At 39.9% G+C, this 288,358-nt stretch overlaps 1 long non-coding RNA gene across 1 annotated transcript; it reads left to right on the forward strand.

Moving 5' to 3' along the window:
* Nucleotides 1–224,457: 224,457 nt before the first annotated feature.
* LOC147916128 (uncharacterized) lies at nt 224,458–235,050 on the forward strand. The gene is made up of 3 exons (XR_015553418.1): nt 224,458–224,584; nt 226,103–226,215; nt 234,216–235,050. It is a non-coding gene; the product is annotated as an uncharacterized LOC147916128 (long non-coding RNA).
* Nucleotides 235,051–288,358: the final 53,308 nt, after the last annotated feature.

Consider the following 288,358-nt stretch of genomic DNA (forward strand, 5'->3'; position numbering starts at 1 on the left):
GATGATCTGCATGCACCAAGGCTGAAGTTCCAGGAGTGAGGAGGCCTGCCTGAATAATGCTCTACATACTTACAGGGCCAGTGGTCAAGGAACATCCACGTGACTAGGTAACACTGGAAGATTCAGGCACAGAAAGGGCCTAGTTAGAAAGGGAGAGACTCAGAGCCCAGTGGGAGGTATGGGCATGCTCTTCTGTTGTGCTCACTCAGACCTGCTGAGCCAGCTTTAAGCTATGCTACCAGAAGGAGGGAATAAATGCATCTCCAGAGCCACCCAGACTTATCTCTTGGCAGGAATGTAGGTGGGCATTGGGAATGAACTGGAACAGGTCTCTGTATCCATCATCTCTGTTTCTCTGGACCCAGTTCACAACAAATGTGTACCTTTTATGTCTCCATCCATACAGGGAAAAACATGGCTGCTCACAGCTCCTGAGCAGACATGTTACGGTCCAGCCATCTAGAGAAAGCCTGAACCTACTACAAATGTCTGAAAGAAGAAAAACAAACTCATGGGCACAGGATAGCATCTATTGATCTAATGATCTATGGTCAAGGAGTTGGGTCATATCAAACGCGTATGGGGCGTCCATTACAACGCTGTGGAAGGGTGCTAGGCAAATAATTCAATATGCTTTCACTATAGAGAGACTGAGTAATTGGCCAGCAGTAGTAAATATTAGAATGCAGGTATGAATTTCAGTCTAGTAATTCAAAACTCTGTGATCTTCATCAATAAATTACAAAGATGAATGAGTGGAACTTGGAAACCCCAGAGGGCAGTAATTAGTTTGTTCCCACTGAACTATTGATATGCCCTTTCAGGTCTTTCTGAATCCTTAGAAATACTTTTGTCTTTATTTTTTTTAGTCAAGATGTTCTTTATACCTGCTGTAAAAACTATTTTGAAGGAACAGCAAAGAAGCAAATTTCTTGTTAAATAAAGTCTATTTAAAATATGTTTGGAAATACTCTAAAAAGTCACAATAGTAGAGTCGTTAAATAAATCATAATGCATCCATATAACAGAGTGCTATGCAGCCACTGAAAAATATGACTTTGAAATCTTTTAATAACATAGAAATGGTCATAATTTACGAAGAAACAGGGTACAGAACTATATGGTATCATCTCAATTTTCTAAAATAAACAGTCATGTTATGTACATTCATGGGAAAAGAAACTTGAAGGATAGCCCAGGTGGCAGGAGTGCAGATGAATATTATTTGATTTCTTTATTGTTCAAAAAAATAAAACATGTTCACTTCTATATTCAGAAAAAAACTTTTATATGGTGTTTGTGCAAGAGATAGGTTATTATGAAAATTTATTTGTAGATTTGAACCTATTTCATACAACTCTAGGTTCCTTCTACTTTTTTTAAAAAAGAAGCAAAAGGTAGTTATTGAAGATGGCTGAATTATAAAAGAAGGACTTTTAAACAAGATGAATGAGAAATTAGGTAAAGGACAATGAATCAGATATGTGAGATATGAGCATTTCTTTTTCTACCTTTCATTCTTTTTTTATACTTTGTTTTATAGTGCATAGATATATTTATCTCCTAGTAAAAATATGATTAATAGCAAATAAAGTAGAAGGTCAAATAAGAGACTATAGAAGATGTTGATGCTAAAAAAAGAAAAGAAAACCTTCTCTATAGTTAAAATAATTAGGTCTATCAAAACAACAAATGTTTTGCTGAAAAATCTACACGTCTAAAAGTCAAGGATCAGGGCATTATTTGATGAAACATTGGTTTTCCTTTTTTGTTAGCACTCACCTTACTCTGTATTAGTTCCCTTGTCTTACTCTCTTTCCAAGACCGTTACCTCCCTAAATGTAAAAACTATTCTTTTCACCTTTGTAGCCCTAATATCTAGCACAATGCTAAAAACACTGTACAGTTGAAATGCAGCTCCGTGCTCCCTCTCAACAGCCTGCTTTCTGGGTAATACCACCACATCTTGATCAATTTTCCTCACCCTCGCTCCTCTCGGTCCCTTCCCAAGCACACAAACACAACTGCACCCCTCAGATCAGAATCCCTCCTCCTCGGACCCAATGCTTTGGAATCAGAGTCTTCCCAGGGTCTACTCAGCCACCTATGACCTCTATGGTGGAGCACCTTCAGGATTCAGAATTACAACCGTAAAAATTACTTTTATAGCTTTAGAGATCGTCAAGTACAAAATATTTACAATAAAATATTACATGTCATTATTCACTGTTGTTAAAAGAAGTTTAGATATACGTCTGGTTTTGCAGCTGGTCTTCAGCTTCCTTTCCCAGTTGCATCTATTTTTGTGTGTGTGTGTGTGAGGAAGATTGGCCTTGAGCTAACATCTGCCAATCCTCCTCTTTTTGCTGAGGAAGACTGGCCCTGGACGAACATCCATGCCCATCTTCCTCCACTTTATATGGGACGCCGCCACAGCATGGCCTGACAAGCGGTGCGTTGGTGCGCGCCCGGGATCCGAACCGGCTCACCCCAGGCCGCTGCAGCAGAGCACGCGCACCTAACTGCTTGCACCACCATGCCGGCCCCTGCATCTATTTTTTAAAAATAACACATTCCATTTTATTTGTCTGCTATAAAATTAACACATGTTGAGAAAAAATTGAAAAATATCAAAATCCAAGAATAAGAAAAAAATTCATTCATAGATCTGCCATGGTAACATGCTTATTGTCAGTATTTTATTGTATTTCTTCCAGATTTAGCCTATGAATGAGGAGTTTTATACTATAATTTCTATTATAAAAGTTTAAAATACAATTTTGCATCCTACTTTTTCTCAGATTTAATAATTTACCATAATTACGTTTCATGTCATTATAATTTCTGTGTAACATTCTCAATGGTCACAAAATAATCCTATGAATGTGTTATGGCTTACATAGTCTTTGCTCTAGTCATTGTATGTGGACATTTGAGATATTTCCACTAAAGCTAATACAATGGTATATGTCGATTATATCTCAATTAAAAATTTTTTAAATAAATAATGTTTGTTTCTAAAAAAAAAAAAAGACCTTTTCATTGTTGCTAATACTGTTATTGCGAGCTGTTACGAATATCTCTGTGGACAAAGCATTCTCCATACACTTAGAATGGAGACCCATTGATAGAATCATTGGGTTAAATGAAATGAGCCTGTGCTAGACTGTTTCTTTGGTGGACCTCCATGAGCAGGGCCTCCCAGTATTCACACCCATGTGTAGTTCCCTGCCCTTGAATCCATTATGAGCCTGTGACCTGCTTTAGTCAATGAAATGCAGCAGAAACAACACTCTGAGGATTCCAGCTCCAAGCCTGAAGAAAGCCTGGCAGCTTCTGATTTTGTAACGTTTGTGAGAAATCTGACTACCCCGAGGTGGCCGTGCTGTGAGAAGCCCAACCTAGCCCTGTGGAGAGGCCATGAGGAAGAGCATCTAGGCCCTCTCACCTGGTCGCCGGGGTCGGCATGCCAGCCTGTGAGTGGGCCAGCCCAGCTGACCCACGTAGAGCAGAGATGAGAAATCCCTACCAAGCTGCTCAAATACAGAACAGAGAACAAATAAATTAAATGGTTGTTGTTTTAAGCCTCTAAGTTCAGAAGCAGATTGTTATACAGAACAACTGAAACAGAACATTTAAATATTTTTTAATTTCCAAAAAAAGGAAAGTTCATTATTTAAAAGTATATACTTCATATACTTAAAATTCACATACTAGAAAACTTTTTCCTCCAGAGACATTGAATAATGGATCTATAGTATGTTTAGTCTCGGTGGGGTGTAGAGTACTGAAGATAAATGTAAAGCGTACAGAGCTATGAGAAAGCAATAATGATTTTTGTAAAACCATGGAAACGAAAATGTATATTGCAGATTCTGGTTGTGAGGCAATAATAATCAACAAGATTTAACCAATTGAACACAGGGATCACAGTATATTATACAACTTGCACAATTATCAAATTCTCCTATTTTCCAAACTAATGATTAAAATGCCTATAAAATGGTAGAAACAGCATTTCTACAGACCACTTATTAAATATTTTTAATGTGCTTTGCTTGGTAGTGTCCCACAAAAAAATGTTAAGGTAGCTGTTTCAACAAATCCTCACAACCACTGTGTATTAGTCTTTTAAAAATACCTGCAGAAATAGGCCGGCTTAAACATGTATTCCAACTACGCTCCCTTCCCAAGATCTATTAAACCACCTCTCCTTTACAACAGAGCAGCAAGACCAGGCAAGGCGAGGCAGCAGATCCCAGACAGGTTGGGAGCCACAGTGTCTGAAAAGCTCTCTGGAGGAGGAGGATGCCCAGGACCCTCTCTCTTCTGGGTCAGAAGGGAGCCAGCAGCAGTGAGGCTGGGGCCAGGCACCAAGGTTTTGAGGTACGGATCACATGTGGATTCTAAACTTTCTAAACTTTGAGCTCAATGACCAGATCAAACTTTTTGATTGTTTCACATGGGGTAGGGGTGAGTCTATTGTGTGTAGGGGATGAAAAGTGAGTGGAATATCCCCAAAAGGGCAGATGGTGGTAGTCAGTAATATTCATGGAATAGTTCTATTTCTCCCCCATCTAGGCACAAGGTAGGTTTGCATTCTCTGGCCCCCTTGTGGTTGGATAGGGCCAGATGACGAATTCTGATAGATAAGTGGTAAGAACAAATGCTGTGTGGTATTTCTGGGCCAGAGTTCTTAACTGATGCTGCAACATCCTCCAGAGCTTTCTTTCTCCACCTTGGCCTGGTGGAGAAATTTCCACAAAAATGGCTAAGAAACCAATAAGAATAGAACTCCCTGTATACACAGAAAGGACATGGAACATGACCAATTAATAAATTTTTGTTTTTGGCCATTGATACTTGGGAATTATTACCACAGTACCATCTAGGCTATCCTGTCTGATACCACCTCTTTATTGCATCATAAACTCCTCCTTGGACTTTGCCAAAATGGAGCTAGCAAGATTTTATGTGTTTCTGTCTTGAGATACTGTTTACTTCATTTGCCTGTGGTTTTTCTCATTATAATGCCATTACCCCGTGATGTGGGCCCTCGGAGTAGTGCATGTGCAATTACGGCTTTTACTCAAATCTTACTGCTACTCAGTTTATCACTCACTGGCTCTTGGCTCACCTTACTCTTGTTGTGGCAAGAATGCCATCACTCAGCAGTTTTCCTCTCTTAACAGCCTATCTGCCTATCTCTTTATCAACTATCCTTCTGTCTGCTTATCTATCCTTCCATGTAACCTTCCCTGTCTGTCTATCTATCTATCTATCTATCTATCTATCTATCTATCTATCTATCTATCTATCATCTATCTATCTATTCTAGCCAGCCTGTGCAGCCTCTCCAGGGAGACTACAGGGAGTATGATGGAGGCTTCTCTCAGTGAGGGTCTATGCTGACAGTAACTTGACCCTGGGCCCCCTACCAGGATTGGAGAGCAATTCATGCCCTTACTTAGGTCAGGGCTGAGTATAGCAGGGGGCACTGGGAAAGGCTTGAGGAGGTGTGAGAGTTGGTGGCCAGCTGTGAAGTTTGGAATCAGGCTGGCCCTGCAGCAGCCTTAGGTTATCCAAGGAACCAAGCAGTTCTCCCAGGATCAGAAGGAGGACTGAAGGGGGTGGAACAATAAGGTCTTCTTGTAAGTGGTAGTGGCCACATGAGAAAGCTGGGGACTCCTTGGCTGCCATGTCATTTTGTTAGCTCTACTCTCAGACTAGGGCCCAGGGTCAGGGGAACAGGTTGAGACTGGCTCCTGCTAAGGACCACACCCCACTCAAGTTATTTTCAATGTCCGTGTCTGTGCAATCTCCACTTGAAGGGTAAAAAGAGAGATCACATTTTATAAATCAAAAAATCCTGCCTATCACAAACCAGTCATTGGAATTTCTACATTTAAAAAAAAAAAAGGATCATTTGAAGCCAAAGATACTTTCAACAGAATACACACTTCTGTTTTGAAGAAATGTATCCACCAGAGGAGACAGAAAGGCCAATGTTCTTATGTACTTCTGCTGAATTTTATGAATATCCAAGAATGGTGAATGTCAACTTGAATATTCTCTTTAACATACTCTTTTTTGAAGCAAGAAAGGACAAATATTGCCAGTTCTAGGACTATAATTGAAGCTGGAAGAAAGATTTAATTCAACACTCTTATTTTACGAAGAAAGAGATATTGACTCACAAAGCTACTAGAGCCTGAATCAATAGTTCCCCTCTAGATTATTGGACCTTTATATTTATCCAGAGTGGTAATGAAACGACAATTTTTTTAATTTCTTTATGCTCAGGATCATTTATTTCAAATTTTAGACCAGAACTAAGCTATAATATTGATATTATTTTTCTGACCATCTTAATTATTATCTTTAAAATGGTTTTTTGTTACTTTCCTTTAGGCATGAAGCTTTACCAAATAAAAACCCAAAGCAAAAGAATCACTAAGTCACTCAAACCCTAATGTCTTGCTCAAAGATTAAATTCTTATTTCATATTATAATTTATTTTTCTTTTATGAGTCAGTGTTTTTTGTATTCATAGTACGAAGTGAATTTAATTTGAAAAAAATAATTACTTTGAAATGTGGCATCATGAAATAGAAATCAAATGCATAAGAACATCTACTCAGCTTTTCCCTCAAGGTGATAATTTCCTGTGTTCCCGGTTTCTTGCATAATGTACAGAACTTAGGGGTTCAGTAAAAATAAGAAATATGTCCAGTGATGGCTCCAAGTCCCTGAACATTAACATTTAAGTGCAGTGTATGTCCACAAGCAGCAATTAGTCCAGCCGTTTCTCACCATCCAGTCCACCATTGGTCCAGTCCACCATCCTCTCTCACCTGAATTAGCAAAGTAGCCTCCCTAGTGACCCCTCTGCTTCTCTCCTTGCTCCTTATAATCTCTTCTCAACACAGTAGACAGAGTGATGCTGTTAAGGATGAGTTAGGTCAGGCCATTTCCTTCAGAGGAATAAAAGCAAAGGCCTTGCAATGGCCCGTAGTCCTATGTTATCCGACCTCATTTCCTACTGTTCTTCCCTGACTCACTTGGCCTCAGCCACAGTGACCTTCTTACTGTTCCTCTAACACACAGGCATCCTCCCACATTGAGTTTTTCCACTTCTGCTGTTCCCTCTACCTGAAATGTTCCTCTCCCAAATACCCACGCGCCTTACATTCTCACCTCCTTCAAATCTCAGCAAATATTATCACCTCAGTGAGGGCTTCCCTAACACTCTAAAATTCCGTCACACATCCCCTTCCCTGCCTTATTTTTCTCCATAGCAATTATCACATTCAACACAACATGTATGTTTTTTGTTAATTATCTATCTCCCCTCACCGGAACGTAAGTTCCCAGAGTGAGAGGACTTTTACCAGTTTGTTCATTGTGTATAGTGCCTACAGCAGTGTCTTTCACATAGTAGATTTTCAATAATATTACTAGATCAATTAATCTTAAGTGGTCTATAAAATAATTAAGCTTAAAAATAATAAAGCTATCAAAGAAAAAGTTAAAAGCATAAGGCAAGAAACAATTGCTATGAAAATAATAGAAAAATTTAAAAAGCAACACATGTCTTAGAAATAAAAACTTTAGTCATGGAAGCTAAATACTTAATGGCTAGGTAAATTAGCTGTTAGACACAGCGAGAGATATAATTAGAAAACTGGAAGAAATTAGGAAAGCAGAACAGATGAAGAGATATAAAAGAGAAGTTAAGAAACATGGAGGACAGAATGAGACAATCCCAAAAAATGTCCATTTAAGAGTTCCAGAAATGTGAAAGTAAGAAGTAGAAGAGAAATTCAAAAGAGATAATTGCTCATTTTCCATATTTAATGAAAAATAAGAGTCAATGAGTTGTAAACAAAACATATTCACATCTTTATACCAAAAAAGAAAGAAAGAAAAAATGCACAACATCAACAACTAACAGAAATATGGAAAACAATAAGAAAGAATGAACCAGATTATTTGCAAAGGAACAACTATTAAGTTAATATGGACAAGTGCTCCCTTTCCTTCATCCTCCCTCCTTCCTAGAAGTAACAACTATCTGGTAGTTAAAACAAACAAACAAAAACAGATCAATAAGAGAACAATAGGAAAAAGAATGAGCGAGGTTTGAAAAGAACCAGAGAGAATTTCTGGAAGTGAAAAAGTAGAACTATTGAAACAGAAAACTTATATAAATTACAGAGATTACTGATGATAGGAGGTCTCTTGGCAATTGTCTCTTGAGGTTAAGATTTTAAAGGCTTTTAATTTTTTCCTAATTTTTTTAACATGTCACTTGAATTTATTTATAATTAGCTACAATTAGTATAATAATAAGTAAGCTACTCTCAAAAATTCTGGAAGCAATGAAAAGGAATTCTCTGTTATTTGAATGTGTATGTCTCTGATTACTACTGAAGTTTGCATTAGTCAGGAGAGGCTAGGGAGGCTTAAATCAACAGAAGCTTATTTCTTGCTTATGCCAGATCCTCAGCATAGGGTTGGCAGAGGACTCTGTCATTCTTACTTGGGACCCAGGTTCAAGGAAAAACTACTATCTCTGGAATATTGCCATTAGCAATGGCGGAAAGAAAGATCGAGTTCAGCTAACCAGCATTAGCTGTTAATACTTTCTGCTGCAAGTGATGTACTTCATTTCACTCACATTTCACTGCCCAAACAAAGTTCCGTGTCCATGCTCAACATGCAATCCTACCTTCTACCTGGAAGCAGAAATAAAAATTTTAATGTAAAGCATTAATGGCTACTCCAGAGTAAAACATTTTTTCATATGTTGTTCGTTATTTGTATTTCTTCTTACGTGGATTATCTATTTAGTTTCTTTGCCTATCTATTAGGATCTTTAGAATTTTAGCAACACTTGGTTCATTCTTAACCATAACCAGAGCTAGTGAAGCATACTTCTAACCACAGGCCCCAGTCAATTTGAAACAGCTTTCTTTCACCCTAAATTGGGGGCTCCTTTTCCTGACTTGGATGTTCTCTTTCCTTTTTTATAGCAGTACAAAGGTCGAATAAAGGCTTACTTTTGTTCTCCTGTCTCTACATAGACAATTAATATAACTCTTCCTCATAATTTCTGGTCCTAATTCCTCTAAAAGCCCCAAGTTTCTTCACTAATTTCATTATTCCTCATCTGCCACATCCACCTCCATCCCCAGACCAGCAACTCATCTTGGTGACCAGAGCAGGCGTTTCCCTTTGTGGATCTCACTATCAATCCACATACTCTGGAAGGAGAGCTCTTGACAGATATTCACGGGATATTTTGTACAGCAATGACAAAGATGAAGAGGATGCCCAACGCCCACTCACTCACTGGTCTTCAGTCTTCACAATTTTGTAAACCTAATTTTGCCAAAGTAGTAGCAGAAAGAAAAAACACTGACAAATTCTCAATACATTTCATTTATTTCCTCAGTATTTTCTAAATGTTCTAAAAGCGCTAGCCCTGTGTTGGCACGTAGTAGATATTCGATAAGTCGAATCTGAATCAGATAAGTAGTGGAACCACATATACAGAGTTCTTGGTACATATGAGATATTTTATATGTATTTTTAACTGATCATCTCCCCAAAAAACCTAATACTTTTGGATATTCAGAACAATCAGAAAGAAAAAATGAGAACCTTAACATTTTAAGCATATATTCTGCAAATATTCTGCAATTTGTCTGTCTTAACTTTTGGTTAACTAACACTATTTTGGTGAACATTAAAACTGTAATACAGTTTATGTAATTAAAGCAAAAACTATCACCTGCTTAAAGTAGTTGCAGGTGGGAGGAATTAATCTGCCTAGCAAAGTGCTTGCTTGGTTGCAGAGTATAAATCTTTCATTACAGTTTGCTCTGATACCTGTGATTCAGAGACATGGTTATTTGGTGAGGAAATTTTAAAGGAGTATCGAACATCTTGAATTTTACATGATTTCTTTTTATTCTTATGGTCCAACTTACAGTGGATGCACATGTTATCCAGGTATTAACCACTAAAGCAAAGACAAGATTGCATATGCTCAAAATTATCCTTTGAAAATCCCTTGGCTCCCCGGTGAAGAGGCTGAAAGACACAGGATATTGGGAAAGGAAGTTAAAAAAGAACCTCAATGTTTTTCACAACCTAAGGAGCACATTTTGGAGGAGCAACACTTTAAAAACATTGTCAATTTAAAGAACTTAAGTCAACCAAAGAAACAGCATCTTTTGGCCTCCCACGTTGTTATTTCTACTTCTTGAACTTTTTATCCCCTTGGCTGAGCTGTATTGTTGAATTCACATTAAGTTTAAGCTACATATGAAGCAGCTCCACTATAGATGCTTTAAAAGACTTATTAGTGTAATTTTATGCAATACTAATAACATTTTTGCTTATTTAAACTTCTGTAAAATTGTGTTATGAAAAAACAGAAAAGTCTACAAACTATCAATGAAATGCAAGTCAAAGATCTGCAGAATCATGGTATCTTATTTCACACTTGATTGATTTATTAAAAGTCCATCTTTCATAAAGAATATAGCATCTCTGCTTTCAGAAGCAGTCAGTGGGATCATTAACAGGGGCACATAAGAAGCACTTAGACAAATATTAGTCAGTGATTGGCTGTGATTTATATAAATATAAATATTTAAGAGCATCAAGAGTTATATTTCAGCCAAAATGTTGTTCCATATTTCTAAATTTTAAGGCGTAGTATTACCAAGAGTAGTGAAGCTAAGAATGCTCTCAATGTTTTTCTAACTTCTCTTTGCCAAATGGATTCTGGGCTATATAATCCCTCTGTGATATGGTTTTTTACAGGCCTTCTGAGTGTACAACTGGCAGCCCTGCTGAAATTTGCCTAGGTTTCCGAACAAGAAAAGCTTTCAAAATAACACTCTTTTAGTATTATAATTGGTTTGTTGGAAGAAATAAATAAAGATAACAAAAACCTTAATTCTATATTTTTAATGCTACCATTACTATATTTTCTGGTTAAGTGAAAGTTCTCTAGATTTGATTCACAAGGATTATTAGCAATGTTAATACCAAAGCAGAGAAAGTCATAAGGGGAATGTTGTTTTCCCATCAGTAAATATTCTAGAAATACATACCCAAATCTAAGATGGAAACACTCATCCTAAATATATTACTTTACTTTTCTGCCTCAGTGAGAAAATAATTGCAGTATATCTGTATTAAAAGCATTTTTATTTGAAGATGTAATATGTTGCAGAAGGTTGAGATCATACTGAAATGACTTTGAAAATCAATGCTCATTATACCAAGATGTGTATGTAGATTATTAGGTTGACTGTGTACTGACCCCAAGACAAACCCTGAAATGTTATTTTTTAAAAAATGATTAAATACTGGATATCTTCTTGTTTTCTTAGATTTTTACTCTTCTAGAAAGAAGTATTTTAAAAATCTGATAAGTCAAAAGTTTTGTTTAATTGTGATCTTGTATTAGACTGAAAAACCCTATTATTTTCCTTGAAATAAAACATAGTCAAAAGAGAATTCATGTTCAATCAATGAGATTAATTAATATCACTCTACTATTGAATAAGAGTCTCTCATGGTAGGATCAGCCCTAATATGAAGACCTGCGTTCCGATCCTGGCTTTGCTGCCATAAGCTTTGTGGCCTTGCACACACTACTCAACCTCCCTGATCCTCTATTTCCACATTTGCAAAAGAGGAAGATGGACTTTATTTTCTATAAAGTTCCATCTCTCTCTAAAATGACTCTCCAGAGATGCTGTGATTATCACAATGGGGCAGTTTAATTGATGTATAGTATCTCAAAAGAATATTTTGGGAACTTCACTTCTGACAGATTTATCCTCATTCCTGAAACCACAAAAAATGGAGGAAATATATGAAACAGTGGTTTTTGAGACACTGGATATTAGGCAATGAATGACAGTGATCCCTGAGAGACAGGAAACAAGTGAGGTGAGGTCTCATTTTTGACCTAGCTTACTGCCTTGAGAGAGATTCCAGGCCACACCGCGGGAAGGGGGAATACAGATGAGGCCTGGTTGATGCCCAGAGTTAAATATGAGAGTCCAGAGAGACCAAAGCATCTAGAGTTCATGGGATACAGTACCAGAAAGGAGAGAGCTACATGGAGGGAGAACACCAGACACCTGCAGAGGGTCCCCCTTGAGTAGTCAGCTGAGTATTGATCAGCATTAGATATAGTGTGTAAGGAAATTACTAAAATCTTGGAAAACAAGCACTCGAAATGATTAGAAGTAACAATATCCAATGCTCACACACTACCTGTTCCCAATAGCCAGACTGGAAAACCTCATAATTCACATAGGAATTGGATAGAAGATAAAGAAGGGTGTTGCCTCAGTGGTGAGGACTATTTAGCCCTAGACTGAGAACAGCTCCCATCCTGCTAACAAATGTTAAAAGTAAAGCCTGAAAGAGTCAGACAGTTTCCAAGTAATTAAACTGCATCCATGAACAAAGCTCAAGAATATTTATAGGAATACAAATACATCCCTCAATCAACAAGGTAAAAGTCACAACATTTGATATCCAATCAAAGATTACCAGGTATGAAAACAAGTAACAAAATACAATCCATAATGAGGAGAAAAATTAGTCAATCAAAAATGACCCAGAACTTATACAGATGTTAGAAATAGCAGACAAAAACATTAAAGCAATTATTATTACTATACTCCACATCTCCCAAATGTTAAGAAAAAACATGGAAGATATTTTTTAAAAGACCTAAATTAAATTTCTAGAAATAAAAACTACAATGTAGGAGATGAAAAATACATTGGAAGGGATTCACAGCAGATTAAACACTGCAGAAGAAAAGATTAGTGAACTTGAAGACTTAGCAATAGAAAGTATCCAAATGAAATGGAGACAAAAGATAATAATTTTAAAAATAGAATAGAGCAATTGGATGCTGTGGAATGACTTCAAACAGCCTAATATATTAGTAGTTGAAGTCTGTTGGCAGTGGGGAGGACAGAAACAATATTTGAAAACTTGGCAAAAATTTTCCTAAATTATTAAAAACTATAAGGCCACATATCCAAGGAGGTCAATAAATCTCAGTCATAAGAAACCTTAAGAAAAATACACTATAGCACATCAAAATCAAGTTGCTCAAAACCAGTGATAAAGAAAAATCTTAAAAGTGGCCAGAGAAAAAAGATACGTTACCTACAGGAAAAAAATTAGGAACCTAGGAAATTTATTTTCAGAAACAATTCAAGCAAGAAGAGAATAAAGCAACATCTTCAAAATATTGGAGGGAAGAAGCTGTCATCCTAGAAGGTTATACCCAGCATTAACGAAATATAACATATTAATAGCACAATGCATAAAATCCACACAATTATCTCAACAGATTCAAAAAAAATTTGACAAAATGCAATGTCCTTTCATGATGATACCTCTCAACAAACTAGGGGTAGAAATTTGAGAAGGAAACATCCTCAACTTGATAAGAGGCATCTACTAGAAACCTATAGCCAACATCAAACTTAAGTGAAAGATTGAGTGCTTTCCCTCAAAGATAAAGAACAAGACAAGGATGTTTACTCTTAATATTTCTCTTCAACAATATACTGGAGGTTTAGAATAGAAAGGATAGCTTCTCAAAAAAAATTGTTCTGGAACATTTGGATATCTATTTGCAAAAAATAAACACCAATTTATACTTTGGACCATATACAAAAATTAACTCAAATGAATCACAGACCTAGATGTAAAACTGAAAATCATAATAATTCTAAAATAAAACACAGGAAAAACCCTTTGCGATCCTGAGTTAGGCAAAAATTTCTTTGATTTGGCACCAAATGCATAATCCATAAAAGAATAAATTGATAAACTGGACTTCAGAAAAATTTAAAACTTCTTTTCTTTGGAAGTTTCTATTAATAGAATGAAAAGTCAAGCTACAGATTGAAGGAAAATGTTTGCACAGTATATATCTGATAAAGGATGTGTATACAAACTACATAAAGAACTATCCAACTAGAAGAAATATGTGTGTACAAGATATATATATATATACATACATATATATATATGTATACATATATATATATATCTTGTTGGTTCTGTTTCTCTGGAGAACTCTAATACATACACCAACTATATGATTTAGTCATGCCACTCATAGATATTTCCCCAAGAGAAAAGGAAGCATACACTTCTACAAAGATTTGTACAGAAATGTACTACAAAGAAAAGCAGCTTTATTTGTAATAGTCAAAAACTGGAAACAATCCAACTGCCCACCAACAGGTGAATCAATAGAATAAAAAAGAAGTGGTATACTATCAGTGATAAAAAGAAATGAACTATTAATACATGCAACAATATGGATGAATCGCAAAATAATTATGCTGAATGAAAGAAGCAAACAAAAAACCTACATACTGTACAACTCCATTTATTTAAAACTCAAAAAAATGCAAACTAATCTATAGCAACAGAAAGTGGATCAGAGTTACATGGAGAGAAGTGGTACAGCGAGGAGTGGGAGATAGGGATTACATTAGGCCTTCAGGAAACCTTAGGAGTGATGGATACATTCACTGACTTAATCGTGATGATGGTTTCACAGATGTGTATAGATGTCAAAACTTGCCAAATTTTACTTGGTAAATACATGCAATATATTTTAAGCCAATTATATCTCAACAAGAAAGACTATTTTGTATGTCACTACAGTTTGGGTTCTAGGTTAAAATATACCTTGAATGAGCTAAATATTCCCTCTCAAAATAGGCTTCTTAGATACAGAAATAGATGTCTAATTATACCTTTTGTTTAGGGATAATAAAGGTAGCATGTTTGAAATATATTATCCTTGAAAACAATTTTCAAATATGTGATCATTCTTAGAAGTCTTTGGAAGTTGAAGCAATTACTTTTGCTCCTATGGTCTTACTGTGGGTACAACAGATAAAGGACTTAACGAGATCAATGCTGTGACTTACTCTTAATTAGTTGAAACTCTCATTGTTGAATTAATAAGATGCCACATGGCTTAAATTACTGGTCTTAGGAGCACACTGGAAGTGAGAATTGCAGTGCTGAACTTGCCAATTGCATCCTCGAGGGACCGATTGGACCCTCTAGGAGAAAGGAGCTGTTTTCACTCAATGGAACCATCCTGGATTGTTCTGGAAGGATGTTAAGAAGTCATAGATCACACTTCCAAAATGAATAAATAAATCATATATAATCCACTTGTATGAACAATCTTGTGGAAAGACATCCCTTTTTATAATTCAAGTAAAAGCCTGTCCCAACAAAGTTGACAGTGTCCAGCACTCTGGTCATGATTGTCCCAAGGCTTCATGTATTTTTCTATCCCAGGAGAGGGGGATAATTGAAAGGAGGCAGCCTGGCACAGTGGAGAAAACACTGACCTCGAAGTCAGAGCCCTTGTATAAGGTTTAGGAACGTGGGAAGATCACATATCCCACTGAAGCTTTAGTTTTCTCATCTGCAAGACAAAAATAAGGGTACCTGCTTTGCATAAAATACAAGAAAGTTTTCATCTGAAACAAGTGAAAAGGGATGTGTAGAAGTGCTGAGAAATTTAAGACAACTAGAAAGACCTTTAGTTCATGTATTCATTTATTACCCTTTATTATAATTACTTTTTAAATAGCTATCTTTCCCTAAAATGTAACTTCTTTGAGGAATAGACCATATTTCTGACTTGTTCAGGCTATACCTCCAGGGCCTGGTATAGTGCATGGGATAATAATTATGATATCTTATACCTGTGTAGCACTCACTGTATTCTAGGCACTTCTCTAAGGACCTTATATGTATTAATGTGATTCCTTCCAACCACACCATGAGGTAGATACTATTATTAATACCATTTTACAGATGAGAAAACTGAGGGACATAGAGTTTAAGAATTGGTTAATGAACAAATATTTGGAGCATCTACTAGAGGGCGAGCACAGTGCCAGACACTGGAGATGTTAGGGTGGCATACTGCCTAATATTGAGAAGACTCTGGTCTGGTGGTCTCTGCTCTAGTAGACTTAAAAACAAAGTGCTTTGGGAGCTTCCTCAGAGAATGGGCCATGACTCATTCAGTCATAGTTTTAGCAGAGAAGGAATGGAGTATGTGTTAAAAAAAGATTTGTTGAAGTAGAAAGACGCATACCAAAAGGGGAGGTATCAAATCTGAAGGCAAGTTTGAGGAAAATATGCATAGAGAAGAGAGAAAATGAAAATTGGAAAGGGAAAATAGTGAGGAGGTGAAAGAGGGTATCCCAGAGACTTTTTTTTTTTTTGGTGGGGAGGGCATACATAGAGAAAGTAGATTGAACTCCTTCCCTCAATGGAAATGAGGCATGCCACCCCCAGGAGCCGGTGAGCAACTAGAGCTGGAGAGAAGAGTTCCTTTGATACTCAGGAACTTGGATGAGAGAAGTGATGCTTTTGGATTCAGGGATGGTGCTCAGATTTTCAGATTTTCTCAGTAGGGCCCCCAAAGAGGTGAGGTTGTTCTGAGTAACAAGCAAGGGTCTGCCACACACGTATACATGCACACAAACACACACGCACTCACACACATACCAGTGCTGATAGCATGATTTTGGTGACAAGAGGTGATGAGGGAGTTGGTATAACTTATGTCCAACAATGGCCAGGCTCAGACAGTCTTTGTGCAGTCCTGGGCGCAAAATAGGTTGCGATCTCCTCTTCCCCAAAATTCCAGACGCCAATAAGATGAGGACCTAAGGCGTGACTTGCCGCAGAGGTGCTAAAGGTGGGAACCAGAGGGTTATCTTCTCCTAGGGCTGGGGGGCCCAGACACAACTGATATAGTAAATGGTGAGGATTGAGTTGAATGCATCAAGAGAAAAGGAGGAGACTTTGGACCTCATCTTGTAGCTATGGGAAATCAATGATGGGGGAAATAAGATGATCAATATTTTTGTTTTCTTTTGTTTTTTAGAACGAATGCAGTGTAGAAGACAGATTTCCATATCTATATTGTCCTGCTGTAAAAGATTTTCTACCAACTTTCTTTTAATATTTTTGCCAGTTATGCTAATTCCACAGAGAATTGGTGCTCATTCCGTTCCACATGCTCAAAGTTATTCCCAAGGATGTGTTATGTGAGCTGAAATGATAAAGTCCACAGACTGTAATGATCTCAGGCATTTGAAGTTGCTGAGAGATATTTAATAGGAATATCAAGAAATAAGTAAAAAATAAACTATCTCCCGTAACTCATAGGAAAAGGAGAAAAAAACGAACACCTGCATGATCAGCAGGAAAGAAGAAATGACAAAGCGCACTTAGCTGGGACGAGGCGGGAGATTACCCTGCATTTAAGCCCAGGAATTCACACTCACTGGAGATGCTCATCCCGGTTTGATGATGTGATAATAACCTAGAGCTGTTTTAACAATTTTTTGTTTTTGTTTTTGTTTTCTGTAAGGCAATTTTCCTTCTGGCAGGAGAGGGCCTGCACAGTTCCACAAAAAAAAACACTTCAGAAGTCTTCAATGTCTTTCTCGCCACTGCCAAATCCAATAAAATTTTTCTTATCTTCACCTTAACTGACCTCACTGAACACTGTTGACCATCCCCCTGCAAAGTCACCCTTTCACAAGGCCTGCTTTTCTGCTTCTCCGACATTTTCGAAAGTTTTTAGAATTATTATTACGTCTTATAAAGGCTTCCCTTCCCATACCTTCACCATCTTGTCCTCAACCCTCTGTGCTTCTTGATCTAAACTCTTCATGCCCCAAACCACAGAGTTGGCTGTTCCCAGAACACCATGAACACAAGATCCCATGACTTGGTTTATGCTTCCTCCTTTGCTGAGATACTTTCCTCCCCACTCCTTTCTGTCTATAGAAACCACTTCCTTCAATGCCCAGGTCAAGTGTTACCTCTTTGATAATACTGATCTGCTGTCGCTCTTAAGATTTTTTGTATAACAAACCACTCTAAAATTTAGTGGCTTAAAACAGCAGCCATTATTTAGTTCATAATTTGATAGGTTGGCAATTTAAGATGGGCTCAGCTGCTCTAGTCCGTGTGGTCTTAGCTGGGCTTCCTCATGTGTCTACGCTTAGTTGTTGGCAGGCTAGTCTAGGGGATTCTTAGCTGGGAGAGCTTGCCTCTGCTCCACATGGTCTCTCACACTCCAGAAGGCTATCTCGGGCTTGTTCACATGGTGGCAACAGGGTTCCAAAAACAAGACTGGAAGTGCAAAATGGCTCCTGAGGCCTAGGCTCAGAATTGGCATGCTGTCACTTCTGATGCATTCAGTTGGCCAAAGCAAGTCACAAGGCCAGCCCAAATCCAAGGGGTCAAAAAATCGACTCCACTTCTGCGTGAGAGAATTACAAGGGCATGGACACAGGGAGGAGATAAATTTGTAACCATTTTTACAACATACCACACCCACTTCTACAAAAGGAAAACTAATAATTTGCTGTGTTCCCACAGGCAATATTGATCAAACCCCAAGTGTAATATTATCTTATTCACTTAATTGTATACATACATTTTCCTATAGTTGGAGCTCCTATTTGAATGTAGGAGCCATGTTTTATTTATCTTTGTATACCCATAGATCCTGGCACAAGTTCTGATACCTAATGCATACTTACTAAATGCTGATTGAGAATGAATGGATGACCTTCTCCATAAGAAGACAGCTTCTATAATTAACTGGAATTGTTTTGCAGAGTTAGTGGTGGTCATTTTCTGATCAAAGCTAGAAAAACAATGTCAAATTCTTACTTCTTAATTTCCTGTTCTTAGATTCCTTGAAATTTACCACCTTTGTCTTGACAACAGTATTTCTCAGATTTAAAAATTTTGGACCCCTTTCAATGGAAAAATACTCTAGTGTACTGCAATATTGACATGAATTAGTGGTATTATGATACTCAGTATGTACAAACATAAAATTGGGTATAATTCTTACACAACTTAGCTATAAAACCAAAACAAATTAAATATAAAACAAAACTACAATACCAATAAAATTTTAATTAACATTAATTTAATGTGACACATAATCTTGTTTTGCTGAAAATAAATCATTGCTTACAACGAGATTAGGGATAGATCTGCCATCGTCCAGGTTCATAGAGGCATGCACCTTTGTCTGTAAACTCAGGTGTACCTAAAAATCATTTACTTCATTATTTCAATGACTCAATTTAGTTTCTATTTTTAGCTGTCATCTTCCAGAACAGTAGAAACTTAATCTCAGAGTCAATTCAGGGTTTGCCTTGCTTCTCCCCATGATTGCACCTAAGTTCTGTGGTTCTTAGATGGTACCAAAGCATATGGGGGAGAGAAAAAGGGATGCGTGGTAGGGGAGTGGATGGTGGGACAGGGGAGGTAAATATCCAATCTTCAAATTCTCTGTCCACATCAATGTTTGTGGAGAAATCCATTGTCAACACCCATGGGTCACCACAAGGAGTGCCCTCATTTCTTTCCATTGAGCTCCTTCAGTCTCCCAGTACTCTCTTCTCTATCTATGCCTGGCTGAGGCACAGGAAACTCCATCGTACCATCAACAACCCCATCTTCCCAGACATACTCAACAGCCATAATCTATGTGGGTTTTGCCACCTCCAGTGGACTGTAACCCTGAAAGCAAAGCTCAGATACCTTCTACTCTTGAGTCCCCCAAAGATATGTAAGGTTTCCACCTCCCACATGTTCTGTCTAGGAATCAGGATGGAGGAGAAAGTCCAAGTGGAATAAGCTCCTCTAGCATCTCTGCTATAAACAGGATAGGCAAAAAGAATTGGTTAATATTTTTTAAATATTGTTGAGTCACATTGCCATGTGCTGTGTGACAACTCAATTCTTCCACTACATTTATCTATTTAAACTCTTACTTCAGTACACCATGGCATCACTCGGCTCTCACTTGGTGTGACCATTTCTTTTTCATATTTAATCTGCTTGTTTTTCTCTCTAATCCACAGAAAACCCAGGCACTGAAATTAATGGAAATATTCTGTCATATTTCCATACAATAATGTAGCCATACAAATAATCCAAAATATCCATTTGTTGACTTGGAGGGGTGGTTAGTTTGTCATCATAGTGAAAAGATAGTGTCTGAAAATTCTTGCAGAGAACTCTCAGACACCCAAGAATACATCCAATGTTCTCATGGACCTGGGAACCCCAGTCTGAAAAACACTGTGTTACAACAACCTGCTCTTCTTTACAACTCACTTTCATGACTAGAGATAAGTCTAAGCAAACGGTTTTGGATTGATTATCTTTTAGTTTTACTTTCAGGTGATATTGTGTGGACGTATCTTATCATCACCAGTAAGGTCTCTCCAAATATCACTACCGTATTCCTTCCTTCTGGGAGAAACTACTCTTGGATTCTCCAAATCTGCCCGGTGTTCCTGCCTCCTCTCCTTGCCTCTGCCCAAGAAGCACAGTGTTTGGTTCCTCTCTCCATGCAGTACAAATTCTTATTAATTCCAGTCTTCTTTTTTTTTCTGGTATTGTTCCTTAGTGTTCTTTTTTTTAATCCATTTTTGACCTACTATCTATCAATTGTATTTTTTTATTAGCTCAAGTCTCCCTTCCCAACAATTAGAAATTTTGGTTAAAGGGTCTGGAAACGTATGGCTAATATGCACCAAGGTGAACTTGTGATTAACACCCTCTGGTGCAGACAAGAGAAAATATTGCTTTTGGATAAATAACTAATATTAATTACGGCCTTGAGAAATGCTGAAAAATTTAGTTAAGGGTCCTTAATCTAATTCTACTGTTTAACTAATCGAAATCTATTCTGCCAAGTTCTGACATGGTGTATAACACACTCAGGGAGTAAAACAAAGTTTATTGTTTATCTTACCTGTGCACTCTGAACACCAGAATCTTGGCTAGAGTTATATGTTGAATTCTTCTCATCAAGATATCTATTGATAACAATGTCAAAATGTGGGTGTTCTTTAACTTGGGTCTGCGTAAAGATTACAAAAAACTTAGTTACAGATTACTGACCTCCTACCATGGAATGAGATCTATTTTTCCATTCATTTCTTCAACCAACATTTATTAAGCACCAAGTATATGCTTAATAATTATTCCTAAGTATTAAGGTAGAAAAGCTCCAAATATTGAAAAAAGACACTCCTGGCTTTCAAGGGGCTTATACTAGAAAACTAGTAGACAAGGCAAGAGAGGGATGTATTCATTAATTTACTAAACACACATGGGTACATGCACACATGCACGTACACAGCTTTTATTATACATCAGTCAGTATTCTAAACATTTTAAAAATATCAAACCAAGAAAACTTCAGCACAATCCTGTAAGGTAGTTACTATTATTTCCTTTTTACCTAGGAAGAAACTGAAGTTCAGATTGGTGAAGTGGTTTGTCTAAGGTGATACAACTATTAGTGAAGGAGTTGGGATTTGAACCCAGAAAGTATAGCTCCAGAGTACTTGCTACATGTGCTACCTCCAAAATACATTTCCCAAAAGTGTTGTTCATAGAAAGAGTTCTATGGGACAAGTCATTTTAAGAAACACTTCATACTCTCTCCTCTCTCTAGGAAATTCATAATGCACATGAGCACAAAGAAACCTGTTTAACTTTGATTAAAACAAATATCCTAATGCATTTAATTTTAAGTTATAAAGACCTCTCAAAAGGCAAGATAATAATCAGAACTAATATATTTAAGGTGCCTTCCATGTGCCAGGAGCTGAAAAGCACTGTACCACACAAGTTAAGGGCATAATCTCTATATCCAGAGTGCTTTCAACTCTTCAAACTCCACTTCCAACGCACTATTAGATGGTTTAGTTTAGGCTCTGTTGTGCTAACAATAAATCCTAAAATCTCAGAGGCCGGCCCAGTGGGGTAGCGATTAAGTTCTCATGTTCCACTTTGGCAGCCTGGGGTTCGCCAGTTCAGATCCTGGGCGAAGATGCACTCACCACTCATCAAGCCATGCTGAGGTGGCGTCTCACATAGAAGAATTAGAAGGACCTACAACTAGGATATACAACTATGTACCAGGCCTTTGGGGAGAAAAAAGAAAAAGAGGCAGATTGGCAACAGATGTTAGCTCAGGGCCAATCTTCCTCCAAAAAAAATCCTAAAATCTCAGGTTTGACTCAGCAAGAAATTATTGCTCACTCATGCAAAGTGTAATGTAGGTGTTTCTGATGGGGTGGTTCTACTGGCCAGTCTTCTCCAGGAGATAACTCAGAGACCCAGGCTGCTTTAATCTCACAACTCTGTCTTAAGGTTGTCATGGAAAGGGAAAGTGGGAATGTGATGGTTTGTGAGTGTTTTATAGCCAGGCCTGGAAATAACATACATCATCTCTGCCCACATTTCATCAGCCAAAAATCAATCATACAGCCCCTACCTAACCAAAGGATGGACTAGGAAAGATAGCCTTCCGGTGTGCTCGGGAAAGTGTTCATTGGTTTCAGTGAACACATAACGTCTCTGCCACAACCACTTGCTAGCCATGTAACCTTGGGCAACTTACTGAACTCCTTTGTGTCTCGGTTTCCTTGTCTCTAAAACAGGGATAAGCTATCTCATTGGATTGTTGTGAGGGTTAAATGAGTTACTATCTTTAATTATTCAGAATCACATATTAATCATGGGCATCTGATTCATGTGTGCAATCATGTATAATCCTAATTGTGAAAGGTAAATATTATTATGTCCACATTTAGAGATGAGGAAAGAGAGCCTCAGAGACACTAGGTGACTTTTCCATGATTACACAGTTGCTGTATTAGCCAGGGTTATCTAGAGAAACAAAATTAGTAAGATGTATGTATAGATATACAGAAGATTTATTATAAGGAACTGGCTCATGCAATTATAGAGACTGGCAATTCCAAATCTGCAGTGTGGGCCAGGAAGCTTGAGACCCAGGAGAATTAATGGTATAAATGAAGTCCAAAGGCTGGCGAGCAGAGAATTCCCTCTTACTTGGGGGAGGGTCAGGTTTTGTTCAAATCAGGACTTCAACAAATTAGATGAGGCCTACCCACATCACAGAGGGCAATCTGCTTTACTCTACCAATTAAAATGCTAATCTCATCCAAAAACATCCTTGCAGAAACATCCAGAATAATGTTTAACCAAGTATCTGGATATCCCATGGCCCAGTCAAGTTAACACATAAAATTAACCATCATAGTTGCCAAATGTAAAAACTTTCAGCACCGTTCTTGAATCTTCTGATCCATCCATAGTTTTAAGGGACCTATTGACCCACACAGAACCTGATATATAGATAGATAATTCTTTCATCCATTCAACAATTTTTTTCTCAATCACTTATACTTTTCAGGGCACAGGATAAAGAAGAGCAAACAAAACAACCCAGATTCTGACCTCATAAAATTTATAGGTAGTAGGAAAGTCATTTCCTTGTACAACATTTGTGAACCCAAAATAGACCATGTTGGGGTATCAGGTATCATCACCCTGCTCATCCCTGCTCTCACATACATTACACACATGCACAACCACATTCCAGTGGGATCTGACTGGTACTTCCTGTTGACTGCCTCAGATACTCCCCACCAACCCCAAAGCCTCAAACACCACATGAAATACCATGGCAAAGAAGGCATTTGGTTCATTCTTGGGGGAAACACTGTTGGTTTCCATGCATCTGTTCAAGACCGAAAGGTCACATTTGGTCTTTATCATTGCTTGGTACAAGCAAAAATTTCTTAAATTTAGCTTGCTTAAAAACTGAGGACTTTGCGGGCAAGCCTGGTGGCACAAGCGGTTAAGTGTGCGCCCTCTGCTGTGGAGGCCTGGGGTTCGCAAGTTCGGATCCTGGGCGCACACCAACGCACTGCTTGGCAAGCCATGCTGTGGTGGCATCCCATATAAAGTGGAGGAAGATGGGCACGGATGTTAGCCCAGGGCCAGTCTTCCTCAGCAAAAAAAAAAAGAGGAGGATTGGCAGATGTTAGCACAGTGCTGATCTCCTCACAAAAAAAAAAAAAAAAAAAAAAAAAAACTGAGAACTTTAACTGTCTATAGGTTATTTGACACCAGGCTGGTTCAGGTACATCACAAATACCTCTAATTGGCATTTGTTCCCTTAAGCTGATTTTTCCTCCTAGAGCCGGAGAGCACCTCAAAGTGTGTGAAATGAATTATATCATTACCCTGGTATACAAGGGAGAGACAGAGAGAAGTCATTTTCAATTTAAACCTTGCAAGTGAATAAGCACTGATCAGAAGCATTTTGCATCTAACAAAAACCCACGCCCAATATATGTGTTTGCATCATCATCTCTGATTTAGACCCAAATCTCCCAGAGATGGAGAACCTTGCCCAATTTGCTTATATAGGCAAATCACAGGCTAAGAAGAAAAAAACACTTGATAAATACAGTTGATTCAGAATCAACAAATATTACTGGACACCTACAATGTTAACAGTAACCATAGTTCCAGTATAAAGATTAGGATACATCATCTAGTGCATAAATAATTTGGATTACAAATTTATGTGAAAATCTTACAAATGAAGAATATTACATATGGTTTCACATTTAGTGAAGTGCTATTATTGGAAAGGAAAAACAAAGAGTACTTGAAATGAGACTGCCCCAGATAATCCAAGATAGTCTCTACTACTGTGATCTGTTCTATGCACTTAACATACAATGTCTCAACTCATTTTGAGGTTAGTTAAAAAAATTAATGATTCATGAAGAGATTAAATAGGATTAATAAATGATATGAAAGAATCCAATTCAATAAACATTTATTGACCACTTAACTACAAGCCAGTTACTAAGACATATATAAAAATAGGCAAATAGACTCTAAGCTTCAGTAGTTTATAATTGAGCAAGAGGAGACATACTCAGGTCATCATGACACAAGGCAGATTTTGCTAAGTGTCATCAAAGGTCTCCCCAATTTGGGCAACTATCTTTCCTGGAAGATTTGGGGAGCCAGGCTTGCTGCTGCTTGAACAATTCCCCAACATTCAGACCACAGATCAAGAAAGTTCTGAGTGAAACAGAGACTCAGGTGTATTAAAGATTTTTGCAGAGATTGTTTTGATGGCAGATTCAGAGTATGACACTTCAACCCCGTTGCTCTTGTGCCCAAGTCCCTAGAGCTGGGTTGCATATCAATGTTTAAGCTCATTTGATGAACTACTCCCTCCTCTGTCGAAGCTGATCAAGGGCTCCCTATACCAAATAATCATCCAAAACGGTCACCACATAACTCAGCCTTTCTTACCCTCTGCCTGTTAATTATCACTGGAGGGAAGGTTATGAGAAAAAGACGTGTAGACATCTGTAGTTTGTGAAGGTGAGCACATACAATGTTATAGTTGATGACCTTTGCTGCATCCACACCAGAGCTGAGTGTAAATGTGGTGTCTGACCTTCCTCGTCCAGCAAGGACCAGAGGAAACGTGCAAGCAAAATGCGTTGTGAGTTCAGCAGAGGGAGCCGACAGAAACAGATGGCATTTGAGAAGGTGCTGAAGCTGGTAGGATTTTGGCACTTGAGAAGGTTTTGAAAAGCAGGTAGGATTTTGGCAAGGGGATGTTGGAGGAGTGCTTTCTAGGCGGAGAGAGAAGGGCCAAGGAAGCAGCAGGAGCAGGGAAACACGACCAGGGAATTGTGAGCAGACTAGTCTAAATAAAACATAGGAAACAAAATGGGAAGGACAAACAAAACTAGAAGCACTGACTCAAGCCTCATTCTGCAGGGCTTCATACTCACTTTGAGGGCTGTATACCCAATTTCGTGTGAAAACATGCATCTCAGTCCATAAACCTCCATGTGTAAGCAACATAACTTCCTTTATCTCAATCAGTCAACTCATTTCTATTTTGAGCCCCACTCTGAGGGGCTGGCAGGAGATCTGAATCTCATTTTTTCAGTGTTCCTCTCCTTTTCTCACCCTGAGAGGTTGAGTCGAGGGTTTGCATCATGCCCAGGCATTGGGACAGCATTGGACCACTGGATCCTTGAGTCTTCTGTCCAGTTTACTGCAAAGATGTTTCTTCCCAGTTTGCCAGCCCCTGAGGTTCTTTTAAAAGGCTGATTATAACCCTATCTGTCTAATATAATATATGGCCACCCCCACTACCCCACATCGCCAGCAGTGATGCTGAAAAGCCCAGGTTCCCTCTCTCTAGAACTTCACAAACTCCTCTAAGGTCTTTTCAACTACTGGTAGCACTAGTTGGAAAGTGGAGCAAGTCCCTTACTGCTACCACCATCACCACCACCACCACACCACTGCCACAAGCACAATCACCACCACCACCATCACCACCACATCACCACACCACTGCCACAAGCACAATCACCACCACCACCAACACCACCACATCACCACCACCACCACCACCACTCGTCTCTTCTCTCCAGCATAGGTTGGAATTGCTCTTTATTCTGAGACAGTCTTTATTCCTGCAAGTTTTTGACCAAGAAATTTTGTTTACAACCTGAGTTCTCTTTCTCTCTATCCTCTGGAGCTTAGGATTTTGGAAAAAAAATATAGGAAGACTCCCTGTTTATTTCTGTTTTCAGTTCTGCCTCATCTCTTCCCTGAGACAATAACCAGGAGACTGGCTAACTGAGGGAATGAGGAGGAAGGGGACATCAAGGGAAAGAAAAAAATTATTTAATATATAAAAACATTATTGCACTAAATATATAAGCAACGGAGGATGTGGAGGTCATTGCAGGTTTAAAGAGCATTATAATAATCTTGTACCCTGGAAGCAGAGTACAAGATGGCGTGGAGGAGGTAGAATGTGAAACGAAGAGACAGGATTATTATAACAGTTCACAGTGAGTCAGGCCAGTAGCAGTGAAAACAGAAAAGAGACGACAAATATGAGAGATTCCAAAAAGCTGAAACCACTGGGACTTAGCCTGTGATCTAATGAACATGAAGATCAAAGAAAGTGAAGTTACTGATAGGAGACTGGGAGAATAATTACGGCATTTCTGAAGAAGAAAAATCAAGAAGGGGAAGAGCTTATTTATGGAAGAAAAATAAATAAATTCCATTTTGACCATACCCCATTTAAGATGTCAATATCACCTCTAGATGAGGATTTCCTGGAAGTGTTTGGAAATTCAGAATCATGGCTTAGGAGAGAAGTCACACAAGGTACCTCAAACTCTTTATGGAACAAAGTCTTATGTGAGTAAACTAATTAATTTAATTCAAATACATTATAACAGTCTAGAACTATAGAAGGGCATCTGTAGTTGTAGGAAATGATTCTTTGCATGTGGTGACAGGAAAAGCATGAAAATATAGAAGATGGAAGAAAGCAGGAGAACTAAGAGAACAGGAGTTTGAGAGATGAAAGAAGAAAGAGGGGATGGCCATTTTTGTAGAGAGCTTCAGAACCTTCAAAGCCTAGAACCAAAGAATAGTCAAAGAATTAGAGATGTGAAGGTTACTGGAGGTTTTCCCAAGGCTGACTTCAGGAAGATAGTAGGGTGTGGAGACATTGCAAGAGATTCAAACCTGCAAATATGGTGTGTGGATCCTCTGTCAGAAAATCTGGTGTAAGTGGAAAGGGAGAAATGACGCTGTCAAGCTGATTCAGAAGAAATGACACGGTGAAGGAGATAAAAGAATAACTCCAGCTTTTTTACAAAATCCTTGGATCTTTGTTCAATTAATCCCTACTTGATGGCTTGTGGATCTTGGCAGACTCTCCTAATATCTGAAATGCTCTTTCTTCTATCCCTCTCTCCTTAACTCTCTAAGCACTATTTTTCTCATTTGTAGACTGGGACTAATAATACCTACCTTAAATGTTATGAGGAAAATAAATCAGGTTGTGAAAGGGCCCAGGTTAGTGCCTGACACATAGTAGATAGATACATAGTAGTAGTATTTTACTGAGACTTGTACTTAGAAAAATATAATACACACAAAACTACCATAAAACAATAGGAAAGTATTATTAATGTTGTTAATATTGGAGAGGCAATAACTGGTACAAGTATTAGGCTGCTTATACCCCTGGGGAGAAAAGAAGAGCCTAAAAGCAGAGCCTTGACCGAGGCAGAAACAGTGAGAAATGGATCCAAGGAAGTAACAACTCAAAGGGATGCTTAAGAGGAAGCAGTGAGTGGGTGCAGGGCTAGCTCCTCCATAATCTCCATCAGCTCCTTCAATCTTCCTCCAACAAGACTTCATTGTGTGAAAACTTAACCTCAAAATGCATGCCCTTGTCCCCTCTTCCAAAAACTGGAATAACTTTAATCTGGCCTTCCATTTCCCAAAAAGTCTCGGGAGCAATAGAAAGGAATATGCATAGGTTGGTAAGGCTCTGGGCAGCAATCAGAGGAACTACTCCTTATTCTGCCTCTACCCAGCCTAGTGACCTTGGACCAGTCATTTAACCAACTGCTCTGACCCTCCATTTTCTTGCCTATAAAACAAGAGGATTAGACTAGATTAGTGGTGTTCCATAGGGGCAGCACTGCCCCCCTGGGGGACATTTTGGCTGTGTGTGGGAGAAGTTCTGGTTGTCACAAGGATTGGGCAGTGCTACTGGCATTTAGCAAATGTGGACAGGGATGCTAGATATCCTGCAATGCTTTTCGAAGTCTGGGACAACCAGGGATTGTCCTACATCCTGCATGACTTTCTAATGTCCCTCTGACGTTGAGATAGGTGAAAAGCCTCATTATAATTAATTAGCCTAGAACCTAACTCTGTTTTACATATAAAAGCAAAATATTTTTTACACAGTTGTAATATATACTGGTCCCACTATTTTCTATTCCAATATATCTACCAGTACCTCTGTGCTTGCATTTTTCTCTCTGCTTGTACAGAATAGCTCCTGATCTTCTTCTTTTAAATCTAAACTTATTCGTTATAAGTAGTACAAGTCTCTGGCTAATTTGGTATGTCTTCTAGAGTGGAGTATCATACCTGTGAATTTATGTATTGAAACATATATCATCATAAATTAATTTCATCTTATTTCTCACTTATAGTTACAGCATTTTTAGTTACGTGTGTATAAAAATTACTTATCTATGAATTTCATTTTAGGGTAATACAGGAGCACTACAAAATATTCTTATAAAAGTGCTGTCAGGTCTGAAAGGCTGAAAGTCACTAGATTAGATGCTCTGATGTTCCTCCCTCCTCTAAAATTCCATGATTTACCATTTGTCAACATTATCTTTTGCTGAGGGCAAACTACAGGAAAAAAATAGAATATTTTACTTGTTGCAACACTCTATATGGTACTTAACTTTAATGTATGTTTGATTGTACTTTTACACAATGATGGCAATGTGGCTGTTGACCTGTCTCCACACAAATAGCCATCCCAAACTTGAATAACCTAAATAAATTATCAACGAATAAAGGAAACTGAATTGAGCCACATCCATATTTACTACCAATCTTTTGTCACTTAAACAAGACACCTACAGAGCGTCTCAATTATGATGAGTTTCAATGAAGATGACTCTCCTGTTAGTTCTCTGACTCCCATGCCCAGCTTACTTTGCCTCAGAGAGCTTCCACACCCTATTCCTGTCGACTCTTCTTAATTTGTTTTGCCACCAAAAGAGATAAATGAAACTACTTTTCAATAAAAACAGAAACTTCTGATAGAACTGAAATGGCATGTCAAATACAGACAGTTGAAATAACTTATGTTTGGTAACTGTCTATATTTCTCAAAAAAAATAATCACCATTGGGAGTTATATGCAATTCTGCAGTGCTTGAACAATCTGAGCCATTTATTTTTGTTACACCTCAGAAGAATATAGCCATGGCAAAAAGTACAGAAGGAATGCATGCCTTGACATTGAATATTTCAATTCCTCCCCTTTTATTTTGCAAAATGTAAACTTCTTATTTTTAAAACCAGATTAAATTTCTATTTTGACCCTCCTCCACTTTCAACTGATGGCACAATATTTAATTGACTCAATTCCAAATGAAATCTGTCAAATCCAGTGATCTCTTAATCATTTTGGGTTTAAAGCTTAGTTTCTTTCAGGATTGTTTTATCCTAAAACCCTTAGCCTGCAGGGTGTAACATTGGCAGGGAGGGGGCTATCCACTCCTCTGTCTTTATCTGCTCTATGATGGCTTTGCTGAAACCACTGGCACCTCCTAGTGTTCTGATCTGTGGAAAACCACTTCCGCCATCATAATTTCACTGTCCACGCTGCCATCCACAGATGCATTACCCAGCCATAACCCCATGGTCACTTCTGGGCCCTTCCCGCTCTCAGTGTCTCATTCAAACCACTCTTTACCACCAAAGAAAACATCTGACTATTTCCCACACCCCACTGGAGTCAGAGAGAACTCAGATGGGGGTACAATCAGACCCATCCACCCAAGGTGCTGCATGCAGCGATCTCTGTTCTAATGGGGTATCCTTGTTCAAGGATGCTTCTATGGGAACAGCCACCTCCCAGAGCAAAAAGACCCCCAATGGTGGCTCTCATCTCTTTCACTCTTGGATCTCCAAATTTAAAGGGAAGTAGGATTCCTTCATCTCCTGCCCCTGCCCAGGACTTGGCACATAGGAATAAAAGGTGAGGCATGCAGCTTCCCACATCAAGGTCTAACTGTCTTGCTTTATCTCTCAGTTTCTCTCTCTTTCTCTCTTTCCCTTCCCACCTTCAAACTCCAGGGTTACCTATCTAATTTCTGATTGGCAAATGAGGAAAAAGAATTCTCTCATTCACTATCTTTCTCAGATTTTTCCTGTCTTATAGGTGATTTAAGGCTTTGAGGAATTTTAACATCTTTCTTTTATTTATGGGTAGTGCAATAAAATGAGCTCTCTCATAGATTGGTAAGGGAAATTCAGACAGTACTAACTTTTAGCATTAGGTTTTATGAGGTCTAAACAATAATTCTATTCCCGTGAATCTGGCTTAAGAAAATAATCATAAAACTGAAAATATTTTTACACAAAAATGTTAAGTACCATGTCATTTATAATAATAGCCCAAAATAAAAAACGTCCATGTCCAAAAATACGAAAGCAGAAAATTACAGTACTTTTCTGTGACGTAATAACATGCAACCATTAGAAATTTTGTTGAATAAGGGGATTAGCAATACAGAGAAATACTTGTGATAGAAAGTTAAATAGAAAAGTAAGTACAAAATACACACCAGATTTCAAACACTTGGTATAAAAAAATGTAAAATATCTCATTGATAATTTTTATACTGATTACATGTTGAAATGATAATATTTTGGGAAATTTGGGTTAAATAAAATATATTTTTAAAATTGATTTCACCCGTTTCTTTTAACTTTTTTAAAATGTGGCTACTAGAAAACTTAAAATTGCATATGTGCTTTGAATTATATTTCTATGGGCCAGTGCTACACTAGAGACTGGCACAAACAGAAAGATCAATGAACGCTATTATGTTCCAATGACACAGACTTGTGCACATAAAGTGAACCACCCAACACAAAGATGCTTTCAACAGATACTTGTGTCTCTCTTAAAGGTGCTCTCTTTTCTAGCGTTTTTTTCTGTTTTTCCAGGCACACAGGGTCAGGGCTTCTGATAGATGTGAACCTCTTTTGACCTCATTACTTGTGCATTTGATGACATCCACCGTCTCTCTCCTAGGAAGGATGCCTGAGCCCTGTTTCTAGGAGCTGGGCAGCAGCTGTCAAGGGGTGAGCTGCACCTGAAGAGCAGCAGGCACCTGAATCCATGATGAGTGAGCAGAGCAATGAGAAATATTGTTAAATGCTAATATTAAATATAGATGATCTCTGAATAAAAACCAATACATGATTATAAAGCCTATTTATCTGATTCATTGTGTATCAGTCCCCTGTGGCATTTCGTTCAGAGGATCCTCAAAGCAAATGTCATAAATCCTAACAATCTCTTTAGAAGCCTGCCCTATCCCTCCACGCGAGGTGAGGTCATTGACAGGAGACCCAGCCTGTAACTTCAAAGGGCTCCTGCTGGGAGACGCAGGCTCAGAGGACAGAGCTGAGGGGAGGCACTAGCTGACCCAGGGACCCAGGTGCTGCTGGTCGTGGGGACTCGGGCCATTTGGACACATAAGTAAAGGACAGTGAATTATTCGACCAATGCTGTTAGCTGGGGCTTTCAGTAACTGATTTGTTGTTGCTGTTGTTTTTCTTAAGGGGAATTGTACAAGTCAGCAGAACACAGAAAATAAACCTTCCCCTCTGAGCCTGACAGACCAAACATACTCTGATTAAGAGCCTATCGATCTTCCAGGCTGTCATCCTCCAACAAGCAAGCAATTTCGCTGTGCTCCTTTATTAAGGAGTACAGGTTTCTTCATTTCATCTCTTCCAAGGATTACTCTTATTCATCAAAAGATGATCTACAAATTATTTTTGGTTTGTTTTCAGAAACCATGAGCTCATTTAATTTACAGTGAAGGAAGAGTTATAACTATGTGATGGGAACATTAAATTTCTCAAAACTCTGCCTTTGCTAAAACAACAGCCTCACCGAGTGCAATTGCCCTCCAGGTTTCTCTAGAGCTATGTCTCTAACCAGATTACCTGCTCTCCAAACTGCCTGCAGGTAGAAAGACCTCAATTTTTCAGGAGCTCGGCTGAACTTGACCCACACTGCAACTGACTTGGTTGTGCATCTTGGTTGATTGCTTTTCTGCTCTTGCCTCATCTAAGCCAGAGCTATGCAGTGAGGATCATGGGGGGTTGCTGACATTGAGACCGAAAGAAATAGTGCCATGTGTTTCCATGGCAGGGAAATGAGTGAAAGAGGAAGATCTGCAGGTGGTTAAAGGACCTACCTTTCAATGCTGATGTGAATGGAACTTTCATTTCATTGTATGAGCAGTGGCTCAGGAAACTCGACTACTGTCTACTGAAAAGAGGCTTAAAGAAGAAACAAGATCAAATAGATCTGCACACTCCCTGGTTCCCCAGGGTGACCATTTGACAACTGTGACTGTGCAGACTTCAGTGTAACAAAGCTTTTTCTCCTGTTCTGAGGACTGCTCAGGCTGTTCACAGGCAAGTCATCACAGCAATCCATTGAGTCCAGAGCAAGAAATACCACTTGCTTAGGGATTTTCTCCACTTGACCCTCTCAGTATAGACCCTTGAAATCAGAGTGACTCTCTAATAAATCTGTTCTATGCTTTAAATCTAGAGTAAACATCTTTCAGGTCATTTGGCCATACAAAGCAGTAGTTCCTCTGTCTCATCCACCAGCCTTATATCTAGCAGCACTCCACTCCTAGTTTTCCTGAGGCTCCACACCATGAATCTTTGATATCTATTAGGCTTTCAAGGAAGGCTCTGTCTGCCTTCTAATTTCTCATATCACAAACTTCTTCTTCAGTGGCGACTCCCATGAGGATTCATTTTCATCTCATTTCTCCTGTCCACCTTCTCTCTGGACACAGGGATTTACCTTGCTGTTTGCTTGTCTATCCATCTGTCTTGAGCATTTAATGCCTGCCTCACCTCTACCACGTTCCATATTTAGGTCCTGTGTATCCTACTTTCACACACCTGCCCCTTATCTCTAGTCAATATGTACATACAAAAATTCATTCATGGAGTATTTGCAGAGGAAGCAAATAGAAAAGCATACATACAAATGTATATGCCATAGTACAATTTTACTATCAGTTAACTTTAGATAGATAGAACATAGATACATAGAAATATACATGGATACATGCATAGTTACATAGATAGAATAGAACATTGGGTTACTCCTTACAGTAGAAGACCAATACTCCTATAGTATAGGAGATTGTTTTGGGGGGGCCAGAATCAACAACAATTGTTAAATCTAAGGTGTAATGTTTGATGAGGGATAGGAAATATACATGATCTTAAAGTACTTACCCATAAATTGCTTGTATTTGAAAGAGGAAAAATAATAACTATCCACTGGAGAAACTGGACAAAACCTTTGCTGGGTGATCAAAATTTACATCACCAAAGAGAAGCAGATGGGTACTGAGCACCTCTGGATGTGATGCCCTGAGAAAGGCACACATCACTTTTGTAGTATTCTGGCAAGGGATACATAACCTGAATCTAATTATGTGGAAACATGAAACAAACACAATGTGGGGATCATTCTATAAATTAACTGACTTGTATTTTTCAAAAGTGTCAGTGCAACAAAAGACAAAGAAAGGCTGAGAAAAATTCCACATGAAAGGAGATTAATGAGACACGGAAATTAAATTCAATACAAAATCCTGGACTGGGTTCTGTACTGGAGGAAAAGTTCTGCTCTGAAGGGCATTAGTAAGACAACTGAAAAAAATTGGACTATGGACTAAATTGGATTGTAGACTAGATGAAAATACCGTATCAATGTTAAATCCTTAGAACTTGACTAACTACACAACGGTACCTTAAAAGAGTATCCTTTGTCTCAGGAGAGAGGTAACAAATGTGGAAAATATTAAAAATTAGTAAATCCTGACAAAGGGAATACAGGAGTTCTGTGTATTAATCTTGCAACTTTTGTATAGATTTAAAGTTATTTCTAGAAAAAGCTTTTTCCATTTAAGTCCCCAGGTGATTCTGATCCAGCTCCCACATCCGTGACTGGCATTTGGAGACCGCTGAAGGAGCAGCTGAGTGTCACCTTAAGAAAGGTAATGGTATGCTTTCTCATCTTCTGTCCTGTTATTTTTATAATAGCCCTTGAATGAATAATCAGTGTATTACCTGGAGTTATCATCCAAGTAAACAATGATCATAGGTGGAAATGATCATAGGTATTAAATTAGGAGAGGAAATTGACATGCATTTATCCTTAAGCTTCTGCATAAACTTTTCATGCAATCAATTACTTGTTTCAACACATTCAGACTTTTCTAAGATAATTGCATGTGCAATAATGATCTACCTGTATACTTATTCATAATGATCATAACATTAATGATTATAAAAAAGAAACCTCAAAATTCCACAGATACTCAGGTCTTTTTGCTTCTTCCTTCCTATATTTCCTTCCTGCTAATGATAAGACATTACAACAAAAAATCTTCGGAGACTATGCCTAATTGAACCATAAGATTCTCATTTTAATAACTATATTTTTGAGTACTTGCCATGTGCCTGAAGCTATATTAAGTGCTTTCATGCTATATCAGGAAGGGACAGGTTATGCTGCTGTAACTAACACCATCAAAGATCTTAGTGGCTTATAACAATGAAAGTATATGACTTGCTCACAATACAGGTACACTGCAGATCAGCAACGGGATTTTGACTGTAGCAGTTATTTAGGGAGCCAAATTAACAGAGCAACCACCATCTTGAATATTTCATCATTATGCTAGAGGGAAAGGGGTCTTTGGAAGGTCTTCTATCAGCCCTAAAATGGTACCCGCCACTTCCATTCACAGCTCATTGGCCAGTATAAGTCATATGGCCCCACCCAATCAACAAAAAGCTGAGACATGCAATGCTACCACGGACCTGGGAGGTGGAGGATCTCCCATCCAACAGTGCAAATGACTACAAAACATGCATTCAATCATTTCTCCTTATCCCTGCCCAACAGCTCAATGAAGTAGTGACTTTCATTATCTTAATTTTATAGATGAGAAACCAAGGCTTACAGAAATTTAGAAAATTGCCCACAGTTATACAGAAAAGATGTCAGGATGTGAACCCAGATCTTTGTGATTCCCAAGTCTGTGATGATACCCACTAAGGTAGGCTACCTAGGTGTTCAATCTCAGCGCTGGCTTTGGTGCAAAATTATAAAGAGGCTTTACACAGAAATATGTGGACTAGCGTGGCAATGGAGGGACAGCCTTACCTGTGAGAGAGAATACTCTTTGACTCCAGCTGGTTGGAGTTGTCCAACCCATTCTCACCCTTCCACCCTGACAATGTTATCTTCAGCTTGCTGGCTAACTACTATCTTCCCCAGTTCATTTCCACTGCCACACTTTTCCCTCCATCTGCAAGGTCTATTTGCCTCAGCTACTGTCTCAGACAAGTACATCCGAGCCCTGGCTGGCAGACTTCTTTCTCAAATCCTGACCACATTGATTTTCAGATGTGTGGGTACAACTGAACTGGGTAGGATTCCTTTGTGCTCGGAACCTATTTACAGCTTGGAATTCTGTGGTCTAGGCTTTATCATTTTGTGGTTAATCTTGACAAAGCATCCCATTGTTGTGTTTTTCATCAGTTGGTCAGTAACACTCAGTGAGCCACTCTGTATAAGTGTGTCTGAGCCCAACATCAGTGGGGCGGGAAAATAAACTCTGCCCAACCCAGTTGTAGGACTGCAAAGTCACATGGTAAAGAGTGTGCAAGGATATAAATTTCTATTAAAAAAAGAATGAGTAATGAGTCAGGAACAATAATCCAGACTTTGAATGCAATCCTAGAATTGCATTCTTTAATAAAAATTGGCTTGTAAGATTTTTCTCAGTCACTCTTTTCTTGGGAACTGGAGTTAAGATAGTAGGATTATAAGATACACATCCCCAAAGTGTTTTCTGTAATGGTGGGCGATATACATATATTTTTTTCATGAATTTAAAGATGCAGACCTATGACTTGGAGTCACCATCGTGCTTTATCTTAACCCTACCCCAAATTCATGTGAAAGTCAATATTTTAAACTGCAATCACAGTAGAAAGCTTTGCTGGTCTCTCCCATGCCTCTAAATATTCTTTTCCCTCTGTTTATAGTGCCCCAGTCCCACTTACAAAAACATATTTATCCTTCCAGTCGCTGATGCTCACCAGCTATCTCCCTATGAAATCTTACTTGACAGACCCTTTATTATCCACAGCCAGATGCTCTATCTTCCTACTTGTCCTACAATTTGTTTTTTTTTATAGATTTTATTAGCAACGGAAGTAGAGTTGGGTTTTTATAAACACGTGCTTTTTATTATATTTAAATCAGGCAACGATCTGACATTAAAAAGCCTTCTTAAGAAATACTGCTATGTTAATTTCTACTTACAGATGGTACAGCCTTACAACTAAGGTTTTCCCAAGAAAAAGATTAATGAAACCATCAATTGCTTTTCAGAGTTGATAGTTGCTGCTTCGAAAGATGATTTTACTCAAATACTGACTTAAAACAAAAAAAAAAATCCTTAGGACAAAATGAATTGATTTATTTTGGTTTGCATCCACATTTCAGCACGTAGTAGTCCCAAAAAGAAAATCAGTAAAGGTGGTGATTTGCTGAGAAGTGAAACCAGCCAATTTGGGGGATGCTGGGCATGCTGAGTTCTGTCTTAACCCCTAGGAAAGAACATAGGAAGCAGAAGCACCAAAATCCAGGCAGGCCCTGAATGCATGGCTAGTTCTGATCTATATTTGTCAGATTCCACATTAGTACTCAAATGGACAAGAGTGATCAGACCAGAGCTCTGTTTGTTTAAAGCACATCTTCTCAATTTTCTAAAGCAAAAGTAAACATGAAAAAAGAAAACGATTCATTCAGAGGAAATGTGTGTGCTTACAAGTGTCTCTATGTGTCCTTTCTCCAAATGTAATCACCAAGGCCTTTGAGAGCTGTCAGGGCTGAGCAATCCTGGTAAATTACTGCTTTTTTTCCCTAAATCAAAATTTGAGCTAAAAAACTTTCAGTTGGTGACAGCATCTGAGTCCACTACTCCATTAGAACTGTTGACTCTGTTTATAAAACTTTTGCTTAGGAATCTTAAAGCAGGAAGTGCTTTTGGCAATTAAAGTCTACATTCTACTTTAAGACTGGATAATTGGTTTTCATAAATTGTTCTTGGAGGTCCAATTACCGTCCCTGTCCATCTTGTGTATAGCACACCTTCGTCATTTTCTAGATCCCAGCTAACTATGCCATCTGCTGCTCGTTCTCAAGATCTTCCAATGTCAGAAATTGCAAGGACTTTTACTCTCAAGTCCATTGTGGTTGCTGTCTTGTATCACTGTCACTGAGAAAGCTGCCCTTTCTTTACGGGGGTTCTAGGGTACGCTCAGTGTTTATTTCAGGTGACTCCCTCAGTTCATAGCAAACTATCATTATTAGGCCACGAAAGCCCCCATTTGTTTTTTTATTTTTTGTTTATTATTATTACTATTTCTGCTGTCATTCCCCTTGACTCTAAATACTCTTTGTCGTGGATTTACTGTATGTCTTTCCAATCCTTCTATCATGCCTTTATTCTCAAACATATCCTCAAATATAAAAATTATTAATTTTGTGGGAAATTTTTTAATTTTTCAAAATGATCCAGTGCTATCACTCTTATTCTATTCAAATCTATGTGAAATCTATCCATATTGGTAGATGTAGATCTAATACATTTCTTCCAGCTGCTGTATGGTTTCCATCATCTGCAAAAAACACCTTTTATTACCTTATCTTCTAGTGATGTCACTTTGACTTTTAATACCACAGACAATGATGAAATGAATAACCTTACAGATATCTCTTCTGCACTTGTAGCAGAATTGCTCTGAGATATTTACCCAGAAGTAGGATTGCAGGGTCATAGTGTATCACATACTTAATTTCATTCAGTGTAGCTACACTATTCTTTTAAAAGGAGGCACCAATTAACAGTCCACCCAGCAGACCAGGGTGGTTCCTCTTTCCCCATATTCTCTTCAGCACTTGATATTATCCAACTAAATTAATTTTTGCAATCTAGTGCGTGTAAAGTAGTATCTCATCGTTAATTGAACTTGGTTTCACTGATTTCTGTTGAAAATGAACCTCTCTCATATACTTTGTTTTTTTAGCTTCCCCTTCTGAAAATTCTTATTTGATTCCTTTGTCATTTTTACTTTTGTTTTTTTCTTGCAGATTTACAGGTATTGCTTTATTTTTCTAGCTATAAATGCTTTGTTGATTATAGATTTTGCAAAAACCTTCTTACAGTTTATCATAAATCTGTTAACTTTCTTCATGGCATACTTTGTTAAAAGGAATTTTTTTATATATATTGACAAACCCATCAACCCTTCTTAACCTTATAATTTGATTTTACTTACAGTCTGTATTTTAAGAGCCTTATTTCAAAAGCTGTACACCATCCTAAAGTCACAAAGTTATTTTCCGGAGATTTTTCCGTTTGACTCTACAGTTTTACTTTCCATATTTCAGTTTTACTTACTTTGCAGGTTATCTTTACACATGGGATAAGGTTGTGAGGAAGGGATTCAACCTTACTTTTATTCATACAGTGATAGCCTTTAACAAAACCATTTACTAAATTATCCTTCCTTCCCCACTAATTTGTGGGGAACTTCTATCTTATAACAAGTTCCCATTGTACTTGGGTCTGAATCTGTCGTGTAGCATTGGTCTTTTTATCTGTTCCTGCACAGTACACATTGTTTTATTAAAGTAGCTTAGTAATATGTCTTAATCTAATAAGGCCAACCTCCACTATCTTTCTCAGAATCTTTAACTATTCGTGGATTTAGTCTTCATATAATTTCAAAGTAAGTTTGTCGATTTGCCCAAGAAATACTGAGGACATCTTCCATGAAATAGCATTAAATGGGTAAATTGGGAGTCTGCAAACTTTTTCTGTAAAAGCCAAACAGTAAATATTTTAGGCTTTGCAGACCATATAGTCTGTGTTGCAACTACTCAACTCTACTATTATGGAACAAAAACAGCTTTGACATATATAAACAAAGAGTGTGGCTGTGTTCCAATAAAACTTCATTTACAAAAGGAGATGGTGGGGTGGATGTGATCCTCAGGTCTTAGTTTACTGATGCCTCGCACAAAGTAATTTGAGGAGAATTAATATGTTTACAGTGTTAGTCATTGCTTAAGTTTTTTCATGTTGACACAACGTTCTTTAATATATTTTTAACATTATCTCCCTAAAGGACTTCCGAATACTTTATTACTCTTTGTAAATCATAGACAATGTATAGGATATTTTATTGTTGCTATTTTTATTGTAAATGGCATCTTATTTTTCAAAAGTACTTTTAATTAGTTACTGCTGGTATAGGAAAACACTACTAATGTTGCATGCTGATATTGTATCCAGAAACCCTTTTGAAATTTCTTATTAGTTGTATGGGTCTTTCTGTGATTCTTTTGGGTTTTATATGTTAATAAAGATAACACCTATAAGTAATAATTTTATCTACTCTATTCTTAATCTTATAGCTTTTTAAAAATTTTTATTTAATTAGCCAAGACTTCTAGTTCCATGTTGAACTGTAGCAGCAATTGCAAACCTACTTGTTTTATAATAAATGTTAGATTTTTACCTAAAAATCTAAATTTTATCAAAAGCAGTATGTGTGCTTTCAGATTTGGGTCAATAGCCACTACTAAATTAAGGATTTTTTTCCTATACCTATTATTCTGGGAGTTTTCATAGTAAATGTGTGTGGAAGATTGGCAATTGATTTTTCAACATCAATCGATTTTTTTCTTTAGTCTATTAATCTGGTGAATCATGCTGATAGATTTTTCTGATATGCAACCATCCTTGTATTCCCGGAAAAAATCTACCTGATTATGATGTGTTAATTCTAAACAGAGTGTTTGATTTAGAAGGATAGTATTTTTATTTAGAAACTTTTATACCCATTCCTAAGCAATATTAACCTAAAATTATCTTTTCCTAAACTGTCCTTTAGTATCAACTTGTACTAGTCTCATAAAATGAGATAAGCATTTTCCTCTTTTTCTATTTTTTGGAGCAATCTATATAGGGATTATCTTTACTTTGAAGTTTGTAGAATGAATCAGAAAAACTATTTGAACCAGAAATGATTAGGGGAGAGTATTTGATGGGGAATGGAGGATTGATTATCACTTAATTTCTGCAATCATAATTTTTTATATAGTTTTCCATTTCTTCTGACAATTCTGACATATTATGAAATTTATATATTTACTCTGGGTTTTCCAATTTTATGGCACATTTTTCTTCAAAATATTCTTTAGTTATTTATAAAATCTTCATTATTATAACTGTAGTAACACCCTTCTTTTCATTTCATTATTGCTTTCTCTTTTGTAGTTAGTCGTACCAGAGATCTTACTAGTCTTTTCAACTTTTGTGTCAAATTTCCCCATTTTTTTGTTATTGTTGTTGTTCTAAAATTTGTTAATTTCTGCCTTTTTCATTGTTATTTCTTTCATTCTTGTTGCTTTATATTTACTCTGTCATTCTTTTACTAGCTTCTTGAATGTTTAGTTTATGTAATTTCTTTCCTGTTATCCAAGAATATAATCAGTTTCAACTAGTCCTTAGCTCTGTTCCACAAATTTTGATATGTACTACTTTGTTATCCAGCTCTAAGTATTTCATATGTTTCTCTTTCACATGGGAATTATTTAGGAATATTTTTTAAGATATACAGGGATAGACTTTTTTAAGCTATCCTTTTATTATTGATTGCTGACTGTGTTATGTTGTGGTCAGAAAACATTATCCATATGATGTCAATGCTTTGGGATTTACTGGTATTACCTCTGTGGTCTAGTACATATTTTTAAATATAGCATGTGCCTCTCAAAAGCAATGTGTATTTAATTAAAAGCTTCTAGTTACAAAATTTGTTATAAAATTCTATATATCTTCTACTTTATTTTTTGTTTGCTTAGTCTTTCAATTTCTGAAACAGGTGCATTTAAAAGAAAGCTCTCACTAACATTATTAATATCTCTATTTCTTTACCTAACTCTACAGTTTGATGCTTTATAAATGTAAAGGCTATATTATTAGATGAATATGTGTTCCACATTGTTATAACATATACTTTTTTATTGGTATTACCATACTTCTTTGTCTCCCTATGTTATTTTTGCCTTTCATTATATTTTTTCAGATACTAAAATCCCTACTCCAAGTTTTTTTATTATTTACATGGAGGGAATATATATTACCACCCCTTAATTTTCAAACTTATTCTTTGTGCCTCCTATAGACAAGATAGTGCTGGATCTTGTTTGTGGATATTTGTTTTCAAAATCTGACAGTATCTATACTTCAATTGGTAATTTTACCCCCAATTAATTTATTGAAAATGCTGCCATGTAAGGATTTATTTCAACCATCCTATTTAAAATTTTCTATTTACCATCTTTTCTTTTTGTTTCTTCCTGATCTCCTGCTGACTTTAAATTTTTAAAGTTATGCATTCAATTTTTATTTTTCTGGTGATTACTTCTAAATTGCAAAAAAGTCGACTTTACTTACAGTTTTATATCAATGTCAAAAAAAAATTATCATTATTTCTAGTTTCCCTCCAAACAAGACTAGAACATTGGCTGTCTCTGATCTCCTTTTGATCTCACTCTGACCTCCTCCATGTTGATATCATCTGGATTGTTCTTGTCATCCCCAGGGTTGGAGTTGAGGGATGGAGCCAGCAGCCCATGGTATTTCACTATCCTGTCAGGAACAGAAAGTTCTCCCATGGAGAGAATAGATAGTTCACTATCTTGTAATCATTTATTTGCAGGAGTTTCTTCCTCTGAGGGACAAAAGATGGTTTTACTTAAAGCATCTGCCGTACAACAGACCCTTAAGACATGTTTCAGAGTAGGATGAGTAGCAAGATTTAGTGGCTATAATTTGAAATGTTTGGAAACATTCTTTTATGAGAATTTCCTTAAGTGGTTGAGAGGATTAAAGATTTAAATTACATCTGAATTGCTCCAATCCTTGCAAGCTCTCTTTTCCCTCTTGGTCTCCCCATATCACTTGTATTTTTATTTGTCCTCCTCTCCATGAAAAGCATTCAGATAACCTCTCTCTTTTCCCTTAATCCTAGCCATTATTCCTTTGTCAACTTGTTTTTTGCATTTTTAACAGCTTTGGGTTTTAATTGACATACAATAAACTGCACACATTTAAAGTTTACAATTTGATAAGTTATGGCATATGCATACATTCATGAAATCATCACCACAATCAAGAGAGTGAACATGTCTATCACCTCCAAAAGCTTCTTCCTGCCATTTGTAATCTCATTTTGCCTCCCTTCCTGGTACCCCTCCCTCCATCACTAGGCAACCATTGATCTGCTTTCTGTGAGTATAGATTAGTTTGCTTGTTTTAGGAGCTTATGTAAATGGAATGACTCAGTAAGTACTCTTATTTGTCTGTCTTCTTTCACTCAATATAATTATTTTGAAATGCATTTAGGTGTTGCATATATCAATAGTTCAATCAATAGTTTTTACTGTTGAGTAGGATTCATTATGTTAATATACGTCAGTTTGTTTACCCATTTACCTGTTATGGACATACGAGTTGTTTCCAAATTTTAGCTATTACAAGTCAAGCTACTATGAACATTCATAGACAAGTTTTTGTATGGACTCATGCTTTTATTTCTCTTGAGAAATACTTGGGAGTGGAATACCTGGATCATATAGGAGGTATATGTTTAACTTTTTAAGAAACTGCCAAATTGTTTTCCAAGGTGGTTATACAATTTTACATACCCGCCAGCAATGTAAGAGTTCCACGTTATTGCCAACTCTTGGTACAGCCAGTCTTCTTAATTTTAGCTCTTCTATTAGATGTATAGGGATATCTTATTGTGGTTTTTAATTTGCATTTTCTGAAAGATATTGTGCACGTTTTCATTCTGTATATCTTCTTTGGTGAAATGTTTGTCCAAATCTCTTGTCCATTTTCTTATTGAGATTTTTGTTTTCTGATTATTGAGTTTTGAGAGGTTTTTATATATTCTGGATTCTGGTCCCTTACTAGATATGTGATTTTCAAATATTTTCACCCTCTGTGTCTTGTTTTTTTTTTTTTCATTCTTTTCACTGTATCTTCTGAAGAGAAGTTTTTTATTTTGATGAAGTCCGATTTATGACTGTTCTTGTTTTATTGATTATACTTTTAGTGTCATGTCAAAGAAATCTTTGTCCAAGTCGATATTACAAAGATTTTATCCTGTGTTTTCTTTCAGAAGTTTTTTAGTTTTAGGATTTACATTTAGGTCTATGATTCATCTAGAGTTAAATTTTGTAAATGATGCAAGATATAAATGCAAGTGCTTTTTTTTTTTTTTTTTTTTTGACATACAGCTATCTAATTGTTTCAGCTAATTTGTTGAAAACGCTGTCCTTTTTCCACTGAGTTGCCTTTGCATTTCAGTCAACAATCAGTTGCTCATATATGTGTGGGTCTGTTTCTGGACTCTCTGTTCAGTTCCTTTGATCTATTTGTCTATTTACAGGCCACTGTCATGACTATAGCTTTATAAATAGTCTTGAAATGAGGTAGTATTAGTCCCTAACTTTATTCTTCCTTTTCAAAGTTCTTTTGGTTCTTTAGAACCTTTGCATATCCATATGAATTTTAGAATCAGCTTGTCAACTTCTAGGAAAAAGCATGCTTAAGTTTTGTTTGGAATTGTATTGAATCTACAGATCAGTTTAGAGGAAACTGATATCTTAACAATTGACGTAAATGAAACTTTTTGTTTTATTCATTAAACTTTTTGTAGTTTATTTTATACAAGTTTTGTATATATTTGTCATATTTATCCCTAAATGTATCATATGTTTATGTGATTGTAAATAGTTTGCTTAACTTGCTCATTTGTCCTAGTAGCTTTTTTGTAGATTTCATCAGATTTTCTACATAGATGATTATGTTGTATGCAAATAAATGGTTTTAATTCTTCCTTTCTTATCTGCATGACTTTTTTTTATTTTTATCACCTCATTTCACTGATTAGACCCTTCAGTACAATGCAGAATAAACATAGTGAGAGTGAACATTATTGTCTTCTTCCTAATATTAGGGGAAAACATTCAGTCTTTCACAGTTAAATGTATTGTGAGCTGTAGATTTTTCCTAGATGCCCTTATCAAATTAAGGAATTTTCTTCTATTCCTAGTTTGCTGCGAGTTTTTATCATAAATGGATGTTGAATTCTTTCTAATTTTTTACTGTTTCCACTGAGATGATCATAAAGGTTTTCTTTTTTTAGTTTGTTAATATTGTGAAATACATTGACTGATTGACTGATTTTTGAATATTATACCAATCCTGCATTCCTGGGATAAACACTATGTCGTCATGGTGTATTCTCCTATTTTATGTATTGTTGGATTTAATTTTCTAAAATTTTATTTATAATTTTTACATCTATGTTCATTAGCAATACTAGTCTGTAGTTTCCTTTTCTTGTTATCTTGTTGGACTTTGGCATCAAGATAATGTTGACTTCTAGAATAATCTGAGTAGTATTCCCTCCTCTTCAATTTTCTGGAAGAGTTTGTATAGAATTACTATTATTTCTTCCTTAAATGTTTGGTGGAATTCACCAAGGAAGTCATCTGTGCCTGGAGTTGGCTTTTGTGTGATGAATGTGTGTGTGTGTGTGTGTGTGTGTGTGTGTCTGAAGGTTTTTAACTGGAAATTCAAATTCCTTAAGAGACATAAGGCCATTCAGATTAACTATTTCTTTTTGAGTTATGGCTGTTGTGTCTGTAGAGGAGGAAGAAATTCTCCTCTACCCTTCTAGGTTCTTCTGGTTGGTCTAAGAATTAAATTGACATGAGACAAATTGACAGGAGAAACAGAAAGGAAAGTTTAATAACATGTATACATGAAAGAAACCCAGGAAAACTGCGTAACACTCCCAAAATGGCCAAAGCCCTCACCTTAAATACTGTTATCAGCTAAAGACAAAAGAGAATGTTGGGGGTAGTGGTTTAGGACTTCAAAGGGGAGGAAGGAAGTTCACATGGAGATGGAAAAGCAAATGTTTGGTAAACAAATGTTTGTCATGCCTTGCAGAGATAATGGGACATGGAGAGCACTGTGATCCCTAAGCCCTGCCAAGTCTTCTCGCCCACCAAACTTAGCCCATATTCTTTGTAGATATCTCTGGTAATAGCTCAGTTCTTGTTACAGGCCATTTATCTAAATACTTTTAGGCATCTAAGGGGGAGACAAAAGAAAAATTTCCTGAGTCTTCCATTTCTTAAAAATAATCAGCCTAAAATAATCTTCATGATACAGAGACACATTTTGAGGTGGCAAATTTTATTCCCTTTAAGTCCTGTCTTCAAAACTTCAAACAAGAAGTTTCACAATCCAGGAGCTAATTTGATAGATTGCTCCATCTCATGGAACCAGTCTCTTAGTCCTGACAACAGGTCAGTCCAGTTAAATTCATTTCAGGGGGCAGTGATGCAGATGGGCTCCCAAACTAGGCCTATATTGTGTAAGCAAGCAATCAGGTACTTAATAACAAGCTTTTCTATGAAAACAAAAGAAAAACAAAGGTTAATGGTGGGAGCAAGTTATAAACCAGTTTCTGAGCCCAGGAGGCAGCCAGTCAAGAAGATTTCTAAACGTCAAGGTTGAAGCATCTTTTGCAGTTTGAAATGTCTCTGATGATGTCATTAAGTCTTCAAGTAACTTTCTGAGTGGCTTACAGCAACAGGCACGAAGATTGCCTAAACATGGGCTATTGTGGTGATCTCTCTTAAGTTTATATCAAGTTGTTCAACTTCAGTTTGCAGGGCTTCAGAAAAAGGGCAGCTTTAGTTCTCAATTATTTCAAGTCAAAGTGGAAGAAAACTTGGAAACATTAGTTTGGAGAGTTGTAGCCAAATATTTGAGGAAACTAGAATTCAGGATCCAGTTTAGTTTACAGGTAGAAAACAAAACCTCAAAGACAATTAACAGAACTGGAATGTAGTATCCACAAGAGTGTATTATAGTTTCTACTGAAATATAATTTTTCTCTCTAAAATCATGATCATTTCTACCAAAGATAGATAAATTAAGACTAATTTGTTTGCAAAATAAGTCTAGTTTCAATAAACTTAGCCTGTTTATTTACACAAGTACAGCAAGAATAGTGATTGATCATACATACTCTTTTAAATCTGCTTTGCTGGAACTTTTCCTAAAGAATGTCAGATTGGACTTTTAACAGTCCCTCTAGCCCAGGAAGCAATACCAAGGACTTGTCATCAGACTCCACCTGTAACACCTATAGATGTGGGTGAATTTCTCTCTTCTTGAGATCCCCCCAAAATACTAGGTTCCTACACCTGCCAGGAAGTGACCTTCTTAACTCACCTGGTTAGGCTGCTAGGAATCCTGTAAGCAAAGTATTTGGCTAATTCTTTTGTTTGTTTTTTTCTGAATGGCTTAATTTGGTTCAATAAAGTCAACTTCAGTTCCTTAAATCTGTCTTGTCGTATCCATGTCTATGTGTGTCTCACTCAAATATGACATTCCTGTTAAAGCCTTGGTAATATAACCAATGTTTCCCATTGTGTCCTGTTGTAAGTAGAACAGATTCTTATTGAACTTATGTAAATAACTATAATGCCATGAAAACAAGGAGACTCACTCACTAAGAGTTTCCAAATTCTGGAGGGATCAGGTAGGGAGAAAAACATAAATGTTTCAATATTGCTTACAAAGGTATAATTTACCAAATTGCTGTAAGTCATAGTTAGCTTAAGAGAAAAGATAAAAGGGTTTCCTTAAATCTGGGGGGAAAAAAACCACTCAAAAAATCAGCAATATTTCAAACAAAAAGTCATAAAAATTATAATCATCTTCATCAGTCCATTCAGTCCCATGCAATCAATTCTTGACCTTGATCTTTTGTTAGCAGTTTTATGAAGCCATCAGTTTCTCCATTGGAGTTCTGTAATTTCTTACCCAGTTCGGTTTTATGATCTAAAAGTTTATCAGAAACCTGTATTCTAGAGTGTCAGAGTCCTTTCCATGAATCTCTCTGGAGATGAAACACATTTGCAAAAGCCTCAGAGTAAAACAATAACTCTCTGTAAATGACAAAAGACTTAAAATGACATGGTTAAAGATTTGATTGCAATGCAATTGACAAGGAAATTTGATTATTTCTGTGACACATATTTAAAGATAGTGACTAGAATTTTGACTGATAACATTATACTGGGACATGTCAGATCTTTAGGAATTTCATATAATTTCTAGAACATTCATATTAATTCACCAATGCAATATAACTTAAGAAGGTTTATCATCACTTATTTGAACAATTTAGCATACCAAATAAGGCTAATTGGTTTAGCAAAATTTTGAAATGTTCAGGGGCCCTCTGGAAAAATTCCAAAGTTTCTTTCAGGTCAAAAAGACTTCGTTTTTAGAATTTGAGTTTTGGAAATTTGTTAAAAATATCAAAGATTTGGACACTTTACTAAATAGGATCATAGATCAATATGAAACATTATTTAACTATTTATTTAACCAAAGTGACAATAGAAGATGTTTAAGGCAAACACAGAAAGTTAAACAGTTGAAAGAAAATCTTAGCTCTTCTAATAGAGAGGTCTCAGCTTTCTGAACATAGGAAATTATTTTGATAAAACATAAAATCCCTGCTTTTTAGGCAACTACTCAAAAGTAAAGAAAAACCTTTCACAATCTCTTTATCAAGAGAAAACCAAAGTAAAAAATAACCATTCTTTTAAGAGAGAGAAAAATAAAATTCTAATTTTGCACCAGCTTACTTTTGATATTAAAACTCATTTACTTAATTAAATTCATTTCAATCTTAGCCAGCTTGACCACACATAAAACTCTTTTCTCAAGGTTCCCTTTTCACAAACCTTCTATAATTTCCTTTTGTACATTCAGATTTTGTCCCTCTTTTTTTTCACCTCTCTTTAGGACAAAATTAACTTTTTTTCCTTAATAAAATGCATTTCCATTCCTTATATACATATATTTTAATAAAAACGCACATTTTATTTTCCTTGCATACTAAGATGTTTCCTTTATTGTTTTAGTAGTTTTAATTACATATACTAATTAGAATTTTTAACCCTTAGAAATCTTAATTTATAGCAAAAAATAAATAAATAAACAATTATGAACTGTCTTTTACATTAGTATTCTGTGGCTTGGCAAATTTATAAATATCTTTCATAATTTCTAGAAACATATGCTACTTCATTGTACAATCTTTCAGTAAAGCACAAGACATGTTTACTAATACACCCAGCCATCTTCAGTTTCTCTGTAATAGAAGACAAAAGTAGGTAAACTTAAGGCTTGTTTAACAATTAACGTTTTAGTATTTTATTATATTTTGTTTGTTTCAGGTTCTACTAATTGTGCTAACGGGGCTCAGTCTCAGGCAATTGTGGGCTGTGTTTACATTTCTGATTTTGTAGAGATTTGCAAGACAAAGATAGTTGCTCTGAATCCCTCCAATACCTGGGTTGTAGTGTGAATGGTACAAAAAGGCTGATCCACTCATCTAAATACATTTTCTTTAACTTGCTTCTTTATATCCAGGAGATTTCTAACTAAGAGGTAAATCAAAAGATTTTTATGTTCTAGATCTTTGGGACAATGTACCATGCCTTCAAAAAGTCTGCACAAAGCATTTAACAAAGACCTCTTTCCAAGCGCACAATTTAACCAAGACCAATATTTACTGGACAGAGGAGGCTCCATTCTCATTCCTATTAACCCCTGAATATTAGCTTCCATTTCATACTGTTTCCATCTCATACTGTTTGGGCTCAGGCAACTCTGTTGACTCCCTTTAGCATGTTTAATTAGCCTTGCCTGAGGCTAGGAAGAGCAAGATTTACGTGCCCTCTATTTTACAACATTAGGCAGAAGAAATGTTCTGCAGTGAGACACAATGTCCATCCCCATAATACAGTCAAGCAAAGGAGATACAATCACTTCACATAAAACTCATTCAAATACACCAATTCTCCTACACACTTTCATCTTAATTCCGTCAACTCATGCCTCTAACCATAGCTTCTGCTAGGACCCCATCAACAAGTCTCAGTCTTATAATACTGGGTAGAGGAAGTGTTCCTGGCCAGACATAACATCCATTCCCATAAAACACTCAGGGACAGTTGATGTAAACTCTTCATATAATACCTGCTTAAACATTCCAACCTTTATAATCCTATCAACCCTTACACTTTTATGTTTTCTCAATCTAATTGTAGCCTGAGCCAAAGTCCCGCCAGTGGGTTTTGATATCATAGCTTATGGGTTCCCACATCAAGGAGTCCCAGAAATTTCTCCTCTCCATCTTCCAGCCATTTTATCCACTCCAGTGCAAAAGGCTTTCAGTCCCCAGCAAGAAGTCAAGCCACAGGATCCTGGCCATTTTGTCAACCTTTAACTTGATTAACCGACCTAAATCTTGCCCCAAGCAACTGTTGGTCAGGTTTCTCATTGTAATCTCTGCCTTCCAACTTTTTAAATTTCTCCAAACTGGGGTCAATAAAGCAGACTTGTATGATGTCCTTTAATGTTGGGGGACCAGCAAGGGGTACCTTTGGCCCACCCAACCTTGGGTAATGCTGTATTAAAATGTTTGTTTTAACCCCATCAATGTCTGTTTTATTTATCCCATTTCTTAGCAACCATATAAAGATTTCCACCCCACTGGGACGAGTCCAGAGATTCTTCCCTTTCTGATTCCTCTTTGTTCCATCTCTTTCAATATTTACTCTATTTACTTTATTTCTTAATAACTCTTTAAAAATTTACACCTTGTGGGGAAGAGACTCTTGATTTTCTCTTTGGTTTCTTCCCATTCTCTTGTTGATTAACCTAGTGTTTTCATTAGCATCTGTAGGACCCATAAGTGGAAGCTGAGACCACAAATTTGGTAAGTTCTTAAGGCTAGTCATTATATTTCTTTGTATCCACATTTTTAATTTGGTCTTTCCATAGGTACCAATAAAACAGCTGTTTATGATGAGAGCTTTCTAAAAAAGTTTTCCAATTTAGAAGTTTTTCCAATTTAAAGGATCCATCATCAGGCCATTAATAAGTAGGATCTTAATAGTAACTCAAATCAATAAGCCTTTTATTGCTTAACCATGGACTTAAGAGGTGTCCCCAAAGGAGACTACAAAAGAAGCAACCTTCACAAGATCCAGAAATTCACTCCCAAAAATAATTAGTGAAAATAAAGGCCTTCATTGCACAGGTGGTAAGGATGGTATAGTGAAAACAGTGTCTCCAGTCTCCCATGACACACCGGTCTCTAGTGGGAGACTCTGGTCTCCATTCACAGCCTTGCTAATCTGTGACACTGAGCAGGCACTACTGGAATGGGCTTTTCCAGCACTAACAAAGCAACTCAGGTTGAGATGACAAAGGCCCCTTGTGGACTGGGACTCCTTAAGACAAACTCCCCTGAGAGCTGGCACAGCCAGACAAAGAGCTGAGTGTCTCAGAACCCCAGTCTATTCAACTGGCTGCCAAGATGCACACCAGAACATGTATCCTCTGGCTGCTAGAGACCAGAGAGAATATTCTTACTGGTCACAAAGCCAAGCTCTCAAGACATAGAAAAGACAATGACACAACAGACAGAGACAAAGGAAAACAGTGACCATTTCTGGGAGGAGAAGGATCAATAAAGTAAAGACTACTCTAACAAATTTATCAGTTGCTAAGTCCAAGAAACTAATTTCACAAACATTTTCTCCTACTAATCTAAATTTAGAAAAGGTAAAAAAACTCACCACTCTCACTTCCATTGGGCCCTGCAGACAGAGATCCGGGAGACTGACATGGTAAGAACCCCTACCTCCTGCTGGCTCTTTTCAGAGGTCCAGGATCTCTCAGGGGTAGTAACTGCAGAACAAGCAGCATCCAGCCAGTTAAAAGTTTGTCCCATCTGGGTTGCCAACTGTAGGGGCAGAAGAAAGTTTCCTCTACCCTTCTAGCTTCTTCTGGTTGGTCTAAGAACTGAATTGACCTGAGACAGATTAACAGGAGAAAAAGAAACAAAAGTTTAATAACATGTATACATAAGAGAAATCCAGAAAAACCAAGCAACTGGCCCAAATGGCCAAAGCCCTCACTTTAAATATCATCTTCAACTGAAGACAAAAAAGCTTGATGAGGGTAGTGGTTTGGGAGTTCAAACAGGAGGAAGGTAATTCACATGGAGATGGAAAAGCAAATGTTTGGTAAACAAATGTTTGGCATGCTATGCAGAGACAGTGGGACATGGAGAGGACTCTGATCTCTATGCTCTGCCAAGTCTCCACCACCACACCTAGCCCATATTGTTTGTAGATATCTCTGGTAATAGCTCAGTTCCTGTTATAGGCCACTTATCTAAATTCTTTTAGGCAGTTAAAGGGAAAGTAAAAGAAAAACTTCCTGAGTCTTCTGTTTCTTAAAAATAGCAGCCTAAGGACCAGCCTTGGTGGCCTAGTGGTTAAGTTCAGCACGCTCCACTTCTGCGGCCTAGGCCCAGTTCCCAGGCATGGACCTACACCACTCATTACTGGCCATGCTGTTGCAGCGGCTCACGTACAAAAAGAGAAAGATTGGCAACAGATGTTAGCTCAAGGTGAATCTGCCTCAGCAAAAAGAAGAAGGCTTATAAATTTTATCAACATTCTCATCGAAAGAACGTTTGGTTTCACTGACTTCCTCTTTAGTGTTTCTGTTTCTAATTAATTTATTTCTTCTCTAGTCTTCATTTTCCCTTTCTTTTCTACTTACTTTGGGTTTCATTTGGACTTCTCTTTCTAGTTTTTTTTATCGTTTGCTAACTTTTCACTCTAAGACCTCTAAGATGAATGATAATTGACAATGACTTGAGTCTGCGAGGTTAACTCCCTTTGAAATATTGGACCAATTGCTTGGAACCTGGGCATCCAGTTATTGCCTCTTCTCTGCTTCAGTTGTTGCAGAGCATTCTTCTAGTTGTCTATATTATAGACATCATATTTTAGTATGGATTAGATGGATTTTTCTTTGTTTTGTTTTGTTTTTATTTGACTATTTCTCAATTAGTCTAAGAACCATGATAGGAAAGAGCTTTTTCCAACTATCATCCACAGAGCTCCTATTACACAGCCTTAGTCTGAGAAAGATGTTGAATAATTGTTTGTTAAATTGGTTTCAGCTAAGGTGGCACAAGTCAGTTTTCTGAAGTGCCACAAACTAGTATTCTGATGTACTAGATCAAAAGTGTTCAATGATGCCAGTGTAGGTTAAAGATGTCAACCAGAGCCAAGTCTATAGAAATCTAAGACTGAATCTGAGGTTTTTCAAAGAATCAATATTCTTGGAAAATCTGAAAAAGAAAGTTAAAAACTGATGCGTTATAATTTCTTCTGAATTGTAATGGGGAGAAAATTCATGCTAGTTTGAGCAGCAGGTGGGCGACTGTTCATTATTAGAGGTGACTACAATGCTCTCTGTTCTTATGGATAGTTATTTCAGCCTCAAGCAAAGAGTGTAACCCTAAAAAACACATTAGGCTTTAAGTAGCTTCCCCTTCTAAACAATATAAGGCCTGCCTGCCCGATGCCTATCACGTGACATGTTGTTCTAGCTGCCACTTAAGCTTACTTGTGGTCTGAGAGCCGAGATTGGAGATGACTCGCAATAACTTCCTTTAAGCCATCATTGTCATTTTATACTTGAGTCACCCATACTTTAAAAGTCTTAGGAGTGTGTTTAGAGTACAGATTTCAGGTGACCTTAAATAAGTACATCGATAACAAGGAAATGACAATTTAAGAAGCAAGAACTGATTCTTCCTCCAGTTCTGAGTGAACTCAGGTAAGTCTCATAGCTTCAGCATTTCACTGTTTTCTCACTTATAAAACAAAATTATGGGGCAAAATATGCCTCCTACTCTCCACCTGCACCACTGACCCCAAATGGGGAGAAAAAGAATCATGTATGGAATTGTGAAAAAGCCCCACAGAGCTAGTTATCTGGATTGGGTAGCATGATTGAATAGACTGGGTAATAGATAAACAAATGTTTGTCCTGGAAAGAAATAGTTGGCTGGGGGATGAGTGCCTACAAGAAGCTGCTGCCTGGAAATGCCTGTTTTGACAAAGTGGGAGTCTGCATGATGAGAGTAAGGAAGTAGATTTTTAGGAAAACTATACAATCAGAAAGCATAACAAAACCTTTGAGCTAAGTCTGACCTGAGCAAAATACCCCAGAAACAAAAAGTTTACTATAAGAAAATTATGTTAGGAAAATTTAGAGTCATTTGTAAACTAGGGTTTTGTGGCTGGGTGAAGAAGAATTTTAGTCTGGCATTAAATAGCCCAAAAGAAACTGTCCTTGTTTTATTTACTTCTAGTATCTTTGGTGTATAGTTTCATTCATTCATGTAAAAATGCATGTGTGCATGTGTGTAGTGTATATGTGTATATATGTAAGCCTGTGAGTATGCATGTGTGTGTGCTCACATATATGTGTGGATCACAGGTATTAGGTCCTAGAAACAGTGGTAAATGAGATAGGCATTGTTTCTGCTCTCCTAGGTTAGTTTCCAGTGAGAATTTTAAGCAGGAGAGTAACACTAGATTTTGAGATTCTTTGAAGGCCAGGACTGACTATGTCAAATTCATTCATGTCTAGCACAGTGTTTTAAAAATCCTAAGTGTTCAGTTAATGTCTACTAAATAATTTTTTAATAATTTTTAATAATTTATTAATTTTAAAATGTCAATTTCAGCTTAAAATCACCACCAAAGCTGTGATTTGCGCCAAAATGAATTGCTCAAAATGAACATACATATGTCTATCTTAGTAGATAGATAGATGATAGAAAGATACACACACACACATATATAGTTCAAGTATTATCATTGTTTGTAGGTGCAGTCAACAGAATCTACTCTAGCTAGTTAGATTAGAAAAGCATTTATTAGAGAATGTTGGGTGACATACAACATCTCTCAAAGGACCAAGAGTCGAGAGTAGACACTACACAGCCAGAAGCAACTGCAGACAGGAGATACACACCCTACCCACTGTGAGACTGTTCTAGGGAAAACCTCATTTCTACCAGGATCCACCTCTTTCCCCAGATTTTTCAACAGAGCAGCCCCAGAAGAACTGAATGCTTCTACCACCATGCCACACATTGCTCACTTCCTTCTTCCAAATCTCATGTAGGTATAAAACCTGAGCCACGTATGAAACCCTGACTTCAAGGGAACATGAAAAATGTAGGTGTTGACTTTCTGCCCTCCCCAGTATGCACAAGGAATGAGTAACATGCAAGCCAATCCATCAGGAGATTGCCTCAGTTTATACTAAGATGTTTGTCATAACCAGCTGACTGGTTGGGACTGTGTTCCTGGAGGGGACCATATATAAAAGTATAGGGGAAGGTTGTGATTGCTAGAATGAATGAATGTGAGATGGATAAATCCCCTCCCTTACTTCTATTCTCCATCCCCTGGGGGCTAGTGGCAAGGAAGTAATTCCACAGATCCTGAGAATCTTAGGTTTTGAAACTGAGCTGAGCTGCATTTCCTTAAAGAAAAATAATGCCTGCCTGACCCACTTCCTAGAACTGTTGAGAAGATAATACATATGTGTTTTTTGTAGTTGTCTCATTGGTATCATATCTATATTCTGCTTTCTCTTTTAGATTTCTGTTTAACCTACGGGCATACATTGGTTGTATCACAGACTCCTCCCTTTACCTCAACTGCCTCAACTGAATCAGTCACTAAGATCTGTTTAATCCATGTCAGAAATTGCTCTCAAATCTAGGCTCTCCCCTCCATCTCCACGACCAATGAGTCATTTCAGCTTCTCATCCTGTAGCACCTTGGTTGTTACAGGTGTTCTAACTTTTCCTCTTGCCTCTAGTCTCACTAGCTTCCCACTTGTCCATCCTAAAGATCAAATTCGATCATGTCACTCTCTTGCTTAAGTACGATTTTCATTGCTACTGTATCACAATTCATACTGTGGGGGCTGACCCGGTGGCGTGGTGGTTAAGTTCACGCACTCCACTTTGGTGGCCTGGGATTCCCAGGTTCGGATCCCAGGCGCAGACCTATGCACTGCTTATCAAGCCTGCTGTGGCAGGCATCCCACGTATAATGTAGAGGAAGATGAGCAGGGATGTTAGCCCCGGGCCAATCTTCCTCAGCAAAAAGGGGAGGATTGGCAACAGATGTTAGCTCAGGGCTAAGCTTCCTCACTAAAAAAAAAAAAAAAAAAAAAAATCATACTGTGAAAACACCACTATCTGAGAAAAATTAGCCCCACAGGCCTTAAATGTCTCCTCTTTCTAGAGAGAGAGACAAGGATTCCAACAGAGACTATGATCACTTGTTAGAAGTGATCAGTGTTAGTTTCAGAAGATGGAAAATTCAAAATTAAATGATGTTCTGATGATCACTTCTAGAGATGGATCAATATTAAAACTGGAATGTTCTCTGCATCAAAGATGTTCATTAAACCAGCTCCACATAATTCCTCTATGTGCTCCTCATTCCATTAGCCATGAATTACGAGTCTTTCTTATTTTTCTGCTTCATTATTTCACCTTATCTCTGTCAACTTCCCTCTGTGCCTCCCCTAGCCAGTTTCCACTCCTGTGATTTTGCACACAAAAAAGGGGGATATTCTATGTTTTACCTTTACATTGCACCAGATGATACATCCCAGCCACACTGTTGATGTCATCCAAACCACATCATGATGTCTGTTCTTTGAGAGAAACCCCATCTACATTTACTAACTTATTTGGAGCCTCCTTTCTGGGTTTTCATCACATTTACCTCAAAATAGTTATTTCTCTCACAAGTAGGAAGTTGAAGAAACTACCTCTAATAAAGCAAACCATGTGACACTTTTTAAAGTTAATTCTAGGTTATCACTTTATTTTTACACCCAGGTAGCTTTTTACACCCAGGTAGCTTCTAAACAAAAAGAACACAATATGCTAAACAAGTTATTTGGAAACAGACAGAGATAAGCATTTTAGCATAACATTTCTAATGACTAATCATTTTAAAGAAATGCCTCATTCACGGAAATCACAGAAAATCAGAAATTACGTATTAGGCTGTGAAGTATGAAAGGTGCTTGATCAAGAAGGAAAAATTCTTTTTAAGTGATAATTTGAAGAAGCATATTTAACATTTCTGTTTGTTTTTTTTTTTTACATTGAGATTTTGTATTAATTTCTGTGGGTTAGGAAAAAATATATATATCCCTCCACTGAAAATACCCTCAATCTCTGGCCGTTCTGTTTCACTTGGAAGCTCCTCTGCTCAATATGTAGATAAGGTTCTCAGTGCTCTCTCCTAATACTTCATCTCTCATCTCTCTGCAGGCTTTTTCTACTTGAATCTCATCCCTTCTCATGGTTTTACGTACCATCAATATGATGATGACTACCATATTTATATCTCTAACATGGAATTCTCTTCTGAGATCCAGACGTGGGTATGTAGATAGCTTCTTGACAAGTCCACTTAGTTGTCCCAAAAGCAACTTACACTCAACCTAAAGTGAAGCCTTGATTTTCCCCTTCATAATTGCTCCTCTTCCTGACTGCCCAATCTCAGTAAATGGCACTGGCATTTACCTAGTAGCTTCGAACCCAAAAGCCTGGGAGTGACACTTGGCATCACTTCTCCATCACACCACACTCCACACCCAGTCCTTCACCAAGCCTTAGCAATACAGTCTCTACAATTTAATTCAAATTTGCTCATTGCTCCCCTCCCCTACTGCCAGCACTCTGCACCAAGTCATCATTATCTCTCACCTGTACTGCCTCCACAGACTCCCACGTTCACTCTCTAAACTGTAGTTTGAGCAGCAACCATAGTGATATTTGTAAAACATATATGGGCTTTCATTACTGTTGTGTTAAAAATATTCCAATAAGTTGAGAGATTGTATTTGCCAAAGACAGCCACAATAACTCCCATCCCACATGCTCATGTGACCACATGTGATTATTACTCTCCCCATCAAGAGGTGGAGTATAATTTCCCTCACCCTTGAGTCTAGGATAGCCTTATGACTCACTTCTAACTAATGGAATACAGTAGAAATGACACTGCGTGACTTCTGAGGCTGGTCACAAGTGGCCATGAAGCTTCCACCTGGTTTCCTTGAGACATTTGCTTTGGGCAAAGCCAGCTGTAAAAAATTTAACTACTCTGAGACTATGATTCCATATACTCCCAGGATCTACTGCCAATCATGATGAAACATCTTGACCATCCAGCCAGTCTAGACTACAGTCTAGTTGACTGTAGCCCCAGGCAACATCTGACTTTAACCAAACAAGAGAAACTGAGCAAGGACTGCCCAGCAGAGCCACTTCTGAATTACTGGCTCACAAAATTTGAGCAAAAATAAAACGGCTGTTCACATACCACTAAATTTGGGGGTAATTTATTATACAGCCATAGTGACCAGATCAGTTTCCCATGGTCCTCACAACAAAATCCAAAATCCTTTCTGGAACCTGTAGGGTCCTGCATGATCTGGCTCTTGGTTAGTCCTTCAGGTTCTTCTTGTGCCTTGCTTACCAGGCTTCGACCACACTGACTCTTGCTTGTTTCTCATTAGGAATTTTGCTGAGGCTATTGTTCTCCCTGCCTGAAATGCACTCTTCACCTGCCTAACAACAGCTCAGCCCTCAGGTCTTAGCTGTCATTTCTTCCAGAAAACTAAAAGGACACATGGCAAGGAGGGAAGGTTTGTTTGGTGGTGGTATTTTTTTTAAGATGGAAGAAACTTGAGCCAAAGTATCCAGTGATGGGAAGGCGTTGTAGAAAGGAAGAGGTTGATCATGGGGGAGAGAAAAGATGGTTAATGGAGAATGGTGGCGTACAGGCATTGCACCCCTGCTTCAGATGTGGAAGAGAAAGAAGAAAGGATAGGTAGCACGTGGATACCTCCTGCATTCCCTGCAAACCTACTCCATCCAGCTAAGGCTGACCTACAGGGACTGTGTCCATGGGTTCCTCTGTCTTCTGTTTACTCTTGGGATCAGCAAGTAGGAAGTCCTGGTAGGGGACTGGGGGGATGGAGGAGAGAGAAGTGGGAATATTTAGTCCCCCAGCTCCCTCCTGATGAGGTCACTTCTGGCTGGCTGCTTCCCTCATCTTGCAATGGTCACAGCTCCTCTCAAATGTTCCCTCTTCACACTGGCTCCATTGGGATTCCAGAAGCTACTCTTTTTCCTCCCCACTGCAATCCTCTCTGATACTAGCCAGGTGATCCACCATTCCCTGGGGTTCCCTATGCCCCTCCAATGCCTTTGTAAATAGTCTGTTTACTAAACCATCCTCAAGTTACCCTAATTTAAGTGTGACATCTGTTTCCTGCTGGGGCCTTGTCAGATACAGGGCGGAATGCTAATGAGTGAGTAGGTGGAAGGGCAAGGGAATGTGAAGCAGGCAACAAACTCAACGTCTGATGCTATTCCAGTTAAAAGAGAAAACTGAGAAATAAGTTACTAAAACCATATTACCATTAAACCAATGAGTAAAATGAAAGGGCCACGGGGTTGTCATTGGTATAAATAGAGAGAATGCTTATACAGAAGAAAGGTCTGTTCCATTAAACAATGGAATGAGGCTTTTCTTTGTTCTACTTAAAGCTCTAAACTAGCAGAGTCAAGTTCATGAGAGATTATGGAAAACAAACCCAGTGAGTCATTTTATTCTTTTTCAGTTACCCACACATGGCAAACTTAGAACATTGCTCTTGCCATACACATCAGAGTGGCCTCTGCAAACTAGACTACCTTAAGTGGTTTTTTCTTTTTCTCTAAGTTTTTCTGAATTCAAAAATAAAACAACATTTTTTTAATAAATGCCTGTATCAGGACAGACACACTCTGCCTAAGATCCACTGAGCCTGTGTCAACTCTTGAAATAAGCTTGGCTCCTGAAGGAAGAATGGCAAAAGCGTAAATGAGAAATTCTAGTACCAGTTGATTTGCCATCATCTTCAACATCCCACTAGGCTATTTTTGAGGCTTTCTGTATCATTGTTGTTCTTATTATTATTATTGTTATTATTATTATTATTATTATGCTTTGACCGCTGAAGAGAAATGCTAAGAGCATTTATACTATTTATGGAGCATTTACTCTGTGCCAGGCAGTGTTCTCAGAAATCATATAAATCAAATCATGTTATCCTCATGACAATCCTATGACGGAAGACATCATTACTCCTATTTTCAGACACAGAAACAAAAGCACAGAAAGGTTAGATAAATCGCCAAAATCACACACTTGCCAGCTGTATAACCAAGAAACCCAACAGGGCGGCAGGATCATCAGGGACAACTTATAACTGGAATGCTAGACAGATGTGCTTTTGTTTTTCCTCCTTTTCTTTTGTTTTTAACTGCTAAGGAACGGTCTTCAACTTGGGGAAATTTGGGTCTATTTTGACCTCAAGCTTCTCTGGGAAGTAACAAAGAAGCTCATTATTTCCCTGCTATCAGTCCCAGGCACAGAAAGATTCCCAAATTCCCAAATCTGCAAACTAGACTACCTTAAGTGGTTTAAAAAAGAAGGAAATTCTGACACATGCTACAACATGAATGAATAGTAAATATATTATGCTAAGTGAAATAAACCAGACAAGAAATGGAGAAACATTGAATTATTCCACTTACATGAAGTATCTAGAATAGGCAAATTCATGCTCACAGAAAGTAGAATAGTGGTCGCCAGGGGCTGGGGGAATAAAGAGTGAAGAGCTATTGTTTAATAGGTATAGAGTTTCTGATCGGGAAGATGAAAGAGTTCTGGAAATGGATAAGAGTGATGGCTGTACAACGTTGTAAATGTGCTTAATGCCACTGAATTGTACACTTAAAAATGTTAAAACAGTAAATTTTCTGTTATGTATATTTTACCACAAAAAAAAAAAAGTGGGTTTAATCCCAGCTCTGCCCCTCTCTTACTAAGTGACCTTGTGCAAACCACTAAATTTCTCTGAAAATGCTTCTTGATTTTCAAATTAATGAGATGTTCGGATTTATCAGAAATCACAAAGTAGCTGTCTGTAGAACAGGCAAAGGCAACAAATTTTGTGCTTTTTAAAATACCCAACTTAAAACATTTAAAGAAATTTTACATAAAAATCCAATTTTTCAGCTTTTATTTAAAAAGATGAAAAGACATATTTCCATTCAGGAATGCAGAGAGCTGGAAAGAGTACTGCTCCTACTCTTACATCAAAAAAACAAAAAAGAAGAAGAAGAAGAAGCCCAACTGCAAGAGACGAAGAGACAGATGCCTGCAGGAAGAGATAGGACACGGGCACTTCCTTACCTAGGCACACCCAACTGTACACCGATAGGAAAAACTCAGCTAGAATAGTTAAGGATTCAGTGGAGGATAGGTGTGGGCCAGGGAGAGAATGCGGAGCCCCATGGGGCTGCAGGTATAACAGAATTTTCACCCTCTTACAGAATTTTTCTCCACAGACTCCACTCGTGAGAAAGCCCTGAGTAAACGTCCCATGCAGTGCAGGCCTGGGGGAGGAGAAGAGCAGTGCTGTACAAAGGGCACTAAATGCCATCAAGATGCTCCCTCCCTATTGCCCTATGGTACAAAAGGCTTAATCAGTGGGGGCGGGGCAGGAGGGGCACATTGTCACCCTTAGCACTGCTGAAAACTCAATACAGTAGGGGAAGAAAACAGAATAAAAACTCTATGTCTGTGAGGAGGGGCAGGAACATGTGCTTAGCCCAGAGCTATAGCTGGGGGAGAGACAGGAGCACTGAGAAGCATGGAGACCCAGAGACACAGTGCTCGCCTAAGACTGAAGATTAAATGGAACATAAGAGGATACCCATCCCCAACCTTCACTGCCAGGATAACCAGCACAGAGTGAAAAGGCAACAGTGGAACCCTGCTGGGAGAAATGCATGGAAAGTGCCCTGAAGTGCAGCACAAAGGGAAGACCTAAAGCTGAGGGTAAAGCAGTCCCTGCTGGCAACCAGTCCCACCCTGAATAAGGTATTGCTAGAAAAATTCAAAGGCTGTGATGCATGTAAGGTAGTCACAGAAATAAAATAACCAGAAACTCAGCCCAGCTCCTGATGTGATAAACTCAAACTCCACTAAGGGCTTAGAAGAAGGATAGGTATTACCATCTCCAGGCATAAAAACTATTTACTTCAGTCCAACGCAAGATGGCTGGCTTTCAACATAAAATTATGAAGCATATGAAAAGGAAAGAAAAACACACATATACACACATTGCCAAGAGACAAAACAAATCAACAACCTGCCAAAGACATGACAAAGATATTGGAACTATCTGATAGGGTATTTAAAATAACTATGATTAATATGTTAAAGACCTTGATGGAAAAGGTGAACAACATACAAGATCAGTTGGAGAATTTCATCATAGATGGAAACGATAAGAAAGAAAAAAAGGAAAACACTAGAATTGGAAACCACAGTGAGAGATACGAAGAATGCCTTCGACAGGGACCCCGGGAGCCTCCACACAGCCACGGACAGAAACAAAGAGAAATCAAAATGTGGGGGGAAAAAAAGAACAGAACATCCAAGAGCAATGGAATAGTCAAATGGCCTAACGTACATATAATTGAAAACCTGTAAAGAGAAGAGAGAGAAAAGAGGGCTTAAGAAATATTAAAAGTAGAACTACCAGGGGGCCAGCCTGGTGGCATAGCGGTTAAGTGCATGCACTCCACTGCTGGTGGCCCGTGTTTGGATCCCTGGCACACACCAACACAGAGCTTATCAAGCCATGCTGTGGCGGCATCCCATAAAAAGTGGAGGGAGATGGGCACAGATGTCAGCCCAGGGCCAGTCTTCCTCAGCAAAAAGAGGAGGATTGACATGGATATTAGCTCAGGGCTGATCTTCCTCACAAAAAAAGCAAAAATAAAAAAGTAGAACTACCATATGATCCAGCAATCCCACTTCTGGGTATTTGTCGAAAGGAATTGACATCAGGATCTTGAAGAGATACTTGCACTCCAATGTTCGTTGCAGCATTATTCACAATAGCCAATATATGGAAACAACCTAAATGTCCATTAATGGATGAATGAATAAAGAAAATGTGGTATACACATCCATTGGAGTACTATACAGCCTCAAAAAGAAGGAAATCCTGACATTCATCACAACATAGATGGATCCAGAGGACATTATGTTAAGTGAAATAAGCCAGACACAGAAAGACTGCATAATTTCAACTATATGTGGAATATAAAATAGTCAAACTCGTAGAAGCAGAGAGTACAATGGTGGTTGCCAGAGGCTGGGGGTTGGGAGGAATGGGGAGGTAATGGTCAAAGGGTACAAAATTTCAGTAATGCAAGATAAGTCCTGGAGATCTACTATACAGCATAATGCCTATAGCTAACAATACTGTATTATATGCTTAAAATTAGCTTAGGTGTTATAATAATAATAATAGGGGCAGGAGGAAACTTGGGGAGGTGATGGATATGTCTATGGCCTTGATGATGGTGATAGTTTCACAGGTGAATACTTATTCCCAAACACATCGAGTTGTATATATTGCATATGTACAGCTTTTTACATATCAACTATACTTCAATAAAGTAGTTTATATATATATATATATATATATTTGAAGAAATAATGGCAAGGAACTTCCCAAACTTAATGACAGACACCAAATCCCAGATCCAAAAAGCTCAGAGAGCATCAAGCAGGATAGATATAAAACAAACAAACATCTAAGCACATCATACTCAAACTACCAAAAACAAAAGACAAAACAGAACATCTGGAAGGCATCCAGAGTAAAAAGACACGTTACATACAGAGGAACAAAGAAATCATGCAAGCTTGACAACAATGCACTACCATCTTTAAAGTACTGCAAGAAAAAACCTGTCAACCCAGAATTTTTTAGGGCATGATACCCATAAAAAAATGATAAAAAGAACTGCATCAATATTAAAAACTTTTGCTCTGTAAAAATACTATTAAGACAATGAAAGCCAACCCACATAATTTCAAATCACATTTGGGAGAAAATATAAGCAAATCACATTTCTGACAAAGTACTTATATTCAGAATATATAAAGAGCTCTCAAAACTCAATAACAAAAAAAAATCCAATTTCAAAAAAGAGAGGGAGCAAAATCTGAATAGACACTTCACCAAAGATGCGTATATGGTAAACAAATACATGAAAAGACACACAACCTCATTTGTCATTAAGCAATTCAAATTAAAACTATCTAAAAGGACAGCTAAAATTTAAAAAACTGACAACACTAATTACTCGATGAAAAAGGAAAGGTGGTTACGTGTTGACAGTCGGTAAATCCAAGGGAAGACCACACAGGAGTTCTTTGTACTCCTGCAACTTTTCTGTGAATTTGAAATTATTTCAAAATAAAAAGTTAAAAAAAACAATTAACTAAGAATCAACTAGTAAAAATTTATCATAAAGCTCCTTTATTTAAAAATGGCTTTTGTTATTTGCAATTTTTAAAATAGATCGAATAATTTAAATTATAATGATCTAAAAGCACATCTACTATGAAAGTAACTCTAATCTGTAATATTTGACTTTGTAATTTTGACTTTGGTTAAACAATACTATATTTCTATTTGAGCAATGTCAAAAACACAATTTTCAAAAAAAACCTAAGAATTTGTCTACAAACATTAAAAAGTTACCTATTAAATTACAAAAAAAGGTAAAAACTGAATTTATATTTCCCCACGGCAACAACTGGTTAGAGCTGAGCGGCTGCCTGCTTTAGACAGAGAGCGTGCTTCTCAGTTTGCCTCAGTTCCCGTATCACCCAGACTGCTAAATACATTTACATTTCCTTCCTGGTCCCTGTGGGTATTTGAGTTCGGGACCCCTGCTTATGAGATCACATGGTATCATTCAACTCTAGCGATCTGTGATAGTAAATCACATCAATATTTTGCATAGGATTCCAGACTCCGTAAACTCCTCCCCCTGACCTTGCCCTCTTCCAGGTCAGGCTGTGTTTGCTCTCACTTCAGCTGTTGAAATACTGTCTTATCAGAACTGCTTCCAGTCCCAATTCATTCTTACCACCACACCACCACCCCAACCCCTGAATTACAAGGCACTATATTGTTATATTTGGTAATCATGCTTCTATTATTTTCTTTTAGATTAGCATCAAAATTAAATCATTAATTTAAAATATTTGGGTCCTCCAAGATTATGTACAAAACCCTCCAGAGGGTCTACAGATCCCAGTTGAAGAAACTCTGGACTAAGCTATTTTATGGTTAAGAAAGGTATTTTAAGGAAGATTCTGTTAACAAACAGGAAATGGACGCCTTATTGTCTAAAACTTGGGGACACAAAGGAAGATTTTTCAACACTTCCAGAGTGCCCTGAGCAGATGACATGAATACCCCAGTTCCCCTGCAGAACTAGCCTTCCAGTGACAATGAGTATATCAAAATATTGTAGGTTAATGACATTAGTCATTTACTCTGATATGAAGCTCATCAAGTGGTCACCTGGTTAGTATCTGGTTTCCAGGTAGTTTCAGTACAGGAAGAAAAAGTTTTGATTAGCTGACACAAGAATTGACTGTTTGGAGGTTTTATTTCTTATCTTATTTATTATAAATTAACCATTGACATTCTGGTTATATATCAGTCTTTCGATAGTTTAGAAAATATCAGTCAGTCCCTCTGCCATTGATCAAGCTGAGTACACAAACAAAACTAATTGTCTACACTTGCAATATAAGTATCAGGACCCCACAACCCCCAAAGATACTCATCATCCAGTAATGCCAACTCACTACTCTGGATATAATCTCTACATTACATTATTCTGTTTATATATTTGCCTTTCTCAATTACTACCTAATTTCTAACACCAGAATAGTGCCTGTTATACTGTAGAAGGTCAATAAATGAATATGGATTATAATTACCAAGAGGCAGTGCCTAACTCAGAGAAACAAAGGAATTTTCACTATTATTTGTTAAACCAAATCTAGACAGTAAGGTTTACACTCTTATAATAGCTCTTATAATTGCCTCGTTATAAATGGTCCCTGAGTTGGCTAAAGAAAATACGGAGGACAAGGAAGCACTTATCCCATTTTCCCTTGCCCATCCCACATGGATGGGCAACCCTCAACACCAGGATCCTAAAGGTGGTCCATTTATGACAGGTGTAATGGACATAACCAGCAGCAGGATTTTGGTTTTTCCAAAGGCTCGCAGCACGTGTAGCAACAGAGACCATTCTTGGCCAACAGCTGGGCCCCTGTTGGGCTGTCAGCTTTTAACATTTATTCAAGGAGGAAGCCAAGAAGATTGTAGAAGATTTGCAAAATACGGAAAAATAGGATGCATATAGATTAGAATCTCTCCACTCCAAGATAACCACTGCTAGTCGACATTTGCACATTATTTACAATTTTTATGTGTATATATTTTTACATGGAGCAATTATAAATTTGAGTATAATCAGTATAGAAACAGTCTTGAAACCACTTCAGTCATCAGTGTTAACTGAAGGGTTATTTGCTGGATCTTCTGGGTTGCAGGTACAGAAGGTTTTGGTGAGGATGGAAATTAAATCTCTGCTTCAACATGACTTTGCAAAATACGATGATGAGTTTGCAGAACAGTGAGTTTTGAGTCGTTCTGTGGCCTTTCTTGAAACCGTGGGAAGAACTGTCACGGTACCCTTGAAGGGATTTTCCACTTCTCTGTGTTATTCTCCTTGTTCAGATACCAAACTGAGACAGTATTAAAAGTATTCCCCTTTATACTATCACTGTAACCAAGGAGGAATTTATCAGATGGGGGGGGCACATTTTGTAGCACAAAAGCAAAATATAAAAGTCAGAAGTGTTTTTTTACTTAAAAAAAATTCTAAGATAGTTCTGGGGAATGAGGAGGAGGATTAGCCTCCCCCAGAGCAATTTATGTCTCATTTTATTCTAATTAGATGGCTGTCAGTACTCTGAGATCCTGATTCAGCAGAGTGGCCCCTTCTTGACTAATGCACAAGTAAATATTGAGGGAAGCAATTGTGCAAGTAAATATAGAGTTGGCACTTTCACTTATATATCTGTGTTACAAAGTTCCTTAATGACAGGAAGGGATGTAATTTAAAGGGAGAAATTGGCAATTAGTTAACTCTCCCTTTGATTTACACAGGGCCAGCAGTGGGTTTGATTGAGCTCCTTGAAATAATTACCGTGTATGGGGAAAGGACTTCCAAGTCAGCCCCCTGCCAATGACACACGGCTTATACCCTCGCATGCCCCATTACCACTTCCAATATGACTGACTTCTCTCTGGCATCAGCTTGTTCTTTTCCCTTACATAGTCATTAAAAAGTAAAGGCTGAAAACCCTTCACTTGCCCCAGGGCAGAGCAGGAGAAAGAGACTCAGACATCATCAGAACCTACTGTCCAGAGCTGATTATGTCCCCAGGGAAAGACATCACTTCTAACCAGTTCTGAAAGCGGTGGCTATTTCCCTTTCACAAGGAAAACGAAATCATCCCTCTACGGTTCTAGTAGATCCACTTAAGATTTCAGGGGGTGTAAAAGAAACTGTCTCCAGGGGAAAGACAGAGAGGTGAAGCCTTCACAATAGATGGCTTATTTGAAAGGAATGTTGCTCCTTTGAAAAGTGACTTTGTGATGCTGCACTCAAGACAGTGATATTATGAAAGCAGTAATGGTCTGTCAATCAGAAATCCTGGGATCAAGTGTAGCTCTGCTCCTAGCTGTGTCACTCTGGGTAACTCACTTGAGCTTTCTGAGCCTCATTTCTCATTTACCAATGAGGTATGTTAATAGCACTCCTTGGTATATTGAACGGTTCAAATGAGAATGAATTTGAAATATCTTTGCATTATTATTGTGTCAGGATACAATATTGAACAATACAGACATAGATTATTACCTTGTGAAATTTAAAACTTAATAGGAGAAATATACAAAACAAGTAGGCAAATTGACAGACTGCTGAGAAGAGAGAGAGGGAGATGAACCTGTATTTGATGATCAGGGAAGAAGGTATCAGGTAGACCGAAACTTGAAGAATGAGAAAGTGCCAGTCATGAGTAAGAGCTAGGGGAAAAGATTCCAGGCAGAATGTGCAGAAGTCTTGTGGTAGATAAAATAACTCAGCAAGTTAAAGAAAATGGAGCAAGGTTAGTGACTCTGGAATATACTAAATGAGTGGTAGAATAGCGTGAAGAGATTCTGGAAGATTCTTTTCTATCTTTCACTTATGTTCTGGGATAGAAAGATTTGGATGTGACAGCTTGCACAGAGCTGGAGAACAATGACATGACAGCTCATACTCAACAACAACAAAGAAACAAAGACCTAAATTCTAAAATTTGGCCTGACCACCCTCAATAAAATTCCAAATCCCCATGTACATTAAGCTTACAACATTCCAACATTTTCCCACTGGCAAAATATATAAAGATAATAAATTAATAATATTTTGTGATGACCACTGGAGACCATCATTTAATGTCCAGGTCACTTGTCCAGACCTCCGAAACAAGACCATCTTCAGTGTGGAAGGTGAGATTACTTTGAAAGAGAACTCAAGGAATAGCATACAGCCCAGCTCTTTAGTCTCAAGTCAAGAGCCAACAGCGTTAGGCCCCATCTGCAACCCTTTCATTCTAGCCATGCTCTACTACATGTTAACCAATCTGACCAGTTGATACAGCCAGTTGGAAATGTTCTTAATTCACTGCCTTTTACCCCCATCAGGAAATTGTTAAAAAATAATGGCTACCCAATTTGTTCAGGAGACACATTTGTCTATTTGAGGCATTGACCCAGAATTTCTCTTCTTTACTCTCTACAGCCCCACCTTGAATGGTCACACCCAAATCTCTGATATAAAAACCAGGAATGTTTAGATAACTCCCAAATCTATCCTCTGGCTTTAACCTCTCTCCCACATACCAAAACTCTGCTAACCATCTCCTGGGTAACCCCATTAGTTTATCCCACTGGCAAATTCAAGATAGCCAAAGAAGAACTGGTCACCTTTCCCCAAACCTCCCCAGTGAAGGCACCACCATCCATCAAACTACTCAACCAAGAAAGCTGGGACTCACCTTTACTTCTCCATCTTCTACCTTCCGTCAGTCATCAGTCCCTATAGCTTTTACTGCCTTGATACTGTAACCATGGGCCCTCTAGGATCGGTTCAACTGACCCCATCTCTTATCAATAGAGTGATTAAGAATTGTCTTTCAGAAAACCTGCAAAGTTACATAGCCAGGGCGTGTGCAAAAGAAGAAATCTTGACCTGAAATGACCATGGAACCAAAGATCCCCCTTCCCATGGAACCCAAGGACTGGGACACGACCAGAACTTGAAAGTCGGACTCTTATCAGAAGCGAAGGGTACCTCATTCAGGAAGATCCGGTGTTAAAATTCCTTCTCCACCTCATCATAAACATTTAGAACCCTGTCATAAATGTTTAAAACCTTATCATAAATGCTTGAAGCCCACCAATCAAAACCTGTCCCACCAGCATTTTCATGTGCCAACCTGTTCTCCCTGACCTCTTAAATTTTACCCCAAATCCTGAATCAGGGAAGTAGATCTGAAGGCACACACACTCCGTTCTCCCTGCAGATCAATCTCATAGAATAAGGCTGATCTCTTTTCCCAAAGGCTGATGCTGTAATTAATTGGCTTGTTTATGTGCATTGGGCAAGTGAACCCCAGTTTTGTGTAGTAACAATACCTGTTGAGTCTTCCATCCTCACACTCACCCACCCTATTAGGTCAGGCCTTCATCATTTCTCACCTGAGTCTCCAAGCTTTCCATCTGGCCTACCTAAATCTATCCTCCACAGGAATATCACAATTGTCTTTATCAAAGGCAAACCCAGGCATTGTTCTCCCCACTCCTCTACACACACCTTTCACTCCAGCCCAACTAAGCCTTTTGAATTTCCCCACACATACCTTGCAAGTTTATTTTTCCAATTCTTCACTTAACTCCTTTTCATCCTTCAGAACTCAGTTATCTCCCTCTGTCTGGTTAAGCTGTGCTTCCTCCGTGCCCCAAAATCACCCTGTTCCTATTTGTACCTAACACTCACCACACTGGGCCACACTTACTGATTTACTTGTTTGTCTCAGTAAATTGACTGTAAAATCCCTCAGGAGAGAGAGCATCTCTTATTTGTTTCCCTAATACCTAACATCATGCACTGTGTAAACACATATGCAGAATATTCAGTCAGTAGGATATTAACTGTAAGCTACAATGTGAAGTGATCGGGAAACTATGAAATGTATGACGAAGAATGAATTTTGGTTTTATCTGAGCATATTCCAATATATACATGTATTGGATACGAAGAGTTTTGTTCATGGTATTCCATCAACTGAAACTATAGGTAAAGACATTTAAAATGAGTCTTTTTTTCTACTCTTGTAGTCATTTTTGGAAATTAAATATCCCCTCCACCCCTGCTGCAGAGGACAACTATCCTCTTCTGACGCTGATAAATGCAGGGGAAATCATTGCAGAGAAACAGAATTCAGATGTTTTGCACAGGGCAAGTCCACAATCTCTTAACTGAAATTCTGAAAACCAGAGAGCTCTGAAAACAAAAGTTGTTTAGAAACTCATTTGGCAGCAAAACCTGCCCTGACCTGAACCCAACGGATGACAAAACCTGAACATAAGGGCTACTTAAGTTATTATTTATCACATCCTCAGGACTACAATTCAACACTTTTTTTCAATAATCCTTCTCCAGTTTTACTCTAAAATCTGGTTGGTAGTGGGGGCCAAAAAAAAAAGAGCTACCTTGTGATTTGTCCTCAAATTTCTGGTTCTATACCCTCACAATACTTGAACGTGTCTTAATTTTCTGTTCTTCCACTCCATACCTACCCCTAGTCAGAATTCTTTGTGTCTGCCTCCAAGCTGATCTAAGGGAAGACTTTTCTTTACTTGGCTAAGTTCTATTTAATACATTGCTGAAATAAAAAAAAAAATAGAAATGAGATTACTTTTCTAATTTGGGGGGATGTTGAAACAATGGCAGCCACCTTTCACTCCAAAAAGTTTTCTCAATGACTCTACTCTTTTGGCTAAAAGAACATCTTCAAGTTTCTCACTCTCTCTTAATTAATTTCTTATTCAAAACAACATTTTCCAGGTCTAAACTAATTCTTTACCCCAGGACACCAAACTTACATCAGGAAAAATTCCAAATATCTTCAAAAATTAAAATACAAACAAACAAAAGCACGAAGTAATAGAGGGAAAATAGGAGAATTTCCTTACAACTCCAGAATAAGGAAGACCTTTGTAACTATTATACCTTATGAAATTTAAAAATAATTTTTAAACAACTGATAAATCTAACTACACAAAAGTTAAAAATTTCTGCAAAGGAAAAGCATCATAAGCAGTCAGAAGACAAAAAATAACTTTGGGAAAATTTATGTTAATTTAATTAATACATCATGAATTCCTACAACCAATTTAAAAAAAGAACAATAAATTAATAGAAAAAACAAAAGATATTAATAAATAGTTCACAAAAAAGGAAATACAAATGGCCCTTAAATATAAGAAATACTGTCAATCCCCTTCATAATAAGAAAAAGGCAAATTAAAATATACTGCATTACTTTTAATTTATCAGATTGGAACATTTTGAAAATTTGAAGGCAGCTTTGTTGGCAAAGCAGTAGAGAAAACATGAACTCTTGCATTTCGTTGGTGGAAATGTAAATTAGAACAACTCATACAGAGGCAATTTGGCAATATCTATTGAAATTACAAATGCACATATTTGATGTAGCAATTCCACATACAGATATCTTAGCAGATTGTAAAAATGATACATGTACCTGATTATTCATTTCAGCATTGTATGTAATGGAGAAGATTAGAAATTACCTAAATTTCTAGCACTATGGGGTTGGCTATCTATTATCATACATATATTCCGTGGAATAGTGCACAGCCATTTTTTTTAAAAAAAGAATAAGGAAGCTCTTTGTGTACTGATATGGAAAGATATCCAAGATATATTTTTAAATGAAAGAAAAAGAAAAGCACTGGAACAATTGCATCTGATATATAATTTTTAAAATGTTTCAGATATTATTTTCTAAAATGTCTAAAATGTCTCTTCCATCTAATTTTGAATGTCAATCTCTTCTTGAACTAAACTTTGAGAGAAAAGAAGCTTTAAGGTAATGTAATGAAAGTGAGAGAAATAAAATATTTTCCAAATGAATTGCTCGAAGAAACTTTTTCAATTCATTCCTTTATATTCTACATCAAATTGGCTCCTTACACTGTAAGTTTCCATTGACTCCCTAGATCTGTTGAAGAGTCTTTTCACTCAGTTTTAGAACAAGCATTCATTCAGTAACATTATTCAGAGCACCAACATGGACAGATACTCTAAATTTGCGCATTCTCCTTATTTGAGTGGTGCTTCCATTTATTCACAGAGGTAATTAATTCCATCAATTCAACTCATAGAATTAGAGGCATTTTGCACTGTTAAGAGGTTCTCCTACCTTTCTGACAACTCTCTCTTATCCTTTGCTGATCTGTCTTCTTCCTTTACTTGTTTTTTCAACTGTTGATCTTCCCAAGGATCTTCTCTCTCTTTATCATGTCCCAGGTGATCTCATTTATTTTCATAGTTTCACTCTCAATTGTAATGAGACTGACTTCTGTCGTCTCCATCTAGGTGCCCTGTGAGCCCTTAAGCACATGTTCAAAACTGAACTCTTCTTCTTCATGCAAAACATCTTTCTCCTCCTGAATCATAGATTCTCCTTTCTTCCTTACCCTCAGTATCCAACCAGTCACTAAATCTTATTTTTCTACCCCTTAAATATATCTGGGCCCTATAATTCATCCCCATCACCTCTACCTAGTTCAGAGCCATTTCACGTCTCACACCAACAATTGCAAGAGCTTACTAACATGTCTCCTTCCTCTATCTAACCTGTTCTCAAATCCGTCCTTGGCACAGCTAATAGAATGTTATCTTTAAGATTTTATTTATTTATTTTTTCCCCCCAAAGCCCCAGTAGATAGTTGTGTGTCATAGCTGCACATCCTTCTAGTTGCTGCATGTGGGACGCGGCCTCAGCATGGCCGGAGAAGCAGCGCGTCGGTGCGAGCCCGGGATCCGAACCCGGGTCGCCAGCAGTGGAGCGCGCTCACTTAACCACCAAGCCACGGGGCCGGCCCTGGAATGTTATCTTTAAAATAAAAACCTGGTCATAATACTTCTAGCCTCATCCTTGAATAGCTCCCTGTTTTGTTGTTAGTGCTGTCAAATCAATTCTGACTCCTAGCAACCCTGTGTACAGCAGAGCTGAACCCTGCCCAGTCTTTTTTTCCATCCTCTCACCTTCCGGTGCTGTATCAGACAATGCTCCCCTGCTATTCATAGGGTTTCATGACCAATTTTTTCGGAAGTGGGTGGCCAGGTCCTTCTTCCTAGTCTATCTTAGTCTGGAAGCTCCACTGAAACCTGTCCACCATAGGTGACCCTGCTGGAATTTGAAATACCAGTGGCATAACTTCAGCGTCACAGCAACACATAGCCAGCACAACATGACAACTGACAGACAGGTGGTGTGGCTCCCTGACTGGGAAGCAAAACCCATCTGTGGTGACCAAATCTTAACCACTAAACCACCAGGGCTGGCTAGCTCTCTGTTACCTATAGGATAAAGTCCATACTACTACTTTGCCCAGCATACCATGCCTCCAGGAACTGGCTCCTCCCCACCTTTTCCTCCATATCCCTCACCGATCCCCTAAACCAACACTGCATGTTTCGACCATACGCTTCCATCTACTTCTGAAATCCACCATGCCATTTATTCATTACATCCCTTCACACAGGTATTCCCTTCACCCTGAAAAGCCTTCCTCCACCCTTCCCCCATCTCCTGTCACTTGGTGAGCTCCTAGTCATCTTTCAAAATCCAACTCAAGTGTAGCCTCCCTTCTTAAGCACTCTGGTCATCCCCAGGTAGACCTATCCATTGTACTCCACCTCCATTAGAGTGCATATAGCACTGGGGAGTATCTGCTTGCTTAATGTGCACCTATCCCCACTAACCTGCAGGTGGGATAAGAATTAAAGATGCAGGGTCAGCTTTCTTATCTCTTCATCTCCACACTTAACACAACATCTAGTACATGAGTGCTCAATAAACTGTGGTTGAATTGAATTGAATTGAATGGTAATATCTAATATATATTTGTTTTTAAAGCTCCAGTGTCATAGTGAGTTAAAGAAGACATGTTTGAAAGATTAGAGGTGGGGTACCTTAAAAAGCAAGTAAAAGAAAAGAGTTTAAAGAAATATAATGGCAAATGTTCAAGAAAGAGGGCTGAAAATGATGTGTCTGAAGTAAGGATTAGAGGTGAAAAGAGAAGAATGACATGATAAATAGATGCCTCCCAAGAGCTCTAGCAGCGATAAATTTTCTTCTTTTGCCAAAACCAAAGTAGGATATTGGGACTATTGCCTTGTCTTTTCACTTCCTCTGGAATCACTGGGAATTTATAGACACAGAGTCACTTTTAGACTGTGTTAATGCCCTTTAACATGATAATCAGGCTTCTATTGTAACCCATTCCAATTCCACTCTTGTCACCACTTGCTGACAGCCCCAATCCAAGTGCTTAACTTCTCTGGTTCTGGGAAAACAAGTCCCTTTGGGCATCAATTTCCAAGTAATCCTTCTTTCCTATTGCACTTTAAACAATACTCCAGGTGTCTAGCCAATTACCTAGATTCTAGTCTTGAAAAGGATGCCTCCTAACTCATTAAATCCATTGTCACAAGGACCTTGAATTAGCCTCTCTTTCTAGAACACAGCCCAGAAAAGGAGGACTAGCTAGATTCTGGCCTCATTCCTGTTTTTCTGGGGCCTTCCTGCCTGTCTGAAAAGATTTTCCTAAGCGGCTGCTCCCCTTTTTCTGTCATTGCCTAGCTGTCTAATCAGTAAACATAACCCTGGTCTGATTGTCATTGCAACCCTGACACCTGCTTCAAGTCAAACTGACTTCTGTTTATCAACTTTCTCACAGCTTGATTTTTGTTTAACTGGCTCAAAGAATTTTCATTTTCTCTCTTTACTTCTCTTCTGCCCCTTCCTCCTGACTCCTTCCTAATATCTCTCTCTCTCTCTCTCACATACACACACACACACACACACACACAGATTTCATAGACACAAATCTCTGTTATTTGTCTTTCTCAACGGTTACTAATGTTCACAAAGCACACATTTATATTTAAGATGGCGCCAGATGCCAGATCAGGCACCAAGACATATGCACTTTCTGTTCCAAACATACTTTTGGGAAACAGATTTTTGCCATCAAGAGAAATGCCTACGAGACAAACACTCTGGAAACTAATTGGAAAGAAACAAGTTCAAGCCAAAGTAAGAGAAAACTTTATTTCCTTCTTGGCATTCCCAGGATGCATACTGGCCTGTTCTAAATGTAATGTGTGTACAGAAGTGACAGAAGCAGAAGACTTAGATTCACAGTGGGATGAAATATCTATAGCTTAATAAAAGCCAGCAGAACAGCTGCAGAGAAAAGAAGTAATAAAGAGATGCCAGAGAGAGAAGATATACAAAGCAGTTTCAGAAATGGCTGGACTCTGCTCTCCTAAATAAGAATCTAGTTGTGTGTATGGTCAATACATACCAGATAGAACTCAATATCTAACTCTTTATCATTTTAAAATATCTTCTTCCTTATCCTAAGAATTGCTAATATAGTATTATGCTATACCATTCCTACCCAAATTATTACAAGACTATATTCCAAATATATACACTTTTTGTTACACCTTATTATATTTTCTTTCAATCTCCTGAACTCCAAGTGTTTTTTTGTTTGAATTCATTTTGAACCCAATTCCTATTATAAATCCCACCCATATTATCTCTACACACACATACATACACATATACACACATATGAGCAAACAATTTTGCACCAAGAGAACTCATCCAGTTCTAAACTGGTGGAAATTAAGCAATATATTTGCGCTTTCTCTTTTTTTTTTTTTTTTTTGGTGAGAAAGAGTAGCCCTGAGCTAACATCCGTTGCCTATCCTTCTTTTTTTGCTGAGGAAGATTGGCCCTGGGCTAACATTCATGCCCATCTTCCTCTCCTTTATATGGGACACTGCCACAGCATGGCCAAGTGGTACATCGGTCTGCACCCAGGTTCTGAAACTGCAAACCCCCAGCCACCAAAGTGGAGCATACGAACTTAACCACTATGCCACCGGGCCAGCCCCTGCTCTTTCTCATTTTTTAAATCTCACCTTAAACACTAACTCCTTAAAAGACTTTGGTAGAATACTCTATTTCTAGATTACAGGGACTTATTTATTTACTCCATGCAGTTATTCAAATGTGTAATTTAAAAACTGTATTTAATTGTTATTCTCTGACTCTTTCAAGAATACGTAAGCTTCATGAAGGCAGGGACCATTTCTATCTTTTCTGTTTTATATCTCCATCACATAGAACTGTGCCAAACACACTGTACAGGTTTAATAAATATTAACTAACTAATAAACAAATAAGTATTTATTTTATTTTTCTGTAAACACATAAGTAATACGACAAAAGGAATTTAAGAAAACCTGCTTACAGAGTGCTTACCACCAAAACTTTTTTATGTTAATACATAAACTAAGCCATCTGTAACAAAATAGGATATAAAAATGAAATAAAGTAGTAGAATTGGCAGGTAATGGAAACTAATGAAGACACTTTATTCTCAGTACTCCGAAGTGGACAATGGATCAAAAGTTTTCTATTGCTGTTTAACAATACATAAAACAATATACATTTATTATTTCATAGTTTCTATAGATCAGGAGTATGAGAAAGGCTTAGCTGGGTTCTCCACTTCATGATTCTATAATGTTCCAATCAAAGTGTCAGCCAGAGTTGCAGTCTCATCTGAGGCCCGACTGGGGAAGGATCCACTTCCAAGCCCACATGGTTGCTGGCAGCATTCAGTTCCTTGTGATCTGTTGGACCGAGGACCTCAGTTTCTTGCTGACTGTTGGCTGGAAACCACTCTCAGTTCCTTGCCATGTGAGCCTTCCCAATATAGCTACTACTTTCCTTAAAGCCAGCAGGGGAGAATTTCCTTGCAAGACAGGGTTTACGATCTTATGTAACCTAATTACATACATCCCATCACATTTGTCATATGCTATTCATTGCAAGCAAGTCACAGCTCCCACCCACAGTCAAGGGGAGGGGACCGCAGGCAGGCTCAGGAGGCAAGGATCCTGCAGGCATCCTAGAGTCTGTCCACCACAGATAGAAGAGTAATTGTAAGCCTGGTTCAGTCAAGAATATGAATAAATAAAATATTTTCTGGTAGTAAAGAATTTGTCCAACCTCACTGGCTTCTTCAAAGTTTCATGAATAAGATATTAAAATAACTCACATGAGTAGTTTAGGTGGTAATATTCACCTAGAAGTGTTTTTAATGGTGATTTATGGAAGAAGAGTAAATCAAAGAAATGTGAATATCTTTAGAACTTTATCTAAGACAAAATGGAATAAATAAGTTAGATGATGCAAATAGCATAAAAGGCAGCTAAATATTCAAGAAACTAAATGAAATCCAGAGGTATATGTGGGAGATTGTATCATAATCCCCCCTTCTGTCTTCATCTTTTTCGTCAGTCACCATGAGTAGGGTATACTTCCTTGCCCCATTGGTTTGGACTTGGCCATGTGATTGCTTTAACCAATCAAATGTGGGCAGAGATGGCAACATGCCAGCTCTGTGCAGAGACTATAAGAGGTATTATAAGCTTCATTTTGCTCCTCCACCATGAAAATAACTCATCCCAGAGAAGATCCCAGAATAAGAAGACATGCCAAGCCTAGCAAAGCCCAGTGGAGCCATGATCAACCCTCAGACATATAAGCAATAAATAAATATTTCTTGTTATAAGCCACTGAAGTTTGGAGTTGTTCGTTATGCAACATTGCATCAGCAAAAAGTTGACTAATACAATATAGAATTTGCCAAGTAACAGATCAATAAAATGAGAAGTGACTTAGCATATTCTCTACAATTAAACTGTGTTTGTTTCAAAATGAAAATGTTTCTATGTATTTTTATGCCCCACATTCTGATCTCTCCCAATATTATCATTAACTTACTACCGTTGTAGAGCAAGGCTTAAGTGTAAAAGGCAAAGAGGTCTGTTTAATACAAATCCCAGAATTAAGCTTCCCACCCATGCCCAGGCACACATGGACAAAGACAGTCTTTGCTTAGGAGAGCAGGGGCCTCTACCGCTAAACTTGATACACTGCAGAGAGTAGACCTGAGCAACATCACTCCTCCTCACATGGTGGGGAGAAAGGCCAGGAGTATTACTCTAAGTAAGTTTATGAAAGAAAACATGAGGAGAAGGGAGTCTTTTGCATTATAAAACCATTACTCTCTTGCACTCCCCTCCAGTATTTTCATAATATCCTAATTACACCACTTATTAGAGCTACCTCGTTTTCAAGCTATTTATGTCTGTACCTGTCTCTACCACTTAACTGTGACTCCCTAAAGAGCAGAGGCCACAGCTTATTCATTTTTAAATTTCCCATGATATGTAGTACCTACAGAAAACAGGCATTCAGGAAATGTGTGTGAATTGAATTTCTTCGTTCTTTGATAAAATTTGTTCCTTACTGATCAATGAGATATAACTAGAGGCAGGTAACTTAAGTGCTAAATGGAAGGAAAATTGGTAGAGTTTCATTTTAGGCAAAACTTAGGAAATTCTCAGATTATCTTGGTGATAGAAGGCCAAAGGTCCCACGCCTGCAGACTTGAGACTTTAGACCCATAAGTACCAGATTTATGCCCAAATGAGCTCTAATTTCTGGCAGCACCTGTTGAGATTTATCTTTGAGGAATTAGCTCCACAAGACTGTAAACATTGCTGATAAAAATCATAGCTCATACATTAAGGAAGATGTAAAAGTTTGCGTATCTAGCTTAATAAAACAGATTAGTCTCCTGGAAGATTTGAATGTAACATACGCAAAGTGCATTTTTAAATTACCTCCTAGATTTTCTGACCCAAGCCTGTCACTTTTACATAAATATTAGCACAAGACTGCTTTCCAAGAGTCAGACTTTAAACAAAACTAACCATGCATTCTTTCATAGATGAAAAATCGTGTAGTCCCTCACAATAAAAAGTGCACTTCTGTTCTAAAAGGAAACAACTGCAGTAATTGAAAATTTCTAAACTCAATGGAGAGTGTTTCTGTCTGTGAATTGCTTCCAACTTCATAGAAGTGAAAGGTGCTGAGGTCAGAGTCAGTGGAATATGAGATTCAAAACATGGATCCAAGCAGGAAATGTGCTGGAACTGGGAAATACTCAGCAAGGAGTTGTCTACAGGCAGGTAGAGCCCTATTCTCCAATCAGGCTAAATAGTGGCTTTCAGCAATCCACATGACAATTCTGATTGAGATGAGATTGCAGCCAGCAAGAGGTCATGAAAATTTAGACTCTAGCTACCATGATTACAAAAATGTCAAAAAAGCAGAGACAAAGAACAGGAAGTTTGTAGAGAATAAGAAAACTTGATAGCCCTATCTCCCCCTCAGCATGGTAAAAGGCAAAATGTGGCTGAGGACAAAATATTAGCTCTCAGGCCTAGGCTCTCAGATTGAACTGGAAGCAATTGCAAATAAGATTACCCTATACAAATGCAAGGAATCAGAGGCACTCCGCACAGGCTGTTGTTGTGTTTTTCTCTGTAATTCCAAGAAGTTCCGGTTGAGCATATTTGCTATAGGATTAGAATCACAGAATGACAGAGCTGAGGAGGACCCAGGACACTTCCCACCCCTCCCACCCCCCAACACGATCACTCACATTTTACACACAAGGGAGCTGAAGTCCAAAGAGAGATGGGACTTGCCCTCCAGCTGAGGAATTTTGCATTTTAGATAAAGTATGCCCCAAAACTGTAAGCTCAGTTCCTCTGGGGAAAGGCTAGTATGGTTATTAAATGCTCCAAATATGGAGCCAGAAAGAGCTGGTGGGTAATTCTGACTCTGCCACTCGTTAGCTGTGTGAACTTGAATAACATTTTAGCCTCAGTTACCTCATATGTAAAATGGAAATAATAACACTTGCCTCATAAGTAGCTGTGAGTACTATGTAAAATGTTATTATAAGATTATTATTGTAAAATGCTTAGTGCCTTGCTTAGCAAGTAATATAATATATTATCATTATTATTATTTTTCCTTTAACAACATAACAAATGTATGATGACCAACTTCACTGGTTCAACTGGGTTCCCAACACTGCTAGGTGGAGTATTCATTTGTCCCTAGTTAACCCTCTTTCTCATTCCCCATAGAGGGACTTCCAAACTCTCATCACTCATCTTATCAATCCCCCATGTTCCTTCCACCGTACTCAAAGTTAAACTTACTTGAGATGAGGCTGAATAAAAGGGTGGAAAATATTTGATTACTCAGGATAAGACTCCTCATTCATTCAACTCAACACATGAATGAAATATTGTATGTCAGATACTATGCATATGATCCCTGCCCATAGGTGGCTTCTAGTAAGGGAGGGGAACTACACAAGTTCATAGACTGAAATGTAAATAAAAGGAACCAAGCATATACAAGAGGTACAAAATGTCATGGCAATGGCCAACAAGTATACAAAAAAATGGTCAACATCATTAATCATCAGAGAAATGTGAATCAAAACAGCAATGAAATATCACCTCACACCTATCAGGATGGCCATTATCAAAAATATAAAAGACAACAAGTGTTGGTGAGGATATGGAGAAATTGGAAACCTTGCATACTGTTGGTGGGAATGCAAAATGGTGCAGCCATTATGGAAAACAGTATGGAGGTTCCTTAAAAAATTAAAAATAGAACTACTATATGATCCAGCAATCCCACTTTTGGATATTCATCCAAAAGATTTTAAATCAAGATCTCAATGAGAAATTAGCACTCTTATGTTTATTGCAGCATTATTCAAATTAGCTAAGATATGGAAATAACATAAATGCTCATCAACAGATGAATGGATGAAGAAACTATGGTATATACATACAATAGAATACTATTGAGCCTTAAAATGAGAAGGAAATTCTGCAATACGTATCAACATGGTTGAACTTTGAGGACATTATGCAAAGTTAAATAAGTCAGTCACAGAAGGACAAATACAGCATGATTCCATTTAAATGAAGTATCTAAAAAAGTCAAATTCGTAGAATCAAAGAGTAGAGTGGTAGTTGCCAGGGGTTGGGGGAGGGAGAATGAGGAGTTAGCATTCAATGAGTAGAGAGTTTTAGTTGGGGAAAATCAAAGAGTTCTGGGGGGAGAAATGGGGAGTTGCTAATCAACAGGTGTAACACTTCACTTAAGCAGGATGAAGAAGCTATAGAGATTTGCTGTACAACATTGTACCTATAACCAACGATAAAGCATTATACACTTAAAAATTTTTCAAGAAGGTAGATCTGAGGGACCTACATGTGACATAAGAGGATCCCGAATTTTCCTTTTCCCATGGACATATCAAATATACAGCCATACATGGAGCAATTCCCTCTGGGAGAAATCCAAAAACTAATTGAGTGACTCTTACTTATCAGACAACTGAGAAAATACTCACAACAAAATAGGTAGGAAAGGCTGATACACACTGTCACCATAAGCCACCACCCCAGCACAGCACCATACCATCAGGAGGGAATCCCCAATTCCAAGCTTCTCCTTGAGGAATGAAGAGTTTGGACATATATCTAGCACCCTAATTTTTAAGGCTGCCACACGAGGGTCATGCCACCAGATGACCTAGCTCTGAAAGCCAACAAGTCTTGCATTCATGGGTCCCACAAGACTATAGCAAACAAAGAAGCAGGTGTTCACAGGCACATGAGCACTTGCTAAAGCTGTCCCACTAGGGCTCAATGCAGAGAGAGCAGGGAAAAAGTCTCATCCCCTAGTCTTTCTCTAGAAAGGGTTTGCCTTCATACTGTACAAGCTATGGCCTGAGGGCCCAGCTTCCCATCAGTATGCAATTAGGTGCTGACTGAGATCCTCTCCATTGGGAGACTGACAGGTCTTGTCACACTCTCAACTACTAGAAGCCACTAACAACAGAGACAGTGGCCTGGACAGTCACAAAAGTTTGGGAGGCAACTAGGAGCTTGGGCCAGGCTGATTGATAAGGTTCATCTCCTATACAAGACCAGCCTATCAAGACCAAGAGAGGTGGCTGTTTTATCTAATGTGCAGAAACCAAAACAGAGAATCAAACAAAATAAAGTAATGGGGAATATGTTCCAAACAAAAAAACAAGATAAATCTCCAGAACTGATCCTAACGAAACAGAGATAAGTGATTTACCTGACACAGAGTTCAAAATAAAGGTCATAAAGATGCTCACCATGCTCATGAAAGCAATGCACAAAATAAGCAAGAATTTTAACAAGAAGTAGAAAATATTTTTTTAAAGTACTGAACAGAAATTATAGAGCCTAAGAATATTGAACTGAAAAATTCAACAGAGGGGTTCAAAAGCAGACTAAATCAAGTAAAAGAAAGGATCAGCATACTCAAAGACAGGGCAGTAGAATTCATCCAGAGGAGCAAAAAGGAAAAAGAATAAAAAAGAGTAAAGATAGGTTAAGGGACTTATGAGACACATTCAAGTGGACCGATATATGCTTTATAGAGGATCCAGAGGGAGAAGAGAGAGAGAGAAAGAGGCAGAAAGCTTATTCAAAGAAATAATGACTGAAACCTTCCCTAACCTGGGGAAAGAAAGAGACGTATAGATACAGGAAGCCCAAAGAGTACTAAATTAAAAGACTCCAAAGAGACCCACACCAAGACATATTATAATTAAATTGTCAACAGTTAAATACAAAGAGAGAAACTTAAAAACAGTAAGATAAAAGCAACTTGTTATGTACAAGAGAACCCCCATAAGACTATCAGCAGATTTTTCATCAGAAATGTTGTAGACCAGAAGAGAGTGAGAAGATATACTCAAAATGCTGAAAGAAAAAACTTGACAACCAAGAATACTCTACCAGCAAAGTTGTCCTTCAGAATTGAAGGAGAGAGAAAGAGACTCCTAGACAACTAAAAGCTTAAGGAGTTCATCACCACTAGACTGCCCTTACAAGAAATGTTAAAGGGCGTTCTTCAAGCTGAAGGATGCTAATTAGTAACATGAAAACATGACAAAGTATAAAACTAACTGGTAAAGATAAATATATAGTTAAATTCAGAATACTCTAATATTGTAATGGTGGTGGGTAAATCACTTACAACTCTAGCATAAAGATTAAAAGACAAATGTATTAAAAATATGTAACTAAAATAATTTGTCAATAGATACACAATATAAAAAGACATAAATTGTGACATCAAAAATATAAAATGTGGGAGGGGGTATAAAAATCCAGAGCTTTTTTACGTGTTCTAAGTTGGTATCAGCTTTAAATAAAAAGTTATAACTATAAGATGCTTTACATGAGCTTTATGGTAACCACAAAGCAAAAACCTATAGTAGCTACACAAAAGATGAAGAGAAGGGAATCAAAGTATACCACTACAGAAAATCATCATATCACAAAGGAAGAGAGAAAGACAGAAGGAAAGGAACAAAAGAACAACAAACCAGCCAGTAACAAATAACAGAATGACAATAGTATATCCACACCCATCAATAATTACTTTAAAAGTAAATGGACTAAATTCGTCAAACAAAAGACATAGAATGGCTGAATGATTTAAAAAAAAAACAAACACCCAACTATATTTTACCTACAGGAAACACACTTCAGCTTTAAGAACACACATAGACTGAAAGTAAAGGCATAGAAAAAGATATTTCCTGCAAATGGAAACCAAAAAAGCAGGGGTAGCTATACTTATATCAGACAAAATAGACTTTAAGCCAAAAACCATAACAAGAGACAAAGAAGGTCATTATATGATGATAAGGGGGTCTATTCATCAAAAGGATATAACAATGGTAAATTTTTATGAACCTAACATTTAAGTGGCTGAATATATAAAGAAAATATTAACAGATCTGAAGGAAGAAATAGACAGCAATGCAATAATAGTAGGGGATTTCAATATTCTACTTTCAACAGTGACTAGATGATACAGATAGAAAGTCAATAAGGAAACATAGGACATAAACTACGCATTAGAGCAGATGGACCTAACACATATACAGAACATTCTATCCATCAGCAGCAAGATACACATTTTTCTCAAGTACTCATGGAACATTCTCCAGAATACATCATATGTGAGGTCACAAAACAAGTTTTAACATATTTAAGAAGACTGAAATCATACCAAGCATCTTTTGAACACATGGTATGAAACTAGAAATCAATAACAGGAGGAAAATGGAAAAATTTACAAGTATGTGGAGATGAAATATTTTCCTGAAAAACCAATGAGTCAAATAAGAAATCAAAAGGGAAATCAAAAAATACTTTGAGATAAATGAAAATGGAAACAAAATAAATCAAAACTCATGGGATGCAGCAAAAGCAGTTCTAAGAGAGAAGTTTATAGCGATAAACATCTACATTATGAAAAAACAAAGATCTCAAATAAACAACCTGACTTTACACCTCAAGGAACCAGAAAAAGAAGAAGAAATTTGGTAAAGGAAGGCAATAATAATGATCAGAGTGGAAATAAATAAAATAGAGACTAGAAAGAAAATAGAAAAGATCAATGAAACTAGGAGCTAATATTTTTTAAAGCTAGCCAAAATTGATAAACTTTTAGCTAGGCAAACAAAAGAAAAGAGCGAAGACTAAAATAAAATCAGAAATGAGAGAGGTGACGTTACAACCGATAACACAGAAATACTAGGATCATCAGAAACTACTATGAACAATTATATGCCAACAAATTAGATAACCTAGGAGAAATTGATAAATTCCTAGAAACATACAACTTACCAAGATTGAATCACAAAAAAATAGAAAATTTGAACAAATACAGCTAAGAAGATTGAATCATTAATCAAAAATATCCCTACATCTACTCTTTAACTCCCCTCCTCCCTCCTTTTATGTTTTTGATATCATTTCTAACTTCTTTTTTGTGCATTTGTATCCATTACCCTCTTATCATGGAAATAGATAATTTTTCCTCTTTGTGGTCTTCTCTTTTCCCCTTAAATCAGTCTCTTTAACATTTCTTGTAGCACTGGTTTCTTGGTGACAAACTCCTTTAATTTTTGCTTGTCTGGGAAATTTTTGATCTCTCCTTCCATTTAGAATGATAACCTTGCTGGGTAGAGTATTCTTGGCTGTAAGTTTTTTCCTTTTAGCACTTTAAATATATCATGCTATTCTCTTCTAGCCTGTAAGGTTTCTGCTGAGAAGTCAGCTGATAGCCTTATGGGGTTTCCTTTGTATGGAACTTGACTTTCTCTACCATATGATCCAGCTATTCCACTGCTGGGTATTTATCCAAAGAACTTGAAAACACCGATGCGTAAAGATATATGCACCCCTGTGTTCATTGCAGGGTTATTCACAATAGCCAAGACTTGGAAGCAACCTAAGTGCCCATCAAGGGACGAATGGATAAAGAAGATGTGGTATATATACACAATGGAATACTACTCAGCCATAAGAAACAATAAAATCCAGCCATTTGTGACAACATGGATGGACATTGAGGGTATTATGCAAAGTGAAATAAGTCAGAGGGAAAAGGTCAAATACCACATGATTTCCTTCATTAAGTAGTAGATAACAACAACAATAAACAAACACATAGAGACAGAGATTGGATTCGTGGTTACCAGAGGGGAAAGGGGGAGGGAGGAGGGCAAAAGGGATAATTCGGCACATGTGTGTGGTGATGGGTTGTAATTAGTATTTGGGTGGTGAACATGATGTAATCTATGCAGAAATAGAAGTATAATGATGTACACTTGAAATTTATACAATGTTATAAACCAATGTTACTGCAATAAACAAAAAATAAATAAATAAATAAATAAATGATAAATGCCAACACAGTAAAAAAATATATATATCCCTACAAACAAAAGTCCAAGACTAGAGGCTTCACTAGTTAATTCAACCAAACATTTAAAGAAGAATTAGAACCAATTCTTCTCAAACGCTTCCAAAAAACTGAAGAAGAGGGAACACTTCCAAACTATTTAATGAGGCCAATATTACCCTGATTTCAAAACCAGACAGGGTCACAACAAGAAAAGAATATTAGAGACCAATATCCCTGGTGCAAAAATCCTCACAAAATAATAGCAAACTGCATTCAACAGTACCTTAAAAGGATCATACACCATGATCAAATGGGATTTATTCCTGAGATGTAAGGATGGTTCATCACATACAAATTAATTAACATGATACACCACATTAACAGAATGAAGAACAAAAATCATATGATCATTTCAATAGATGCAAGAAAAGCATTTGAAAAATTCAACATCTTTTTGTGATAAAAACTCTCAACAAATTGGGTGTAGAAGGAACGTACTTCAAAATAATAAAAGCCATATATGACAAGCCCACTGCTAGCATCATACTCAACAGTGAACATCTGAAAGCTTCTCCTCTAAAATCAGGAACAAGACAAGTATGCCCACCCTCATCACTTCTACTCAAGATTGTACTGGAAATCCTAGCCAGAGCAATTAAGCAAGAAAAAGAAATAAATGGCATCCAAATCAGAAACAAATAAGTAAAATTGTCTCTGTTTACGGATGACATGATCTTATGCTAGAAAATGTAAAGACTCCACCAAAAAAATGTTAAGACTAATAAATTAACTCATTACAGTTGCAGGATACAAAATCAATATACAAAAATCAGGTGTGTTTCTACACAGTAACAATGAACTATCAGAAAGAGAAATTAAGAAAACAATCCCATTTACAATAGCATTGAAAAGAATAAAATACTTAGGACTAAATTTAACTCAGGAAGTGAAAGTTCTGTACACTGAAAACTATAAAACATTGATAAAAGAAATTGAAGAAGAGATAAATAAATGAAAAGACATTCCATGTCCACAGATTTGAAGAATTAATATTGTAAAATTGTCCATACTACCCAAAGCAATCTACAGATTCAATGTAATCCCTATCAAAATGCCAATGGCATTTTTCACGAAATAGAAAAAATAGTCCTAAAATTTGTATGGAACTGCAAAAGACCCCAAATAGCCAAGGGAATCTTGAGAAAGAAAACAAGGCTGGAGGCATCACATTTCCTGATTCCAAACTATATTACAAAGTTTTAGTAATCAAAACAGTATGGATTTGGCATAAAAACAGACATATAGATCAATGGAACCTCACACCTGTTAAGATGTCTGTTATCAAAAAGACAAGCGATAATAAATGCTGGCGAAGATGTGGAGAAAAGGGAATCCTTGTATAGAGTTGGTAGGAGTGTAAACTGGTTCAGCCACCGAGGGAAACTGCATGGAAGTTCTTCAAGAAATTAAAAATAGAACTACCATATGATCCAGCAATCCCACTTCTGGATATATATCCAAGGTATTGAAATCAGGAGCTCATAGAGATACCTGCACTCCCATGTTCATATCCATTGTAGCATTATTCACAATAGCTAAGGTGTGGAAACAACCTCAGTGTCCATCAAAGGATTAACGGATAATGAAAATTATATTTATATATATATACACACAATGGAATATTATTCAGGCTTAAAACAGAAAGAAATCCTGCCATTTGCGACAAATGGATGAATCTGGAGGTTATTATGCAAAGCAAAACAAGCCAGACAGAAAAAAATAAACACTGCATGGTATCCCTTATATGTGGGAATCTTTTCACAATATGTATATCAAATCATCACATGGTACACTTTAATGATGTACACCTGAAATTTTTATAATATTATAAACCAATGTTACTGCAGTAAAAAATAAATAAATAAAAAGCATAAATAAATAAGTAAATATATTATAATTTTATTTGCCATTTATTCCTCAATAAAGCTGCAAAAAGAAGGTAGATCTTACATTAAATGTTCTTACCACAATAAAAGAAAATATTTTAGAAAGAAAGAACAACAATGACGCACATACTGCAAAATTAAAAAAAAAATACAGTACTTTAGAGAAAGGAGAAGCAAATCCAATTGCAGGAATCAGAAAAAGTTTCATAAAGAAGGCAGCCTGTCAGCTGGATCTGAAAGATGAAGAGAATTTGACAGATAGAATCCAGGCTATGGGGCAGGCCTGGTCAGAGGAATCAGCATGAGCCAAGTTACAGAATCAGAAATGCCCAGAGCATAGGAGGGAAGCAATGACTCTCCTGATTTTCTGAGGATATGAAAATAATAAGACACAAGGCTGTGAATGTAATTTGAGGCCATTAAAGAGGGCTTTCAATAAGATGCTAGGAATTTGTGCTTAGTTACATAGACACCGGGGCCTATTGAAAATTTTTGAGATTAGCGTGGGTGGTCAGAATTGGAATTTAGGGAGGAAAGCCTGATAGAGTTGTAGAGGATAGAGGGGGAAGAGCTGGAGGCAGAGAATACAGTCAGGAGATAAAATTTGCAGCAGGCCAGTGTGCAACTTACATTTCATGAGAGTAAATCCTGAGGTGCTATCACCATCAATAACCAAACTATTAGCAGCTTACATTTTAAAATCGTAACAGAGAGAAGATAGAAATTCCTATGGCAATTTACAGTTAGTCATCAAGTACTTAGTTGGTATCTACTAGGTGCCACTGCTATGATAAATCCAAGGAGAGAGGGGATGCTCACATGAAAATAAAATAGAAACTGGTACACAATAAAAAGATATTAAGATATCATATACTTAATTATGGGAATCAGATTATACTAGATCAGTTTATCTATCAAGAATGTAATGGGTAGTTTTGTGGCTTTTGGTAGTCTGAGAGTAAGACTAAAATGTACATGGTCAGTAAGGAAATTATACTGAAAGTTACGATAAATGTAGATACATTACATATTGCGTTATGAAAATATTCACAAGTGAAAACTGGTTGAAGAGCTGAATTAATTATAAAGAATCTTTGGAGCTGTATTTACGACCCATTCTTATTGTGAAACATCATTCATTCATTCAACAAATACTTATTAAGCTTCTACTATGTGCCAGCACTTACTGTTCTACGTAAGTGCTTGGGATATGTGAACCAACAAAACAAATATCCCTCTAGGCTTGAGGCTCACATTGTAGCAGAGGAAGAAAGATAAAGACAGTGAACATAATAAATAAGTAGCGTAGTACGTTAGAGGGTGACAAGTGCTGAGAAAAAAGAAAGAAGAGCAAGGTGTGGGGGTCTGGAGTGCTGCAATTTTCAATGGGGTAGTTCAGGATGGGTGTCCTTAGGAAGACAATATTTGAACAAGATTTCAGGAACAGATCATTGGTAAATGCTGTGGCCTCAAAAGACTGCTAAAAAAATCCATCCATGATGCCGTAGAGTTTATCATCTGAGGTTCTAGAAAATATCAGATTCCAAACTTCTAGGCTTCTGGAGTAAAAGCAATCTGGAACGACTTCTGGCATCACCTCAAAATAGTAGGTCTGCTTATTTCTGGTGAACCAAGAAGCAGTACGTGAAACGGAGCAGAGGACAGCAGAGCAGTGTGGGCAATGCCTATTGATCTTCTTTGCCAGCTTCCTTTCACTCTCCCCCCACCCCCACCACAAACTCTCTTTCTGTTTGCACCATGTGATTGGGCTATTTTGTTGTGCACTCCTAGATTTTAGTTCAAAAATAATCGTCTTCTAGACTTGATTTTGCTGTTAATCAAAATTCCTAAACTGAACTCACTCTAGTCAGCAAGGATTTTTTTTAATCCAGGGCTTACAGCAAGGAGAAAGGCATAGCTTTCTGAGAGATGAAATGTTTATGCATTATGCAAGTCGATAAGACATAAGTAGAGGTCCAAGTGCAGAAGATAACAGAGTACAAACTTCAAGAGCCGGAGGAAAACACCTGGGCTGCATCTATTCTAGAATTAGTCAGCAATTAGCTTGATACACATCAGCCACTGTGCAGACTCAATAGAGAGGGAGCCAAAAGTCCTCCTGGAACTGGATCTACATCAGCCAGCAGAGAACTGGGGAAATGTTGATGGATCTGTGAAGAACATAATTTGGCAACCTCAGAGACTGTATCTCTAATTATAACTCGCATTCAAGTTGACTTTAATTGGCAATGTTTTTAAACCAGGAGAAATTTAGTAAAAATTGGAGACAGAGGGAAAAAGCGAGGATTTATTTGAAATTTCTTTCCTTTTACATTTTCATGGGGATGGAACATTTCAGGCATCTCTAAAGAGTTGAAGGACGCAGCTAATGTTAAGCAACTCAGTTCTGTACTTGGACATGTTCTAAGACAACCATGGTTGTTTTTAAATGACATCTAATCTCTTAACAGATCTATCCAAAATTCTTCAGCTAGTACTCAAGGACTTGGTATAACTAAACTCTCTCTGATGACATGAATTAAGGACTCAGAGGAGAGAGAAAGGGACCACATACAAAGCCACCTTTACAGTTTAATCCTTGTCTTGCTTTGTTTGGTAACTTCACAATGCCAACTGGTAAAAAAGAGGGCTATTTTCATACAGGGAGAAGATCCTTGAGGCTGGGTAGGCGGGAGAATTGGGGGAACAGCCAGTGTAGCATATATGTCCAGAATGGCCTTTTAAAAACATAAATCAGATCACCTCACTCCCTAGCTGAACACCTTCTATCCAGTCAAATCCAAACTCCTTACAATGGCCTACAAGGCCCTGCACAACCATCTCTTTTCCTTACCCTCCTTGCTCACTACAGCCTGCCATGCTGGCTTCTTGCTAACCTCAAGCATGCTAAACTCTTTCCCACCTCAGGGACTTTGCACGTTCTTCTCGCTGCCTGGTTCACCCCTCCCTCGTCCCTTCTTCATGTATCTCACTCCTTATCATTTGGGGTCTGCCCAAACATCATGTTTTCTAGGAGATCTTGCTTTACCTCCATATCTGAACACCAGCTTCCACTCCCTCCCCCAATACACACACTCTATAACCTGTCCTGTTTTATTTTTGTAGCACTTTTCTCTATCTGAAATTATATGGTTTCTTTTTTGTTTGCTTATTTTCTACCTCCCTAACTACAACATAAGCAGAAATCAAAGGCCAGATTACCCTTGAAAAACTAGGAAACAATAAGGACTGTTAAGTACCCAGAGAAAGCAGCAAGAACGGGCTAAGGAAAAAACTAATAGGTAAATTAATTTAAAATAGTCACTTATTTAAGATAAAAAAAAAAAAAGAAAATACATTTCAGAAGCTATAGAAATGTCCTGGAGGAAGCATATATAGAGAATAAAATCAAATGGTCAAATAGGGAAAAGTTGTTAATTAGTACCTATAAGATTTTCTTTCTTTTCATTCTGAAATTTGCAATTTATACATACTAGGTGGAAGTTATCCATGCCTAAATAAATTATTTAGTTGAGAGAGAGGAGAGAAGTAAAAATAAGCAGGAGTCCACCTATCAGATAGACAACTAAAGGGATTAATGATATCCAATATTGTGAAACGTTAAGTATAATAATTTCCAGATTTGTCAAGTTGAATAAAATCTAGTAACCAGTGTCACCGACTAGGTTCCTTGAGAAACTCAAAGATGGGTTTGGAAGCAATTAACTGTTTTTCCAAGTTGTTTCTTTTCCTTTTGTATGTTAAGGAGATGTAAGCACTAACCATCCTGAAACTGACCAAGTCTCACCACAAGAGCTATGCCCATGACCTTTGCCTTATTTTTAAAGCAAAGATCTCTCCAGGAGGAGCTTAGGCCTCATTATGCGGAAGCATGTTCTCCAACTGAGGCTGTGCAAGCAAATACTCGCCTCTCCCTTTTAAATACTCATTCCCCAACTGAAATAGAAGTTCCTGCTTCCCTTTGTTTGGGGACGCCACGACTTTGGAAATTATTCCTCATGGCCTCATATTTGCTACAAATACACTTTATTTTGTGAGAAAACTTCCACTGGTGTAGAGTCTTATTTAACTCACCAGGAGGAGAGACCACTCAGTTTGGTAACACCAGCACTCTCATACATTGTTGGTTCACAAGCTTGGGAATTTCCCTGGGTGAAATCTGAAACTGGCCGCCATGAATAGAGGGCAAGGAGAGACCAAAGAAAGAGGCAGACCACTCCAGATTAGTAGATGGCAGGCTTAATAAGAAAGAGAACTTACATACGAGGCTTACCTTGGGTGGCCACAAGACGAGTAGATCTCTACACCCACCCGCCAGAATCTTAAAAATTTATATAGAGGCCTCACCTGGGTTTAGTCATATATTCAGTACAGATGGTCTCAACAACACATTGCTCCTTGTGAGCTGAGTCCTTGAAAATGACTCCCACTGTGGGAATGGTAGGCAGAATGTACATTCCAAGGACAGGGGAATGGGTGAGGAGCCTCCAATTGTCCAGTCCAGCTCGAGGGACAACTGGCAATCACGTCCTCTCAATGACCTCCTCCAACATACATTTATTGGTGTGAGTATAAAATGATGCAACTTTTGAAGGATAATGTGGCAATAGACATCTATCAATTCCACTTTTAAGAATTTATCTCACAAAATACACACACACATGTGCACAGAGATGTGAGGAAGTTTCTTACAGGATTGATTGAAACAGCAAACAATGGGAAACAACATAAACACCCATCATTTGGCTTGATTAATAAGTTGTGGTGATTCCTAATGTAGGATACATGCAATAACTAGAAGAAGAGGTCAGATAGAAATGGAATGGAGTTGTATCAAAAGTAGATTGTTAGGGGCCGGCCTGGTGGCGTAGTGGTTAAGTTCGCACACTCTGCTTTGGTAGCCCGGGGTTCACAGGTTCGGATCCCAGGCACCAACCTATGCACTGCTCATCAAGCCAGGCTGTGGCGGCATCCCACATATAAAGTATAGGAAGATAGGCACGGATGCTAGCCCAGGGCCAGTCTTCCTCAGCAAAAAAAAAGAAGAGGGTTGGCAATGGATGTTGCTCAGGGTTAATCTTCCTCACAAAAAAAATAAAAACAAAGTAGATTGTTAAAAGAAAAAATGCAAGTTGCAGAAGGATGTAGAGTGTAACTTGTAAAATGAAGACTATATGAACATGCAGGTAAGTAGGCATACAGGAAATATCTGAAAGAAAACGCAGAATGTCTCAATGGTTTTTGATCTCTCTAGGCAGTGGGACTAGAGTGTGAAGAACTTTCACTTTATATATTTCTGCATCAATTGAAATTGTTTACGAAGTATTATTTTATAATAGAATGCTAGTTGATCAAGAAAAGAAAATAGCAGGCAATTGTGTGTTGTGATCTGACCCCTGCTTAGCTCATGTCTTACCATTCACCTACCTCACACACTCTCACCTCTTCACACACAATTCACTCTTTTTTTTCCAGCTGTATTAAAATATAATTGACATAAAACATTGTGTAAGTTTAAGATGTATAACATGATGATTTGACACACGTATATATAGCAAAATGATTACCACAATAAGTTTAGTTGTGTAAGTACATCCATCACCTCACATAATTACCTTTTTTTTTTTTTTTTTGCCATTCCACTACTGGGTACATATCCAAAGGAAATGAAATCACTATCTTGAAGAATTTGAAGAGAAATCTGCACTCCCACCTCTATTATAGTATTATTCACAATATTCAAGGCATGGAAACAACCCAGGTGTTCACCAACTGATGAACGAATAAAGAAGATGTGGTATACAATGGAATACAACTCAGCCATAAGAAACGATGAAATCCAGCCATTTGTGACAACATGGATGGACATTGAGGGTATTATGCAAAGTGAAATAAGTCAGAGGGAGAAGGTCAAATACCATATGATTTCCTTCATTAAGTAGTAGACAATAACAACAATAAAGAAACACATAGGGACAGAGATTGGATTGGTGGTGGGAGGAGGGTGAAAGGGATAATTCAGTACATGTGTGTGGTGATGGGTTGTAATTAGTATTTTGGTGGTGAACATGATGTAATCTATGCAGAAATAGAAGTACAATGATGTACACCTGAAACTTTTACAATGTTATAAACCAATGTTACTGCAACAAACAAAAAATTTAAAAAATAAATAAATAAAATAAAAGAGAAAGTAAAAAAAAAAAAGATGTGAGAGATATATATATATATACAATGGAATATTTTTCAGCCATAAAAAAAAGGAAATCCTGCCTTTTGTGACAACAAGGATGGACTTCTATGGCATTATGCTAAGTGAAATAAGTCAGGAAAAGAAAGACAAATACTGTACTATCTCACTTAAATGTGGAATCTAAAAAAGCCAAACTCAGTGAAACAGAGTGTAGAATGATGGTTGCCAGAGACTGAAGGGTGGGGGAAATGGGAAGATATTGGTCAAAGGGTACCAACTTCCAGTTATAAGATGAATAAGTTCTAGGGATCTAATGTACAGCGTGGTGACTATAGTCAACAATGCTCTACTGTATACTTCAAAGTTGCTAAGAGAGCAAATCCTAAATGTTCTCTGTGCACACACCATTCACTCTGACAGAAATGTCAGCTCTCCACCCTGACCCCTCGTAGAGATGATCCCCAGTAGAGATGATCCCCAATCATCCTTTTCAGGCTATGCACAAGATGCAGCCTCATTTTAGCAGTTGTTCCCGACCTCAGAAAGCTGAGCTGGAGTGCCTTCCTCTGTGCACCTTCCATCCACCCCTGGCTGACCTGCCACACCACTCATCTCACTAGAAGTTGTGACTGTCTCACTTTTCTGCAGCCATGTGAGTCTCCACATACGCAGCTTTCTCTTGATGGAATTAAGGTTTGGGTCTCTAACTTCAGACACTCTTCCACAAGTATTTTGAGGAACATCTTGTGAGGGAGGGAATGCTGTCTTGTAATTACAGTTGAAATTGCCTATGAGCCCTTTAAAGCAAGGATTGTGTCTGGTTTTCTCTGTAATCACCAAATCTATCCATACTGGGCACGCAGTAGGCTCTCAATGAATACTAGTAAAAGGAAGGCTGAAAGTTCATGTTGAAAAGAATCTGAAAAATTGCTTAATGTATTTGCATTTTAAAGAAGAATAACCCATCTTACAAAAGAAATGTGCTAGTACCTCAGAAAGCACTGCCTCTCTGGTGAAACATGTTGCCTCCTTTGCATGAGCCTAGTGCTGATTCTTAGAGCCTGGGTTTAGGAAAGAGAGACTAAAGGGTGAGGCTAAAGAAGGTTTGTGTTCTTTTTAACTCAGGTGGCCTCAGGACATTTGACTGAATGAAGATCTAAACATGTAGGTATAATCTGCCTCAGATTAGAAGTCTTAAATTAGCAGGAATTCCCAAGGGGTCAATAAGATTGAAGGTCACAAAAGGACCCTGAATGAATACAGGAGAAAATAGCTTATTAACAAAAGATAATCTAGGTTCCATATTAGTTGTCATCTTTGAATCTTCCCTTATGCCATTCACCCAGTCATTCATTGAGTTCTTCTGATTTTTTTCCTCCTAATTTTTTTTTTGTGTGTGCTGAGGAAGATTAGCCCTGAGCTAACATCTGTGCCAGTCTTCCTCTATTTTATATGTGGGTCGCTGCCACAGCATGGCTGATGAGTGGTGTAGGTCCATGCCCAAGATCTGAACCCGCAAACTCTCAAACCCGGGCCACAGAAGTGGAGCATGCAAACTTAACCACTATGCCACTGGGCTGGCCCCACCTCCTAAACATTTTTAAATGTATCCCTCCCCATTTACCCCAGCCCCTTACCATGGCTTCATACTATCCCTGTGATCCGGACCCTTCAGAACACTCCAGCCTCTTCTCTTCCTGGCCTTTGTTCATTCTTCCATTTATTCAGCAAACATGGTTGATCACAAATGATGTGCCCTGAGCTCAGGAGGGAGTTGAGTCTGTAACAATAAGCAAGATAGTTAACGTTTTTGCCTCTAGGAGCGAGGAATATGTTTCATCCACTACAAACTGCCCCCAAACTTCTCTCCTTATGTGCCAGCTGCCTGAAATTCCCTCCCCACCTGGCTAATCCCTACTTGTTTCATGCTTTCTCTCCTCCAGGATACCTTCCAGAATTCCCACATGTATTAAGTGTTCCCTTCCTATATTTCCAAGACGCTTTCTCTGTCAGGCAGAGTCCTGGCAGAAACAAGCGGCACACTCAGTGAGGGCACTTGGGGAGGCTTGAACAAAGGAAGTGCTAACAAAAGGTGTCCACAATCAAGAGACACCAACAAGGGACGGTGAAGCACCCTGAGGCTAGCAACACCAGGGAGCTGTTACCTCATCCTAGCTCAGGAGCAGGAGGGGGAGAGGCAATTTTCAAAAACTTGAGAAACCAGTAAAATTGTAAGGGAGGACCACTTGACAGAGCTGTGCCTTAAGTAAAGGAACCCGTCTAACCTGTAGTGACCAGTAGGGAAGGGCCAAAGAAAAATACCCCAACCTGATGGTCCTCCCTCCCTCTGATCTCTTGCTAGTGCTTTCTTTGATCAAACCCAACCTGGGGCCAGAGGGCAAGAGACCCTCTGATTTAGTCTATAATGGTCGACCTCCCAGGGCTCAGAGCACAATGGAAAAGAGAAGAGACTGGGTGGAGCTGGAAGGGCAAACAAAACACCCAACACAGTTTCCATCACTGCACTTACACGGTATGATGTCTCTCTCAACTGAACTGCAGCCTCCATGGAAGAAAGACCCATGCCTCTGTGATCTTGGAACATGCTCATCATGAGCTCAGTAAGTTCACTGACCACATGAATAACATAAAGTTAAAGTTTTCTTCTACCTCCTTTAATTCTCTTCCTTTCATTTCTACTCCAACAAGAAAAAAAAAATAGAAGCCATTGAAATGCTGTTCTCCTCTAGCCTTCACGGGAAAACTTTCCATCTGTGCTTCGAGGGAGTTGAATGTACTGAGAGATTTTTTTTTTAAATTAGATATGACCCTTTCTGGGCCAAAGAGTAACCGTGTACTCATATTGCATACTCCGATGAGCATTCCCAAGTCCTAGAAGCCCAGAGGTCACCTAGCTGGGACTTCTGTCCTGCTGTCAGAGGAATTATGGGGAGCTCAGTGCTCACCCTACCTGCCCCAATGTGTTCAGGGCTCCAGTGTCAGCCACCCGAGGCCAGGCACAGCCTCCCTTCCCTTAGCAGACAAGAAAGGAGATGGGGGCTGCAGGCCTGTTTTCTCAAACTGAAGGCAATTTTTGAAACAGCTCATAATGAATATTACAACAAAATATTGAACTCTCTGATGGCTCTTGAGGAAATCAAAGGAAATGTTAATTGGTGGCATATTTGATACCTGCTGGGCCCCTTCTTCTTCTGGCCAGAAGTGTGGATGAGAGTCAGAATGAGATCTGAACTCATCTAATTGCTGGAGGCATATGCAGTACCACAAGCCTGGCTTGTTCCATTTAAGCTCATTGTTTTTACCAAGTCAGGCTCTTTTTCCTCTCCAGTGCTGCTTAATTTAACCAGAGATTAGAATACTAAGGCCTCTGGGAGCGAAAAAGGAACTCTCCTCAACCGTGACGCGTTTCAGACAAGGGAACTGAGGCAAAGGGAACATGTTTTCTCCCAGGGTCTCCCATAGCTCAAGAAAATGTAATCACATTCTCTCCTTTGACATCTTCCAAAAACCGCCTTTCAGAAGCTTCCCAGAGCTTAGCCCCAAAGTCCAATCCAAAGTTTAGATAGGTTTAGTGAAAAGGCAGTTTTTGCTCGCGCCCCAGGCTAGGAGTGTAACAGGTTTACCAAGCTCTCCCATGTGGGTTAAGAGCATTTTTGAAAGGCAGCCTCCTTGTGGAGATGGGTTTTGCAGACTTGAGGCTCTCTCTCTGGCCATTGTTCTGATGTCTGGAATGGCCCACCTGCCTGATGCTGATAACCACTCAGTCTGTTCCCTTCTCACACAACATTCTTGCCAGCTTAGGAATCTAAGACTCCTTTATGTTCTAGATGAAAAACTCCTCAACGGTGTTAAAACAATGTTGATTCAACTCAGTAAACATCAGTTAAGTGCCTTCCATGTACAAGGCATTCACTGGGCATTTGGGAGAAAGACGAAGAATAATAAGACACAATCCCTTGCTTCAGAGAATTTACAAATGACTTGGGTTGAGCAAGAGAGGCACAGATACAGAGCAAGAGGTAAGTGCATACAAGAGGGGCCAAAAAGAAGTGGTATTTCAGCACAAGAGGAGGAGAGTTTCCTTCCAGCTGGAGCATCTCAGGAAGGGCTTCCCAGAGGAGGGAGAATATCCTATGGTCCCAGAAAGGTGCACTCAAATTCCAGGAATAGAAACAGCTGCAAGCAAAGAGACGGCGTTAGCATCGTGAATAAATGTCTCCTCTACTAACTCGATTCAGTCATCCATTTGTTCGTGCAGCAAGCATTCATCATACGCCTACTATATGCCTGTCCTGGGGATATAAAGTCAAGTAAAAGTAAGTCCTGCCACTACCAGTTCACAGGCTGGTAGGGGAGGAAGATAAACAGTAATTGCTATACTGTGTGATAAGCACAATCATAAATATAGAGCCCACGGTGGCCGAGAGAGATCTCTTCTATCTAGGGGGGGAAGGAAGGCTTCACAGAGGAAAAGACATTTGGCCCGGGTCTTGAAGGATGAGTACATGTTTGATAAATAGGCAAAGGGGGAAAGCATTTCTGGCAGAAGGAAATACAAATGCAAAGGCATGGACACAGGTAATAACATGGGATATCAGGAAATTGCAAGTCGTCTAGTCTGGCTAGAACACAAGGTTCATAAAAGGGAATGGCCAGGAAATGAGATGAGAGGGTCAGTCATGGGCACAGTCAACAAGATCCTCTTATGTGATCCAAGAAGTTTTGGATTTTATCTGTGAGCCACAGAGCCCTGGAGAGTGGTTTTAACTGAAGCAATAACGTGATCTGATTTACATTTAGAAGAACCCTAGAAGCTTTGTAGAGGATCAAGTACATAGTCTGGAGAGAGGAAGACTGGTTAGGAGAGAATTGCATGGGTACAGGCAAGAGGTGATAGGGGCCTGAGCTGAGTCAATGGCTGTGAAAATAGGCAGGGAAAAGGAAATAATGAATTGACAGGGTGCAGAGATGCTGCAAGGTCAAGTAAGGTGAGCACTGGGAGATGCCCAGTGGATTTGGAAATTAGGAGGTACTTAGTATCCTGAGCTCAAGCAGTTTTGATGAAATTATGGGGAACAGAAGCCTGAGGAATGACTGGAGGGTGAGGAAGTGGGGGCAATGAGCACAGACATCTCTGTCAAGAGGTTTGATTGCGAAGGGAGAGAATAACAGTTGGTCATAGCAGGATATGCACCTAGCGTTGGGGTGAATTTGTTAGAATGATCGATATTTTAGCATGTCTCTTTTTAAAGAGAATCTAGGAGAAAGGAAGGTTTTAAAATTGAAGTCAAAACCCTAAATCCCTAGTTCTATTTACAAAGAGGAGAAGGATGACTTTAGAACTATACTTCTCGAACTTTAGTAATGTGCATACAAATCTGGGGCTTTTATTAAAACACAGTTCTGATTCAGTAAGTATGAGATGGAGGCTAAAATTCTGCATTTCTAACAAGATCCAGGTGATGTCAACGTTATTGGTCCAAATATCACCCATCGAAGAGCAAGGCGTTAGTCAGTAAGAGGGCTCCTTCAATATCATAAAGATAAAAATTCTCCCCAAGCTACCCTGTAAATTCAGAGCAATTATACTCAAAATCCCAACAGGGTTTTTCACAAAACTTGATCCTAAAATTCACTTGAAAGAGTAAGAAGCCAAAAATAGCCAAGACAATTCAAAGAAAATAAATAACGAGTCACTCACCCTTGATACCCTGCCAAATATTAAGACTAACTATAAAGCTAGAAAAGTTGAAGTGTGGTGTGGGAACAGGGAGAATCACATAGACCAATGAATGGAATAAAGTGTGCTCTGACAAAAGGCCCTCAATGTGGAGAGTGATAAAATTATGTTCTGATTTTATATCATACACAAAAGTCAATGCAAGTAGATTAAAGAATAATTTTTTTTGAAAAAACAAAATTAAGGTTTTGGAGGAAAATATAGTACAATATTTTCATGACCTTGTGGTAGGAGAAGGTTTCCTACACTAGATATAAAAGACTAACAACTAATAAAGGAAAAGGTGGATAAATTTGGCTTCCTTAATATTTAAAACTTCCCTATGACAAAAAAAAAATGAGAGAGTTAAAAGACAAGCCACAGTGTAGAAAAAGATATTTAAAATACATATAATGACAATGGGGTAGTATCCAGAATATATGTATAAAAACCACCTACCTCTTACCATAAGAAAAGACAAAAACCCAATAGAAAATAAAATGTGGAAGAGGAAACTCAAGTAGCCAATATACATTTTTTTAAAAGCTCATCCTGATTAATAATCAGGAAAATGTGAATTAATTGAACCAAAACTAGATACCATATTATACCATCAGATTGTGGGGGAAAAACTGTTAATAGTAACAGCTGGCAAGGATATGGGGGAAAGTACAGTACCAGTATATTTGGAGATCAAATTTAATCTAGTAAATTTAAATAGGTGCATCTCCTACTACCCAGCAATTCCACTTCCAGATTTATACCCTAGACAGGTTTTTGCATATGAGCCCAAAAAGACATGAATAAAAATCTTCCTTGCAGCAATGTTTGTAGTAATAACAAAGTGGACATAAACTACCTATTCCTCAGTAGAGCAATGGATAAACAAACTGCAATTTATTTATACAATAAAGTTTAAATGAATCAATTAGATCTTTATGTTTCATCCTGAATCCATATGAAAAAAAAATCATGAAAAAGAGCAAGTTTCAAAATTACTTGTACAGAATGAATTTATGTATGTCAATTTTATGTGGCTAAAATGCATATAAATGATATATACCAATTTCAAAATAGTCATTTCTTTTGGGGAGAAAGGGAGAGTGTATCAGTCAAGGCCCAGCCAGAAAAAAGAAGTCATAATGGTTGTTTTAACAAAGAGAATTTAATATGGGAAATTGGTTAAATAGGTTTTGGAAAATAGACTGAGAAAGCAAAAAGTGAAGCCTGAGGTGACATGGAAATTGTAACTGCCAGAAAGCCCCCGCACTGCTCCTGGAGTTGGGGGGATAAAGGAAGAGATTGCTTATTATAACAGAGAGGCTTGGAGGTAAGGTCCTGCAGGCTTGGGACCCAGATTTCTGAGGAGATTAACCATCCAGCTGGTGCTGATACCTCAGGGACTCAGATGAGGCACCCTATAAGCTGGGACTCAGACTTTGGGAAAGGGGCGTTAACTGATATCTCTGAGGTGGTACAAAGGTTCCAGGAATGAAGAGGAAACAGCACATTGAAACCAACTGCTGCTAGAACTACTTGCAGCTGTCAGTTTGGAGTAGCATTACAGAGATGACACTGGCAGAAAAAGCACGCTCCTCTTCCCTCCTCCAGTCTTCTCATCTCCCTCCTCTACCGCCCATTGGCAGAAGGTAAGAGGGATTCAGTTGGCAAGGGAGAAGGTGGTCAACAAAGTCCCAGCCCTGGCATGACAGAGCAGAGTGTAGAGGTGTGGGCTTGGAGCTGGGAGACCATACTTTAATAACTACACAAAGGGGTACAGTTTGGGGGAGTGGGGCTTTAGCTGTAACTTGTTAAAAGATAAATCTGAAGCAAATAGGGCATCTGTTAAATTTGGGTGATGGGTATGTGAATGCCTATAATTTTGTGTATATGTAAAACATACTGTAATTAACTTTTTAATGAAATTAAAGCATATTGACCCAAAATTGACAATTAGCCAAGTACCTGTGACAGAGGAATAGCTGAAGGGAAGGGAAGGTGCTGCGGGGAGAGTGGCTGAAGTGATGTACCCTAGGGTCTAGACCGGATGGCCAAATGGCCATAGGAAGGGAGCAATGACCTGGGAAGGAAAATGAAGAAGAGGAACTGAGGGAATTGAAGGTTTTCTTGAAGCTAAGAACATATTTTGTGTGAGTATGAAAGTAAGAAATCTGGAAGGACATGAAAGTATGGTTGAAGTATGAATATTGACATTTAAGATGTCAGAGATTGGGAAGTTCCAGTGTTACCAATTTTCTAGCCTTGGAAGTGGGTTGAATCTAACATATCATCAATAGGACTATGCACCATTATTTTATGAGGCACTAAGAAATAAAAGTGAAGATAATTAAACTATATAACACAATGCATTCTCATCACAACTTTTGTTTTATTTTTATCAAAAACTCCTTTTAGACTTATTCATATGAGGACTTCTTTCATATATCACTCCTGTACATTCATTAAAAAGGGAAATATTTATAAAATAAATTAAGGCATTCCCCAAACTTTTTCACATTGAGTCCAGCTCTTCCAAATCACTTTTTGACTCAAAGTCATTGACATCCATGTTTTTCTGCACATGATTTTCCTTTGTACCATTAAGAGCAGCAATTGTCTCTAGGGCTTTCTTCCAAGCCTCTTACCACCCAATCTGCCAATTTTGATACTAGCGCTTTCTTCATCCTACCAGAGGTATCATCAGAAAGTTCCCAGACAACAGCCAGGATTCATATTCCTCCCCCAAATTGTCTTTAAATGATTTGTGACTACAACCCCGTTTGAAGGGTTGCAGATGTCTAGTCATACCTCTCAAAAATAGTAACCTAGTCCCTAAACTTTATGGAAGCATGTTCTTTAATTACTTGAATACATATCCTCAAATTACATTAAGAATCAACATTGTTGGTGATTTGTGTACAGCTCCAACATGTCTATTTCAAATTGCTTTAAGCCAATCTTCTGTCAATACAACCATCACCCATTTATCCTTTTTTTTATCTTCTTTGAGGAATATCTCATTCTTATTGTTTTGCAGACTAAATTAAATACGATAACAACTTGTGGACCCTGAAATTATGCATATTGTTACAGTGATATGACGCTTTTCCCTACCCATGATCAAGTTATGTATCTCTTTCACACTTTTAACATAAATTTCTAAACATGCCAAAACTAATGTTTCATCAGCATTTCCCATTTGATTTATTTATATGTTTTCCTTCAATTGAATCACATGTTGCTGAAAATTAATCCGCTTCTGTTCAATTTAGCAAGAAGTTTCTGACAAATTGATGTTTAGTGATTCAATGTCTTAACTATAGTTCTCCTCAACACACAGCTTCTTGTGACTTTAAAATTTCATTTCATGTCTTCTGAGAACTTTGGCAATTTTTCCGTCTTCAATTGCATATCTAGGATGGGGTCGACAATCCTTATGCACATATCTCAGCAACAAAACATAACACAGCTTCATCTATTTGTGGGATCTCCCTTCCTTAGGTCCCATGATAGTCTTGGTTCTTGCTTTTCAAGAGAATATGGAATTGTGTTCACTCCTCCAACTATAAATATCTACTTCACTAATATCAAAGGCGCCTGCTGCTGCTCTGTTTCCATGTCTGTTTGAGTGCATAATTTATCATTTAAATGCCAAATATCAGTGTAATCTTTATTAAGATATTTTAAATGGCAGTTAAACCAACAATGTACATAACTCAATCGCGATAACAAGAATATGAATAGCAATGGCCCAGTTTGTTCATGCAATGACGGACAATGACAACTACACCACAATTCCCGCCTGACCTGTGACAACTGTAAAACACCATCAATTTTAAGATGCATACCAATTTTTGAAATGTAAAAATGTACATCTGAGAGCCAATGAAGTATAGTAATAGAAGTTGAGAAGAAAAGGGATTTTGGACTCAGGGTGTTATTAAGTCTCCACAAGGATATTGAAGTAATCTTGGATAATGATGAATCTTGAGATGGAAAGGCTGCTTACCCATTTATGTACCCTCTATCTTCATTTCCACATGTCCTTTCCTCTAAACGTATAGGTACTACAAATACTTATTCTAGCACCACTTATTGAGTGATTCCTATGTTTCAGGCATTGTTCAAAGTGTCATATATGGATGAATTCTCACAGCACTTGTTTAATCTTCACAACCACTCGAAGAGGTCAGCACCATTATTATTCTCATTTTTCTGAAAAGAACTGAGGAACAGAGAGGTTAACTAATTTGCCTATGGTAACAAGCAGCAGAATCTGGATTTAAATCCAGGCAGTCTGAATCCAAATCCATAATCTGGCCATTATGCCGTTCTATTCATACCTTCCCATTTTTCCCAGTGGGATCAGGAGATCTGCTAGTAGAAGTGCCTCATGCCCTTCCAGAGACTTTATTATTGGCACAAATTTTCTATCCCTTCCTCTATCATGCCCTACCTAGTGGTCTCACAAATACAAGGATTAACAAAAACAATAAAAGCTAACACTGTAATAGTACTTTGCAATTTATAAAACACTTATACAAGGGCCGGCCCCATGGCCTAGTGATTAAGTTCAGTGCACTCCACTTCAGTGGCCCAGGTTCAGTTCCCAGGTGCAGACCTTCACCACTCATCAGTAGCCATGCTGTCGCAGTGACCCACATACAAAGTTGAGGAAGATTGGCACAGATGTTAGCTCAGGGCAAATCTTCCTCAGCAAAAAAAAAAACACATATACATCATGTAACTCAACCCTCACAACAACTCTGTCAAGAAGATGTGATTTCCCCAATAATACAAATAAAGATATAGACGTTGTATTAATTAAGGTTAAGATCAAGGAGCTATAATAAAGAGACAAAAAATACAGTGGAATAAATAAGATAAACATTTGTTCCTCTCACACTTTATAGTATAGAGTAGAGATCCAAGCTGGCAGGGCAGCTATATGTCGTGAAGTCATCTTGGGATCCAGGTGCCTCCAACTTGTTGGTCTGCCATCCCCTAGGGTTATTGTCCTGATCTGCACCATAGAAGATGGGTCACCCCCCGGGTCGAGGATCCAGCCCAAGAGAAGGAGAAGGAGAAAGAGTCCAGGGTAGACAATTTCCTCACACATCACCCCTTCTTACCTTCCATCAAGAGAACTTAGTCATGAGACCACACCGAGCTGTGACAGAGGCTAAGAAATGTGGACTCTAGCTGGGCAGCCACGTGACCAGGAGGAATAAAGGAACAAATTTTGGAGAAAAACAGATGCTCAGCAAAGCTAAGTGACTTTCCCAAGGGCACTTAGCTAATGAGTCAGAACTCAAACCCAGTCTTCCAACTCCAGACCCAGGGTTGATTTTTCTACATAATTACAGGTCAGAGACCCCTTAAATAGCATTCCTGCAGAGCAACTCAAAAAACTAAATTTAAAGAGACTAAAGCCAATTGTTTCTAGATTAATGAAAGATGGGCAGCATGGGAAACATGTCCATTCTAAATGGACACCAACAACCCCTGAGGATCAGTTTCTCTCAGAGGTCCCAGCAACGATGACAAGTGACACAGTCGCCTCCAAATCATACAAGGGTTAATTACACCATCACTAACTTATCCAGATCCTTTTCTTTTTTACACTATTTGGAGTGCCAGCTTTTCACTCATTTCTGGTTTCTCTGCACATCTGAAGCTCTTGTAAAAATTTGGCAGTAGATGGAACTGAAAAGGAACAGCTTAACTGAACAGCTGTTAGTCAGAGACAGGTGGCACCTGAGAGCTGTATTGTGACATTTTGGAGAGGGAGATATGGAAGCTGAAGTGAAACAGAGAAGACTTGGAGCCCTCAGGCTAGCATTAAACGAAAAAAGACTTGAGGTACACTAAGACCATGCAAATATTTAATGGTGGTTAACATGTGGAGGCCAGTGAGGACTGAGTAGAATGCACTGGGATGGGTCCAATGAGAACTTTATGAAGGGAAAAGCAAGATGAGTGTGTCACCATTAATGTGACCCAAAAATAGAGGGGTAAAAAGAAACTGTTCGTCATAACACCCCATTTCCTTTCCCCCTCACCATACACAGGAACCAGAGAGGATTGATTTGATGTGGCCTTCCATACCTTGTCTGTCTCACGATCCAAGTAGTCAAACATCCCTTGAGAGTCTGTTCTGTCCCCTTCTCATCAGTCATCCTGGAAAATTGCATTGAAGTTTTCATTTTCATCTTGTGCTTAAATCTCCATTGGATCACATCAGACACTCTCTCTCCCCTCTTGGACTTTTACATCCCTCAAACCATCAGACATCACTGATCTGCCTCTACTAAACCACTGCTTAGCCAAGCTCTGCGTCTCTGGTTCCTTCATGTTTGCTCCTAACTGGGTCCTGCCACTCCTGGATCATGGCAGCTGCTCTGCCCCGAGCTCATGCTCCTTTTCTCTCACTCTCTCTCCCTGGACTTCAGCTTCCTGGTGCCTAGAACTGGCTGCAAATGACCTCTCCATCACTGCATGACACTCCAAAGGAAAAAGATCTTTCATGACATGGCAATTCATCCAATAACAGAGCAGTTTTGCATGTATATCATGTTTGACATGACACAAAGTCGGTGGTGTTCAGTGAAGCACTGGCCAGGTGTCTGGTATAAACATAGCCCTCTTCCTTCCAGGACTCATCTCCACTTCAGGTCTCTTCAAGGTCAGGAATAAGAACTTAGTGACTAACATCACTCCCTCCAGCCTACAGATGGAAAAACAGAGGCCCGGAGTGGCAGAATGGCTGAACTAAAATCTCACAGTGGACGGCCTAGAGCAGCGCTTCTCAAACTCGAATGTACATACGAATTAGCTGGTATTTCAGACTCTGCATTTCCAACCAGCTCCCAGGGTTTGCTGCCCTGGTCCCTACAACTCAGTGACTCCGTGTATCACCCCTCATCATACCTGCTTCTTAGTCTGTTGAATGGATTCGTGGAATTCTGTATTTCAATTCTACGATAAAATGTGCTTTACAAATATGAGGTGACATGTGAAATGATTCTAGAGTTAGGAATCTAGTATTTACATTCTGATCCAGAGCTTTCCATTCGCCCCTGCTTTCCTCAGCCATTAAGTGAGTTTTATAAATAGATTTACTTCTAAGTCTAACATATATTTTGATAACCTGAAGTTAACTTTATTTTGTCATTATTTTCCTTAGGAAACTCTTACTCATATCAGTGAAAGTTTATTTTTAAATATGAAGGGGAAAAAACAGAAGAAAATTCCCTTTTGGGATTAATACTCTATATTGTAGTTTTGAGTTTTTAAGCCACTTTTATTCATGCTGATAATTTGCCATAAGAACTTGATTTTCTCCAATTGCTCCAGACAACTGATAGCAAAGTTCCTCACCTTCCATTCAACGTGTGGTTGTCGCTTCAATCCCCTAAAGTGTGGCAACATTTCCCAGTGTCCATTATGAGGCAGCTGAGAGATCCCAACAGTTCTCAGGAAGCACCTTCTAATCAAAGAGCCTGCAAGGTGACTGATTTCCTAAAACAAATAGGATGATTTTGACTTTAAATTATAAGTCTGGCTTTTCAAATCTGCTGTAGATATTTCACAAATGGTCTCACTGAAAAGTGACATATTTGTTAAGGTAAATTATCCTAAAAATAAGACATAATACCCTCCCCATTCCCATTCCATCTCAAGGGGGGATTGAAACAACAGTTTCATTTCAATGAAAGCTAAACCAGAAAGATATTTTTTCATCATCAATTTAAGATAATTACTCCTGGCATTGTATCATACATTAATCTTCTTTACCCAATGAGAATTAACTTTCTCACCACAAGAAATACACTGTATAAAGCCCCTTGGTTTCTTTAAAGTCAAAAGCTTTTTTCCAAACAATTTAATCAGTAGATTGTATTTGTTCTACCCCATTTCAGCTCTTTTTCTATTTCTTAAAGTTTCTTAAGTCATGTCATCTATTATTGAAACATATTTTAATAACTTTCTAGCAATGGAATGGTCATTTCTTTATCCTTTAGCATAGTGGTATAATATGTGATTAAACACAAGGTATATCTGAGCACCTACATGAGCAAAAAGACATTTTTTAGACACTGGGTAAATAAAAGTTATCAATAACAAGTGACTCCATGAAACAATAACCAATCTGTTGACTATTTCAGTCACCCATTCATGCATTAAACATCTTTTGAATGCCTATCATGTGATTGACACTGGAAAAGTCACAGGATCCAAAGATAAGTAGAGTATAGTCTCTATTGTCAAGATGCTCAAGGTCTATTTGGGAGTAAGACTAGTAAGGACAATTGTCCTTCAGCGTGATAAGTGCTACCTTAGAAGAATGTTATGGTTCTGCAGGAGTACAATGGAGGAGCATCTAACTATAGAGGTCAAGGAAGTATTATACAGAAGATACTTGAGCTTGATGAGTAGGGGTTAGCCATTCCTAGTGGGGAAAAAGAGGAAACGGGCATACCTGACCAGGGAAATAGCACCTGCAAAGATCAAGAATTCATGGGGGCAATGCACATAACTTCAGGTACATCAGTATGGTTAGGAATAGAAAGTCAGAAGGTAGAAATGAAAAGAGATGTGCCTGGAGAAGCACTGGAAAGTAGTTGGAGGAAGACTCAATCCCAGTCTTTCCAACTCCAAACACTGGTGCTTCCACCATACTGAACTATGCATGGAAATATATGAAAAACGACACATATGTACAATCTGTAAGAGACTGGAGGTCTCTTACAGAGAGAGGCAGAGGTCACTTTAGTTTGGATCAGTCAGGAAAGGCTCTAAGGAGTAAGGAGAAACTGCACTGTATCTGGTTCATATTGAACTGTTGGACAGTGTCATGGCGTGAGTGGTCCTGTATCATTTCTCTCCCTTTTCCCGCTGGATCATTTCCAATAGCATGTAATAGGCTCAAGTGCTTTCCATCTTTAGAAAACTTTCCTTGACCCGACATCCCACAATCCCACCCTCTACCTTATGGCCTTACTCCTCTTCCTATGTAATTTCTTGAAAGGGTCTCTTACACAAGACTGTCGCCACTTCCTCACTTCTAGTTCTATCTTCAACCACTCTAGTCTAGCTTCCCACCATCAACGTTATGTTCTCTTGTCAATGTCACCAATGCTGCCATGGTGACCCCACCGGTCAGTAGCATTCATAATGATGGCCACTCCTTCCTGCTTGAACAACTCCTCTCTTGGCTCCTTTGACCTCATGCTCTCCTGATTTTTCTTCAATTTCCCTTCCACTCTTTCTCAAACATCCCTATCCATCCATCTTCCCTATCCATCCTTTAAATGTTGAGGAACTTTAAAGCTTAATCTTAGGCTTACTTCTCCATTCTCTATTCTCTCTCCCTAGATAATCTCAACAATTCTTTTGGAGTTAAATGTAAGTATATTTTGCTATTGACTCTGAAACTTCTAACTCTAGCCCACACTTCTCCTCTGAAATCCGGAGGCGAATGTCTAAATTCCTACTTGACGTCTTCACATGGATATCTCATAGACAACTCAGATTAATATCCCCAAAGCAGAATTCATCATGTCTCCAATCCTGTCCTCTACCTCCAGTCTTACCCGTCCCATTAAATATTCACCCAGAAAAATTATGGCAGAGTAAGAAGAAATAAAGGAAGACAGGGAACAGCCAGTGTATAGAGGACCAATGATGGAAAAGATGAAATCTGGAATTAGAGACAGTGTATTAGATAGGCTATCACTAGCTGCTATAACAAGTAAATGCTAAAATTCTAGTGGCTTAACATAAGAGAAGTTTTTTTCATACTCACGACACTGTCCAAATGGGTGTTTGTGAGCTGTCTTCACATGGAAATTCAGGATATGGGCACGTTCTGTCCTGTGGCTGCACTATCCCTTAGGGCCTCAGAGTTCTTTGAATCTAGCCAGAGGTCTTGAGAAGAGTAGAGAATGCGCAATCATTTCTTAGAACTCCAGCTCAGAAGAGAAGCATATAATTTTTGCTCATGTTCTATTGGGGAAAACTAGTCACAAAATCCTACTTTGATTCAAGGGGATCTGGCAAGTAGTCTCTGGTTAGGCAATTGCCCACTATGTAAAGGAGAGCGCAAATGTGTAGTGAACAGCTAGTTGTCTCTGCCACAGCCAACTAAACCAAAGAACCCAGGATTGGGGCTTATCTGAGGAGAATTAAAGATCTGAGAAGAAATTACAAATTTAAAATAAAGAAAAAGAATTTTTCATGGAAAGCAAGAAAAGAAAGAGAAGATTATAAGAGGAAAGAGAAGAGAAATGAGATGTTTAAGTACTACAATATTTTTACAAAGGGATTTCTTATCTCATACCTTCCCTAGTCTGCTTACCTGAAGCTCCTGGACTCCTAGGCTGTATCTTTTTAGGGAATGAAGAAGGACACTCCCTCTATGAGATCACCATGGAAAAACACCTGAAAAGTGGATTTCTACTAACTCTTGCCAGCATTTTTAAATGGATGCACATACAAATATGTTCTGACAGTTGCAAGAAAAGGATAAATAATGAAGTAGATCCAGAAAAAGATATTATTGGCTAATTGCTCTCTGCCACTCTCTTATGCCCCCTTGGGTGTCTGATACAAATGAAGTTTTTAGTAAATGTAGTTTTCAAGGTAGCCTGACATCCTACCTAGGGATTTGGCATCCCTGTATAATGAGCTGCCAGAGAATGGATGGCAGGAGACGAAGAATGGAGTCCTCTAAACCTCCGTTCCTCCTCTTCGACTTTATGTTCTTATTGTGCAGAAGTGGGTCATGGACAGAAGAGAACTTTATTCAAGTGTAGTGATAGATCAGCTGACAAAGCATGTCCCTGGCGTGGAGAAGACAGAAAATCACAAGGTCACGACAAGGCATGGATCATAGAGGGCACATCAGGGCCACAAACAATGTCCAGATTGGCAGCCACAAACCCTTCTGCCTCTGAGATGTCTGGCTTTCCTACAGAATGAAGGACTTGGGACCCACGCCATGCCAGAATAGAGAACATGGGCGGGAGGGGGCTGGTGGTGTCACGTCAGGTGGAGAGCAACAGAGTCCCCAGCCCTGAAATGTAAGGGTCTAAATCTTCCTCAGGACAAAGATTTGGGGGATAATTCAACTCTAATAAGATGCTCTGTGACTTGTTAGAAATGAAAAATAAACAGCTGCTGACAGTTTTCCATAAGTCAGAGTGGCTGTGGGACATGTTCTCAACCACTTAGTTGCCACAAAGACTTCCAACTAGGTTACCATGGAGACAGCCTAGAAATCAAAGACATGACTTAAATTATTAAAACCTACTAATTCAAGAAGAAGAAACTCTAATAATTTGAATAGTTTTCCACTGAGACTGGCAATAATTATCTCAGAGCAAAAGAGGAATTAAAATCTCTTCCTATGTTGTTTATGAACTATGACACCAAGTTTATCTCACTATATTCATTATTAGTTTAGATTCAGAACTTTTTATTGCACAGTAACTTCTGTAAGTTCATGCTGTCAGTTTATCAATGTATATATGTATGATTTACAACATATAATAGACATACACATAACAAATATTTTAACCTCCCTGCCCCACAAATAATCTATGTTCTATTGCAGTGCAGCATCAAAAGATGGCATAAGAATAATTGGTTGACAGGAAAATCTGCCATTTTACTAATATTCAGTGCTGCTGGTGGCTTCTTTAAATATGGGCATGAACACAGGACAGAAAGCTTTTGCACGGGAAGCCACCCTGTTCAAAGGCTATTCCTGAGGAATCTAGAGAGCATTTGCATGGGGTCTGGGTGGTCAGTGTCACTAAAATGAGTTAAAAGAACAATGTCTACAGCCAAAAATCCTTGCTTAGGCCAAATAGAAAACTTCCTATATGGTGTGACCTGGTATCTTGCAGGTCTCACCTACCTAAAATATCTGCCACGGGGGCTGGCCCTGTGGCGTAGCGGTTAAGTGTGTGCGCTCCGCTGCTGGCGGCCCGGGGTTTGGATCCCGGGCGCACACCGATGCACCGCTTGTCAGGCCATGCTGTGGCGGCGTCTCACATAAAGTGGAGGAGGATGGCACGGATTGTTAGCCCAGGGCCGGTCTTCCTCAGCAAAAAGAGGAGGATTGGCATGGATGTTAGCTCAGGGCTGAACTTCCTCACAAAAAAAAATAATAATAAATAAAATAAATAAAACATCTGCCTCACTTTTCCAATAAACTCTGCCCTTTCTAACTACTCAGACTAAAACCATAACCTGAGAGTCATTCTTTTGCTCTAGACAGCAAACGTAGAGCCAGTGTTTCCAGATGAATGAGAAAGTGTAAGTCCAAACTCAAAGAAGGCACTTTGGTTGTTGACAGAGAAGACTGAGTACCAGCAAACAGGCATGGTGGACCAAAGCAAGTCCTCATAAGACTCATCCAGCAATGATGGGTGAACAAGAGGTCTTCCTTTCAGAGAGTAAAGGCAGAAGTGGCATGAAGCTTAAGGAATCTTTATCTCCTCAGTCTCCTCTCTTGGAAACAGAATGAGACCTTATATGCAGTGGAAATCAACTAAATTTACTAGAAATGAAGGGAATCCATTCCTCTACCAACCAATTCCTCTTCCTGACAGCCCCCTCCTCCTTTTCCTATCTCTTCCCTCAGATCCTCAACCTAATCCCATTTCTGTCTCCCAACTTCAACACAAACTAACTCTAGAAAAGAAAAAAAAAAAATCATGAGTAGTAGGAACTTCCAATATCCATTCATCCTTTCTTCTTTACGTAGAAAATCCCAATTTTGTTTTGGGAGGCAATATTATCAGTGAAAAATATTCACTGCCCAGGACACTATTCCAGCTTGGAATGACCATGGGACCCAGTTCTGGCCAATGAGATAAGAGCAGAGTAAGGAAGCTCTTGTTTTCCTGGTAAAGAGGATAAAAATTAGTGGGCATAAACCTTCTACTCCTGCCTTTTCCTCCTTTCTGCTAGAATGGAGACACAAAGATACAAAGTATTTGGGTAAAAGGTTAGTAGAACTTTGGTATCATCTTACAATCAAGAGTAGGAAAACCATGTCCTAGAGGTGGTGGCTGGAGGCTAGAAGCAGCCTCGGTCCTTGAAATTTCCCTTGAGGACCTAGCCTGGACTGCCCACCTTCAGACTAATTGTTATATGAAAACAATAAAGCCCTTTTTGATTAAGACGTTCTGTCTGTTTTATGCCACTAAAGGTGCTCTTGTCTGATATGCCCTGGCTATTACTTGACAGTGTGAGAATTTCTATGAGAGAAGACGATCAAATATTAGGGAATGATGTGAGGAAAATAATATGAGATTCCCAAAGGCACATGTCTATACCTATTCATTAGCTATGGCTAATGGTTTGGCAGGACAGTCAGGGGCTTGAAAGGAATAAGATTAGAAAATTGGTGACTAGGAGGTCTAGGAAAGAGGTAAGTGGCAGACATTTTTGAATAGGCACAGAGTGTAAATATATTTATGTCTCATGGGAATGATCTCAGAGGAGGATTTTAATATTCAGGTGGTTCGGCTGGCCAGTCCATGGACACCAGTCAGCCTCTTTCCCCAGCCACCCCTGTCATTGCCCAACGGGCTCATGAACAAAGTGGCCATGGTGGCAGGGATGGAGGTTATGCATGGGCTCAGCAACATGGACTTCCACTCCCCAAGGCCAACTTGGCTACGGCCACTGCTGAGTGCCCAATGTGCCAATAGCCAGCAACTATACGAATGAACTTGGAAGCAGATCCTCCCACAGTCAAGCCTTGAGATGTCTATGGCGCCAGCGAACAGCTTCACTGCAACCTCATGACAGATCCTGAGATAGAACCACCCAGTTAAGCCACTTCCTTGTTTCTGACTCACAGAAACTCTGATATAATAAGTGTTTATTATTTTAAGCTGCTAATCGTGGAGTAATTTATCACACAACAATAGATAACACAAACCCAGTATGAAAAAACCCGGTAGGGGAGTCCCATATAAGCTACATGTGATATGGTAGGATCTCCAGGAGATGCACTCCCTGCTTTCTTTATGTTAGTTTTCTATCTTGGTACTTTTTTTTTCTATTCTTACATTATGTGACAAATAGAACCATGCCTTATGTTTATAGTTAAGTAGCTGGTTTCCAAAATTTACGTATTCTCTTTTATCTATTTCCCCAGAAAATTATCTCTGGACATTAACAGTTTGGGGAGAGGGACAGTTTCCCTCTATGCTTTGTCCCTTTCACCTGTCACTCACAGCACTATAATGATGATAGGAACTTACAGAAATAAAAGAGAGAAAGGAGGATCAGAGCCAGAGGAACAGCTGGGTGATGTAGCTGTGAAAGAAATTTATGATGGATATTACAGCTGAAATTGAGAATTTGTAAAATTGTGACAAAATGGGGATGAACAGGAACATCGCGGCTTCTATTTTTTGCTCACCCTGATTGATTTGCCTTTCCTGCGGAACAGAGCTCGGCCACCTCTGAGTGACCAATGGACTCTGACCTGAAATCAAACTCAACTTCCACAGCTCTTTTATTCAGGAAACTTCTTTATTCATGTGTCAGTTCCCAGTTAGCTGGCACTCAAACAGGAACCACAATCTCTTTCAATAGATGTATTTCCAGGTATAAATCTATGTCTTTATAATCCCATTTTTGTCGTTGTTGTTCAGAGAAAGATTAATTCAGTGACCTTGCAATATAATTTTCCTCTTTGATTTTCTAACAAAGAAAATAGGCCCTTGGAGAAATCGTCACTGTGGACAAGTTTCTTTTATCAGAAAGCTATTCTCCTTTCTCCCCTATTTAGTAAGATACAGATCTTGTACCACATTAGTTCCAGAACTAGAGTTCTTATCTCAAGTCTTTAAGATTTAATCTCTTTCATTTTCTATCTTAGGTCTGCAATTATTCACTACAAATCACTTGCAAATAATCCTTGGTCACTGTATTCACTTTTAGATGTCAAGAGATCACTCTAATTTTTACCTCAATATTATCTTACAGGAATTTACTTATTTTAAAATGATGCACATTCTTCACGTTGGCAGTTGTCACATCCCTGCAAAGAATGTATTAAACTACCCATTGGCAGGATTTTCAGATCTCATGGCACCAAGTTGCTGGTGAGCTAAAATCAATTTGCCAGGTAATGAGGCAATCTTCTTTGCCCATTTCCCTAATTAGTATTTTCCATATTTAATGGAAATTCTGACCCCACCTTTCTGTCTTCCTCTAAGCAAGTGATTAAAGACACAACACTGACCTTGGGTCTCCAGTTTTCTAAACTCACCAAGCTTCACTCAATGTCATTGACCTTGCTGGGTTCAAGGCTGGCTAGTAGACGCCCTACAGCTATACTGCCAGCTGAGGCAGCCACTGCATTAATTGTTAAGAAAAGAAACTAATATAAGAACATTACTTCACTGTTTGGAGCAATGTCTGAGATAGAAATCACAGGAGAGGGAAGGCACTCAAGAAATGTAATTTCTTTTCACTATATTTAGCTTTTGCATATAAACGCATGGTGTATTAGTTATCTGAGGTAGTGGTAACAAATCACCACAGACTTGGTGACTTCAAACAACAGAAATTTATTCTTTCACTGTTCTGGAGTTCAGAAGTCTAAAATCAAGGTGTTCCACTCTCTTGGAAGGTTGTACAGGAGCATTCTTCCTTGCCTGTTTCTGCTTTTGGTGGCTCCAAATATTCCTTGGCTGGTGGCCACATCACTCCAATATCTGCCTCCGTGGTCATATTTACTCCGTCTCTTCCCTGTGTCTCAAAACTCCCTCTGCCTTTCTCTTATAAAGACACTTGTCATTGGATTTAGGGCTCATCTGAGTAATCCTGGATGATCTCCTCATCTCAAGATCCTTAACTTAATTACATTTGCAAAGGCCCTTTTCCCAATTAAGATAATACCCACAGATTCCAAGAATTCAACATGAATATCTTTTGGGGGATCGTTCTTCAGCTGCCCACACAGGAGCTATGGATAAAGGTGCAGACATACACACATGGGAAACCTGTTTCTGGTGCTGGTTGAGGAAGGGGATATTGGGTCAGTAAAGTACAACCACAGCAACTTAGCATTTGTTGATGTCTGCTTTGTGCTCATCGTGTGTGATTCTCTGTGAACACAGAACTGTAAAAACTTCGTCCTGTTTTCAAAACGCTAGAATAGAATAAAGTACACTTAATGTCAGGACCCTGCTAATGCAACAGAGGGAAAAGGAAGGGCAGAAAGAGCACGTGGGCTTATGAGTCAGAAAGAACTGGGTTTAAATCCTGGCTATACTGAACTCCAGTCCCATGACTGGAGTAAGTCACCGTGAGTAAGTTAACTTCAGTCGCTTATTTTTGTTTACTATTAAATAAAGGTAATAAATCTTGTGGTTATAACAATAGTTTGGAGAGATGCATGGAAGGGTAACCTAACCACTGAAGTAGAGCCTAACGATGGTCCACAGGAGGAAGGGGATTTCACAGATTCAGCACCTCCTCACTAGCACTCTTAGGCATGCCATACTTACTACTTTATTGCATCCTCATAAGAATGCTAATATATAACTATGTTACCCATAATATATAGGTGAGCAAAAGAGGCTCAGAGAAGGTGCGTAACTTGCCCAAACTCTCACAGCTATTAACTAACACAGCTTGAATCCAAATGCGGATCTTTCTCACCACAAGGTCTATTGAAATGAGAAAAATAAATGATAAGGATGTACCAACTGACCTTACTGTGGCAATCATTTCACAATATGTCAAATCATTATAATGCACACCTTAAACTTACACAATGTTATATGTCAATTATATCTCAATGAAGCTGAGGGATAAAAAGAATTGTAAATGTGCTATTTTGTGCAGTCAATGGGAGTTGCATGTCCAGGTTATGGGTAGAATATAATTTTCATTTGGGCAGGGGGAGAAGGGAAAGGAAAGGCACAAGGGCGTTTAAAGCAGTGCAAGTACTTGAAAATCTAAATCAGTATCTAAAACTGGTTGTTGTCTAAGGCAAATAAAGAACTAAATGTGAGAGCTTGGGAAAAAAGGAAAAATTAATGATAAAGCTGATGGATTAAAGCTCACTGTCTGAAATACTCATTCAAATATTTATTCAAATGTCATCTGTACATGTTGACTATGTTCAATGCATAGTGAGAGATCCTGAGACATGTAAGAGGGCAAGAAATGTACGATCTTGTCCTCAAGAAGCAACTAAAATACACTAAGCTCAGTCGTCTGGAGGCTTCGCCATGGGGCAGTAGGAGTCCAGCCTAACATCAGATTAGGAACCTCCTTGTTATCTCCTACCTCAAATCTGAATATCTAGGAGTAAAGGGTCCTAATAAAGCATAGGGCCACAGCTTTTATACGTTGTTCCCATTCCATAGAATCTTCCAACATTGACCAGAACCTACTACCCAGTCTTTCTGCTAACTCCACCTCCCCTACAACCACCTACCACCATTCTAGAGAGAGGGACTCGAGCAGTGGTCCTCAATTCCTACCAGTGCGCTAGCCAACCTCACATACTCACCTAGTTCTTCGCAGTCCCCTTGGGAGTTGTAACCAGCTACTGGTTTTTCTCACCTGGAGGCCAGACTCATATGTCAGTCAAGATTGGGGTGCCTTAGCCCTTTTGTAGTTCAGGCCAGTTCCTTGGGTGGTGACACCAGCCTGGATTTGATTGAGGTTTTCCAAATTTGTTCAGAATTTGTTTTAAGGGGCAGGGTGCCTGCCGCTTCTTCCATCCTGAGGCTTTCCCTATTCCCATTGATCCAGCCCTCTCCTAGCAAGCGGCCTAGTGGGACTGGACGGAAGTGTGTAAGAGAATGAGATGAACAAAGAGATATATAGCAAATGAATAGAATAAACAGGGTTGTGTATACAAACGAATAAAATGAACAGAGATGTGTAAAATGAATGAATGAAATGAACAGAGAGGTATATAACAAAAAAATGAAATGAACAAGGAAATGTATAACAAATGAATTAAATGAACAGGGAGGTATATAATGAATGAGTGAAATGAGTATGGTAGTGTATAGCAAACCAACGAAATGAACAAGGAGATGTATAACATGAATTAAGTGAACGGGAAGGTATATAATGAATGAATGAAATGAGCAGGGTGGTGTATAACAAAGGAGAGAAATAAGCAGGGAGGGGAAAGTGTTTAGAGGTCTCAGTGAGAGTAGAGAGCTGTACACAGGCTGAGGCAGGTACATAGGCTGTGGCAGAATAGGGGTTCTGTTTCCTTAAATGTTTGTCTTGACATTAGTGGGTCAACTTCCATCATGTATTTGAAGAAATTTTTTTGTTAAATTATCGTCTCAGGTCAGCTTCAATAAAGGTAGGGTCAGCACTCAAAAGAGCAAAGTATTCCTATGATTTAAAAATAAGCTATTTTTCAAGAAGAGATGGATATGTTAAACCGTTCTATGGATGCTCTGCTTGACCATAATGACTTCCAGTGTGGTGTTTTTTTTCCTAACAATAGTAGAGAAAGTGACCCCAAGATTCTCAGAATCAGTCATGGCAAACCTCAATAGTGTGCTATTCCAGGAAACGCTCTGATCTAACAAAGGTTTGTTTCAGATGCAATCTAAAGCGCCTGAAATTTACACCTACCCAATGCACTTGTGCCTTCTGTGAGTCTGTGTCAGTGGTAATTTTCTTGAGTTTTATAAGCTTTATTACTATCAGAGCCAAATCCAAAGAGGAAGCAAAACAGGTGCAGGGAACCTCTCTCCTGTCACACTTCACAGATTGTCGGTATAAATCTCCCAGATGCCGACACACAATTACAAAACAGTATTTATAGCTAACGCCAAAGTATTCAATTCAGTTTATGAATTAGACTATCCTGTCCCATTACTTTACCTACTTTCTTTTCATTTCAGTGCTTGGTATCATTCCCAAATATTAGGTTAGCAACAAGAAAAAAGTAAAACTCAAACTAGTCTAAGAACTTAGCCTCTCAGAGAAGATGGTTGGTAAGGATTGCAGCAATTGATTGAGAGGACATTTTTTGGATTATGCATGAATTTCTACTATCCCTGCCTTCCCTGTGTTCATCTGAGTTCACTAGCCTAGTCACGCCTTCCAGATTCTTCGTAAAGTGAGAGCTTGTGCATAAGGCTCTTCTCTACTTCTAAGGTGCAGTTGTGGTAAAATGGAATGACTTGGGTTTGCAAAAAGACAGAGTTATGCTAATTCCACACCAAAGCAAGAGGAGCAAGAATGGATTCATGCCATCCAAGCCCCATGACCCACAGGTTGTATGAAAAGCACACCCAAAATGTACCCCATCCCAATCTAGCAAAGTGCTCTGAAGACTGGCTTCATCAAAAGACATTTCCATGGACAGTGCCTGGAAAATGTCACTCAAGGTGTGTCAACATGCCCCCTGCCATCAGAAGGACAGCACATTTATTCAACACAAATGTAAGAGATTTCATCTTTCCTATTTCTTTCTTTGACATTTTCCAGGCAAGTGGATCTAAGGGTAAACTTCAAAGTGTGATTTGATTACTGAGTTTTACATTTGTTGTCAGGCATTGCTTCACTGTTACCCTGTGTCCTCTGAGTCTGCAGAGTGTTGATTTGGACCTGACTCACTTGCTATGTAGGGGAAGCTAAAAATGACAGTCATAATAACTGCCTTTTAGCATTTACCAAGAATTTACCACTTACAAGGCACTGTGCCAAGTTCTTTGTGGTTTATTATATGAGCTGATCCCAATGAGGTACAACCAGGAAACAGCTCTATTTTTCTTCCATTACTGGCATGCTACATCAAAGGTTCCTGTCCCACCCCTGGACAGCATCTCAGGCATTGCCTACCTCTTTCATTCACTTTAAGACTCACTCTCAGATATTAAAAAGTCCAGGAGACTCATATGAAAGCATCAATATCAGAACTGATTTACAATTTCTTCCTTATCCCTAATTCAGGCCTAGCCCATGAGTCAAACACCTACTATAGGTGTGAGGGCCTATGATCTGGTCTTTCACAACTTTTCCTCCTTTCACCCTCCATCTTCCCCCTCTCACAGCCTCAGGAAGGCAGGGAGGAAGAGGAGAAAACTACAGAAATTCCCCCTGAGATCCAAGCTACACATCAAGCCCTCAGCTAATATCAGTGCCCATCCATCAGAAACTCCTCCCTGCTTTGTTGAACTCTATGCTGCTCAATTCTCTGACATAGGCACTAGGCTTTCTGCATAGCCTTTTTCAATCTCCTCCACCTCCTGTCCTTAGTGGTCTAACCTTCGGCCTCTAATTGCTGGTGTCTCCCTTCCCTTGCAGGTGGGCTTCAGGATCCCTTCAAGGTGGCTGCAGCCCTGTTGCCATCTACTGGGTCCACACGGCCTGTGGGAACTCAAGTATAATTATAGATTGGTCCAGCTGCAGTTCTCCTCCTTCTCTGCCATTGTGTGCTGCTCTAGACAGTCTCTCATCTTCAGAGCTCTCCAGGCAGGATGCAGGCATTGGGCTTAATGTTCACTCCCAGAGAGACATGGGGTTTCCCGAGACCTCACTCTCCATGCCCCTCCCAATGTTACTACTACCCACAGGTCCAGGACTAACACACCAGTCTCCCCTTCTGTAGACAGGGACAATCTGTAGGGACAATCTGTCCCTACAGTGTCCTCTTGGGGGCCCTCACTTGTTGGAGGAGGGGGAGAGGTGTTAGGAACATTCTGGAAAAAAGCCAAAGAGTTCTGCATTTGTATGGATTTCTTCCAATAAAACCCTTTCAAATTTCTTTTCTTTTCTTTTCTTTTCTTTTTTTATAAGCTAAAGATGGACAATGGGGATTGTTACTTACTGGATCATATTTTTCATCTCTTGTCAAGACTGGCTTGGATGTGTCTTTTACTTGTCTTTAGAATGTAAGTGTACTCATCCTCTATTCTAACGTTTGGGTTTCAACCAAATTCCAAGAATTTGACATTCTGTTACACATATACAACCCAGATGTCAACTTTCCTTTTTTGCTCACATTCCAGCTCCCACTAACATATGGGGACGAGCATAATGCTTTATACAGCTCTGAGTGGCCACTCAGGAGAAGTCTTCAGCCTCAAGGATTCATCCCTCACTCCCCGCAGCTCCCCGCCCGGGGAACTGCTCACAGTCCTAATGGCCACATGGAAATGCCAACTGTATCTACCCAGTAGGATGAAGCTTCCTCTCCAACATGCAAGGGAGAAGGGGGACAAGACTTCCCTTCTTTTTACCACCCTGCCTTCCCTCTCCCCAGACTACCACAATAGGTGGTGCGTACAGGAATTTCTTCACTAAAGGGTTAGGACAAATTTTTAAAGGGAATTGCAATATGAAGAGAGGGAAAAGTTAAGTTTTCACTAACTATTTCCAGGGTCTAGAGAGAAAGTCCCCAAGGAAATCAGTTCATCGCAAGAGGATCATTCCTGCATGCCCCTGGATCCTAACCCAGCTGCCCTGTCCTGAAGTTCCTGCTTCTCTCTCTCCCAGTCACTTCTTTTTCATAAGTTTCCATCTGTGAATTCCATCCACCTCTCAGTAAAACCACCGCTATCCACAGGGAGGAGTCTAACTTCCTGGATCTCACCTAATAAATATATTTGTTTAGTAAGTTTTATTATAAAATATTTCAAACAATGAGAAAACTATGAAGAATCGTACACTGAACATCCATGCACCCTCTATCCAGAGTTATCAAATATTAACACTTGGCTATGTTTGCTTGAGATTCTTTTTCTAAAAAATGAACACCATTTTACAAGTATGGTTGAATCCCATAATCCCACCACCCCAAACCCTAGCCCCTCCCCATATCCCACCCCCAGTCCTCACTAGGGGAAACTGCTCTGCAGGATATTATGTTTTTCCTCACACGTTTTTCCTTAAGCCTAAGTCATTCAGGCTGGAGTAGCCAGGGACTTGCTTTTCCATGATACCAGCAGGATTTCCATGCTCCTCAAAACAGGCTGGAGGAGAGGGCAGAATCTGGCTCTCCAGATGCCATTGTATAAAACGGACACAGGATCTTCCAGGTTGGGTTTTCCTTATGATCACCCATTTACTAATTCATTTCTTTATCAATAAGTGTAATGCCAGGCACAGTTCTAGACTCCGGGAACACAGTAATGAACAAGACTGGCAAAGCTCCACTCGTGAGAGTTTGCATTCCAATGAGAGGAGAAAGACAGTAAAAATATAAGCAAATAGATCAGATAACATCAGATAATGGGTACGTGCTCGGTAGAAAAGGGGGAGAAAACCAGGATTGTAGGATAGAGAATGGTGAGACAGAAAAAGGGTGATTTGGCTAGGTGAGGGGATCAGGTCTTCTCTCTGAGGAGGTGACACTAGACCTAGGATTTAGATGATGAGAAGGAGTCAGACTTGGGAAGATCTGGGAGAGGAATGTTCCAGGCAGAGGGGACCATATGTTGATCACAGAGCCAGGAGTGAACTCGGAGGGCTCATGAACTGGAAGGAAAACCTGTGTGCCTGGAGCCTGGCAGGAGGACAGGTAGGAGAGGGAGGTGGCGCCAGAGCCTGTGGGGCGTGTGAGATCAGACGCATGCAGTCAGCGCAGGTGGAGTCAGGGGTGGAGTAGATGGGCTATACTGTCTCAACCTGGCTCAGAGCAGACATCTGTTCTTACTGCCTCATAATTAGCAATACAGCCCCTCTGACTCTTGGACCCAGTAAAGTATTGATGTGCAGGGCAGAATTCAGCATTTTTCCTGCTTGCCCTGGAGCCTACAGAATCAAAAACTAGGCCTTAGTGCACCTTAATAGTACATTTCTATAGTTTTCTCAAAAGATTCATTAAATGGCCCATTCTGGGGGCCCTGTTAAATTCTTCTCATAAGTCTTGGCACTAGTTAATCTCAATCTGGAAGAAAAGGAACAGGATGGCCCAGTCTTCTCATTACATATACATTCCTTCATTTAATCCCCCAACAACCCCATGAGGTGGGTATCACTAACCCTGTTTTTCAGGCAAGCAATCTGAGGCTCAGAAAGCTTCATCAACTCCCCAGTGGGGTACACAGCTGCACCCCCAATCAAACACATTACTATTTCAGCGAAACGTGAATGTTTACACTAAGTGGGATAAATAAAGATCATAAATACCATCATGTCATTTCTGGTCGGATTTTACTACCAAATGAATTACTGAAAAAAACAAAACAAACTTTTGTTTCAATGCTTTTCAGTACAAGAGATCATGAACCTGTCATTGGGTGACTCCCATGTGTTCATCTGTTAAACAGGAAACTAAACTGAGTCACAGACTTCCTGGGAAGAACAAAAAAGATAACAAGACCCATTCCTGAATACTTCCTGTACATCAAGCACTGTTCTAAGTTTGTCTAAATTCTCACAACCCTAGGAAACAGGGAGGTACTTTTACTATTCTTTTTTAACACAGGAAACAAGGCACAAAAAGATTATGTAACCTGCAGAGGCGGGATCTGTAGGCAGTCTGTCCCCAGAGACTGGCGTGCTTCAGCCGCTGTCCTCCATTGTCTCATGCAAACAGAGAAAAGGAAAATGCAAGCCCTTGACCTAGAAGCTACACAATGCAAAGCATTCAACAAAAGGAGAACAGCGCTGGTACCTCCCAGAGAAAGGTGCTCCCGCTGCAACCCAAGAGCAGGGTACAGAAGGGCACCCACAGCAGGATGAGGGACGGCAGCCCATCAGCTAGAGGTCGGACACACATCTGTGACATCAGCAGGGTTCCAAATGGCCGGATCCCTGGATGCTAAGCCTGTGTGTGACCTCCCAGTATGAGCTACCCCAGAGAGACCCAGGATGCCCTCTCTCGTGAGAAAGAAAAAGGGCCCCGTGACATAGGAATACACAGGGAAGAAAACAAGGCGAATTAAGGGTATGTGTATTACATATTTCAGGCTGGCTATTTCTTGCTCCTAAACGATAAAGTGGCATTTACTCACTTGAGCTGAAACGCTTTAGAATCACATCCATAGCAGGGAGATATTGCTAGAAAATAGAGGAATTGACATTTGCTCATGGTCCAGCTTGCTCTCTATTAGGCAAATAATTTCATGAGAAGCCTGAGGCCTCTGGGTAGATAAAACGTTTCTGTTCCTGCTTATCTCACTCTCAGGTTTCTTGCTACGGGAATGTGGGTATGGGTGTGTGTGTGTGTGTGTGTGTGTGTGTGTGTTTTGCCCAGAAAGGGCTCTTGTCCTTCCAAATAATCAGAAATCACACTTTGCCTGGAAATTTACGCAGAAACACTTGCTCAGAATCTAGTCTTCAACCACAAGTTTTCGTCATTATACACATAAAATGTAACCACCATTTGGTGAAGCCTGGCCAAGCCCACTGCAGCCATTATGGTGGAGAGGCTCAGGACGCTGCCAGGTGGGATTAGCACCGTGTTACAGGAAACAACCTGAGCTGTCCTCTAGCTGTGAGCAAGGCACTGAGCCTGCTGCTTTGTGTGACTATCTTGCATTTCATGCAATGACACCAAAGCCCTCAGGCACCATTATTCCCATGTGACAGGCGTGCAGGCTGAGGCTCAAATATGGAAAGCAGCCAGTTGTGATGTGCAAGGCTTTGGAGGCAGGTGGCCTGGGTTGACTGCCCTGGGTAAATAGACGTGTAAGTTCCTTAAATCTCTCTAAGCCTCATTCTTCTCCTGTGTAAAATGGGCTACAACAGTTCCTCACAGTGAGCATCTCAAACTTCCATGTGCAGACAAATCCCCTGGCATCTTAGTAAAATGCAGTGCCTGAGTCAGGGGGCCTGGGGCAGGAACTAAGAGGCTGCACTTCTCACAAGCTCCCAGTGATGCCCATGTTGCTGGTCTGTGGACTGCGTTTTGAGGAGCAAAGCTTTACTGGGTTTTTGTTTTAAGACTAAAAATGAGATAATACACATAAAGTTCTCAGCACAATACCTGGTACTTAGTAAGCATTCAATAACTATTAGTTGATCTTATTATTATTAATATTGTCAACTCTAAATTTATTGTGTGGCTCAAAGTTAGCGGTTGGATATTCTATAAGATCTTCTTTATAATGTCCTGAAAAGTTCTTGAAAGAGCATGGTAATGGGCAGTGCAGTGTGGCATAATGAAAAAAGCGTTAGAGTTAAGGTAAAAAGATCTGGATTTGAATCCTGGTGTTACCTTTTGGGCAAGTCTTGAAAACTCTGTAAGATCTTTTAGGATAATAATGGAACTAACCTCTGTAAGATCTTTTAGGATAATAACAGAACCAGTTGATGGAACTGCTGTGAGAGTCCAATGCAACAATACACGGGAAAGTTCTACAAAGTAAGCCCTTGAGTAAAGTGCGTGCAAGGTAGAAGGTGGTATGATTCTTTCTGTATAGGTGTAAACGTTTTCCAGCCACTCTCTCCTCACCAACCTCCCCCCAGAGTGTCAGAACTGCTGCTGTCATTTATATCAGAGGTGTGAAGGGTCATGAGGCCCAACCTTTGCCCTCTGGTGGGAGAAATGTGTTCAAGCCATTTTGAATGCTGCTTCTACTCCGTTTGCATAAGGTCATAGAAGAGGAGAAGGAGAGCCTTTAGGAGAGGAAATTGTAGAGCAGAGATGTTACCAATTGAACTCTCTCCCCAACCGGAGAGAGACCCGAGGAAGGATCTCTTGACCTTCCTCTTGGGGTTCTTTCTCTGTTCAGTGTTGCAACTTTGAAACAGACTGAAGCTGAGCGTTCAATGGCCAAAGAATGGAGAAGTGGGAACAAAGTTCACAAATCAACCTCTCAGCTCCTGGGGTGATTAAGCAGCCATTATGAGGAGTCAGGGTAATTAAAGGGAGGAATATTCACAATTGTTCAGGGAACTGGGAAAGCTTTTCAGGGGAGTAGGGTGCCACCTCTTTGCTTTCCTTGTTTGGTTATATCCTGCCATTGCCATGGCAGTTGTAAACAGTCATGGTGCCTGTGGGTGTGTTGTGTAGCATGGTGATGTATTACAATGAGCGTGTAATGAGCTGCGGGGTCTATGTCAGGTCAAGTCAGACTGCCCTGTTGCCCTCAACCAGTTTTGACTGGTTATGTTCAGCCATCTTCTCCTTCCTTTCTTTCTGGTTTCCTGCAAGCTAAAGATAACACATTAGGCTTGTTCTGAACACGGTTGCGGTTAATGTCTTATGGGGCCAGGGGCCAGGGTAACAGAGATAAAAACCCAGGCTGGCTGACCCTAAGCCCACACATTAACCCCTGCACTATGCAACCTCTTGTAAGTCATACTGAAAAAGTCAGCTCATGCACAATGGTAACAAATACTGAAGGCAGCGAGGTGGTGACCCCAGATCTCAGGTCTCACTCTCAGAGGGATAAGACCTTGAGAGCAAAATTCAGGTTGGGGCCTGGAGAAAGCAACCCAGGAGCACCTCTGCCTGATTTCCATCTAGGTCTTAGGTAGAGAGGAAGGAGGACGGGCACCCACGTGCAATCTGAAGCCAACACCACAACTAGCAATGAGATCTGACTTGGCACCTTCAGGGTTGCCCTGTGGTCTCTGTGGGACCCTCAGGAAGCAGCAGTGACAGTCAGATGAATGGATTTCTCAAGGCTTATGGGATGGCTCCCAATGCTATCAAGTGAAGGTCTTTCCATCAAACATGACAGGCAACCTAGCAGAAAAGAGGCCATATTCACAAGTAAACTGGTTAACAGTTTTCTAGAACAAAAGGTGCCACCTACAAATAAATGGACATCTGATACAAAATTATATGCTTGGTACTGCAACAAAATGGCTACCAGCTTGAGCAAAGAAATCAATATTAGAGTTGAAAATGTGAAATTAGGTTCAGCTTCCAGCCTATATTGCTAGTTAATTACAGTAAAACCTAACAATTAACAGCGTGGCTGGGTAGTGTGCAAGGCTTCGGAGGCAGGCAGGCTTCATGAGTCAGACTACAGGAGTTCAAATCCTGGCTCAGTTGCTTTCTAGCTATGTGATCTTGAAAAAGTTAATTAACCTTTCCGGACCTTAGTTCTCTAATTGGTAAAAATGAGGCTAATAATAGAATATATCTCATAGGTTGTTGTTAAGATTAAATGAGTTCATATGTGAAAAGTGCTTAGAATAGTAAGTAGACACAGTAAGCACCCAAAAAACAAGCTGTTATTGTTGTATGACCTTAACAAATCAATTGACCTCTCTGAGTTGCTTTTCCTCAACTGTAACAGAGTAAGTACGTTCTAGGAGCGAAAAGAAACAATGTATATGGAGGTATTCTGAAAAGTTAAAAGAGCTTGATTAATTGTGAAATGATACAATTTTTATTATTACGAAGGGAATTTTTATTTTGTGCCCCACTTCGGTTTGGTACACAGGAGCCTCCATGTACATTGTCTCAGGACTGAATATTTTATGATTTCTCTAAATGTCTGACATCTCCTCCAGGACCTCGACCTGCCAAGAGTTTTCATTCTGACACATCCAGAGGTCATTGGGAGGAGGAATTAATTTATACAAATTTGAAAAGAATATGAACTCTAAGTTAACTCACTGCTTGGAGGAGGAACAAATCTGTGACAAAATACATCCCTCCCAAAGGTATAACCCCTATTTTTAACAAATTCTCTTTACCCTCTGCACAAGTCCAAATACTTGACAGGCACCAAAGATTGAAGTGAGAGACCTCTGAGCTCAAGTTTGGATCTGCACTAGTCCTTGAAGTCACCAATTCATAAGAGAGTGATCCTGAGTCGGCTGCGAGTCCCATGTACACAGTGTCCTTGATGGAGAAACGTGATTCTGCCAACCCACACTTTTGGGAGGGATGTATTTTGTCACAGATTTGCTCCTGCTCCAAGCAGTGGGTTAACTTAGAGTTCATATTCTTTTCAAATTTGTATCACCCCAGAACTTCTAATGTTAGTACTTCACACAGTGGATGTATTTATACCTCTTCTTCCACACTCGGAAGCCCCTATGTGATCAGACAATACACATCTAGAAAAATATCGAGAGGCAATCTGAGTAGAGTCCTCAGTTCCTTACCAAGAAGGAAGCTCCGTCTTTTATAGTCTAACCTTGGAAGTGACACACCTTATGCTGTTGGTCATACAAACCAACATGGTACAGTGTAGGGAGTGACAACACAAGGATGTGAACACCAGGAGATGGGGACCATTGGGGACCACCTTGGAGACCTGATAAGGTTATCGGGCAGAATTAGTAAATTAATATGTGTAAAAATCTTAGAACAGTATCCAGCACACCATAAGCACTCAGTAAAATATTAGCTATCATGATTGTTGTGCTGGTGGTGGTGTTGTTGCTGTGTTGTTGTTGTTGAGAGTATTAAGGGCTCAGTTGGTAGCCATGAAACAGAAAACCAGCCAAATTGCCCAGAACTTCAGGCCCAGCTGTGACCTCATCAATAGCTTGCTCTAACTTAACAGTCCACATATATGATTTTCTCTGCAACTTGCCCCTCAGTTTCTCTGCTTTTCAAAAGGGTGTTTACCAAGAAGCAAAGCCAGCATACAAACCTGAAAAAGAAGTCCCTCCCTCCCTGATTAGTTGAGAAGTTTACAGGTAAAAATATCAGAATATCCAGAATAACCCTTTAGAAGTTTTAATTCTCTCACGTAACAAGAAGTCTGAACAAAGGCAGTGCCAAGGCTGGTTCAGGGGCTCAACTGTGTCATCAAGGACTCAGGACTTCTCCACCTCTCCCACCTGCCATTCTTGGTACATGAGTGATGTGTCCCTTCATGATGGCAAATCCACAGCAGATTTAATCACAACTCAGTGCAAAGGCAGGAAGGAGGGGGGGAGATATGGGTGGTTAGAGAACTTTCCTGATGTGTCTCTGTTTTGTTCAATTTTTTTTCATCCAGGAGGAAAGCTTTTCCCAGAAGCTCTCCAGCTGACTTCCCTTTGCATCTCATTAGACATGTCAGCCACATGCTCACCCCTAGCTGCAAGGGAGGCAGGGAAAGTATCTGCTAGTTTCTGAGATGGTGGCCCTGGCAGAGCATCATGGAAGAACTCAGAGGGGAGTGGCTGTTAGAGGGCTAACCAAGAGACTCCGTCACACCCCCTCCTGCAGGTTCTCTCACTTGAAAAACTTTGCTGTCATTCTTTCTACCTAGAATAGAAATATGCATGAACCAGGAAGGCTGTGAGCCAAGCAATTCATCTAAAATCGATTAATTCTTGTTTACCTGGCATCATCCAGAAATAAATGTTGCACAGGACTGAATTTTGCAGTTAAGTTTTCTCCAAAAGTGCTAAAACTTACTGTTTTAACTGTTTTACTGTTAACCATTATTTTAACCATTCTTATGACAATCTTTACTGAAATGCTTTACTTCCATGTCTTCCTGGGTAGTGTGTCTGAACGTAATTTAACACTTACTGAATGGCAGGGCTGCCGTTACAGGCATCTGTTGTTGTGCTGTGCATAAACCCATCAATGCCCTCGGGGGCTCTGTTTGCTCCAGCACCCAATGCCCCTGTCCTCCTCAACCTGCTCCAGGTAGTCTACACTGTACCTCAAAATATCTGCGGCTCCCTGTGGAAGCACCTCCTCCCTTGGGGTCATCCTTGTTTTCTGCCATCACTTCTATCTGCCCAGAACTTCTAATGTCAGTTTGTACTATAATCATAACTCAGGCCAGCGCAGAAGAAGATCAGGAGAAAGCCGGAGGAGTCTGGGGCTTCCCCGCAGGGACACAGCGGTAAGGAGCTGCTTACACAGAGGCAGCTCTGAATCAAGGAGCCCAGGTGACACGCTCGGCCAGCCCTTCGTTGCTTCTGCAGAGGGTTGGAGCACCTTGGAGACAGCTGATTTATTACTCCAGAAAGCTGACGTGGGGCTAAGATGGACCATATCCTGACCAGAAAAACAGACATTCTGATCGAAGGAGGAGGAATGGGTGGTCTAGAAGTGTGGGACCCTGCAACAGAGGGCAGGTCGGGGAGGGGGGGGTCACCACTTCTGTGAGGCCTCGGGGTGCTGGAGGAGTGCAAGAGGTGGTGCCCGAGGTGGGACCTTGAGTTATCTCTGCAGTGCTGGACAGGACAATAAACTAGCACTGGGACATCGTGGACCTAGGAGCTTCAGGGCTCAGTTCCATGTTTGACAATTTCTTCCCAAACATTCTCACTATTGAAGTAACACAGTAATATATTATGGTACAGCTTTGATAGCTTTCAGAGTTGAATCAAACTTTACAATTAACCAGCTGAATCATTCTTCCTACCTCTCTGGTTTTCACCTATGAAAATTTAATTTGCTGAGTCTTGTGAGCAAGACAGTTTAGGCAGGACCCAGGTTAAACTTCCTGGCCTTTCTGTGCCTGGGTTTAATTTCCTGGGCTGCATTAAACAGCATCTGCCTTTGCAGGTTGTTTGATCGTCCTCTCCAGGGATACATGAAAGGTTAGCTTTGGCAAGTTGCTTGTGTTCTTGACTTTCCTAGGGTGGAAGTCCCGTTTCAAAATGAAAACCCTTCCGTACTTCATATGCCCTAACCGTTGTAAGTGATGTGGGGAAGGCAAAAGGAGATTAAGTCCGTTGTGAGTTCTCACTAGCACAGTGGTGGGCATATGGCACAGTCATCGCTCAGACTGGTGTTTTTCACACCTGGACTAGTAAGAGGGCCTTTGCTGTTGTGCAGCGTTTTAGATTTGCAAGGCAAGCACCTGGCCCAGCTGCTGCCATCTCCCTATGCTCTCTCCCTACAAGGCAGAGCAGAACTAGGTGGGATCAAGGGTTGCCTCAGACAGGGGTTAGCTAAGCACGGGTTAGCACATAGTTAACCAAATTAAACTTCCTTTATAAAAATAATGCCATCCATTAATCATATGCAGTCAATCCTCATTATTCACAGATTCCATATTTGCGAATGTGCCTACTTGCTAACATTTATTTGCAACCCCAAAACCAACATGCATGGAGATTTTGTGGTCATTTGTGGAAATGTGCAGAGTGGTAAAAACTTTGAGCACACTGTCCTAGCTGAGATTGAAAAAGCTGGCACTTCACCTTTTTATTCCAGCTCTCATACTGTAATCAGGTGTCCTTTCTGTTGTCTATTTAGTGCCACACTTTCACAGTTTTTTTTTTCCTTTGGTAATTTCACTGTTTAAAATGGCCCCCAGTCACAGTGCTGAAGTGCTGTTTAGTGTTCCTAAGCACAAGAAGGCTGTGATGTGCCTTATGGAGAAAACGTGTGTGTTAGATGAGGTTCCTTCAGGCATGAGTTACAGTGCTGTTGGCCATAGTTCAATGTTAACGACTCAACTACATATATTAATTAAGGTGTCTTTAAACAGAAACATATACAAAACAATGTTACGGATTGATCTGTTAATGGAAGCGTTGTGATTAGAGCCTTGCAGGAACCTGCCCTGTATCTCCCCAGGAGCAATGGATCAGTATTTGCTAATTCAGTGTCACGGAGACTTTATGGAACGTTAACTACTGTGAATCACGACAATTGAGAGCATTGTGAATATGTTACACTTTATATCAAATTCTGATAAATACAAACAGCGAGATACAATGGTTATATTCCTCATTAAACTTACCCTAATGTCCACCTCACTCCAGGACCTTTCGTTAACACCAGGAGCCTTTCTGGACATAGACAGGCCTCCAACTCTCAACCGTGGAGGGTCTCTGAACACTTGCCAACAATTTGACTTTATTCCTGCTCTAGACTCCTTCTAAATAAATTAAGACCTCTTCTTTTCTGCTTATCTGGCAAAACTAATAAAAGTATTATAAAGAGAGTCCTATCTGTCGTACACAACGAAGTAAGGTTGTAATTTATTAGTAACTGGCAGGAGATCGAATTAAAGTTCTCAGTCCCTGTGTACATTAAGAAAGTCCCAACAAGCCCTAAGAAAGGCACAAATAACCACTGCCATAGGCAACGAGCTTCAGGGAATGATGTCTCCCGTTTCCCACTTTTATTATGGCACATCCCCCAGCATTCTCCACAGGAGATGAAAAATTCAGACACAGTTAGAAAGGAGAAGGGCGACCTCCATCCTCCTCTAAAATTAACCTAGAAATATCTTTAAGAGGTCATTACTCTGAGAAAACAGATTCATTTTTAATTATCCACTTTAAAATTTATAGCATCTAGTTCAAGCCTTTATTATTGCGCTAGATGACTACAACAGACTGCCAAATGCTCTCTCTGCCTTGCCTCTTCTCACGCCCTCCAATTCTTCACAGCTCCAGATTGATTTCTATCATCAAAGCTCCCCTCAGTTCTCAGGATAAAGCCCAAATCCACAGCATGGCATTCAAGTCCACTTGAAATTTAGTTCCAATCTACAACATTTACCTTATCTACTTCTACCTCCCGAAACACAGCCTCTTCTCCAACCTATTAGTTGACTTCCTGTTTCCAAGCATAACTTTTTTCTGCTCAGCATAGTGATTGAGTGGTTAAGTTTAGACCCTGGAGTTAGATTGACCTGGGTTCAAATCATGACTCAGTTATTTATTTACTATGTAACTTTGGGTAAATAACCTCAATGCCCTCATTTTTTAAAATGGGATTAATAAGAACATCTACCTCAGAAATGTATTCTGATAATTAAATGTTATTATGCATGGAAAGTACCTAGCAGTACCTAGCATGTTAAAAGTAATGAATAAATATTAGTTTAAAAAAATAAACATTGTGAGGTCTCATTTTCATATTTCCATTGCACAGTCTTGAAATATTGTCCTTCCTATAATATCTATTCTCTTCCTTCTCAACTCCCAAATTTTACCTTTCTTCACAGCCTGGACTAATGGACTAACTCTCACGTCTTGAGGACAAGGGTTGGGAGGAGTGACAGGGAAAGAAAAACTTACCAGGTTTCCTAGTGAAAGCGAAAGTAGAAGCTCTAATGTTCTAGAGCAGAGGTGGCAAACTTTGTCTGTAAAAGGCCAGATAGGAAACGTTTCAGGCTTTGTGGGCCATTCAGCATCTAGCACAACTACTCAACTTTGCTGTAGGAGCGGGACAGCAGCTGTAAAAATATGTAACTGAACAGGCCTGGCTGTGTTCCAATAAAACTTTATTTATAAAAACAGGCAGCAACAACTCAACAACAACAAAATAAACAACCCTATTCAAAGAAGAACAAAGACTTGGATAGACATTTCTCCAAACAGGATATACAAATGGCCAGTAAACACGTGACAAGATGCTCAAAATCACTAATCACTAGGGAAACGTAAATCAAAACTACAATGAAATACCACTTCACACCCATTAGGCTATTATAAAATAATTAATTAAAATTAATTTTAAAGAAGAAGAAAATAACAAATGTTGGCAAGGATATGCAGAAACTGGAACCTTCATACATTGCTGGTGGGAACATAAAATGGTGCAGCCACTGTGGAAAACAGTTTAATGATTCCTAAAATGTTAAACATAGAGTTACCATATGAGCAATTCCACTTCTGGGCATATACCCAAAAGAAATGAAAGCAGTGACTTGAACAAGTATTTGTATGCCAATGTTCATAGCTGTACTATTCACAATAGCCAAAAGGTGGAAATAACCCAAGTGTCCAATGACAGATGAATGGATAAAAAAATGTAGCATATACATCCAATGGAATATCACTCAGTCTTAAAAAGTAAAGAAATTCTGATATGCTACAACATAGATGAACCTTAAAAACATTATGCTAAGTGAAATAAGTCAGATACGAAACGACAAACATTGCATTATCCACTTATATGGGGTATCTAGAATAGGTAAATTTATAAAGACAGAAAACAGAATAGTGGCTACCAGGGGCCAGGTGGAGGAGGAATGGGGAGTTATTCTTACTGGAAACCAAGTTCTGGTGGGAAAGAAGAAAGAGTTATGGAAATGGATAATGATAATGATTGCACAACTTCGTGAATGTACCTAATGCCACTGAAATGTACGCTTAAAAGTGGTTAAAATGGTAAATTTTATATTATGTGTATACTTTTAAGTTTTTAGTAAATGTTTCCATCAATTTATTTTCTGTATTCCTTAAAAACAAAACAAAAACCACAAGTTTAAGGGGCCAGCCCAGTGGTGTAGCAGTTAACTGCACACACTCTGCTATGGCGGCCCGGGGTTTGCAGGTTCGGATCCCGGGCATGCACCAATGCACCGCTTGTCAGGCCATGCTGTGGCGGTGTCTCATATAAAATAGAGGAAGATGGACACGGATGTTAGCCCAGGGCCAATCTTCCTCAGCAAAAAAGGGAGGATTGGCATCAGATGTTAGCTCAGGGCTAATCTTCCTCACAATAAAAGAAACAAAAAACCCACAAGTTTAATACTAATGCTTTAAAATATTGCACACCAAACAAAGCCAATTCTCACTCATGCTATAAGTTCGTCTATGTTGTCTTTACTTTTACTTATTTGCTAGATGATCTTCAATAATTTCAAGAAGAGTCCTCTTCAACAGATTATAAGCAAGAGTTAAAAGATGGCCAGCAATTTTATAAAAATAGTGTGAGCCATAGTAAAAGAGTTCCATTCCCAACTCAAGCCTCATGCCGTAATCACATTCATCATTAGCAAACTGCACAAAAGTCATTATTTCCTGAATGAAAGCAAAAGCTTTCAGTCTCTCCCCATCACTTTGTGCCTCAATAATTGTCTTGCAAATTTTCTTGAATTTTCTCTGAAATCATCTGTTTCAGAGAGCTCTCTGTACCCAACATCATTTTTATCTACTGGGACAACCAGACCCTCACCACGAAAGGTCTTTGTCACAACTTTTTTATCTCTCTGTTTCATCTTCATGAATAGGCAAAAAGAATAAAAGAAGTAGAAAAAATTTAAAAATTAAAGAAAAAACAGACAACAGGACAGATTTGTCCACAGGCCGTAGTTTGTGTATATTTGTGAAGAGGAAGCATATGATGGTTAGAACAGGTTAGGTTATGCTGCAGTAGCAAAAAATCCAGAAATTTCAGTGGCTTAAAACCACAAAAGCTTATTTTTCACTCATACTACATGCCCAGGATAGACTGACAGGTCGGTGTTACTCCATGTGGTCACTGCATCTTGAGATGCCACCATATTTCCATGCTTCAGGGCTCACCATGACAAGGAAAGGACAGAGCTAGAAGGTCACACACCAGCAATTAAATGCTTTAGCCCAGAAGTGACACATGTTTCTTCTACTCACAACTCAGTGGCAATAACTGGTTATCCAGTTGCAAGGCAGCAGGAAAGTATCGTCTTCCCACGTGCCTGGAAAGAGAGCAGAGTGTTAGAAGTCTCTCTCAGAGTAGACATTTTCCACAAGATACTGAAAACCCAGAGAATAAATTCAGCAACATATACATCTATTTACTAGGGCTTATTGGAAGTTCTTCAATGGCTATGACAATGTATGTTCCATTTTAACGAAAAATTAAAGTATTTCTAAAATTATTAACCGTAGTGCATATGAGGAAATTCCAGAACTTATTATAATGCCTCAATCCCAATAAAAATAGAATAGACAGAAGGGATTCTATAAGTTACCACCCACCTGAAGAGTTGGAAAGAAAGCTAGTGTTTCAGCAATTATAATACCCCTGCAGAACCAAACATGTCTAGTTAGTGAAAAGAAGAAAGAATGACCTTAAACTTGGAAATGCCTCAGGGAAGCAGGATGCCAGCTGAAACAATTACCTAGCAATACCTTGCAAATTAATACAAGTCCATATTTCAAAATATTTCCAGAACTTATATAAGACCCATCATTAGAGACTAAATCTTATTGGCCTGGATATAGGACCAGCTCTCTGAAATATAAAGTCTTGATTTCGAAAATGATTTTTTTAAATTTTTAATTAGATAAATACATTTAGGCATATGAAACACTCAGCTCCTTACACCCCATGGTGATAAGGAACAACAAGCCCTCTTCCTTCTAACTTACCTCTCTTCCTATTGAAATTGAAGCTTGTGTTCAATTTGCTATCACAAATTTCAATTAAATGCTTCCCTAGCAGCCCCCAGCACTCTGGCTTGGACATTTCTCCTGCCTACCCAAACTCCACAGAAATTGTCTCTCAAAAGTCCAATGTCTCTTTTGGAGCAAAGAGTTTTTAAGCACAACACTAACAATATTTACAGCAGAGATTTAAACTACTTGATACCCCTCATTTTTCTAGCCATCCCTGGTATCCCTAGCCCCTTCCCATGAGGTCAGGTTTGTGAGGTCTCTTGAAACAGAAGCTGCTGAGATACTATCAAAACAGAGAGAGTTTGGCCCTGCCCTGAGGGGGTACTCCAGACCAGCAATCAAAGGCTGTTTTCTTTTTTTTATTTATTTTCTTTAAAAAAAAATTTGCCTTATTTTCATGCTAACCTGGATGCCTGATCAGACTCCTTCTCACTGGTATTTCCAGCATGGAGGACAAGGAGGAAGCCTGGAGTTGGGATGGGGCTGTGCAGGGTCACACTCAGGAGATGATTCAGGGATGTTGGTGTGTGGAGTGGTGGGGGGAGGGCTCCACACACCTCTGCTCACTGCTCAGGCCTTGAAAACACTTACACAGAAATTGGTCCCTCCATAGCTGTTCCTTTTGTGTGTGTGTGTGAGGAAGATTCATCCTGAGCTAACATCTGTTGCCAATCTTCCTCTTTTTTTGCTTGAGGAAGATTAGCCCTGAGCTAACATCTGTACCAATCTTCCTCTATTTTGTATGTGGGTTGCCACCTCAGCATGGCTGAGGAGGTGTAGGTCTGCACCCAGGATCAGAACCCGCGAACCTGGGCTGCCAAAGCAGAGAGTGCCAAATTCAACCACTACATCATGGGGCCAGGCCCTCTGTAGCTGTTCTTTTAACCCCAGATTTGCAATTCCAAATCTCTCACTTCCATGTTTCTCTCCTTGCCTCTTTTTCCTCTCCCATGAGCACTGTCCCCTCCCTCCTTGTTCCTATCCTTATATTGTACTAAACTGAAAATGACTGTCCATGTGACCTGCAAACAAAAGCCCCATAATCAAAAGGAGGAGCTGCATCACGTCAAGTAGCATCAAGATTCCTCTGTCATGAAGAGTTGGGGAAAGCACAGTGTCTTATCTCCTGACACCCACGTATGTAAGGGAAGCTAATAGTCCTAGCTCAAGTAACAAACTGAAACTGGAAGATGGGAAAGAAGAAAACGCATCCTGGCTCCTCCTCTAGTTGCATGGAACACAAGCATTGTGTGAAGGAACCATGATTGGCTTGTTCTGTAGTAAACAAATTATAGTTGCAAAATCTCCATGCTGACTTACCAAGAGGAATCACTTTCAAGCCCTCCTACTGCACTTCTCTGGGGCATATGACCAGCCTCCCAGCCATTAGTCACCTTGTCTGCCCCTCGTTCAAAAGTTGGATATTGTATTGCTCTGGAGATGTCATCTGAGCTTTTTAACATTGGAGATCTTTGCTGTACTGCATTTTGAAGTGGCATGCTTAGAGGAATGAAAGGATAGAGAAGATTTTTTATTTCCTGCAGAGAGGGATGAGTGCAATCATCTCAGCAGGCATACTTCTTTCCTCCATTTCTTCCCTTTCCTCTGTCATCCAATATGGGTACCAATAAAGAGAATCAATTTGCAAAATGAAGCTAATGGCTGAGTTGACAGCAGCATGTTCAAAGGAATGCTGACATAGAAAGCGCTATTGCCTTGATTCACACTGTCTGTTCCCATGGACTGCTGGCTGCATCAAACAAATGGAAACATCAACACATTTATAAATACTAAGGACCTTAAGACAAGAGGAAAATAATTATTTTAAAAATAAATAATTAAGAATCTGTGCAATTGCCTTTTGGGGCCTGTGGTTGACTTCTCCCTTTAAATGGACACTTATTATCATAATATTATCTGCAGCTGAATGTTTAATGACAATGATGGTGATGGTAATGATGATGACTATAGCAATGACGTGATGGTTTTACTTGGAAAATACTTCTTCTCTTATGCTCATTGCTAGGTGCCATACATCATACTGCAAGTCTGGTGTGGAATCTACAAGCTTGCTTCTAAATACACATGATAGTGCTGTATTTATAGCAAATTCCCTGGAAAAGGTACAGTCATGAGAGGTAGACCCCCTGAAAAAGAATGATAGTGACTTCCCAAATGAGGACAGTGAATCTTTTTAAAACATTGATCATTCCCATTGTTTTCCAAAAGCCACGGTGTATTAGTGATCTATTGCTGCATAACAAATTACCCAATAACTTAGTGGCTTTAAACAATAAAATTTATTTTCTCAGCTTCGGGAATTTGGAAGCAGCTTAGCTGGGTGATTCTGGCTCAGGGTCTCTTGTGAGTTGCAGTCAACACCATGGCCAAAGCTGCCATCCTCTAAAGGCTTCAATGCAGCTATAGGATCTGCTGCCAAGTTGGCTCATTCACACACTTGGCAGCAGTGCTGATGGTGGCAGGAAGCCTCAGGTTCTCTGTACATGAGCCTCTCCTCAGGCACCATGACTGTCCTCATGTCACGGTGACAAGCTACCCCCTGAGGAGAGCCATCCAAGGGCGCAAGACAGAAGTGGCAATGCCTGTTATGACCTAGCTTGGAAGTCACACACCATGGTTTCTGGCACATTCCATATGTTAGAAGCCAGTAACTAAGTTCACCCACATACAAGAGAAGGGGGAATTAAGATGGGAGAGGAATTAGGCAGCATCTTTTGAAGGGAGGAATGTTGAAGAATTTGTGCACATATTTAAAAAACACCACATTGGGTTGTATAGTCCTGACATAAATAGCCCCCAAATGGAACTTCTTGTGTTCAGTAAAACGTGCATTAAAAAATGCACATCTGTTGAGCATTTTACAGGCGTGCCTTGAAAGTGATAAAATACCTTGGTCACAGTCATTCTTTATGTGTGGCATGCTTATTACTTTCAAAATACAGAACTTGAATAAAAGTCCTGTACAAATGAAAGGATTTGCACAACGATAGCTCAATGTGCCAGATACCAGGCTGTGCCTCTCAACTCCAAACGTACTGTTCCACACCTGGCTGTGTGATGCTGGGCTGGGATTCTGCGACCACATCCTACCTTCCCTGCTCCTCCTTGTCACGTGCTGCTTAGGGGGACGGCAGGGAGATTGCAAAGCTAGAGGAGGCAGAGGGGATTTGCTCCTTCCTGTTTGCTTGTTGCATTTTCTGCCTACTTCCTGTGTCACTCCTTTTTGCTTCTCCGCCCCAGCACAGCAGCTCCCTCCCAGTGCAAAAATTGAACCAGTATGTGTTTTTTCCAGCACTTGCGGATCCAGCCACATCCCACGCCCTCAGAGACACTAGCACTTGCTGGCCAGTGTCCTTGCCTTAGACAGGTCAGGGCACCTCCTCTGAGCTCAGAGACACCAGTCCCAGCTGAGTAGTGGCTTCTCCTCAGAATTCTGAGTTTTAGCTCGATGGGACATCTCTTCCATGGTTCTAAGTTTTAATAATTCCAACTTCTTCTCTTTGCCCTATGATATCTCCATGATAACTTCGTTTATTTTGCCTTCATTTACCTAGTTAACTACTCTTTATCTTAAATTTTCTCTGTGAAAAGAAATCAAGTCCTGTGTTTTCTGCCTCCTGACTGAGATGCTTATCATGTAATTGCCCAAAAGAACCAGGAGAGACGCTGTTGTTTGGAAGGCGGAAATTAGGTAAAGTCACAGGGGAATATTAGCATGCCCTCCCTAATCCTTGGTATCATTTAAGGTCATATGGCAAAATTATCAGTCATGAAATAGGAAAATATTATAAGCCCAATGCTTTAAACATGAAAAGATGAGCTTATTACTGATAAGGTTTTATGGGTTTTTAAAAATCAAATCAGATATACAGGGAAACATGAAATGCCAGAACTCCCCAGAGAGGGAAAAAGGGAGATGAGGGGTCATCTTTACAAAGATAGTAGAGGGGAAAGACTGCAGAACAGGCTGTCCTGGTACTCACAACACTTTAGCCATATACAAACCCTGCTGAGGCTTTACTCTAATGTGCAAATTAGGAATTTTCCATCCAGTGATCAAAAGTGAAACCCTTGTGCTCAGCCACCCCAGGTATGACAGACAGATGAAAAGTAACCCTGTGTCACCTTGCTGCATATGGCAAAAATATTAACTGCATCCTCAAGCAACAGCAAAGATTTTCATCAAGCTAAGGTAATACTGTCTCAAATGAAAAGGTATGGATTAAAGGAAAAAAATAAGTTCAGAAGTCTGGTTTAGAAGAAAACAGTTATCTGAATCCAGAAAAAAAAAAATGCCACTCTCAGCAGGGAAAAGCACAAAAAAGTAGGGCACAGAGAGTAACATAAAACAGACTGGTTTCAAGGTTAAACTAAAGATGACCCAAACCATCTGGTTGTGATCCAATAAAGAACTTTCCGGTCTCTCTCTCTCTCTGGCTGGCCAGCTATCTCACTGTGGATCTGCCTAAGCATGGCCAAGTCCATCTGATCTGCTTTGTGGGGGTGGTGGGGAAGGGTTAGTCTGCCTTTTGCATTTCAACCACCAACTACTTTGTTCTTTTTATTGTTTTTATTCCTTAGATACGACTATGATTTACATGTGCATCTTCCTAAAAATCTTCTGACGGGTTGAAAAGAAATCATAGCCACAGCTACAAATTAGACTCAAGGCCACCCCCTTCACCCAACATGTAGAGGAAGGAACAGGAAACATGAGCAAAGAGTCATTGACACTTGTGAATCCAGAAGTCAAATAAACAAGGAATTTAATGTGAGTTGGAAATAACAGAATATCAAATCCATCATAATGGCATGTGCTATGAAGTTATAAATACATACACAGTAACTTCTAGAGAAGAACTACTATAATTTAAATTTTATTGTACAGTGTTTATTTCAAAATGACTGGGCTGAAACTAAATTAGCTCTTCAATATGGTTAAGTGGTTGTTCTTGGTTAGGGTGAAATTTTGTTAGACGACGACTGAGTAGGTATAAAATCTGTTTCAGTAAATTTGCTTTAATTGCATGGGTCTCTTAACAAAGAAGGATTTTAAAGAATTGGTTCTACAAACTGATAATTTACCTCCACTAAGACTTTAAAAAAATGTTATCAAATGTCGTGGGTTTGGGAAAGAGTCCTAAGCATTAGAACTTCGAGATGTTTTCAGAAGACCCAGTTTAGGTCTGGGCTAACGTCCAGAATCAGAGCACAACTCTCCACGAGCCACATCAAGAAAAGGGCATAAAGGGGCCGGCCCAGTGGTATAGCCATTAAGTTCGCGCACTTCCACATCAGTGGCCCAGGGTTCATGGGTTCGGATCCCGGGCGCAGACCAACACACCACTTGTGAAGCCATGCTGTGGCAGCGTCCCATATAAAGTAGAGGAAGATGGGCACGGGTGTTAGCCCAGGGCCAATCTTCCTCAGCAAAAAGAGGAGGATTGGCAACAGATGTTAGCTCAGGGCTAATCTTCCTTACCAAAAAACTAAAGGCCATAAAATGAAGGCAGAGGCAGCAAGACTTTACCCTGTGCACATTCTCAGGGGGCAAAAACATACAGAAATTAAGAGCATGGTCTTTTGAGACAAACCGAGCTGCCAGCTTGAACTAAGACTAGTTAATTTGCCCTTATAACCTCAATTTGTTCATCTGCAAAATGGGACTGCCAGTAAAACTACTCTTCTAAGGGTACCAGAGATGTTCATGCTACCAAATTGGATAGGCACTTTTCAGTCCTAGACCACTCAGCTTCATTTGACACAGCTAATATTGTCTCCTTCTTTTTTTTTTTTTTTTGGTGAGGAAGGTCAGTGCTGAGCTAACATCTGTTGCCAATCCTCCTCTTTTTCTGAGGAAGACTGGCCCTGGGCTAACATCCATGCCCATCTTCCTCTACTTTACATGGGATGCCGCCACAGCATGGCTTGATAAGCAGTGTGTAGGTCCGCACCTGGGATCCAAACCCACAAACAACAGGCCACTGAAGCAGAGCACACAAACTTAACCACTATACCACCAGGCCGGCCCCAATACTGTCTCCTTTTTGAAACAACTTTCTCCAAACTTTGTAGAAAGGAAGCTTTATCCTCTCTCCATATTCCTGCTTTGGGTCACAGTGGAATGAGCCAGTCCTTCCTGCAAGTACCTGACTTCCATTGGGCCACACTTGGTAGAAGGTAGGGGCACTGCTGTGAAAGGTCACTGCTACAGTCCCCTGCTAGCTATGGGAGTTCCCAAGTGAAACAGTGCTTCTGACTGCCAATGTCCATGTGCTAAGTTCCCCCTACCCTCCGCCCCAGGCAGGGCCTCTCCACACGAAAGATGCCCACCCCTGGTTCTTTCTCTCTCTTTCTTCTTCCCTCCTGTCTCCTCTCATCCCTGATACTTTCTCTCTCCCCTACCCCTTGCATTTGACTAGATAGATGAGATAGTGCTATGCTTTTTGCTAAAGCCAGAAATCAAGGGAATGTTGTTGATTCCTCGTGTTTTTTATCCCATCCCACAATCAATCAACACCAAGTTCTGCTCATTCTTTTTTCATACTAAATCTTGACTTCAACCACTCCTCTTGATCTCCATACACATCACCCTAGTCCACCATCATCTCTCACCTGGACCATGGAAATAGGCCCTGTGATGGTTAATATTATGTGTCAGCGTGGTAGGCTATGGTGCCCAGTTGTTCGGTCAGACACCAGTCCCAATGTTGCTGTGAAGATGCTTTTTATATGTAATTAACATTTAGATCAGTAGACTTTTCATAAAGCAGATTACCCTCTTAATGTGAGCGGGCCTCTCCAATAAATTGAAGGCCTTCAGAGAAAAGACTGAGGTCCCCCAAAGAGGAAAGAATCTGGCCTCCAGACTGCCTTAAGACTCAAGACTGCAATGTCATCACTTGTTGGAATTTCCAGCCTGCCGACCTACCCTGCAAGTTTCAGACTTGCTAGCCCACACAACCACATGAGCCATTCCTTAAAATAAATGTGTGTGTGTGTGTATGTATATATGTGTCCAGATAGACAAAAATATAGATAGACAGACATATATATACATACCTATAGAGAGAGAGACACACATACATACTCACATCCTATTGATTCTGTTTCTCTAGAGAACTCTAACTAGACTAACACAGCTTCCTAAGTGGTTTCTCCACCTCAGCTTTCCTGTCCATTCTCCATGGGGCAGGCAGAATATTCTTTTTTAAAGCATATATTATATTATATCATGTCATTTTCTAGATCAAAACACATCTGTGGCTTCCCATTGCACTTAGAATAAAATCCAAAATCCTTAAAATGTTCTTCAAATCTCAACATAATCTGATCTCCATCCTCCTCTGGAGCCTTACCTCACCCCTCTGGCCACTTGGCGTATCCAGATGGGCTCTCTCTTCTTTCTGTTTCTCAAATGTACTGAGCCCCTTCTTATCTCAGAAGCTTTTCCCTCCGCCTAGAGCCCACTTCCCAACCCTCTTCATGAGGCTTCCTCCTAATCACCCTCAGCTGGCATTTCCTCAGTGAGGCTCTCTCCCCAAGCCCCAGCAATAATAATAATAACAGCTAAAGTTTACTCTGTACCAGTCTCTGTTCTAATCACTTTACATATATTAATTCATTTAAGCCTCGCACCAACTCCATAAAGTAGGTATTGTTATTATCCCCATTTTCCAGATGAAGAAAGTCAGGCACAGAAGCTTAAGTAATGTGCCCAAGATCACACAGCTGAGCTGGGATTTGAATCCAGACATTTTGGCTCCAGAATCTGTGAACTTAACCATTGAGTTAATCTTCTCCAAGGTAAAATTAAAAGACTCCCTCAGTAACGCCCTTAGTATCTTGTATTTACCCTCACAGTATTTATTACAATTCATAGTATATATTTACATATTTGATTACTTTCTACTTTCCACCACTATGCTATCAAGTGCCACGAAGACAAGGTCACTACCTGTTTTGCTCACCTGTGTACTTAGTTCAGTGTTTGGTATATGTTAGTTCTCAATTAATATTTGTGGTTGTATGTCCTCACCTTTCCCTACCACATCATTTACAGGTAGCAAATTCTCAAAACTCATCCTCAATGCCCCCAAATCAGATACGAATCACAATGGGAATCTGCATGAAAAAATGGACTAAAATCTTCAATGTCTGACCTTGGCTCTGTTTTTGTATCAGCTGTGTTCCTTGTAGGGACCAGCCTCCACAGACATATAGATACCCATGGGATAGGATTTGAGAATTCCCTGACCCCCAAAATTTCACCCACCCTCTACTTGAAATATAATCATTAGAGTTTCTATTCCTCCTAAGCTCTCATTAGAACTCAAATATCCCCTGGAAGCTGAGAGTTGGCAGTCATTATGAGTTAGCATCTCAGCTAGGATTACAGGACAGATAGCCCCCTGGGAATGCAACACTGATAGGTGCTCCCAGACCAGCTGGGCCTGGGCCTGGACCTGGAGCTGGGTCACCAGGAGTAGAGCGGGAGGAGCTTTAAGTAAAGCTGAGACGACCCAAAGTGAATTTTGCCTTCTCCATGATATTCAGTTGCTTCCAACTTGGCCATGCAAGAGCTGCCTTGACAGATGTTGTAAATGCCTCCTATGGTTTGCAGAAAATCGCTAATTTTTAGTTTTATCTAATGCTGTATCAGTGCAACAAGAAAGCCACCAATTTAAAAAGTGAGAAATTTAGTTAATTAAGAAGTCGTTGTGCCTTCAAGACACCAAACTGGTTGGCTAATTCTTCACTGATTTAATGAAAAGTGCCAGGGTCATGTCGCTGCTATCCAATGAAATATTGCTTCTTTCCACCTCCCCCCTACTGAGAACATTGGAATACAACTCAATCTAGGTTTAAATTGTGAAAACGTTGATGAAAATCATCAAAAAGATTTCAAAAGAAATTAGGTATTCTCTTTCTACTTAAATTTATACTATTGCCTTCTAATGGTGTTATGCTAGCATTTTAAAACAAACACTTTTAAACTTACTTTGCATTCAAACTGATTATTTCATGAAGGAAATATTGATCTTGTATTGACTAAATTGACTACTTTTTAGAAAAAGGAAAAGAGCCCAATTTGTTTTCAGAATAGTGTCAGAAGCTAATCTTTGACAAAGGAGCCAAGAACATACAATGGAGAAAAGAAAGTCTCTTCAAAAAATGGTGTTGGGAAAACTGGATAGCCACACGCAAAAAAATGAAAGTAGACCCTAACCTTACACCATACACAAAAATTAACTCAAAATAGATTAAAGACTTGAATGTAAGACCTGAAACTATGAAACTTCTAGAAGAAAACATAGGCAGTACGCTCTTTGACATTGGTCTTAGCAACATATTTTCAACCACCACGTCTGACTGGGCAAGAGAAACAATAGAAAAAATAAACAAATGGGACTACCTCAAACTAAAAAGCTTCTGCACAGCAAAGGAAACCACCAGCAAAATGAAAAAACAACCTAACAATTGGGAAAAGATATTTGCAAACCATACATCTGATAAGGGCTTAATCTCCAAAATATATGAAGAACTCACGCATCTCAACAACAAAAAAACTAACAACCCAATTAAAAAATGGGCAAAAGACCTGAACAGACATTTCTCCAAAGAAGATATACAGATGGCCAACAGACACATGAAAAGATGTTCAACATCATTAACTATCAGGGAAATGCAAATCAAAACTACAATGAGATATCACCTCACTCCCGTCAGAATGGCTATAATTAACAGGACAGGAAACAACATGTGTTAGAGAGGATGTGGAGAGAAGGGAACTCTCATACACTGCTGGTGGGAGTGCAAACTGGTGCAGCCACTATGGAAAACAGTATGGAGATTCCTCAAAAAATCAAGAATAGAACTACCATATGATCCAGCTATTCCACTGCTGGGTATTTATCCAAAGAACTTGAAAACACCAATGCGTAAAGATACATGCACCCCTGTGTTCATTGCAGGGTTATTCACAATAGCCAAGACTTAGAAGCAACCTAAGTGCCCATCAAGGGATGAATGGATAAAGAAGATGTGGTATATATACACAATGGAATACTACTCAGCCATAAGAAACAATGAAATCCATCCATTTGTGACAACATGGATGGACATTGAGGGTATTATGCAAAGTGAAATAAGTCAGAGGGAGAAGGTCAAATACCGTACGATCTCACTCATTAAGTAGTAGATAATAACAACAATAAACAAACACATAGAGACAGAGATTGGATTGGTGGTTACCAGAGGGGAAGGGGGGAGGGAGGAGGGCGAAAAAGATAATTTGGCACATGGGTGTGGTGATGGGTTGTAATTAGTATTTGGGTGGTGAACATGATGTAATCTATGCAGAAATAGAAGTATAATGATGTACACCTGAAATTTATACAATGTTATAAACCAATGTTACTGCAATAAACAACAACAACAACAAAAAAACAGAATAGTGTCAGAGTCCTGACCCCAATCCACTAATCCTGGAAACACAAGTAGTTAAAATTGAGGTTTAATGTAGATGGAAAGTTGCGTACAATTACGTTGTACTTACTAATGGGTAAAATAAGACAATTAGCTGTCCCCAGGAATCGCCTAGGAATGCCAGCAGAAGATTCAATATAGTAGCAATTATTTTTTAAATATGGGAGCAATCCTTCGAAAAGTGGGATTTTGATCACCTTTCATTAACACACCCTAGTGCAGTAAAAAGAAGTCTAGATATGTAGTCATGCCTGGCTTCTTGGTCCAATTCCAACACTTTTTGCTGGGTGATATTGAAATTGTCACTACATTTCTCTAAAGCTCAAGGGGAGAATTTTAAGTAGAGGATGGTTAACAGTCATGATTATTTGACTACCTCTATAAAGCAGAACAAATAAAATGTTCCTGATTCTAGTTCTATGTGCAAAATTTCCAGGATAAAATGCAAAACATCAAGATTACACCCAGGCCACCAAAAAAAGGTCTGAGAGACCTTCAGAGAAGAACCTCAAACACAATTGATCCTCAGAATCCTGCTACTCACATCACCTTTCTGATTGGACTCACTGGCTAAATCAACTTTCTTAAATCATCAATACCTCCATTGCTCTGCACACTAAAAACTAAGCAAATAAATATAAAAATTAAAAAGTTGACTTCTCAAAATAAGCTTTAGGTTCTTTCCTATGACCCTCAGTTGCCTAACCATCCTCCCTCACTTCATCAAACTGGTGAGATTGTTCTTATTGTTTTTCTTAGCTAACATTTATTGAGTGCTTACTGTATAGCTGGCACAATGCTAAGTACTTTGCATGCAGTATCCCAAGGGGAAAGGGTCGTTTATATTAAATATGTAATGCAGGACATTATGTTATAGTGACTATAGACAAAGTTTATTCAGATTAAAGGAGAATAAAGCGATAACGGTTCATGATCATGTTTTTTCCTAAGCTTTCTTTAAACCATAATCTGTCATTCTTTCTACTACTGCCGATTGAAATTAAAGGGAAAAAGTGTTTAAATATGTTAAACACATAAAATTCTGGGAACTTCATATGAAATTTTCATACGGCAAAATCTCCCAATACAGTTGTAGGAGGTGAGATTCCACATTAAAATATATCGAGTGACACAACAGCTTTGAATATTGGAAGCATTTATGTTACAAACTGGCATTAAACCTTGGGTAACTGACTGATCCTTGAAGTTCTCATCTTAGAGTTCCAGAAGGTTCCAATGAAGTTTCCTACACTGGGACACTTTTAAGATTTCAAAACAGGATTTGTTGTCTCATCATTTTCCCTGACAAGCTTTTAACATGCTGTTTCCAAATATATGAACAAATCATTTCACAAATGGCAAATGGTGAAGTTGTACTTACCGGAAAGATAAAAATGAAATAAATCTGCCAACTTCAAACATCAAATTTCACAAGTGTTTGATAAAGAATTTGCTATTGATGGGACTTGATTCACATATGTGTTAGCAGCCTAAAAGCTCTGTTTCATGAAGTATTTAAATGACTGCAAGTGAAATCATTTGAAAGAAGTCAGAAGATTGATCTGTCCAAATAAGCGAAGCGCTACTTTCTTAGTAGCATCCTAACTTGTGTCCTTGTATCTCTATTTTCATACTGAAGCACATTTTTGTCTTTCTCTTGCCCAGCTCCTTTTCCATTGGGCACATCCATGTTTTGCACTGTTATACACGAGTCTCTGTAAATCTGTAGATCATTGTGGTAGATTTTATTTTTGGTCCCAAATATTTGCTGATCCTCCAGTGGGAGAATTTTGCTTCCTGTCCCATGAATGTCATGTCTGGCCATATGGCTAGATTTGGTCCACAAAACTGTGGAGTGTTTTCTTCACGTTTAGAATATAAAAAATTATTGTTGAATTTTCTTAAGGGTAGGCAGAAAATTTCCAAAACCTGACAAGAAATATAGAAGATGAGCCTGGAGCATCTTATAATACCAGAAAGCATGGAATTGCTCAAAAAACCCAAAATTACGGGGGAAGGAGGTTATCAAAGGAGTTAACTGAAAGGCTCCCAATGGCCAAAACTGGAACAATTTAAGCACCAAAATAAATAATGTTGCATCGGATTATAACCCAAAGTATAAAATAAATATCTGTGAGTCAATATTAATCTAAGTAAATGATTAAATAAATAAATAAATGAGGGAGAATTAAAAAAATCACCCATGCAAAGGAATTCCAAATGATCTGTGTAGATACTCTGTCCTCAAAGATGTGGAGCTTAACTCCCCACTCCTTAAGTGTAGGCTATGCATAGGGACATCTTTCCAAAGAGCACAGCATGGAAAGAGGGAATAACGAGTGACTTTACAATGGAGAAATCTGACAAATGCTAATATCAACAGTGATAAGTTATGTTGATAGTATGTACACTTGATATGTGGTAAAGAAAGTGGCACTTCCTTTCTGTGGTCTTCTTCCCTAAAATCCATAACCTGGTCTAATCACGAAGAAAACGTTAGACAATTGAGGAATATTGTACAAAATATCTAACCAATAGTTCTTAAAATTTTCTAGGTCATCAAAAGCAAGGAAAGTCTGAGAAACTGTCACAGCCAAGAGGAGCCTAAGGAGTCATCACATCTAAATATAACGTGGTATCCTGGATGGGATCCTGGAACAGATAAAGGACATTAGGTAAAAACTAAAGATATCTCAATCAAGTGTGGATTTTAGTTAATAATAATGTATCAATGTTGTTTCGTTAATTGTGACAAATGTGCCATACTAATGTAAGGTATTTATAAGAGGTGAAACTGGATTTGGGGTATATGGGAACTCTCTGTACTATTTCACAATTTTTCTGTAAATCTAAAACAATTCTAAAATTCTAAAAAATTATTTATTAAATGCAGTGTCCAGCATACCATAAAAAATTATGAGATGTGAAGGAAAGTAACAGATGACTGATAATCAGAAAATCAAAAAACAGTCTATGGAAGTAGATCCACAGATAAATAAATTATTGGAATTAGAAGACAAGGATTTTAACTATTATAAATAGTTTAAATAAATGAGAGGAAATAATGGACAATGCAAATGAAAAGATGGAGAATTTCTACACAGAAGTAGAATCTCTAAAAACCTAACCAACGGATATCCTAAGACTGAAAAGTATAGTATCTGAAACTAAGAGTGTATTAGAAAGGCTTAATTAACTGCAGACTAAACATAGAAGAAAGGATCTGTGAACTTGAAGATGGGTAAATTAAATTATCCAAACTAGAAAATAAGAGAGAAAAGTAAAGCACAATGTGAGAGGCATGTGTGACAATACCAGACCTTCTAACATACATGTAATTGGAGTTGCATACCAAGATTAAAGAGAACAAAACAGAACAAATATTTGTAGAGATAATGGCCAATAATTTTGCAAAACTAATAAAAAGACATCAAACCACAAGTTCAAAAATCTCAGCAAAATAGGATAAATATCCAGCCAAATGAGATAAACACAAAGAAAAACCATACCTAGGCACATCAGTTGAAAGGCTAAAAAAAAAGTGAAGAGAAAAATCTGAAAAGCAGTCAGAAAACAATAGACTCATTACATTCAGGTGAACAGTAATAAGAATTATGGCTGACTTCTCAACTGTAACAATGAAAACTAGAAGACAATGGAATGACATATATAATGCGATGGAAGAAAAAACTGCCAACCCTCGAATTCTGTGCCCCGTAAAAATCTTTCCAATCCAATGTCTCCAAACGAACTTACCTTCTTTCCTTAGAAATCTTTTCTCCCTTTGTAACTCACTACACTCGATATGATATCAACATCCAGACACTTAGGGCCAACCTTGTCCTCTCCTTCTCTTTTTGACTCTCACAATCTCCCCAATTTCTACCAATTCCACCTCAGAATATCTTTGGAATCCACCACTCCTCTTCAGCATCACTAGTACTGCATTGCTTCAAGCCCTCAATGTTTCTTGCCCAAACTATGATAACAGCCCATTGACTAGGATAGCCTCCCTACTATTGGTCTTTCTTTTTTTTTTTTTTTTTTTTTTTAAAGATTTCATTTATTTATTTTTTTCCCCCCAAAGCCCCAGTAGATAGTTGTGTGTCACAGCTGCACATCCTTCTAGTTGCTGTATGTGGGACGCGGCCTCAGCATGGCCGGAGAAGCAGCGCGCCGGTGGGAGCCCGGGATCCGAACTCGGGTCGCCAGCAGTGGAGCGCGCTCACTTAACCACCAAGCCACGGGGCTGGCCCTATTGGTCTTTCTTTACCATAGTTCATCTTCCTCACAACCTCTGGAATTAGTTTTCTAAAAACAAACTTGATCCTGTCTCTCTGATGCTTAAAGATCTCTTCTGACTTTTCATTGCTTACAGAATAAAATCCAAACTCATACCACGACATAAAAGATCCCTGACAATCTTGCCCCAACAACATCTCCAGCATCTGTTCTTGCAAGTAAAAAGATTTAACTTTTCAAAAGAAGTGACTATAATCATTTGGAGAATGTTCTGCTAAAGACTAAAACTTGAAAGAGTGAAGGAGGGTGAGGAGTCATTCTCTTCTCTAACAAGAGCTTCCAGAAAGTCATCTTGATTGTCCATGAGAGGAAAATCATGGAAGGCAAGGCTTGTAGTAAAGGCATTTGGGGCCCCTGGAAGCCATCAGAGGAGCCAACATTAAGTGGAGGAAGTGTAGACAGTCCTACCCTCCAATAAAGTTAACGTAACTTTGTCGTTCAAGATCTGCAAGGGTGAAAAACTGCCCAATCCCTAATGATACGAATTTGCAACAAGACATATGGGACTATTTCACAAAGTGCAGACCCCAGAGTCAGTTAATCAACAGTGTTCACATGGTTTTTGGTGCCTTGGAAGATGACTTCAGATGGGCCAGAAACAAGTGAGTGTCAAGAGCTGTGTCCCTGGGAACTCAGGTGTGGGACACACTTAGCTAAGCACAACACAGAGACAGTGGATTGTACACCAATGCAGACTATCCTTTGAGGATTCTCAGTGGCTTGCATAAATATGAGCCAGAAGCAGACCTGCAGAATCAGTCAAAATGACTAGTTGTCCACAGTGACATCATGTGGCTATAAGAAGTAATGACAGTATCTGGCCAATCTGTTATTCCCCTAATTAACCTCAACTTTTAGATCATATAAGTTCCTAGAGTTCTTAAAAAATCAAGGGGCACCCTAAAAGGAGGATGCTGAACTTCCTCCTAATTTGGTGTGTGAAAGTTCCAGTTAATTTTGTTGTTGTTGTTATTAAAATGGAAAAATAAAGTGTTTATTGCCATAATTGTCCTCTAGTAGATATAGTGATTCAACCTGGGAAAAAATATTTCCAACTTATACCACTGAAAATGAGGCTTTTTTAAAAAATCCCTGGAATCCTTTTTATAAAGGAAAATGTACAGAAAACTCTGGAACTCTATAGACCAGAAACCATCCAAACTGTTTCGGCTGATATGGAAGTTGGGGGCCTGGAGCCCCTAAGACTCAGACTCCCCATGTGCTTGCCCCAGTCCCCAACAACAGCCTCCAAACCCCTCCATGGAACCCAGGAGCCCTGTAGAACATAGTTTAAAAACTGGTTTCTTGATGATGGAAAACTCGTGCAGAATTTAAACCAGAGGATGACATCACCAGATCATCTGTGTAGCACAGAGGGTCTTTTTAAGGGTGTGGGGAGGATAAGGCAAGATTGGAGACAAGACAGCTAGATTGTAAGAATTTCATCAAAAGACAGTCAGGCCTTCTGACTGGTGTAATGTCATGCATAATGATAGACATCAATACACACAAAACATGCTGAACTGAATCTAGTTGAAAATACGAAATCTATATGTAAGTTATTATCAAAAACATGCATTAGGAAGAGAAACAATCTCAGTCTTAGCAAGAAAGGATGAATCTTTGACTACCTTGGAAACATGATTATCACAAAGTTCTTAAACTGAACACTTTTCTATTGAAAATATTGTTTTATACCAGATTTTTTTGCTCAGACTCAGCTTGGAAAAATTATTTTTATCAAAATGAGCTTAAATTCTGCTGAAAATTAGGTGATTTAAGCCTGTTGTGATGAAAAGCCATGTTTCCAAGCTAATTTTTAGGAAAAATCTAATAAAAGAAAGTCTTAACAGAAAAGTGCAGAATGCCTGCTGGGATAAAAACGAAATGTAGTTTCCAAGAACTTCTGAGTAAAAATATGGTAGAAAACAATGTTTTTAACAGAACATGCAAGATTTAAGCATGTAATAAATACATGTTTTCAAGCTGATTTTGAGAAACTACCTGGGAAAAAAACATTTTAAATAGAAATATTTGGAATCCTGTTATGTTTTCCAAACTAGTTTTGAGGGCACTTTTAGTATAAAACACATTTTTAACAGAAAAACGTACAGAATTTAGGCAATACGATCGCAACAAAGGACCCAAACAAACCCAAGGGAAGGACTCTGAAACGAAGATGAAATTGTCCCAAATATGCCCACAGTGGCAGTGCCTTTGTACCACGCCTTCTCCTCCCCTTCAGCCTCCCCTAGTGACATGGGTGGAAGCAGAACGTCCCCTGTCCCGAGGGGGGGGCACAACCCTGCAAGAGGCATTTCCTGTAGTCCAGGGCGATTCCCCGGAAGGGCCTGAACTGTGAGCTGTCGTTGGCAGCGGCTCAGGAATTGAGTACCTGGGTCCCATTTGGGGGATCTGGGTAAGTGCTCAGCAACACTACTGGCAAAGAGCATCCGCGATAAATTTAGGGAATTTGGGAAGAGATGTGGAACCACATAATAGAGAACTTCAGGTACATCAGAGCTTAACAATGTCTCACCAACTCAAGAACAGATGTCTTCATGGAGATCCAAGTTCTCAAAAAGGCATCAAGGAAAACAGTGTTTCAAAATATTTAAACAAGGAAAAGGGAGGAAAGCTAAATAAGTCAATTTTATTTATTTTCACCACGTGGAAACTCTGAGAAATTCCAAACCCACCTGCTGATGAAAAACAAGTGATGACTTAGGATAACAAAAGCAAGTTAAATCACAGCTATAGAAGAGAGAATCTGGGATTGCCCAGATGTAGCTGTGCTGTAACTTGCACAGACTACGGTAGGGAATTTTTCCTATTTTCCCAGATTCGGAGCCTGCCACCCCAACCTGAGACCAAGAAAGCATCACATAACACACAATTGGGGCCAGACACTCCCGTAGAACACTCCAAGAAAATTCACTGCCCATCCCTCTTTTAGCCTACAAATGCGAACCTGAAAATCAAAGAAACCGCTGGAAAGACAAGCCGACAGAATGCACTATTCATGATGAGTTTTTCCCTCCTTTCTCCTTGCTCGCCATCTCAAGTCAAGCAAGAAGCCATCCAAGAGAATCGTTCTACTGACCACCAGAAAGATATTAGCATGTCATCCCCTTGTTGGGCAACAGTCCTGCTGACCTCTCCTCTGTATGTTATTTGCAAAAAATGCAAGACCATGGGGGTAGACTTTCCAGATAAAATACAGGATGCATGGGACTTACTTATGCTAAAAAATTATGCATTGTTTACCTGAAATTCAAATTTAACTGATGTCCTGTGTTTTTATTTACTAAATCTAGCAATCCTAATAGGAAGGAACAGCAGGGCAGAGAAAGCTGGTGGCAGAGGGACAGTGGAAAAGGACACAACTGAAGGTAGCTGAACTTGAGCCACCTTGCAAGTACCCATTCAAGATCCCACTGACAGTGAGGAGATTCCAGCGATAAGAACCTGTAGAGAGGACTATCTGGGGTGGAAACTGTGTAGGGAGAATCAGAAAAGACCAAGACACTGGGGGAAGCTCCAAAGAGTTCTACAAAGAACTCACCCACACATATGTCCCAGAAGAGAGCCATTATATGAACCCTTGTGCGACAGACATTTAGTCAAAGCCCGAGAAGTAGCAAGAGCAGAGAGGACAAATGCACCAGTCAAGTAAGAGATACTTGTGTCTTTTCATCCCTCCACCCAGCCCCAACCAGGGGAGACAGGCACCTGAAACGGTAGGGATCAGGGAAGGGATGAAAGAGCAGGTCCTGCAAGTCTCCGAGCCACAGCCAGAAAGAGAAGGGAAGAGGAGAGGAAATGCACTTTAAATTGGATGTCAGATTGAAACTTTAAACTGGATCAAACTATATTAGTTATCTACTGCTGAAAAACAAATTTAGTGGCTTAAAACAACAGACATTTATAACCTTACAGTTTCTATGAGGCAAGAATCTGGGTACAATTTAGGTGGGTCCTCCGCTTCAGGCTACAATCAAGATGGCAGCTGGAGCTGAATCATCTCGAGGTTCCACTAGGAAAGGGTCCAATTCCAAGCTCACTCATGTGACTGTTGGCAGGATTCAGTTCCTCATGAGCTCTTAGACCGAAGTCCTCACCTTCTCCCAGGCTGTTGACCAGAGGCCACCTCTGTTCTTTGCCACATGGGCCTCTCTAACATAGGAGCCCTTTTAGGAGCTGCCTACCACAAACTGCATTGACTTAACACCCGAGAGTGATCAGAAAGCTATATTGTGGCCCAAAATCTCATCTGTGGATGGGGGAAGGAGATTGAACAGAGCATAACTAAAAGAGATATCAAAGAAAAATCAAACTTTTATATTACCATCAAGTTCAAACAGTTCAATAAACTGGATACAAGCCTTTACCTTTCTTAAAGTTGGCAAGGGTTGTGTAGCAAGAAAGGGAGACAGTGTGGTACAGTGAAGAGAACTCATTCTTTGGAGATCATCAGAACCAGTTTGCAGCCTAGTCTCACCACTACTAGCAACCTTGGGTTAATTAACGTCTTTGAAACACAATCTTCTTCTCTGTAATCAGGGTTGTGATGAGCATAAGAGATGATGTCTATGTTCACATAAAGCGGCTGGCCTACGCATAGTGGCTATTATTATCATTATCATACCATTACACGATCCTCCACAGCTCATCTATCCAAGGTGAGTGACCAGCAGAACCCAAATTGTTCTCATCTCAGTTTTAAAGCCTGAAGATGACAGAAATCATAGCAGTCGTTTATGCATAAGCAAGCACATATTTCTAGATTGTACCTGAATTTTGTCCTGGACATGTAATTTTGGTAAGAATAACTCACTGCTCAGTGGCTTGTACTTTCACAAAGAGAGTGAAAAATCATGTCTGTTGACACGGAGGCAGAGCTCTGTATAAAGTGAAATGTCACTCATGTGTATCCTCTCATAATGTGTCACAGAGTCAAGGTTCCAGGGGAGAATCCAGCACAGCCACAAACAAGTAGAGCTGCTCCACTCACCAGCACGAGCTCACCCCTGAAGCAACGTCACAGCACTATTGGTCTCACAGTTCAGACAAAAGCTGGCCAAAGAAGAAGCAAAAATTATGAAAGAGGGTTGTAAGAAAGATTTGTCTCTTCTCCCAAACAGGAGATTTTAGGGTTAATACCACCACATTCCTCCTCCTCTTCCATCATCATCTTCATCATTATCATCATCGTCATCATCATCATCATCACAAGCACTACCACCACCACCATTTATTGAGGTTTCACGCTGTATTATTATCTATTGCTGTTGTACAGATTACTAATTACAACTTATCTAGTGTACAAATTACCCTAAAATTTAGCAGCTTAATCGTTTAAAACAATAAATATGTATTATCTCTCACAGTTTTGGAGTGTCAGGAATTCAGAAGTAGTGCAGTCAGGTTCTGCTGGCTCAGGGGCTCTCACGGGGTTGCAGTCAGTCTGTCAGTGGGGAGAGATGCAGGCTACAGTAACTGGAAAGCTTAACTGCAGCTGGAGGGTCCACGTCCAAGCTCAGTCACGTGGCTATCATCTGGAGGCTTCGGTTCCTCACCCGGTGGGCCTCTCCATAGAGCAGCATGGCAACTGGCTTCCCCCAAGGGAACAGTCTGAAAGGGAGTAACCAAGACAGAGGCCACAGTGCCTTTGTCTGACCTATTCTCCAAAGTCGCACACCATCAATTCCACTTCAATCTATTCCTTAGAAGCAAGTCACTAAATACAGCCCACACTCAAGGGGAAGGGAATTAGGCTCCAATTCTTGAAAGGGAGGAGTATCAAAGAATGTGTAGAGATATTTTTAAAACCATCACACTGTGTTACAAGGACCACGGTAAACATGGCACACGTATATTCTTTCCTGATGTGAAAGGAAAAATTGTCTATTCATGCATTTATTCATTCAACAAACCTCTATTACAGACTTCACCTCCCCCAAAGATGTGTTCTAAGTGACTGTTTTGTCCGGTCTGTTGTCCATTTTATCTCTTTCTGTTTCTTGTTTCTAGCTTTATTCTTTTCCTTATTGTACCTTTTCCAGTCTCTTCTTGGAGCCTTGCAATAACATCTTCTCTCCTCTGGTTATCAAAACATCCCCACATTTATGTTTCTTTCAAACCAACTTAACTCATTAACAAATAGTATCTTAAGTCTACACTTAGATATAACATTTTAATTTAACCATTGTCTGCAGTAGAGATGTGATACAATATTAGTTGGGGAAATGGTCAACACAAGATTGTCTCATACAAGAGAGAAGACAGCCACCTTTAGGAGGTGATTTGGGAAGGAAAGAGAAGTTGCTCTCACTAGAACAGCTCCCTCCATCTACTCTCAGGAATTCCTACCTAGAGGAAAATCACTGAAGTTACTCTTTAAAATGTAAGTGCTCCCAGAGGTATAAAGATGACACTTTTAGTAGCACATGACTCCTTAACTAAAATTGTTCTATCAGGTTTACAACCCCCTGTGTTCAGAAGAAATTAGATACAATATACAGAAGACTTATTGAAACAGAGAAACTCAGGAAAGACATGGATTATGTTCCCACAGGATTCTGCAGAGGTAGCTCAGGAGTTGGAGAGCACAGGACACCAGATGCAGGATGAGGGGAATCCATCAAGGAAGACTTAGTTTAGGTTCTCTCAAAAAAAGCCTGAGGGAAGGACATGATGACAGGCAACTTATTCAAGAGGCTCTTCCAGGTGTGGAAACAAGGCAGCAGGAGAGGAATGAGGCAGAAAATATAAGCAGAGCGCTCAGTTCTGCTGGGGTCTTCCCACTTCCCAGAATTGTTTCTGTCTAAAGGAAGGGAGGTTGAAGAATTATCCATAGGATCCCATCCTCCATTGCATGAGGACTCCCCTAGGGCAATAACTCCCTTGTTCTTCTGTCTATACTCATGGGCTTCTGCACCTACAGGAGAAGGCCCTAGAGCAGAAAGTGGAAAGACATGCTGGCCTCACCTTAAGTGGGTGCTGTGTACTCTAGGGGCACCTGACCTCACATGGAACTGACCCCCGCATCCAGGGCTGAAACCAGCAGCGGGCAAGGGGGTGTGATGTGGGTCATCAGAGACATCTACTAAAGGGCAGGTGCAGAAAGCACACTGTCTCTGTCAGTAAGGTGCGGATAAGGGATGCTGAAAACAAGGATCATCTACATCACATTTGTACGTAGGGGTAGTGCTAAAGTTAGGTCTATTTTGAACCCCCATGCAAGTGAGAGTGAATTATTAAACAACCAAGAAGTATTCCTTCTACGATGATCCCCCATAGTATGATCTCTATGGTGTGTTGAAATGAAATACCAAAAGCACAAGCAATAAAAGAAAAACTAGATAAATTTGACTTCATCAAAATTTAAAACTTTTGTTCTTCAAAGGACACCATCAAGAAAGTGGAAAGACAACCATTGAATGGGAGAAACTATTCGCAAATCATATATCTAATAAGAGACATATCTAGATTATATAAAGAACTCTTATAACTCAAAAATAAAAAAGACAAGCAACCCAATTAATAATTGGGCAAAGTGTTTGAATAGACGTTTCTCCAAAGAAGATGTACAAATGACCAATAAGCACATGAAACGATGTTCATCATACATTAGCCATCATAAAAATACAAGTCAAAATCACAATGAGATACCACTTTATACCCACTAGGATGGCTATAATCAAAAAGGCAGATAATAACAAGTGTTGGTGAGCATGTGGAGAAACACAAATCTCATATACTGCCACTGGTATTGTAAATGGTACAGTCACTTTGGAAAGCCTTCTGGCATTTCCTCAAAAAGTTAAACATAGAGTTACCATATAACCCAAAAGTTCCACTCCTAGATATATATACTCAAGAGAAATGAAAAATATGCCCACACAAAAACTTGTACACAAATGTTCATAGCAGCATTTTTCATAATAGCCAAAAAGCGAAAAAAAATTAAATGTCCATCAACTGATGAATGGATCAACAGAATGTGATACATGCATAAAATGGAATATTATTTGGCAATAAAAAGAAATGAAGTACTGATACATGCTACAACACGGATAAACCTTGAAAACATTATACTAAGTGAAAGGAGCCAGTCACAACCAACCATATCTTGTACGACTCCATTTATATGAAATGCTCAGAATAGGCATATAGGTTGGAGCGAAATGAGGAGTGACTGCTAAGGAGTACAGGGTTTCTTTTGCGGACAATAAAAATGGTCTCAAATTAGATAGTGTTGATGGTTGCACAATGGTGAATATACCAAAAACCATTGACTTTTACACTTTAAATAAGCAAATTGTATGGTATGCAAATTATATCTCAGTAAAGCTGTTATGAAAAATTTTTAATGAAAGATCACTGTGATGCTGTAATAAGATCAAAAGGCAATAAATATTGGTATGTACTGGAATAAGTTTATAAGAAATATTGAGTACCTGCCATATGCAAACCACTACCAATAAAATTATGGGGAAAATTCACAGTGCATAATGATAAAATAAGTTGAGCTATGACATTACATGAGTATTTCCATGCATGCTATGCATGCCTGATAAACAAAGAAAAGGTTGATAACATTTATCTTCAATGTAGACATTTATTCAATTTTTTAAGTGAAGGAGAAAAATCAGGTTGCATAAAATTAAAATCTTAATTGTTCAGCTCTAGGCTGTATTTTGTAAAGAAGGTTCATAAACAGAGCCTGTGATCAGAATCTGTGGAAATCCTGAGAGAATATCAAACCCAAATGAGTTGCCAGAGAATGTTTCCATACAAAATTAAATACTACCATTTTAAGATTAACAAATGATTTATTTATAATTGCAGACTCTTTGTCAGGGAAAGGCTAAATAATATTTCAGTTCTAAAAAGTTTCTAAAATGTTAGCTTTTTTCTATCTCAGAAAAAAAACCGTTACTTGTGTGACTGCACCTTATAAGATGAGAATCTGAGATGGATTCATTCTCATTCTAGTAATGAGGTAAAAACATCCCAGGTATCTCTATTCAATGAGCATCTGGACAATATCCAACCCCTGAAGAAACTGGCAATTCTGCTCAGTGACAACACATTATTTAACTCACCAGGCAGTTTAAGATAACACAATGGGACTCGAATCTCTGCGAGGAAATTTGTCAGGTGAAAGCATTTCTTCCTTAAGAAACACCTGCTGGCAATCGAGATACAAAAAATGCATGTCAAATTGTGAGCATGTTTAGAGAATCACCCTGACTGATTCTGTAACAGTGTGCTGATTAGTTTCTTTCCAGATCTTTACGGGGGTGATTTCCAAAGGCTTCAAACCAGACATATGGCTTGATGGGAGAAGGTAGCAGTTTTTAATTTTATTATATATACATGACAAATATACATATATATATAATATTATACATATAATAAAAAGTATATATAATATATGTAAGGTACTCTAGTTAAATCTTGAGAGAGGAAGAATCTATTACACAAAAAGCTCGCTATGCCTTTCCACCGGCTGAGTTTGCACTTACATTACCCCTGACAGTTTCTCCAGTGCCCTCCTGTTAGCACTTCATTTCACACATCCTCCATGGTAAACAGGAAGCAAAAGACGAAGCATCCTCTTTGTATCATCATGTGCTAGTTGGTTATCTGAGATGCAAAATAAATGGAAGAGAAAGAAAAAAATCAAACCAACTGCCAGATTGTCTCTTTATGATTTCATATTTGCAATTTTACTTAGTGATTTTGGTAAAAAAAAAAAAGAAAAAGAAGTTTGAGGGTCCTAGTATGGATTTATTAGAGACCTTTCTTTCTAAGTGGGAATTGCACTCACATCTCCTTCAGCCATTATGAAGATCCATACTACTCAGTCATTTAACATCTTCAATTAGCTCCCCTCTGAGGCTCAACAACGAAACTGAGCTCACGCTCGTAAATATAGAGAAAAGGTTTGTCTGGAGTCTAAACTAAGCAATAATTGGTTTCTGCCCCCTCCCCCCCATGGGGCTCAGGGGACTCTTCAGTCCCCAGTGTCCTTCATTAGCAAGTGTGAGTAGCACCCCACTTTGAGGGTCTTTGAGGGCAGGGCCTCTGTGACTTTGTGCCCAGCATCTTCCCTGCACTGGTGGAAATGTAGCAAATGCTTCCCAGGACCACTCCCTGCTGCATGTACTTCTCTATGGCTTTTGTTTCTGTCTCTGGGTAAGTGATCACAGCAGCAAAGGATATTAAATTCAAAATTATTAGGGATTCTTCTTCCTATAGCTTTGAAACTACTTGGCCTAAACATTTCTTAGGAGGAGCTCAGAGCAGAATCCACTGCTTCCTAATTCTCTAGAGAGAGGCTCTGCTTTGACAAGTTTGGGAACGAAGGAAAAAAGAAAGGAAATAAACAATTATTAAGAACACTTAATATGCTCGTTTTATTTAACCTTTATACGAAACCTGTGAGATGTTCATTATCATCCACTCAAAGACATGCTTAGATGAGGAAACTGAGTCCCTAAAGTCAGGCAATTTACCCAGGGCCGCACAGAGCAGGATGGTCTCTAAAGGTGGTTCTCAGCTCCTGGCACAGACTTCTCTGAGAATCTGGTGACAGCTAAAGGCTGCTCCGTGCACACATTTTACAAACAAATTCAGCGGCCTGGCACCCCTGAAGCCCAGATCCTGCAGAAATCTAAACTCCAGAGCTTTCCTCTTTCCACACAGCTACACGGCCTCCGCTGGACGAGGCTGGGGAGGAAGGAAAGGGAACCATCCAAAACGTAAAACATCTATTTTCTCTCAACCCAAAATCCTTTCGTCTAATTTACGTGTTATTTGATAAATCCCTTATGAATCCTTTTCTACTAAGCAGCAGTATTTTGATCAGAACTACTTGTTGTAGGGCGCAAAAGTTAAAATGATTTCAAAAGCTATTCATCAGCCTCCTGTGTTGTTTTCCAGTTTCTCTCCAGCAATCCCACCTCTGAGTATTTATCCAAAAGATTGAAAACAGGATCTTGAAAGGGATCCCACGTCCATTGCAGCATTATTCACAATAGCCAAGAGGTGGAAACAACCTAAACGTCCATCCCATCGACAGCTAAATGGGCAAAACAAACATGGTATATACATACAATAGAACATTATTCAGCCTTAAAAAGAAGGAGATCCTGTCAAATACTACAACATGGATGAACCTTGAGGACATTGTGCTAAACAATACTCTCTTATGAAGCAAGAGTTGTAAATAAACACACACTGTGTGCCTCTGAGTAGCTTCCTGAGGAAAAGTCACAGCCGGTAACAGTCACTGACCAGATAACTCCGTTTCTTGAGTCTGACTAGTCTTAAACATGAAACATTGAAAGAATATTTTGTTTTCTGTTAGTCCCTCTACATCTAAAATTACCATCCCCTGTGCTAAAAAAATCTCTTAGCATCTTGTCTCAAGCTCAAAAATTAATTTTCACCACAGAACAAATTATGCCACTAAAAGACTGCTGTCAGTGGAAGGTCCTGCGTATTCTGAAAGGCCATTGTGGGAGATCAAGATTTGGCCACCCTGAAATCTATCTCTTTACCTTGGTTGTTTTCTCTAGGGACATTTGACCTCCCCCACTAACTGCCTAAAGAATTTGACATGGTGGCTCCTTTCTGGAACAGATCTATCATGATGGCTGTAAAGATAACGTAGGGTAAATGTTACAATAGGAAAGGCACCAACAAGCCCCTCTTATCAGAAGTTCTGTCTCTCTGGCCACATTCTCTGGATGACCCTGCGAAGAGTTGCCAGACAATCATTTACATTTATAAGGGAAATCTCCATTTGTAAAGGTATCTCCCTCTCTGTTTTGAGAAGAGAGGGGGATGAGCTCATTTCTAGTGACTTATCAATGTGGAAGTTGAGGCCTTGGGGCTGCATAATAAACCTTACTCTTGTTTACTGTGCTTTAGTGGTAATCTCCTGTAACTGACTCCCCCCACCCCCAAAATCCTCCTTTGTCATTGGCAGAAAATGATATTTAAGATGAGAATTTCTGCTATTGTGTTGAGAAAACGCAGTGTCCCTGCTTTCTCCCATGTATACATGTTATTAAACTTGGTATTATTTTCTCCTGCTAACCTGTCTTGTTGATTATTTGGCCAGCCAGAAGAACCTTAAGGGAAAGGGCAGAGGGAGATTCTCTCTCTTCCCCCGACACCATTATGGGCTGAACTAGCCTTCTCTTTTTGAAAGAGATGCAAATGGGTTTCTTCTTTATAAATTAATGCAAATGCAGTTTATTAAATGCACTAGGCTGTCTACTTACTTACTTACACTGCTCTTGACGCAGGGGAGATCATGGTCTGTGTCCCTGCCGACCAGGTCTTAGGGAAATCTCTTCCTTCCCACAGACTGCCAGGGTCTCTGCCTACGTGCCACTGCTTTCCACTGGCCAAGATGGCCATAATGTTGCCCTCAGCCTGACTAAACTTTGCAGAGTTTCTTCCTGACCACGGTACCCTGACCTCCCTCTTCTTAAAGCATTTGCTTTAGAAAACTTGTAGTTGTGAATTCTTTCTCTGCCCCTTGGAGGTGTAAATCTTCTCCCAGCCTCTTGCCAGTTTTACAGCCCAGGAATGTCTTTCTCAAGGATCAAGGAATCGTCCCTTTGAAATGTAATCATCAAGGAAGACACCACTCCTGTCTCCCAGTCTCCGTGAGAGGGTAGGAGTCTAACTGCAGTAAGTGCCAATTAGCAGACACTGAGGGCCTCATCACACAGACCAGCCTCCTCCCTAACATCCTCCACGACTTTTCCACTAGCTCACTCTAACACTTAAAAGCCCTCATATCTTTTGTTTGAGTGGAGTTGGGTTCAATCTCTCTCCCTTGTTGCAATAGTCTTGAATAAAGTCTTCCTTGCCTGTTTAACTCTGTCAGGTGCAATTTTTCTCTGATACCACTCCTCTCCAGGACCACCACAACTCACTCTGTTTTTCTCAAGCCCTTCTCCTTAATAGTAGAATCAGAATAAAGTGATGAGTTTGGAGTAAATTTACTGAAACATGAAGAGATGCACTTGATATATTTTTAAATTTAAAAGCCTTTACAAAATTGTAGATAGACCTTTATGTTTCACACACAGACACACACTACATGTAAGTACAGACTTAGAATACAGTCTGTTACTTACACATTAAAGTTTAAAAATAGGCTTAGAAAAAAGTCAGTAAGGGTGTACACCAAAATGATCAGTCATCTCCATACAGCAAGATAACAGGATTTTTCTTTTCTTCTATAACTGAGCTGTATTTTCTTTTCTTTTTTTTTTTTTTTGTGAGGAAATCAGCCTTGTGCTAATATCTGCCAATCCTCCTCTTTTTTTGCCAAGGAAGACTGGCCCTGGGCTAACATCTGTGCCCATCTTCCTCCACTTTATGTGGGACACTGCCACAGCATCTCTTGACAAGCAGTGTGTCAGTGCACGCCCGGGATCCAAACCGGCGAACCCCAGGCTGCCGCAGTGGAGCCCACACACTTAACCGCTTGCACCACCGGGCCGGCCCTGAGCTGTATTTTCTAAATCTTCTATGAAGCATTGCATTTTGGGGTGATTTTTTTGAAATGAGAGGGAGAGGGAAGAGGATTTTGAGTAATAAAAGGAATTCTCATTTGCTATCCCTAAAAATAATCACTGCCTTTTCTTTTCTTTTTTCTTTTTTTTTTTTAACCAGCTTTCTTCCTAAGTGTTGTGGGTGGGAAACAGACAATGCTAACAAGAAGTATTACAAATTTATTTGCTGCTTGGAGTCCTGGTTTTTTTGTTCCTGGATGTTCCCTAGAAACCTAAAGCCTTCCTGCTCTTCCCTTTGATCCCTGTAGGGGCAGTCCATCCAGGACCTGCTCCTTGCATCCCACGTCCTCCTCTGGACCACGCAAGTGTCCACCACACAAGAAGCATCTGAATTCAGTGCTGTAGATAAAAAACAAACCCTCAAGCCCCTTGAAGAGGCTCCCACCCACTCCAGTGAGTGATTTACATGTTAGGTGTCAGAGAAGCCCTAATGGGGGCCACCCCCATCTCAGCTTCCTCAAAGTTCACAGGAAGAATGGCCCCCTTGAGTCATTCTCTTCCACTCACATGAGAGAATTGGACACCCAAGGACCATCCCATGTGAGCTTTCCTATGTTCCCAAAGAAAGAGAACGTGGTGCCTGTCAAGGTTAAACTTTAAATAAGCTAATGTTCATCTACAGGAAAAAAGGGAGGAAGACAAGAGGAAGGGGAATGAACACGACTTAGAAACATTTATACTAAGACGGCAGAAGGCTATTTTATCTGAAGACGAGAATCTCCCTGTTTCGGAGGCAGACTCCTGGGTGCCAATATACCTAATATTTCAAATGGAGTCCCCTGCAGCTTAAGTGGGACACAGACTAATTAGAGCTCTGAAAGAAACAATCAAGCTGTACCAGGATTAAACAATACCTATAAGGAGAAACTTGAGAGGAATTAATCTCTCTAATAGGAAAAGGGAATAAGTCCTTGGTGATGTAAAGCTTTCGGTGAAGAAAGAAAATTATTCAAAAACCCTAGGGAAACTGTAGGATCCTAACTGGGAATATAGAAAACCCTAGTCCTACAGAAAGTTGAGTTGTGGCTGCTACTTACAATAAGCAGAGACCATGTAGCCTGAGTCTTTGTCCTCGAAGATAGCGGGTACCCTAGCAGCAAGGTCTCCTCCAGAGAAAGTCATTGAACAATTACATGTCCACAGACCCTAAGCCCAGCCCTTTGGTGCCAGATGTGTTTTAGAATTCTGAATTTTTTGGATTTCAGAAAAGGAATCTGGTGCATAATCAATAACATTATATAATATCCCCAATGGGGTCTAGGGCAATACCCTATTAATCTTTCTTAAGCAAAGCATATGAAGATTCATGCTAAGTGGGATAAATAAAGGATATATATAAATAGACTCACATCAGTGTAAGTTTTGCTGCCAGATGAGTTATGGAAAAAAGAATTCAATTTCACGAGCTTTTGGAGTTTCAGAAATATCAATAAGGGATTGGGGACCTGTATTTTTTTATATGTCTGTCTTTCCCACCAGAGACAGAGAACCATGCCTTATTTATCTTCCCCAGGACCTGGTCTATGACTGGTGCTCAGGAAGTGTGCTGAATTTAATTGATCAATTCCCAGGCTCTAAGCCCCTCACATTTGCTAGTGGCACAGCCCCAAAGATCTGGACACCCGGAGAGGCCCAACTGCAGGAGCAGGGGTACTCTGCTTAGTGTACTCGGAGCCTCTTTGAATTGAGGTGTTAAAAACAAATAAATCTTCTGCCTATCTTTAACTTCTCCTGTTTCAAGTGCTGCTATCCTGTAAGCTGCCAAGAGACTATGAAGGCCAACAATTAGATTTTTGCAATATTATCTTGTTTGAAGACTTGGTACCAATGTTCTGGAAAACTCTGATAAAATGACAAGGATGTCTCATCTGGGGAAATTTTTTTTGTTAGTGCCGTCTAGTTGATTCTGACTCCTAGTGACACTGTGTAGAGCAGGATGGAACCTTGCCTCGTCTTTTTGCTCCATCATCTCACCTTCTGGCGCTATAACAGACAATGCTCCGCTGCTATTATGAATAGGGTTTTCATGGCCAATTTTTTCAGAGGTGGGTGGCCGGGTCCTTCTTCCTAGTCTGTCTTAGTCTGGAGCCTCTGTTGAAACCTGTCCACCATGGGTGACCCTGATGGTATTTGAAATACCGGTGGCATAGCTTTCAGCATCACAGCAACACACAGCCACCACAGCATGACAATCGACAGACTGGTGATGTGGTTCCCTGACCAGGAAACGAACCCTGGGCCACATCAGCTAGAGCACCAAATCTTAACCACTAGACAATCAGGGCTGGCTCTGGGGAAACTAAGTCCCCATAATTATTAATGCTTGTCTCTTTGAATGTACCGTCCTGGAGGTAAAGGTTATAGTAAAGGCATAGTAGGAACAGCAGTTTTCATCACACACCTTCTGCAGACACGATTGTGGTCTACATTTCTCCTCTAGGCCAGGCTTCTGTGCAGTGACCTCATCCACCTGCCACGTCTACCTCCCCCACTCACCACCGCCAAAGGCAAGCCATCAGCACAGACCTGCCTCTCTTTGTGTCCATGGGAGTCACCGGAGGTCTGGAAATAGATATGTTGTGGTGTTCTCCAGGTCCCAGGTCATTTAGCATATGGGACAAGGTCATCCTACCGTCTCGGTAGTACTGGTAGTATAATCAGTCTTGTCTTTCACCTGTGAGGACCAGAGCATAACTTAAAACTTTAAAGCAAGGAGGAAAACACCTCCAGCAACAAAGACACCAGAAAAGGGGCCACGAACAGAGCGTCAGCATTCAAATACCCAGGCCAACTGGGGATTTCCATTTGCTAACACCAAGGGCAGGTCCTTTGACACAGGAGTTGCCTGATCTAGAAAACTCAATATAAAGAAATTTAAATCTAGAGAAAAAATACATTCAATCTCTACTGCCAATATTACAAAAAAATTTTTTAATTTACCTCAAGGTTGCTTTACATAATAAAATGCCTCAAGCATATTTTTGGTTTTATTTTTTTTGTTGTTATTTGTTATATAGGTCCTCAGTAAAAAAAAAAAAAAAAAAAAAAAAATCAAGCAATTAAATAGATTACATAGGGGAAATTAAGTCTCCAATCCTGCTCCTGTCCCAAAGGCCCCCAGTTCCTCTCTTCAGAGGAAACTACTATGATTAGATTTTGGATTCTTCTAGAAATAGTCTCTACATATATAAGGCTATATCACCTTTTAAATTCAAACTCCATTGTACTATACACACTACTCCACATCTTTCTGCCTCTCCCCAAATTCCTCTAAATTATTAATATCCCCCTACGCTCTCAGCATGCCACCCTTCTCTGCAACATGCACAGGCATTCAGAACTCTTCAGGGGCTCCCAATGCCTACATCTGAAGACCTCAGTTCAGTATTCAGGGCTGGTCTGATACTTCCTGACTAACCCCCATAGATGCTGCTATGGGTTGAATTGTGTCCCCCAAAAAGATATGCTGGAATCCTAACTGCAGGAATCTGTAAGTGTGACCTTATTTGGAAATACAGCCTTTGCAAATATAATTAAGATGCAAGTTAAAATGAGGTCATACTGGAGGAGGATGAGCCTCTATTCTAACATGACTGCTGTCCTTATAAGAAAAGGACAAGAGGGCTGGCCCCGTGGCTTAGCGGTTAAGCGTGCACACTCCACTACCGGCGGCCCGGGTTCAGATCCCGGGCGCGCACCAACGCACCGCTTATCCGGCCGTGCTGAGGCCACATCCCACATACAGCAACTAGAAGGATGTGCAACTATGACATACAACTATCTACTGGGGCTTTGGGGAAAAAAAAGAAAAGGACAAGAAATACAGAAATATACATGCACAGATGTAAGACAGTGTGAAGAAACAGGGAGAATGCCATGTGATGGCAGACACAGAGATTGGAGTGAAGCATCTACAAGCCGAGTGCCAAGGATCACCAGAAACATCAGAAGCTAGAAGAGAGCCATGGAACAATTCTCCCCCAGAGCCTTCAGAGAGAGCATGGCCCTGCTGACACCTGGATTTTGGATTTCTGACCTCCAGAACTGTGAAAGAATAAATTTCTGTTGTTTTAAGCCAGTTTCTGGTGTGTTGTTATGGCAGCCCTAAGAAATGAACACAAATGCCACCGAGCTTTTCTTCTTCCCTCATTGTGTTTCCACCCCAACACGCAACACCTGCCTCCTGCTCCTTTTCTCACCCACCTCCTACATCCCTTGTCTGCCCAGCTGAGTGGTTCTTCCTCCAGAATCCTCCTTGAATCATCAAGCCGGCTTTGATCTCTTACCTCCCTTGAGCTGATTATTTGTGCTCTGCACGATTGTCCCCTGGAGTTCTATTGTCTCGTGTGTGCACATCTTCTCTCCTCAACTGGCCTCAAGTTCCCTGAGTATTGAATCTGCGCTTTACTTTTATCTTGATCCAGTGTGGACTCAGTATATATTCAACAAGCAATCCTTGATCCAATAGTATTAAAGGGTAACTAATTTCAAGAAATGATAACAAAAACTACTCTGTGACTTTTCCTTAGGCGTGCCGATGTTCAGCATCTCAGAAAGAAAATCTATTGAAAAAGTATTTTATTTTTTACTATATTTCAATAATAAAATGGATTTCTTTTTTTTTAAATGTGAAATCCAAGTTAGGATAATTACTAGAAAATTTACTATAACAAAATGGTGAATTAAACGCTAATGTGAAAGGTAAGTTGTGAAAACCAAATGTAATTTACTAGAAATACATTTCTTTGATTAGAAGACAATACCTCATTTTTTTATAATATGCAGAGAAAGGAATCTAAAATAATGATGAAAGGACAACATTAATGGAACTCTAACAAGCAACTGATTTAGAAAATCTGAGAAAGTGTCCAGCCAACTTATAGACGTTATTGGAATAAGAGAGCTGAGTGGACATTTATCAGTAGACCAGTACTAATAACCATTTGATTTACCTAGAAACTAATTGTCTTCACATTAAATTATTTTAGGAGTCATGCAGATCCTAAAATCAAATAATCTTAAAGTTAGAAAGGACCCTGCAAGTCAATATCATCCAATTTCTTACCCAATATGGAATCCCTTCCATAACCAGAATCCCTCCTGGTTTGTCATCAAACTTTTGCCTGGGTACAGCTGACAACAGGAAACTTTTTACTTTGAAAAGTATCTATTCCACTGCTGGGTTAGGAACAACAGGTTAGATTCCACGTTAGCCCCTGGGATCTGTTTCTATTGGTGCATCCTGAAGGAGAACACCTAAAAAGAGGCCCCTCAGGTGTATCTCCTTGTCCTTGAATTTAAGCCTCAATAGGAAGATATCACATCAGGAAAAAGATGAATGATGATTCTGTAGGGGAGGAAGGCAAATCCTCTACCCTCTGGGTCCTTCTGGCTGGGCTAAGAATTACATTGACATGAGACAGAATAACAGGAGAAAATCAAACAAAGCTTTATAACATGTATACATGAGAGACACCCAGGAAACCTGAGTAACTTGCCAAAATGGCAGAGGCTGTCATCTTAAATACCATCTTCAGCTAAAGACAAAAGAGGATGTTGGGGGTGGAGGGGGTCAGTTATGGGAGATTACTAGAAAAGCACAGTAAACAAGAGTAAGGTTATTATTCAGATTTAAGTTCTTGCTTTCTGCATTGATAAGACTTTCTGGAGATAACGTCATCCCCCCTTCTTCCTGGTACAGAAAGGAAGATACCTTTACAAATGGAGATTTCCCCTACAAATGTAAATGTCTCTTACAAAGGATAATCTCTACTTTTACTTGGTTTTCAGAGCTTTGATAAGAATGGGCTTAGCAAGGATCTTCCCAGTCTATGGATACCCAGAGTTATCTATGGTGATGGCCTGTCCTGGGGACAAGCCTTCTTTCTTAAATTTCTTTTAGGCAGTTAGTCGGGGGAAGAGGTCAAAGTTTCTTTCAGAGTCTTTTGTTCTTGAAAATAATCCAGGCAAAGAGACATATTTTGAGGTGCCCAATTCTGATCCCCCACAATTCTTTACCAGAACTGGTTTCACTAATCAGGTTAGCCCTCTCTTTGCGGTAACCCTCCAAGTCCGCAGAACCACCTCTCCAAGAGCACACCTTAGCATTTCTTACTACATAAGGTAACCTCCAAGCATCACCAGGAAGCTCAGACACTCCTGAAAACACCAAGGGTTTGCTCACTACACTCAGGGCATATTCCACTCACATAAACATAGCAGCTTAAAACAACACATATTTATTATCTCTCTAGTTTTGCAGGTCAGGAGTCTGGGCATGGCTTAGCTGGATCCTCTGAAAGCCTGCTAGCAAAGTGTCACCCGGGGCTCAGTTCTCTTCTGGAGCCATGACCAGCAACAAATCTGCTTCCAAACTTATTCAAATTGTTGCCAGAATTCATTTTTTTTTGCAGCTGTAACACTGAGGTCCCTGACTTCTTGCTGGCTGTTGGCTGGAGACCGTTCTCAGCTCGTAAAGCCTGCTCACAGTTCTTTGCCACGTGGCCCTCTCCACAGCCTTCTCCCAACATGGCAGATGGCTTCTTCAAAGCCAGCCAGGGGAAAAGAGCAAGTGTGCTGGCAAGGAGTCTTATATAACCTAGGGTAACCACCCGAGTGACCCCCCCCATCACCATTGCCATATTTTATTGGTTAGAAACAAGTCACAGTCCCTACCCACACTCAATGAGAGGGGATTTTACACCAGAAGGTGGGATCATTGGGGGGTTACCTTAGAGTCTGTCAGCCACAACCTCAAGAATCTGTACTTTTTAAAGCACCCCGGAGATGCTGATATTTAATCAGCCTTCAGAACTATTGTTATAAGATACAAAAGAGAAAAAACAAGGGAGAGATTATTTTATTGTTGTGTTTTTCAACCTTGACTGCACCTTAGAATCACCTGGAGAGTTTTTTAAAATCCCCTTGCAGGCTGCCTCCCAGACCAGTTAGATCAGAATATCTGGAAGTGGATTAGTTCTTTGAAACACCACAGGTGATTCCAAACTGCAGCCAAAGCTGAGAACCACTGTTGCACTGGAACAGTCAGGAGCCAGAGTCAATCTTAATGGAAAAAAGGCAATCTTTGGGGCAAATTTTGAAAAACAAGTACACGTTTTCTAGGTAAGACAAAGGAGTTGCAAGAAATAAGGCAGGAACGTTTGTAACAATTTAATGAAGTTGGTGGATTCAGAGAAGGAAATGAATTTAGGCAGTAACACTGATAAGACTTTGTGTCAAATGTGAGGTTAACAAGGAAGGAGAGATCTCAGATGACTTTCAGGTCTCAGGTTTAGACACCTGGGGGAGCATATGAGCCACTAACTGAGAAAGAATCAAGAAGAGAGACTGGTTGGAAGATGGGGGAAGATGGAGAAGATGTTGAGCTCAGCTCTAAATATGTCAAGTTGCACATGTTTTTAAGGTGTTTTAATTTAATTTGCACTAATGTTCCGTTGGCTTAATGAATCCATTTAATACAGACTGTGCATTTTCCCAATCAATTTGTTCTTCTGTTCTCTTCTTCTATTTTTCATAGGACTCAGCTGCCCAGCACAGGGCCATGTAAATTCCACATTTACCTCTCATTTCCTCCCCCAAAAGGTCACTTATTATTTTGCTAGTGATACAACCCCTTGGATGACTCTTCCCATCATTAAATGTCAAGTGATTACTTTGCAATGCTAATTATTGAAATTTTAATATGTGTTGATTTAGAGATTATTAAGGTGTTAAAGGTTTTTGAGAACCATAAAAATTGAATCCTTTTTTAAAAAGCCTTTTTAATGTGTTCAACTTGTGTTTCTCAGTGCCAGCTTCTAAAGCCAAGTAGCCTTCCACTGATATGAAGAAAAACTGAAGAGAGTTCTCCGAAGCCCTCGGAAATAGTCACCAGGATTAAGTAAACGACCAGCTCAAAACTATCTAGCTCCAGGATGGAAAGTTTCACTCTAAAGCTGAAAGCATACCTATGAAGGCACGATATTTTTCCAAAGTAGGAACTCTAGAGATATTTTAGACTTTCACAATCTTGGTAATATTCAAATGTTGATGAATGAATATTTCCAAAATTTAGAGAAGCTAGAGTTGTGTGCTATGTTTTTGACTTGTTGATTATCCAACTGGCCGATGTCAACATTCATTTGCCTATCTAAGCATTAATCAGAAGTCTGACTAATGTTAAACCTTGGAAGAATTAAGGCATTTGCACATAAAAATTTGGACTAAAAGCTCCTTCCCAGAATCTTAAACTGTTATCAATTACTGGCCTTTCATGATTCAATGAAAACAACATAATAAACACTGCCTCTTCTTATAAACATTAGCTATAATAAATGTTTATTTTTTAAAAAAATGATATAACCCAGCATTCCTTATTCCAGTCACCTTTTAAGGCATTTTATCCCAAAATATAACCATTTTTCAGACTATTCCAAAAAGGTTACAAAGATGAAATCTTCTTTCTAAAATTAAAAAAATAATAATAACATGTAGATAAAAGACATTTAAGATAGCACTTGAAGCCTTTGGGAGACAAGAAAATTGCTGTTGTTGTTTTCCCTCTAGTTATGAAAATAGAAACACATCAAAACTCCAAGTTTGAGAGGTGAATATTAGGGAAGATCTTTAATCTGAGAGGATATTCCCAAAAAAGATATTGCTAACTGAAAATTCTGACAGAGAAATAAATTGTGACTAAATAATACTTTCACTTCATTATTAAAAATGTTATTGAGTTGTCACAAGGCACAACAATGTCACTTTCACACAAGAAAGTGGAGTGTTTGTAGACAATCTTAGTTTGGGAAACACAGTAAATCTTCCCATTGAATTTAGATGAATGTTTACCCTAAAGGTCTCATAAATTAGGTGAATATGACTCAGTGAGACGCCAAAGTGGAAAATCAATCCTGTAAGATTTTTCATTTGTAAAACACTTTATTTTTTAAAATACCTTCACCCCATTATCACATTTTATCTTAATAATATCCCTATGATGGGTAGATACTCATTGTTCAGAAAAAAAGAGTATAAGTGAGTTTTGCTAATAGTTAGGCCAATATACTTTGCAAACTCTCTCTTGTAGAGTCGGTCAAGGTAAAACCATGCAGAGGCATTTCCTATATAACAAGTATAGGAACTCCCACTTCAAAATGACTCTTCCTAGGGCCTGAGGTCATAGGAGAGCTACTACACAAAAAAGCCTATTTTACAGCTTTTCTCCTGCTTACCAGACAGCCAAGGAACAGACATTCAGAAGACTGGTTCACTCTTCAACTAGAATTAAACAACTAACTTCGTGAAAGGAAAGAATATGACCTATTATCTAACATTTTATTTTCAGAACATTACTCTCTAACTTTACTATCCTCTACATCTGACAGTTTACTTCTCCACAACCGTTTCCCATTCCTCTGTCCCTCACATCCTTCTTTCTTCAACTTAAGGCAGAGTATCTCAGATCTCAAGAGAGCCCTGAGCCATTTCTATTTTTTTAGGGTTCTAGCATAAAGAAATATAAAGAAAAGCCATAAAGGATAGCAAATTTATGATTTAAAAATTCATTATTTTAGGCAAATAAGCATATGAAAAGATGCTCAACATCATATGTCGTTAGGAAATTGCTAATTAAAACAATGAGATACCACTATACACCTGTTAGAATGGCCAAAATTCAAACACTGACAACACCAAATGCTGGTGACGATGTGGAGCAACAGGAACTCTCATTCATTGCTGGTGGGGATGCAAAATGGTACAGCCACTGTGGAAGACAGTTTGATGGTTTCTTACAAAACTAAACACACTCTTACATACAATCCAGTGATCATGTTCCTTGGTATTTACCCAAATGAGTTGAAAACTTATGTCCACTCAAAAATCTGCACACAGATGTTTATAGCAGCTTCCTTCATAATTGCCAAAACCTGGAAGCAACCATGATGTCCTTCAGCAGGTGAATGAATAAACTGGTACATTCAAACAATGGAATATTATTCAGGGCTAAAAAGAAGTGAGCTATCAAGCTGTGAAAAGACATGGAGGAAACTTACATGCATATTACTAAGTGAAAGAAACCAACCTAAAAAGGCACATACTGTGTGATTCCAACTAGGTGACGTTATGGAAAAGGCAAAACTTTGGAGACAGTAAAAAGATCAGTGGTTGCAAGGGTTAGTGTGGATCTAGGCAGAGCACAGAGGATTTTTAGGGCAGTGAAACTATTCTGTATGGTATTATAATGATGGATACATTTCATCATGCATTGGCAAAATCCATAGAATGTACAACACCGAGAGTGAACCCTAATGTGAATTATGGGGTGATAATAACATGTCAATGTAGGTTCATCCATTATAACAAATGTATCACTCTGGTTCAGGATATTGATAGCAAGGGAAGCTATGAGTGTGTGGGAGCAATGAGTGTATGGGAACTCTTTATACTTTCCATTCAATTTTGCTATGAACCTAAAACTTCTCTAAAAATAAAGTCTATTTTTAAAAAATTAATGCTTTTAATATACACACACACAAATACAAATGTATGTACAACTTCATTGATAGATAACATCAAAACTCTTAATTTGAGGCCTGTAGCAGTCAGTAGGCAGTTGCATACAATGCTCGAGCTGTTTTAACAGAAAATAATTTATTAAAGGATATTTGTTAGCTTACAGAATTTATACAGAAACCAGAGTACTCAATATGAATAGTACACATCTTGAAACCACCCAAGAGCAATGCTCCATCACAGGAGTGATGCCACTTGGCCCTGAACACACAAGGGACTGGATACCAGAAACTCTGCCTCAAAAGCCCCAAGAAGAACCAGATGCCTCCACCACCACTTGCCAGAAGATCAATCTTCCCACAGCTGCCTCCTTATGTTGCTTCCTTCCCTATCCAAATCCTACGAAGATGTATCTGACGGCAGCACATAAGTCAGATTTTTGCAGCCTAGTTGCAAAAGGTCTGGAAAAAATTTTTAATTCTATCATGAGATGGTGGGACTACCAAATGGTGGGAAACTATCAAAATGCCTAGAAATCTAGAAAGTAACTCAGGTGTCAACTTATAGCAATGAGACTTAGTATGGGACGGGTTGAGCCTGAAGGAGATCCAAAGGGCCCAATAGAAAGTTAAATGTGGGAGTTTGTAGTTCATTGGAGAGGTCATACCCAGAGATCTACAGATAAGAAATCACAGCACAAAGTGATAGTTAAAACTAAGAGAGCAGATGAGAAAGACCAGGGAGAGAATGTACAGTGAGAAGAGCAAAGGTCCAAGGATGAAGCCTTTGGAATCACCAATGTTTAAGAGTAGACTAGAGTAAGAGGAAGTAACAAAGGAAGTGAACAATGGACAGAAGTCATCAGCTTTTAAAAAGGAAGGTGCATCAAGGTTGCAAAATTAGCAAAGCATTCCTATAAGGATTGAAAAATCTCCCTTGGATTTGGAGATCTAGAAACTGCTGGTGACCACCACGAATGTACCTCCATTCTAACACTACCATAATGTATCAAAATAGTCTAGTTAGGTTGGTTTCTCCCTTAGCCTATAGCTTCCAAGGGCAGGAATGATGTCTCATTAATCTCAGAATCCCAGCACCTAGCACCATACTTGGAACAAGGATTTCAATAATGGTTTGCTGACCCTAACTGAACCGAGACCTAAAGTTTCCCGTTAAAAGCCCATGAGAGAGCCAGGGGTGGAATTCCCAAGGTCTTTAGGCTCCTAACTCTTCAAACTCCTCTAATCTAGAATCACTCATTTTTAGCATCTTGGGATCACAAGGTTCAATGAGAGTCCCCTCTCTCAGTTTTTGGAACTATCCCCTTTCAAATAAAAAAGTTCTCTTCTCTTTAACAAGATGACAACAATAATAATAATAGCAATAACAGCAATAACACAAACACCAAACATCTGTGGAGTACTTTACATTTTACAAAGTGTTTTTTTTTTTTTTTGTGAGGAAGATCAGCCCTGAGCTAACATCCATGCTAATCCTCCTCTTTTTGCTGAGGAAAACCGGCTCTGAGCTAACGTCTATTTCCAATCCTCCTCCTTTTTTTTCCCCCAAAGCCCCAGTAGATAGTTGTATGTCATCGTTGCACATCCTTCTAGTTGCTGTATGTGGGACGTGGCCTCAGCATGGCTGGAGAAGTGGTGCGTCGGAGCGCACCCGGGATCCGAACCGGGCCGCCAGCAGTGGAGCGCGCGAGCACTTAACTGCTAAGCCACGGGGCCGGCCCTACAAAGTGTTTTAATATTCATAACTCCCATTTAATACAATAACAACCTTGTGAAATGAGTATTCGTATTGAAGCTGTCTTAGAGGGAGATTATATAACTGGTCTAAAAATCATTCACACTTAGAAAGAGCTTTCCCCTGAATTTGCCAAGGTCCTCTGGCTCAAGCTCGTTTCTCTCTGCCACACTAGCTGGATTGTCCCACAGAGATTTTGGTTCTACCATTTTATACTTCCAGGGTCTTGTGTGATTAGCATTTTGCTAGTTCTCATCTGTCATCCTGGCACCTGTTTCTGGAGCTGCTGAAGGTGCATATTAGTCATTTCAAGGAATTCAATGCAAATCCAGTCAGTAAGATGATTTCTTAAGCTTTTTGGGGAAATTTTTCAAAGCCTTACACCTTGATACACTGAAGAGTGGGGAGAGTTTTAGGTATTTGGGAATCAGGTTTCCAACCTGGTAAGTTTACTTGGCCTCTGATTCCTTTCCTACATTTGGAGAATGCAAACGTGGGCAGGACGTAGGGTAAATCCTTTGGGTTGTTGGAGTTGGCGGCAGGTTCTGCCTCACCAGGTTCTGATGATGCTGCAACTGACCAAGGAACCTAAAATTCTGGGACTGCAGCAATGGGGAAAACAAAAATAATAGCTGCTGCCCCTATTTCGCCAACTTTTACAAACTCTCTCTCTTTGTCAACATTGAGCAGAGAACTCAATTTCCAGGCTGTGTGGGTCAATACCAGATGGCCCTAGACAAAAAGCAGAAGCAACTGAGCAATATCACTCAGAGCAACTCAAGCAAAGCTATGATCAGAGCTACATTTTTTTTTTTATTTAAAGGTTTAAAAATCCTTCAATAACTCAAGTGAATAGGAAATTGGGATTATGTTCTTTGACTTTAAAATATTTAACTCAAAAATAGTGATTTTTCCAAATATTGAATTTTAGACTCCTTTCCAAAATTCAATTCTCAAGATAGCTCAGCTCTTAGCTCTGCCCTAATGGAAATGGACGCAAAAGCAAGACATGCTGGGATGGGAGGGCAGCACACTGGATATGTAAGGCAAAACTGGGCAGGGCTGGGACAACAGGCCTGGGGGCAAAGGCTGGCCTGGGAGAGCTCAGTTGGATGGTCCAAAGTGTCCAAAGAATGTGGGCAGCTCAGCTATGGCATTGTGACTCTCATCTGGCAGTAGGGTCAAATCACTGGGTGAGTCCATGGGTTACAGGATACTGCAGAATCAGACAGAACTATATCACTACCATGCAAAAGAATAGAGAAACAACATAGCATAATGGAGAGCTTTGCTATGGAGACAGAGAAACATAGTTTGGAATCCTCTTTGCTCTTTCTTAGTGGTATAAATGTGTTCCTCTTGAACCTGTTTCTCTTCTATAATGAGAGACAGTCATACCTATGACTTTTTTATGATTGTTGTGAGAATTAAAGAAAATGTTCAAAAAACTCCTGTGCAATATCTCAACAAAACAGGCATGAAATAAATGTAAACAAATGTAATTATTATAATGATCTGTCTTTTCATCATAGGACCAGCTGGGAATATGGAGAGCACAGGAGGAGATTGACCAAATCTAGCAGGAATGGTATCAGGATTGGGATTCATCCGATAACTACAGGAGGCACTGCATATTACCCCAAGGATTAGGGTTTTTTTCTTAAATAAAGAAAATACCAAGTAATATACAAAAGTAGTTATTATCACCATTAACATCCCCCTAGTCGAGTCTCTTGAAGACAAATTCTAGCTCAAATTCTAATTCTTGAAGATAAATTCTAAGAAAAGAGGAGATAGATGTGTAAATTTAAGATGCAACCACCTACTATAAATCATTTCTGACAAAAAGAGATGTCTAAAGTAAAACTGGCCACTATATTCTGATCACAAATTGCTACCAAATGCACAGAAAATAATTGGAAATTAAGATGAGAAAGACTGCCTGTGGGAGAGAGTGTAGGTTTTGAGTTGTTTCTCTTGCAAGTTTTGATATGGATTTTTCAGAACAGGTCTCCATTCTGAACAGTTAAACCATAGCTACCAGAACTTATTACTTACTTCAAATATCTGTATTCATCATTGAAACATGTTCAGCAAAGATAGGCTGAGAATACAAGGAAGATAAAATTCAAATAAGTTTATTTTGCAACTCTGGTCAGAGAAGCTGAAATAAATATCAAAAAATGTTTAGGGATGGTAATTTCATTTTTCCATGCAACTCCTAGTTTCAACCAAGGATCATCAAACAGTTAGTATATTGACAAGATCTGTAAAAATAACAAAGGCAGCCAACAAGTAAGTAAGCCCAAAGACACAGTAGAAGAGAAGATCTGAATCCAGGAGATGAAAGGAAATTTGGTTTTTGAATGTTTTTTTGTTCTCTTTACTAAAATTAATATTTAAAATATACTAAAATATTTTGATGGCCTAGAACTTTAGTTATCGTTTGTGGAAACATAAACCATATTTACTTATACAGTTTTCCCATTTTACTTCCTATATTTAGTCTCAAAAAAGGGAGGTGGACAGCTGAAGAGCAAAAGGTACAATCCACTAAGAAGGTGGCTTTAGAGTGAAGCTGCTAGACAGTTGTTATCTTGCTAATAGCTGATAAAAGAGTTCCTCATAATGATAATTTTCATTGCTCGCCAGGATAAAGAGGTAAACATTTTTAAGTGCCCCAAAGAAAATCCAGGAAATAGAAAGAAGAGCCTCATTTGGGGGAAAGAAGGCAGAAAACCTTAATTGCCACTGAGCTAAGGATAAAATAATCTTGTCTAGTGAAGATGTTAAAGTTGTGTGATGTGAATGTTTGAGGTAAATCTCCTCCTCTGTGTCTGCTACAAAATCCTCAGTGAAATCTTCCTGATTTCACAGGTTTCTGGGTAAGAAGATTCTTTAAGAGATGACAAGGAGGTGCTGGGTCTACATCCAACTAGTAGTTAAACAGGATAAACACAGAGAGGATGGTCGTGGCTTCTGGACACAGAGGATAAGAGCACAGCTGATGTCTGGGTCACAGAATGGTGGGTAACCCAAGAACCAATCAACAGGCCTTCACCCAACACCTGATCCGTGCTTAGCAGGGACCTCGCCAATCAATGCAGGGAAACAAAAGAAAGATAAGACATGGACAGACAAAAAAAAGTCTTGAGCAAAACAAAAACCTACTCACAAAGCACCACTTGTTAGGGATAACAAAACCACAGAGTGATACCTGACTTTTCCAATTACACTTAGCTCAAGAAAGAGCCTGTTCACTAGAATAGCACAGGACTCTAGGGATACAGCCACTGAATTTTTCCTACAAATATTTCAAAAAGGAAAATTATCAACAGTTTTTCATTCATCTAGTGTGTTTACGTCTGGCAATCATTTCTATTGCCTATCCTCACCTCTCTCAGCCTTTCTCACTTCATATTTCCATCCCAGAATACCAGAAAAAAAGGAGTCATATCTGGTATGGGTGTTTATAGCTCACAACTTTGCAGCTTTCCATTAAATGGGCATCAAGTCCAGGAATAAAAGAGAGTCATCTCTCAAAATAAGGACTTACAGTATTGAGGGCCTCTCATATAGTCAGTTTTGAGATAGAAGTTGTGAAGGATTCAGAAAATTTATGGTCCCTTCTCTTAATAAATTGACAGCCTAGTCATTTTAGTGTAAAAATTGGTAATCTGCAAGAGTAACTCTGTAAGGGGCAGCGAAATTTACTTGTTCTTGGATTTGTCAGGTGACATCTAAAGCAAAAACAAAAAACCCACAAACAACAATATCCACGCGAAAACAAAAATATTGTCAATACAAGGTACAGAAATGACTGAAGAGTAACCAAGTTTTTATTCATGAACCAAAAATATAACACGGTATTAGAGAAAAAGAGAAATAAAAAACAGTGCAGATATTTCTTCTTAGGCAGATCTGGCCGAGAGGAACTTGTCAATTAAGTTTCAAATGCAATGTCTTTCCAGCTTGCAAAATTTGGTGCTCCCATGGTGCCATCTTGTTCCTGCCCCTACTGACTACCGAAGCCTCCGACTCTCCCTTCTGCATTAGTCACAATCTAAACTCTCAACCACGTTAAGTGGCTATCAACAGTCAGCACATGCTTTGCTTAATCAGTACCTTACAACGCTTTGTAAGTTGTCACTTCAAGTTAGAGGTAGAAAGGTAAAAAGCAACCTGTTACTCTTGCCCGGTCAGATGTGGTGTTTGAAAAGATGTTGCAATTAGTATTTTGGTGGTGAACATGATGTAATCTATGCAGAAATAGAGGTACAATGATGTACACCTGAAATTTTTACAATGTTATAAACCAATGTTACTGCAATAAACAAAAAATTAAAAAAAAAAAAAAAAAAGCAACCTGTTAATATGCTAATGAGATACCTATCCCCAGATAAATAACTAAATATCCTAGTAGCTTTCAGAGCAAACCCTCATTGCTAAAGAAGGATTGAACTTTTCATCCTTTATCTTTGTGTTGCTTTGCCCAAAGGTACTAAACCAATCCTTTTAAGTGTTACCAACTAAAATTATTCTAAAAGAAGGACCAGCAAGTTATCAATACCAAGAAATATACAATAGAAAATTTAAATAATTAAATAAAAGTTTAAGGTGGTAAGAAAAGTGAAGACTTGCTAAAAAGTATGGATTTGCCATGCTGGAGGCAAATACAAAGGAGATGATCACATTATTGAAGTTTGCATATTATATCGATTTCTAACTATAATGATTTTATTTTAAAGTTTAAGTAGAATACAGAATTACTGCAATTAAAAGTTTAAGACGTATTGTTAATTTTTAATTTAAATGTATAATTTTAAAAGTATTAGTATGGTTTTAAGAGTGATCTTTATTTTTGTTTTCTCCTTGTTGCCACGATCAGAAGACACAATTTCTTGTAATAGAATGAATCTCTGCTTTAATATGGAAAAAAATAGTCTGTGTAACATGAATTCTCTTTACCAACCTGAGTGCATCAATTATATTAAGTGACATATATAAGAATTTGTGTTCATATAATAGAAGATTAATCAATTTCAGAAATAGTTCATTGGCGCTTGGTCCTGGGCTTCTCGAGAGGCTGCTTGATGTAAAATGAGACTAAAGGTAGTGAAAACAGAGTTAAGGAGATTTTATGTAGCAAGTTATGTGTTTCTGAAACACAAAGAAAGGTATTTTATTTCATTTTAATTGATTAATCCTCAAAGATAAATAGAGGTTGAAATTGAAAAATTAGGTCCAAGTTGTTTAATTTGCAAGAAGGCAGGAAAAACAGTGGATTTGCACATGTATTGCCATGCAAATAATTAAAGTAACTGAAAAAGTGTATTCTTTTTCAAAATACCTTCCAGAATTGACTAATTTCTCATGCCACCATTCTGAGATAAATCGGTATGTTACAAGCCCCACAGTCTACAAATGCAAATTTTCAAGACTCATCATCACCCTATACTTTTCCCTACCAGACTGGAGACTCCCGAGTATTCCAAATATTCTTACATGAGAACAAAATCTTGTCTTTCATATCTGTTGGTAAGCCTGGTATTACCTGTAGAAAAATATGTGTGTGCGTGTGTGTATCTTCAGAGACCCAAACTTGCATAATTGAAGGAAATGATTTGGTTTAAGAAACTAAACACAGGCTATGGTGTAGGAAATCTGAATTCTAGACTCAGCCAGTCCATAAAATCCCCACCAGTCCCTCTATAATATTTGTCCTCATTTTGAATAGCAGCCCCTCCTTCATTATTCTCCATCATAACACCCTGTTTACTTTCTTCAGAGCACTTATCAAGAGCTGACAATATTAAGTTTCTTCATTTGTTTCCTTGTTGGCTGTTTCCCCTGATTCAAATGTAAGGTCATCTACTACCCATATGTTGCCTTCCTTTGTTCATTGTCAGAGCCCAGCACATAGAACAATGCTTAGTAGTAGATTCCAAAAGAATCTTAGTTGAATGAATAAATGAATGATGACTTTTTTGTGAAAACTTGGCTAGGGTCCCGTTCAACTCTTCATAGGAGAAGGAGGTGATGTTCATTTAAATCATTAGAATATCTCTTCAGAATTCTAGTTATAATGATTGAGAAAGAAAGAAGAGCAGCCCCTGACATTCAGAAGCTGGCCCTGTGCTGACAACTAGACCATGTGATTCTCCAGATAGACACAAACAATCTCCCAGAATACCAGGCTCAGACAAGGCTGCTTGGAGACCACAATAAAACAAGACCAAGCAAGGCCACTTCCTGATTTTGGCAAAGCACAGGCAAAAACAGGCCACTGTGCCACTCGCAAAATACCAAATACCACCTCTCTTGGCCAAAATGAGGTACTGCTACTTCTTTACCAATTTCAGCTTCATCCTCATTCCAGCTTCCCCTCCCTGTGGACAAGTTCCACTGAGATACCCGATGATAGAATTGCCCCGCTTTCTAACAGCATCCAACCTAGAGTGTATCCCTGCTCATTTAGACTCTCCCCAAGTCATCCAACCTAAGCCCAAACCCTCCGCAGTTTTCTTCTAACACCCTCCTGCTGAGACACCCACAGTTTTCCCTGCTATGTGTTCTCCCTCCCTGCAATGAGTAACAAACCCACTTGTTCAACCACAGGTGTGTTCCTGAGGGGCTTTGGCCGAAGGGCATTAGCAAGACATAGCACAAAAAAGCATGAGACAAGAGTAAGAAGTTAGAACTCAGAGTGGATATAAAAAAACAGCTACTGTTAGATATTTTGTTAATAATAGAATAATAATAGCTAGTATTACTTGAGACACTAAGCCACTCCAGGCACTGTGCTACATCTCATTTAATTCCCATAACAACTCCTTGAGTATATTCTATTATCTTCTCCACTTTACAGATTGGGAAACTGAGGCTTAATGAAGTAACTTGATCAAGTTCACACAGCCAATAAGTGATAGAATCAGCATTCAAACCCAGAGTCAGAAACATTATACTGACTTCTCTCCCAGGGCTTTATTTTCAGAGGGTTTGTTAAATCTTAAAGTGCTATATTTTTAAACTCTCTTGACAAAGAGATTGTGTTCAATGTGAGAAAAGCAATCTTCAAAACTGAGTAAGATAAGAACTTCAGCATCTGTTCAGAAGATCCTGGAGGGCTCCAGACCTCTGCCAAACCACTCTGCATCTGCTGCACTTCCAAGTAGCTGAGTCATTGGCACTACATTTGCATCATAAAAGCAGTTTCCAATTGTTATATTTTTTAAAGCTAAAAGTGACTGTTTTTCTGACTACATAAGTGTTTCTCTGCTAGATAGAATACAGGTTTTGTTCCTACCAAAGGAAACATCATCCTTTCAATAAAAGCAACAGACTATTTTTCCAACTATTCCGTGAATGTTCCACAGCCAGCACTGAATGAACTGAATTGACAGAACCTCTCTCTCTTTCCTGAACTAATAATAACTGGAAACAGTTATATCCCCAGCTAAAATAGGGCAGAAGGCTGCAGGATTTGTGCCCTGAAAGAAATCATATAAAGTGTCGACACTGTAATATCTACTCAAAAGGTGATTTTATTTCTTGTCTCAGCTTTGGAGGAAAATCTGCAGGATCCCGTTGAAGTTGAATTATTGCTCTCAATGCCAACCTAGATGAGTCATTGACCAGATTATGAGGACATTTCTGAAGCACTTGGCCCACATGTAACAATAAAAACAGGACCAACAGATAGCTGTCCAAGGGGTTCTTTTCCATGTCACTCCTTTGGCTTAATTCTATTGGGACAAAGTGGGAGTTTACTATAGAGCAAAGGAAGAAGTCACAGAACCATTCAACAGGGCTACGATTTCCTGCTCAGGCCTGACGTAAGTGACCAAAGTAAGATGAAGTCACAAAACAAGAAGGCTGGAAAAATTCCTGAAATAGCCAGACTCAGAGAAGTCTCCAGGAGTGGAAAGACTCCTGAGTTGGAGGACCTCTGGGTCCACTTCCATTGCCCACTCTAAGAGCCGTTCTTTGGAAATTGCTTGCTCTTCCCTAGTCATTGAGCGGCTGATGCCCAATCTATAGACTGGGGTCAAGTAATTATTTCACAGAATACACTAATCCATATGTATATTTACTGTAGACTAGGTAAATAAAAAATTATTATATGTCACATCATTTTACATCAAAAACGGGCCCTTTCCTTGGAAAAGGTTGGGAACCACAGGTCTCTGCCATATTTGTCAATTCTATTATTAACAATTTCTTGCAAAACAAAATTCAAAAGCTTATTAAAGTCAATGTTTATTAAGCAGCAATTTAATTTCTCCAAACCTGCATCTCTCTAAGGAGCTTCCAGGTCACTGAAATATGGAAAAATGTAATGAAACAGTAACAATTAAATTCATTTTAAACAAGGACCATTAGACACTTTAAGTAAAAAGTAATCTACTTAGTGCCTCTTTAATATGATTCATACTACAGTCCAAAAGGTATTCGGATATTTACAATCATAATGACTTGTCCCTGGCTCTGGTGCATTAGTTCTCACTCATTAATTCTCTCTAGAATGAGTCATTTTTTATAGCAGTCTTAAAACAGTAGAAGATGAGAACTCTGAAGTCATTTGCACTCCACTTCTCATTATAATACAAATTAAGATGACAAAATATACCAAACCACTCCTTTAGATTTATTCCTAACCATGTTTCTGAGATTCTGAGATTCAGCGCTGAGTATTCCATGCATTAGTTACTCTCTTATCTCCTATCTCATCTTCTTAAATTTTTCTTCTTAAATTCATAGAAATTCCCAGAAACTCCTGAGGCTTCTTGGGATTTCCTTTAAAGAAACTGCGGGAGGAAACACTCTAAAGCATAGTGAGTGCTCTGGATGATGAGATTAGGGTTCTTTCTTTTTACAACGAGTACTTGTTACTTATAATCAGAAAAAATATTACAAGTGAAATGTGGAAATAGTAATCCTAACTCTTTCCGTGATAACTTGCAAACGCTACAGCTTTCGCTAACTTTCTCCACTCATCAGACATTCAGATCTCATAGCTTTCACTCAACGTTTATTAAAAAGTATTTGCGCAAACATTTGATAACAACAGAAATATCCTAGATCTGTTCCTTGTTCATACAGATTGCAGAGAACGACGGGTCCTTCCACATGTCTTCTTTGTTGCTGTCTGCAATCAACAAGGAGGGAGTCTTTTACTTTTTCTGCTTCATATCCTTCCTGTACAATCGGGAAGCAGGGCTCTTAGCCTTCAGGGGCAGAAGAGTGACCCTGGACATGAATCCTCTAAGCTTGGTTCTCGAGCTGCTAGATGAATCTGGGATATTCTCTCTTGTCCAAACCTATTTTCGAAACCTCTTGGTTGTACCAGAAAATGGAAGGCTACAGGGGAACTTTGTTTAAAAGAAACATTTACATGCTTCCAGTTTTTATTTGCAAAATATTATCCCTGTTGCACACTTTTCCTATATTTTCGTAACCAGTATTTTGGGTATTTTTATATTATTAACTGGGTTTCCAGGAATAGAGCTCTAATTTATAATATTGCTTTTAAAGGAAATAAGGATTAACGCAACCAGTATACAGGAAGAAATTAGGTAGCAAGTTTGAGGCATAAAACCCAGGTCTCTTCTCCTATTTCCACCTCTTCTTACTTTTTATTTTAACCCTTCTTAAAGCAACGACTTGCCAAAATTATTTGGCCAGCCTCCACTGTCCTTTCTGACAAAATAGGGAGCAGTGAAGTTCTGGTTTTCTATAGAGAATATTAAAAGGCTAATGCAGAGATGAAAGAAAAGAACTGCCTGCACTCTGGGGAAGAAATATAATTAACACAATCATGCCCAGTCAAGCCTCCCCTTCTTATATTGGTAAGAAATTAGATGCTCTAAAATTAAACTCCAAAGCAGTGGTGATCTGACTACGTAAAAAGCGAACAGTATTGAAAAAGTCACAGCACAAGTCCAAGATCTGAGTATCATCAGGCATCTCTAGAACTGTCCCCTTGCTCCCTTTCTCCCTATATGAGGCCAAGGAGAATAATTCTGCCTCCACTGGCAATTTGCTCAGACTGAGAAAGTTATATGGAATCTGGTGGCAACCTATTGTCCCTATTAACTCAGGCCAAGCTCATGTCTTAGGTACTTGACATCGTCCCTAAAAAGCCGTCCAGTCATCCTCCCAGGCCACTTTCCCAACCCTCAGGCTTTCAGGGCACACAGCACTTCTTTGTTGCATACATAGATTGCAGTTATTTCTAACTTGCTTCTCTGTGGCTCACGCTCCCAGTCTCGGCAGGGCTTCATAACATAAGAGTAGAACGCTAATGATCTCTAGTCAGCTTTCTATTCTTGAGAGCAATGGAATAATTGGGCCTGGCTGCTGACCTTTCTGGGTCCCGCCTCCCCTCCCACCACCTTGGCCTTACTGGTACTGCCTTTGTGAATATTATTTGTCCCCATTGCCTTCCCTCCCCTCAGCTCTCCACGGTACCCAGAAACACGCCACAAGCTGTTGTAAGAAAGAGGCTTTCCTATGGGGGTGTGTTTTGCTCCCTGCTGTGCCTGTTATTACTTTCTTCGAAAAGATGACTTTTTGTGATCTTTCATATTAGAATATTGATAAAATCAGAGGGAGACAAAAAGCAGGCTAAGAAATATCATTAGGTCCCTTAATGAGTTGGTGTGAGAGAAGTTAGTGAGTGTTTATGAAAAGAGGAAAACAAAAACACAGCTCTAAGGATCATTAGAGGACTTAGATGTATGTTTAAAACATATTAAAATGCTAAGAAATGTTTAAATGTTAAAGAAAATAAGAAAATGTTTTGTATTATTAAGATAGCAAATGCCCCCTTAAAGATATGGGAACTTCATTTTGCAAGTTACTGAGGGAGGGCATGGCTCTATCAGTCGGGACATGTTAACTGCAAGTAACAGAAATCCTAACTCAACTGCTTAAAAAAACAAGGAAGTTTATTAGATTACATAGGAGGACGTCCATAGGGCTGCAGGCATGAAATGATCAGGGTTCTGGTTCTGTTTGCCTAGAGTTCATTCATTCATTCAACTCTGATGTCTTCCACATCTCCAGGTTAGCTTTCCTCATGGTTACAAGATGGCTATACCAGTAGCAACTGGGACACTGGCGACCTTGTTTATTTCCTGTTGGAGAGACAATCTCTCCCCAACCATGCAACGTAAGGCCACGTTTGGGCCTAGTTAGATCTCATGCCCCTACCTAGACCAATAATAATGACTGAGGAAATGCCACATGCTTATTGGCTTACACTAATTAGGATCTACCCCAGAGCTGGGGATGGAGTTGATTCCCCTAAATCACAAGACTAAATGGAGGAAGGCTGACACCTGAACCAAATCAGGGTCCCGTCCTGTTAGGTAAGGCAACCAACAGCATCCACTGCAATAGCATCATGATTACAAGTGTGGGTTTTGGCGTCCAACAGACCAGCATTCAAATTCTAGCTTCAGAACTTAACTTTAATTAATTAACCTCTTTATGCCTCAGTTTGTTTTTTTTTTTTTTTAATAGTATATATATATTTTTTTATTGATGTTTTAATGGTTTCTAACATTGTCAAATTTTGGGTTGTACATTTTTGTTTGTCCATCACCATATATATGACTCCCTTCACCCCTTGTGCCCACCCCCCACCCCCACTGCCCCTGGTAACCACAGTCCAGTTTTCTCTGTCCATGTGTTGGTTTATATTCCACATATGAGTGAGATCATACAGTGTTTGTCTTTCTCTTTCTGGCTTATTTCACTTAACATAATACGCTCCAGGCCCATCCATGTTGTTGCAAATGGGACGATTTTGTCTTTTTTTATGTATGCCTCAGTTTTTATATCTGTAAAATACCTCACGTGTTTTTTGTGAAGATTAGATGAGATCATATGTAAAGAAGTGGGCACAGTGTATGGGAAGTAGTAGGTACTCAATATATGCTGGTAGTTGTGAATGTTCATAAGACTGCTATTATTAATACACTGGTGTATTGTCATGATTATCACTACCATCATTACTCATTATTATAGGCCTCCTTAGCAGCTTGAATTCTTGGCCTAATAGGTGGGTGGGGGGTTGAGGGTAAAGGGGGAGGGGTGTTCCCGGCAGTTAAGGAACCAAGATTTATAAACTAAACAAGTACTTCCTCCTCCCAGTCCCAGCACGAGAGGATTTCTGTAAGTACTGTAGATAAAAGCTGCTGCTCTCCCTCTCAGGGAAGCCATAGCAAGGACCTCAGCAGTCCTTCCACCTTTTAAGAACTCCCCAGGTGATTCTGCCCACAGAGACGAGCACTAATTAAGATCCCTGAAGGCCAGGAACACCCAGTCCTTTGGAAAGTTGCAGGCCCAGTCCTGGGAGTCATCCCTGAGAGGACTCGTCCGCCCCCTTCTCAGCAGCTCCTGTTGTTCTGTGTCACCAGAGGCTCCCCGGGAAGCGGCATTGATTGAGATGGTTTCTGTTCCCCTTTTCCTTTTATTACACTCCTGTCTCACACACGGAAAATGTGAGCCAGTGAGTCTGAAAGATATTTGCTCTGACACTATATTTTGGAGGTAAACCATCTACCATTCCTAGTATACAATTCTGATTGTGTACACATTGGTTATAGACTTAAGAACAGCGCCCTTTCCCATTTCCATGAGTTACCATCAGCTACTGGGATTCCCAAGGAGACCAACCAGATGTCTCTCCCCTCCCAACTCTCTTGCACCATTCTTTCCAGCATTCTGAGACCACCCTTCCAGGTCATGTCATGACCCTACTCCAAGAAGTTCTATGGGTCTTGTTACTGTATGTAGACCTTCAGAGCTTGGGAGGGTCTGACATGTTTATCATTATTCCTCAGTCCTCCTCATCCTTCTTATTCTCCAAAGACCCTTCCTTACCACACCCCCTCCACCTCCAGTGCCCCCATCTATCTTTAGCATAAGTTCCTGACAGCCTATTTTTTTTACATCAGTCAATCCTGGTGTTTTCCAAGAGAAACAGAAAATTGAAAATAGTTTCTAAATGAGCAGTGGCATTGATGGCAGGATGGAAAGAATTTGGGATTTTGGGAGTCAGTCAGATCTGGGCTCAGGACCCAGCTCTGCCATAGCTGTGTGGCCTTGGGGAAATTACTAATCATCTCTGAACCTCAATTTATTCATCCGTCTTCTAGAATTTCTAATAGGGCTAATATGACACGAATAGAAAGTACTGAGCTTTGGACCCGGCCCAACAGCTGACAGCTTGAAATCACGACGGTGATACCACCAGCGGAAGAAAGCAAATAGGAAGATTCTATTTTAGGGGAATTCTCAGCCAAGGATGAGGGATGTTCTCTTCTCTTTTCAAGTCCTGACTTAATAAGCAAAGTATTTTTATAAGCCTGTGAAGGAAAGATTTAGAACTCCAGGAGATGGACATCGACCAGAGGGATTTTTACACAAAGCCCTTTCATTTTCTTCTCAGCCATTGGCTGGTGAGTTTTCTTTCAAAAGTTCTTTTAGTGAGGACTCCCCTGTCTTTGACGAGTCAAGCAAAATGAGTCTCCATGGACCATCCCTGCTCACTCTTTCTGATGATAAGGTAACCTCCTCCCTCTTTCATCCCAGAATAATTGACAGTTATATCACCTAATTACAACTTTTTATTTCTCATTTGGACCAATGAGCAGTGGACTTTCTCTATTCTCCAATAGTAATATGAGAGAATTGCCAATAGGCAAAAATTCTCACTACAAGATATGGCCAGATACAGAGATTTTTGAAATATGGCTTATGTTTTCATTCTCTGTTTTTAAGTGTGTAACTTTCATAAATTATCTCTTGGGATACCATGCTTTTTTAGTGACATTTTTACCAATGTTATACTTTCCCAAATGGTCAGATTGTTACAGGATATCAGCATGCTTCCAACCAGGAGACAGTGACTACATAATAATTTCATCAGGAAAAGTTGATTATAAAGAATTATTAGTATAGCAAGTGATTGGCATAACAGAAGATTGTCTGGTGTCTCAGTTTGCTTGGACTACTACAACAAATTACCATACACTGGGTGTCTTAAATGACAAACATTTATTTCACACAGTTCTGGAGGCTGGGAAGTCCAAGATCAAGATGCCACCTGATTTGGTCTCTGGTGAGGGCCCACTTCCTGGTTTGCAGACTGCTGTGATCTTGTTGTGTCCTCGTGTGGCAGACAGCAGAAAGATGAAGCAAGCTCGCTCCTGTCTCTTCTTATAAGGGCACTAATCCCATTCATAAGGACTCCATTCTCATGATCTAATTACCTCCCACCTCCAAATATCATCACATTGAGGATAAGGGTTTCAATATATGAATTTTCGGGGACACAAACATTCAGTCCATAGCAGCTAGTAAGAAGTAAAGAGAATCCTAAAGAACACAGGAATCGCAGATAGGAGGCGCAGCCATTACTCCAGGGCTGAGATAGAGCACCCAAGCAAGAGGTCTTCTAACCCCAGCATTGAGATCCAGACCTCCTTGGAGAGGTCTCACTGGACGATGGAGAAGTTGCTAAGGTGTCACAGGAGTGGAACTTGCTGGAAATCTGCCCTCTGGGGTACCAGAGAAAGCTGTCTACAAAGTGATGTCTCACCTCAGACCTCACTCCAAAGCCAAACGAGGGATGTGGGAAGACAATCACTGAGAGGTGCCTCAATGGCGGCACTCGGCTGTGATGCCATCCAGAAAGGGGCTGAGGGAAGTTGCTGGGGGCACATGCTCTGGGCCCTGGAGAAGTCACGCACTGCAGGGTGCTGGAGAAGCTGAGAGAACACCAGAATTGGGAAGTGTAAGAAACCCCTTGAGGTGGAAGCCAGAGTCAGGGAAAGAATAGTGAACCATCCTTACATGTTAGAGGGAGCTGGAGGACATCAATGTGGGGGACAGGACACACCTCCAATATGTATCCTGGGGAGATGGCATGTTTCTAGATCACACTGTCCGATAAGCCTAGCCACTAGCCTTATGTATGCGTTTTTATTCAATTTTAAATAATTAACATTAAATAAAATTCTAAAAGTCAGTTTCTCATTTGTACTAGTCACATTTCAAGTGCTCGATTGCCCCTTGAGATTAGTGGCTACCATATTAGACAGCCCAGCTCTAGCAGCTGCCCTGCCTGTGGCTCCACCCACCTGGTCTGGAAGCAACACGCTGTGTTGGTCATGTTTGACCCTGAAGCAGAGTTACTGGCTTTTCACAATCTTTGTGACACATGCAGAAGATCCAGAATATCCTAGGTGCCCTGGTGAGAGGACCCAGGGGTTCTAGAACAGCCAATTTTATTTCCTGTAGGCTTCTTATAGAGTGTATTAAATTTGGAATCCTGTTACCCTTACATTTCCCAAATTGGAGTCCCATAGCAAATGTATAAGTGTGCTGAGGAATGAGTGTTCCATGCTCAATTGGGACTTGAAAATACCCAGTTAAACCAAATTAAACAAGGCTCTTTCTGCATAGCAGCAATGTCCACGCTCTGTACTCCTCTTATATTCCTCCAACTGACTTCAATTGGCTACTAGTTGCATCTCTTTGCCTGAGGCATTTCTGCAAAGCCTGGAAGGCTGCTTTGCCAGTGACGGGCTGGAAGTGAAAGAAATTGGAAGCAGCCCTCAGTGATGACTGACAGAAGTTAGTGTATAAATACCCCAGCTCCTTCATCCCTTGAATGGCATAATTCTAAGGTGTGCACCTTGCTTTGTATCCCAGAGTTTTCCCTTGGGTATAAGCTCTAGTCACCCACAGCAACGGCTGGCTTGATAATGCACACTTTATTGGCTTCCTTCCCATCCTCATATCCCTTCCCCACTTCATTTATGTTATTTTCTAGCCCTCCCAAATACATTTCTTGCCCTTGAATCCTTACTGCAGGATCTGCTTCTAGGAAAATCCAAACTGTGGCATTCTATGAGACTTCTTAGCTTTTGATAAGCATTATCAATCTTCAACAGAGGAAGAGGATACGCAACAGTTCCAAAACTTGTTGCCATTGAGTCCACCTTTTTACGGCACATCTCCCTAACAGTGTTCCATAAAACCCAGCCAGGGAAATGTTGGTTTGAACCATAAAGAATGGGCTCTAAGCTCATAGCCCTCAAAAGGAAGCTGAGAGTTGCTATAAACTAGAACTTAAAGACATCATTCCAATGGGCTGCTGAGGCCTTTGGCCCTACCTTTATAATAGCAATTCTCTGAAATCAGAATGGAAACAAAGTAGAACTTTCTGCCCGCCTTCTTCAAAGCCATAATGCATTCACATTCGGAACTCTGTGAAATCCTGCTTAAGAATGACATCACAGTGCTAAGGGGAGTCCAGAGAAGGTCAGACAACAGGACAGAGGGAGCAGGAGGCCTGCCACCTGGGAGTAGATTTAGAAGTAGGAACTTTGCAGTGAGGAGGGGAAAAGACAGAAGTAATAAGCTAGGAATATATAAATAATAAATAGCATACATGGGATAAATGTCTTTCCTTTTCACATTTCAGAACATTAGGCTTAAAGTGTAGCTCTTAATGTCTGAGAGAATTAAATTAAAAGATAAAATAGAGCAATTTACTACTACATGCAGTCTGCAGTTTACATAATTACAGAATCTTCCTCCACTTCCTACCAAGAGTTAAAAGCTGAATATATAAATAGAATCTAAAAAAGGTTAAGTAAACTGCTGGTCACCAGAATCAATAGAGAAGCAGTGCTGCATAGTGTAAACCCTGGAGTCAAACAGACCGGGTTTCAATAGCAGCCCTGCTGAGTGAGCAGGGCCGTCACCACATCGGTCTGCACGTCAGGTTCCTCATCCATAATATGAAGACAAAAGAACGTGCCTTGCAGAGTTGTGGTAAGGAATAAAACTAATGTATATTAAATACGCAGCATAGTGCCTCAATGAGTAGTGACTATTACTATAGTCCATAATAATTTGCTAAAGTATCTAGTATGTCTTGGTTATCTTGTTTCCATGATCTGCTGTGACCAGTTTCAGGGAAAACCATTAACTCCACTACCAATCGGTCCTTAGTATCACTGTGAAGAACAGGACCCAGAGGTGAATGGACTAAGGTGGAGCAGGGGTCACCAGAACAAGCAAAGTCCATCCTGTTCTCTGCAGTTCCCCACACAGCAAACTCACAGAGGCCTGGCTCACCCCAGCGTGAGCCAGGAAGACCAGAGTAGCTGCTGCTTTTCATCGATGGCAGACAGTTTAAATCTTGCATCAGCGCACAGAAACATCTCCAGGCTTCAAATTTTCAGACATTTTCTCAGTTCCTCAAAATCAAACAGAAGCCTTGATACTGAATGCATTATTCCCAGTCTACATTCCTAAGCATCTCAACCACTGCCCCCACCAAAGAAAACTCTCTTGATCCCACTTCTTCCAGCTACTTCCCAACTTCTCCACTCTTTAAGCAAAATTCCTTGCAAGAGTCGTTGAGATCACTGTCTCTAATCCTCTTTTCCCGTCCTCTCTTGAACCCAGTGAGGCAGGCCTGCCCCCAACAGCTCTGGCCAAATTGACCTCCACCTTGCCAAATCCAGTGTTCACTTCTCAGTTCCCGTCTTACTTGACCTAGCAGCGGTGTTTGACAGTGACAGTCCCTCTCCTCCTTGCAACACTGTCTTCTTTTCACTCCGGGACTCAGCGCCCTCTGGTCCTCCTCCTTCATCAGCCCCTTCTCAGTCCCAGTGGCTCCCAGCCTTGTGATGCTGAGTGCTCAGGGCTCGGTCATGGCCCTCTCCTCTTCCATGTCTGTCTCACTCCCTTAGTGAATTCATCCATGGCCTTAAATACCATCTATAAGCTATCAACTCTCACATTTAGCTCTCCAGTATGGACTTCTCCCCTGAAAATAATCAAAACTCCCTCTCTTTTGGTCTCTATGCCCTGCTTCCTTTTGTCAGAAAGACAAAATGTTTCCAATGGGTCACTTCCTCCTTCAGATCAAGTATGGACATTGACAATAGCCCCAAACAGATCCATTTGTAAACTGATTTATTACTTTTGGGATACCTTTCTTTCCTCCTCAAGTTTGTCTAAGATATCCCCATCTTATGTTGCATTTTCACGCATTACAAGACCCCTGGACCCTTCTCAAGCTGTCCCACTTTGGTATCCTCATCAATACCTTGGTTTATCAACATTTCACCTACATGCCCAATAGATATAAAGAACATTTTAATCACTTCAAATAATAGAAGATATAATACAGGACACAATAATTATTTTTTAAATGGTGAAGCATAGTTCAGAAGCACACATTTTTAAGATCATCTTATCGTGTAATATAGTCCAAGATTGATTTACAGAAATATTGTTCTGGTAGCAGTGTGGATGGACAGAAAAACAGGTTAGAAGCCTAGAGGGCAGTCTAGTCAAGAAATAATAAAGGCCTTAGGTAAGACAGCAACTATGGAGACAGAGAAGTGCCAGATTTTTTAAAGTCTGAGCTTATGAGGTCAAAAGGATAACAGTGAGATAAAAAATGAACTTGGGTAAATGACATCATGGAATACAATTGGGAATATAGAATGAGAACTAGCAGATGGAAGGGATAATTAATGAATCCTGGTGATCTTAGCTTCCTTTTGCTTGAGAAACTGGTTAACCCTCTTTCTAGCTCACAGGGAAAAGAAGGCAAAAAAAAATAATAATGATAATAATAATAAAATGCACCAGAACAATCAAGACTCAATCACCTATATTCTTGCCTTCCCCCTGTGGATGGAGATACTAAAAACCTGACTGTAGAGGAAACTGTTCTGAACTCACCAGGGCAACACTGTGATACAAAGACAAGGCCACGGGAGCCAACCCACACCTGTGTAGGTGTTTGGCCAATCCAATGGGCATGACACTTTCAGAGGAGAAAATGAACTAATGAGAGCTGACAAGTTAAACTGAGAGCACCATTCAGTAGATATGAAAAAGTCCTGCTTAGTAAAGTGATGGGAAATGACAGAAGAAAATGATAAGGTTGATCTTTAGACCAGAGGTCCTACCTGGGGATTGCCTCCAGAGACTGTAACTGAGTTCTGATGATCAGTTTGGCTCATGGGTGATGAATGTGAATATTTCTCATCTCACCTATCTCATCATACTTTCTATTTCTCAGACTCACTCCTGCCGTTCAGTTTCCAGACTCAAGGAATATGTGTACAAATGAAATGACACTGAACTCAGAGACAGAAGGAAGGTGTTCTAGCCATTCATTTATTCCACTAATATTTTTCAACTCCTACCATGGACCATTCATTGTGCGCCCAACCAAATGATACATTGCCTGCAAAGGACTTTCAGATAAGCACAAATAACTTAGACAGCACTTACTCCTTGCCAGCACTCTCCTAGGTGCTTTACTTATACTAACTCATTTAATCCTCACAACAAGCCTATGAGGTAAGTGTGGTATTATTATCATCCCCATTTTAAAGATGAGAAAACTGAGAACTAAGAGAATCAGTAACTTGTCCAAGGCTACACATAGAGTAAGCAGGAGAGTTGGGCAGTCTGGCTTCAGGGGCTGTGCTCTTAACCACTACACTATTCTATATTCTATAGAAATAAACTATAAACAATGGAAATGGAGCATTTCTGGTATTAGGTACTAGAAGTGAGGACATACTACCATGAGGGCCAAACTGCAGGGGGGAAAGCTCAGGAAAGACTTTTAAGCCTTTGAGCAGGGTCTTGCCAGGTGAATAGGGATTCACCAGACAGGTTGGGGGTGTGAGTTCCAGGAAGAAGGAACTTTGGAGCAAAATCACAAGACAGGGAGCTGGAAGGAGTTAGTTCCGGACGGCTGGAATAAGCGACTGGTTTGGGGGAAATAACATGGCAAGGAGAAAAGCTGGAAAGGTGAGCATGTGCCTGAGCCCTTATAAATTATATGAAAAATAAATAATATCTCACTTCCAGGCCACACTCTTTCACTCAGTTTCACTGAGATCAACATTTGACGTCATCGGAAAATGAAGAGAGGCCCACTCCTATGTGACCAAATGCAATGATACTACCTCCTACTAGCTCAGGACTGCTTCTGTTCATGTCTTTTTAAGTTTCTCCTACACTCCAGTGAGCACACGTGGTGAAACACAGCAGCTAAATCCCCACCAACCACTTAATGGGCAACACAGACACAGTGGCTTCCACAGTTGTTCCCAATGGGGGACTCTGTTTTCAGCTTCAACACCAATCAGAAGGGACTCTTTATGCCCAAAGAGCTCTATGATCCCATTCCCTTTGCAACTCATCAGACAACAGAGGCCCAGAGCAGGGAACCTTCAGTTTTAGAAAGGGAAGCTGAAACATCAAACAAACAAGAGACTGTTCCAGGAAAATAGACAATAAGTAAAGCCAGCAGCCTGCATTCTTTTTAGTGTGTTTCAGAGGAAAAAAACAAACAAATATACAAGCAAAAAGCCTCTGCAGCAATGTGTATAATAAACAAAGTACTTAAGGAATACCCAAAGCAAATGCCACACTGCAGAGGCAGAAGGTTCGTGTGCCTGGCCCTGGAAAATCACATCCTACATAGACGAGTTGGGAGAAGTATGTGGCATACAAGAGACCTCAGGGGACTCAGACATGTCAGGAAGAATTTAGCCCAGAACAGAAACAACTCCCTGCCCATACATCCTGGAGAAGTCTTCCACCGGTTTCTTAGAGGGAAAGAAACAGGACACTTATATCAGTATCTGCTCTCTCATAAGCACTCTTGCCCTTTGCACCGCTCAGCCCACCCAGCCCAGGCCCATTCCCAGAGTAGGAAACTCAAGCCCCATCCCCAACTCCCTAAGCCAGAAGCATCAGAGATTCTCTGATGGGAATGGCCTCTCACAAGGGGCATCTACCTGGTTGAGTAATCACAAGCCCCAGTCCCAGGCACGTGCCTCCCAGATCTGAGCTTTGGGGCCGGATCCTCAGTTCCTACCACGGCTTCAGATCTGGAAGGGAAGGTGCCAGTCACAGCAGTTCCCTCCTGGCCCCAGGCCAGACTGCTTATGAAAGGGAGGATCAGTAAAGACACGGGCACAGAAGCAGCTTGGGAGCCCACAGCAACCTTACCTTTCCTGTTCCTCCACCCACACAGGGTCCTGCAGCCCACGAAAATGAAACAAGATGAGCCTACCTCCCACTCATCTGCCTCTGTTGGGAAGTGAGCACGTTCTGTCCTCCAGGACCTCAACAATGACTCATTCTCCAAGGCACTGAGGTGCTCCCTGACACTCCCTGCTGGGGAGAACAAAAGCACACGTTCTAATCTCTAATGAAATCATCCACTACATATGTACTTACGCACATGTGAGCTGTATACTAAAATGGCTATAGTTCTCTGTCCATGGTGTGAGTCAAATACCTTGTTTTTGAAGTACCAAATCATAGAACCACTTCAGGAACAAATCAACATAGACTTTCCAGATTGAATGGTCGCTTGTGACAAATTCAGCCACAATTCTGGTGTCCAGAGCAGGCATCAGACAAGCAGCACCTTTACTGAATGTTGCCTGACCTGGATTCACTTCTGCTAGATGTGTCATAATCATCCAAATTAATCCGAGCACAGAAAAGCCTAGAGAAATGAAGAGGAGCCTATGTTATAAGGGAAATGAAATATGGATAACCTACATGGCTCTTTGAAGAGGCAGAGCTGAGTACTGATTCTAGATATCACCATGGCCAGTGTGTGTGTGTGCGTGTGTGGCAAAGAGAGTGGGAGAGAAAGAGAGAGAGAGAGAGAGAATTGCCTAAAAGCTTTGGGCTGGCCCCATAGCAAGAAGCACCCAACCCCTCCCCATCCCATCCCAGGACTCACTTTCTGAAATCCTATAAGGAACAGGGCTGACTGGAGTTTGTGGTATGACTGGTGCCCTAATAACCAGTGAGTCAGCTTTGAGATTTATCCCTTAGGACTCTTGGGTTGAACAGTCACCTTCCAGAGGTCACAATTTATAATTTGTTTTTACTTTGCCCGGGATGCAACACCTCCCACGCACAAATATTCACCCAAGTACCGACGAAGAGGAAGACTGGTCATGAAATAATGTATAGTTTTCTTAGCCATCACCAGATTTGGTTTCATACAAGCTGAGCAGCATCTCGGGACCCTTGGAGGCCACTAATCGCCTTCTGAGTCACAGCTGTACCAATGAATATGCTGTCCCATAATTTAAATCTCACACTATTGGTTTTAAAAACCCATGTGACTCAAAATGTTTAAGTATATAGGCTTTAGGATATGTTTTATTTTGATCTCAGAACTGTATATTCTCTCCAAAATTATATTTAAGTAGTTATTTCTCTTTAATTCTCCCACAGAAGATGGTGTCTTCCCTAAGAAAAAAAAAAACTGAATTGTGAGGCAAAGCAGGTCGCGTTGGAAAATACAATTGAGAAAGCATATTACAGACTCTATTACATATTTATCTCCTGTAAACAGATTCCTCCAAAAGGACCAAGAGTGCACACCGGGATTAGGTGCCTGTCTCCTCTCTTCGTGGAGTGAATGTAGCGATGTGGTAATGTAGAGAAAATGAGAACTATTACCTTGCTAGAAGACTCTTCTTCAAAACCAAACATAAAGTTGGAGGGTTGCTGATGACACACAGGAACAAAAGTAAGACACTTTGTCTTCTAATGTTTCCACATTTTCCTCTATGACTCCTACTCTGGATATTTTTGAAGGATGCTGTATATACACATGTCAAAACATCCTCGGGGAAGCTCTCCTGCTCCTTACCTCTCACTGTTAATCAAGACCCCTCTCTTCACATCTGGCTGCCGTGGCAGCAGGGAGACAGACAGAGCAGTTACTCAGAGCTCATTCTACCTTCCCGTCCAAAGGACCCTCCAGGAGACTGCAATGACTCGCAGAGGACAGAGTGAAGAGAGCACGTCTGAAGGCCCCCATGCCCAGCCTCAGCTAATGCCACCATTCACCTGCAGGAAGTGAGTAGCACAGGCAGACTCCAGTCTACATCCAAGTCATCAGAGACCCAAACCTCATAATGGCCTCAGTGGGCAAGGAGCTCAACCCACAGCTGGGCCCCGCCCTGTAGCCAGCCTTAGGGAGGCCCCTCTATACTCCCTCTCTCCTCCTATTGATATTGGAGCTTTGTATTAAACATTGGGGTTTGTAAGACACACGGATGGGAGCTTTAAAGTGAAGCAAGAACAGCTTTGAGCATCCCAAAGAATCACTACAGCACACTGGTCCCCAAGAGGTGTCCAAATTTCCACAGACTAAAAATTAAGGAAATCCTGCTTGCTATACTCTTGTCGGAGATTCATGGATACAGAACACAGTAAAGGTTCTGAGCAGAGCTGAAGTCAAGACATGGTATCCACTTTCTTTACCCCAGGACAGAGCCGACTTCACAGACGTGACACCTGTGCAGTCGCACAGGCCCCTTTCCTCAGAAGAGCCCATGCTTGGTTTAATGCTCTGTGATCACCATCTTGAAATTCTCAAAAACTTTTTAACAAGAGGCCCTGCATTTTCATTTTGCACTGGCCCGCTGTAAGTTCTGTAGTCAATCCTGTCACAGGGTTACTCTCGTATCAGCAATACCTCTAAATAACCAGGGGACATACTGTGGGAGGTGAGAGGGCCTGGCTTAAAAGCCTTGCAATCGGGGGAAACTCCCTGATGAGATATATTACCTCTCTCGTGGCTACTGGCCCACAAAATTTTCCTTCCAAACTGTCCAAATTGTTTCACTTCACCATGTCAAATGGCCTGAAATATTTTTGTATTGGGGAAAAAAATGGTGAAGGAGGAAGAAGGAGAGGAGAAAAAATCTCTTTTCAAAAAAATAGCTCCATAAACACGCTAGGATATCAGTCGTTCAGAAAATAGTGTGAATTCATTGAATCTACATGCTTCCCTCTGACTCTTGGTTGAGATCAGCTGCCATTTTTCCACTGGGCGGGCGGAGGGAAGTGGGAAGGGTAGCCTGGAGCAGAGGTCCGGGCAAGAGAGATGCCACAGTGGCGGCCTCTGGGCAGCATTTAGGACACTGAGGTCAGGGAATGAAAGCACGGAAGCCCTGGAAGGCAGTCGAGGGATGCAGAAAAGGAGTAAGAGCACGCCAATGGTAAACTTCTCTGTTATTCCAGAAGTTTGCCTGGCACAGGTCAGTGCTAAAGAAAAGTCAAGTCCCTTTTTCCTTTCTGCATGACATGAGACCTCTTCCACAATGAATGACAGAACTCATCAACACCGTTAATTTAGCTACATGATATTCTAAAGACATTTACAAACTGGTTTAGCACCGTGCACGCATAGCAGGTTTTCTGAAAGAAAATGCCCTTAAAATTCCAAATCACTGACTTACAAATTAATTTTCAGGCTATCTCTTATACAAAGATTAAATAAAACCTGAATCCTATTCCACTGATGCAGATAACCAGATAAATACAGGAAGTACATTCCTACAAATTAGGTTTTTCCAAATGTACATTGGTCCTTTCCCCAATACATTCAATTAGTAAAATAAACAAAACAATGACTTTCAGCATTATTTGCCAAGAATATTGACAATTGAAATTGAATGATTAGATATTTTAACTTAGGATGTAATGGGCACTTTTTTTCTAGAAACTCTAAGTTTCTAATTCATCTTTATGTGAAATAAAGATGGATGAATTTCCATGGAAACCAGCAGGAATGACTCGCCCATTTGATGGAGGGATGTACAAGTCAACGGTGGGACGCAGTTCCCAGCTTAACACTTTTGTCTCTCCACTGGCCCAGGTTTAGACAGTCATCCCAGCACACAGATCTGTGTGGCCCACAAAGCCTCTCTCCCGGAACACCAGTAGGCAGCAGGTAAAATTTACGAAACACCTACTATGGGCCACTTTAAATGCTTTTCCTCTAATCCTAATGACGGTCTCTGAAACAGGTGCTATTAGTCCCATTTTACAGATGGGGAAACTGAGGCTCAGTGAAGTAAGGGATTTACCCAAAGCCTCATGGCATCCAAAGTCATATTGGGCTTAGGACCACCTGCCCTCCACTGACAACGATGCCACCTCCCAGGGCAGGCATGGAACAGCAGAACAGTTCTGGGTGGGTGAGTGGGTGGATGAGGGGAGTTGGGAGAAGGCAGAAGGGAGAATGAATATTGGACACTCACTGCCCACTTTATAACTTACCATGCAGTCAGGCTAGGAGCCAGCCACAGGAGGACAGAAGAGGCTTGCACTTCACCCATGAAGATGACCTCAGCCCCAGACCCGGGTCTGCTTATCACCTTTACAGTGTGGGCTCTGTTCCACCCTTACTTCCACGCCTCGAATCTGTCACCGCATCTCCACCCCAAGATCACCACAGACACTCCTCATAAGTTCAACAGACTTGAAGGGGCCAGATTTAAGATGATGGGACGGGAACGGCAGCCGTTATGAGTGTCATGTAAGTTACATGGGGTATGACTGTGGGCAAAGAGAACAAGAAAGGGATCTTGTTTCTTCAATACTTTCTCGTTTCTTCACCGTTCTGCACATGTCCCAATAGCTCTTACAATGTCCCAAAAAACTCCCCTTGGATTGTGTCTTATGAAAATGTCAATATTATTTACTTTATGACCTTTTTCATTCTAATAAATCTCAGCGTGCTGGGTTCTTCGTTGACTGAGCTTTGCCACGAGAATGATGTAGAATGTGAAATCAAGATAAAAGTCACAAATACAGAAACCGCTGAGATAGATAGATATGTCCTCAATTCTACCTGTCTCTTTTTTTTTTTCCTTAAAAAAACAACTTATGTATTTTCTCCTAGGTTGCTACTCAGAGTGTCATTTAAGACAATGGTTCTCAAATCTGGCTGCACGTTCAAATCATCTCGGGATCTTTTACACAATATGGTGCCTGAGCCCCAACCCAGACCAAGTGACTCAGTCTCAGGGAGGGGAGGGCCTGGGCATTGTTTAAAAAATTCGTGGATGATTCAAAGGAGCTTCCACGATTGAGAGGCTTTAGGGCAGTGATGCACATTGGCAGCACCCAGCCAGATTTAAAAAGTACTGGTGCCTGATCCCTTCCCAGAGATTCCTACCTCATTGGTCTGGGGTGAGCCTGGGAGTCAGGATTTGAAAAGCACCCCCAGGTGACTCTAATGTGCAGCCAAGTGTGAGAACTACTGCAGAGCACATACGAGAAATTGTCATCAATAGAAAAAGATGGCAAAGTAATGAGCCAAAAAAGCAAGGAACAAAACTATTCACACTCCTCTGAATAGTTGGAACCTAGCACTTGTGCCTCTGTCTGGTTCCCTTCCAAATACAATATTGGTGAAGATAAAGATCGCCTCTCACGCACCCACAGGCAGCCTCCTTTATGTTCCCTCCAAGGCTTCCTGCTTACCTCTCAAAGCATGGACTTGGCTCTGCCATTTGCAAAGCTGTGTGGCCTCAGGCACAGTACTAAACTCCTCAAGTCTCAGTCCCCCCCTCTGTAAAATGGGCATGCTGACCACCTGTTGAGTGATAGTAAGGATATTAAAGGTGACAATGCAGGTCAAGTGATTAGCAAATGGCTCAACACACAAGTGCCCAATAAATGTTAACTATTTTAATTACTTTTTAGTCTCTTTTTGGTAATAATTAATAATGGCAATTAACACTTACATAGGCTTATTATGTTCCAGGCACTGTTAAGTGGTTAACACGTATGAATTCATTTAATTCTCACAATGACCTTATAAAGGAATCCAGTAATGAGCTCCACTTTACAGATGAGCAAATTGAGGCACAGAGGGGTTGAGTGACTTGCCCAAGGTCCCATAGTGAGTGAGAGGTAGGACCCTGTGGGGGTCCAGAGCCCATGTTCTAACCACTTGCAGTACTGGCTGTAAACCATTCTGACAGCTAGCTTATCTCTCATGTTACCTCTACCTGCTCTCATTTCTGAACAGTCGTACAAGCCTGAACTCTGAGGCAGCAACTGGGATTTGACAGAGACTGATGGGGCCATCGGTCATCCCAAGGTCCATTCATCAGCCCCTTCTCCCCATGGTCAGGGAGAGCTCGGTGCTTCCTTCTCTTTGTCCGTCTGTCTGATAACCTCTCTCTAGGTTTAACGTCTGCTCAAGCAATTTTGGCCACGAAAATCCTATGAATAGCAGTGGAGCATTGTCTGACATAGCTCTGGAAGGTGAAAGGGTGGTGCAAACAGACCACGCAGGGTTCCACTCTGCTGTACACAGGGTCTCTAGGAGTCGGAATCGACTCAACAGCATCAACAGGAACAAGCAATTTTATCTCTATCTTCTGTTTTTTGAGAGGATTAAACAGAATAACTTGTAGAAAGGTCCAGGCACAGCTCCTAAGACATAGTACTTTCAGCCAATATTATTTCCCTGTTCCCCCTAACAAGTTTGACTCTAAGTCTCTTGGGGATAATTTCCTCCTGAGCAACAGGCCTGCAAGTCCATCAGCCCAGTGAACAGCTGTGCCTTCCATTTTGGCCCCACAAATGACCCCCGGGGCTGGCCCACAGATCCAGTGCTGGAGAGTGGCAGCAAGTGTCAGAGGGAACACAGGCTGCACACAGGAAGAGAACACGCCTCACAGAGTGTCATTGTCCCGACAGGCTGCCATCTGAACATCGTGTCTTACCACCCTATCAGCCCACTGGCCCCACAGACAAGCTAGATTCTTTCCTTCCCCCTTTACGCCCACAGTCTGTAGAGAGCTGTGCTTCCCTGAGTGTGCCCAACAAGCCACACTTGTCAAACCCTTCCTCCCGACATCCCTGAGCCTACCATTTAGACGTGTTGGTTCAATTTAAGCATTGTCCCCAAGCTGCCGCCACTGTGATGTTCACCAATGCCAAGAATTACCAGTAATGTTTGTATTTTATGACTTCCTGATTGTCCAAACCTTTTATTTAGATTTCTAGATGCCAGCTTTTAAGGCACTGGTCAGTATCACCCATTACCTTCCCTTATTAATGGCTCTGAATTCTGTGTCGTACTTCTGTCTTCCTGAGCATCATTTGGAAGTTTTCCTGGCCCATTATTTTTAAGCCATGGAGTCTTCAAAGCTGATCAGTCTAAGCATGGGGAAGAGCTAGTTCCATCTTCTAGAAATCACCTGTCAGGAGGAGAGCGCATGTAGGAAACCTTCCTGATCTCTGAAGATGTTGTGGAATGCTGTTTCCATGGATTTCAGGATAGCTTGAGGAAATCCTTTGCTGCAGGTTAGTCAAAGGGAGCCCAACTGCATCTGAAGGATTGGTACACAGCGGGAGGAATGTGCTCCCTGGAGGCCAGCTATGTGGGCTGGGCTTCTGAACTTCGCCAATAAGCTGTGTAACTCTGGGCTGTGCTTCACTTTCCTGACCTCAGTTTCCTCATCTGTAAAATGGGAATAACTATAGGATTGTTATGGGAATCAGTGAAGTTAATGCATTCTAAATACTTGGCATGGAATAAATCCTCAAGAAATTATCGCTGTGGTTATTATCATCCTCATTATCTTTATTAGTGACAGAATTCTGTTCTCCAGGGTGCATCAAGAACTAAGGGCTGGAAATACGTCTGTAAACAGGTGAGACTGGATGAGAGTGATGTTCTCCGACTCTGGTCAGTCAACGTGGAGGAGGCAGCAGAGCAGCCCGCGGCCTCCAGGCATTCCTGACCCCTCCTACGCCACCTTCCCTCTCCTGCTGCCTCCCTCTTCCCTCTCCCTTCCTCCTCCTATTTCTCTCCTTTAGCTCCTGAAGGTGCTAGAACGTTAGATGAGCTGCTGGCTGCTCAATGAGGAAGTACACAGAGCTTACATTTTTCTCTCTCTAATATGAAGTATTTTAAAGATTAAAAACTCTAAGATGCATCTTAGACTATTAACAGCAGTTGAGGTGGAAGGGAGGGAGAAAAAGGTGGTCAGAGTGGGTTTTTCACTTTTAATTGTATATAATGTATAAGTGTAAGGACTATGGTAATATTTGCCTTCTTTTTTGTATTTTTTCAGTATTTGAGTATTTTTAACCAAATTCATGCCTTTTGGAGATTAAATAAATGAGTAATAAAGATTTATTGCTCCAATTAAATGAATTTTTCCCTGATTCAGAATTGCAGAGCAGTAAAGCTTGCTTCTTTGGGGTTCTATAGAATGAATATCCCAAGCTTCATTTTTAAGCCTTGCAAGATGGCAGAGGAAATTCTCTGGCATCCATGAGGAAAGCACAGAGGAAGTCTGAATGGAGAGGAAGATGTGATCCTTAGATGAAAAGAAGTGAGTGCCCAGCCAGGGCCAGAGATCAGTAAGTTCTTCGGCCTGCAGGCCTCCTGCCTTCCTTCTCCGACACCCTGTACCCTAGAAGACTTCCTGCATTCATTTGTTTTTAGTACATTTTACAATCTTCTTTTGTAGTTAAGGTATGGCTAGAAAGAGATTTACTTCCTCCATATTTGATACATGGGTTCATCTATTAACGCTGGACGCTAGAGACACATATGTACACCAAAGCAGTGTTCTATCTGTCCATTGGTTATGAGTGTGCTGATGAATTTAGGGAGTTTTCCTAAGCTAAGTGGTAGGAACCACGGGTGCTAGTAATATTCTGTATATTATTAAAATGGGTTCAGACCTAAGGTAAGATTCTATTCAAAAACATTAAGACTTAAATTTATCTCAATCCACGTATTACCAAACATTCCACCCAACATTGCCACAGACGCATTTTCTGCATTCCAAACTTATTCCCATCAACCAAGAATCAAGGTTTTGTGATCACATTTTAATCCAAAAGAGTCCAAACCAAGTGTAAATTGGTAAAACTTTCTGGGAGGCAATTTGGCAATACCTACCTAATAAAATAAAAATTTTACTTTTATGAATCCACTTGCTTAAGTATGCAGAAATATAGGCACACACCTATGTATTATAGCATTGTTTGTAACAGAAACATTAGAAACAACATAAATCCATCTCTAGAGGACTGCTTAAATAAATCATCATACATCCATGCAACGGAATATATAAGTCATTAAAAAGATTGAGGTATATCTCCAGATACTGACAATGAAGATGGCCAAGACACATTGTGAAGGGGGAAAAAGAACAGGTGCATTATACACATTATATAAATATAAACAGAAAAATGATTTGTTTATACGCTCATATAGACATAGAAAATGTAGAATATATTTGAAAACCTTTTATTTCATATAGTAAATTTTTGTATAAGGCCTCCAATGTGTGAGGCACTATTTTAAGCTCTTTATAAATATTAATTCATTTAATCCTCATGACAACCTCTGAGGTCGGTACTATCCCTATCCCCATTTTAGATAAGAAACAAGAGTCTCAGCCAGCCCAAGGTCACAGCCAAGATTCCAACCCAGGCAGTTGGGCCCAGCAACTCCTTAGGCATTAAAGCATGTTCCTTCTTCCTGGTACTGCTTTCATTTTTTTTAAGCAAGCAGTTGTTGCTTTTATTTAAAAATATAAGATTTAATAGAAAAAAAGAGTCTAAACCCATTTGGTTTTAGTTGCTGTGATAAGGCATAAAAACATATTACTGTCTCAGAGTTCAGGTTTTTAAAACAGAATTCGGAAATGTGAGCATAGCCAAGACTTGGAAGCAACCTAAGTGCCCATCAAGGGAAGAATGGATAAAGAAGATGTGGTATATATACACAATGGAATACTACTCAGCCATAAGAAACAATGAAATCCAGCCATTTGTGACAACATGGATGGACATTGAGGATATTATGCAAAGTGAAATAAGTCAGAGGGAGAGGGTCAAATACCATATGATCTCATTAAGTAGTAGATAATAACAACAATAAACAAACACACAGAGACAGAGATTGGATTGGTGGTTACCAGAGGGGAAGGGGGGAGGGAGGAGGGCGAAAGGGATAATTCGGCACATGTGTGTGGTGATGGGTTGTAATTAGTATTTGGGTGGTGAACATGATGTAATCCATGTAGAAATAGAAGTATAATTATGTACACCTGAAATTTATACAATGTTATAAACTAATGTTACTGCAATAAACAAACAAACAAACAAAAAGAAATGTGAGCAGGTTATTTGCCCTTTAAGTGATAGAAAAAGCAGAATTTGTTTCAACTCATGGTGGTTCCTGAAATCAAGCTCAAGAGAGCAAGCTGGTTTTAGAGATCCTGCTGTTAGAGATGCGTCCATGAGATCCTCAGAGAGGAGCCAGGAGTAGAACCCTTAAGCAGGGGAGCCCTCCAAGAAGACCTCACTCCAACAAGGAGACCAGGAAGCAGATTGGGAGGGGAAGAGGGGAGTTGTATTGGCTGTGGATACACAAGGACTCAGGCAGATCTTAGGAATCTCATAGCAATGGCCCTTCCCTCTAAGGTGGACAGTTCAATTATTGGAAATGACTCACAGTTTACCTCCTATGGGTGGTTCTGTCATCCACAGCTGGGGGATTATTATTGCTGTTCCACTTAACTGATGACATCACACATGAAAGTCTGTTACAGGTACTAAGAGGTGTGCAAGAGGCTGTGGAGAAAAAGAAACAAGAAAATGTAATCAGCTGGAAAACAAAAAGGAGAGGGAGCCTCAGTCTAGGGCCACTGGGGATCTGACTGAGGAAGCTACACCCCAACCCCAAGTCAAACGTATAGGACCAGACGAGAGTGCATGAGTGGGGTAGGGAATCCCAGATACGCGTGAGTCTGGTGGGGAGGGGGCCCGAAACAGCCGGGAGCTTTGGTTGCAAATAACAAGAACCAGCCCCCAGTAGCTTCCAGAAAAGGGAGTGGGTGCAGTATTACAAGGATGGATGGAGGCCAGCAGCCATTCTCTGCCAGGGAAGGGCCGAACAAAACTGGACATCCCGCAGGCACCCTGGTTGCAGAATTCTCAGACCTGCCAAAATTCCAATCGGTGGATATCCTTACCATCTACATGGCAGAAGAAAAAGGTGTCTCTATTTGGTCATCTTCCTCAGGCTTTAGTCATTGGCTTCTAAAAACTGAGAGACAGTTCCAACATCTATAGCAAGTTGGCATTGTCCTTGGCTGGCTGGATTGTTTTGCAATCTGCTGCTCACACCTCTTAGCCTCCTTGGCAGGAGGAAAGGGAGAGGCAGCATTTCCATTTCTCTGTGCGATGCCAACTTCTTTTCTCTTCTCATTTCTGTCTTCCTTCTTTCTTCTTCTATGACATTTCTTTGGCTGGACAGACAGTCACTTACAGTATCCCTTATGGCATCTCTTGCCCCCTCCCCAGTCACTAACCTTCCCCATGGTACTTTTCCATAATAGTTTAATTGATTGCTTGGAAGGGGATCGTTCTGCTGTCTGCCTTCAGGCCTGACTGCACTCACAGCAGCAGCTCCAAGGCCCAAGGGCGGTTACCTGTCCTGCAGGGAGTGGAGTCTAGAAACCTCAGAGAGCAAATCTCACCTCAGGATTTCTAGTTTCCACATGGGGACCTGTCTTAGTTTGGCTTCTACTGAAAGCAGAGCCTGAGATGAGGACTTGTGTCAATATTTATCGGGAAGGCGATCCCAGGAAGCAGGAACGGGGGTGGGGCTGGAGGGGGGTATAGTATGAGAGAGAAAGAGAAAAATTCAATTTAAGACTATGTTACTGAGATTGCCTCTGTAGGCAAAATGGGCTCCATCCTGCTGGGACCTCTGGTAAGTCTTCAGATTCCTCCCAGAATTACCAGCCTGAAGATTAGGAGGCCACAGGTTGATCCACAGACACCCATTCCCCTTTTTCAAAGGTTGTCCCCGGGGGTCTGTATGCATCTCCACATCCTAATTGCTCCTGTGCATGGACCAAGAGGGCTCCCACAGTTTCGCAGAAGACCTCTGAGGCAAAAAGAAAAAAAAAGCTAAGCTTGGGCAAGATGCCTCAGCAGAAGCACAGTAAGAACTTACAGGGAAGTGTCCACCGTCCACCGCACTACAGCCAAATTCAGGGGTGGGCTGATGGGATGCGACACAAAAATCCACCCAGGTTATGTTTGTAATTGCTCAAAGTAATATGTGAACATGGTAAAAAAAAAAAAAAAAATCAAGTAGAGAGGAGTGGATATTAAAAAACAGCATTTTCATACTCACCCCTCCCCATACCAAGGCCCACTCCCCAGAGTCAACCACTTGTAAGTAACCATTACTGGTTTTCTGATGGTTAGTTCCACTTACCCCTATTTCTTACTCTTCCTCAAAGAAAATGCATTGTACAATCATCCATCCTCTCTATCCCAAGGATTTCTCACGAAGCTTTGGTGTTTGATCCCCATCTACCTTTTTGCCCAAGGAATCGCAGATAGGAAAACGTGAGGGGAATTTAACCGAGAGTTGAGCTCTTTGCACACAGGCATTTACACCTCACCAGGGTGGGGAAGTACTTGGATTCACACAATTTGATTTCCATGCCTGAGATGACTGCAGGAAACAGAGATAGCTGTGGTGACGCAAAGGCAGAAGCCTAGAGCAGGAAATAAATAGAATTATAAATCTAGAAATCGGTGCCAGGAACGAGGCAAATTGCTTTGGGCAAGCACTGGTTCTAGCAAGAATTGAATTTCTGAAAACACTGTACCCAACACAAGGAGATACCTTAGAACATGGTGGGATTTCTATGCAGACTCAGAACTTCTCCTTATCCAGGCAGCACAGAGATATCATTTAATTGTGCGATGGAGGTAAGATGCCCGAGACAGCTGTATACACCAGATTTGCCGGGAAAAACACAATTATAGGTGTTCTATCCAAGTGGCTCCTTAGGCCCCTTGTGAGGCCACGTATATGGTGGTACATTTGCTGCAAAAAGAGAGGTGAACCTAGCCCCAGAGTAAGAGGTAAACCCAGCAACTGTGTAGTGAACTGTCTTGACACACCTCCCCGCATTGCTCCACTTAGCACACGCTGAGCTGTGTGATCCTGAGCAAGTTACTTGACCACTTTGTGCCTCGGATTACTCATCAGTAAAGAAGGGGTAATAGCAGTATGTACTTCAAGAGATAACTATAAGGATTAAATGAGATAGCACAATGCTTCTCCATCCATCTGGGGTGAAAGAACATATTTTTAAAATTTTCAATTTGGTGTGGACTGATACTCCTAAAAATACGACAAAAATACCGATTATACAGTAATGACGAATATAAGTTTCTAAACACAAACTCTCAGCCTCTGTACTTGTCTCATCTTAAACTGGTAACAAGCTTTTGTCAATCGTCACCAGTCCATGGACCACACTTGCAGTAACACTGCAATTGCATGTGCAAAGGTCCTGGCATGGTGTCTGGCATACGGTACGTGCTTAATAAATGTTGGCTTTTATCATTATTATTACCTGCGATGTGTCCAATGTTATGGTAAATGCTTGTGCTGATGGGAACCATGTTGTCAGGAGCCGTCACTGGCTGAGCAAGGGAGAGCTGAGCTGTCTGAGTAGCAAATTAAAAACAATGAGCCAAAATCAAAGTAAGAGTGAAGGCTTGAATTGCTCGCTGTGGTAGTAAAAGCAAGAGGCTCTACTGGAGAAAGCGGCCAACTCTCCCCGGTTCCATTTCCCCGTGGGACAGTGCTCCAGTCGAGGGACAGACGTGGGGGCGGGGGTTACCTCGCTGCCTAGGGAGCCCAGAACAAAAGGTTCTGCTGCTTAATGGACCTGGGGGCCAGGGGACAGGGGACAGCTAGAAGTTGAAGAGTTGAGACCTCCAAATGGAAGTGCTGGCCTAAGAAAGCAGTTCTGCATAAGAGTGTGGCCGGCCAGGGGGCCTGAGTCCTTGACCACAACTCCCCTCACACACTGCAGTGCACTGGCTGTGCACCAATTCTTGTGTGGGAGGGTGGATTAGTCAGGCTTCTCCAGAGAAACAGAACAGAATGGATGTGTTTACCACACAATAATGCATGGCAAAAATAAATAAATATATTTATTTATGTTTATGTTTGTTTATGTTTATATATATAAAGAGACTATAAGGTATTGGCTCACAAGATTACGGAGACTGAGAAGTCCCACGATCTGCCCTCCACGAGCTGGAGACCCAGGAAGGCCAATGGTACAGTTTGAAGGAGAACTGAGAACTGGAGAGCCCGTGGTGTAGACTCCAGTCCAAGTCAGAAGGCCAGAGGACCAGGAGCACCGAGGGCGGGAGAAAACTGATGCCCCAGCTCAAGCAGTCAGGCAGAGAGAGTTCAACCTTCCTCTGCCTTTGTGTCCTGTTCAGGCCCTCAGTGATTGGATGATGTCACCCACACTGGGGAGGGCCATCTGCTTTCCTCAGTCCACCAGTTCAAATGCTAACCTCTTCCGGAAACATCCTCACAGACACACCCAGAAATAGTGCTTAATCAGATATCTGGGCATCCCAAGGCTCAGTCAAGTTGACACATAACATTAACCACCACAGAGAAGGATTGTCCCCCACGAAGCCTGCTAGGTAAAGCCTTTGTAATTGTCTATGATCTGACCTGAGAAAACCACACATGGATTTTTTTAGTCAGGAAATGGACTCCTCACTGGTGATAAAAGCAACTTGCCAAAAAAAGGCAAAATTCAAAAAGCAAGCACTTGCTCTTCAATGCAGCCCTTTTAGATGAATATTCTGACACAATCAATGACTTTATTTGAGGAAGTCTTTTGTAACACAGGTGTTTGTAGATCAATAAATAACACCATTTAGGGATTTCAACTCAAAAATAAATGCAAAGTGTGTAAATAATTGGTACAAAATGACGAATTTCTTTTTCTTTTCTTTTATTTTTGGTGAGAAAGATTGTCCCCGAGCTAATATCTGGGCCAATCTTCGTCTGTTTTGTATGTGGGACGCCACCACAGCACAGCTTGATGAGCGGTGTGTAGATCTGCGCCTGGGATCCAAACCCACGAACCCCAGGCCGCCGAAGTGAAGCACTCGAACTTAACCACTACACCACCAGGTCTGCCCCTGAAGGATTTTTTTTAATTATCATGAGAAGTGATATAACAAAACGCAGTTCTTTCCTTCTTTCTAAGGAATATTTCTTAAAAATCATTCCATGAACCACAGACTTGGTTATGATAACTTTCCACCTAATATTCATTACTCGAGTAGGAAAAAACCCACGCAGTCACAGGATTCTCATTAGCTCTGCCCAGTAAGTTTATTCGTGCTGACTCTATCATTCTTTACTTCTTTTAGTCTCTTCTAATGACTGAGACATTCTTTTTAAGAAGGACCTCACCAAGTTGGACAGGGCCCAAAGGTATGTGATGAAAATGGAAAGGGATAAAAATTGGGAATCTTTAGCTGGGAAAAGAGACTTGGAAGGCAGAATAATCATGATATGATAGCCCTCTTCAACATTTCCTGGGTTAGATACATTCAGAGAGAAATTAACTGGGACCAATGAATAAAAGTAACAGGGGAGCATATTTGCTTATACACACACACACACACACACACAAATATTTTAACACAGGAACATTAAAGTTTTTAACAATGGGCCATCCAATGAGAAAACCAAATGTCTGCAGCTCCATGAGTTTTTTAAAGATAACAACCTGATAGGTGGATTAAAGCATGAATACAAAAGCAACACACAGAAAAAGTTATCAACTTCATTCATTTAAAGTGCATCATAATACAGACCAGCTTGATGAAACTAGCAGAACTAACAGAAATAAACTGGTCTCAAAAAAATGAGATCTATTCAATAAGCATATCTAAATTTTGACCCCACATTTATCTCAAAGATAGTAGCTCTTAACTTGTATCTCAACTTGTATTTGAACACCTTCATGAAAAGCAAAATATTTTCATAAAGTTAGATGGAAACAAATATTGCCCAAGCTTGAACCATATGAATTTCATAACAGTTTGGGAACTAATTACTGACTGTTAGCATTACAAAGATTCTATATCACCTAGGAAGCTTTCATTATTCTTCAGCTCAATCGAGTTCCCTCAAAACTAAGCTAAACTAATAGGATGGATTCTTGAGAATTCATCACATCCTGAGTTTTGCACTTGAAAGACTATTGCGGAAACTTAATGCATAATTCATACTCCTCAAATATCTGTGAAGTTCTTCTGAAATTGTCTCTTCATTTCCATAAAATAGCTCTGGAATTCCACAAAGCATGGGATTCTACTGAGCTCAGGACAGTTCACAAGAGGAAATGAGCATAGTCCCCAGTTACCATCTGTTTAAACCACATATGAGCCAATTAGGATGCTTTCAGTAGCTAAGAACAGAAAACTCAACTCAAACTGGCTCAAACATTGAACGAGATTTATTGGCTCACATAACCAGAAGTTCAAAGCTAGCACAGATCTTACGCATAATTTGTTCAGGATTCCAGTTCAATATCTTTGTACTTGACTTTATTGTTATCTCTCTGTGAGCTGCTTCCTCAGGAACAGATGCCAGAATTCAGAACTCCTAATGCAGCATTCTCTATTTAATTATATATAATTGACCAACAAGTATTCCTCTCATGCAAAGAAACAGAATGAAATTGTTTAGTAAAGGAAATGGCTGCTTTTCCACATTATAAATTTGCTTCTTCTGCAATAGTCACTCAAATATTTATTAATCACCCTTTTTCTATCATAAGAGTTTTCATGAATGGTTCCAAAACAATTTCGTTGAAATTCATTTTTTTAATAATATTCCAAAATGTTAATTGTAATAAAAATATTCAAAATAAGTGCATGTTTTACAGATTAATCGTCAAATTCAACTATTAGTGTGGTGCTTACTAAGAGCAGCAAGTCACGAAAGAGTTGAAAAAATGATGAAGTTGATGAACCAGCAAAACTATCTATTAATTATGTAAGGAATTTAAATTACCAAAAACTAAGTGGTTCTGGGTCAGCCCGGTTGCGCAAGCAGTTAAGTGCGCGGTGCTCCGCTGCGGCGGCACGGGGTGCGCCAGTTCGGATCCCAGGCGCACACTGACACACCGCTTGGCAAGCCATGCTGTGGAGGTGTCCCATATAAAGTGGAGGAAGATGGGCACGGATGTTAGCCCAGGGCCAGTCTTCCTCAGCAAAAAAGGGGAGGATTGGCAGATGGTAGCTCAGGGCCGATCTTCCTTACAAAAAAAAAAACCTAAGTGGTTCCCCTTGCTTAAAAAAATTATAACGTCTGAGTGGCAGATGAAATAAAATAAGACAGAAATTCATCTTTCTTCCTCTGCCCCTCATTCATAAATCTTTTTGTTAATTTCAAAATGGAAAGTATGGAGAATTAATGAGATTTTTGCCTAAAGCATATCCCTCTAAGCTCATATCTATTTAAATTAGAAATTCACCAAAATGGTTTGTGCTTTTTCAGTGATTTTTAAAAAACAATTCAATAGCCTCCCAGTAACAATCTCAAAAGATAAAGATATGATACAAATATATTTAAGAAACAATTATCTGAATCTATGTTTTTTCCTCTTAAGTCTTTTTTTCAAATTGAAGGCTTCAGATGAAATGTTTTATAAGTCTATTGAAGTGTATGCACTTATTTCTGTACCTAGCAAAGATCATATTATTTTGTCATGTCAGAAAAGCAGCAATCATAGGACCACTGCACTGAAGTTCATATGCCACAACATATAGGTCCCAAGGATTTACAGTGGCGTGACTTTGAGAGTAGATGATTTTTGTCCCCAGGTATATATCTTTCATACTAGACTAGTTACTCCTTGAGGCAAGGGATCTTCTTTGGGTCATCAGCACCTTTGCGTATTGATAGGACATATAATAGGTTTTCAGTGAATATTTGTTGAATAAATGAGTCAGCAATCAAATGATGCTCTGCTTTGCCCCATGTCTCAAATTCACTCATCCAGAAACTATTTTAAAAAATAAGCAGAGATGTAAAACTTGATGAGGGACATAGTCACATGGTGGTTTCTCAAGTCATACATAATCCATCCATTCTCAAAACCTTAGAGACCACTTTCTAGGTCAAGGAAACTACAGCATCTCCACACCATTTACTGAACGCCAACGTCTAATTCAGGGCTCCAGGGGCCCTTCCAGCAAACTATTAAGACAAGCACCAGGTGTCTTATTGGAAGACTGGGTCCTGAGTTATGGGTGCCCCTCGGTCAATGAATTCTCCCTCTTCAGTCTTATATCCCTCCCCTCCCAGGACTAACGTCTTCAAGATCAGGCCCCACACGTGTTCCCCCAGTTCCTCCAGGTACTTCTTTTTTTTTTTTAATTTTTTGTTTATTGCAGTAACATTGGTTTATAACATTGTAAAAATTTCAGGTGTACATCATTGTACTTCTATTTCTGCATAGATTACATCATGTTCACCACCAAAATACTAATTACAACCCATCACCACACACATGTACCCAATTATCCCTTTCACCCTCCTCCCTCCCCCCTTCCCCTCTGGTAACCACCAATCCAATCTCTGTCCCTATGTGTTTGTTTATTGTTGTTATTATCTACTACTTAATGAAGGAAATCATACGGTATTTGACCTTCTCCCTCTGACTTATTTCACTTTGCATCATGCCCTCAATGTCCATCCATGTTGTCACAAATGGCTGGATTTCATCGTTTCTTATGGCTGAGTAGTATTCCATTGTGTATATATACCACAGCTTTTTTATCCATTCGTCCCTTGATGGGCACTTAGGTTGCTTCCAAGTCTTGGCTATCGTGAATAAGGCTGCAATGAACACAGGGGTGCATGTACCTTTGCAAATTGGTGTTTTCAAGTTCTTTGGATAAATACCTATCTCAACAAACAAGAAAAATCTCAAATAAACAATCTAACAATGCACCTAAAGGAACTGGAAAAAGAAGAACAAACAAAGCCCAAAATCAGTAGAAGGGAAATAATAAAAATCAGAGCAGAAATAAATGAAATAGATGTCCAGGTACTTCTTAGCCAGATCTGCAGTTCCTTTGTGAGGACGATTTCTTCCTGAAGCAGGACTCATACTTCCCTATTCAGGCTGAACTGAGGCCTGAATCTGTTTAATGGCCTAAAGGCAATGAAAGACGGTGGGAGTTGACTTAAGGAGAACAAGCATGTTATCTACTTTACACGAGGCTTTGTGTGGTATTAAGGCAATGGGATGGGGGCTATAGAGAGGGGGGATGGATGTTCTCCTTTGGAAAGGGAGAAGGAGCTGCTTCTGCCAATAAGGATCCAGAGCAATTGGGGGATTTAAGGTTACCCATTGCTTGTCTCAAAGTCCCCATCTTTTCCTATCAGGGTCCTGACTTTGGCAGAGGAGACCTGTTGAGGTGGTACGTATAATGTCTTGCACTTCTACCACCTTTAAATTAAATCCTGAGCCTGATTTTCAGCACAGTCTTCATGGTATCTGCAAGAAATTAATCCTTTAGAGCAGCTTTAGGAACACTCTGGCTCTCAGAGTATGGCTTAAATATGTCTATTATTCTCTGTTTACAAAGCTACCAACACTACCAAAAGAAGACACCCCATGCCACAAGCCTTATAAATGTTCTTCCTCCCATAACAACCAAATGCATCAGCAATATATCTACCAATGCCTTGTCTTCTACCTGCATTTTGCAATAAACCACAATGAAAACATTAATAATTGAGATAGGTATTAAGCAGAATAATGCCCCCCACAAAGATGTCTGTGTTGTAATCCCAGAACCTGTGAATATCTTACCTTAAATATTGACAAAAGAGATTTTGCAGATATGATTAAAGTTAAGTACCTTGAGATGGGGAGATTATCCTGGATTATCAGGTGGACCCAATCTGATCACATGAGTCCTTAAAAACAGAGAACCTTTCCCACCTGGGTAAGAGAGAGAGCGATGTGACAAAAGAAGGGTTAGAGAGATGCTACATTGCTGCCCTTTGAATACAGAGGAAGGGGCCACAAACCAAGGAATGCATGCAGCCTCTAGAAGCTGGAAAAGGCAAGGAAATGGATTCTCCCCTAGAGCCTCCAGAAGGAACGCAGCCCTACTGACACCTTGATTTTAGCCCAATGAGACACATGCTGTACTTCTTACCTACCAAACTTTAAGAAAATAAATTAATACATTTATGTTGTTTTAAGCACTAAGATTATGGTAATTTTCCACAACAGCAATAAAAAACTAATTCAGGATGCCACTGCATGCCAGGGTTATTAAACAGTCTGCTTACCACCAGCAATGGAGTGCCTATGGCTTTCAGACAGATAGGCAATTCAACTTCAAAATCCAAGCCTGAGGGTCTGCTTTCTAGGCCCACTCCTGCTTCCAATTATCTTCCCTTGAGTTCCCTAGAAAACAAAGCCTGTGGGAAAACGTACATGCCAAGGCCTTATGGGAAAGTGCAATCCCAAGACAGCAAGAGCAGGGGGGAAAGGAGATCGAGTCTGCAAATGTGTGGTAGCATATCACTGATCAAGCCACAGCTTCACAAGCAAACATGGCCAGTTGGTTGGCTGTGTGGCATGACTTCCAGACAGGCCTTGTGAAACCACCTCACCTCAAAAGAGTCCATCAGGGGAAGAAAGGGAGATGAATTTATCCTCTGGAGCACATCTCCTGTCTTCCATTAGGCAGAATTTTCCTTCCACACTTCCAAAGTGTCTATCCACTAGGGCAGCCATGAGGAAACCCAGGTCCCACATCCTATGGTGAGGGCCTCACATGAGTCAGGAGTGGTGATAGGGCCGGGCCTCCCTCGGTCCCATTAGGCCATGGCTAAATGCTGAGTTGATGCAGCTTCTGCCAAGGCAAGCACAGCGAAGACCATGGCAGAGCCCAGCCCTCTCCAAGGGGATGGATGAAAGACTGAGACAGTCAGAGGTGGAACAAGATGAAGGACTTTCCTTTTTTTTTTTTTTTTTTATTTATTTATTTTTTTTTATTGCAGTAACATTGGTTTATAACATTGCAAAAATTTCAGGTGTACATCATTGTACTTCTATTTCTGCATGGACTACATCATGTTCACCACCAAAATACTAATTACAACCCATCACCACACACATGTACCGAATTATCCCTTTCACCCTCCCCCCTTCCCCCTTCCCCTCTGGTAACCACCAATCCAATCTCTGTCCCTATGTGTTTGTTTATTGTTGTTATTATCTACTACTTAATGAAGGAAATCATACGGTATTTGGCCTTCTCCCTCTGACTTATTTCACTTTGCATTATACCCTCAATGTCCATCCATGTTGTCACAAATGGCTGGATTTCGTCATTTCTTATGGCTGAGTAGTATTCCATTGTGTATATATACCACAGCTTCTTTATCCATTCGTCCCTTGATGGGCACTTAGGTTGCTTCCAAGTCTTGGCTATTGTGAATAAGGCTGCAATGAACACAGGGGTGCATGTACCTTTGCAAATTGGTGTTTTCAAGTTCTTTGGATAAATACCCAACAGTGGAATAGCTGGATCATATGGTAGTTCTATCCTTGATTTTTGAGGAATCTCCATACTGTTTTCCATAGTGGCTGCACCAGTTTGCACTCCCACCAGCAGTGTATGAGAGTTCCCTTCTCTCCACATCCTCTCCAACACATGTTGTTTCCTGTCTTGTTAATTATAGCCATTCTGACAGGCGTGAGGTGATATCTCATTGTAGTTTTGATTTGCATTTCCCTGATAGTTAGTGATTTTGAACATCTTTTCATGTGTCTGTTGGCCATCCGTATATCTTCTTTGGAGAAATGTCTGTTCAGGTCTTTTGCCCATTTTTAATTGGGTTGGTAGTTTTTGTTGTTGAGATGCATGAGTTCTTTATATATTTTGGAGATTAAGCCCTTATCAGATGTATGGTTTGCAAATATCTTCTCCCAATTGTTAGGTTGTCTTTTCGTTTTGTTGATGGTTTCCTTTGCTGTGCAGAAGCTTTTTAGTTTGATGTAGTCCCATTTGTTTATTTTTTCTATTGTTTCTCTTGCCCGGTCAGATGTGGTGTTTGAAAAGATGTTGCTAAGACCGATGTCGAAGAGCGTACTGCCTATGTTTTCTTCTAGAACTTTCACAGTTTCAGGTCTTACATTCAAGTCTTTAATCCATTTGGAGTTAATTTTTGTGTATGGTGTAAGGTAAGGATCTACTTTCATTTTTTTGCATATGGCTATCCAGTTTTCCCAACACCATTTGTTGAAGAGACTTTCTTTTCCCCATTGTATGTTCTTGGCTCCTTCGTCAAAGATTAGCTGTCCATAGATGTGTGGGTTTATTTCTGGGCTTTCGATTCTATTCCATTGATCTGTGTGTCTGTTTTTGTGCCAGTACCATGCTGTTTTGGTTACTATAGCTTTGTAGTATATTTTGATATCAGGGAGTGTGATACCTCCAGCTTTGTTCTTTTTTCTCAGGATTCCTTTAGCTATTCGGGGTCTTTTGTTGTTCCATATGAATTTTAGGATTCTTTGTTCTATTTCTATGAAAAATGTTGTTGGAACTTTGATAGGGATTGCATTGAATCTATAGATGGCTTTAGGAAGTATGGACATCTTAACTATGTTAATTCTTCCAATCCAAGAGCACGGAATATCTTTCCATTTCTTTGTGTCTTCTTCAATTTCTTTCAGAAATGTTTTATAGTTTTCGGTGTACAGATCTTTCACCTCTTTGGTTAAGTTTATTCCTAGGTATTTAATTCTTTTTGTTGCAATTGTAAATGGGATGGTATTCTTAATTTCTCTTTCTGCTACTTCATTGTTAGTGTACAGAAATGCAACTGATTTTTGTATGTTGATTTTGTATCCTGCAACTTTAGCATATTCGTTTATTACTTCTAAAAGTTTTCTGGTGGATTCTTTAGGGTTTTCTATATATAAAATCATGTCATCTGCAAATAGTGACAGTTTCACTTCTTCCTTTCCAATTTGGATCCCTTTTATTTCTTTCTCTTGCCTGATTGCTCTGGCTAGGACTTCCAATACTATGTTAAATAGGAGTGGTGACAGTGGGCATCCTTGTCTGGTTCCTGTTCTTAGAGGGATAGCTTTCAGTTTTTCACCATTGAGGATGATATTAGCTGTGGGTTTCTCATATATGGTCTTTATTATGTTGAGGTACTTTCCTTCTATACCCATTTTATTCAGAGTTTTTATCATAAATGGATGCTGGATCTTGTCAAATGCTTTCTCTGCATCTATTGAGATGATCATGTGATTTTTGTTCTTCATTTTATTAATGTGGTGTATTACGTTGATTGATTTGCGAATGTTAAACCATCCCTGCATCCCTGGAATAAATCCCACTTGATCATGGTGTATAATCTTTTTAACGTATTGTTGTATGCGATTTGCTAGTATTTTGTTGAGGATTTTCGCATCGATGTTCATCAGTGATATTGGCCTGTAACTTTCTTTTTTTGTGTTGTCCTTGTCTGGTTTTGGTATCAGGGTAATGTCAGCTTCGTAGAATGAGTTAGGGAGCTTCCCACCCTCCTCAATTTTTTGGAAGAGTTTGAGAAGGATAGGTATTAAGTCTTCTTTGAATGTTTGGTAGAATTCACCAGGGAAGCCGTCTGGTCCTGGACTTTTATTTTTGGGGAGGTTTTTGATTACTGTTTCGATCTCCTTACTGGTGATTGGTCTATTCAAATTCTCCACTTCTTCTTGATCCAGTTTTGGAAGGTTGTATGATTCTAAGAATTTATCCATTTCTTCCAGATTGTCGAATTGGTTGGCATATAGTTTTTCATAGTATTCTCTTATAATCTTTTGTATTTCTGAGGTGTCTGTTGTAACCTCTCCTCTTTCATTTCTGATTTTACTTATTTGTGCCTTCTCTCTTTTTTTCTTGGTGAGTCTAGCTAAAGGTTTGTCTATTTTGTTGATCTTTTCAAAGAACCAGCTCTTGGTTTTATTAATTTTTCTATTGTTTTTTTGGTCTCTATTTCATTTATTTCTGCTCCGATTTTTATTATTTCCCTTCTTCTACTGATTTTGGGCTTTGTTTGTTCTTCTTTTTCCAGTTCCTTTAGGTGCATTTTTAGATTGTTTATTTGAGATTTTTCTTGTTTGTTGAGATAGGCCTGTATCGCTATAAACTTCCCTCTTAGAACCGCTTTTGCTGTATCCCATAAATTCTGGCATGTCGTATTTTCATTTTCGTTTGTCTCCAGGTATTTTTTGATTTCTTCTTTGATTTCTTCGTTAACCCAGTCGTTGTTCAGTAGCATTTTGTTTAATCTCCATGTATTTGTGGCTTTTCTGATTTTCTTCCTATAGTTGATTTCTAGTTTCATACCGTTGTGGTCAGAAAAGATGCTTGGTATTATTTCAATCTTCTTAAATTTATGTAAACTTGTTTTGTGGCCTAATATGTGATCAATCCTGGAGAATGTTCCATGTGCATTTGAAAAGAACGTGTATTCTTCAGTTTTGGGATGGAATGCTCTGTATATATCTACTAGGTCCATCTGTTCTAAGGTGTCGTTTAAGGCCAATGTTTCCTTATTGATCTTCTGTTTGGATGATCTATCTGTTGGTGTAAGTGGAGTGTTAAAGTCCCCTACTATTATTGTGTTACTGTCTATTTCTGTTTTTATGTCTGTTAATAATTGCTTTATATATTTAGGTGCACCTACATTGGGTGCGTAGATATTTACAAGTGTTATATCCTCTTGTTGGATTGTTCCCTTGATCATTATGTAATGCCCTTCTTTGTCTCGTTTTTACAGTTTTTGTTTTAAAGTCTATTTTGTCTGATATGAGTACTGCTACCCCAGCTTTCTTTTCATTGCCATTTGCGTGGAGTATCTTTTTCCATCCCTTCACTTTCAGTTTGTGAGTGTCTTTAGGTCTGAAGTGTGTCTCTTGTATGCAGCATATATATGGGTCTTGTTTTTTTATCCAGTCAGCCACCCTATGCCTTTTAATTGGGGCATTTAGTCCATTGACGTTTAAAGTAGCTATTGATAAGTATGTACTTACTGCCATTTTTTAACTTTTTTATTTTTTTTTCCTCAGTGTTTAAGTAGTCCTTCTCTGTTCCTTACTTCTTCTATACAGAATTGATGGTCACTTTAGTTTGACCTCTGTCTGAAAGCTGTACTCTTTAACTACCCTCCTCCCTCATGTTTTTGATATCATATCTAACCTCTTTTTTGTGCATTTGTATCCATTACCCTCTTCTCATGGAAATAGATAATGTTTCCTATTTGTGGTCTTCTCTTTTCCCCTTAAATCAGTCCCTTTAACATTTCTTGTAACACTGGTTTCTTGGTGACAAACTCCTTTAATTTTTGCTTATCTGGGAAAATTTTGATCTCTCCTTCCATTTTGAACGATAACCTTGCCGGGTAGAGTATTCTTGGCTGTAAGTTTTTTCCTTTTAGCACTTTAAATATATCGTGCCATTCTCTTCTAGCCTGTAAGGTTTCTGCTGAGAAGTCAGCTGATAGCCTTATGGGGTTTCCTTTGTATGTAACTTGACATTCTCTTGCGGCTTTTAGGATTCTCTCTTTATCTTTAATTCTGGACATTTTGATTATGATGTGTCTTGGTGTGGGCCTCTTTGGGTTTATCTTGTTTGGGGCTCTCTGTGCCTCCTGTACCTGGATGTCTGTTTCCTTCCTTAGGTTAGGGAAGTTTTCATCTATTATTTCTTGAAATAGATTCTCTGCCCCCTTGTCTCGCTCTTCTCCTTCCGGGACACCTATAACACGGATGTTAGTGCGCTTGATGTTGTCCCAGAGGTCCCTTAGACTGTCCTCACTCTTTTTAATTCTTTTCTCTTTTACCTGTTCACCTTGGGTAATTTCTTCTAGTCTTTCTTCCAGCTCACTGATCCGTTCTTCTGTATCCTCTACTCTGCTTTTGAGTCCGTCTAATGAGTTTTTCATTTCCAGTATTGTATTCTTCATTTCTGATTGGTTCTTTTTTATATCTTCCATTTCTTTGTTGACATTCTCACTGAGTTCATCTATTCTTCTCCCCAGATCAGTGAGCATCCTTAACACTCTTAGTTTGAACTCTCTGTCAGGTAGGTTGCTCATTTCTGTTTCACTTAGTTCCTTTTCTGGGGTTTTGTCCTGTTCCCTTACTTGGAATGTATTCTTTTGCCTCCTCATTTTGCCTCTTTCCCTGTGCTTGTGTCTACGTATTAGGTAGGTCAGCTACGTCTCCTGCTCTTGGATAGGTGACCTTATGTAAATGATGGCTTAGGAGGCTTCCAGTGTGCTTCCCTCAGTTCTCAATGTTCCAGGGGTGGCCCCTATGTGGGCTACGTGTGTCCTTCTATTGTGGCCTGTTAGCTCTCGCTATAGGCGCCCAGGGAGGCTGAGTTATGCTCCTGGCCAGCTGTTGTAATGCTCAGCTGCTTGTAGTTGTTGTGGGCCCTTCAGTCTCTTTATCAGGTGTGGGGAGCCCCAGCACAGTTGGCTGTAAGTTCTAATACCACATTTGTGTTGCAGTATTTCTTTTAAGTGAGTAGGCCCCCAGTGTGGCAGGTTGTTAGGCTCAGGGCCTTAGAATTGCTGTAAACCTCTAGCCTATTAGGTCTCTTGTCAGCTCTCTGAGGATTGCAGCTGGGTGGGGCTGGCCTCAGGCACAGGAGCACCCAATTGTTTCAGGCTTTGGAAGGTGGGGCAAACCTCGTATGTGGGTCTTTGAGAAGCACAAGTCTTCTGCAGCTGACAAGCCCTGCAGCCCAGAGGTCCACACACACAGTCAACACAGTCCTGCCCCGTGTGAGCGCCCCGACCTCCCCAAGCGGACCCAGTCTCTCCACGGCGGGAGCCCCACACACTCCGCCACCACCCCACACTCTCCACCCGCTCCTTGTGCACACCCTGCCCCGCTCAAGTCAGCTCAGTTGCCAGGCTGCAGAAAATCCAGTCACCAATCTATGCAGGCCCACACGTTGCCTGAGGGCTTGTTGTTGGGTGGGGCTAGTCTCTAGGGTGGGCTGCCTGCCCTGGCTGAGCTGGATTAAATCGGTGCTCTAGCGGGTGGAGCAGACCCTGGGCTAGCAGGTCTCAGGGAAAACTCCAATGGCGTCTGTGTCAGCACGCTCACACCAGGCCACAACAATGGCCGCCGCCAATGTCCCAGTCCCTGGAGAGGTCTCACCCCTCACCGAGATGCACTCAGGGCCTATTAGGTGAGTCTCTTGTCACCAAAGCAGTGTGCACCTTTCTTTCTGGTGATTTTAGGATGCTTTCTGGAACGGGTGAGTTTGTGCACGGGCCCTTTAAGAGCCAGTTTTAGTTTCTTTGTGAACCGGGTTTTCTGGGGGTGCTCCCCAATGCTTTAGTAGCAGGCAAGGTCAGATATTATGCCACTGGTGTCGATTGTGCTGGGTCCACAAAATGCCCACAGCGGGGGTGCTCCCCGGCTCAGGGCCCCGCGCCTCCAGGGAGGCTGCGTACCTGTGAGCTGCTCCCGGGCGGCCGTGACGCTGGCGGCTTGTGAAGGCGGCGTTTTCCTCTCCGGAAGGGAGTCTCTGCCTCTTCCACCCCAGTTAGGATTGTCCGTTGTTGCAGGAGTTCCTCTCATCCAGTTTTCAGTTCTGTCTCAGGGGTAATTTTTCCACGAGTAGTTGTAAATTGGCTGTGTCCACGGGAGGAGGTGAGTTCAGAGTCTGCCTACGCCGCCATCTTGACTCCGCCCCCAAGGACTTTCCATTGAGCAGCTAAAGACCTGGGGGGATGGAGGAGTAATGAGAATCTAAGGAGGCACATAAACTAGGTCTGATACAACTTACAAATTTTCATAACGTGAGCCCTCAAAAATTTGAAACCTAAGACAAATAGGCAAAAGAGGCAAAATTCCTATTTTTAAAAGTTTTCTAAACACAAAATTTCATCAGTACACACATACACATACACAAACACATAAACAAAACCACCTAATTCATAATTACTATAGGTTAGTAAACAAACTGTAGGCTTGACTAACTGTACTTGATGGATTTTTGGACAAGTTCCTCTTTTCTGAGTTCTTGTTACTTACAACAAGAATAGTGACTGTGCTAGATTAGCACTTCTTTTGTTGGCCAGTCCTAATGTTGGACAAGACCAGCTTATCTCACCTAGGTCTTACTGGAAAGTCTGGACCTGCTATCCATTGGTACTCTCTGAGTCCAGAATGTCTTAGCAGTCAATGGCACTAAGATGGTGCCACCATCTTAGGTCCAGCTCTGGGGTAACTTCCTCCATGGAGCAATGCTCTTCAACAAACATATCTGTTGATATTCTTCCTCTATGATTTCTATCTATATGCTTTCTTACACACACATTCCTTTCCTCATTTGCTTTTTAACTCTATTTTTGTATCACAGTTATAATTGTTATTACAATTAACCTTATGTTTATAGCTATTAAAATCAAAATTAGTTACAATTAAGTACATACTACACCACTCTAGGATTTGTTCTCACTGGGTTTGAATTCCAGAAAAAGAAATCCAAGTTAGATCAAAGGAATCATTGAAATCGCTGATTCTGAGGCTTACAAACACCGGTACAGGCTGCTGAGGAAAGTTATGGATCATTCTTTCTATAAATTTCCAAACTGTTTAAAGGAATCGACAGCCCCCTGTGTAGTGCAGTGTGAAAGTCACCCCAAGTCTCCCAATGAAAAAAAATGGATTAGCTGACCATATGTCTTCATAAATTTAGGACTCTGGGGACTGAACTCAAGGCCTCTACGTGCTCTACTGTAAACCCACAAAGCTTCACAACAGCGGTTTTCCTCATGAACTGCTCTTCCCCGCTCGCTGGGCAGCATCCAGGTAATGGAGCCCCGAGGCCACAGAGAGCTGGCCCTGTGAGGTTAACTTCATGGCTCTGGGAAAATTCATAAAAATATTGAGTGGCAACAAAAGTGTGTTTTTATGAGAGCTATGGTTGTAGATATTGTTAAATGTACTCAAATATCCAAAGTAGTTTCAGTACTTGGCATTTTAAGTAAAATATAGTCAATGGATTGAAATGGTAATAGCCTGTCAGGATTCTTTAAACAAATGGGACCTGGTAGATAAATTACTTTATATGGAAATTACTTCAGAGTCTGCTCTGATGTATACTGTTTTTGAACATGTTGAGCAAGATTCAGTAAAGTTAACTCTAATAGAATCTGATATCTTATGTTTTCTTAGTGATTCTTAAGGTTTAGTATGCTTAAGAATTGCCTGGGCTACTTATTAAATATGCCCATCTTGGTTCCCACCCTGAGAGATTTTGAATCAGTAGGTCTGAGGTGGGACCTAGACATCTGTATTTTTAATAGGCATCCCCGCCTTTCAGATAATTCTGACACAGTTCACAAAGCGATCTTTTAAAATAACCATTGTGGAAGTCAGTGGCTTGACCCCTACTCTGAAACCTCAGTGCCCTGATGGCCCAGCAAGGAACACAATGGGGAATTTGGTAGATTTGGTGAGCACTGTGTATCAGACACCTCTTACAACAAACACACTTCAGATCTTCTCTAGCCTCACCTGTCACTAGTACTTTTGACGTAGCAGCCAGTGGCCCTTTCTTCATGGACTTTGGCCAACTTAATGGGGTTACAATCCATCAGGACTTTATCTCCATTCTCACCTCCTGCCCCAGGGCTTCGCTATTGACAGAAATGCATGAGACATTGTGGGACCCACTGGCACCCACACACAGGTAACCCATAAGTACCAGGGGAATTAATGTCCAATAAAGCAAAACTTTGATCTAGGGAAATGGAGATGGCAGACAAATTCTTACCATCCTCCCCTAGTTGGTAATCTGAAGAAGCAGTCATTTATATGGCCTCTTGGAAGGTGGTTCCATTGAGATCAAGCAGTTATCACACTCGATACCTCAAACAGCTCTCTTGTTGTCTGCTTGCTCCCCTTGTCCCGCGCATGTGCTCTGTGGAGTTCCCCTCCTTGCTAACATAAGAGCACATAAGCCTTTGCCTCCAGCTCTGCTTTCTGGGGAACTCAGGCTAAGATATATTATATCATTAAGTTATTTAACTATGGTGCAGCAAAGGATTATGAATCCAGGAGTTCCTCTGACCTTACATATTCCTCCATCATTAAAGTCTGCTGAGACCTCTGGACTTTGGACAGAACATCTCCATGATGGACAAAGGAGGTACCAGGAAGCCACCTCCCCTTACGCCATCATGTATGCTGGATCTTGTGTGCATCCTTTGTACTGCTTGCTAACTAAAGAACCTTAGCCAAGTCTAATCTAAATTGTCATTCTCACAGATCTCCAGATCTGGCCTAGACAATCTTTATGGTCTAGCACGGCTCAGCTGGGTTACATGAAATTCAATTAGATTAAAAGATTTATCTGTTCAGCTAGAATGTAATTTGGGTTGGAGATTCAGAACTTTTATCCTAACAAAGCTGAGTTCCATTTCTCAGCAGTATCCTTTTCATGGCCTGTACTAGCACATCACATCCGCCACATTCTAGTCATTAGAAGTGAGTCGCCAGTGAAGCTAACATTCACATGCACGTTCACATCGAGGGAAATTAGCCTTCACCTTTTGCCCGGTAGGACATCAAAGAATCTGCAGACATGCAGGAACCACCACCTGGTTTTGCCTTGGGAAGGCTCACATTCCAGAACCCCTGGTTAAACTGCTACTTCTTGAGGACAGAGCTGCAACTATGACTTCCTAGTGCCAAGCTGTACGTGCAACAGACCCCAAATGTTTGCTAAATAAATAAACTCGAAAGAAAAGGACATTATCTTCACGGTTCCCTGCACTTGAAACATTTCAATCGTCACTACAACCAGGTATTTACTCATATTAAAAGTCTCAACTAGCAAACCAGGTGGAAAATTGAGGCAGTTAGCTGAGTAACTCAAGAAAAAAGTCCTTTCAATTCAATTACTTCAAAAGATGATGCAGGATTTTTTGCCTATAGTCAGGAGATTTTTTTATCCCCCATTGGAGGCAGCAGACTTTCTCCTAAACAATTTTCTTCCCTCAGTGAACTTCAGATTTCTCCCAGATGGCTCTGAGCAACTCACAAAAGCAATTTGTCATCAATCCTTTTATGAAGGTGTAAGGCAACGCTCCAATTTAAACTAGTCCCAGATGAGTGGTAAGAAAACAAGCACTAACGTCTTCATTAACTTCATACGGGCTGTCATTCCTGTAACTTCCATGGGGTGAGAACTGCATTGTCTAAACAATAGAATCGGGAACTCATTTAGAATCTACAATGAAATAAGCATCAAGCCTAAGAAGCCAAAGCATATAGCTTTAAATTATAGTATCTGAGGTGGAAAACAAAGTATCCGGAGGAAGATACACATATTCCTAACTACACCTTTTGAAAAAAAAAGAAACTTCTGCCAAAATGCTTCCGTTTACTCCACTTCCCCAGGATCAACCAAAATGGAAGGATCAACCTTCTCCAGAGGAAAAGAACCTGAAGCATAATTTATCCAGTTTGCGCTGTCTAGTTATATCCAATGTTCAAACTGATTGCAAGTAATAGTAAGCCTCTTATTATATATGGCAATGGTTCGAGAATATAGATTCAGCCTTTTTGAAGAGACTCTTATTCCTCTTACCATAAACTCATCCTTTTCTAACTTAAGAAATAATGCCATTTTAATTACAAGGGAAGTAACTATGAAAAGTCAAGTTTTGCCTATTTTTGTAAACTGAAACCTCCTAGGACACGCATGACTGGTGTGGCCCACATGTGCTGTGCTAACAATAGCCCTGGCCCAGCAGCAAGAAAGGAGCATCACTGAGACACAAATATAGAGCAAAGATGTTCATGGTTACTAAGAAACAAAGCAAAATGCATCGAGCCTTTTTTTTTCTTACAACTCCCACTACTGTGATAGTGACGAGAGATGCGCTCATTTCTTTAATTAGCATTTTAAATGGGTAGGTGACACATTATTGAACTTACTTACTAGAATATAGGATGCATCATTATATATATATAAGATGCCAAAACTTAGATCTAATAGCAATCGGGTAATCTTGGCTCTTTTAAGCCACAGCTTATACACTAGCCATTACAGCACTAACAGAATATACAGTGCTCGTGCCCAGAGGCTGAGGTTACATCCAGATAGAATTCCAAGGATTAGGAGATAGAGCAAAAGCGGAGCAGGAGGTGGGATAAGATGAGACTCTGGAATAGCAAATTTCCTGAGTACAAGAAGGGCCAGTGGTCTGGGCGGCCAGATCTGCTGAAGTGACAAGATGGGAGGAGAGGACAGGGGGACCAGGGGGTTTATCTGGGAGACCAGCTACATTGGCATATCACTCTATATATCATTCTAGTGTGGCTAGACTTCTTTTCAGTCCCAGCCCTGACTGACTTGGAGAAGCTGTAGTCTCTGCTGGGGCATCTGGGAACACCCATTTTTATGTTTCTAAACTGTCACACATGCTTTATTATTCTGCCACTGTAAAGGTTTCTGTCCAGGGCCGTACAAAATTGCCACCCCTAGAGGTCTTGAAAAATACCCCTCAGTCAAAGAGAAGTAGAAGTGACAAGATGAATTCGCAGGCCCCTCCAGGTTTCTGCTTTCCAACAGGCTTCAAATGGAATTATCCCCCCAAACCACCACAGCAGCTTTGTAATCTGAAAGCCTTCTCGACTGCAATAAAGCTGCAGTATCGATTTTGCCCGAGAAAATATTAAGTAACTGAAAGGCCTCAGAGAGAAGGAAAGCACAGAGAATGAGGACTAGCAGCCTCCAAAATTAAGCAATGAATGTTCAGGGATTCTTAGAAGGTCGGTGTGAGATCATGTCAAGGATTCAGTCATTCCTTGGTCACCAGCCATGTCCCAGAAGCCTTGTTGCATATAGAGAAGACAAAGAAGAAATTCATTTATGATCTCCAGGACCAGAAATAGAGACTTGACAGCACAGTGTGTGACTTGCCTTAACCCTGAGCAAATGCTGGAGGTGCACGGAGGAGAGGACAAGTACCTGGTGAAGGGTCAGTGGACCTCGTGGAAGAGGTGGCCACTGAACTAGGTCTTAACTGTGAAAGAGAAAATCCAACAAGGGGAGAATGGACAATCCAGGAAGAAGAGCTGGTGTGTTTTCGAAAGGTCTATTGTGGTAAAAGTTCTCTGCAAAGGGGTAGGAGGTGGGAGCCAAGCAAGATGAGCTCCCCTCCTGAAGCGAACGGATTTTAAATAAGAATGAACCTCAGGGCTTTCGAAGATTAAAAGTTTCAGGAGCGTGCCAAAGGGATCCAAGACATGGTCTCTCTTCTCCCTCAGCATCTCCAGTCAGTAACGTTGGGGTAAACTTGCCTTTCAACTCATCAAAGGCTAAAATTAGTAACTACACTTTTGTAAGTAAAAGGCTAATATTTTGTGTTTCTGTACTTGTAAGACAGTTAATTGTGTTAATCATGTTAATTTGGAATCTTAAAATAAATATGATTAATAATTAACATCAATAATATTGCTTCACAAAAACGACTTCTGAGTGAGTGTTCCCTGCCTTTTTGGGTCTCACAGGAGTGCACCTCCTTGCCGATCTCCGAAAAATGTGAGCAATAGCAAGCAGACAGCCATCATCTCATCCCCTCCGACGCCTTTCCCACCACCAAGAAGGGAGAGCTCCCTTAGGTCTCAATCCTGGCAGAGCTTCTGACGCATCTGCCAGTAAAAAGCAACAGAAACACAGCATCCTGTACAAGGGCATAGACTCTCTTCTTTGAGAGTCTATGCTATCATAATTCCTGGTATGAGCAAAAACATGCATCTTGAGTTTGAGTAGAAACCTAACCCGCCAAAAATATTATCTTTGTCCTTAAAATTTTATCTGTCATGAAAATTAAATTTAACGTATGATCCTAAGTTGTATCCTGAACCAGAAAAAAAATGATATAATAGATATAATAATATAATAGATGTTGGGACAGTTGGAGAAATTTAATTAAGGTATAGATTAATCCTGCATTGATATTAAATTTTCTGAAATTGATAATTGTGCTATGGCTGTGTAAAACAATGTCTTTATTCTTAGTAAATATACACTGATGTATTTAGGGGCAAGTGGCAGGATTTCTGCAACTTATTCTCAAATGGTTCAAAAAATAATAATATATAGACAGAAGGAGTGGGAAATGATAAAGCAAATGTGGCAAAATATTAGCAATTGGTAAATCAGGGTGAAAGATATGCAGTTCTTTGTACTGCAGTTACAACATTTCTCTACAGTTGGAAATTATTTTAAAAGATAAAATTTAAAAAGAGTTTTATCTGTACCTCTCACAGAGCACTGAGCAACTTATTGCCCTCTGCCATCATCACATTGTATTCCCGTCCACCCTCCTCCCACTGATTTTAGTTATCACTTGGGGAGCACTTATGTCACAGACGCTGTGCTGGGTACTCTGAGGAAATAAAGAGTAGTGAGATGCAAGCCCTACCCTCAGTCCTGGGAGGAGTTCAAGTGTGGACACACTTAACCACTCTGTGAGCAAGAAGCTACCAGCTACAAAAGAAAATGTGCTAGGAAGGACAGACGAGGAGGTCAGAAAGCACTGGGGCTGCTTTAGACTCCAGAAGCCTTCATGCAGAGGACATTAGAGGTCAGCCATGAAGACAGGTGGGATTTTGAGACAGCAGAACTCTGGGGTGCAGGACAAGCGGTACAAGACAAATGGGTAGTTGCAATGTCATGAGAAGAGCCCTCATGCAAGAAGGGTACGTTGGGCTCTGTCTGGTGGGTAGTCTGGGGATGTGATGGGCAGGTGTGGGAAATAAGGCTAGAAAGGAAAGATGGGTCAGATACAGAGTGCCTTAAATGATGAGAAAAGTATTTTCAGTTTTATTCTAGACAATAGAGAGTTAAGATCTTTGAGAAAGTTTTTGTTCCCCTCTGAGACTGGGAACCCTGTCTTGAGCATCCTTTGTAGAATTTTACTCTGCTCTTAGTTGACATTCAATAAATAGTGGTAGTGTGATGTTTGTAAAATTAAACATTCACAACGTAATGCAATTTTATTCAAACTCAAATCTCAGAGACATATATTATTGAAATATGAAATCAGTTTTGAAGGGGGAAAAATTGTTGGGCACCTGTATGTACCAAATATTTTACATATTCTCTTAGTTAACCTCCCCAACCCCCACATTTAGTAAGTAGAGCAAAAAGGTTAGGTAAAGCCCCAAAATCATAGTCAGTAGATGAATCAGGGTTCTTTGGTTTCAAGCAACAAAAATGACACATTTAATTCGAGCAGAAAAATGGGGAGTAATTTAAAAATTGAAGGGAAAGTTTGGGAACTAGATTCAGAAATTGCAGTCAAGAACCAAGGCAGTGGCTGCTGAGATGAATTCACCTCAGCTGTTTTTAATCTCTCAGTCATTCTATCCAAGATACAAATTCTAGGCAGAAATCATTCACAGCCATCCTTAGCTAGGGAAAGGTAGGACACCCAACTGTTATTCTCATCATGCTGTATCCACGGGGCAGTGAAAACAGAATACAGTACACCCTCCCTATCCTCTGGTTCCACATCCGTGGATTCAACCAACTGTGGATAGAAAGGTCTGTGATGGTTGTGTCTGTACTGAACATGTGCAGACTTTTTTTCCTTTCATTAATCCCTAAACAATACAGTATAATGACTATTTACCTAGCAGTTATGTTGTATTAGGTATTATAAGTAATCTGGAGTTGATTTAAAGTATATAGGATATGCATAGGTTATATGCAAATACTACACCATTTTATATAAGGGATTTGAGCATCTGCAGATTTTAGCATCTGAGGGGGTCTTGAAGCCAATTCCCCAGGGGATACTGAGGAACGACTGTATGTTTTTACAGGCTGTGGTGGCCATGGAAACGAGCTCTCAGATCTGCTGTGAGGACATCTTGTAACCTAAGCTGCTGCCCTCTGGACTCACCACCACTTTCCCTCTGAGGCCACACATCTCTCAGCTTCTCCCAGCCAACAACTGAGCATAGTGGGGGTACTAAGTGAGGACTAATGCAGGCTCATTCCAGAGAGACACATGATTCCTCCAAGGGACACCCTTAACCCAAAGACTCCCCACAAACCTAGACCTGAAACTTTTCTTTTAACACCACAGTTTGATATTTCCCACACAATCCTCCTTCCCTCTCTCTTTCTCCAGGTGTCAGACCTGCATGTGATCTCAAGGTCTGCTGTGCTCCACCTGGCCCTGCTCTGTCTCCCGATAAGTCTCTGAATATCTAACCCTGTGCTAGGATCTGCTTTTCAACAGACCAGAACTAACGCAGGGTAAAGCCAAAAGTTGAAGAGCCCTTAAAACTATGTACTCACAGGAACAGTTGTACGCAGAAAAAGATAGTTACCCTTATAATTACAAATAAGGAGACTCACTCTCTCTTAGTTGTCAAAATAGAGGATGGATTTATCCATAACAATAAAAAGCTAGATATGAATTTCATTCTTTAAAAATGACCAGTTAAGAGGTAATTTTTATATTTCCCAAATTATTTGACTTTTTAGGGGATTGTTTCAAAGTGCTGAGTTCCAATGGTGTGTTTGAAATATACAGTGAGTTACCTCTACTCTCCTGGCTTCTTGCCCCAGTGGAGACTCAGCTCCTGTACTTGGTAACAGCAGGAGTCTTGATATTCCTTATATTCCTCCCAAACTGGAAACAGTTGCAGGAATCAAGCCCATTGAGGACAGAGAAACAAAATTGCAAGTATCAGGCAGCCTCAGCCCTGCTGCCATTGCCAAGGTTGAGGTAAAAAATGACTTTCAGACAAAGAAAACCATTGTATTGTATCTCCAACAGTTCAAAGGAACCCCAGTGAGAAGAGACTGGCGCCAAGAGACTGCAGAGACATCAGCCAGAAAAACCCATGACCTTGTCACTTAACTCAGCAGTGCGAAAGCCCCCAGGATGGGAAGATTATCTTTTATTGGTCAACTGGGAACTACATTGAAGTGAGTCATTTTAATTTGCCAGTCTTTCCATCACACCCAACCAACAAAAGATATTTTACTTTTTGGACTGGGAAAACCGAAGGTATTCATAACAGAATAAAATAGGAATCTAGAGGTCTTAGGAGAAAACCTTGATTAAAATCAAGAATCTTCCATCCATCCATTTATGTAGCAGGTATTTATTGAGTACTTCCTAAGCACATAGCTGCATAGATTAAAGACTCCTTTCTTCAAAGAATTTATAACCCAAATAAGGACTTGGAGAATGGTGAACGGAACTAACACTTTTTGAGTAGATAAGATACATGTGCCAGACAAGACAGACACATATGAAAACTTCAATAGCAGTATGGGAAGGGAGGTTTCCTATCCTGAGGTGTTTACAATGGAGTGCAAAACAGAAGATACACAGATCGAAGTTTCTCAAAGTATGGTACTGGGCACAGCAGTGGCAGCATTGCCTGGGAACTTGTTAGAAATGCAAAATCATAAGCACCACCCCAGATCTGCTGAATGCTCAGGAGGCAGGGCCTAGAAGTCCGTGTTTTTACAAACTCTCTGGGTGATTTTGATGTATGCTAAAGTTTGAGAACCACTGATATAACTAATAAAGACTCTGAGCCTCCAAGATGGTGAGACCTCTGAGGGTGGAAGTGTTAGAGAAGACAAGTCAGGATCTTAGACGTGGGAAATGGGTACAAGAGAGGAGAGAAAGAGGCACCAAAGCAGGGCAGAGTTGGAATGCACACATCCTAGTGACTCCTCGCCACTGTTTTACCCCAGGTCTTGAAGGCTTGATTTTGATGATAGAGCAAATCGCCACTTTTTACTTGTAAGGATGGATTTGATACACTTTATGGTTTTATCCAGTGGATAACCCAATCTAGTCCTGGGCCCTGATACTTGATCCAATTTAATCTCTCAGTTAAAACAGTTCGAGCAGTTCTTAGCATCTTAACAAGATGACATTATTAATCCCTAACCCCACAGAGGAAATTCTCTCCCCTGCCAGCCCCTTTCAGGTTATTGCTACCTCGGTTATCTTACAAACTCTTTTCAGTCTCTCTTACTTCCCACAATACAAATGGAAGTGAATTTTAAAAGGAAAATGTCCCAAAGTATAGGAAATAAAGAGCATGAATTTTAATCTACCATCCCATGGAGAATTGCACATTTCAGAGGATTATTTAAAACTTGGATAGCAGCTTGCAGCTGCAACTTAATAACCAATCACAGAAGAGCACTGTGTGGGAATTTCTAGCAGTGTTGCCAATAGTTCTAAGTCTCGTCAACCTGTTTCCCAAAAATGCCTCTCTATTTTGCCAGCAAAATTTGCATTTCATCTGCCAATGTCCTACCCTCCTACACACCTATATTTCTTTCCAGCACTCCTCAAGGTCCCAAGTAGACTGAGACCAAGTTACGGGTAAAACTGCACAATTAAAACCATACTTATCTATGACAGAAACAAGTTTTCCATTCCAAGCCACCGATTGAAATCTGATAAACACCTCCCACTTCAAGCAGATCCCGCTATTCTTCTCATTTATTCATTCAACAAACACTTATGAATGCCTCCTGTTGGGAGAGACCACCCACCCCAGGTCCTGAGCATCCTACATGTTCTTGCTGACTGTGCCAGACCACAAGGCCCCTCCATCTCCTGACACTAAAGAAGATGAAGGTGTGGCCAAGTGTAACTACCATGTAACTGTCTGTTCCCTTGCCAAGGGGAATTAGCTTCTTTCTTGCTGCATTGTTTACAGTTTGCTCAAAAAGGTGTTGGGCCTTTGGCCCTGGGTTTTTCAGCTGCAATGTACATTGTGTGTAGCACCCATCAGACTCATCATGTTTCACAAGGGATCCTGGGGAACTGGTCTTGTCACAGACTAGGTGCCTCGAGAAACTCAAAGGTGGGTTTGGAAGCAATTAACTGTTTTTCCAAGTAGTTGCTTTTCCTTTTGTGTGTTAAGGAGATGTAACCACCAGCCATCCTGAAACTGACCAAGCCTCACGCAAGAGCTATACCCATGACCTTTGCCTTATTTTACTGCAAAGATCTCTCCAGGAGGAGCTTAAGCCTCATTATGTGGAAGCATCTTCTCCAACTGAGGCTGTGCAAGCGAATACCCACCTCTACCTTTTGAATACTCATTCCCCAACCAAATAAAAGTTCCTGCTTCCCTTTGTTCATGGACGCAGTGACTTTGGAAATGATTCCCCATGGCCTCCTATTTGCTGCATATACACTTTACGTTGTGAGACAACTTCCACTGGTGTAGAGTCTTATTTAACTCACCAGGAGGCGAGCCCACTTGGTTTGTCATCAGTATCACCTTACTAATGCTCCTGCTATTTGCTCTGCTACGAGTAATAAACCATATTGCACTGATCGCTGAAGTCTTGCTGTCTACTTTTGGCACCTAGAGAGTGGCAGTAGGTTTACTCTTTGCCATTCTCTGTGATTGGGGTTCATCTTTGACACTCACTATGTGTCAGGACCTGTGATAGTCACTGTTGCCCATACATCCCAGCACAGAAGTCCTTGTACTCTGGGCCCCACAAGGCAGCACAAGGGATGCTTGGATGGGACTTAGACTGAGGACAACATTTTCTAAATTTTCAAGCAAGGCCTTGTGACAACATAAGTCCAAAAGAAACAGTGAGTAAATGCAATGCGGGTTCATCCCTGTGGGAGACACGCAAATGTGCCACCCAGATCCTCCTTCAAGGAAAGAGTTGCTGTCTGGCTGAGGGAACTGAGATCAGCACAGAGATTCTAGCTCTTTGTTCCTACAGGATCTGTCTTAGCTGCAGAGTCACCTCCCCCCAAGGCCACACTCTTCCAGGGCAGGCCACATCCAGTGACTGAGCAGGACAGGAGCATATAGACCAAGCTACAGGCCCAATGTGGGACAGCTGTGATGGGCCACACACAGTGCAGAGCTCCCTGACACGCTGACTAAGACTTTGTTGAGCCCAAATTGCATGTTGACTTCTCCCTCTGCCCAATCTTACTTCCTCTACTGTTTCCACAGGTGTCAATCCCTAAGAAATGACTCTGTCACAGCATTTTCTTCCAAAGAACCCAACCTTTGAAAACTGCTACCACAAGTGGTCCAGGAAAGCAGGCAACAAGATGGGGTTTAGGAGCCGGATCACTTCACCTGGCAGGCAAAGAGGACCCAGTCACTGGTGGTGGGACACAGACAACCTGGCACAAAATAGGGGTCCAACTGTTAAAACTCTCACCAGTGGTGAACTTGGATGGTGAGCAGGGGGAAGGAAATGCATTTGTGGGCAAGATGTATGAGGCATCTGAGATATATAAAGAAAATAATAACCATAAGTATAGTAGAATTGGATGGCTATCAGTCAGTGTCATTGGTGCTCTGTAGAATGCTAAGGAACAGCTGAAAGCCAGGCATGAAAGCCAGAGGGCCTCCTTGTCACATTGAGGGAAACTGTCATGTCCTGCAGCAAAAGGGCAGAAAAAGCCAGAGGCCAAGCCCAGGACTTAATAGTCTAAGCGCTGAACTTCAAAGCTGGTTAGAGGCCCAACCAAGGCAGGTCTGATATGCCAAGGTCACCCCTGGTTGGGAAAACCTGGGATCCTGAACATGGAATGGGGACATCTAGGAGGATGCCCTGAGGATTTTCACTCCCCAGACTCCTCGGAACCTTCTGAGAATACAGATGTGGCCTGTTCCTCTCAGTTAAGAGCTATAACATGTCCCCTCCCATTGCTGGAAGACTGTGTGGAGGTCTCTCCCCAACTAGGCAACATGGGCCTCTCTCAGGGCCCACCCCACATCCGTCCTGGCTATTATTAAGGTAGGAATATATGAGGCTAGGTGAGAAACAGAGTCCTGGCCAAGATCCAGCTTGTATCAAGTCCTTTGGGTCTGCAGAACTACCCAGTGGTGAATTCCCCAGTCCTGGATTGTGTATTTGAGATTGACATACAGTCGATTCCCATTGTTCTCGGTAGTTATGTTCTATAAGGTGACTACAACACTGAATTAGTGAATACTGAAACATCACTCCTGGGGAAATACAAGGCTGGGTTCCTGCAAGTCTCTGGTCATAATATTTTCATCAATCAGTCGATACATAACCTTGTTTTATGTGTGTTTCTGTTTAAAGACACCTTACTTTCTATATTGTTGATTCATTAACATTGAACTCACGGCCAATGGCTCTATAACTCATGCCTGAACAAACCTTATCTAACATGCATTTTCTCTGCAAGTCACACCACAGCCTTCTTGCTCCTAGGAACACTAGACAGCACTTCAGCACTATGTTTGGGGGCCATTTTATACAGCGAAATCACCAAAAAAAATGCACAACAATGCAAAAAACATAGTACTTTATAGACCACAAAAAGGACACTTATTTACAGTCTGAGAGTTGAAACAAGAAGACAGATCAACACCTTGTTCAACCTCAGCTGTGGCTGTGCATGTTGAGTGACCCAAATTTTTCACCACTCTGTACATGTCCACTAATGACCATGAAAGCACCACAAGTATTGATTTTGAGGTTACAAATAAATTTTAGCAGGTAGGCGAATTCACAAATATAGAATCAATGAATAATGAGGATTCATTGAACATGATTAATGAACAGCATTATTTTTGTAACAGAAGTTTAATTTTGTTAACTATGTGCTAATCTGCACTTAGTTAACCCCTGTCTGAGGCAATCCTTGATCCCACACAGTTCTGTTCCGATTTATAGAGAGAAAGTATAGGGAGATGGCAACAGCTGGACCAGGTGCTTGCCGTGCAAATTTAAAACCCTGCATGACAGCAAAGGTCCAGGTGTGACAGACACCAGTCCAAGTGATGACTGTGCCATATGCCCACCACCCTTCTAGTGAGAAATCACACCAGACTTAGCACCTTTTGCCTTTCCCACATCATTTACAACAGTTAGAGTATGTGAAGCATGGAAGGGTTTTCATTTTAAGGCAAGACTTCCACCCTAGGAGAGTCAAGAACACAAGGAACTCCACAAGGAATCACACCACCTGCAAAGGTGGATGCTGTTTGATGCAGCCCAGTGAATTAAACTCAGGCACAAAAAAGGCCAGGAAGTCTAACCTGAGTCCCACCTAAAACATCTTGCTGAGACAGAGACTGGTTGTGGCCCACAAAGTCTAAAATATTTACTGTCTGGCCCTTTACAGAAAAAGTTTGCCAATTCTTGTATTAGATTATGTGGTCAATGATTTAGCAAATGCATTCTTTTCTATCCAATTCAGAAAAGAGGGTCAGAAATAGTTTATACTCATTTGGAATGGACAGGATACATTTACAATTTTGCTCCAGGACTTCGTTAAGTCTCCTGCCTTCTGTCATAATAAAATCAAAAGAGATCTAGACATCTGGCCAAATATCACATTAATCCATAACATCAATGACATTATGTTGATAGAGCCATCTGAGCAAGAGAGGGCTAGCATGCTAGAGGCCTTGGTAAGACATATGTTCTCCTGGGCATGAGAGATAAACCCTGCGAAGATTCAGGGACAAGCCACTTCCATAAAATATTAGAGGTTTAATAAGGTTGTGTTGAGTCATCGCCTCAAAGTAAGAGTCTAATTATTGCATCTTGCTCCTCCTTCCTTGAAGAAAGAAGTATAATGCCCCATGGGATCTTCAGGATTTGGAGGCAGTATATTCCACATCTAGGAATACTGCTCTCACCTGTATACCATGAGACACAAAATCTTCCGGCTTTTGAGTGTTGCAATGGTCCTACCACTTGGGCCATATGACCTGGCAGACCTATAGTGATAGATATTTCAACGGTCAGAAAAGATGCCACACGGAATTTATGGCAAGCCTTGGTGAGAAAATCACAACTCAGCCCCTGGGTTCTGAAGCAAGGTCACATCATCTGCAGTGGAGAACCATACACTCCTGGCATGCCACTGGGCCCTGGAAAAATGGAACACCAAAAACGGAACAAATGACCATGTGGCCAGAAGAGTTCATCATAAGATGAGTCCTGTCAGGCCCAACAAGTCATAAGGTCAGGCAGGCTCATCAATAATCCCATTGGAAATAAAAATGTCATCAGGGAGATGCAAATTAAAACTAGAATGAGATACCACTACATCCCCAATAGAATGACCAGAATCAAAGATACTGAAAATACTAAGTCTTAGAAATGATGTAGAGGATCTGAAACCCTCATACATTGCTGGAGAGTATGTAAAATGGCACAGCCACTCTGAAAAATGGTTTGGCAGTTTTCTTTTAAAAATTAAATATATACTTACAATATAACCCCTTCTTTATAAATAATTCCTCTTTATCCCTAGTCATATTTCTTGTATGAAGTGTACTCTGTCTCCAACTTTCTTAAGGTTAGTGTTTTCATGGTCTGTCTTTTTCTATCTTTCCACTTTTAATCTATTAGTCATCATATTTAAAGTGGGTTTGTGATAGATAACATATAATTGAGTCTCACTTTTTTGTTCAGTCTGATCATCACTACCATTTAATTGAGAATTTAGACCATTTACATTTAATGTAATTATCAATATGGTTGGTTTTTAAATATACTATCTTGCCATTTGCTTTATATTAATTCTAGCTCTTCTTTGTTCATTTTTTTTCTTTTAGCTTAGTTGAGGATTTTTTGTTATGCTTGTTTTGCTTTTTAGGATTCCCTTTTGTCTCTACTATTGACTAGTTATCTATATCTTCCTGTTTTTTGCTTTTTAATGGTAGCTCTAGGGTTTAAAATATACATCTTTAACGTGTCACAATGTATTTTCAAATACTATTCCACTTCAAGTATAATGTAAGAACCTGACAGCATCCCCCCATAGTTTGTGCTATAATTATCATATATTTTACTTCTACATGTTATAAACTCCACAATTCATTTTTTACTTTTAACAGTTAATTATAATTCAAAGAAATTTAAAAGTGAGGATAAAAGTAATTTATATTCATCCAAATATTTACCATGTCCAGCACTCTTCATTCCTTTGAGTAGATCCAATTTTATATCTGGTATCATTTTTCTTACATTTGAAGAACTTCCTTTAAAATTTCTTGTAGTTCAGGTCTGCTAGTAATAAATTCTCTTAGCTTCTGTTTGAAAAGGTTTTTATTTCATCTTCAAATTTTCAAGATATTTTCATTAGTTATAGACTTTTAGGTTGACATTTTTCAAGCACTTTAAAGATGTTGTTCCTTTGTCTTTTGGTTTTCATAATTTCTGACAATGTCTCTGGTAATTTTTATTTTTGTTCCTCTTTATACCATGTATTTTTTCTCCTCTTACTGCTTTTAAATTTTTCTTATTATCTCTGGTTTCAGGAATTTGATTTTAATATACCTTGGTGTGGTTTCCTTTGTGTTTATCTTTCTTGTGGTACTTTAAACTTCTTGGATCTGTAGGCTTACAGTTTCATCAAATTTGGAAATTTTTTGTTCATTATTTCTTCAAATCTTTTTTCTGCGCCTATCTCCACCTCTTTCTAGAATTCCTCTCTTTCTAGAATGTGTATGTGAGATAACTTGATATTGTTCTATAAATTCTGTAAACCACTGAGGATCTGTTTTTTGGGAAAGGGTTTAAGTTTTTTTCCTCTCTGTGCTTCATTTCGGGTATTTTCAATTGCCATGTGTTTGAATTTACTGATATTGTCTTATACAGTGTCTAATCTTCTGTTAATCCCAACCAGTAAATTTTTCATCTTAGATACTGTATTTTTCATCCCTAGAAGTTCCTCTTTATTATCTTTCCAATTCTCTTTTCATGATATTTATGTTTTTTTAAAAAAGTGATCATAGTTATTATAATAGTCATTTTACTCTTTCTGTCTGCTAATTCGACCATCTCTTTCATTTCTCAGTCCATTTCTACTGATGGATTTTTCTTCTGGTTTTGCATTACATTTTCCCACTTCTTGGTATGTCTAGTAACTTTTAGGGGGCCTAGACATTCTGAGTTATACATCGTTGAGAGTGTGTATTTTGTTCTCTTCCTTTGGAGAGTACTGGTCTTTCTTCTGGCAGTCAGTTAAGTTAATTGCAGTATAGTTTGACCTTTTTGAGGCATTTTTTCTAAGTTTATTAGGGCTGGTCTAGATGCACCCTTACTCTATAGAGAGTTTATCACACTATTAAGGCATGGCCCTTCTGGAATCTCTGCTGAACAGCCCAAGTGATCACCAAGGATTCTCCAATTTGATTAGTCATAACTCAAATGCCTCTCTGCCTTGTGTGAGGTTTGGCAATTGTTTATCTCACAGCAACCTGGTCACCCTTTGCCCTACTTCACGGAGTTTCACCCTATTATCTATACATCTTAGTATTAAGCAAAGATACAAGAGGATCCCATGCAAATTTTGAGAGTTATTTTTATACATATTTCCCCAAACTTCTAGCTGCATCAGCCTCTGTCAGTTCTGATCACTGTCTCCTGAGCCCAGCAAAGCTATCATGGTCTGCTTAGGATCAACACACAACCATTCAGCTTCATAATATGGAAAGTGCCTCCAGGCAAAAACCCAGAATGATCATAGGGTTTATCTCATCTGTTTCTCTTTTCTCAAGAATCACAACCCTATATTTCCTGTTGTCTAATGTCTGAAAACAATGTTTCATATATTTTTTCAGTTTTCTAATTATTTATGGGGGAGGGGTCAAATCCAGTCCCTATTATTCTATTATGGTCAGAAGAGGAAGTCTATGTATGCATTTTGAAAAGTTATAACCTCCTTAAATGTATGTGAAATGTCACCATTCTTTTATTATATACATCACTTTCAACCAATGTGTGTTGAACTCCAACTATACATAATAACACTGTAATGTACCATGGAAGACACAAAGATTAATAAGACTAGGACCTGCCCTTAATGAGATTATAATCTCCTTGGGGTGATTATGCTGTACACTGGTGACTAGGCAAAACATTTTAAGGATTATAATTGAAATGTCAAAGCAGTACCGAAAAGGAAAATAATATTAATAGGATTAGAGATGGCCTCAAGGAGGCGGTGGTATGTGGGCTGACCCTGAAAAATGAGTAGAATTTCAATAAGAGGGGACATCAACAGGCAGTATAGTGTAGCTGATGCTTGGTGGACAATGTCTTCATGGGCGGTGTAGCCGCATCTTAAAGAGAAGAGGGAAAATAAGTTGGAGACGAGCCTAGATAAGAGAGCTAATTGTAAGCTGTTGAAATCTTGTGTGACATTCCAAAGAATGTGGACATGAAAGTTGATATTATTTTTCCAGGCCACCAATATGGCAAGGATGTGCCAGGCCTTGCATAGAAAGAATACTCAGAATTTTAATATTAGACTCTAATCCCTGGTCTTATCCAGCCAGCACTTAAACCCTTACCCCTTCCTCTCAGCAGGCTCAGTTACCCAATTGCTGCCTACCTTCCATTCATGCCCTTAATTTCTCTTAACCTTTCACCTCAGTTGCCATTGACATCTCAGCATCTCCACCAAGATTCTACCAGAAAAGAGCCCTTCCATCTTGACTTAGCTCCAACGACAGTCTCTTCAGCATGTTCATTCATTCATGTATTCATTCAATATTTAATTAGCAACTATAAAATGCCAGGTAGTGTAATAGGCATGCAGTAGATACAATAGAAATAAGACTGCCTTCATAGAGTTTGTATCCAGTGAGAGAGACAGACAATAAACAAGTAAGCAAATAAATAAGCAATGTAACTCTGGTATGTGAAGAAAATAATATATTACACTAGAGAATAAAAATAACTTGGACAGGTGTAACATTAGGTCCTTACTAATCAAGTGTTGTTCCTGGGCCAGCAGCAGGGCTCTCACCTGGAACGTAGAACCATCCCAGACGTGTTGGATCAGAATCTGCATTTCAACAAAAGGCTTTGGCAGACCTCCCTTGGCCAGCTGCAACCACCCTAGAAGAGCTCACATACTATTAACCAATATAGAGAGGAAGGAGAAGGAGAAGATTTTCAGATCATGACATTTATTGTGACCAAATATGAGTCCATAACTCAGGAGGGAGCCCAGAGTTAAAGCTGTAGATTTGAGAGCTAAAGTCTCTAGAATGAAGCAGGGTACAGAGTTTGTGACATGCTCTTCAGTTAGTCATCTGTTAGTCAATCTGATGAACCAGTGGTTCTCAACTTCAGCTGCACATTAGAACCATCTGGGAAGCTTTGAAAAATAGTGACTCTTGGGTCTTGACCCCAAAGATTCTGATTTTGTTAGTCTGAGGTATAGCCTGGGCATTGGGATCTTTAAAAGCTCCCCAAGTGATTTTAATTGGAAGACAATATTGAGAACCACTGTAGATCTATGACTATCACAGCAAAAATGGAGCCATGCTCTGCATTTGGGACCTGAAGTAAGCTTCTTCTGATAGGAAATTGCTCTGCACATTACTTACTGTCACTCTTGAATCACACTAATTCTGTTAATGTTAATTTTATTATAATTGCCCAATTCATAAATAATATCTCTTCTTTGAAGTCACATGAAAGAAGAATTATTCCAAAGGTTATTGAAAAACCCCTTTCAAGCAAAGTGGCCACAGGTAGCCATATTTTAACCAATGTTCTCCACAAACATGGTCATTAAAAACCAAAGGAAGCAAATTAATATTGATAAGTTCTTGTCTTTTGGTGCAAAGTGATGAATAGTGAACAGATAAAGTGATTTTTTACAACTTGAAATTACATTGCTTTTGTCAAGAACTCTTGAAGTTGGTTCTTTTCATCTCAAAGCAGAGAATGAAGTTTCAAATTGGCCTAAAGAAACAGCATCACCCAAAAGACTCAATAAAGTCATGGCGCCCAAAGCACTGTTTAAGCAGCCAAGAAGTCTGAGGCTATATCACTATGAATATTAGTGATTAAGTTTTAAGCTTCTAAAGCTTGATGAGAATAATCCAAAAAATTTGAAATATACCTTAATTTATCCATGAATAATCTTTAGTGACTTCAGGCCTCTGGTTGTTTAACACTCTTTATCACAGTTTTTTTCAACTTGCCAAGATAGTGTGCAAGGTATGATATTTGAAGGAGAAAATTCAAACTATTTGAATGGGTGTTTGTCGTTCTAGGCCTCTCAAAATCCTTTCTAATGTGGGGGTGAGGGTCAATACACAAGTGGAAGACAGTTCTGCACCTTCCTCTACAGAAGCCAAAGAGGGGCACGTATTCACTCTCTAGGAAACCTGGCCCTAAGGGCTCAGCAAATCAGATGTTCCCACCCGAGACCTCCAGTCTTAAGGGAGTGACTCAAAGGCTCAGGGATAGTCAAATGTGGTGGGTCCAAGGGTACCCTGAGATAGTTTTGGTTGGTTGTAACCAAGAACCTGAGTGGAACTACACTTCTGAAAGTCTTCCTTCTTTCTTCCCTTACATCCTTCTGTATCTGCCAAGAATACACAATGTAGAATAACCGAATACACTTCATCTCCTCTGTAGAATCAAGACTTGATTCTGTTTATCTTTTTTTTTTGATTTTCAGAGATTCCTGTCCTCATTTTTCACTTTGTCTCTTCCATCCTTTTGAACTTTACATGCAGCTTTTTCGTCAGTTTATGTTCTTTAAAAACGAAGTAACATTTTTCTATTCAAGTAGGTCTTCCTTTTCCTCTGCGTTCCCACAAAACTATATTCATAGTTAACCTTTAATGAACATTGACTACCATTATGGTCCAATTCTTTGAATGGGAAGACAACCTGAACGAGCCTTTCTGGAAAAAAACCAACCAGACTTTGCTTAGATACCAAGTGTGGGAAATTAAATAGAGACCTAAAGAAAGATTGGAAGGTTCATCATCTTGCCTCATCCAGATAAGCAGTGAGCAGGCTTGCCAGTGGGATGTCCACACAGGACAAAATGGGATACGTTAAGTCTCCTAATTTTTAAGATTTTATACAAACAAATTTGGGACAATTATCACTTTGAAATTTGTTCAAATTGTTAAAAACAGTACAAAAAATAAGCATATAACTTGGGTTTTTCAATGGTAGGACATAGAAATAGAAATCCCTTAGGAATAGACTCCATGAATTGTCCACTGGTAACAGTCAGAAGAGTCTCAAGGACGTGCCCATACAGGCCTCATCTAGTTTCCATTTGTAAAACCCACAAAATGATTCTTACTCAGGAAACACAGCCTGTCACAGGTGAGGAACCACAGAGCCAAGGGGTTGGCACCTAAGGGATGGAGTGATAACTATAGAAATTTCTTTCTTCCCCAAAACTAGCATTTTTCAAACAGATGTTCATGTGTTAATTCTTTCAAGAATATAACCAAAAATCTAGTGTACACTCAAAACTGGGGCCTGAATACAAAAAGATTGAGAGGCAGTTTGGTAATTTTTCACAATGCTTCAGTTTGAGGTCAAGGATCTAAACTTCCAAAGCTCAATATCATGGCATTAATTTTATTCAGCTTCAATTTAAATGATTAATCGAACTAAGTTTTCTAAAAATTTCATACCAAGCAGCTGAATTGCACAAAAGACCCATTGGTCTTACTAGAATGCATGCCAAACAAGGAAATAAACAGAAACAAAAAACCTTAGGTTGGTGATGTCCCAAGTACAACAGGGCTGCATTTGAGCCCTTCAGACCTGATGGACACACATAGTATTAAAAGCCCTTAGTATCTGAACTTTGTAAGTCTAGATTTCTAAAAAGGTATTGGTTCAGCAGTACAGATCTTCCTCAACTTACGATGGGGTTACATCCCAATAAACCCATCATGAGTTGAAAACATCATAAGTCAAAAGGGCATTTAATACTCCTAACCTACTGAATATCATAGCTTAGCTTAGCCTACTTAAACGTGCTCAGAACACTCACATTAGCCTACAGTTGGGTAAATTATTAACACTAAGCCTATTTTATAATAAAGTGTTGAATGTGTCATGTAATTTATTGAATACTGTACTGAAAGTGAGAAACAGAGTGGTTATATGGGCACAGAATGATTCTAAGTGTATCAGTTGTTCACCCTCGTGATCGCGTGGCTGACTGGGAGCTGCAGGTCGCTGCCTCTGCCCAGCATCTCAAGAGAGGATCACACTGCATGTCACTAGCCCAGGAAAGATCAAAATTCAAAATTCAAAGTACGTTTAATACTGAATTCATATTGCTTTCGCACCATGTTAAGTCAAAAAAATCATAAGTCAGGGACCGTCTGTATAATACTTCCAGTAAAAGGTCTAATTTAATTATTATTTTGTGTTGCTAAAGCTACAATGTTTTCTCCAACCCAAATAGTTTCTCTTTGACAACCTCAGGTTTCCTTTGTATTGCCAAATTGATTCTAATGACCACTTTGTTTATTTCCTTCTTCCATATGTCATATGTTTCAAACAAATTATGAAAACAAAAGTGTTGGCATAATTCTCAGCATTATGCAAAAATTGGAAAGGTCTTTTACATGATCAATTGTCAACTGCAGTAGTAATTTTCTTTAAAATGACTTTTGGAGGAAGGGAAAGGTAAAAGAAGAGAGAGAAATTCTACAAGAAAGATTCCCACAAAAAATTAGTAAATTTTAAAGGAGATAATATCCCAGCTATTATGAAATAAGATAGATTTACATTATGTTTTACAAAATCTGACTCATCTAAGTGCCAAAACCAAGATAAATATGAATGAAATACCAAAAGCTCCCCCAGAAAATCATAAATCCCTGGGAAGGCCATAGACAGCTCCCATCTGTGAGATGAGAGAGAGCCTAAATCTTGACCCAAGATGCTCAGTCGGAGTCAGAATTGCATCTTCAGCCTTATGACCTCAAGACAGAACTCCTTGCCCTGGATAACAAGACAGTGAACTTCTTCATCAAAGGAAAAGAGTGCTCTTCAAAATTAACATCTGGCCAATGTCTCCATTCCCCTAACACTCCCCCCCACACACACAAGCCCATATCCCAGAAGTACCAGCCCCCGAGAGCTGATACACAGAATAAACGCTTCCCAAAAAAATCCCACCTCCCACCAACCGTCACTGGCTTTCTCAGAACTATTGCCAATATTTATATTATTGACATCCAGTTGCTCTCTCAATTTCTAATTCAGCTGATACAATGATTTTCTTGTGATCATTAGGGCAGCTTTATCGTTTAAAAAAGGAATTAGCAAGCAAAAGTACTGACAGTTAAAGTTTGAATCTGCAGAATCTTTTTTTAGGGAATTCCTGTGTCCCCAAATGGGGGCTGCCATTTTGCAATCACAGGCAAATAGAATTTCCAACACTACCTACTTCCAAAATAAATTTATACAGGAAGGAACAAAGAGAGAGGGAAGAAGAGGAAGGAGGGAGGAGGATTTAGATAAGGAGGAAAGAGGGAAAGAGAGAGGACAGAGGGAGGGAGGAAAGAAGGGAGAAAGGAAGGGTCAAAACCAAAAAAAAAAGTCATTTATAATTCATGAATAACAGCTGCCTTGATTTAAAAAAATAAGTCAGAAAGAATGAGTCATAAGGTTCAGCTCTCGAGTCTTATCACCACTAAAGCAATTCCATCTACCTGCACAAAGACGTTCTTAGGAACAAGAAAAGCTCCACTTTAAGCCAGAAAACTCCCTCTGGGTCCTGGTGTCTTCCTCTGTCAGAATGACAGCATCTTCCGAATCTGGAAGCTATTACATGTAATTGTACCAGGTAGTGTAGTTATAAAATGACCCTTGGCTATCACCCAGGAGTGAGCAGCAAAATCAGGGGAGAGAGCAATGAAGACCTCCAGGACCTGTCCCAGGCCTAGCCAGGTGTTGGGGGAGAGAGGTATCAATTCAAAAGTTTAAGCTTACGTCCCATTACAGAACTGCACTTCTGGGAGTGCATGATTTTTAAATTTTTATTTATTTATCAAATTCACTATTCATGCTCATGATATAAAAATTTAGAAGGTTCAGAGAGTGATGTCAGCATTATGGCAGAGGGAGGTTTCCCGTAAACTCTTCCCCTGATAAGATACAACAAAAGGGACATTCACAGACCAACAAGAGACACTTACACAGCACAAAGGAACATCGGAAAGACCCACACTGCAGCACATCTGAGAGTGGACATGCTGGGGACCTGGAGGAATTGGGGAGAGGTAAGGAGAACTACTCTCCCACCCCAACAGATCAGCGATTTGGGTCTGCGCAGCTCCCGGAGAGGGTGGAGAAGCAGCCCTCTGTGGGGAAACCATAGCTCTTCAGGCTCTCAGCCAGTGGGAAACTCCCACACAGAGGACTCAGAACTGCTGCAGGTGTGCCATCAACATTTGAGCAGCCAGGAGAGCAGATAACAGGGGGTGAACGAGAAGCCCCCTCCCCAGGGACCCAGCAGGCAAAAGAGAGAGCTCCTCCCCTCCGCATGCCCAACACTGAAGCTCAGCTGACCAGTCAGAGCAGCCTCAGCAGAGCACAGGCAGCCTCAGCAGAGCAGCTGGGGCGGAGCAGTGGGGCAGAGCGCAGGCAGCCATGGGGGAGCAGATGGGGTGGAGCAGCCAGGGCGGAGCAGCCAGGGCGGAGCAGCCAGGGCGGAGCACAGATGGCTGTGGTGGAGCAGCCTTGGCGGAGTGCAGGCAGCTGCGGCGGAGCGCATGGGGCTCAGATTACACAGCCCTTGACCCCCACACAGTGGCGGCAGGTGGAAACTGCAACCAGATATTTCCAGGATGAGGAAAAACAAAGCAAATACAGCAACCATGATGCAAAAGTACATTAAACTGCCAGACCAGAAGGAAAATGGCAAGCACCCAGAAATCAACCCTGAAGGCAGAGAAATCCATAACCTAAACGACAGAGAATTCAAAATAGCTACTATAAAAAAGCTGAATGAAATACAAGAAAACACAGATAAACAATTCAACGAGATAAGGAGTTTCTTCACAAAAGATATAGCAATCATAAAGAAAAACCAGTCAGTTTTTATGGAGATGAAGAACACATGGAGGAGACAAAGGAGAATCTGGAATCTTTAAAGAACAGAGCTGACAATGTGAAGGAAAGAATTAGCATGATAGAGGATAGGAATACAGATATGCTGCAGATGGAGGAGGAGAGAGAACTAAGACTAAAAAGAAATGAAGAAAGTCTCCGAGAAATATCTGACTCAATTAGGAAATGTAACATAAGAATTATAGGTATCCTTGAAGGAAAAGAGAGGGAAAGAGGAACAGAGAGCCTATTCAAGGAAATAATAGCTGAGAACTTCTAAATTCTGGGGAAGGAGCAGGAAATACCAGTAAGTGAAGCCAGTAGGTCACCTAAATATTTCAACAGGCAAAGGCCCACTCCAAGGCATATACTAGTAAAGCTGGCAAAAGTCAATGAAAAAGAAACAATATTAAGGGCAGCTAGACAAAAACAAAAAATAACATACAAACGAACTCCCATCAGGTTCTCAGCAGATTTCTCAACAGAAACATTATAGGCTAGGAGAGACTGGAATGATATATTCAAAATACTGAAAGACAAAAACTTTCAGCCAAGAATACTCTATCCAGTGAAAATATCTTTCAAATATGATGGAGAAATAATAACTTTCCCAGATAAACAAAAGCTAAGGGAGTTCATGGCCAGGAGACCCTCCACTACAAGAAATGCTCAAGAAGGCCCTCAGGCCTGAAGAAAAGAAGAGAAAAGGAATACAAAGCTTGGAGCAAGGAGAAAAATAGGTAGAAAAAATCAGAAAAATAGTAGATCTTTATTGGAATAGTTTAGCAACCACTTAAATACCAAAATCAAAGAACAAAAGAAGGAAAACACCAAAAATAAATATAACCTCATCACTTTAAACACACACCCACAACACAAGATAGAATAAGTTGTGACAAGAATAACTTATAAGGGAAAGAAGAAAGAGATCAAATTGACTTAGTATAAGGAAATAAGAGGCCATCAGATAATGGACTGTCTCATACACAAGATTTTTTATACAAACCTCAAGGTAACCATTAAACAAATAATCAGAACAAAATCACATATGATAAATACAGAGAGAAACAAAAGAGTCATAAGATAGAACAACCAAACTGAATTGGCATTCTAAAACACACAGGACAAGAAACAAAGGAAATGCAAAAGAACTGGAAAATAAGTGATAAAACAGCAACATTAAGCCCTCATATATCAATAATTACTGTAAATGTAAATGGATTGCACTCTCCAATCAAAACACACAGAGTGGCAGGATGGATTAAAAAGCAAGACCCAACAATATGCTGCCTCCAGGAAACACATCTCAGCTCTAAAGACAAGCACAGGTTCAGAGTGAAAGGATGGAAGACAATACTCCAAGCTAATGGCAAACAAAAGAAAGCAGGTGTTGCCATACTCATATCAGACAAAGTAGACTTCAAGATAAAACAGGTTAAGAGAGACAAAGAAGGGCAATATATAATGATAAAAGGGACACTCCACCAAGAAGACATATCTATTATAAATATATATGCACCCAACATAGGAGCACCAAAGTACATAAAGCAACTATTAACAAACCTAAAAGGAGATATTAACAACAACACAATAATAGTACGGGATCTTAATACCACACTTACATCAATGGATAGATCATCCAGACAAAAAGTCAATAAAGAAACAGTGGACTTAAATGAAAAACTGGACGAGATGGACCTAGTAGACATATACAGAGCACTCCATCCAAAAACAGCTGACTACACATTCTTCTCAAGCTTGCATGAAACATTCTCAAGGGTAGACCATATGTTGGGAAACAAGGCAAGCCTCAATAAATTTAAGAAGATTGAAATCATAACAAGCATCTTTTCAGACCATAATGCTATGAAACTGGAAATCAACTACAAGAAAAAAACTGGGAAAGTGATAAAGATGTGGAGATTAAACAACATGCTACTGAACAACCAATGGATCATTGATGACATTAAAAGAGAACTCAAAAACTATCTGGAAACAAACGAAAATGAAAATATGCCATACCAACTCATATGGGATGCAGTAAAAGTGGTCCTGAGAGGGAAATTCATAGCAATACAGGCCCACCATAACAAACAAGAAAAAGCCCACATAAGCAACCTTAAATTACACCTAACAGAACTAGAAAAACAAGAACAAAGCCCAAAGTCAGCAGAAGGAAAGAAATAATAAAAATTAGAACAGAAATAAATGAATTTGAGACCAAAAAACCAGTAGAAAGGATTAATGAAACAAAGAGTTGGTTCTTTGAGAAGATAAACAAAATTGACAAACCCTTAGCCAGACTTACTAAGAAAAAAAGAGAAAAGGCTCAAATAAATAAAATTAGAAATGAAAGAGGAGAAATTACAATGGATACCATGGAAATACAAAGGATTATAAGAGAATACTATGAGAAACTATATGCCAACAAATTGGACAATCTAGAAGAAATGGATAAATTCTTAGACTCATACAACCTCCCAAAACTGAACCAAGAAGAAATGGAGAATCTGAATAGACCAATAACAAGTAAAGAGATTGACATAGTAATCAAAAACCGCCCAAAAAATAAAAGTCCAGGACCAGATGGCTTCTCCAGTGAATTTTACCAAACATTCAAAGAAGATTTAATACCCATCCTTCCCAAATTATTCCAAAAAATAGAGGAAGATGGAACACTTCCTAACTCATTCTATGAGGCCAACATTGCTCTGATACCAAAGCCAGAAAAAGACAATACAAAGAAGGAAAATTACAGGCCAACATCACTGATGAACATAGATGCAAAAATCGTCAAAAAAATATTGGCAAACCAAATACAGCAATACATTAAAAAGATCATACACCATGATCAAGTGGGATTTATACCAGGGACGCAAGGATGGGTCAGCATCCACAAATCAATCAACGTGATACACCACATCAACAAAACAAGGAATAAAAACAACATAGTCATCTCAATAGATGCAGAGAAGGCATTTGACAAAATCCAACATCATTTATGATACAAACTCTCAACAAAATGGATATAGAAGGAAAGTACCTCAACATAATAAAGGCCATATATGACAAACCCACAGCCAACATCATACTCAATGGAGAAAGTGTGAAAGCAATTCCTTTGAGAACAGGAACGAGACAAGGCTGCCCACTCTCACCGCACTCTTTTTCAACATAGTACTGGTGGTTTTGGCCAGAGCAATTAGGCAAGAAAAAGGAATAAAAGGAATCCAAATATGCAATGAAGAAGTGAAACTCTCACTATTCGCAGAGGACACAATTTTATATATAGAAAACCCTAAATAATCCATTGGCAAACTATTAGATATAACAACTACAGCAAAGTCACAGGGTACAAAATCAACCTACAAAAATCAGTTGCATTTCTGTATGCTAATAACGAACTAACAGAAAGAGAGCTCAAAAAGATAATACCACTTACAATTGCATCAAAAAGAATAAAATATCTAGGAATAAATCTTACCAAGGAGGTGAAAGACCTATACAATGAGAACTACAAGACATTATTGAAAGAAATCAATGATGACATAAAGAAATGGAAAGCCATCCCACGCACATGGATTGGAAGAATAAACATAGTTAAAATGTCTATATTACCTAAAGAAGTCTACAGATTCAATGCAATCCTAATCAGAATCCCAATGACATTCTTCACGAAAATAGAAAAAAGAATACTAAAATTCATGTGGGGCAACAAAAGACCCCGAATAGCTAAAGCAATCCTAAGAAAAAAGAACAAAGCTGGAGGCATCACAATCCCCAACTTCAAAACATACTATAAAGCAATAGTAATGAAAACAGCATGGTACTGGTACAAAAACAGACACACAGATCAATGGAACAGAATTGAAAGCCCAGAAATAAAACCACACATATATGGACAGCTAATTTTCGACAAAGGAGCTAAGACCATATAATGGAGAAAGGAAAGTCTGGGAAAACTGGGAGAGGGAAAACTGGACAGCTACCTGCAAAAGAATGAAAGTGGACCATCTGCTATTGCCATTCACAAAAATTAACTCAAAATGGATCAAAGACCTGAAGGTGAGACCTGAAAATATAAAACTCATAGAAGAAAATATAGGCAACACACTATTTGACATTGGTCATAAAGGAATCTTTTTGGAGGCCATGCCTACTCAGATTAGGGAAACTAAAGAAAAAAATAAGCAAGTGGGACTTTATCAGATTAAAGAGCTTCTGTAAGACGAACGAAACCAGAATCAAGATGAACAGACAACCCACCAGCTGGGAGAGAATATTTGCAAAACATATATCTGACAAGGGGTTGATCTCCGTAATATATAAAGAACTCACACAACTGAACAACAAAAAAACAAACAACCTGATCAGAAAATGGGCTGAGGAAATGAACAGAAGCTTCTCCAAAGAAGATATACAGATGGCCAATAGGCAGATGAAAAGATGTTCAACATCACTAAACATCAGGGAAATGCAAATCAAAACAACACTAAGATGTCACCTCACGCCCGTTAGAATGGCTATAATCACCAAGACAAAAAACAACAAATGTTGGAGAGGATGTGGAGAAACAGGAACCCTCATACACAGCTGGTGGGAATGCAAACTGGTGCAGCCTCTATGGAAAATGGCATGGAGATTCCTCAAAGAATTAAAAATAGAAATACCCTATGATCCAGCTATCTCACTACTGGGAATCAATCCATTGAACCTGAAATCAACAATCCGGAGAGGCTTATGCATCCCTATGTTCATTGCAGCATTATTCACTATAGCCAAGAAGTGGAAGCAATCCAAGTGCCCCTCGACTGATGATCAAGAAGATGTGGTGTATATATATATACAATGGAATACTACTCAGCCATAAAAAAGACAAAATCGGGGCCGGACCCGTGGCGTAGCGGTTAAGTGTGCACACTCTGCTGCTGGCAGCCCGAGTTCAGATCCCGGGCACGCACCAATGCACTGCTTGTCAGGCCATGCTGTAGCGGTGTCCCATATAAAGTGGAGGAAGATAGGCACAGATGTTAGCCCAGGGCCAGTCTTCATCAGCAAAAAGAGGAGGATTGGCATGGATGTTAGCTCAGGGCTGATCTTCCTCACAAAAAAAAATATATATATTTAAAAAAAAAAGACAAAATCATCCCTTTTGCAACAACATGGATGGACCTGGAGGGTGTTATGTTAAGTGAAATAAGCCAGAAAGAGAAAGACAAACACTGTATGATCTCACTCATATGTGGAATATAAACCAACACATGGATAGAGAAAACTGTATTGTGGTTACCAGGGGCAATGGGGGTAGGGGGTGGGCACAAGGGGTGAAGCGAGAAATGTATACAGTGATTGAAAAACAAAAATGTACAACCCAAAATTTCACAATGTTATGAACTATTAAGACATCAATAAAAAAAATTTAGATGGTTCAAATGCAAGAGAGTAAAAAATAGTTCTCCCTCCCATCTCTGTCTCTCAATAACCCTATTACCCTCCAGGAGGTTTTGTTTGTAAACTTCAGGGATATTCTAGATCACTGCAGGAAAATATGTATGTACGTGTGTGTATTATATGTATAACATATATTCTTAACATACTATACAAATTGTTCTGCATGTTGTTTGTTTTTTATTTTTATTTTTCTTTAACGATGTATTTTGGAGCTCATTCTACATCCATATATAAAGATCTACTTTATTTTTTTAATGACTGTGTAATGTTCCATTGTACACATTTGTAATATTTTATTTAACCCATCCCCTCTTAGTGGACATTTAAACGGTTTCAATATTCTCTACCGTGCTGCGACAAAGGATCTCATATATCTGTCATTTTATACTTATGTGAGTGTAACTGTAGAATAAAGTTCTAGAAGTGACATATGCAAGCCAAAAGGCACATGCATTTGTAATATATATCCACGTTGGCAAATTGATCTCCATGGAGTTGTACTCCCATCATCTATCTGTAAGAGTGTCTATTTCCCATACACTCTCTAACAGTGTGTTATCAAACATTTTTATATTTTCCAATTTAATAGGTGAAAATGATGTCCTAGTGTTGTTTCAATTTGCATTCTCTTATTAAGAGTAAGGTTGGGAGGCCGGCCCCGTGGCTTAGCAGTTAAGTGCCTGCACTCCGCTACTGACAGCCCGGGTTCGGATCCCGGGCGTGCACCGATGCACCGCTTCACTGGCTGTGCTGAGGCCTCATCCCACATACAGCAACTAGAAGGACGTGCAACTATGACATACAACTATCTACTGGGGTTTGGGGGGAAAAAAAAGGAGGAGGATTGGCAATAGATGTTAGCTCAGAGCCAGTCTTCCTCAGCAAAAAGAGGAGGATTGACACGGATGTTAGCTCAGGGCTGATCTTCCTCACAAAAAAAAAAAAAAAGAGTAAGGTTGGGCATCTATTTATATGTTTGAGACATTTCCTTTGCCTTAAACTATGCATTTATAGCCTTCACCCATTTTTCTATGGGCTTGTTGCTCTTTTATATTAAATTATAGGGGTTCTTCATATATTAGGGAAATCAGTGCTTAGTCTGGGATATGAGCTGCAGATGTTTTCTTCTCCTTTGTTGTTTGTATTTGGATTTTGATTATGAAGGATTTTCCTTGCAAAAATTTTATACTTTCGTTTATTTAAATATATCAACAATATCTTTTCTGCTTCTGAGTTTTGTGTCACACTTTAAAAAGTCTTTTCCATAGAGTGACGTCAGCATCATGGCGGAGTGAGCTTTCCCGTGAACTCTTCCCCCGACAAGATACAACAAAAGCAACAGCCACAAACCAACAACGGAATCCCAGACAGTGAAAACCTAGAGCAGAGGGATCCACACTGCCCCACATCTGAGAGCGGAACGTGCCGGGCCCCTGGAGGAAGTGGGGAGAGGTAAGGAGAACTCCGCTCCCTCCCCATCAGATCAGAGATCCCGGTCCCTGCGGCTCCCAGAGAGGGGGGAGGGGCGGCCCTCGGTGGGGAAACTGTGGCTCTTCGGACTCTCTCAGCCAGTGGGAAACTCCCGCACAGAGGACTCAGAGGAGCCACAGGGCTACCATCAACATCTGAGCACCCCAGAGAGCGGATAAAGAGGGGCAAACGAGAAGCCTCCCACGTCAGGGACCCAGAGGGCAAAAGAGGGAGCTCCCCCCTCCCCGCAACCCAGAGTCTGCAGCTCGACCAGACGAGACCTAGCAATCCGAGGCAGACCTGATCAAACGACTGGACCCGTGGATCGCAGCGGGAAAAAAAAAAAAAAAAAACTGCGGATCGCAGCAGAAAAACCGGGGCAGAGCGCAGGGGGCTTAGACTACAAAGCCCTTTACCACCAGACAGTGGCGGCACGTGGAAATTGCAACCAGAGACTTCCAGGATGAGGAAAAACAAAACCAACACAGGAACCACAATGCAAAAATATATGAAATCACCAGACCAGAAACAAAATGACAAGCACCCAGAAATCAACCCCGAAGACACAGAAATCCATAAACTACATGACAGAGATTTCAAAATAGCTATCATAAAAACACTCAACGAAATACGAGACAACACAGACAAGCAATTCAATGAGATTAGGAGTTTCTTCACAAAAGAGATTGAAATCATAAAGAAAAACCAATCAGTGCTGAGGGGGATGAAGAACACAATGGAGGAGATAAAGGAGAATCTGGAATCTTTAAAGAACAGAGCTGACAATATGGAGGAAAGAATTAGTATTTTAGAGGATAGGAATACAGATATACTCCAGATGGAAGAAGAGAGAGAACTAAGACTAAAAAGAAATGAAGAAAGACTCCGAGAAATATCTGACTCTATTAGAAAATGTAACATAAGAATTATAGGTATTCCTGAGGGAGAGGAGAGGGAAAGAGGAACAGAGAGCCTATTCAAGGAAATAATAGCTGAGAATTTCCCAAATCTGGGGAAGGAGCAGGAAATACCAGTAAGCGAAGCCAACAGGACACCTATATATATTAACAGACACAGGCCTTCACCACGACACCTAGTGGTAAGGCTAGCCAGGGTCAACGACAAAGAAACAATATTAAGGGCAGCTAGACAAAAACAAAAAATAACGTACAAAGGAACTCCCATCAGGCTCTCAGCGGATTTCTCAACAGAAACTTTTCAGGCTAGAAGAGACTGGAATGATATATTCAAAATACTGAAAGACAAAAACTTTCAGCCAAGAATACTTTATCCAGCAAAAATATCCTTCAAATATGATGGAGAAATAGTAAGTCTCCCAGATAAACAAAAGCTAAGGGAGTTCATGGCCACGAGGCCCCCACTACAAGAAATACTCAAGAAGGCCCTCAGGCCTGAAAAAAAGAAGAGAAAGGGAACACAAAGCTTGGAGGAAGGAGAAAAGTAGGTAGACAAAATCAGAGAAATAGTAGATCTTTACCGGAGTAGGTTAGCAACCACTTAAATACTAAACTCAAAGATCAAAGGAAGAAATTCACCAAAAATAAATTTAACCTCATCACTGTAAACACACAGCCACAACACAAGATAGAATAAGGTATAACAAGAAAAACTTAGAAGGGGAAGAGGAAAGTGACTGAATTGACTTAGTATAAGGAAATAGGAGGCTATCAGATAATGGACTATCTCATACACAAGATTTTTTGCCCAAACCTCATGGTAACCACTAAACAAATAATCAAAGCAAAACCACATATGATAAACAAAGAGAAAACTAGAAGAATCATAAGACAGAACAACCAAACTGAATTGGCAGTCCAAAACAAATGGGACAAGAAACAAAGGAAATGCAAAAGAACCAGAAAATAAGTGACAAAACAGCAACATTAAGCCCTCATATATCAATAATTACCCTAAATGTAAATGGATTGAACTCTCCAATCAAAAGATACAGAGTGGCAGGATGGATTAAAAAGCACGACCCAACAATATGCTGCCTTCAGGAAACACATCTTAGCACTAAAGACAAGCACAGGCTCAGAGTGAAAGGATGGAAGACAATACTCCAAGCTAATGGCAAACAAAAGAAAGCAGGTGTTGCCATACTCATATCAGACAAAGTAGACTTCAAGATAAAACAGGTTAAGAAAGACAAAGAAGGGAAATATATAATGATAAAAGGGACACTCCATCAAGAAGACATATCACTTATAAATATATATGCACCCAACATAGGAGCACCAATGTACATAAAGCAACTATTAACAAACCTAAAAGGAGAAATCAACAACAACACAAAAATAGTAGGGGATCTTAACACCCCACTTACAGCAATGGACAGATCATCCAGACAAAAAGTTAATAAAGAAATATTAGACTTAAATGAAAAACTGGACGCGATGGACCTAGTAGACATATACAGAGCACTCCATCCCAAAACAGCTGACTACACATTCTTCTCAAGCGCGCATGGAACATTCTCTAGGATAGACCATATGTTGGGAAACAAAGCAAGCCTCAATAAATTTAAGAAGATTGAAATCATAACAAGCATCTTTTCAGACCATAAGGCTATGAAACTGGAAATGAACCAGGAAAAAAAACTGGGAAAGTGACAAAAATGTGGAGATTAAACAACATGCTACCAAACAACCAATGGATCGTTGATGAAATTAAAGGAGAAATCAAAAACTATCTGGAAACAAACGAAAATGATAACATGCCATATCAAACCATATGGGATGCAGCAAAAGCGGTCCTGAGAGGGAAACTCATAGCGATACAAGCCCACCTTAACAAAGAAGAAAAAGCCCTAATAGGCAACCTTAAATTACACCTAACAGAACTAGAAAAAGAAGAACAAACAAAGCCCAAAGCCAGCAGAAGGAGAGAAATAATAAAAATCAGAGCAGAAATAAATGATATTGAGACCAAAAAAACAGTAGAAAGGATTAATGAAACAAAGAGTTGGTTCTTCGAGAAGATAAACAAAATTGACAAACACTTAGCCAGGCTTACTAAGAAAAAAAGAGAAAAGGCTCAAATAAATAAAATTAGAAATGAAAGAGGAGAAATTACAATGGATACCATGGAAATACAGAGGATTATAAGAGAATACTATGAGAAATTATATGCCAACAAATTGGACAATCTAGAAGAAATGGATAAATTCTTAGACTTATACAACCTCCCAAAATTGAACCAAGAAGAAATGGAGAATCTGAATAGACCAATAACAAGTAAAGAGATTGAAATAGTAATCAAAAACCTCCCAAAAAATAAAAGTCCAGGACCAGATGGCTTCTCCAGTGAATTTTACCAAACATTCAAAGAAGATTTAATACCCATCCTCCTCAACCGATTCCAAAAATAGAGGAAGATGGAACCCTTCCTAAATCATTCTATGAGGCCAACATCACCCTGATACCAAAACCAGACAAAGACAATACAAAGAAACAAAATTACAGGCCAATATCGCTGATGAACATTGATGCAAAAATCCTCAACAAAATATTGGCAAACCGAATACAACAATACATTAAAAGATCATACACCATGATCAAGTGGGATTTATACCAGAGACGCAGGGATGGTTCAACATCCGCAAATCAATCAACGTGATACATCACATCAACAAAACAAAGAATAAAAACCACATGATCATCTCAATAGACGCAGAGAAGGCATTTGACAAGATACAACATCCATTTATGATAAAAACTCTCAATAAAATGGGAATAGAAGGAAAGTACCTCAACATAATAAAGGCCATATATGACAAACCCACAGCTAACATCATACTCAACGGGGAAAGACTGAAAGCCATTCCTCTGAGAACAGGAACGAGGCAGGGCTGCCCACTCTCACCACTCCTGTTCAACATAGTACTGGAGGTTTTGGCCAGAGCCATTAGGCAAGAAAAAGGAATAAAAGGAATCCAAATAGGTAACGAAGAAGTGAAACTCTCATTATTTGCAGATGACATGATTGTATATATAGAAAACCCTAAAGAATCTGTTGGAAAACTATTAGAAACAATCAACAACTACAGCAAAGTTGCAGGGTATAAAATCAATCTACAAAAATCAGTTGCATTTCTATATGCTAATAATGAACTAACAGAAAGAGAGCTCAAAGAGATAATACCATTTACAATTGCATCAAAAAGAATAAAATACCTAGGAATAAATCTTACCAAGGAGGTGAAGGACCTATACAATGAGAACTACAAGACATTATTGAGGGAAATCCATGATGACATAAAGAAATGGAAAGATATCCCATGCACGTGGATTGGAAGAATAAACATAGTTAAAATGTCTATATTACCTAAAGCAATCTACAGATTCAATGCAATCCCAATCAGAATCCCAATGACATTCTTCACAGAAATAGAAAAAAGAATACTAAAATTTATATGGGGCAAGAAAAGACCCCGAATAGCTAAAGAAATCCTAAAGAAAAAGAACAAAGCAGGAGGCATCACAATTCCTGACTTCAAAACATACTACAAAGCAATAGTAATCAAAACAACATGGTACTGGTACAAAAACAGACACACAGATCAATGGAACAGATTTGAAAGCCCAGAAATAAAACCACACATATACGGACAGCTAATTTTCGACAAAGGTGCTAAGAACATGCAATGGAGAAAGGAAAGTCTCTTCAATAAATGGTGTTGGGAAAACTGGACAGCCACATGCAAAAGAATGAAAGTGGACCATGTGCTATCGCCATTCACAAAAATTAACTCAAAATGGATCAAAGACCTGAAGGTGAGACCTGAAACTATAAAACTCATAGAAGAAAATATAGGCAACACACTATTTGACATTGGTTTTAAAGGAATCTTTTTGGATGACATGCCTACCCAGACTAGGGAAACTAAAGAAAAAATAAACAAGTGGGACTTTATCAGATTAAAGAGCTTTTATAAGACAAATGAAACCAGAATCAAGATGCACAAACAACCAACCAGCTGGGAGAGAATATTTGCAAAACATACATCTGACAAGGGGTTGATCTCCATAATATATAAAGAACTCACACAACTGAACAACAAAAAAACAAACAACCCGATCAAAAAATGGGCAGAGGAAATGAAGAGACACTTCTCCAAGGAGGATATACAGATGGCCAATAGGCACATGAAAAGATGCTCAACATCACTAATCATCAGGGAAATGTAAATCAAAACAACACTAAGATACCACCTCATGCCTGTTAGAATGGCTATAATCACCAAGACAAAAAACAACAAATGTTGGAGAGGATGTGGAGAAACAGGAACCCTCATACACAGCTGGTGGGAATGCAAATTGGTGCAGCCTCTATGGAAAACGGTATGGAGATTCCTCAAAGAATTAAAAATAGAGATGCCCTATGATCCAGCCATCCCACTACTGGGAATCTATCCAACGCACCTGAAATCAACAATCCAAAGAGACTTATGCACCCCTATGTTCATTGCAGCATTATTCACCATAGCCAAGAAGTGGAAGCAACCTAAGTGTCCCTCGACTGACGATTGGATTAAGAAAATGTGGTATATATATACAATGGAATACTACTCAGCCATAAAAAAGACAAAATCGTCCCATTTGCAACAACATGGATGGGCCTGGAGCGTATTATGTTAAGTGAAATAAGCCAGAAAGAGAAAGACAAACACTGTATGATCTCACTCATATGTGGAATATAAACCAACACATGGACAGAGAAAACTGGACTGTGGTTACCAGGGCAGTGGGGGTGGGGGGTGGGCACAAGGGGTGAAGGGAGTCATATATGTGGTGATGGACAAACAAAAATGTACAACCCAAAATTTCACAATGTTAGAAACCATTAAAACATCAATAAAGGGAAAAAAAAAAAAAAAAGTCTTTTCCGGCGCCGGCCAGGAGGCATAGCGGTTAAGTCTGCACGCGCCACTTCCGTGGCTGGGGGTTCGCATGTTGGGATCCTGGGTGTGGACCTGTGCACCGCTTGTCAAGCCATGCTGTGGTGGCGTCCCATATAAAGTAGAGGAAGATGGGCACAGATGTTAGCCCAGGGCCACTCTTCTTCAGCAAAAAGAGGAGGATTGGCATCAGATGTTAGCTCAGGGCTAATCTTCCTCTCAATAAATAAATAAATAAGAAAGTCTTTCCCACCAAGATGATTTTTTAAAAATTCTTACATAGCTTTTTCAAGTACTTTATCTATTTATTTATTTATTTATTTATTTATTTATTTTGCTGGGAAAGATTCACTCTGAGCTAACATCTATTGCCAATCTTCCTCTCTCTCTTTTTTTTTCCCTCCCCAAAGCCCCAGTACATAGTTGTATATTCTAGTTGCAAGTCCTTCTAGTTCTTCTACGTGAGCTGCCACCACAGCATGGCCACCAACAGACAAGTGGTGTGGTTCCATGCCCAGGAACCGAACCTGGGCCACCGAAGCTGAGCATGCCAAACTTTAACCACTAGGCCATTGGGGCTGGCTCAAGTACTTTTCTTTTTTTTTAATTGAGGTATAATTGACATACAACATTATATTAGTTTCAGGTGTACAACATAATGATTCAATATTTGTATATATTGCAAAATGATCACCGCAAGAAGTCTATTTAATATCAATTACCATACATAGTTACAGAATTTTTTTTCTTGTGATGAGGACTTTTAAGATATATTCTCTTAGCAACTTTCAAATATACAATACAGTATTATTAACTATAGTCACCATGCTGTACATTACATTCCCAAGACTTATTTGTTTTATAACTGGAAGTTTCTACTTTTTTGACCTCCATCACCCATTTTACCCACCTCCCACCCCTCACCTCTGGCAACCATCAATCTGTTCTCTGTATCTATGAGCTTGGGAGGTTTTGTTTTGTTTTGTTTTGTTTGTTTGTTTTGTTTTTTTTGTTTTGTTTATTGCAATAACATTGGTTTATAACATTGCAAAAATTTCAGGTGTACATCATTGTACTTCTATTTCTGCATAGATTACATCATGTTCACCACCAAAATACTAATTACAACCCATCACCACACACATGTACTGAATTATCCCTTTCACCCTCCTCCCTCCCCCCTTCCCCTCTGGTAACCACCAATCCAATCTCTGTCCCTATGTGTTTGTTTATTGTTGTTATTATCTACTACTTAATGAAGGAAATCATAGGGTATTTGGCCTTCTCCCTCTGACTTATTTCACTTTGCATTATACCCTCAATGTCCATCCATGTTGTCACAAATGCCTGGATTTCGTCATTTCTTATGGCTGAGTAGTATTCCATTGTGTATATATACCACAGCTTCTTTATCCATTCGTCCCTTGATGGGCACTTAGGTTGCTTCCAAGTCTTGGCTATTGTGAATAAGGCTGCAATGAACACAGGGGTGCATGTACCTTTGCAAATTGGTGTTTTCAAGTTCTTTGGATAAATACCCAACTGTGGAATAGCTGGATCATATGGTAGTTCTATCGTTGATTTTTTGAGGAATCTCCATACTGTTTTCCATAGTGGCTGCACCAGTTTGCACTCCCACCAGCAGTGTATGAGAGTTCCCTTCTCTCCACATCCTCTCCAACACATGTTGTTTCCTGTCTTGTTAATTATAGCCATTCTGATGGGCGTGAGGTGATATCTCATTGTAGTTTTGATTTGCATTTCCCTGATAGTTAGTGATTTTGAACATCTTTTCATGTGTCTGTTGGCCATCTGTATATCTTCTTTGGAGAAATGTCTGTTCAGGTCTTTTGCCCATTTTTTAATTGGGTTGGTAGTTTTTTTGTTGTTGAGATGCATGAGTTCTTTATATATTTTGGAGATTAAGCCCTTATCAGATGTATGGTTTGCAAATATCTTCTCCCAATTGTTAGGTTGTCTTTTCATTTTGTTGATGGTTTCCTTTGCTGTGCAGAAGCTTTTTAGTTTGATGTACTCCCATTTGTTTATTTTTTTCTATTGTTTCTCTTGCCCGGTCAGATGTGGTGTTTGAAAAGATGTTGCTAAGACCGATGTCGAAGAGCGTACTGCCTATGTTTTTTTCTAGAACTTTCACAGTTTCAGGTCTTACATTCAAGTCTTTAATCCATTTGGAGTTAATTTTTGTGTATGGTGTAAGGTAAGGATCTACTTTCATTTTTTTGCATATGGCTGTCCAGTTTTCCCAACACCATTTGTTGAAGAGACTTTCTTTTCCCCATTGTATGTTCTTGGCTCCTTTGTCAAAGATTAGCTGTCCATAGATGTGGGGGTTTATTTCTGGGCTTTCGATTCTATTCCATTGATCTGTGTGTCTGTTTTTGTGCCAGTACCATGCTGTTTTGGTTACTATAGCTTTGTAGTATATTTTGAAATCAGGGAGTGTGATACCTCCAGCTTTGTTCTTTTTTCTCAGGATTCCTTTAGCTATTCGGGGTTTGGGAGGTTTTTTTTGAATACTTTTATGATTTCATTGATCAAATTTAAATATTTGCTCCATTGCAAACGTATTTTTGGTGTAATGATATGTCCCAACACTATTTGTTCAATCATCCATCTTTCCTCCACTGATTAGAAACACCCACCTTTTTATATTATAAAAAATAATAATTAATGTTTTATTAATTTTATAATTATTTTAGGACTAAAACAACTATATTTCATGTGTTAAAATATTTCCTTATTAAATTGAAACGTGAACTATACCACAAGTTTCAATATCCTATCTTTGCATTTTTCCACTTTTAAAGATGCACTAAGAACCTCAAACAGGGAACTGGCCAAGACTTCCCTTAACGGCTGAGGGGCCCCTGAGAAATATGACCAGCTACCCGGCAGCTTCACCTCAACAAGGTCCCCTAAGTTCCTCTCCTCCCTTCTCCATCCTCCAGTTCAGAAACATAAAGAAAAAGTCCAATTGTTGTAGAGAAAGAAGTCTTGGCTCCAGAGACTTTTGAACAAAGACTAAGACATTGCTGTCACAAAGGTGATGGTGGTGGTGATCTCAGAGCCAATGGTGGTAAGAGATGACATGTAGAAGGTTGGAGGAGGGCAATAAAAGCATCTAAACTGCTTACTATTCTGTCCACCACTAGACCATCCTCAGAAGTCACTGAAAGCAGAGTGGAGAGGAGAAGGTTCTGACAAGTAAAAGAGAACTTGATGTGGAAAGTATTCCCCCGCTCAACGGAACTGGGCAGGTGCAGGGCGAGGGGAGGATAGCACTTATGTTTGCTTGGAGGTTGGTTGTTTGGGGCAGATTTTTTGGTTTTGGGTTTTTCTGTTTGTTTGTTCCATGAAGTGGGTTCTGCACCTGAGTGTCTTTCTCATTACCCTGAGTTGTTTTGACTGGATCCCAAGATGATTTCCCCACGGGATGTTTCAGAAGGAGCTCAGAATAGTTAAATTGGATCTAGTTCTCTTGATTATTAAGTGATAGAGAGGATAATAGAAGCTTGCTTTTTATTTTTTGCTCTCTTGAATCTGAAACAAGTTTAGTGCCAGAAATGGATGCAGATAAAAATATATTCAAGTGACTGGGACCTGGAATAGCCCACAGAAAAGATTCCCCTATTTAATGTCAAAAAGCAAAACATGAAGGATGTTGGTTTTTATGTAATGAATGTTCAGCTGAATTATGTCTGTTCCCCGCCGGGGTAGGTGGGTAAAGGAGACAGGATAAACTCTCTAGTCTCCCCAGGAGGAGTTACTATATAGGAGACCTTGGTTAACAAAAATAGACAATGCCCTGACCTCCTCTAGCTTACAGTCCAGGGGCTATTAGGACAGAGGCAGAGAGAAGAAACGGCTTTCATTTCTCATAAATCCATAACTAGAAGGAATAATGTCCTTATGTCCTTAATGAGGAGTATCAATTTGAATGGCCTCATTTTTAAAGATAAGGAAGCTAAAACCATCCCAAAATAGTTAATGAGAGTAATGAGGCTCCATCGCTTTATATCAAGTACTCATTTACTCCTCACCACAGCCACATGGAGGAGACAATGGAGTTAGGCCCATCTTCAGAAAGGTTCAGTCACTAGGTTGTCAATAAATAACTGATGAATGAATGAACGAATGAAGAATTCTAATGCATTTACTCTGCTGTTATATTGTTCTTATGTTCTTTCTCCAGGGGCTCTCTTGACAGGTCATCATTCCCTCACCGAGCCTAGTCCTCTTCTGGGTTCCCTGTCTCTGTGAGTGGCCCACCGTGCTTCACTGGCACAATCCAGAAACCTAGGAGTTTCCTTAACATCTCCCTCTCAGACACCCGCCTTGAGAATCCTTCACCAAGTCCTGATGGCTTCACCTCTTAAATTTCTCCTGAGTCCATCCACCACCTCTACCCTTGTCCAAACTTCCAGCATCTCTCACCTGATGACTGCATCCACCTCCTAACTGGGTCCCCACATTGATTCTGGGCTCCCTTCAATCTGCCTTCCACGCTGTAGTGAGATGGCCTTTCAAAAGACAAATGGCTTCATTCTCTTCCTCTTCCTCTTTCTTTTCCTTTCCTTCCCGAACTGTTCAGGCCCAAAGCCACTAGGTGGGACAAATCAAGGCAGACATCCCAGCCTGAGATCTAAGAAGTTGCCTAAAAAGAGACCTCCCGGATGCAACACACAATAACAAACGTACATAGGACCCAAACCAACTCCACTCTGATCTCTAGCCCACTAGGACTGGAGATTAAAAATCAAGGATTTCAGCAGTAATGGAAACCTGTGGACAAGCTTCTGAGTGGAGAAGAGACTGCAGAACCCAGCAACAAAGCAAAGTCTCTCCAGACACTGGTTTTCTCAGCCTCATGGCTCTGATGTTGTCCATAACACCCCATCTTATTTTTCACTTCTTGCCCTTCCTCCTGGGCTCTTTGCAGACAACTTTGCCATCACCTTTTAATTCATCAGAGAGTTGACAAAGCCCACAGCATGTAGCAACACCTGTCCTCTGCCCAGCCCCAAGCACTGATACTGGAATGTTATTGAATTAACACTTACAGCCCAGAGTTTATATTCTCAAGGCCTCAGTCTTAGGTGAGGGCTAGTGAATGAGGCAATGTACACTCTCTTTTACATTTTCAAATACAAAAGGATTATCTGGAGGGATGCACAGGAAACAAATGACAATGGCCACCTCAAGGAGTGGAATTGCTGGGCTGGGCAACAGGAATGTGTGGAAAACTGTCAGTCAGCATTTCCATTGCGAGCGATAAAACAACTCTGGCTGATTTATGTAGGAAAAGAGATTGTTAGAAGGATGTTGGATGGCTTAGATACCGCCCAAATCAGGCTTGGGGGCCTAAAAAATCAGGGACGATGCCCCAAATCAATTCTACCTTCTGCAGTGAGAAGCAGGCTTTGCCTCAGAAGGCAGGAACAATCCTTCAACACAGCACAGGGCCTCAGAACCTAAATAGCCAAAAATAATTACAAGCCAGTAATTACACTTGTAGGTATATATTCAAAAGAATTGAAGTGGGTGGAAACAACCCAAATGTCCCTCCATGGAAGAACGGATAAACAAAATGTGATGTATACATACAATGGAATATCATTCAGCCATAAAAAAAAAAGAGAAATTCTAATACATGCTAGAACAAGGATGAACCTTAAAGACATACTAAGTGAAATAAGTCAGTTACAAGAGGACAAATACTGTATGATCTTCTTTTATGACTAGTCAGATTCCTAGAGACAGAAAGTAGAATGGTGGTTACCAAGAGCTGGAGGGAGGAAGGGGAAATAATTGTTTAATGGGTACAGAGTTTTTGTTGGGGACTATGAAAAAGTTTTGGGTATAGATAGTGGTGATGATTACACAACCTTGTGAATGTACTTAATGCCATTGAACTGTACATTTATGAATGGTTAAAATGATCAATATCATGTTATTTTTTACTACAATAATAAAAGAGAGTTGCAAAGACCCACAACACCCACTTTCCACTGTCTGCTCTTCTGTACATTTATATCATGGGCATGTATTACCTATTTAAAGCAGATTTTTTAAAGCAAGGGATTAAATTTATACAGTTACAGGATGTGCTTTCAACCACGTAAAAGTGGTTCTGCTATATCTTAGAAATGGCAAATTATTGAGGAAAAAAAACACAAAAGCCAAAAACTGCATCTGTGTGTAAAAATATTCATCAATGTAAGTAAAATCATCCATTGCTGTTGTTCCCCACAGGAGCAGAGAATAGACTCTCTCCCTTCCTCCCCTCTTCTCATAGCCCAACCCCAGCTTCCAGTCATACACACTGAGAGTTTCATGATTCTAGTAATCTGTCATCCAAAAAAGGTTCTTGGCACAAGATTTATCACTCCCCCAAATCATAAAGAACATTATATTTTTAATGCCTGGTGTATTAATTTGAGAATGTGAGCCATAATTGCAGGACTGTCACAAAAAGATGTTTAGTCTTTTTTTCCCCTAAAATAGAGAACAATGGAGGATATTGAAGCTGTGACTGTCCTGGAGAGTGCAGACAACCGAAATGGGTTTCCAGTAGCATTAAGATGAACCACAAAAGAACAGATTTGTCAGACTCTATTTCTTGGCTGACACTTTGCACCATGATACCACAGTATTCATCTAAGATATTAGAAATACACAAGTCAAAATAACTTATCAACAAAGCTTTAGGAGGCTGGCGCGTGCCCAGCACTGTAACTTCAAGTCTTTATTCTACCGCATCTATGACGTCAAATGGAAAAGGGAAATTTTCCAGCTCTGCAAGGTCCCAGGTTGAACTCCTTGAGAACAGGAAGTATGTTTTGGTCATTGGCTGATGCCTGACACAGAGTAGGTGCTTAAAAGATGTTTGAAGTGATGAATGACTGAAGAAATGTAGTGAAGATCCTATGCACTTGCCTTGGAAGTCTGCGTGGCAATAATCGACGGCCCTGCCTTCATGACTCAGACTGACAGCTGGTGGGTCATCAGCCCAAGTCAAGCTGTGACTGTGTGAGCAGTGGCCGGGACATTAGGGATTTCACTCACTCTACAAGCGCTTACTGAATGGCTACCTGTTCCAGACACTGTACTAAACTCTGAGGGTATAGAGAAGGGGACGCTGTCCCTGCACTTTGGCTGCTTTGGCTGCTTACAGTCTAGAAGGGGAGACCAACATGTCGGCTGACAATTACAGTGCAGGATGAGAAGTGCCAGAGAGGGGGTGTGAGCGGAGGGCAGTGGGAGCACAGCTGAGGGAGCAACACATGCGGGCACCGCTGAAGATTCTGGTATTTCAAGCAGGGTGGGCCAGCCTGTGGTGGAGTGAGGAACAGCGGGAGGAGAGATGCTCAGGAAAGGCCCCCAGAGCAGGCCTGGAGGGGACATCACAGGAAAGAGGGCTGGATAGGAAGGAGCCAGGAGGAGAGCTGGGAGTGCTGGAGAACGAAAAAAATAAATGTCAAGGTGGGGGATGGGTAGCTAAAGACAAATTTAACTTGCCTCCTTTGTTTTCCCTGAGCGAACTCCAAAGGAGGCTGGGGTGGTTGGCTTGTTGTTCGAGGGCGGCACATCGGCAGCGAGAGAAGGCTAAGGATTGCGGGAGGCCTCAGCTGGAGCAGAGAGGAGCATTCTGCACGAAGAAAGGAGTTGGACACCATTGCCCCCCTGCCTTTGGGACATGACGTGACTCGGAGGAGGTTTCTGACTGACTGTTCCCCATCCCCACAGTGGCAGATAGGGCCTGTAACTTCAGCCTGGACTGGAGCCAAAAGAAGTTAGGGTTCTGGGGGAAGGAGGGTGGGATCTTTGATTTTTTTTAATCCAGATTTTTCCAGTTCCCCTTCTTAAATCCAGGTTCCTCATCTGTAAAGTGAGTGGGAGGACCAGGTGTCTGAAGTCCATTCCAGTCCTAATAGTCTCTGACCTTTGGTTTAAGATCCACTCCAGGTATAGAGATATACGGTGCTATGGGCTGAATTATGTCCCCCCCAAAATTCATATGTTGAAGCCCTAACTACCACTACCTCATAATGCAACTATATTTGAAGATAGGGCCTTTAAAGAGGTGATTAAGGTTAAATGAGTCATATGGGTGGGTCCTAATCCAGTCTGATAGGTATCTTTACAAGCAGATGAAATTTGGACACAGGGAGACAGCAGGAGTACGTGCACACACAGAGAAAAGACCATGTGAGGACACAGTGAGAAGACAGCCATGTGCAAGCCAAAGAGAGAGGCTCCGGAGAAACCAAACCTGACAACACCTTGATCTTGGACTTCCAGTCTCTGGAACTGTGAACAAATAAATTTCTGTGGCTTATGCCACCAGTCCGTGATGTTTGCTATGGCAGCCCTAGCAAACTAATACATATGGTAACAGACCGATTGTTAAAAGCTTAAATCATCCAGGAAGAGGACTTCCTCAACCAAAACAGCCTCTGGTTCTTTTGATATTCAACCAGTTCATCTGGGGCTCTGTGCCATGACTAATAAGATGTAATTCAATGTAACAAACATTGACTGAATGCCAGTCACCATGACAGGCATTGGCAGTACACATCTAATTCTCCAAGATCATGAGGACTGAGAGGGGAGGGAGAAAGGACAAGTCAATCAAAAATCTAACACTTGCCGAAAACCAAAATCTCTCCCTCCTTCATCTGTGACCTGAGTGTCAAGCAACTGATGAGTTCTCCTCTCCCAGGACTAGCCCTGACTCTCCTAGAGGGGCTAATATGCTACAATTAAGCATGAGAAGGAAAAGTAAAGTATAGAAGTCCACAAACTTGGATTAGCCATCCCTGCAGAGGAGAAGCTGGGATCGCTCCCCATCTTGAAGGGAGAAGACAAATCAGGAAGGGAAAAGACCTATGACAACTCCCCAGTGTTGGCCATCAGAGCAGCTTCCTTCACTAAGGCAGGAATCTGCTGAGTGGGGAAGAACAGGTTGGAAAACATTTAATGATTTTCTTGGATATTCCCAGAAAAGTGTGGAGAAGAAAGAAATCTCACATCAGAGCTCTTTCTTTGGATAAAAATATGATGTAATGGGGACAAAGAGGACTGGAAAATGGGAAAAAGGAAAGAAAGATCCGGGATTTGTTTTATTTTTATAATTAATGTCCCATCAGAGATGAACATCTTTAGAAGCCATTCTATTATCACAAATCTTTAAGCCATCAACAATATTAAAATGAAAACACAGAGGCTAAATATTCTATCTGAACATCTTAAAAGTCGAAGTCCCACGCATCCCCCTGAAAGGCTTCCAGCCCTGGGAAGCTGAGCTCTGCCAGGACCTCGGGAAGGGGACCTTTCATCGGTAGAGCGCAGAACCGTTGCTTTTCAAGTTGACAAAGATCTAAGCTCAATTCTAGGAGCCCGGTCCTAGCAGGAGAGTGTAGTATAAAAATTTTTTTTTCTAAATGTTCCTTTTGAAATTCTCTTTATTTATATCCTTCCCCAGCAGAGAAAGCCAGCTGCTATCCTTCCGGGGTCCTCTCTCCTGTCTCAAGAGAAGCTGGCAGTTGCTTCCAGGACCTGGCTCTGCACTTCCCAGAATCCACCCTTATCCCATGGTCCAGGCCAGGACCTTGGGCCAAATCCTCCAAGCACTCGGCAACCCAGGCCAAACCATGGCTGCCAATCACCAAGGGCCTGTAGCCCAAGGCAGGAAATCTTCACGCCTGAAACTGGGCTAGGCAGCAGCAAGTGGGCGTTGCTCTGTGGATAATCCTCTCAGAGAATCAGCTACAAGGTCTGGGGTTTATGTAAATGTGAAGCTGGTGTTGGGGCCTGAAGGAAAGCCGATTGTTAAAGGAACATATAACAGAGAACTTGTGCTCCGGAGGGAAGAGCACTGGACTAGGCATCTCGGGGGTCTAGCTCCATCTTTGCTCTGTGTCCTTGGACAAGTCACCTAATTTGTTTAGACCCCCGTTTTTTTCACTAGAAGGAAGCAAGTATCAGATCAATCTGTAAGTTTTTTTCCAGCTCTAAAAGTGTTCAAGCTTCAGTTCGTTCAATTCATCCAGGTTAATATTTGTAGAAAACAATCTTTAGCCTGCATAAGATTGTGACTCTCATCAACAAAAGTGTCACAGATTGGAAATACTTTTTTCTGAATTTATAGTGGATATTTCTCATTCTTTTTTGGCTGCCCGCCCTGTGTGGAGGAGCCTCCCACCGTAGGAGGTGTTATGGGTTGAACTGTGTTCCCCTAAAATTCATATGGTGAAGTTCTAACCCCTAGAACCTCGGAACGTGACCTTATTTGGAAATAGGGTTGCTGCAGATGTAATTAGTTAAGATAAGGTCATACTGAAGTAGATCAGGCCCCTGATCCAATAGGACCCTTATAAAAAGGGACAGACACACACACACACACACACACACACAGAGGGAGAACGCCATGTAAGGATTGGAGTGACACTGCCATAAGCCAAGGAGCTACCAGGATCTGGGAGAGGGGCCTGGAACACATCCTTCCCTCGCACCTTCAGAGGGACCATGGTCCTGCTGACACCTTGATCTCAGACTTCTGGCCTCTAGAACTGTGAGACAATAAACATCTGCTGTTTAAGCCACATAGTTTGTGGTACTTTGTTAGGGCACCTCTAGCAAACTAATAGAGGAGAAAATCCACTCCCCACTACAAAGCTGAGCATGTCAGCTCCTCACTTTCCCGCCACTGCCTGGGGTTGAGGCGAGGACATATGACCTGGGTCATGCTGATGAGACACACTGCATAGCTAGCGACGCAGAGAGGCAGGGACTGCACAAATCCAGTCGGACGGCTCACGGTGGCCATGAGAGCCAGTAGTTACAACAGAAGCTGCAGCAGCAGCATCCAGCTGGAAATTGCAGCACCAGCAGCAGGTCTGGGCCTGACACCAAGAGCAACAGTGTCTCCACGGGACAAGCTCTGCAGCTTGACTTTGGGGGATCCCCTGAGCCTGGCCCTTCTGGAGAGTCCTAAGTCCCCCAATACTTTCTCATAAATTCCTCTCCACTTCAGTTAGCCAGGATAGGTTTCTGTCGCTTGCCTAAAACAGTTTCTGACACACAGTAGGTCTCTAGTACTTTTCAGCGTTGAATAAACCCTGAACCAACATAAGCAGTATTATATAAATCACACAACTTCTAAAACGATTCCATTTAATACGCATATATTTTGTGAATATCAAAATAACAATTATTGACATTTAATGAGCGTGGACTATATACCCTGGCCAAGCTCCTTACTTGTTACCTCGACACAACAGTGCCCTGCTGTCGGCCCCCTGGACTCTCACAGACGGGAAACCCATGTTTGGAGACTTACCAAGGAGTGAAGCTAGCAGATGGCAAATACGGGATTCAAACCCAGGCATTCTGACTATAAGATATGTGAACGCAGCTCTCTGGAACAATACTGAGAAGAAATTTTTAAAATGATACTAGTAAGGAAAAAGCTCAAAGGTTCTGATTCTGAGCAAGTTACAAAACAATATTTTAAGTTTCCCTTGATATCCATTTGTCTGGAAAATTTGCATGTGCCTTTTCCTGAAGGAAGAAAAATGAACTAGGAACCCTCTGCTTTTCTGGTAATCACCCAAAGGAAATTGATGTAAATAGCTGAATAATTTAGGGCACAAATTATTCAGGCAACAACAAACCTGGGGAATTAATTTATCTGAGAAACTGTGCTGTGTTAGCTTGACTTATAAAACCAAATTCATTTTAAAAAGCGTTAGCCATTACAAATTCTGAGAAACTTTGTAAAGCTTCTGTTTGGCAAAGGAGAACAGTTGGGGAAATAAATATGTGTGGTGAAAAGAGCTAAAATACCTTGTTCAAAAAAGAAATTATGAGAACTGTGAAAACCAAAGTATAAGAACAAATGTCCATTCTCAAGTTTGCCAGAGATGTAACCATCAGAATCAGAGCATCATTCTTGAAAAAACGTTGAGAAGAAGCCCATGGAGTGTGTGACAGTAACAAATTTTCTGTTGGAGCTTCTAAAGCGAGGATCAGCGGGGTCAGCGGGACCCTGCCTTCCCAATCTCAGGTAGAATCCTCTCAGGATTTACTGCTGAACCTAGGTGCTTCCCTGGATGTTCATCCAGAATCATGTCAAGTTCTGCTGATTCATCATCTCCCACACTGACATTGTCATTAAGCCATCAGAGCTCTTTCTGGCCTGTCCTGGATGCGATACGCCACTTGTCTGGGCCTTGGCTTTCTCACAAAGTGTGGGGGCCACCTGCTTTACCGTGTCTGACCTTTGATGGCTGTCAGTGGAGGCTGGGGTCGCTCCTGAAATCCCTGCACATTCCCACAGACCTTCCAGCTAAGCCACCACTTAGCTCCTCGTTATTTCCCTTCCTATCGTCTCCCCAACATCTGGGCTCAGAAGCATCATGAGGAACCTGAGAGTTCTGAGGTTCACCGAGGGAAAGGCTTAGAGTTCAAGGCTTAAATGAGGCTCAGGGAAACTGTTTGATCGAATCTATTAAAGCTAAACATAGGCTTACCTCGTGCCCTAGCAATTTTACTGCAAAGTATACACCCCAGAAAATGTGTGCACATCTCCAGAAGACGTGTGCTTAAAATGGGCAAAAACTGGACACAATCAAAATGTCCGTCAACAGTACCATGGATAAACTACAGCCTATTCATATATTATTACACAGCAATAAAGAGAAGAAACCACTTTTATATTCAACAATATGGAGAGATATATTATTGAGTGAAAAGTGGCCAGACACCAAAAGTGCATACTGTATGAGTCCATTTATATGAAGTTCAAGAACAGGAAACACAAGTCAGTGGTGAAAGAGGTCAGAATAGGGGTTACCTCTGGGGAGAGGGTGGATATTGACTGGGAGGGAACATAAAGGGACCTTCTGGAATGCTGTAAAAGTCCTAGATATTTGTCCTAATAGTGATTGCATGGGTATATAAGTAGGTAAAAATTCAAATGATTTGTGTATTTCTGTATGTATATTATGTTATAAAAAAATTTTAAGGCAGAGGCTTCTGAGACTCAGGACTTCAGTCTTAAGATGGTGAGGAATAAGGGAGATTTCAATCAGAGGTGCCAGGTCGGAGCCCTCAGGCCTCAGTGCTCAGCACTCAAGATAGCTCAGAATTCAGAGGCTACAGCTGAAACATCTGCAAGGGAATAATGATAACCACTACCGTCTGTGAAGCATCTTCTAGGTGCCAGGCTCTAGACAAAGCATTTTACAAAAACGACGTCATTTAATCTTACAACTTTATAATGTAGGTGCTGTTATTATCTCCATTTCACAGAATAATGGCGTATCTTACACAAGGTCATGCTGCAAGGAATGGCAAAGTCAGGATGCTAAAGTGGATCTGTCCAGGATGGAGGGACAGAATGATATCAAGAAGGGGAGAATGGGTTTTCCAGGTTCCTCTGCTCTGGGCCTTTACATTTCTTGCTAAGAGAATAACGAAAACGTCAGAAACAGAAACTCCTCTCCTTCCCTAGGCAGCCAAGCACCCAATACACTAAAGTGAGGACTGCTCTCAGGGAACGAATCAGGTCCAGATGGAAAGTGGCTTGTGCTTTTGTCAGCCAGCACTTTTCCCCCCTTTCTTCTGGAACAGGGATGGACTGTGACCCAACAGGGGCCAATAGAGTCTCTTCCTTGGGCTCATGAAGCCCCAGCACTGACACACGGAAGTGGAAGGGGCCAGAGCCAGTCATGGCGCAAGGGCCAGAAGCTCCTGTGGCCAAGGCCGTGGGGCCAGCTGCCCCTGCCTTTCCCACACCTGCTGTGCCACTTTCTTTCCCTTTTGTGAACTGCCCCAGCATCTTTTCATAAATCCTGTGTTATTAACAGTTAGGGGTCTTGGCTGCAATGAAAGGATCTCAATTTGAACCAGCTTAAGTGAAGAGAGGAACTCATCAGAAAGATCTGGGGTGCCTCACAAACATCAAAGATAGAGATGCAACCCCAAAATGGAACTGAGAACCACAGCCTGGAGCCCTGTAGTGAGCCTGGAGGTTCCTCTCTGCATCACTCCCTCTGTTTCCCCTAAGCATCTGCTCTACTCTTCCCTGTTACTGCAGACCAGCCTCCTCTGCTCCACTATCCACATGGTAAGATGTGGCCACCCTGCTCCCCAGATTTATACGTTCCAGCTCATGGGCCCAACAAGAAGCCCATCTCTAGTTCTTACCCCCAAAACCAAAATCTCAAGGAAAGGACTGATTGGCCAGCTTGGATAAAATGCCCTGGAACAAACAAATGAGGCAGGGGGTCAGGATCAGGTAGAAACATGGCAACTCCTCCCACAACTGTGTGGGTGGATGGCGGAAGAAGAAACTAGTAGAAAAGGGATGGTGGACAACAATTTGATGGGCATGCACCACATGGCCTAACTTAACCAATCCTTTGACCTTGGGGAACCATCAGCTTTGGAGCTAAAGGGACTAGCTCCACCATTTGTCAGCTGTGTGATGATGGGCAAGTTATTTGACTTTCCCAAGCCTCTTTTTCCTCATCTCCAAAGTGGGGATAATAATACATACCTCACAGTGTCATTGAGAGGATTTAGCAAGACAGAATACATAAAGCAACTTGTACACCGCCTGACACACCTAAGTGCTGAATAGGTCTAATCTTATTTTGAATCTCAAAACAATCACAGGTGACCTAAGAGTGCCTTGTATATACAGAATTGTTTGGCTGAAGTGGAGGTTTTCCTCTGCCATGCAGCCTGCTAATGTAGGGCATTTCACTGGACATCTCATGCTTCCAAAAATTTGTTTTCAAAAAAATATGTGTAAGTTACATTCGTGCTTGTTGCGAAAAAAGTGCAAGGTCAAGAGTGTAACACGCGGAGAGAAGTCAAGATGGTAGCATAAGCAGACTATGAACTCACCTCCTACCGCAGACACAGCCAATTTAGAACTACTTGTGGAAAAATAACCCAGGAGAGAGAAGTGAAAACTGGATAAGAGGAACTCCTGCAACAAAGGACAGTCCCAACTGAGGTGGAAGAGGCAGACACTCCCTTCTGGAAAGAAGAAATGCCGCCTCCACAAGCTGCCAGTGTCACGGCCGCCCAGGGGCAGCCCACAGGTCTGTAGCCCTCCCTGGAGGAGCGGGGCCCTGAGCCGGGGAGCGCACCCGCTGTGGGCATTTTGTGGACCCAGCACAATCGAGATGAGTGCCATAATATCTGACTTTGCCTGCTACTAAAACATTGGGGAGTACCCCCAGAAAACCCGGTTCACAAAGAAATTAAAACCAGCTCTTAAAGAGCCCACACGCAAACTCACCCGTTTCAGAAAGCAAACTAAAATCACCAGAAAGAAAGGTGCACAGTGCTTTGGTGAAAAAAGACTCAACTGATAGGCTCTGAGTGCATTGCAGTGAGAGGTGAGACCTCTCCAGGGACTGGGACATTGGCGGCGGCCATCGTTGGGGACTGATGTGGGCGTGCTGACACAGACGCCTTTGGAGTTCTCCCTGGGGCCTGCTAGCCCAGAGTCTGCCCCACCCACTAGAGCACCGATTTAATCCAGCTCAGCCAGGGCAGGCAGCCCACCCTAGAGAATGGCCCCACCCAACAACAAGCCCTCAGGCAACTTGTGGGCCTGCATAGGTTGGTGACTGGATTCTCTGCAGCCTGGCAGCTGAGCCCACTTCAGTGGGGCAGGGTGTGCACAAGGAGCAGGTGGAGAGTGTGAGGCAGTGGTGGGGTGTGTGGGGCTCCCGCCATGGACAGACTAGGCCTACCTCAGGGGGATGGGGCATGCACACAGGGCTGGACTGTGTTGACTGTGTGTGTGGACCTGTGGGTGGCAGGGCTCGTCAGCTGCAGAAGACTTGTGCTTCTCAAAGACCCATATAGGGGGTTTGCCCCACCTTCCAAAGCCTGAAACAATTCAGTGCTCCCGTGCCTGAGGCCAGCCCCACCCAGCTGCAATCCTCAGAGAGCTGACAAGAGACCTAAAGGCTGGAGGCTTATAGCATTTGTAAGCCCCTGAGCCTAACAATCTGCCACGCTGGGGGCCTACTCACTTAAAAGAAATACTGAAACACAAATGTGGTATTAGAACTTGCAGCCAACTGTGCTGGGGCTCCCCACACCTCATAAAGAGACTGAAGGGCCCACAACAACTACAAGCAGCTGAGCATTACAACAGCTGGCCAGGAGCATAAATCAGCCTCCCTGGGCGCCTACAGGGAGAGCAAACATGCCACAACAGAAGGACACATGTAGCACACGTAGGGGTCACCCCTGGAACATTGAGAACTGAGGGAAGCACACTGCAGGCCTCCTAAGGCATCACTTATATAAGGTCACCTACCCAAGAGCAGGAGACTTAGCTGACCTACCTAATACATAGACACAAGCACAGGGAAAGAGGCAAAATGAGGAGGCAAAGGAATACATTCCAAGTAAGGGAACAGGACAAAACCCCAGAAAAGGAACTAAGTGAAACAGAAATGAGCAACCTACCTAACAGAGAGTTCAAACAAAGAGTGTTAAGGATGCTCACTGATCTGGGGAGAAGAATGGATGAACTCAGTGAGAAGGACAACAAAGAAATGGAAGATATAAAAAAGAACCAATCAGAGATGAAGAATACTGGAAATGAAAAATTCACTAGAGGGACTCAAAAACAGAGTAGAGGATACAGAAGAATGGATCTGCGAGCTGGATGAAAGACTAGAAGAAATTACCGAAGCTGAACAGGTAAAAGAGAGAAGAATTAAAAAGAGTGAGGACAGTCTAAGGAACCTCTGGGACAACATCAAGTGAGCTAACATCCGTGTTATAGGTGTCCTGGAAGGAGAAGAGCGAGACAAAGGGGCAGAGAATCTATTTCAAGAAATAATAGATGAAAACTTCCCTAACCTAAGGAAGGAAACAGACATCCAGGTACAGGAATCACAGAGAGCCCCAAACAAGATAACCACAAAGAGGCCCACACCAAGACACATCATAATCAAAATGTCCAGAATTAAAGATAAAGAGAGAATCCTAAAAGCCGCAAGAGAATGTCAAGTTACATACAAAGGAAACCCCATAAGGCTATCAGCTGACTTCTCAGCACAAACCTTACAGGCTAGAAGAGAGTGGCATGATATATTTAAAGTGCTAAAAGGAAAAATCTTACAGCCAAGAATGCTCTACCCGGCAAGGTTAACATTCAAAATGGAAGGAGAGATCAAAAGTTTCTCAGACAAGCAAAAATTAAAGGAGTTTGTCACCAAGAAACCAGTGCTACAAGAAATGTTAAAGAGACTGGTTTAAGGGGAAAAGAGAAGACCACAAATAGGAAACATTATCTATTTCCATGAGAAGAGGGTAATGGATACAAATGCACAAAAAAGAGGTTAGATATGATATCAAAAACATAAAATGAGAGAGGAGGGGAGTTAAAGAGTAGAGCTTTCAGACAGAGGTCAAACTAAAGAGACCATCAATTCTGTATAGAAGGAGAAAGAGAAGAGAAGGACTACTAAAACACTGAGAAAAAAAAAAAGTTAAAAAATGGCAGTAAGTACATACTTATCAATAGCTACTTTAAATGTCAATGGACTAAATGCTCCAATTAAAAGGCATAGGGTGGCTGATTGGATAAAACAACAAGACCCATATATATGCTGCATACAAGAGACACACTTCAGACTTAAAGACACTCACAAACTGAAAGTGAAGGGATGGAAAAAGATACTCCATGCAAATGGCAATGAAAAGAAAGTTGGGGTAGCAAAACTCATATCAGACAAAATTGACTTTAAAACAAAAACTGTAAAAAGAGACAAAGAAGGACACTACATAATGATCAAGGGAACAATCCAACAAGAGGATATAACACTTGTAAATATCTACACACCCAATGTAGGAGCACCTAAATATAGAAAGCAATTATGAACAGACATAAAAAGAGAAATAGACAGTAACACAATAATAGTAGGGGACTTTAACACTCCACTTACACCAACAGATAGATCATCCAAACAGAAGATCAATAAGGAAACATTGGCCTTAAATGACACACTAGAACAGAGGGAGCTAGTAGATATATACAGAGCATTCCATCCAAAAACCAAAGAATATGCATTCTTTTCGAGTGCACATGGAACATTCTCCAGGATTGATCACATATTAGGCCACAAAACAAGTCTACATAAATTTAAGAAGATTGAAATAATACCAAGCATCTTTTCTGACCACAACAGTATGAAACTAGAAATCAATTATAGGAAGAAAATCAGAAAAGCCACAGATACATGGAGATTAAACAAAATGCTACTGAACAACGATTGGGTCAACGAAGAAATCAAAGGAGAAATCAAAAAATAACTGGAGACAAATGAAAATAAAAATACAACATGCCAGAATTTATGGGATACAGCAAAAGCGGTTCTAAGAGGGAAGTTTATGGCAATACAGGCTTATCTCAACAATCAAGAAAAACCTCAAATAAACAATCTAACCACGCACCTAAAGGAACTGGAAAAAGAAGAACAAACAAAGCCCAAAATCAGTAGAAGAAGGGAAATAATAAAAAGCAGAGCAGAAATAAATGAAATAGAGACTAAAATAACAATAGAAAAAATTAATAAAACCAAGAGCTGGTTCTTTGAAAAGATCAACAAAATTGACAAACCTTTAGCTAGACTCACCAAGAAAAAAAGAGAGAAGGCAAAAATAAGTAAAATCAGAAATGAAAGAGGAGAAATTACAACAGACACCTCAGAAATACAAAAGATTATCAGAGAATACTGTGAAAAGCTATATGCCAACAAATTCGACAATCTGGAAGAAATGGATAAATTCCTAGAATCATAGAACCTTCCAAAACTGGATCAAGAAGAAATAGAGAATTTGAATAGACCAATCACCAGTAAGGAAATCGAAACAGTAATCAAAAACATCCCCCAAAATAAAAGTCCAGGACCAGACGGCTTCCCTGGTGAATTCTACCAAACATTCAAAGAGGACTTAATACCTATCCTTCTCAAACTCTTCCAAAAAATTGAGGAGGGGGGGAAGCTCCCTAACTCATTCTACGAAGCTGACATTACCCTGATACCAAAACCAGACAAGGACAACACAAAAAGAGAAAATTACAGGCCAATATCACTGATGAACATCCATGCAAAAATCCTCAACTTAATACTAGCAAATCGCATACAACAGTACATTAAAAAGATTATACACAATGATCAAGTGGGATTTATTCCAGGTATGCAGGGATGGTTCAACATTCGCAAATCAATTAACATAATACACTACCTTAATAAAATGAAGAATAAAAATCACATGATTGGGCCAGCCCCGTGGCTTAGCGGTTAAGTGCACGCGCTCTGCTGCTGGCGGCCCGGGTTCGGATTCCAGGCGCGCATCAACGCACCGCTTCTCCGGCCATGCTGAGGCCGCCTCCCACATGCAGCAACTAGAAGGATGTGCAACTATGACATACAACTACCTACTGGGGCTTTGGGGGAAAAAAATAAATAAACACAAAATCTAAAAAAAAAAACAAATCACATGATCATCTCAATAGATGCAGAGAAAGCATTTGACAAGATACAGCATCCATTTATGATAAAAACTCTGAATAAAATGGGGATAGAAGGAAAGTACCTCAACATAATAAAGGCCATACATGACAAACCCACAGCTAATATCATCCTCAATGGTGAAAAACTGAAAGCTATCCCTCTAAGAACAGGAACCAGACAAGGATGCCCACTGTCACCACTCCTATTTAACATAGTATTGGAAGTCCTAGCCAGAGCAATCAGGCAAGAAAAAGAAATAAAATGGATCCAAATTGGAAAGGAAGAAGTGAAACTCTCACTATTTGCAGATGACATGATTTTATATATAGAAAACCCTAAAGAATCCACCAAAAAAACTTTTAGAAGTAATAAACGAATACAGTAAAGTTGCAGGATACAAAATCAACATACAAAAATCAGTTGCATTTCTATACACTAACAACGAAGCTGCAGAAAGAGAAATTAAGAATACCATCCCATTTACAATTGCAACTAAAAGAATAAAATACCTAGGAATAAACTTAACCATAGATGTGAAAGATCGGTACACCGAAAACTATAAAACATTGAAAGAAATCGAAGAAGACACAAAGAAATGGAAAGATATTCTGTGCTCTTGGATTGGAAGAATTAACATAGTTAAGATGTCCATACTTCCTAAAGCAATCTATAGATTCAATGCAATCCCTATCAAAGTTCCAACAACACTTTTCACAGAAATAGAACAAAGAATCCTAAAATTTATATGGAACAACAAAAGACCCCGAATAAATAAAGGAATCCTGAGAAAAAAGAACAAAGCTGGAGGTATCACACTCCCTGATTTCAAAATATACTACAAAGCTATAGTAACCAAAACAGCATGGTACTGGCACAAAAACAGACACACAGATCAATGGAATAGAATCGAAAGCCCAGAAATAAACTCACACATCTATGAACAGCTAATCCTTGACAAAGAAGCCAAGAACATACAATGGAGAACAGAAAGTCTCTTCAACAAATGGTGTTGGGAAAACTGGACAGCCACGTTCAAATAAATGAAAGTAGACCCTCACCTTACACCATACACAAAAATTAACTCCAAATGGATTAAAGACTTGAATGTAAGACCTGAAACTATGAAACTTCTAGAAGAAAACATAGGCAGTACACTCTTCGACATCGGTCTTAGCAACATATTTTCAAGCACCATATCTGAACGGGCAAGAGAAACAATAGAAAAAATAAACAAATGGGACTACATCAAACTAAAAGGCTTTTGCACAAACAAAATGAAGGGACAACCTAACAATTGGGAGAAGATATTTGGAAACCATACATCTGATAAGGGGTTAATCTCCAAAATATACAAAGAACTCATGCATCTCAACAACAAAAAAACTAACAAGCCAGTTCAAAAATGGGCAAAAGACCTGAACAGACATTTCTCCAAAGAAGATATACAGATGGCCAACAGGCACATGAAAAGATGTCCAACATCATTAATTATCAGGGAAATGCAACTCAAAACTACAATGAGATATCACCTCACGCCCGTCAGAATGGCTATAATTAACAAGACAGGAAACAACATGTGTTGGAGAGGATGTGAAGAGAAGGGAACTCTCATATGCTGCTGGTGGGAGTGCAAACTGGTGCAGCCACTATGGAAAACAGTTTGGAGGTTCCTCAAAAAATCAAGGATAGAACTACCATATGATCCAGCTATTCCACTGTTGGGTATTTATCCAAAGAACTTGAAAACACCAATGCATAAAGATACATGCACCCCTGTGTTCATTGCAGTGTTATTCACAATAGCCAAGACTTGGAAGCAACCTAAGTGCCCATCAAGAGACGAATGGATAAAGAAGATGTGGTATATATACACAATGGAATAGTACTCAGCCATAAGAAATGATGAAATCCAGCCATTTGTGACAACATGGATGGACATTGAGGGTACTATGCAAAGTGAAATAAGTCAGAGGGAGAAGGTCAAATACCGTATGATCTCCTTCATTAAGTAGTAGGTAATAACAACAATAAACAAACACATAGAGACAGAGATTGGGTTGGTGGTTACCAGAGGGGAGGGGGTAGGGAGGAGGGCGAAAGGGATAATTCGGCACATGTGTGTGGTGATGGGTTGTAATTAGTATTTGGGTGGTGAACATGATGTAATCCATGCAGAAATAGAAGTATAATGGTGTACATCGGAAATTTATACAATGTTATAAACCAATGTTACTACAATAAACAAAAAATTAAAATAAATAAATAAATAAATAATAAATAAATAGTGTAACGTGCTGTAGGTACCTGAGCTAATCCCTCCCTATGAAGAAGATAATAGTAAACTTTGCCTTTAGGATGTTTGGACTTGTTGAATGATGAGCAATAAGTGTGGACAGTTATCAGTTATAAGCTATAAATAAGAAAGTTCCGAAGAGGCCAAAAAGCTTATCAGACTATGGGGGGACTTTCTACTTGTCAGGAAGGGCAGGTGGGAAGTTCTTGTTTCCTATTCTCTCTTCACAGAGCAAAGAGAACTATTTCCTATGCTAGGAAATCCTGGACTATCTCAAACAGACATCCTTCTACGACTGATTTAATATCTTGAACAAGTCGGCTTCATGTCATCAATATCAAGATGGAATTTTCAGAAAACAAAGAGAACAGATATTGACTTTGAACATGGCACATCAGGGCTTTTAGAAAGTGTCTTTAAGAGAAAAATCCAGTCTCCTGAAGCTTATTGGTTTGACATATCATGGTTTAGGATTCCCAGCAGAGTCAACAACCAACGTCTCACTCACATCGGGATCTGCGATAACTCCCATTCTCTGAGGCTGAATGAAGAAGGCCAGAGAAATTGCTCCATCTACAGAGCTTGTTGGAAATTAGTGCATGTGTCTCTATACTATTCAGATTTAGAGTAGCATTTTGTTTATAAAAAATTATAAACAACTACCCACAGATGATTAACATTTTTATACTGAATAACTGTTCCTCAGGTAAACAAAAATTTATCTGCAGCCTAAAATTTTAGCCCACATTTTATGATGTGAGAGGACTCGTGTTTTCTTTAAATTAAACCATTTTAAATTGAAAAAGCAGGGATTTCCTCTTTAGTATCACGAAAAACACAGTGTGCTCACATGAGAATCATAGAAATCCACCCAGCACAGGAAATAAAGCCCTTTACAACAGTGCTGCAAATGATCATCTAGCCTCTCACTTCATACTTTGAGACAATCTACTCGCCAACTGATGGGGTGTCCGTGCCATTGTTTGCCTTGTTTACGTTTATACTCATTGGTACTCTCTATGCTTCTGAAGCAAAACAGAACAAGCCTGCCTTTTGTAAAAAAATACCCTTTCAAAGGTATGAGGATGATTATCATGCCCACCCTATCTTCTTTATACTCAGTTAAACTTTTGCAATACTCTAAAGATATTTTTTCAAGGCCCCTTAACATTTTGAACACCTTCTTCTTATTTTTTAGCATCTCTCTTGAAACTCTATATTGGGAACTGAACCAAATAATGCAGCACGAGACACGGAGGAACTTTCTGGTCGTGGGATGTGACCAGCAGATCCCAAGGTGGTGTGAGCTTTCTTTAGAAACCACATCACACCATGGGCTACTGCTTTAAAAACATCAGAAAATAAACTGCTTTCTCTGAGAGGTGATATTTCGCTTTTAATCTTGTACATTATTTCCACTTTTCTTTAGAGCTTTTATTTAAGTAGGTATATGATAGGCCAGCACTGACCTTAAACCAAATAGATTGTAAAGGAGTTGATTGCGGATGCTGGCAGGAAATGGTTCTTTTGTTGGCAAGCAGAAAGGTCACAAGAGGGCTTGCACAGAAGAAAACTAAAGAAAATGTTTTTCAGATTGGGCATCCTCTACGAGAAAGAGGGAGAATAAAAAATGGGGACAGCAATTTCCTGCGCTGGAGGAAAAATAATGAGCCGTGAAAAGACGGAAAGTCACACAAAATTACATTTGTTGTGCTAATTAGGTGACACACTGTGCCAAAGACTGGATACAATAAAAGGGAAGGAAAAGCAACGTACCATTTCTGATGCTAACCCTCTGGTTTAAGGAGCGGACAGTCCAATCACTGCTCACCCAGAGGATTTGCTTCAAGGAAAGATGCAGTTAGAATGACTGGTTTTGTAATCAACCTTTGGACAATGCAGCTGACATAATCCCGCAAAAGATTTATAGTGAGACGCATGTTCCTGGGAACTCGTCTCCAATTTTTTGAAAAATTCGAAATATGCTCATTCCTTTTTTCTATTTCCCTTTGCCTATTTCTCAGCTACAGTTGGTGAAACTGTAGATAGAAGGAAAAGAACTACTATTCAAAAAGGATGGCTGACAAAACACGAACATGTGGTGTGAAATTAGAATGGCTGTCGTCACACGACAGTCAGAAATTATGTACTTTCCCGTGATGAAGTTATGGACTGAGTATTTGTATCCTCCCAAAATTCATGTTGAAATCCTAACCCCTAATGTGATGGCATTAGGACGGGGAGCCTTGGGAGGTAATTAGGTCATGATGATGGAGCCTCTTTAAAGAGACCCCACAGAGCTCACCCCTTCAGCCATGTGAGAACACAGAGAGAACCAGGAAGGAGGCCTTCACCAGACTCCAAATGTGCCAGCATCTTGATCTTGGACTTCCAGCCTTCAGAACTGTGAGAATTAAACGTCTGTGGTCTAAGCCACCCAGTCTATGGTATTTTTGTTATAGCAGCACAAACTGATTAAGACAGATGATAACCTACCGTACTGTGGAAATGTTCCAGAAAAGAACCATGAAGTATGTATTCTCACCACACCCACAGCCCTCAAAATTACAGTTTCTTGTATCATGAGAGGAGCTTCTGGTTAGTGTAACTCCATGTGAATTTCCTCAAGTTTTTGTTTGAATAAATACCTCTGCCCTCTCCCCACAAGCACCCAAAACAACTTTGCAGCACTCCTGGGAATATTTGAAATTTAAGAAGAACTTTTGTACCTGAGTGATTTCAAGAAGTCTAATTACAGAGCACATTTTTTGACATAGATATTAAGCATGAAGTTCGTGCCCTATATCCACTGTGAGAATTCCTTGGCCACCTTAGCAGTCACATTTTCTCTTTCTCATCATTTTTCCCTCCCAAATATCAGCATTCTATCACTTTCCACTAGTTCTCAGTCACCTCCACTCTCCTCTAGGACTAATCTTCTCACTGTGTGCCTGTATCACAGCCCGTTACATGCAATTTCCAGTTCCCTTGTTAATGTTAACAAGGATATTCCTAGTTACATCTCTGAAGCCATGGATTTCAACCCCAGCTGCACATTAGAATCACTGGGAACGCTTTTTAAAAACGCAAATGCCAAGGCCTTGACCTCAAAGATTCTAATATAATCGAGGGCCCTGATATCAGTAATTCTTAAAAGCTCTCAGGTGATTCCAATTTATAGCCAAGGTTAAGAATTATTGTCTAATGCTCCAACACACCTGCAAGCTGTGGCGTACGCCATCAGTAACAGGTTCTCATGACTGCAGCTGTTCTCATGGGGCAGTGGAGGGAAATTCCTAAAGAGAGACAGCTCCTAACAATGAGTTCCAGAATGCCCTCAGGAA

This window comes from Ceratotherium simum, chromosome 10 (assembly GCF_057802395.1).
Source record: "Ceratotherium simum simum isolate JZ-2026a chromosome 10, ASM5780239v1, whole genome shotgun sequence".
NCBI lineage: Eukaryota > Metazoa > Chordata > Mammalia > Perissodactyla > Rhinocerotidae > Ceratotherium > Ceratotherium simum.